The sequence below is a fragment of the Notamacropus eugenii genome, chromosome 2, assembly GCF_028372415.1.
Source record: "Notamacropus eugenii isolate mMacEug1 chromosome 2, mMacEug1.pri_v2, whole genome shotgun sequence".
NCBI classification, from domain to species: domain Eukaryota; kingdom Metazoa; phylum Chordata; class Mammalia; order Diprotodontia; family Macropodidae; genus Notamacropus; species Notamacropus eugenii.
Window position 1 is genome coordinate 209,243,674 of NC_092873.1, and position 245,857 is coordinate 209,489,530.

The window sequence follows — 245,857 nt, forward strand, 5'->3', positions numbered from 1 at the left end:
TTTGCATCTAGAGCTTTAATATCCCCTCTGTCATGAGCTTGATAAAATATTTGGGTCATACCACTCTTTCCATAGAGGGATTTCAATGCCTTCTTTTTCAATGCCCCATTTAAAATTTAGAACTGATTTAACCCACTGAAACAACTAAATGATTTGTCCCTAAGGTATTAATTACATTGTATTTTAAAGAAGCAGGGATGACAGGGGAGGCAATGAAGATAAACTTCAAACAATATTGGCATCTTTCTGTGAGATCTTGGTGCTCTCAGAAGGTGAAGTCATCTCGGGACAGGGTGATAATCAGACTATTTTGATTAAGTGTTCATGAGATGAGAACAGAAAATCAGCCTGCGCTACAGCAATTATCTACAAAGAGTTGCAGTTTGTGCTGGGCATGACCTCAGGCCTGAGGAATTTTGGGCCTCTGATTGCTTGTATGAATACAGCAAGAAAAAGCCTTTTGAAAAAGCATGTGTACCTAGTGCTCTGGAACAGATATATAGCCTGTCTGAGGATGCTAAAGTACTACATAGAATTAGTATTGGCAGCTAGGTGTCACAGTGGATAGAGCACTGGGTCTAGAGTCAGGAAGACCTGAGTTCAACTGTGGCCTCAGAGACTTACTAGCTATGTGATCCTGGGCAAATCACTCAACCCTGTTTACTTCAGTTTCCTCATTTGTAAAATTAGTTGGAAAAGAAAATGGCAAACCACTCCAGTATCTTTTGCCAAAAATACCCTCAAATGGTATCATGAAGAGTCAGACACAACTGATGGTACTTAACAACCAAGATTCAGCAGTGCCCAAAGTGCCAGTCAATCTGGTCAATTCTATTATGGAGAACTTTTTATTGATAGAAGATAAAGGTCTCCTCCTAGCAATAGGACCCATATTAGATGCATTCCCCTCATCTACTTTAGCACCAAGTATATAGTTCCAGGAAGTGTCAGACCCTCTCACACAAAGATTTGCAATCCTTCAAACTGTATTTTGGACTCGTTTTAGAAGACAAACTTAGCTGTCCACATGGGTACATTAGGAATCAGAGGCCTATCATTAAAAGAATAAGACCAAGAACCATACCAGGTCTACATATCAATTCAGATGACCTGGATAATCATGTACAAATTCAAACTGGATACGTGAAGAGTGAGCATCACAATACTCTTTAGAGCAGAACAATTCTTTGTACACATAAGCTAGGTTTATACTCATGCTATACCAACTTGGTTTCATTTTGTTCTGTTGAATCTCTAATGTATTGAAGGTTATCCTCAAAAAGGCCATGTCTGTTGCATCTAGGATATCACATAATCATAATCATAATGGTAATAAAAAGCTGGCATTTATAGGGTGTTTTAAGGTTTATAAAGCCTTTTATATATCTTAACTCTAGGTTCTATTATTCCCATTTTACAGATGAGGAAATTGAGACAGGCAAAGATTTATGTGGGAAGGGAGGGACTAAAACATGTATTTATTAAGCAGCTACTGTATGTCAGGCACTATAACAAATGCTATACAAATATCTAATTTGATCCTCACAACAATCCTGGAAGGTAGGTGCTATTATTATCCCCATTTTATAGATAAGCAAACTGAGGCACATGAAAGTTAAGTGATTTGCCCAGGGTCACATAGCTAGCAAGTGTCTGAGTCCTGATTTGAACTCCAGTCTTTCTGATTCTGGGGCCACCATTCTATCCACTGTGCCACCTAGCTTCCTCTATCATCAAAAGCAATAGTCATGACATGCAACATTGATTGTGTGGGAGTGGTATCATCTAAGTAAGAGGTTCTTAACCTGGTGTCCATGAACTTGTTTTTTTCTGATTATTTTGATAAATATATTCAAATATAATTGATTTACTTTTTAATCTTTTGCATTTTATTTTATGCATTTATAAATATTATTCTGAGAAGGATTCATAGGCTTCACCAGACTGCCAAAGGGGTGCAGGATACAAAAAAAAGTTAAGAACCTCTCCCATACAGGTTTAGTGGATATGAAATTCAATAACCCTTTTCAGTGAAGGTGATTTGAGAAAGGGACAGTTGGGCATACCAGGTCTAGTAAATAAGGAGGGACCCTGATAATTGCCTGTTATCCAGGGGCATCTCAAGAAATGCACTACCTGGTTTCTTCTAAATGATTGGCACATGAATTAACTTTATAACAGACTATATATAAACCTACTCAGGATCATCAGATGATTACTCTGTTTCCTATGTACTTTCATTTCTTATGGGTGCCTACTTGTACTATCTTTAACACTAAACTAGAGTGGATCTCCCTGGTAGTCTGGGGAAGCCTATAGACCCTTCTCAGAGTAGTATTTTAAATGCATAAAATAAAGTACATAGGATTGCAAAGGAAACCAATTATATTGGATTACACTTATCAAAATGTTTTTTTAAAAAAATGAATAGGCTGTCCTCCCCCAAATCAATCCACAGAGTCCTTGGTGGATCCTTTGTTTCAAAAGCACCATTTACATCATGAGGTGATATCCTGACTTATACATGAATTGGATATCTACACTAGTCTGAGAGTCAGTGCTGGATGATTTTCCTTTTTTTTGCTTTGTTCAAAGAATGTTTCCAACTAATAACATTTAAAGGCTGGTTTGTTTTGGGGTTTTTTTCCCCACACAAAGTCCTGCATATCCTGGAGTACTATGGCTCTTAAAAAACTAACCAATTGGCAAGTCAGAAGGTTAAACTCAGCCGGTATGGGACCCATTTATCAAAGCTGCCTTGGCATTTGACTATGTAGTCTCTTAATCACTTCTGATTAAGTCTCGTGTTTTCTACAGCATTGACTGAGAACCTCATGCCATCCTGGAGAGACATTCTGTATTCCACTTATCCCTACTTATTTGGGAAATAGAGACTGAAAGCACCTGGTAAACACAATTGTTCATGCCTCTTATTTGCCATAAATCTCAGTACTTATGCAACACTTATCTAGTCATTAGACAATCAGACATTCCGAGTTATTTTGAGACTACTTATAAAATCCCTTGATTTGATAAGTACTTACCTCCTTATTGAACACCCTACATATTTCACATAACCCATGTGGAAACAAAGCAAGTTCTTTTGTCAGGACTTACTTTATCTAATTACCAATCTATAGGATCCAAAGTCTTACTTTCATATCTCCTTTGATATGTCTGAATTAGATCTCAGATATACTGTTGACCTCCACCCATGGCATGGTAGCTCAACCACAAGTTGTATTAAATGGACACAAATGATTTCATGAAGTATGGGGGACCTCAGCCTGGAAATGCCTTTGCTGTCCTTGTAGTTACATCATACTACCCCAGATCATTCTTAGCTATTTGAAGCAGCAGTTAGAAGTTTGGACATATAAACTATTTATATTGCTCTTAATAATGAAACAATGATTGTGCTGAATACTGTTCACATGCCAAATATTACTGTTAAATATGGATTACCTAGTGACACAGCCTCGTATGACCAAAGCTTAGATCTGGATCACTGCTCAGCTGCCAATATCAGGATTGTTCTCCCGGTAACACTGATAGTAAACCAACTCAAAGTTGTTAACTAGTTCATTTGTAAAGACATTGGTATCAAAATACCCATTAAAGTAAATCTACTAGCAGATTATTATGGTAATTTATGCAAATTTATCACCTTTTTATTGTTGTTGTTGATGGAAGGGAATTAGATGACCCTTTCTTAATCGTATCCATTAGACTATAGAAGTCCTGAAGCCTTCCTTGGTGGGCACCCTTATGGCTTTTTACGATTCAACTTGTTTCAAAGTCAATAGGAGAATTGTCCACTAAGGTTATGTTTTCACTTGGCCATGAGTTTTATCAAAGTAATAATACTTTGGATATATCATTAGTGGCTCTGGAGTCATAAGCAGGAGAAAGATGAGGAAAGCAATTTCTAAACAAAGTATTATCAACATCCCAATACAACTTGTGTTCTTGGAATTATATGGGGTTGTCTTCTCTACCTATCCTACAAGTATGGGTGTAGCCTTTATTTTATTGAAGAAAATAAAGGGAAAATAATCTATTAATAATAAAGCTACTCAAAGGAAAAAGATCAAGATGCATATTTCTGATGCATATTTCAATCAGCACTCATGGAATTTCTTTCACCTTTTAAGAATAGATTGAAATATATGACATATGCATATAATAAGAGCTAGCATTTAAACAGTACTTTTAGGTTTTATAAAGTGCTTTATTTATGTTGTCTCATTTGATCCTCAAAACAACTCTGGTGGATAGGGACTATTATCCCCATTTAGTAGATGAGGAAATCGAAGCAAACTGAGGTTAAGTGACTTGTTCAGGATTCAAACTCAAGTTCTCCTAACTCCAAATCCAGCACTCTATGCATTGTGCCCCAGCTGTCTGCATATATGAAATAAATCTAGACAGATATTTATATATATTTAAATATATACATACATTTAACTCCCTTGGTGTTAAGTTCACTTGTATGTCTCAATAGGTTGCAGAACCTTAATTTCTATAGCTTTTTGGACTCTGAATATATAAGATCTATAAACTTGTTCTTACGGAATATAATTGTTCTTCTATAATCCCATGCTAACATAAATTGTGAAAGTGGTTCCTAAAATTTGAAAGTTTGGACCTAGGTGCTTAATGAATGGGAAACGTCAGAAAAATGGACTCCATAACAGATATAAAGCTGCCTGCTTCCCATTTCCAATGAATAAAAATAATAACCAAAAAAAGCTAGCATTTACACAGTACTTTAAGGTTTGTGAAGCACTTTACATATATTATCTCATTTGACCCTCACAACAGCTCTGGGAAGTAGTTGTTATTATTGTCCCCATTTTACAGTTGAGGAAGCAGGGTCACAGTGAGATTAAGTGACTTTGTGACCTCAGGGTCACAAAGCTGTGTAGGTGTTTGAGGCAGAATTCAAACCCAGGTCTTTCTGATTCCACATTCTTCATTTTATCTATGGTGCCACCTAGCAGGAATATATTAGTGAGGGCCCAGAGAAATAAATAAAATAAAGAGTTCTCCCGGCTGCTAGTAGTATCTTTCTAACAGTCCTCCTAACTTCTACTTAAATGTATCTAGTAGGAATGAGAGTAGAACGGAAGACCGGCCCTTCTCGTGGTGCAACTTCCTTTGGTTGACTCAATGAGCTAGAAAAACCAGAAACATAATAGTATAAAAGAGCCTATTGATATTGCATTCCTAAATTTTGACGTCCATTCAAAATGACCCCATGTTATCCTGAGATGTGAAAGCAAGACACCTGGGTTGCATTTTCAGTTCAATTAAACAAACATTTATTTATCAAACACTTGCTACATACAAAGTTATTTGCTGTTTGTCTTTTATTCTCAAAGAGGACCGTGACATCAGGAAGGTGATGCCGTGGCATGCAAGTGAATTAGATTTAAGTGAGGCAGAGCTGTGCGAAGTCACCAGCCTCACTTTCTCCTCCAGAGCCACCTGGGTCCAGTGGCAAGATATAGATTAGGACAACTGAAGATGACTCAGGACAGAATTGGGGGACCTTGGTCTTTTCAAGCTAAAGTCTATACAAGGTAATAGGAATTTGGGAGAAAAAGGTATAGAGGGGTACAGGACAATGATTTCATATAAGACTGTATGAGAATTCCTTACCCCAATATAAATTTATGCTTGACACTGAAAGTAAAGGCAACAAGTATCTAAGTGCCTACTGTGTGCTAGGTTAAATGACCTACCCATGGTCACACTACTAGTCTGTGTCAGAGACAGGACTTGAACCCAGGTCACCCTCCCTCAAACACTGGTCCTCTACATACACTCTCAAAGGTCCCTGGACCTCAAGGAGCTTACATTCTTATTGAGTTTACACATTCTCTTGATTTTAAAAATCCATAAAGGTCTCAGACAAGTAAAAAGTTTGAAAAGGAATAATTATACTTCTATAATATGACATTAAATACTATCTCATCTTTATAATGTCTTCCAAGTTTATAAAATATTTAAAATTATATGACTCCTTTGATTCTCACAACAGTCCTTTGAGGTGGGGGGGGGAAGATATTATATGTATAAATGTCTATACTATATGTTCATTCCTACCACCATTCATAATTTAAATATATGCACACATATTATATATCCATACATATGCATACACACATGCAGCTTGTTATTTTTATTCAAATACAACCTGATATGTATACTTAATAAATTGCCAGGGATTGATCAACTATTGTTTACAAACATCCATTGACAAGAAAGGGGCCTTTACATGCCATTCACTTTCATTCAAAACCAGGTAATCTCAAAAAAAAGGTTTCTTTCTACTGATCAGTTTCTCCTGATTCATTAAGCAGTGTTAAGGCAGTTTGTGCTTTACCAGACTAATGAGGATTGTAACAATCAGCTCTTCCTACCTACTAATATCATGGGAACTGGCCTCAGTCATAAATCCATAAATTATCTGGCTCACATTGACCAGTTCTCGTACAAGAGCAGCTCCTTTCATTTGACCAGCAAAACTCCAAGGATGTCCAAAGCAGTAGCCCCAGACAGAACAACAGAAGAGCAATAATTCAAGAAAAATACGTTTTTCCTGCTTCTCCACACACTTTGATTTAGCATTCTGATTGCTGGCCCTGTGTACCAGCCGCTCCAGACAAAAGGAGAAAAAAAGTTCACACTCATTGCTTATTTCAGGGTACAACCCTGTGAGAAAATTTTACAAATTGTTTCCTCTGTTCTTTTTTCTTCATAAATACACCTGATTTTCTGAAATTCTTACTTTTTTGGTAGGCTTCAGATTCCTTGCTGTCTATTTCTGTATATATATGAGTTATTTATATTCACTGTGAAAGGTATTAGTAGACTAAGTGTTGGGCTTTACTTCCATCCCCAAAGCTAATGAATAACTCAATAGCTAAACTAAATAATCAAGCTCTTTTGGGGGTTTTTTTTGTTTCTACCTTTGGCTAATTTATTCTTTCTACATATAGGACATTTGGGAACAATTTTGAAATGCATATTTAATAATTAAATTCCAGAAAATTAGATTTCAAATTACCAAGACATGTAAAACAAACTTCCATTATTCAACATTGTTTTCCTTAGACTTTACTCTGATCCCTTGAGTAACTTTCACATTCCACCTCCACTCACCCCTTCAATCCAAGTGAACATTATGACAGTTATTGATCAAGCCCTTGTTGTGTGTAAAACATTGGGCTGGACACTTGGAACAAGACATGCCCTTTGCCATCAAGTTGCTTATCGTCTGATAGAGAAGCTAAGGCACAATGTCACCTAAGTACCTATAATACAAGACAGAAGTACAGTTATAGGGGCATAGTCAAAGGAAAAATCAGTTCTGGCTAGAGACTGGAGAGCAGAAAAGGAAGGATTCCCAGAGGATGTGACATATGAACCAAGCCTTGGTGATTGGGTAATATTTTGATAGGCAAAGATGGAGGAAGATGGAGGTTCAAGAAGAACCTAAATAAATACATGATGACGGAAAAGTACAGGTTGCATTTGGGAAGCTTCAGGTAGCCTAATTTGAGCTTAGCATGCATGAAGAAAAGTCATGGTCAATGAATCTGGAAAAAATAGATTGGGTCCAGATAATGGAGGGCTTTGGATGTCACACTTAAGTTTCTAGACTTTATTCTGTAAGGCATTTAAAAGTTTTTGAGTAAGAGACTGACATGGGATCATAGAGCTAGAGTTGACAGGGACCTCAGAAGTCATCTAATCCAACCTCTTCATTTTGCAATGAGGAAACTGAGGCCCTCAGAGTTTTTGACTTGTCCAGAAGTGGGATTTGAACCTCTGGATCCAGAGCTGTGATTTAGAATGATTAATCTACAAGTAGTAAATAGAACGAATTCCAAGGGGTAAAGACTCAAGGTATGGAAACTCATTAAAAATCTATTGCAAGAGTCCAACTGAGAGTAATGAGGGCCTGAATAATGGTAATGGTAAGGGTGGTAATGGTGATGGATAGGATGGAAGAGATGCTAAAGACATTGTCGTGCAATTAATTGTACTTAAGTATTGATTCCAACCATCACTGATCTGATTGCATACATCCCATTCTTTTTTTCAGCTCAGTAGTATGCAAAGCTTGCTTTTCATAAATATGTTAATCATGAAGTCATTTCTCATATTTCTTTTACCATCTTAGATGGCAGAGATTGCTATGGCACCATGAGTAAGCTAGGTAGGTCCACAGATTTCTTCCAACTCAGGAAAGTTCAAGAACTAGTTTGAGTCTAGTTTGGTGCCAATAAACTGAGAGGAATTCCAAAATGAATGCGTGGAATTTTGCTGTCTTAGTTTTGAAAATACAAATTTTTAAATTCATTCAACAGAAATTAGATTGGCATATGATGATTTCCCAGTGTTACTTCTAATTTTCAAAAAGCAGACCAAGCATGTTTGGCTATAATTTTCACATCACCTAGTGATTGGAACATGCTATCTTTTCACAATGACTGGAAGCCAGGAGATGCTTAATAAATTATTTCTTTAGAAGAGTAAAGCCTTAACATTGCAGATTTAGAATATTAGACTTGGAGTCTAGAAGATCTGAGTTCAAATCATGCCTCAGACACTTCTTAGTTGTGTGACCCGAGGCAAAACATTTAACCTCTCTAAGTCTCAGTTTCCTCATCTATAAAATGAATTTTAATAATCTAGCACCAATCTTACAGTGTTGTTGAGGATCAAATTAAATAAGTAAAGCACTTTGCAAACCTTAAAGTACTATACAAATGTTAGCTATTCATACTATTATATGAGAATAAAACACTGGTGTAATGTTAATTTTAATTGTTTTCCAAGCCATATTAATGGATTTCCTGAGATAATAAATTTATTTAATTGTATTGAGAATTGGGTCTTGTACATAAACTAGTAATCATTGAATAAATACATGAATCAATCAACTGAATTCTTGCTTTATAATATATCTATAATTTCAATAAGTAGAGTGCAGGAAACTACAAAGAATCTCTGTTATTCCCTATGGATGCATCAAACCTCAGACATTATCCTTAGAAGCTTTTTCATTAGAATTGCAATTAGCATTTTGTCCTGTAGGAAAGAACAAAAGTTAAGCACATGAAACTGGGATGCCACCTTGTGGTACACTTTAACTTTTTCAACCAGATTTCTTCAGCTTTCTTGCACCAGTGCCCCTATTATTATAGTATAACTATTCTTTTCCAGGTACAGAGCAGGGAAGAGATAACTGAAATGTTACTGGGAACATAAAGAACATCGATGTTTATTTTATACAAGACCTTGTTTTAAGATCTCATTAATTATCAAGATCGGTTATAGTATTGAAAGTCACTATGTATTCAGCTCCCATGCCAGGTATAAGATAGAGTGCCCATTTTAGTGTCAGTGTTAGTGACACTGACAACCTAACTAGGGGAGGAAGGCAAGGGAAAAGAGGAGGATAAAGTGATACAAAGTAACAGAATATAATTAAATGCTAGATTGTATAGTTCTATAGTCAATAAGCATTGTACAGAGGAGACAGATAACAAAAGTGAAGGCTGGTCATGGAAAACAGTTTCACAGATTTTATATGTCAGAAAGAATTTTAGATTCAATTCAGTATTTAAGTGCCTACTGCATGCTAGATGCTTTGCTAGACACAAAAAGATGAAGCAGTCTTTGACTTCAGAGAACCTATAATCTACTGAGAGGACACAACATATGCACAGATGACAAAATACAAAGACATCTGAAAATAGAAAGAACCCTAGCACTGGGGATGTCAGAAAAGGCTTCAATTAGAAAGCAGCACATGAGCTAAAACCTAAGGAAGTTTGGAATGCTTAGAGGCAGATAGAAAGAGGGGCAAAGGCATAAAGACAAGAGATGGAATTTTGAGTTCCTGAAAATGACTAATAGGCAAGTCTGATTAGAATGCAGGGTGTGTTCAGTGGCCATAACATGAAATAAGTCTAGAAAGGTAGATGGGAATAATATTGGAGAGGGACATTAATGCAGGACTGAGGAATTTATATTTTTTTCTAGAGGTAAAAAGAGAGTCACTAAAGACTTTTCAGTAGGAGACTGGCACGTAGGACCTAGGTCTTAAGCATATTAATTTGGCAGCAGTATGTAGGATAAAAGGATAAAAAGGAAAGGCTCAAAGTTGTAAGATCTGCCAACACTTTCCCTTTCTACCATCATTCTCCCTTTTGTGAATTATTTGACTTCTAAGATGGGTTGGATGGGTGATAGGAGTCAGTCAGCAGCTGTATTTCTTCCGATGAGATAGGCCTTACTATCTGCCCTACCTTATAGTTCCCCAGCACAATCATTTAGCCTAATTATGTAATCTAATGACCCCTGGGCCTTGCCATTTCCCTTATAGCCAAGTCCTTATTATTTCCAGGTCTTTCCACTACCTTTGCAATTGAATTTTCTTATGTGCATTATCTCTCCCAATATGACTATAAACTCTTTGAAAGAGTATTTTTTTTTCATAGTATTCTTTTTTTTCTATTTTTACCTTAAATGTGTAGTATAGTGCTTGGCTCATAGTAAACACTTAAATGTTTCTTCCTGTCATTCATTTCTCTTGTACTCTCAATTCCATGTCTTTGCCTAAGCTATTTCCTATTCCACCCATCTTCAACTACTGAGATCTTACACATATACAGAACATTAAAGATGAAAGACATTTTAGAGACTCCTTGAGACAGTGGAGGAAGGGAAAGGTAAGGCCCTGGTTTGAGGGAAATAAGATGCCTTGGCCAGGTTACTGTTGAAGATAAGACTAGATTTTACAGTGCGTCTTAAACCAGAGTTGCAACCCTACATGGGGTCATGACCTACAGTTTAAGAAACGCTGAAGGGGTCGCAAGTGGAAAAAATTTAAGAAGCCCTAGAACTCAGGTCTTTAGAAGTGGTGGAAGTGGATCAAGAATCTGATATCATTTTGTACAAACCCTCATTTAAATCAATAAATAAATGAATGAGGACAAAAAAGCAGTTTCCTCTGAGGAGAGTGGTAGTTTGTGACTCTCAGCTCAGTAAGCTCTCATTCCCATTCTCAGTCACCGAGGAAGTTTGAGCAGTCATGTCACCCTTCTCTCTGGGCCATTTATCCTCCATGGAGTTTGGAGCCAAGGGAATGGAGGAAAGGAAAGAAAGGCAAGAAGAACAACCCTTCTTTCTATTCTTGTCAACGAGTCACCTCAGATGGAGTCTGCTCTAACATGGAACCCTCCTAATATGCATTGTCTTTTCCTGTTAAAATATGAGTTCCATGGAAGAAGGAATTGGCTGAGTATTCTAATTAATATCCCCAGGGCTTAGCACAGTCCTTGGCATATAGTAACCGTTTAATACTTTGTCATTCTTTTCTTTACTCATTCATCTCCTCTTCATCTTCCACTGTGGTTTCATCCCCTTGAGAAGGGCACATCCCAAGTCTTTTAAGATAACAGCTAGATGTATTAGGACTGGGGTAAGAATGAGAAAGCATGGGAATTGCCTCTAAGCAGCAGACTCTAGAAAGGAATCTGCTGTCTGTCATATAGCTTCACTTGTATAATGCTAATGAGACTAAAGATCTTCCCCATCCATTAATGGGCCTACCCATTAAGGGGAGTTTGATTAGGGGAGATTTATAGGAAGGCTCATACCTTTTGTTAAGGAGGCACTGCCCCTTTGGCTCTGAAAAGTATATATATTCTCTGAGGTGAGGTTTTGTTTTGGGGCTTACTCACTGTAAATGTTTGTTTGGCCAGATGAGACTCTGGGAAATTGCTAAGGAGCTCCAGGGCTTTGAAAACTCCAATGTTGATGCTTCTCTCTCTGGGTAACTATGTACTTATGGTCAGACAATTGGATCTGTCTGTTGATCTGTGATGTATGTATTGCTTACATACCAATAGTAGGAAACTCTATCTGTTGATTATTATTTCTTTATATTTTCTCTGAAGTTCAGGGTGCTGACTTTTTCCCCTGAACTAAGTGAAGGACATATATACTTGATTAAAGTGATTGTTGACCTCTCAAAAGTTATCTTTCCTTTTAGAAAAGCAGATCTAAGGACCTGTAGGGCAGGTCATCCTGAATATGCCAGGTTGCTTGCTTTTACAACTTGACACCTTGGTATGGGTAAAGGAGAGGTCTGTATTATAGAGGTTGTGGGGAGGACCCAAGGACCCCTGGAACAACTGCACTTCTTCCACAGTGATGGGGCATGAGGGAACATCCTATTGGCCTTGAGAGAAACAGCTATTGGCTCTCCCTTTGGCTGCCATAAACCTCCTGCTTCTCCATAGTCCTAACCCTCTTTCTCTGCACTCTGTGCACAAGAAGTAAAAACTGGTATCCTGGCTGACCTGCAGAGAAGAGGTGAGAGCCGTATGTGTCTTAACTACCATGTAGTCACTTCTGCTACCTCACAGCACACAGGGAGAGTGGGATTAGTCTGGTATGAATCTGCTCAGTGAGTAACTTCCTATTCCCTCTGTCTTCACAAGTCTGAAATAAAAATATAAACTCCTCTCTTTGGTACTTAAGGCTCTTCACAATCTGACTCCAGCCTACCTTTCTGAGCGTATAGAGATTGCACATTGGAAAGTATACTGGATTTGGAGATAAAGGATACGATTTTGAAAGTGGCTCTGCCCTCTACCACTTAAATGACTTTAGACCAGGGGTGGGGAACCTGCAACCTCAAGGCCACATGTAGTCCTCTAGGTCCTCAAGTGCAGCCCTTTGACTAAATCCAAACTTCACAGAACAAATCCTTTTTTCTAAGTTTCCTCATTTGTAAAATAAGTAAGTTAGACTATCTGGTCTCTAGGGTCCCTTTTAGTTCAAAATTTATGATCCTATGTGCATATATATTTCTCCCCCAATAAGTTCTATGAGGCCAAGGGTTATATTGTTTTCTGTGCTTGGGACATAAAATATTAATAAAACAATAGATAATCCTTGTGGAATGGATGTGGAATGAATAAATGACTAGAGATTTCCTGCTTTTTGTCAGTCACTTCATGGATCCAGGCCTCATTCAACATCAGCACAAGCCCAGAGCTGCCAGCTTCCATGCAAGGTAGGGAGAGAGGAGGCCTGGACCAGTCATGTTTAATTTGGCTTGTTAATTTTTTAAAAAGTGTGTGTGTATTTATATATGTATATGTTATATGTGCACATATAAGTATATATGTATAAATATGTACATGTATAAAATATGTATATATGTTTATAAATATATGTGTAGATACACATACATTATATATACACCTATGCACATGCACCCCTGTGTATATATACATATGCATATTTAGGCTTGATATATTTATTCATATATACACATATATTTACATACATATCTATATATGTATAGATATTTATCTATCTATAATATCTTCCCTTTCACTGTCTCCTAAAGAAAGCCTTTCTATTTTTTTTAACTCCACATTTTCTGCTTCCACTGACTCCTCAAGCTATTTGACTTGTGACCTCATCACTGTATCAATAATTCTCTCCCCAAGGTCACCAATGATCACTTTCTTCACGGTGGACTCCAAGGCCTCGTCTCATTGCTCATTTTTTTCTGAGCACTGCAGTTTTTAACCTCTTTGACTATGTTCTCCTCCTGGATATTCTCCCCTCATTTTTTCATGAGAATGCTTTCTCTTGGTGAGATCTCCCCCTATCTGGCTAGTCACTCTTTCTCAGTATTGTTTCCAAGATAATTATCCATAACCCATCCCTAGATATTAGTGTATCCTAATTAGCGATGTGGAAGTAAATATTTAACAACCAATGGGGGGGCAGGGTTGGAGAATGGGTACACCATTATTATTAGCATTATCTCAATCACTTAAGTCTATCCAATCAACAAAACAAAACATTTGTCAATTTCCAAGGTGTAAATGCTTACACTGAAACTTTAACAATCACAAGTTTGAGTTGACTCCAGCAAACTCAATTCTAATACTCTGTTCTGGGCTCTCTTCTCTCTCTACACCCTCTCTCTTGGTAATCTTATCTTCCCCATGCATTATTAACATCTCTTTGCAGATGACTCACAGTTCTATACATAGTCCTCCTATATCTCCTGAGTTCAAGAGGCACATTACCTACTTACCTGTTGGGTGTTCTTGCTTGAGTGAACTATAGGAACTTCAAACTCAACATGTACAAAACAAAGCTCATTATCTTTCCTCCTAAATCAGGGATTTTTTAACCTTTTTTGTGTCATGGACCCATTTGCAAATCTGGTGAAAGCTATGACTGTGGAAGCATTTCTAGGATTCCTGAAGTACCCTGACCCTCTCCTCACAGGGAAACCATTCCCTACCTCCACAGTTACCATTTAATTATGGCCAAACTCCTTTGGAAAGGTTAGTTATAAACTGATATATCTAAAATCTTAAGGAGATTTTCCCCTGTGAAGTTTGTGGGCATTTATCTTGATTTGACTGTCCTTTATTGTGGAGTGTCTATTTTGATTTTTTTTTTTAGTTGATTCTCCAGCTAACCTCTCACCCACATCTTTTAGAAAATTGAGGGACCAAAACTTCAAAGGAAAGGGAAAGTTAGGAAGTCAGAAATGTCAACACAGTAAGGTCTATATTCAGTGCTATCTCAGTTCTCCCACCTCTACCTGAAGGGAACCCCTCTCTACAGTAAATTTCATGTTCCTTTCAAGTAATGGTTCCCTAATTATGACTCAGCTTTTTGGTTTGAATTGGAAACTACCAGATGATTCATAGGGTGAGCTCCTCTTATTCCCACTAAAACCTCTTTCCATAATTTCTCTTATTCCCCTTTCCATGCCCCAAGGTTGAGAGTACCTTTATTTTCTCGTCCCAGATATAAAAATTTCTAGACATAGCTCTGTGTCTAGTCAGGTTTACATACAAAAAGACAGCTTCAAGATCTTCTTTAAGTAGTCTATGGTCCTGTATTTTCCCAGATTGTTCTACCTACCATATCTAGAAAAATACTAACTTTCATTTCTATTTATGCTTTAAGTATGGTAAAGTGTTTTACACACTCTTTCATGTCATCCTGATAGCAGTTCTATGAGGTAGACACTATAGGTATTATTACCATTTAATAAGATTAAGGCTGATTTAATGACATGATAAATTCACACATCTAGGAATTATTGGGATTCAAACCCACATTTTTTGTGTCTCCAAGTTTAGGACACTGTCCATGAGATCACACTTCTCAAAGATCTAGTTTTGAAGTAGTTTGAATCTAGTGTTGAACATTCTGGTTTTCATTTGTACCCTTGTCTCCATCCCTTCCCATATTCTGTGAACATAATCTACTGATCATTTCCCAATCTCACATGTAATCACTTTCTCAGTATAGTTTCTTTTCCCTTTGCCTACAAACAGCTCAAATCTCCCCCATCTTAAAAACAAAACAATAAACAAATACACGGATCATTGAATGAACGAGTGATTCAAAACAACCCTTTCCATTACCTTTGCTCTGTTCTTGAGTATATTGACTTACATCTCCCTCCCCAATTCACTAAACATCTAAGAATGTTGTCTCTGCTTCTCCCTATTCCTCAATTTGGCTTCCATCCCCCACCACTCTACTAACATTGTTCCCATTAAAATCATCAGTGGCCCCTTAATTGCCAAATGTGATGGATTTTTATTCAACCCTCATCTTTTTTACCTTTGGCAACCTTTTGGCACATGGCAGTCCCTAGGGTCAATATACTGCTAGGTCAGGTGCAACAGCTCGATCTGATTCAGAACTGGCTTCTCACTGGGCTTAGCTGCTGCCAAGAATGTTATTACAGTAGTTCAGTGAGAGGTGATGAGGACCTGCTCAGTGGTCTGAGTCAAGAAGGTCCCTCTGCTTCTGGGAGGCAACTACTTCCAGATTGGGCTAAGCAGGTTGCTCCGCTTCCTAACCACTGGGCACTTTACAGGGTATGGTGTCTCTACTCCATGGGATAGTCTATGATCCAGTTTTGGTTTCACTGAAGTGAAACCAAAGTGTTCTTTTGAAGAACAATGATCCTTAGACCGTTATTAATAAAAACTCTTTCCCTTTAAATAGCCCCACCCACCCACCTATAAGCTTGAGTTTTGTTACTTCTATACAGGAGATAGGAAAGGTCTAGCTTCTCTTATCCTGATTCAGGGGTGCCTTCCCTTAATGAGGTACAGTGTCTTAATATATCTAATATGTACACAGTTGTTTGCATGTAGTCTCCCCCTTTAGAATGTGAGCTCCTTGAAGGTAGGAACTATTTTTGCCTTTCATTTTATCTCCAGGACTCAGCACAATCCCTGACATATATTGTTCTTATAGTCTTCCTGGAATATGTTGTTATTTAGTAGATTCTGACTTTTCATGACCCTCTAGGACATACTGGCCATGTGGTTTTCTTGGCAAAGATGTTGGAATGTTTGCCATTTCCTTCTCCCATAAAATAAACAGAAGTTAAATGATTTATCCAGGGTCACACAGTAAGTGTCTAAGGCCAAATTTGAACTCAGATCTTCTTAACTCTAGGCCCAGCACTCTATACACTACCAAAGCTACCAAAGTTCTGAGTATATAGCAAGTATTTAATAAATGCCTGTCATTGTTGTCTTCCTGATCAGCCAAGTTACATTTTCCAGACTCTTGTTAGGTCTAATGTAGATAACTAGCTGAGGAGGAAGACACAGAAGAGGTCTGTGTGCTCTGGGTTAAGTTTATTATTTTTGTTGGCCTTTTCACATGTAATTGAGCTGCTATTCAAGCCTCAGATACTTTCTTAGGTATTGTAATGGTAATCAAAATGGGAAAATCTTTTCCATTCATTAATACTCCCATTAAGTCACATGGAGCCTGTGGTGGGAGGACTTTGCTGAATGGGTGGAACAGAAAGAGGCAGAGCTGAGAGGAAGTTAGTCTTGAGAGCAGTCAGAGCTAGGAAGGATGCAGGCTTCTGGCTAGTGTGAGTGAAAGAGCTTGTTTGTGATTTGTTTAATGGAGCTGTTTTGTGGGAAACCTAAGGAGAAGGCTTGGGGATGGTGTTGTCCTCTGCATTGTTATTGTGTATCAATTTTTGTTACTATGATGGATTTGGCTTTCTGGTGTCTGAATAAATGTTTTGGTTCTACCTTCCATGTGGAGAGTCTATGGTATTTCCTGATTCAGAATCGCACAGAGATATTCATGGCCACCATAGGCACTGTGAATATTGCATTGGTGCTACAGGTATGGAATTTTTCCTTTGCATCTAAAAAACCTTTCCTTTTTCATTTCAATGTCTAGATAGATAGATGGATAGATAGATGGATGGATGGACGGACAGATGGACAGACAGATAAATATAGTTGGTATGGTAGCTGTCCATTTTTGAAGAGGACCAAAATGACGTCACCATAATAAAGTTCAATTTCAGTATGTCTGACTGTGGTTTATCAGACCAATATGAGCTCGGAATGCTCTTCCACAGGTTGGTCACAGATAGCCATGTGAATACACACACACACACACACACACACACACACTTATACGTATATATACACACACGTATATGTATATACCAATGCTATATACATATACATATATGTATGTGTGTATATGTATATATAACCACGTGTTCATATACATGTATATGTATACATATACACATATATAGACATATATATAAACCTTCCCCAAATATAAAGAGAGCACAGTCTTATACTTTTTTATTATTATTATGACCTCAATGATCAACCTTGTGTAAATAACCCCCAGATTTGCATGCTTAGCTCCTATTTTGAGATGGCATGGCAGAATAGAGAGAGTATGGAACAAGAAAGAACAAGGTTCAACTCCTACCCCAGACACTTTAGCAGTGTGACCCCAGCCTCAACCTCTTTGTGGTGCTAATAATAGTACCTATATCATGGGAGTGTTAAGAGGTTCCAATTAGATAACATCTGTAAAGTGTTTTACAAATCTTAAAGCATTATAATTATGTCAACTGTTAACTATTACTTCAGCTGAACTCTAGCCCTGTATTCCAACTGCTGGTTAAATATCTGTACTTACACATCCTGCACATACTTAAAAGTGAACATGGCCCAAACTGAACTCATTGTCTTTCCACCCAAAACATCTCCCACCTCCCAATTTCCCTATTTCTCTGTCATCAAGAGCTAAAACCTTGAAGTCATTTTTGACTCTCCCTCCTTCTCATCTCTCTCCGTCAAACTACAGAAAATCTCTCCCTGATACTTCCTTTCTTGAAAATCTCCCCTAATTCAGGTCTCTACCATCTCTCATCTGGACCACTGCAATAATCTCCTACCTGGTCTTCCTGATTTGTCTCTATCCTCAAAAAAATCTTTTAGATAGCTGCCAAAGGAATAATCAGTTGATTGTTTTGTGAAGTAACCTGTGAATTAACATATCCAGTTGCCTTTTCTCATTCTTTATCCTGCCTGATCATTTTTATTTAGCCTTTGATATTATTGCGCATGTCTTCTTGATATGCTCTGCTTGTCCAGCTTCCATGACACTGCTTTCTCCTGGTTCTCCTACCTATCTAAAAACTCCTACTTATTCTCCTTTACTAGTGGTTTATTTTTTTCCTTCTACTCCTTTTGTTCAGATGTTTCCTGAAAGTCTAATCTATCCAGAATAAAATTCAAACTCCTTAGACTTGAATGTAAAACCCTCAATAATATGGCTCCAACTTTGCTTTCCAGTTTCATTCTACATTATTCTCCCTCACAGAGTACTCTTTTTCCAGATGAAATGGCAATTAGCTATTCCCTCATTTCATCTCTGCTGTTTCTATATGTGTGTGAATGCACAAACTATCACCTGGAACAGATTTTCCTCCACATCTCTGCCAACTGAAAGACTTCTCTTCCTTTATCTCTCAGTTCAGGTGCCCACAAAGCTTTTCCTGATTCCCTAGAGCTGAAAAATGATCTCTCCTTCAAATTTCTTTTCGCACTTTTTCATGATCTCTCTTTCAAAGTAATTTAAAAGTTGTTTAGGGAAATATCAGATGATAAATAAGGCCTACTTTAAAAAAAAAAATGGAGTTGTAGACATTCATCCCAGAGAAGAGAAAGCTTAATGCTCAAGCAAATTTTTATATAGAATCATCAGATTCCTTTATTTTTAATAAAGAATTTGCAGACATAAAATGTTATATTAATATATTAAGAATTAGATCTGGTAAGGATGAGGGAGTCATGAAATTGTCAGTGAAAAGTCTAAGGGAATATCCACCAGTTGGGAGATTTGACAAAAATCAAAAGGTAGGAGTTGGAGCAAGTAGGCAGGACAGTGGATAGAGGGTCAAACCTTGACATCTGGAAGACTCATCTTCCTGAGTTCAAATCTGGTCTCAGGCACCTAACAGCTGTGTGATCGGGTGAAAATCACTTAACTCTATTTACTTCAGTTTCCTCATTTGTAAAATGACCTGGAGAAGGAAATGGCAAACCATTCTAGCATCTTTGCCAAGAAAACCCCAAACGGAGTCAAAATGACTGAACAACAATAATAGAAACTAGGAGTTAGGACTGCTCTGATTCCAATCCATCCTGTACACCACTTCCATTTCCTTACAACTTTCATCATTATTCTTCACACTCTTTAATCCTTTACCCTTCCCCCACTCTATTGAAGCGACATTTTCAAAGGTTACCAATGACCTTCTAAAATTCATTTCAACATTTATTATATGCTTACTATTTACCTACCATATACATTATTTGATATTATTGCTTGAGCCTTCCTTAAAACTTGCATCTCCCTAGGAATCCATGACACTGTATATTCCTGGTTTCCTCCTACTTGTTTGCCCCCTTTTTCTTGCCTTTACTTACTCTTCTTCTATTCCTTAAAGATGGGTGTCCCCCAAGACTATGGCTAAGTAAACCTCCTTTTGATATTTGTTAGCCCAGTCTGAATCAGCCCTGGGCTTATTATCCATCCTGTCCATATGTCTCATGTTTTCAATTATTACCTTAATGTCCTCAGATTTCTCCAGGAAGGCACCATTTACCATCTGAGCCATAGCTCCATATCTCTAGTAACCTATAGGATATCCTCTTGGATGTTCTGTATTTACTGAACTCAACCTCTCTAAAACTAAACCCATCATCTTCCCCTCCTTACTTCCCTATTTCTTTCAATCACAACATCATTTTTTTCTAGCTGATCAGAGTAGAAACTTTGGAGTCATCACTAACTCTTTCATCTTGTTCATTCTCTACATCCTTTTCCTCCCACAAAGTTCTGTCAACTCTTCCTTCAAAATATCTCTTGTGTTTATCATGTTCTTTCCATTTATATAATTCCCCCAATTCAGACAGACACCTTGTCTAGTCATACAACATCTTCCTTACTGTCATCTCTCTTTCCAGTTTCTTATCTTTTCCAACTCATCTTCAAAAATAACCCTTTTTCATCATGTCACATGTTCAAAAAACTCCAATGGATTCCAGTTGCTTCATATTATTTTCAATCGTTCCCATTGTTTCCCACATCAGTTAAAAGAACTGAGACTGCATTCAAGGTTACCTACAATTTGACTGCTAGAGGCATTAGGTGGATGGAGTGCTGGCCGTGAAGTCAGAAAAGCATAAGTTCAAATCTGACCTTAAACACTTACTAACTATGAGACCCTGGCAATTCACTTAACTTCATTTTGAAGATAACTCCCACAGTTATTATGAGGAAAAAATGGAATAGGATAGTATCTTAAGAAATATATGCTTGTTCTCCCTCCACCATTGAGCTTTATTTCCACATATCCCCTAAAATCTTGCTGTCCACCCCTAATCCATGTTATTATCCTCTGTAACTTATGTTGAAGATACTTCTGACAATGCTGCCTCTGGTTCTAAGCCTTAAATCCTATGACCTATCTCTTCTATGATCATAATCTCCTATTTTCTCTCTCTCTTATTGCCTCCTCCTCAAGCTATTCTCCATCTTCATCATGATCTTTGGTTCTTCAATCCCTCCCTGGGCTCTTCCCTGTTCTGTCTTCTCTCTCCTTCCTTCACCATCTTCCCTCTAGAGTCATCATTGTACATAAGACATGTTGTCTACTCTTGAATCTCTATTTTTTTTGAGGATACTTAGCACATTTTATTTACATTTTAAGATTAACTTTAATCTCAGAATCACATATCCATACACCTATTTCCATGGTTGTTTTGACTTAAAACTTAAATTCATGGTTTATCAGAACAGAGACTGTAAACAAGTATTTACCCTGTCTGTTACATGTAACATGCAGGAGCAACTTTAAACAGAAATCCTTCTCCCTCCCTCAATCCCTCCCCCCTTTTTATAAATACAGGTATCAAAACAATCCTGAACATACTCTTTGTTACTACTAGTAGTCGGTATCCACAGCTCTTCAAAAATTAAACAAAATTAGCAACAGTATTTATTGTACCTGCTACTTTAAACAATTTAAATTGCAGCTCTTTCACTAAGCAAGATGGATCAAGTATGCCATTTATAATTTTCATTCTCAAGAAATTAGATTTCTGAAACATACATTACTCCACAGCAATCTGACATTTCTTGTCATGCTTTCATCTTGTAAAACCTGAATTGCATCTGGAGTACTCCAGGTTTATGCTTAAATGAGAGTGCCTTGATAAGAGGGGGAAAGAAATTGTGCTGCATTTTTCTTCCCATTTTGCCTGAAAACATAATGGGTGTACATATATTAAATATATTCTTACAAATGTCCTGGTCATGCATACCAGCCAGAATTCTTTTAATGTGTGGGTTTTGCATTGTGAGATTTAATCAAGATATTAACATGAGTAGAAGGTTGTTGGTTTAGAGAAGTCTGAGATTTGTTCAAATTAATTGCTGTATGTTTGACCTTCTGGAGGTTGTGGAAGCTTCATGTTTTATTTGGACACATTAGACTCCTTAGCTCTTGAAGTACAACTTTAATGCTGTAACAATTTTGCCATTTTGCTAACACTGGTATGCACCATGCATCCACCATTCCATTGGAATTGTTAATCCCATTTATATTAATGTTTGTTACAAATCTAATTATTGGAGGTCCTTCTGGGTATTTAGATCCACACTCTACATTCAGACTGCATATTCTGTTTTCATAGTTTATCCTTGGTGGCCCAATAATCATGCCTGTCCACTTTGCAAGTGTCACATCTTCATCATCTTCAAGTCCCCAGCTAACTGTACCATCGCCTACTCTTTTTTGGCCTTCTTCAAGTTCTTCTAACAAGCAAAAATTATGTGGAACTTTAACTCCTGTGGAGACTGCCATCTTCTCCTGCAACCCAAGACTTCTCTATTCTTGAATCTCTTAACCCCTAGTCATTTCTTGGTTTATGCCCTATTCATCCTCAGCCTTAGATCATCCCTTCATTGTTATTACTGAGCTGCTGAGCACTGCTAGAAGAACTTAGGAAATCATGCTGAATGAATTCTCTACATATTTATACTACCTAATTATAACTGGGTTCTCACCACTGCATGGCTATGTTTTATTCATCCTTGATTGATTATCACATTTCCCATAGTGACTATCCTAATCCTTCTCTTCTCTCCTCAGGTACCCATCCAGGTGATGATCTACCCCTTAGTAGATGATGTCACCTCTTACTTTACTTTGAAAATTTATTCCATCCATCATGAGCTCCCTTAACTCCCCTTTTCCACACTTCAAAGTCTCTCTGTCTTAACTCACACTCTCCTTCTATGTAGTCTTTCTGGATGAGATAGCCTACTTCTTTGCCAAGGTTAATCGTTCTACTTGTACTTTGATCACATTCCTTCCCATCTCCTATGGGACCTTGTTCTAGTAATCATTCTTCTATCCCTTCCTCTCAATTTTAATTGCCCTCTGTCTACTGATTTCTTTTCCTCTTCATGTAAATATATTCTAGTGTCTCCCCGGGCCAAAAGAAAAAAGAAAATACTTAGATCTTGTCATCTCTTCCAGTGGTATCATATTTACTTTACTGCTTCAAAATTCTAGGAGTAGCCTAACCTGTCTGCTTCCATTAACTCAACACTTACTCACTCTACTACCTCCTTGCAACCTGATTTCTATCCCCACCACTCCAGTAAAATAATTATTTTCAAGGTTATTAGCAACCCGTGAATTAACACATCCAATTGCCTTTTCCCATTCCTCATTCTACTTGATCTTTTTTTAGTCTTTGATCTTGCTGGTCATCTCTTCCTTCATAATATATTCTTCTTCCCTAGCCTCCATGACACTGCTCTTTCCTGGGTCTCCTACCAGTCTAAAAGCTCCAGATTCTCCTTTACTAATGGTTCATCTTCCTCCGTCTGCTCCTTTTGTCTAGGTGTTCCCTAAAAGTCTGTCAAAGCCTCCTTTTTGCCCCTCTCCTTTGTTCCCTTGGCAATCTCCCCAAGTAGATTGTAAAGCTACTCTCATGGCTTTAATTACCATTATTATACCAATATCTTCCAAATCCATACTCTACTTTCTCTATGTAATTCTCTTCTCGATTTCTCTCCTTAGACCCAGTTCTTCATTTTTAACTGTTTGCTGGCAAATTGCACTTGGATATGCCATTGATATTTCAAAATCTACATGTCTAAAACTTAACTCATCATTCTGTCAGCCTAATCAAATGCAACTCATCTTTTGCAGCACATCTCTAGTATGCCTTTTATTCATCATCACAGACACTCCAAATTACCTCTAGGCTGAAGCTCTATATCATTTACAGTAGCATTCTGGTTGACTCCTAGTTATATTCCACATCATACAGTTCCTTGTTTCACATCTGGATCTCCTCTTCTCCATTAGTCAGCTCATTAAACTCAGAGGCAGACACCTCCACCCTGGCTTTTTTTTCTCTGGTAATTCCTTACACAGTGTTCCGCACATAGTAAATGTTCATTAAATACTTGTGGAATAAGTAGATAAATTAGTAGTTTCAATTCCCATCTCACCAAACTTTTTTAAAGTGCCATTACATTATGCATTAGTGACTAGTGTGCATCCTCTCATCTGTTCATCTCACTTCTCTAGTGGAAGTTCTAACTAAAAGTCCAGTGTCCAAGCATTGAGGATGTATGAGACAGTGTGTTAAGCACTTCAGATACAAATAAAACCAAAAAGAAGGAAGATTCCTGTCTTTCTCAAGGAGCTGACATTCTAATAGGGGAGGACTCAGATAAGAGCATGATGCTGAAGTCCAGAGAATAAAAGATGGAAGAACCGATCCCTTCCTCAGAATAAAGGCTCTGGGAAGAACTAGCCAATGAAAGAAGGGAGCTGCAGGGGCAGAAGGAGAAGGAAGTTTGGACATGATGACAAGTCAAAAGTATTGTTTTGTCTGGAAGTCACAGGTCAAGAAGTCCAACTTCCCATTCCCACTCTTTCCTAGTCCCTAAAGTCTCCATTTATGCTTGTGAAAATGCCCCTCTTACACACATCCTCTTTACTTCTCTCTTGAACTTAAGAACAGAGAGGTTGTTATTTTCAAGGACTAAAGTGAGAGGCAGGCCTAACCTGAATAACCAAAAATTCATTGCTCTATAGTGAACCTGGTAATATGGACAACTGCAAGTGGCAACAATAAAAGCAAAACACACACACACATCCAACAGATGTTGTGGAGGTACAACTGTACTTCAATTAAGTTTCTCTACCATTGGAGTAGTCTCTAACAGAGAAAAGTACAATACATAGACAATCTACAATGTAGATTCAATTTCTTTTGCTACTTGTATGAATTTGAGCAAGTCACTCCATCTGCTCTGGTTCTCAGTTTCCTCACTGGTAAAATGAAGGGTGGCAGGGTTAGGGTGCTAGATTGTCTTTAAGAGCACTTTCAGCTCTAATTCCTCAGCTCTGAATACAGATGCCAAGGAACCAAAGATTTTTTTTTACAGCTAAAATTTAAAAAAAAATTATTTTCTTTTTGAATTATTTAAACAGAGCTCAACTAACTGTGGTTGCACCCAAATATGTCATTCTCAGTTTATTGGGGTACTTCTAGCTCTCCCTCTTGTAACTCTGCTTTCCTTCAAGATTCTACTCGGATGCACCTCCTACAGGCACAGCCTTTTCTGAACCTCTTCCTCTCTCTCCCTCTTTCTCTTCTAGAATAATCAGATATATACTCACCAGCAGCAGAAAGTAAGCGTCTTGAGGAGGCGCTTTTCATTTATTCATTTTATCTCCCGTAGAGACTGGCGCAGTGCCAAGCACGGGGTGTTTACTGAACACTTAATGGATTGGATCATTTAGGAGCAGCGTGCTGAGGTCCATAAATTCAGATTTCGTTCTAAATACTATGATAATAGTATTTCAACATAATTGATTTCTTTTGTAATGCTATGTATTATAATTTATACATTTTAAAACACGTCGCTGAGAAGGGGTCCATAGACTTCACCAAATTATCAAAGGAGATCCAGGCACACCAAAAGAGGTTAAAAACTCCTGCACGTGAGTTTTACCACTAACCTACACAGGCAGAATGCAACGGCCTCGAGGGTAAGGTTTGCTTTGTTTTTGTTCTAGCGCCTAACAAAAGGGTTGGAATAGTACAGCTAAGAGTTTTGGCAAAGTAAAGACAGGTAGCTTCAAGAAGCAAAATTAACTTCCCTGACCGGGAATCGAACCCGGGCCGCGGCGGTGAGAGCGCCGAATCCTAACCACTAGACCACCAGGGAACTTGACTGGTGTTTTGCTGTAGATTCATTAGTCTCTTTAACCTTTTCACGTAATAAGTTTTGTCCAATCAACATCTGAATAAAGGTCCCACCCCTTCCTCTTTAGTTTCGGTTCCAAGGTCCAGACATTTCTCCTCTCTCCAGACTCTACGTTGTAGTTCCCGCTTCTCTTTGATTTTGATTTTGTTTTTGTTTTTTTCCCACTCTATGGAAAAGCTTGAAACAGGTTTTTAAAAAAAAGATCCGTCAATAAGAAAGTGACATCCTGCTTCCAGAGAAGAATTAAAATGAATAATACAAAAGACTAGGCAACTTTGGTCCCTCATTCCGCTCCTCCTCCCCCCGCCCCCATCTATTCTGTATAGTGTTTTTAATAATACGGAAGGACAACGTTTTGTAAAAAGTCTTACAAGGGAACGAGCTGGGGTTCAAAACTCACTTTTGCTGTTTATTATCAGCCAGACCTTGGAAAAACCTTTTTGGCCACGCCTGGTCTCAAGTTTATTGGGGCTGGGAGGGGGGAGGGGAGGTAAAGGACTCGATAGCCTCTGGATTCTCTTTCAGCTTTTCTAGGTCTTAGACGGTTTGCAATTAATATGAGTTTTTAAATGAACATTATTTTGGGATTCAAACTGGAAGAGATTTTTCTATAACATGTATACACACTTATGTATATATACATTTCTTTTATGAACATAGTAGTCTCTCACATTAGAAAATGGGCTCCTGGAGTCAGGGACTGTGTTTTTAATCTTTCTTTGTCTCTACCCCTTTCCCCCTTTGGAATGTAAAGTCCTTGAGGGCAGGGACTGCCTTTCTGTTTGCATTTGCATCACCAGTCCTTTGCACTGTGCCCCACAATAGAACACAGTGCTTGACACATAGTAAGCACTTAATAAATGTTTGTGGATGGACAGACTGATAAACTGACATCTCTGAGTTCTCTGCACAATTCAGTTCTATCCATAGTTTTCCGTATACTATACCAGATCCTTGGCTGAGAACCGCTTATGAATTTGATGAAAAAAAACTGGCCAAAGCATTAAAATATTTTGACCTGTGTCAATAGTCCTTATCCAAACAAAGCAACAGGAGGAATTTTCATGCCTTTATTTTTTAATGAATACCTATATGGCTAAATAAAAAATAAAGTTCCCATACAGAAATCAGCAGTCCCTTAGGGAGCAGTAGGCCCCTTGACTGTGAGAGAGGGAAACTGAGGGTGAATTTATCATGAGGATGTTGTTACAACGGCCTTTGGTGTTAAGATATTATCATTCAATATAATAATTAAGGTGGAGACTGGATTTGGAATATTGCTTGGAGAAACCTAAAATGATGAAAGAATCATTACATACTGGTACTAATTACGATTGATTTGAATCAAAGTGGTTGATTCAAAGAAGCAAAACAATTTGAGTGGAGATTTATATATACATATATGTATGTATATATAATTATATAAATAATAAAGACGTGAAGAACCACAGGAGAGGAAAGGGGAGAGGAAGGCAGAGAGAGAGAGAGAGAGAGAGAGAGAGAGAGAGAGAGAGAGAGAGAGAGAGAGAGAGAGAGAGAGAGAGAAGGTTAATTATTTATTTGGGTGGCAGAGCACATACCAGTCTTTTGCTAAAGAGCATTACAGTACTAGAAGAGACATTGTGGCAATTCAGTAGATGGAGCTCTTTCCTCTCATGTAACAGCATGTATACCCAAATTTCTTTTTATTTCCAAAGCCGGGAAAATATAAAGCAGATACTGTAGTTGTATTACATTGTCTGAATATCTTAATACCTAATACAGTTTTGTTTAGGAAAATATAAAGCAGATACTGCAGTTGTATTACATTGTCTGAATATCTTAATACCCAATACAGTTTTGTTTACAGGCACCTTAAAAACAAAATTTAAAAAAAAGAATAACTATTCACTTTTACTTACTTGAATCAATTTACTATTCTTTTACCCACTTTTTTCAACAAGAATGTAATAGTTCCTAAGATAATATTGTTGTATGTTGGAAGGATTTATCACCATTCCGTAATTCAAAATAAGACACATTTATAATTCCTAGCTAGTTTAAGTTCATTCTGCAAAATTCTCAATATCTAATAAGAAAGAAAAGTGAAGGGATAAGCAGAAAACTTTTTTAAAAATTAAAGCATGCACTTATTTAATGTATAATATAGATATGCCTTTCCCATTTAAATTTGAGTTTGAGAGGTTACTGAAGAAATGTAGAACTGTGATCTTAACACTGGTACTTGTCAAAATAATTTTCTTCTTCCATTATACTGTTCAGAAACACAGTTAAAAGCATACCCAAGAACTGTTAAAACTATGTATCAGACTGGCTGTGTGCAGATTTAAAAATACTAAAAAAAAAAAAAATACAACCAAAGGTCAAGGCCAGATTTTAATAATAATAGTGATAATAACATTAAGATGTGAATGGAAAAAAGTTATGGATTACGTGAATTGTGGAGATTGAACCACACTGCCTCTTTCTTGTGACTCAGTTTTGAATCTAACTCTTTCTATTCAGTTATGTCCAGTTTGGACTAGAATAGCACGTAAACTTCTTCAGGGAAAGGACTGTTTCATTTTTGCTTTTGTATCCCTAGTGTTTAACACAGTACCTACCTGACACCTAGTTGGCACTCAAGAAATGTTTCTTGAATTGAAGTTGCCATGTTCACCTCTTCATGAGACTGTCCATATTTCTTGTGAGAAAATTTTATTCAGTTATGGGAATTGTAAGAAAACTTTATTGCATTGTTTGAATGTACTTCATGCCTGAGAAGTTAGACCACCTCTACTTATTGCTTAGGGACCCCTCACTAAGGACCTGCCTTATTCCATCCAGGAACCCAGGATCCAAAGACTGATTCAAGGAGTTTTTCTTACAATTGTTCATCTTGAGCAACCCATATGTCTTATCTGAAAACTGGCCATGACTAGTCAATCAGTTAATGTTTCCTTGTTCCTTTGATTGAATACAGACACTTGGCAGGGAATGGGACATGTCTTTTTCTGATTTCAGGGATTTGTACCAGTTTGCTCTCCCCTTCCAACTCAGAAAGACCCTAACCTTTACTATAATTAGAAATCAGATTACCTAATCTTGTGTCCTAGTTTATATCCTGTTAATTATTTTCTCTTAATGCATAAAAATCTCTCTTCCCCTATATTTGGGGTCCAATGCCAAGCTGAGGACATCTGGTCCTGATTTGTTATGCAATTGGCATGCATTGCTTAATAAATCGATATACTTTGAAGCTCATGTGTTTGTTTCTTCAGTTGTTTCAGATTTCCTATACTGACTATACTGACTTTGGCTGTATATTTAACTACTTACCTGAGCCTCCACAGCAATAGACTTCTACAGATTGCAGTATTCTTTTATCAATACACCCTGAGATGCTCCTCCGATCATTCAATTAGAGGGTTGTTGTTTTTCCACATCCAATTCTGCTTCATTCTGCTAAGTTTAGGCCCATCTACTGATGCACTAGTGACATTTTTTGGAAGCTGAGATGGTAACTACAATATCTTAGATAAACAATAACCCTGACCTTCACATTCTCTTATAAAATGAATCATAGCTAAACATTATTAATGAGCATTTATATTGACTGCACAAGCCCATCCATGAATGTTAAGTAAATATGAGGGTTCCTGTGTCTGCCCATACTCCTTCAGTCCCAGGAAGAGATGAATGTGGCAATTTAAAAAACATTTTTTTAAGTGCTAACTAGTGTCAGGCAGGCACTGTGCTAAGGACTAGAGATACAGACAAAAATGAAACAATCCCTTCCCTGAAGAAGCTTACATTCTATTCTAATTACTTGTGGTTTTTTTGTACTATCCCTTGGGAAATTATTTTTCTTACAACTTATAGTTTGTAAATTCAGAGAAATGTTGGATTTATCCTCTTTGAGTTAAAATACATATTCTTATTTTAAAAGCTCTCTTCCTTTTATCTTATTTTAGGTCATTCATATCTGTCTGTATGTCAAGCTGCACAGTTCTTTCTGTGATTAACTTTTCCTGTGTTCTACCAGGTTACTATCAAAGAAGGTTTTTTTCATCAAGTTCTGAAGCTTGTCCTAATCTAAACTAGTGGAATATATATAACCTATATACTTAAGAAAACAGCTGGAAAGCTTAGGGTACTGTACCTCTGAAAATGGAAGTCTTATGAAAGTTCTTTTGCTGAGACAGTCATGTTCTGCAGGGAACTAGTAAAGACTTGGTCTACAGTGCTGGCACAAATAAGAATGACTTCCATGTGTTGTTCATCAGACCTGATGACAGATCTGGTAGTGATCACCACATGCAAGTCAAAGATGTTTTTGCTGCAAGATTCTGGCTAAATAGACTTGTGTGAAGAGAGAAAGTTTGTGCTGCAAAGAGGATGAATGTCCACTTGAACTAAAATTTCCCTGAAGAGCAGTTACAGAATTATAGAATTTTAGAGATGGCAGGGACTGTAGAGATGATCTAATCCAATCTCCCTGACCACAGGAGAACTGGTCCTAGTTCCAGTTCTGGAATAACATGTTTTGTGGTCTTGGGAAAGTTACAGTATTTCATTTCTCTGGGCCTCAGAAACATTCTTTGATTCACTAGAGAAATTTTCTTTAAGACATTCCTATTAAATGGTCAATCAGCCTGTGTTTGAATACTTCTAGTGTTTTCTAGTCAACTCATTCAACTGTTGGAGAACTCTAAAAGTCCTCCTTCAGAAAAAATTTTTTAAATGAGTTTCTGTAATTTCAACCATTGGTTCTAATTTTTTTCTTTGGAGCAACAAGGACTAAGTAAAGGAGGACACATAGTCAAGTGTTGGTTCTGGAATCAGAGCACTTACATGCAAATCCTGATTCTGATACTACAGTGTGTGACCCTAGGTAAATTATATACTTTCCTTGAGTCTCATTTTCCTCATCTGTAAAATGAGTGGGTTGGCCTAGATTGCTTCTGAGCTCTTGATTCTAAAATCAAATGGACCCTTTTCTTCAGTAAAATTCTGGGGTGTTTTCTTAGTTCACTCCTCCCTTGTTAAAGTATCTCCCAGCAATGTTCCTTTTACATGCAAAGGAAGATGAAAAACATTTCTCACCAGGGGTATCCTGGTCCTGTTTCCTTCAAAAATAGAGCAGATTCAGATATTTTTTAAAATTAATTTTATTTATTTTCAGTTTTGTACAGTCACTACCATATAACTTAGATTATTATTTTTCCCCTCTTTCTCTGAGACCGCATACAATTTTGTATAGGTTCTACACATACATTCCTATTAAATACATTTTCACTATAGGCATGCTGTGTAGAAGAATTAAAATGAATGGGAGAAATCATCTAACAAACCAAAATGCAATACACACGCACACAAAATGATCTGCTACATTCTGCGATTGAATTCCATAGTTCTTTCTCTGGATGTAGAAGGCATTTTGCCTTAGAAGGCCATTGGGAATTTTTTTTTAAGTCCTTGCATTGCTACGAAGTTCCAAATCTACCAGATAAAACTCTCACACACTGTGGTTGTTGCTGTGCACAAAGTTCTCCTGGTTCTGCTCCTTTCCCTCAGCATCAGATCATATAAGTCTTTCCAGGCCTCTCTGAAGTCTTCCTGTTCATCATTTCTTATAGCACAATGGTACTCCATTACATTCACATACCATAATTTATTCAGCCATTCCCCAATTGATGGGCATCCCCTTGATTTCCAGTTTTTGGCCACCACAAAGAATGCTGCTATAAATATTTTTGTACATGTGGGACCCTTTCCCATTTTTATGATCTCTTGGGAATACAGTCCTAGAAGTGCTATTGCTGGGTCAAAGGGTATTTTTGTAGCCCTTTGGGCATAGTTCCAAATTACTCTCCAGAATGGTTGGATCAGCTCACAGCTCCACCAACAATGTATTAATGTTCCATCTCTCCCACATCCTCTTCAACATTTATCATCTTCCTGTTCTGTCATATTTGCCAATCTGATAGGTGTGATGTGGTACCTCAGAATTGTTTTGATTTGCATCTGTCTAATCAAAAGTGATTTAGAGTATTTTTTCATATGACAATAGACATCTTTAATTTCTTCCTCTGAAAATTGCCTGTTCATATCCTTTGACCATTTATCATTTGGGGAGATTCAGATATTTTTAACATGTATCCTTATGCACATTAAACCTGCACTTAAATTTGGCACAATAGGCTAAGTTCTATTACTGGTGCCCAAATTGTTTTATGTACATATCATATCTTCCAAACTAAATCTTGAGTTCAGAGAGCAAGAATCACCAGGCTTTGCCACTTTTTAAAAATAGATAAATGAAGAAACTTCAAAGAAGTGCTTAAATTATTTTATTTTACTGGAATTTCCTTACATTGACTATTGCTCTAAATAAGTCACTAGCTAGATGTGGAACTCTTTGTTACACAGTTTTTTTGTTTGCTTTTACTGTAACACAATTTAATATACTTTAGCATAGGTGATACATTACATTGGAAAGATTAATGTATTTAGAATGGATCTAGTTTAAAATCCTAGATTAGATATGTGTGATTTGGGCAAGTCACTTACTTTCTCTGGGCCTCAGTTTCTTTCTCTATAAAATTAGGTGGTTGAACTAGGTTCTAAATCTAAGATCAGCTTAGCCTATAATTCCCTCTAGGAACTAGAATTCTATGGCCCATCCCTTGTAGATTTTGTGGACTAATAATCTTCCTCTATATTTTTCCTCTTGGAGGGCCTAGTCATTCAGAAAACAATGTTTATGTCTACATTTAGGAAACTATGAGCATTTTCCTAAAATATTATTTTTAAAATGTCTTTAATTTATAATTGCCTTTTTCAAAGCATATGTGCTCTATCCGTTCACAGAAATGATACCAGGATATGCCTTCTCATTATATAAGAAAACAATTTTCAAAAAGGTGGTACAAAGTCACCACTTATTAGAGTAGATTGGTATCCATCTACATGAAACAATTAGGGAACCCTTAATGGGATTAGACCTATGGTGCCAAAAACAGTTTTCATATACATTTGTTAAAAGTGTCTGAGTCTGTTTGTGAAAGAACATCATAAATCAGAAATATTTTTTTTTTAATTTCTCTCTACAAGAGAAAGTATCATTGTCTAGAGTTATTGTAGAGTTGAGAAGTAGTGAATAGGGCAACCACTAGAGACGGTTAGGGAACAATGAGAGAAAAGAACCATCTGACTTAGAATCATAGATATAGAGCTGGCAGAGGTTTTATTTTACTAATGAGGAAACTGAGGTACAGGGACAATAAATGATATGTACAAGGTCACATAGGTAGTAAGCATCAGAGGCAGGATTTGAACTTAAGTGCAGCTAGATTGTGGATAGAAGCCTGAGTCTGGAATCTTGAAGACCTGAGTTCAGATCTGACCTCACACATTTACTATGTGACCCTTGCAAGTCATTTAACCCTGTTTGCCTCAGTTCTTCATCTATAAAATGACATTGAGAAAGAAATGGCAAACCACTCCTGCATCTTTGCCAAGAAAAAACCCATGGACAGTATGGTCCATGTGATCATGAAGCATCAGACACAATTAAACAATAAAAGCTCTAATTCCAGAGCCACCCACTGTACTGCATGGCCTCCCTACACAGATGATGCAAGATTAAATACATGAGATAACTTTCATTTAGCCTTGCATCATTTCTTCAAAGTATAAAAAATAAATGAAATCTCAGGATCACACAAAAGTCAGCCTGGCAAAAATCAAGATAAAACTTCCAAACAAACTATTCTAGAGCTCTTAGGCTATTCTTTACCATTCCTAAATTTCCTTAAACTCAATTTTCCAAAGCTTTAGTTGATGATCTTACATTATCTTGATTACAACATAGACTATCATCTTTTCTTTGACCCAGTTTCAAAATCATAACATGTACATCTTATACTAACATGTAGCAACTCAGTTTCTTTCATCCTTCCCTTTGGTTCAGCTAAATTCAAAATGCTCACTTTAGTGATCTTACCCTTTGAAAAATATCTACAAATGTGAAATAATTAAAGGTATATGAAACCAAATGGAAGTTTTTTTAAAAAAAATCATTACAGCAAAGCTCATAACAAGGTAACAACATTTATTATGTTGTTTTCACAGATATTTTATTGTCTTGGGGCATATCTCATATTTAGAGGTGGGGGTAATGGGTGAATGCATCTAATACGTAACTTCTTAATTTAGTCATGTAGTTAGTTGGTAGTTGTTGGGACATATCTAATATCTAAAATATTATGAGAGAAGCATATTGGGAAACCGTGTAACATCAGAGGATAGAGAGCTGGGAGTAGCTGGGTTCAAGTTCAGCCTCTGATTCCTACTGGTTGTGTAATTACAGGCATAGCACTTAACCTCTCATCACCTCCATGAGACTATCTAAGACTCTAGGTTGTAGAACAATTGGTCAGTTGTATTGATAGATTAAGACTCAACACTGAGGAAATCACATCTCTGGATACTGTTTACAGATGACTGACTCAGATTATAAACAGTAGGAGATTGTCAACTGTATTTTTTTCTCTGGTTGAACTTTGGCATGGGATTAGCCTTTAAAGAGCAAAAGCCTGATATTTTCCTTAGGTAAGATCCAATGGTTACAATGGAAAGAATGGAGTTTGAGTCAGTTGTGTGGATATCAATTCCAGCTCTGTTACTTACTACCTGTGTGATCAGAGGCACGTCACATTAATCTGTCTGGGTCTAGAATTCCTCATTTATGAAATGAGTGGATGTTCAAGATAATTTCTGAGGCTGCATCAGTGAAAGTAACATTATCTAGACATTCTTCAGACAGGAAGGAGTAAACAGGGCAACAGTGAGTGTGGATCCATTTGAATAGGTATACAGCTAATAGGGGTGGGGATTCATGTTTACCCATGAGGAAACTGGGTCTAGGGAAGGTTAACAATTCCAGTCCTAAATTAACAGTATGCTTCGATGAACATTACTAGGCTTGCAAAAGAACAGGAAGGAAATGAGATGCTTGGTGTGGAAGCCTTATGCAAACCATCAAGGCATACATTCAATTTGTGCTGAAACACAAAACCTGTAACCAACATCCACTGTCTGAGTTTACTCAGTTCTAGGCTGCTGTAGACTGCGGAAAGAAGGCAACCATAAGGGATTCTGACGGGTGTGTGTGTGTGTGTGTGTGTGTGTGTGTGTGTGTGTGTGTGTGTGTGTGTGTGTGTGTGTGTGTGTGTGTGTCTGTGTGTGTGTGTGTGTGTCTGTGTGTGTGTGTCTGTGTGTGTGTGTGTGTCTGTGTGTGTGTCTGTGTCTGTGTGTCTGTGTGTGTGTGTGTGTGTGTCTGTGTGTGTGTCTGTGTGTGTGTGTGTCTGTCTCTCTGTCTGTCTGTCTGTGGTCTGTCCATCTAGGCTTTGGGTTGCGGGTACATTGTGACAACGTGACAAATTCCTTTCTAGATGCAACATTGTAAAGAGAATTGCAACTAAAATGAATTGTTTGCCTCCCGGTGGCGCTTGGATCTGACCTTGACTGGAGAGAACTGAGAAAGGCTGACTTTGAAATTTAGGGAGATTAAAACCCCTTCGCCCCACTCACTCAGAGCCGTGGAGACCTCGGAGTGCAACCCCCTACAGTCCCTAGCGCCCGCCGCCCCCAGGCCGCCCCGCCTCAGTGGGCCCAGCCCAGGCCAGGCCTGCGCTCTCTAGCAGAGCCCTCCGCGGGCTCGCGCGCCGCCGCCCGCCGCGTCACAATGGGGCCGGGGCCTGGGAAGGCAGCAGGCGCGCGCGGCTGATCGAGTGCGGGGTGGGGTTGCGGCTGTCTCCCGGGCCGAGGCCCTGGCGCTCCGTGCTCTCGAGCCGAGCCGTGGCCCCTCCAGTGCCGGCGGGGGTTGGGGACTCTGGTTGGGGGTGGCGGCGGTGGGGAGGGGACAGTGACTTGAACTCGCGGGGGCGGGGGCAGGGATGCCACCGCAGCTCCGGTCACCCTCATTGCTGACCCGACTCCACTGAGGGCCATCTGGGAAGCGGTGCGTAGCGTGCCCGGGGCGTCGCGGGCAGAGCGCCCAGGGCTGCGAGAGGGGCAGCTCTGGCCACAATGATTCTCCGGCAGGTGGCTGGGAGCCCGCCGCGGCGGTGCGGAGCCTAGGCGGGGCATGCAGCCGTAGCAGTCTGGCTCAGGGAGAGCCCTAGGTACCTCCCGGGCCGGCGGCTTGGTACGTGGGGGGCCCCGGGTGCGCGCGACTCAGCCAGCTCCTCTGCCTCCTCCCCCTTCGCTTCCTCGAAGCTCGTTCCTCCTCCCCGCCCTCCCTCACCCCGACCCCTCCTTCCCCAGGAGAGCGCGAGAGAGGATGGGCTCCCCCGCTCCGAGCGGCGGCGGCGGCGGCAGCAGCTACAGCGGCATCGGCAGCTCCTCTTCCAGCGGCCAAGGCCAGCAATGCGTCTTCCCGATCACCTCCTCCCGGGCCGTCGGGATAGGCTTCCCAGCCCTGTAGGTGAGTAAGGACCCCAGAGAGCCGTACTCGGAGCGGCTGCTGCGGTAGCAGATGCGCCCCGGCCGCTGCAGCTGATGCCGCGGATGCTGAGGCTGGAGAGGGATGGGGATGGGGGTGGGGGTGGGGTTCCGAGCCGAGAGGGGATACTCCCCAGCCGCCGGCTTTGCTCCAGAATGTGCCGGGAGAGTCCTAATGGCGGGATGCGAGCTCTGTCTCACTGTACAGCCGGCTCCAGGGCCATGTGAAGTTCAAGAATGTTTCCAAGAGAGGAGGGAGGGCATTGCTCTTCCACTCCCCGGGGGAAGAACTAGGCTAGGGGGCGGGAGCAAGACAGGTGGCTTAGCTGGTGGGCCGTGGGTGGACTGACAGGTGGGTTCTACGAGTTCCACGGATTTGTTCTGGAAATATTCCTGCCCTCCTTCTCCAGCCCCAGGCGGTCGGCAGAATGGAGGAGCTTATTTTAGGGATGCTCTGGAGGAGAGTGTGGGCGTTTATGCATTTCATGGCTTCAGGTCTTTCCTTTTTTCTTTATCTGACAGGTCGAACTCAGATTAGTGCCTTTTGCTTCTTTATAAGAACGTTTTAGGCCTAGTTAGAGAAGAGTCGGCTTGCGGTGGAATGTATTTCAAACTGTTAGTGGATAAAAGAGACTGGGATATTTCTATGGTCCCTATCCCAGGGCCTCTGTTTATTGAAAAAGACATATAAAGATTTTAAGATTTGTTCTAGGTACAGGATGTGGGGTGGGAATGTACTGCAGTGTTTCACTGAAGGGCCAGCAGTAGGCAATCATGTGTCCAGCTCAACTTCCAACCTGATCTTACTGCTTGTTAGAGAAATTGCATTGGTCTCTTTCAAGTTCAAAACGCAGAAGCTTTGACAAAACGATGTTTTCCTCTTACTCCTGTCTTTGATTTGAGGTTAATTTAGGTGATTTGGTTCTTTGGAAAATGGCAGATGTTTAAAGAAACAACAAAGAGTCCACAATTTGGAATGAAAATACAAATTGATCTCATTGTCAATACTTACTATCTCACTTAATTTTTCTCGTTTGTGGATGGCTCTCCAACTTGAATAATTTTCCAAAACTAGTTGTCATTTTCTGCCTTCTTGTTCCAGCCTATGGTGTATATATATTCGTAGTTTTTTATGTTAATTATAGTATAATCTTCCTCCAAATCCCTGAATCTAAACTAATCTTGTCTAAGCTTGCAATTTTTCCACTGTAGGTGGTTATAAAAAACCTATTTCAACTAGAAAATACTTAACCACTTAAAGGAATAAAATTTAAATTTTAAATTTAAAAATTCAAGTTTCCTCACAGAAGAAGAAACTTGGTTGAGTGCCAAGTTTACTCTGCTTTGTATTTGAGTTGCAAAATGATCTTTGGATATCTGTTATATTATAGGTGGGCAAAATAGAAACAAATTTGGGGAGTTCCAGTTCTCTTGGGAAATTCTAGTTGAATCTAAATTCAGACTGTAATACCAATCAGACTGTAATCTTATATTTGTATAGGTTTGCTCACTATATAGCAGGTGTTTCCAGGCTAAGCTAGCCATTTCACTTCTTTGAAATCTCAGTTCTCTCATGTGCAAATAAGAGGGTTGAACCAAGTGATCTCTAAAGTCCCTCCCAGATGAAATCACCTAGACAATCAATATAGCAATAGACATTGCCTGTTAGGATTTGTTTTCTACACTCCATAAAATCCCAGGATTGCTCTTTATCCCTTCCATCCAAGGTTGTGTATGACAGCTTCAGCTTCTTTCCAGCTTCCTTGCTTAATGATCAATGTCTCTTGAGACTGCTCAGTGGGGTGTTGTTGATTTCAGTTCCTCTCCACCATTATCATTATATAGCTTTCTTCCGTGTTTATATTACTGTTTGCATTTTTCCCCTTTTCAACTGATTGATTTCCACGCCTAGTTCTTATTTTATTTACCCTCTAACTGTTGGGGGTGGGGAGAGTTGATTTAGTGTTTTGCAAACTCATTATGTGTCAACAGTCTGTGCTATGGCAGTCTTAGACTACATTTCCAGAAGGTATAATATCTAGGATTAGTGTCCATATAGTTCCCAGTGTCCATATAGTTCTACTTTGGTCTGGTGACACGTAGAATTGTTATTAGTTCTGTGTGCTACATTTTACGAAGGACCGTTTCAGGTTAGAATTGGGTCCCAAAGAGGGCATCTTGAATGGTAAAAGGAACTGAAGTTAATATAAAGATCAATTGGGAAAAATGAGGAAATTGAATATAAAGATGACTTGGCAAGGACAGTAGATGAAGGGCTGTCATGTGACTTGGCCCCAGAGGGTAGAATTAGAAACAGTGGGTGGAAGTTGGGAAGAGGGAGATATAGGATTGATCCTAGGAGAAAACAAAAACAAAACTTTGAGCTATCCCAAAATGGAATGAACTGCTTCAGTTGGGCCATCTCCATTAAAGGCTTCAGGCAAAACCCAGATGACAGTTTGTGGGGAATCTTATAGAGGGAATTCTTGTGTGGATATGCGTTAAGTGAGATGGCCTCTGAGTTTGCTCCAAACTCTGAGATTCTATGATCTCCTAGATTCTAAAAATATATGGTAATACTGATTTTAATCCCTATTTTTCTAGGCACATAACAGATGCTAAATAAACACATATTGAACTGAATTAAATTGAGTAGATTATAAACATTCCTTCAGAATTTTCTGCCTTCTGGCAACACATTTTATTTCTTTCCATCATAGTTTTAAGACCTTTTTAGGCAAAGATACTTATATTAATATCCAATATACTCTTTTAAAAAAATAAGCCCTTTAGTCAACTGTCATAGATTTAGACTCTGAAGGAACCTTATAACTAACCCAACTTCCTCATTTATAGGTGAAAAAACTGTGACCCAGAGGGATAGCAGAGTCAGGAATTGAACCTCTGTTTCCAAATCTGGTACTCTTTTCACTGTACCATTCTGCATTATCCATTTGTTTGGAACCTTTCTACATAATTGTGAAAATATCTTAAAACAACATCAGTGTTCTTACTGAGACTTTCAAGTCAATCAAAATGTTAAAAAATATCATTTTAAAGTATTTGGTGGCACACTTAAATGTATATATATTCAGTCACATGAGCAACTAGAGGTTAACATTTTCTTAAGATTGCTAAACAGAATCTAAAGCTACCAGTTGTAGTGGTTTAGATAAGAAAGAGATGTATCACCAGAAAGGGAGGTCCTGGCATCTAAGTAGAGAAGTGGAGAGAGTGCTGGACCTGCAGTCAGACAGACATGAACTTAAATATAGACTCCCATGTTTTGAGGATCAAATGAGATAGTATTTGTAAAGCATAGCTGGAACATAGAAAACACTTATGGCATGTACCATTTATAGTCATGTAATAGCAAAAGATCTAGAGAAAGGCCCCAATATATTGGATGAACTCCACATAGAAAACTTACAAGAAGACATGAACAGGTATCATAGAGGATGATAAGGCATAACTGAATGGTGAGCTGCATGTTTGGAGGGAATATTCCGACCAGAGATATCAAAGATAGTCAAAGCATCTGAAGCAAAATGAAGCAGTATATTCTGGGTATTTTATAATTAGAGCAACTTTTCAATTCTGAAAATTAAATTTAAGTTTATTATTACATAATTATATTTGGTAAAGATAGCATATATCCCTCATTAATCTTTATGAATAGAGTTATAATTTTTTAATGGAGAAAAATAGTACCCATTACAGAATATCTTGCAAATAATATACTTTGACCTTCATGAGTTTTCTTTAAAATAATGAACGACTACAATTAGATTACGATAAATGCAGATTTCAGTTGGAAATGCAAATACTTCTCAATACAACTAATATAAAATTTTCTTTCTGTCCATCTACAAAGTAGAAAGAGTGCTGGACTTGGAGCCTGGATACTTGGGTTCAAGCCAAGCCTCAGCTATAAGCTGTTTGACTATACAAAGAAAGGCAAATTTAACTCTCAGATTCTCAGTTCCTACATCTTTAAAAAGAAGATGATAATATTTGTACTTCCTACCACAAAGGGTTATCATAAGGAAAAAGCACTATAGAAATGAGTTATTATTGTCATTCATTCCGGAGTCTACTTTGGACAGTCTCTATGCTGGTCAAAAGAGGTATGATGGTAAGCTACACTGTTGTACTACAATTCTACAAATAGATGCTTACATTTTTTTTTACCAAAGTTAGTATAAAGCATTTTTAAAACCGGACAACTTCAATGAAGTAAATTTTTTTTTGGCCAAGTATAAACTCAGTCTTTGTAAGCAGAGTCAAGCATACACACAAAAAAGATCTTTTTGGTTAATAGATGTCTGTTGTATGTATGGGTAGGTCACAATATTATAAATTTAGAGATGGAAAGGATCATCTTGTCCATTCTACAGTTGAGGAAATTGAGGCCTAGAGAGATCTTGCCCAAAGTCATTTAGGAATTAACTGGGAAGGCTAGGATTTAAACTCAAGCCTTCTGATTTTAAATCTCACATTCTTTCCTTAAGGTTAAAAGAAATGAAAGGAATAATAACGCTTCATGCTTAGTTAGCACTTAGTACTTGACTGCTTCTCTAACTGTGATCTGATTCATGTAGAATGATCCTCTAGACCTAATCCCCCCTAAATTTCAAACCTCTATCCCATCTCTGATCTCTACCCAAATCTCTCTATATATTCATTTCCTTCCTTCCTTCCTTCCTTCCTTCCTTCCTTCCTTCCTTCCTTCCTTCCTTCCTTCCTTCCTTCCTTCCTTCCTTCCTTCCTTATTTTTTTTTTTGTGCAGTCTGTCTGTCCCACCAGCCCTCTACTATTTTTTTTTTTCTGCTCTTAAAAATTATTGAGCTAGGGACTGGACCTGTGATTTTATTGGTGTAGGGATCTCCCAGGTTAGGATACTCCGCCCATGCTGGTGAGCACCTTTGAAACTTAAGGTCTTAGAGGTGGCTAAAGTGCTAAATTTAAGTGGTTTGCCCAGCGTCGCTAAGGAAGCAGTATCAGAGATCTTTCTAACTTCAAGGCAGACAGTTGAACCTCATATACCCTTATAAACTCTTTACATTTTCTCACAATCATAAATTATGCACCTCTTAAAGCTAATTATTACATCACTCCTTAAGGTTCATCAGGTATTTGTAGTACATTGGTATCTTGGCACAACTATATTATATTTAATGTTGTATTTCCTTTTTTATCCTAGGAACAGGGATGATCATCTTGATTGAGAAATTGTTATTTTTCAATGTATTATTTTGACCTCACAAGGGTAATGTGAGCACTACCGTCAAATAAGGCTTTGTAAAATGTCTCGGACACTTTACTAAGATGGAAGCAAATGAGCCAGTCAATGAACAAGCATTCATTAAGTACTCACTGTGTTACAGGCACTGCATTAAAACATTGAGGATATACTGTGGCACAAATGAAAGTCTCTGCCTTCAAGGAGCTTATAGCCTCTGGGGGAGATAAAATATAACCATACAAATCTCCTGCATGTACACAAGGTATATCCAAAATAGTTTGGGGAGGCAATGGGCTGGCAGTTGGGGTGGAGACTGGGAGATAGGTATGGGTGACCAGGTAGAGGTTCATAAAACAGGAGGCATTTGAACTGAGTCTTAAAGGAAACCAGAGTATCTAAGAGTATGAGTTGAGAAGGGAGTGAATTCCAATCATAGGGGATAGCCAATTAAAAGGCAAGAAGTATTTGCCAGTATTGTGGAAGGAACTGACTAATGTGTAAGAAGTTTAGATAGGAAGGGACCAAGTCATATCAAACAGGAGTTTCTGTTTAAACTTTGAGGGAGTCACTAGGGTTTTTGAGTAGGTTTGTGTGAAATGATTAGACCTGTTATCTTAGGAAAATCAATTAGCAGTTGAGTGGAGGATGAACTGGAGAGAGGAAAGGCTTGATGCAGGGACATCAAAAAGTAGGCTATTGAAGTAATCTAAGCTGGAGGTGATGAAGGCCTTAACTAGGGTGATACCTGTGTGATCGGAGAGAGGATGGAATGAATGTGAGAACTGTTCTGGAGCTAGAGAAGCTTTGATGAATAAAGAAAAGGAGCAGTATTAATCATTTAAAGTTGCAGTTTTTCAGTCAATATCACTACACTGATAGGACTCTTTTATTAGTATCCTGAGACATACATTTTCAGTCAGAGCCAACGGAAGAATTTGTTATGGCTGACTATGCATAGTTATTACAAAATTTTGTTTTACATTATTCATTTTTTTAGGGGGAGATGAAAGCAAGAGAAAATAAATACTTGTTAATTTTTTAAAAAAGTAAATAGGATTGAATGACATTTTAAAAATATTATAATAATTTTGACCGTCCTGATTTTGTTTCTCTAATTTAAGCATTTTATCCTCCTATTCTTTTTGAGGCTTAATATAATATTTTTCCTTAGCTTAAAGAATTTTTTTCTTTTTCCCTTGAGGGGGAGGGGAAGATTCTCTGTCTTACCTCAGAACTGGAAGCTTTTTTGTTATAATCAGCAATTATGTGATGATTCTGCAAAGTGATTACCTCCCTTTCTTAGTCATGCTATTCAGGGCTTTTACTTAGTCTGCCTTTTAGATCATAAACTTGAAAAGACCAGAGTGTGTTGTTCCTTAATTAGAATTTCATTTTATTGGTGTAAGTAGGTAGTTTTGGGTTTTCTATGACTGGCTCAAGGGAGGTTTCTGTTATATCCCATCCATGTGAACAAACAAATGTGACCAAACTCCATGAAGGAGGTTGGATTCAGTATGGTACAAAGTATGAGTCAGGAGCCCTGGGTCCTGATTCTTATTCTGCCACAAACTTACTGTATAACCTTGAATAAGTCACTTGACCTTTGGTGGATCTCATTCTTCTATACATTTTAGAAGAGTAGGTAGGTCAGATGCTAAAGTCTCTTACAACTCTACTTATGTGACCTCTTATTTAAGTCTGCATGACACCTGTAAAAATGTGAACTGTAGGAATGAATTTTTCACTTATTAGCAAGCTTTATCAGCTTTAGGTAGATACAACTTCAGAAGTGTCAGAATAAACACATTTTCCTTGATTAAAGACATTGAGAAGCCATTGGATATTAAGACAGCTTATCCTGATACAGATTCTATCCTTGAAGCAACCACATTATAATATCAAAATAATCAGAAATTAAATATTTGCTGCAAGTAATGAAAAAGGGGCATTGGAGAGAAACTTGGGTGATATGTCTCCTATACTGTTAGGGGTCAGGAACATTTGTCAGGCATGGGCAGGTTTAAACGCAGAGGTACTTTTCTTTTTCTCATTCTGTATTTTCACCAAGCAGACTTCTGATCTTAATTTGGTTTCCTAAGAATGCTTCCCTACCGGGAAGAGACATGTTTTATTGTAAATTATTAAATTGGCTTTCTGGTACAAATCAGTCTCCTGTGAGTTTGGATAGCATGAGCCAGTTTTTCCCAGAGTCTGATCACCCCTGGATAAGTGTACCATGAAAGTTCCAGATCAGCAGTGTTAATGAGACAGACCATCAAATATAGAGAGAAATCATGAGCACTTTTCTATCAGTCTGTCTTCTGCTACTATATGTACACATACTTCTGTCAATCTTGTTACATACTTTGATGGTTTCTTCTGTTTTAAATAGATTGTAAGAATATGATCTTTCATAGTCAAATTAGGAATGGCTTTTATTTTTGAGAATCAGCATCATGGGATAGAACCACTGGTATGGGAGTCAAGGATACCCTGGATTTAGTCCCAGAGTGATCTCTAAACTGTTGTGTGATCTTAGACAAGTCACTTAATCTCTCATGTTCTCATCATTAAAATCTTAGGACTGAACTATCTGACTTCAAAGTTGTAAACTTTCATATTTCTGTGGTTCTGGGAACTGCTTTAATTGTTTAAGTAACATTTGATTTTGCATAACATTCTTGCATTTCAGATCTGTTTTTCATCAGAGGTTTTTTTTTTTTTTAATTGTCTGAAGCAGCAACTCTTCCTTTTTTCCCACATGTACTGTCCTTTTTACTTCCTTCTCATCCTAGCCCACATCTCACTTCCTTCATATTTTGCTTGATTTTGGCTTCTTTGCTTACATTTTGTACTTTATTTTAGGATAAGATTAAATCTCAAGTATAAATTAAGAGAGAGGTAAAGACTGGATATGTGATTTCATGGGTATAGGCAGGTCCCATGTAAGGAAGCTCCTAGTACCGATCCAGATCAATACCTTCTCTGCAAATTCTAGTCTTGGAAAATTGCCTAAGAGTCAGTGACTTGCATGGGGTCACATAGCCCATGTGTGCTGTGTCTGAGGCAGGGCATGAATCTAGGTCTTCTTGACCTTGCAACCAGCATTTTATCAATTACATCATTCTGCCTTTCTTTCAGGTAAAATACCTTTACTAATATAAACATTGACATAGAAATCTTAAGTTAGTTTTCTTTAGAAAATGTGAACTAGGAAATGTATTAAAAGTGAATTGATAATAGAATTTTAGAATTGTAATAGACCACACAGATCATTTATTCCAAATCCCACCCCCATATTATGATGAGGAAACAGTCCTAAATGGATTGCTTGTCATCAGAGCTGGCATGTGAATCAAAACGTTTTGACTCGAAATTCAGGAGTCTTCTTGTTTTTTCAGTATTTTGATATATCTGCGATCTGATCAACATGGACACTCCTTCCAATAGTGTATATTGCAATTGATCCATACCTTCTCATCTTGTGCAACTCTTGTTCTTTTGAACAAGAAATCCTCCATAGAGAATCTATTTAACATTTTAGGGGTCTTCCTTTAGGCCTCTTGATATAACATGGGTACCAGTCTATTTCTTAATTCTGTCTCTGCTGGCCAACATCATTTTTTCATCATAAATATCTTTGATATCTTTTATGCCTTTCATGCAAAGCTCTTCATTGGTAATATCTTTCTATCTATTTACATTTGTTTCAAGAAGCTTGGAGTCACAAAAAGAACTGAACAATTTTTCAAATGAAATCTAGCTAATTCTCTTTTGCCTGTTCAGTTCTGAGCTCAGTCTACTGTCTATCTGAAATGTTTGTCCAAGACATAGAGAGAGTTATCCACTGATTGTTCAGTCAGTCATTCAGTTATGTCTGACTCTTCATGATCTCATGGACTACACCGTCCATGTGGTTTTCTTAGCAAAGATATTGGAGCAGTTTGCCATTTCCTTCTTTGGTGGATGGAGGTAAACAAAGATTAAGTTATTTGCCCAGGGTTACACAGTAAGTATCCAAGGCCAGATTTGAACTCAAGTGTTCCTGACTCCAGGTCCAGCATTTTATCCATTGAGCCATCTAACTGACTATTATCCACTGAGAGATGAATTCTAAAGTCTAGTTGTGTATCATGAGATCATTTAGTTACTTACTACATTTAGTTACTTACTACATTTAGTTACTTACTAGAATGGACCCGAGGCTATCAAATCCAAACCCCTTATTTTAAAGATAAAAAACTGAGGATCAAAAAGGCTAAGCAACATGTACAAGTTCACAGATAATAAGCATCAGAAGCAGGATCTGAACCCAGGGCCTCTGATTTCAGAGCCAGCGTTCTTTCCACCAGATCATGATAGCAAGCATTCATTATCCATTTGGCTTTTCCTGTGTGGATAGTTAGGTGTCTTGCCTCAAACACAGCACACATGAACAATATGACCCCATGTGAATCATTGAATTTTTCAGTGCCCTCTCGGGCAACTTTCTAAGATTAGAAATTGCAGAGAAGGTACTGACCTGCATTGGTGGAAGGAGTTTCCTTATCTAGGAGTTCTCTATACCCATGAAATCACACATCCAGTTCTATCTTTCTCCTAATGCTCTCCAGATGTTTTCTTAATGACTATAGATCTTATTTAGGAACTTCTACCCTGTGCCTTAATTTAATTAAATTTAAGTTCAACAATGATTTACTTAATATCCTCTATGTACAAGGCACTTCATTTCAAAGACAAAATGAAAAATAGTTCCTGTGCTCAAGGAGTTTACATTCTACTGGAGGATACCACATGTTAACAAATACTTAAATTTTTAAAAATTTGATAAGAGGATATTAGAGAAAAATTGGTTGAAACTAGATTAATACATTCAGTACATCAGTACAATGCAATCTGCAGACAAGAGCATTTGAAGAAGACCTCACTATCTCTAACGTCTCCCTTCAACTTATATTCTGCACTGGATATCTAAAAGACAGTGACATATGCATTTATAAAATATATATATATATATATATATATATATATATATATATATATATATATATATATATATATATATATATGCATGGCAAGCTTATGTTTCACCATAGGTTTTACTTGAGATTGATCAGTTAATCAGCAAGCATCTTTTAAGGTGTTTATTATGTTAGGTGCACAAAGGATGTCCTCAAGAAACTTGTATTTTATAAGGCAAGACAAAATGGCCATATATAAATACATATTAAGTATATACCTAATAAACTTGGTGGAGGGGAGCGCATTAATGGGAGATATCAGGAAAGGCATCATTGTGTTTGAGTTAACTTGGAAGGAAACTAGATGCAGAGAGTAAGTTTCCAATAAGAACAAAGTCATGAAAGTCATGTGAGGAGCAGAAGAAATCCAGTTTGGCTAGAAGGTAAACTGTGTGAAGGGAAGTAATGTGTAAAATCAGATTGGAAAAGTAAGTAGGGACCAGGTTATGATGGGCTTAAATGCCAAATGGAGAGTGAATATTTGATCCTAGTGATAATACAAAGGGGAATGGCATGGTATCAGACCAGTGCTTTATGAATATCACTTTAGCAGCTTTAAGAAGATTGGTGTCTAGAAGATATATACATAGATATATACACACATCCATATACTTACATTTATATACACACACATGTATATATATATATATATATATATATATATATATATCACATATGAGATATCTCACACAAATGTGTGTGTGTATTAAATTAGGAAGGCCAAATAGATACCTGCTGAAATAGTGCAAGTGAGAAGTTATAAGGACGTGTAAACTAGGATGATAATCTTGTGAGTTGGGAGAAGAAAACAAAGTAAGCGATAGTGTTGAGAGTAATTAGAAGGACACCAAATGTGGTTGGAGGAGAGGAGACATGGGTGCATCCAAGCCTACAGCCCATGAGAGAGATGCGTGAAAAATAATGAGTGCTGCTGGTCAGGATAGGGAACTCTCCCAGACTGGATGAGAACAGATCATGGTGGGGACAGCTGCTGTTTCTACTTCTGCTGCTGCTGATGGATGAACCCTGATTGCTGTGCACATGACCATGGTTCAGGGTCACCCCTGAGTGAATAGATATTCATGTGTTGGCTGTGGTGAATCACATGTAGATCATAGTACTATTCATTCTCAGGAAACAAAAATACTATCTCTCTGTGAATCTTATCATTCTTTGGGTTTGGTATTATTTTGGCCCTTAAAAAGTGTATCAAGGAAGGAAATTCAGAACTCCATCTTCATTACCCGATATAAGACAACTTTATCTACCCCAAGAAAACATCCAGGATTTTAAGGTGCCCCTTCCAACCCTCAAGATCTCATTGGCTGTTGTCTTTGGCTTATTGATCCAGGTAGAGAGGTAGAATAAGATAAGCGATAATGAAAGTGGCTGCCCAAATAAATTTATTTCAAGCAAAAACCTGAAATTCATACTAGATTAAGCAATTCAGTGAGAAACTTCAGTCAGTGATTTCTTATACCTCAGAATTGTTCAAAGAACCACTTAGAAGCCCAAAAGAAATATGAAAGGGTGCTGCTAGCAAAGCCAGCATAGACCCAAGCAACTAAGCCTGCAGCCTCCCAGCATGACCCAAGTGATCCAGAAGCATATGGAGCCTGCAGATCTCTGTGTCTGGAGGCAGTAAGAGCTGAAATTCCACCCCAGCCTGGGAAACTAGGAGAAAGTGCTGAGAAGCATCAGTGACTAGCATGGCTCAGAAGCTCTTAGAACTGGACATGTCAGGCCTAAGGGGTTAGAAGCCCCTACCTAACACTATCCAAAAACTCCAAAGAGGGCCCTGAATATTCTGAATCTCAGGTGTCTGCACAGGGTCTCCTACCTCAGATGACTTTGTCCTAGAAGGTAGAAGAAGTAAACCTATGAACCTAGGGTTAGCCAGGGTGAATCCACACAGGGCTGATTGTCTCATACAAATGGGAAACAAAAAGACAGAGCCTGACCTTGGCACAAAGCCACAATTCAGGAGCTAAAACTGAAGAAATGACTAACCAACTAAGACACTGAGCAGTACAAAAAAATTACTCTAGATCTTGAGAGGTTCAAAAATCCAGCTTAAAAACAGAAAGTAACTCCATAACAATTGCAAGCAGTAATTCAAAGGAAAAAAATGGATTCCCCGCATTCATTTAGTCCAAAGGACTGCATGAATATATAGAATAAATGAAGCAAGAGGTTAAAAACATTAAATAAAAACCACAGAGGAAAGGATCAGAGTGAGAATAAAGTAGTTTAGAAGAAAAAGTGGTAAATCTTACCCAAGTAACAGTATAATGATTAAATACAAGTCCAAACAGAAATCAATGAACCCATGAGACAGCAGAAAATCCTAGAAGAAAATCAAGAGATTGAAAAAAAGAAGAAAATGTAGGCTAGCTGATTAAAAAAAAAACCCAACAAAACCTGATCCATAAAATAGTCCCCAAAGAGATAATTTAAGAATCAGTGGACTCCCTGAAACCCATGATAAGAAAAAACCTTAATAAGAAAAAAAACATAATATTTCAGGCAATAAATAAAGGCTTCAGATCCATTAGAACCAGAGGGTAAGGTGAAGACAGAAAGAACCCACTGATCCACCTCCTAAAAGGAACTCCAAAAGTCAAAGTTCCAGGAATGACATAGCCAAAGTCCTGAATTCCCAAGTCAAAGAAAAAACACTGTAACTAGCATCCAGAAAAAAAAGTTTTAGTACAAAGTAGCTGTAGCCACAATCAGAATATTTGGCATCCTTTATTATAAAATGAGAGATCTTATAATACAGTATTCCAGAATGCCAAAAAGGATAGGATTACAATCAGGTACCAACTTCCCACTGCAAAGCTGGGTATCATCCAGTGGGGGTGGAGAATGGATCTTTAGTGGAATAAAGGGTTTTCAGATTTTCCAATGTAATGAGAATGAAGCTGAGTAGGGATTTTAAATGCAAAAGAGAGAAAAGAAGCCTAACTAGGTAAATTCATTTGAGCAGTTGGAAGGGGCTGTAGGATAATGTAATGCTAGCATTCTAATGGAGGAGAAGAAACAAATGTCCCTTGAAAATCTTAATGTTGTCAGAGAGTATTGAGGGAGCTTTATAAGAACAACAGAAAACCTGGAGCTAGCTTGATTTTGTTGTAAGCTTTTAAAGAGGGAGACCAAAAGGGAGGAATATGCTGTAGAAAGTGGGAAGAAGGAGTTGATGGAACTTGTTTTCTCTCCTATGTTGGGTGCATGAGAAGAAAACAAAACATGGAGGAGAAGTAATAGGATGAATTGACATCAAAGGAACATCACTCTTATCTGAAGTGGGCAAAGGAGGGTTAAATAGAGACAGATACATGAACAAACATGAATACATCAACTCAACAGGGTTAGTTGAGTGTGATAGAGAGAGTAGGACCTGAGAGAAGATAACATTGTACAGGAAAGAGTCATATACTAAATGGTCTTCCTGATGCTGATGGAGGAGATTAAAAGCAAAAGAAAGAACTGAGCTGGCATATAAAGGGTCAAATGGTTGAACCAATAGTAACCTATGAATGGAATGGAATATTATTGTGTCATAAGAAATTAAAAAGGTAATTTCAGAGAATCCTGGGTCATTTGAGCTGAGGTGAGCAGTGAAGCTGATTCTCTCTCTCTCTGTATACACACACACGTATATATACATATATACACATACATATACACATATGTGTATATATTCATATATACCCATATACATGTGTGTATGTATGTATACATACATACACACACACACCATAACAGCAACATTGTAAAGACAAATGACTGCCAAATATTTAAGTATCAATGAAATGACCAATTATTTCTACAGACAACCAATGAAAAAGAATATTATCCATCTCCTAACAAAGGACATGGATGCAAGGGACAGAAAGATGCATATGTTTTTGGATATGATCTCTTGGTGGGTTCATTTTTCTTGACCATGCTTATGTATTTAAGGTTTTTTTCCCCTCAGTTTGTAACTGAGGGTTGAGAGAAAGGGATGTCTAGTAAATGGGAAACCCCCCTAGAAAGAGAGGGCCATTGAAACTGTCAAAAATGTCCAGAAGAGAAGAAAAGGAAGTTCAGAAGGAAGCCCAGGCAAACAGGATATTTTTGACTGTTTTGTAGAATTTATTACATACTTTTTTTAAATGAGCAGTATGAAATGAAAATTTATGGTTTTCTATATATTTCTCTTTTTTGTGTGTTTTACTGTGTCTGTGGAAATGATGTTTTGAATTATGAATTAAAAAAAAGAAAAGCATTATACAAAATTATTTTTGTCATCTTTCAAGGAATCTTATATAATCTTAACATTTGCTTAAGAGACAATGTTGGGAAATATGCTATCTTGCTTTGCCATACCAAATGTTTTTAATAGTCAACAAATAAGCACAGGGGGATCTTATATTCTCAGAACCTTCCAACCAATTGTGTGACTTCAAAGGTATAGTCTGTTATAGAGTGTAATTTTTTTTAAATTAATTTTTATTTATTTTCAGTGTTATACAATCACTACCACATAACTTAGATTATTATTTTCCCCCTTCTTCCCCTTTACCTCCCCTCTCCCTCTCTGAGATGGCATACAATTTTGTATAGGTTCTACACATACATTCCTATTAAATACATTTTCACTATAGGCATGCTGTGTAGAAGAATTAAAATGAATGGGAGAAATCATCTGACAAACCAAAATGCAATACACACACACACAAAATGATCTGCTACATTCTGCGATTGAATTCCATAGTTCTTTCTCTGGATGTAGAAGGCATTTTGCCTTAGAAGACCATTGGGAATTTTTTTTAAGTCCTTGCATTGCTACAAGGTTCCAAGTCTACCATAAAAAACTCCCACACAGTGTGGCTGTTGCTATGCATAAAGTTCTCCTGGTTCTGCTCCTTTCCCTCAGCATCAGATCATATAAGTCTTTCCAGGTCTCTCTGAAGTCTTCCTGTTCATCATTTCTTATAGCACAGTAGTATTCCATTACATTCATATACCTCAATTTATTCAGCCATTCCCCAGTTGATGGGCATCCCCTTGATTTCCAGTTCTTGACCACCACAAAGAGAGCTACTATAAATATTTTTGTATATGTGGTTCCCTTTCCCATTTTTATGATCTCTTTGGGATACAGTCCTAGAAGTGCTATTGCTGGGTCAAAGGGTATGCCCATTTTTGTAACCCTTTGGGCATAGTTCCAAATTGCTCTCCAGAATGGTTGGATCAGCTCACAGCTCCAACAACAATGAATTAGTGTTCCAACTCTCCCACATCCTCTCCAGCATTTATCATCTTCCTGTTCTGTCATGTTAGCCGATCTGATAGGTGTGATGTGGTACCTCAGAGTTGTTTTGATTTGCATCTCTCTAATCAAAAGTGATTTAGAACATTTTTGCTTATGACTATAGATATCTTTAATTTCTTCCTCTGAAAATTGCCTGTTCATATCCTTTGACCATTTATCAATTGGGGAATGATTTGTATTGTTGTATATTTCACTCAGATCTCTATATATTCTAGAACTGAGGCCTTTATCACTGACATTAGCTGTAAAAATTCTTTCCCAGCTTCTCCAGTTTATTCATGGTATCAATCTTTATACCTAAATCATGTACCCATTTGGAGTTTATTCTTGTGTATGGTGTCAGGTATGGGTCTATGCCTAATTTCCGCCACACTTATAGAGTGTAATTTTTAAAAAGAAAAACTCTTCCTGTTCTCTTCTCATGCCTTCATCAATGATGTCCTTGATACATGTGTGAATTATCCTGAAGGTTTTGTAGAGCTTGGAGAGTAGGCATATGGGTTGGTAGTAACGTTTTTTAATTGCCCTTTTTGGTAATAATAATGTCCATTATTTTTTCCAAGAATCTGATATCTGAACATCAGATACCTTGAGAATAATTCCTTTAATTATGTCAACTCCAATACAAACTACTTTTGTGTATATTGGGTCAGTTCAAGCTGCTATTCTCATCTTTGTTTTCTGCATTGCCATTTCCACTTCCTTATGTAAAACATCAGAAACTGTGTTGTTGCAATGGCTCCACTGTCCTTAATGGAGAAAAAGTTGTTATAGAAATCTTTGATATATTTCCATTTTTTATCTATTTCATTCCTTCTACTTTCAGCCTTGAATGTTCTTGGGATGATTTGACATAATTGGTTGTTGTTGTTGTTTTTGCCAAGCTTTCTGTTAACTTGTTTTTCCTCTACCCCTTCTCACTGTTTTATGAGGCATAATACTCATATACTATCCTCTCAATAATATTTTACAAATTATTTTGTATCTATCTAGGCATGATGTTGTTTCTGCTATATGAGAGAGAGATACAAAGAGACAGAGAGATGGACAGAGAAAGAGAAATTGTTCTCACCTTCCTGTAGAATAAACCATATTCCCCATTCCTATCACTCTAAGTCTTCCATTATTTGTTTCTTTTTTTCCTATCGAATTTTAATTTTCATAGCTCCCTAAAATGAGCTATTTTCCAGTGAAGCTGGTCTCTTCGCACTTCTTTACACACCTTGTGCATTTGCCTTGTACTGTTATTTTTTTTTTCTGTATATGTCTCATCTCATCAAATGACTATAAGTTCTTTAAGGGCAGGAACTATGTCTTATGCTTTTCATTTTCTCTTAGTTTCTAGTACACCTCTCTTCAACATATACTAGGGATTCAGTAAATGCATGTTAAATATATTATAGATATAGAGCTAGGAGAAAAACTTACTGCCCGTCTAATCCAACCCCTTCAATTTACAAATAAGAAAATCAAAGTCTAGAAGGGCAAAAACAAATTACTGAAGGTCATCTTGGTAGAAAGTAGCTAAACTAGGCTTTGAATTAAGGTCCTTTGATGCTAAATCCATTTCTCTTTTCATGATACCATGTTTCCTTCATAATATATATCTATTTGAATAGGAGAGTGTCCAAATTATGTCATATGAGACAGTGAAAGGAACTCACAATTCTGGACCTGGAAAAGAAAAGACTATATTTGAAAGGTTATTATCTAGAATGGAGATTGTACTTAAACTGAAAGTGAAGCAGATTGGAGCTAAAAATACAAGAAAGTATTTCCGAAAATTTAGAACTCTTCAACAGTGGAATGGGCTGACTTGAGAGATAGTAAGTTCCTCTGTCACTGAACAAGTTCATGAAGAGACTGGACAATAATTTTTTAGGGATAGTGTAGAAAGGATTAAGTCACTAGAAGAGAGGGTTAGACTCTAGGTTCATAATTCTTTCCAACTCTAAAATTCTATGATCTATAAGTGTTTTAATATTTTGAACTGTTACATACTTGACCATTTTAAAGTCTTTTTACCACACCCTTCATTTCCTTCCCCCCATTTCCTCAACTCTATGATGTTTATATTCTCTAGATTTTACAAGAAAGAAAAAATAAAACTGCTTACTGTATACAAAGTATTGCTAAAGGCTGAAAAGTAAATGTCAATTAGCAAACTCATTTTAGTCCTGTTTGCATCTGTTATTTCTGATCACTCGTTTGCTTGCATTTATGTATATGTTTTCACTAAACTTCTTGAGGGAATGTGCATTCATTTGTTAAGTATATTCAAATTTCACAAGTCTGTTCTCTGGAGGAGAATCAAGTCTCAGTACTTTCACCTGTTGGTACTCTTGGTCTAAGGTTGTATAGTTTTACAAATTATTTTTATTTGCAGTAGAACCTGTAAAAAAATTTAATTGTCAATTTTTAATGGTTCTTCCCTGTTATTAGCTTCTCTTATGTCTTTAGCTATAGCCAATCAATAATGAAGGGCATGAATTGAAAAGAGCACTGACTCAGGACTTGAGGTCCAGGAAGACACATGAGGACATGAGTTCAAATCCTGATAATTACTACCAGTACAATTAGCATGTGACTTTATGACCCTCCACCTCAGCATCCTCATCTGTAAAATGAAGGGAAGGAGCTTGACTAGACGGTCACTCTTGTCCCTACCAACTATAGATCTGTGAGCAGAATTTTTAAACTTGCACTGTGTGCTCAGAGTATAAATGAAAATTTGGAACTTCCTCCTTGCCCTTGAGATGCTTATTTCCAGTCTAGTTGGAAAGATATGAAAAGCAAAAGAAACAATTAGAGAGTAATGGAAAGGGGTTATAGAGAATAGAAAATATGATCCAAGGAATATTAGTATGGTTTCATTATGTTAAGGTTATCCCTCAAAATAAGTATGATGTTTGTAAAGGATTAATGCATGGTTATGTTTAAACTTTGGAATATTTTCATACTTTAAATTTTTTTTTAGTGTCTTTGCTTAGATCTCCATTGAGATCTTAACCATTTGTCATCTTATTCAAACAAGATAGTACTTGGCTTATCTTGGGTATAACAACTGCACGTGTGAGATCCTTCGGTTTTAATTGGACAAAATAAGACTCTTGACCATTTTTTGACATTCTCTTGACAACATATACATGTTTTTATTTGAATTATATAGAATTTTGAATGCATATGTGCGTATACATGTGTATGTATTTCTAAGTACCAGACAAAAGAAGTAATAAGTGCTTAAAATATGATCAATATTTTTTGCACAATGATATTTGATAATATTCCTTTATGCTTAGATGTGTCTGAATCTCAAGAGTTAAATATGTCAAGAAAGATGCATAATCTGGTCTTTGGTGTTGGATGTTGGACTCTTCTTGGCTGAACATCCTTGACATTACAAACTGAATCCCTGAGCAAGTATAAGAAACATAAAAAAGGGAATATACTCTTTGTTATTATTTGTGCTAAATGGATACTGTTCTCTCATTCTTTTATTCTAGATGGCTTTGGCATAATTGTTTGAACAGGCATAGAAATTGAACCTGTGATTTTATTGGAATAGGAAACTTTCACTCAAGCAGTTGTTTCCTCTCTCAATGCAGATTGGCACCTGTTTGCAACTCAATCTATTATAGTTGCCTAGAATCCTGAAAAGTTAAGTGACTTGCTCAGACTCACATAGCCAATGTGTATTAGAAGTAAGATTTGAACTCCTGGCTTCCTGATTCCAAAGTCAGTTCTCTCTCTGTTGTTCCATATTGATTCTTCAATGGAATGGAAGAGTCCACTGTTCCATTTTAATGCAAAGTAATATTGAATGTGCAATTTTGACCTCCATTTCTAAAAATCCTTAAAGTAGTTTATGGATCAGGGTGTTTCTGTATTTTCCTAATAACTATGAGTGTTATGCATAATTTTTAGAGCTGATGTGGGTCATGTATGCTTTATACATAGATGGATAATAATTGTGTAGCTCTTTAAAGGATAAAGTACTTGAACTATGTGCATGCTGAATGAGTCAGTCCAGTATTTCTGAATGCTTTACTTGAAAGGCATACGATCAGCTCTTTCAACAATGCAGATTATTGGCTATTATATGCTAATCTGATTGCACAGGCAGATTTTCCTTGTTTCTAGTGATTTAGTGCTGCTTCAGTCTCTGTACTTGATCGCATTATTTTGAACGTGCAAATGATGAGAGGCTTTTAAAAGAAATTATGGCCATACCTGGGTTGTGTTATATCAAGTTTATGTAAAGTGTTACAGAATTGTAGTAACAGTATGTTTAGCTTACCACTGGAATCACTAATAGTATACCACTGCCAAAAACCTTAGTGTGTTTTCTTGGCATGAGTAAATCTTTTCTCTTTGGCAAGCCTTCCCTGACCATTTCATTCCCAGACCCCTTATTATATGTATGACCCATTTTGGCATTTGGTTATGTTCTAGTTTGCATTGCTTTTCTAATTGTGACATGAGTAGTCAGTCTTATCTCTCTAACTTTATGAAACCTGAAAACCTTAAAAGCAGGAATCCACTCAGCAATACCTTTTATATCTGTGGATTTTTCTGCATGTAGCCCAGGGCTGGGTGCACAATGTTCATAACAACCCAAGTTTAGGTAATGCTTTACAGTTCTAAAATTTTAAAGATGCTCCACTAAAATCCTAGTAGTGACTACCCCAGTCATGACTCTTGTGTCTTGATGGCAATATCCTGTGAAGTCAGTTATTCAATGAGTAAATATTTATTTAGTGCCTTCTGTGTGTCAGCACTGTGCTAAGCATTGATGATAGACAACACACAATAGGAATCTGAAATGGGGAGAAGAAGGGAGAAAGGAAGGGAAGAGTATTGTTTAGTGGCAGGGAGCATTATGGAGATATCCAAAGAAGTGCATCTGGATGGGAAATAAAAAGATGACTGACCAGGGCACCCTTCTTAACAAGTGGAGGTCCTAGGAGGAGCCCTCCAGCTCCATCCTCCAGAGGGGTCCAGGGGCAGAGGGTACTTGTTGAGTACCAGGGCTGCTGTGATCTTGCAAGATGATGAAGTTTCTGGGGATGTGTTGGAAAAACCAGAGCTGGATGGGAATTGAAGAGATGGCTGGCTTGGGCATCCTCCTTAAATGGAGGTTTTACTGGAAAAATCTGCAAGGATGGGCTTACTAATGGTTCACTAAGTTATACAAAAGCAAGTCTAAGTTCAGAGAAGCTCATTACCAAGTTGCTGCAGAGTGATGGAGATTTTTGTCCAGTGCAACTCTTGAAGACCAGCTACTAAGTTATTAGAGAGTTAGCGATCTGTACTGGTGAGGGTGTTTTATATACATATATGTGTACATACATATATACATACATATGTATGTGTACACACACATATACACATATACATACATGTATGCTTACACATAATGGATATAAATTATATATAATATGTATATTGATATGATAAATATATCATGTGTTTTATGTATTTAAAGATTTATACTTCCCCTTAAAGGTTTGTACTTTCCTTTACCACTACCCCCTCCAAATAACTTGTAAGGTAAGCAATGCAAGTGTTATTGTCCCCATCTTTCAAATGAGGAAACTGAGGCTCAGGGAGATGAAATGACTTGTCCAAGGCAGAAGTAGCAGAATAGGAACATGCATCACAATCTAGGTCCTCTAGCTTCAAATCTAGCATTTTTTCTTCTATACTGTGCTGAAACCAAAATTGTTATTAAAAGCTTATGAGTCAAGAGGACAATAACAAAGACAAGTTTTCTATTAATTATAGTCCTATTTATGCATAGGAGATATTCAGTAAGTCCATATTGAATGAAATAACGTTGATATGCATAGTATTTTTTTCATTACTCCTCCTACAGTGCCTTTTTCAGTCTGTATTATCAGTTTGAATACTGAGGCATGTTGATGAAATATTTTTCAGTGTGCATTTAAAAAATCATATTTATAAAATGGTATATTTTAAGTGTGCTTTCAATAGTGACCAGCAAAACACAAAATATTTGTCATCTTTTTGTTGGAAGAATGGAGAATTGCTTAGTAAATGTACTTTATTGCTTCTACTGTAGATAATAGACCTTGTATTTGTCCTTCATTCTCAAAGAGGACCATGACATCAAGATGATGACATGACTTGCAGTTGACTTTGAGTGAGGGAGGGCTGTGCAAGGTCACCAACCTCACTTTCTTCTCATGTGCTATATGAATCCAGAGGCCTGATATTCATCAGGATGACTGGAGATGGCCCAGGATGCAATGTGAGATCCTGACCCTTTCAGACTAAGGTCTCATAGCATTCTCACTTTGAGTGAGATACACCCATTCAATGAATAGGCTTCTTTAAGTAGCTGCTCAAGGGATGGCGTATTTAATTTAAAAAAAAAAAATCAAACTGAGAGGAGAAGAGACCCTCAGGGTTCCTGAGTAAAAGAGAAAAAATTACTATTAATTATTTAAATCCACTCAGTGCTGGGTGGGTAGGGCTTGTTGTCCAGTCTATGAGCTCCAGAGTGAATTGGCCAGGGTCTCACTTTGCATTTTGGGCCATCTGCAGCCATCCTGATGAATATCAGGCTGATCCAGATGGCTCAGGAGAAGACCTTGCACAGCCCTCACTCACTCAAATCAAAGTCAACTGCAAGTCATGTCATCATCTTGATGTCACAGTCCTCTTTGAGAACGGACAAACACAACCTATGAGTGCGTAGCAGTCCTCCTCCTCCTCCTCCTGTGTTCTACCCCCCCAAAGCTGCCTTTTTTCCTCTCGGTTTACTGGCTACATGTCTTGCTCAAAGATCAAGCCTCAAATTCAATTCACTCTGAAAGATAATAGACCTAAAATATAGTCAAATCCACTGTCTTAAAAAGGCATTGCATTTATTTTTTACCCCAAAACTTAATCTGAACCTTTGATTGTGTTAATCACCTCTGAATTTTATGGTCTTTACAAATCTATCAAACAGCAAAAAGAAGAAAACAAATCTCTGATTTATCCTGTTTATATCTTGTTATTTGTATATAGTTATTTGGAAGTTGTCTTTCTTTTAGATTGTAAGCTCTTTGAGGGCAAGAGATTGTTTTAGCCTTTCTTTGACTATGTGGGTGATTAGAAGAACAGCAGTACCCTCAACAAAAATAGGGAAGTTAGAATGAGGAAGAGGTTTATGGGAAAAGATAATGAATTCTCTTTTGGACTTGTTGAGTTTGAGATGCATATAGGACATCCACATGGAGATGTTCAATAGTCATTGTATATGTGGGACTGGAGCTCAGGAGAAAGATGAATACAGGAGGCATTGATTTGGGAATTATCTTCCTAGAAAGGATAGTTGAATCTATGGGAATTGATGAGATTGGGGGTACAATGGATAGAGTGCTAGGCATGGAGTCAGGAAGACTTAAGTTCAAATCTGACTCAGATACTTACTAAATGTGTATCCCCCTGGGCAAGTCCCTTAACCTCCATTTGCCTCAGTTTCCTCCCAGGACTGAATCTTGAGATCCATCCATACAAAGGAGACAGGACGTGGATGATGATTCTACAAGGGATTTTCAGGAGGATTTGTCAGATAGAAGTAGAACCCTGACAGACTAGTGTCAGGATACTGAGATAGAAGGGAATATTAAAAAAAAAAAGGGGGGTCATTGACAGTGTCAGACATAACAGAGAAGTCAAGAAGAATGAGGACTGAGAAAAGGCTATTGGATTTAATGATATATATGGTAATAATCATAGTTAACATTAATAGAGGGCTTTATGATTTGCAGCGCACTTTCTATATATTGTCTCATTTGATTCCCTCAAAAACCTTGTGAGTTAGGTTTGCAGGTAAGGAAACTAAGAGTGAGAGAACTTAACTGACTCACTAGATCCTAAATTTTAAAAAGGGGACAGAAGACTCTGTGCCGGGTAGTGAACTCCATGAGAAAGGAGGAAGAATGGCCTAAGGATTGATACTGTCAGACCCTGGTGGAGATATCCCAGAACCTAGAGACCAAGAGCCCCAGGAGTTGCAATCTTCCCTCCCCCCCCCGCAAATCTTACCTTAACCCTACTACAGAAAGGACCAATGATTGCCCAAAGCACCAACACCCAACCACCAAGCAACTGCAACCATTAGATAGGTAAGGCCAAGAGACACAGGAAAAAACAGCACCTCCAGATTATCAGCCCAGCATTTCTTAGACTGTGGTCTGGACACTGAAGCACTAACAAACAGAAAAAGTTTAAGAAGCCCTAGTTTAGGGGAGCATGCCTTGTGGAGATTTGACTCCTCAATAGGTTCTTCAGCCCTTGCTTCCATTATCAGTAAGCACCTCAACATACGCAGGAGGGCCTGCTATTACAGGTTCTTAGATCTGCTTTTCTAAAAGGAAAGGCAACTTTGGAAGGGTTAATAATCACTTTAATCAAACACATGTATCATTCATTTAGTTCAGGGGAAAAGTAAACACCTTGAACTTCAGAGAAAATATGGAGAAATCTAAATGAATGGGGCTTCCAAACTGTCTGACAGTAAGCAATACATACATCACAAATCAACAGACAAATGCAACTGCCTGACCATACATACATAGTTAACACTTCCCCAGCAGTCACAGCCATTCTTGACCTAAAAAAAAAAATTCTAGTCACCAAAATTCTAATATTTTCAGATTGTTCAGCATCAGAAATAGATATAGTTCTGTCAGAGGAATGACATCAAAGGAAATGTATTATCATCTGCTTTGCCACTTTACCCTAAGAATTACTGGATCTTTTCTTCTGACTTGTAGCTGAAACCAACTATGTGTATTCTCTCCCCAGAATTAGAATGTTACCTCCTTAAGGATGGCTGTTCTAGCCTTCCTGTTTATATCCCCAGCATTTATCACAGTGCTCAGCACATAGTAAGTGCTTAATAAATACTTTTTTTTTATTCGTGCAGGTAATTTGCACTTTTTATTATGCCTTGCACTAGATGCTCTATCTCTTGTCACAGCAATCTTTGCACTGGCTGTCCCCAGACCTGAAATGTACTTCTACCTCATTTTACCTCAAAAAATTCCTTGTTTCCTTTAAAACACTTCGTGTCACTTTCTCTTGGAAGCCTTTTCTGATCTCCCAGAGCTACTCTCTCCCATAATCTTGTAATTATTCTGAATGTACTTTCTTTGTGCGTATTTATATATTTGTCTCCCTTGATAGAATTTAAACTCTGAGGGCAAGGACTAAGTTTTATTTCTGTCATTGTATCCCCAGCACTTAGCAAGACTGATGCATAGTAGGTGCTTAATAAAGGTGGATTGCTTGAGTGCTCCATGAGTTGGTCCCTTGTTATGAAACTCTTCCCTTGCTGCTAATAACAACAGTATCTTTTGTGGCCACTGGGGAACTTTATTGCAAGCACTATGGGGCATGTTGTAACTGTCCCCAGCCCTTTCCCTGAATAGCTGTGGTACATGGTGGGTGTCCAATAAACACTGACAATAAGGATGTGTTCTTTTGTGGTCAGTGTGCTGAGATCCGGAGGTAAGCCTGTGTTCTGTTTTCACTGCCACTGATGACTTTCAGTATGATTTTCAGCAAATCATTTCTCCTCTTTCAGCTGCTCCTCTTCCTGTAGGTGGAAGAATGCGTAACATCTGATTTCTCACATGGGTGGTGAAGTGGTAATAAGAGAATGTCTGAACCATTCAGCATCCTGAAAAGGAAGGCATTTCATGAAATCATAGAAATTTGGAGCTTGAAGGGACTTAGAATCATATCACTTGAGTCCCTAGAAAGATGGCAAAGTGCCATTCTTTTATGTTACAATTCATAGATTTCTTTGTCTTTTCCTTCCTTCCTTCCTTCCTTCCTTCCTTCCTTCCTTCCTTCCTTCCTTCCTTCCTTCCTTCCTTCCTTCCTTCCTTCCTTCCTTCCTTCCTTCCTTCCTTCCTCTCCTTCTTTCCTTTTCCTTAAGGAGTACTTATATGACCTCTGTTTCATGGAGAAATAGATTATGTGACTTGCATAAAGTCACTCAGGTAGAAAATGTGAAGTCAGGATTCAAACCTAAGACTTACGACTCCAAATCCCTCACTCTTTTATTACATTGCACTGGTTATCTGTACTTTTGTAACATGTTATAGAGGACCTCACATGTAATCTCAATAGATAGATATAAATGATATAGAACGTAAGATAAGGAACACTTGGATCGTCCCTCCTTAAGTCCTCACCCACTTGTAAGTTGAAGGGAAATAGGTAGACCAGTGACAAACTAGTGTACACCAGTGAAGTGCCCCCTTTCCCAAGTTCTGGTTGGCTCCCTAAATTTATTCTACTTTGTCCAGGGATTTGATTTATTTTAGATTATTAGTTCTTCCTTCTCCACTTACTGCCAGATCTGATTATCACCTTGAACAGGCTAAGGAACATTATCACAGGGTCGTGCCAAAATGTTTTGAGTCCCAGGTGGGATCCCCTTTTTTTGGATTTGTCTCTTGCTTCCTACCAGATTCACTCATTCCCCCAAATCTCCATTGGCACTGCTAATATTAACTATGCACCAAAGTTTAGCAGCTCCTAGTTTTCTTTACATAAAAAGGGAGTGAATGGTAGCTATGAGAACAAAGACCAAAGGGGAGGATTATGAATTCATGGCAGTCAGTCAGTGCTAAGTACTTTCAGATCCAATGACTATTTTATTCTCTTTTGCCTGGAAAAGAAGGAGTAGATAGATGCAAATGCCTTGGGAGTGGGTGGGGACAGTTAATTGCATTTTGCTCCCATTCCCTGCCCTGGGACTCAGAGAGCTATCACTAATAATCACTCTCACTTCATAACAGTTTTCCCTTTTTGGGTCTTGCCTCAGTCTGATCAACATAGCAACTAGCTCTATCACTTTGCCTGCAGCAGCAGCAGCAGCAGCAACAGCAGCACATCATAGTCTCTCAGGAGAGGATAATTGGGGAGCAAAATACTGGGAGTAGATATTACTACATGATCCCAAGATGGGAGAGTGAATTCCATATTCTGCACTCCCAACTTGGCTTGTCTCCTTCCAGAATCTTTCTCCCAGAAATCTTTGTAATACTGTCCCAGATATTTGCACAAAGACCTTTCCAGAAATCCTAGTTCCAAAATATCAGTAGTTGATGAATTCTGGGGTTGTGTTTCCATAGCAACATAGGTCACATTCTTATTTACTAATTCAGTTTCTGTGGAGAATCAGATTGGCCAAAGATTATGCTTCAAATCAACAAATAGAGCAAGTACTTTGCCAATGCACCAAAGAAAAATATCCTGATATATCTTGCTTGTGTTTCAAAAACTTAAAACATAATTCATTTAATTAAATGATAAAGAAAAATGTTCACCAGTTGGATATTTGTTTTAATTTGATTTTTTACCGTGAACTTAAATCATCAATAGATACAAACATTTCAACATTATAAAGAACAGAAAAGTACTGTATTTACAACTGTGAACTTGTTACTTGCAGTTTGATTTTTAAAGTATATATCAAATTTTTCCTATTTATATCCCTTTCTCAACTTAGTTTTGCTTTTTTTATATGTTTTTTGAGTTTGGGTTTTTTTTTAATGTTTTATTGATGCACTTTTCTTTCTTTCCTTCCTTCTTTCCTTTTTTTCTCTCTCTCTTTTGGGCAACTCTATTTCTATTCACTAATTCCTCCATCCTTTATCCCAAATAGAAGGCCTCCCTTTGGGAACAAATCAGTACAGTCAAGCAAAACAAATCAACTTAATAAACCCTGTCTGAAAATGTATATTTAATTTTGTACCTCTAGTTGATTACCTTTCTGCCTAGAGGTGGAAAGCATGCTTCATCCTTAGTCTTCTGTAGTGATGATTGGCTAAGTGACTTGCTTAGGATCACAGAACCAGGATTTGTCAGAGGCAGGACTTATATCTGGCTAGGTCTTCCTGACTTTCTATACCACTATGCCACATTGCCTCTCAACTGATCCTCTTTTGGGATCCTCTCCAGTCCCCTTCTGGCTTTGAGTGTTGGTGAATGACTCTCATTTTTATATATTTGTATCAATTCTTTACATATCTTGGATATTATTGTTGTTTAGTCATTTTTCAGTCATGTCCAACTCTTTGTGACTCCAGTTAAGGTTTTTTTGGCAGAGATACTGGAGTGGTTTGCCATTTCCTTCTCCAGGTAATTTTACAGATGAAAAACTGAGGCACACAGTGTTTAGTGACTTGTTTTCTAGTGTCTATGGCTGGATTTGAATCCAGGAAGTCTTCCTGACTCCAGGGCTGGCATTCTATCCACTGTGCCACCCCAGGTGCTCAATCATGGATATTAGACTTTTATTTTAAAAATATGTTTCTCTTCTAAATCTAACTACATTGATTTGTTCTTTGCAAAAGTTTTATAGTTTTACATAATCAACACATTTTGCCTTTTGTGGTCACTGTTATCCTTTATTTAGTTAGAAATGCTCCCCTTAGCCATAGTTATAAAAAGTATCACGGTGCCTTTACTGCTTCAAAACTTTTTTGATCATTGACCCAATTAATGACAAAATTTTGAGCGTGTACCCCAACTGTATGTATTTATTTGTTCATAAAGTATGTCTTTTACTGAAGTCTTATGCTAATGTAATATGTAATTGAGATATAGAGATGAGCCTGGATTCCAAACAGCTAGGCTAGTAGAGCATAAGAAGGTCTCAGAATAAACTGTATATCATCTGTCTTCTAAGAACAAGCTTAATAAGTCAGAGAGACTCATTACCACAAGGCTAGGTACCAGGTCATGAATTTTGGGAATACCCCAGCTCTTAAGAAGGTATTATCTTCTTCAACGGAAAAAGTAGCCACATTGATGAAACCATACGTTTTTCAAAGTATTCAGCGTGTGTATGTGTGTGTGTGTGTGTGTGTTGTATGTTTATTTTCCTCTTTTTATTGAAGGAACCATTTAAATTTCTGCCCTTGAATGATGGTTAGAAATTTGAATAAACCACCCAAACATGGATGAAAATGAAACCTTGAGTGAGAATGAGAAATTGCCATATTGGGCCTTAAGTATCCTATGGAGGGGCAGAACCAAGATGGCAGAGTAGCCCATAAAATACCTGTAAAAATGATTCTAAATAAATTCTACAGCAGCAGAAACCACAAAACTACAGAGTGAAAGAGATTTCCAGCCCAAGACAGCTTGGAAGGCTGACAGGAAAGGTCTGTCGCACCAGGTGTGGAGTGGAGTGCAACCCATGGAGCACAGCCCAGCTTTGGCTGCATTGCACTAGAGGGAACAGGACTGAAGCAGGCCTCAGAGCATGGAATCCCCTTGCTCAAGCCACAAAAGCCAAAGATAGCTTCAGAGGTCAGTGAGAAAGCTTTTTCACCTGGGAGAGAAGGGAATGCAGTCTGGCCCTGCCAGCAGTAGCCACTGCAGTGGCAGCATCCATTTTTGGAGCCTTCTGCCTAAAGACCCTGAGGGAATTGAGCCACTGATCTGGGACTCATCCCTTAGTGGCTGCCCTGGGGTGAGGAGGAGCGTTGGCAGTGGAGCTGTTGGAGGCTCTAGAGAGGGAACCCTACTCGCAGACCTTGGGCAGAAAAGTTTTTGATTGCTTCCAGACCAGTGTGCAGGCCAGGAGAGGAGTAAACTCATTTCCCTTGACCGTGCCACCTTAGAGGAACTAAGAACTTACAGGTCCCTAGAGTATATCCTCCTCTTGACAAAGGACTCAAAAATCAAGTAACTGCCTGGGAAGCTGCCCAAAAAAGGGAAAAAAAAATAAGACTATAGAAAGTTGCTTTCTTGGTGAACAGGTATTTTCTTCCATCCTTTCAGGTGAGGAAGGACAATGCATACCATTAGAAGAAGATATAAAAGTCAAGGCTTCTGTAGGCAAAACCTCCAAAATAAATATACAATGGTCTCAGGCCATGGAAGAGCTCAAAAAGGATTTTGAAAATCAAGTAAGAGAGGTGGAGGAAAAATTGGGAAGAGAAATGAGAGCGATACAAGAAAATCATGAAAAGCGAGTAAACAGCTTGCTAAAGGAGACCCAAAAAAATGCTGAAGAAAATAACACCCTTAAAAATATTTGCCTAACTCAAATGGCAAAAGAAAGCCAAAAAGCCAATGAGGAGAAGAATGCTTTAAAAAGCAGAATTAGCCAAATTCAAAAGGAGGTTCACAAGCTCACTAAAGAAAATAGTTCTTTAAAAATTTGAATGCAGCAGATGGAAGGTAATGACTTTATGAGAAACCAAAAAATTACAAAACAAAACCGAAAGAATGAAACAATTGAAGACAATGTGAAATATCTCATTGGAAAAACAATTGACCTGGAAAATAGATCCAGGAGAGACAATTTAAAAATTGTGGGACTACCTGAAAGCCATGATCAAAGAAAGAGCCTCAATGTCATGTTTCGTGAAATTATCAAGGAAAACTGCCCTGATATTCTAGAACTAGAGGGTAAAATAAATATTGAAAATATCCAGGGGGGTGGAGCCAAGATGGTGGAGTAGAAAGACGCACATACACATAGCTCCGAACCCACAACCCACAGAACATCTGTAAAAAGGAACTTACAGCGAATTCTGGAGCAGTAGAGGCCACACAACAGTGGAGCGAAGGAGATTTCTGTTCCAGAGGGACCTGCAAACTTCTCGCAAAAGGTCCTTTGCGCCACGGACTGGGCGCCGGGACTGGGAGCTGAGTACAGCCCTGCTGCACCCCCGGGACCGAGAGAAGCAGATCCAAGCAGGCTTCAGGGACGGGATCTCCAGCGGCCACACAAGTCCCTCCACCCACAGGTGACGGGGGTCGGTGAGAGGGTCTCTTTGGCGGGTCAAGAAGGGAGTGGGGTGCCCCCATAACTCAGGCCCCCTCGGGAGGCAGCAGCTGAGGCAGTGGCAGACCAGTGCTCCCCAAGCAGGCAGGAGCCTGGATCCATTGTTGAAGGTCTCTGCATAAAGCCCCTGAGGGAACTGAGCCCCTGAGGCGGCCCTGCCCCCACCTGAGCACCTGAACTTAATCTCACACTGAATAGCAGCCCTGCCCCCGCCCAAAACCCTGAGGCTGAGAAGCAGCATTTGAATCTCAGACCCCAAGCGCTGGCTGGGAGGATCAGGAGGCGAGGTGGGTGTGAGGAGAATATTCAGAGGTCAAGTCATTGGCTGGGAAAATGCCCAGAAAAGGGAAAAGAAATAAGACTATAGAAGGTTACTTTCTTGGTGAATAGGCATTTCCTCCCTTCCTTTCTGATAAGGAAGAACAATGCTTACCATCAGGCAAAGACACAGAAATCAAGGCTTCTGTATCCCAGCCCACTCAATGGGCTCAGGCCATGGAAGAGCTTAAAAAGAATTTTGAAAATCAAGTTAGAGAGGTGGAGGAAAAACTGGGAAGAGCAATGAGAGACATGCAAGCAAAGCATGAAAAACAAGTAAACACCCTGCTAAAGGAGACCCAAAAAAATGCTGAAGAAAATAACACCTTCAAAAATAGGCTAACTCAATTGGCAAAAGAGGTTCAGAAAGCCAATGAGGAGAAGAATGCTTCAAAAGCAGAATTAGCCAAATGGAAAAGGAGATTCAAAAGCTCACTGAAGAAAATAGCTCTTTCAAAATTAGAATGGAATGGATGGAGGCTAATGACTTTATGAGAAACCAAGAAATCACAAAACAAAACCAAAAGAATGAAAAAATGGAAGATAATGTGAAATAAAAACTATGGGACTTCCTGAAAGCCATGATGAGAAAAAGAGCCTAGACATTGTCTTTCATGAAATTATCAAGGGAAACTGCCCTGAGATTCTAGAACCAGAGGGCAAAATAAATATTCAAGGAATCCACAGAACACCACCTGAAAGAGATCCAAAAAGAGAAACTCCTAGGAACATTGTGGCCAAATTCCAGAGTTCCCAGGTCAAGGAGAAAATATTGCAAGCAGCTAGAAAGAAACAATTCAAGTATTGTTGAAATACAATCAGGATAACACAAGATCTAGCAGCTTCTGCATTAAGGGATCGAAGGGCGTGGAATAGTATATTCCAGAAGTCAAAGGAACTAGGACTAAAACCAAGAATCACCTACCCAGCAAAACTGAGTATAATACTTCAGGGGAAAAATTGGTCTTTCAATGAAATAGAGGACTTTCAAGCATTCTTGATGAAAAGACCAGAACTGAAAAGAAAATTTGACTTTCAAACACAAGAATGAAGAGAAGCATGAAAAGGTGAACAGCAAAGAGAAGTCATAAGGGACTTACTAAAGTTGAACTGTTTACATTCCTACATGGAAAGACAATATTTGTAACTCTTGAAACTTTTCAGTATCTGGGTACTGGGTAGGATTACACACACACACATGCACACACGCACACACACATAGAGACAGAGTGCACAGAGTGAATTGAAGAGGTTGGGATCATATCTTAAAAAAATGAAATCAAGCAGTGAGAGAGAAATGTATTGGGAGGAGAAAGGGAGAAATGGAATGGAGCAAATTATCTCTCATAAAAGAGGCAAGCAAAAGACTTCTTAGTGGAGGGATAAAGAGGGGAGGTGAGAGAAAAACATGAAGTTTACTCTCATCACATTCCACTAAAGGAAGGAATAAAATGCACACTCATTTTGGTATGAAAACCTATCTTACAATACAGGAAAGTGGGGGATAAGGGGATAAGCAGGGTGGGGGGGGATGATGGAAGGGAGGGCACGGGGAGGAGGGAGCAATTTGAGGTCAACACTCATGGGGAGGGACAGGATCAAAAGAGAATAGAAGTAATGGGGGACAGGATAGGATGGAGGGAAATATAGTTAGTCTTATACAACACAGCTATTATGGAAATCATTTGCAAAACTGCACAGATTTGGCCTATATTGAATTGCTTGCCTTCCAAAGGGAAGGGGTGGGGAGGGAGGGAGGTAAAGAAGTTGGAACTCAAAGTGTTAGGAACAACTGTCGAGTAATGTTCTTGCCACTAGGAAATAAGAAATACAGGTAAAGGGGTATAGAAAGTTATCTGGCCCTACAGGACAAAAGAGAAGATGGAGACAAGAGCAGAGAGGGATGATAGAAGAGAGAGCAGATTGGTCATAGGGGCAATTAGAATGCTTGGTGTTTGAGGGGGGAGGGGATAAAAGGGGAGAAAATTTGGAACCCAAAATTTTGTTAAAATGAATGTTAAATAAATAAATTAATTAAAAAAATAAATAAATTAAAAATATTAGGATAAAAAAAAAAGAAAATATCCTATAGGAGAAGATGTTCTTACAGGCACATTTTGTTTTGTTTCTTAGCTGTCCAAGTTACAGTGTGATCAAGATCTAAACATGGCAGTTATATTTGTGTATTAAGAAACATATTATGGGGAAAACAAGTGAAGGACATCTTGGGTACATTTGGGTGTTTGTAGAGCTGACTGGTTGAGTGAGTGTAAAAATACCAGAAGAATAGGTGAAGTGTATGTGTTGGTTCAAATAGAGGCAGCCCCAGAGTTTAGTCTGTATATCTAAAACAATCTTCAAAAGGAAAGACAGCATAGTAGGCAGCGCATTAGATTTACCATCAGAGGACCTTGGCTTGAACCTAAGTTCTGACTTTTGGTAAATCACTCTCAAGGCCTCATTTTTCCTCATCTCTAAAATGAAGGGGGTTAGATTTGATCTTGAAGATTCCTTCAAAATTGATGACACTGTAAAAATATGTATGTGTATATGTTTATTTTATATTTCTTTTAAGTAATTTTTTTCTTTTTTCCTTTTTATCGTTATCATTCTTCATCTTGGTCACTTACATTATCATTAGGTTGTTTGGTACAGGATTATTCTTTACACTTTGTGTAAGCCATATATTTGGAGGCAGAAGAGGTTTGGCCACGATTTAGACTGGTAAGGCAGATGTTTAAATTTTAAAAAGCAACATATGTGTCACATATACCAGTACAGATTTGACACATCTGTGAGATGTGACTTTCCATCTAAATAGCTCTTTTCTAAAAGTATTCTCTGAACAGTGTCATGGATGAAGATAGTTAAGTCCCCTGGTGGCTTGGAAAATAATCTTCATTACAATACTTTTGAGATAAGGTCATTGTATGCACCATTATATACTTAAACTATGAGTTGAATTTAGAATTAATCAGCCAATAAGTATTAAGTAGCTACTATGTGCTAGGCACATTCTGCTAGTCTCTGAATGCACAAATAAAGTAAATGAAGCTCCCTTCTTGGCAAGAAGCTTATGTTCCAATGGGAGAGATAATAAGCACACATTAGAAACATACATAGAATAAATATAAAGAGAATATATGGAATTAAGTACAAAGTAGTAAACCACAAGATAACTTGGGAGAGAGGGGGCTAACTGTAGGGGAGCTCAAGGAAGGCTTTTGTGTAAAAGGGGGTGCTTGACCTACAACTTGAAGGAAGAAAGAGATTCTGAGGCAATAGTAATGAAAAATTCCTTACCAGGCATGGGAGGTGCCTATTGCAAAGACATAAAGATACAAGATGAGTGTTTATATGTGAGAAACAGAGAGGAAGCCAATTTGGCTATATCACAGCATATGAGAGAGGGAGTAATGTATAATGAGACTAGAAAGATAGGCTGGGGTAAGATTGTGAGGGTTTTTAAAAGTTAACCAAAGGAGCTAATATTTCATTCAAAAAGCAAAAGGGAATTACTGCGTTTTTCTGAGTAGGGGAGCGGTAGAGTCATATCTATGCATAAGGAAAATCACTTTGGCAGCAGTGTGGAAGATTTACTTCAATGGGGAGAGACTTAAGCAGGAATATCAATTAGGAAGTCATTGCAGTATTCTAGGTAAGAAGTGATGAGGGCCTGAACTAAGGTGATTGCTGAGTGAGTAAGATGACAACTATATGAGCAAGATTATAGAGGTAGAAATATCAAGATTTGGCTACTGATTGAATATGTAGTGTGAAGGAGAGGGAGAGTTGAGGATCCTCCCATAGGTATGAACCTGGGAGACTGGAAAAATGGTGCTGCTTTCACTGGGAATAGTGAAGTTTGAAAAAGGGGTGGGTTTTAGGGTAAAGATAATTATTTTCTCTTTTAGTCATGTTGAATTTGAGATATCTTTGGGACATATAGTTTCAAATGTCCAATAGACAGTTGGTAATGCAGAAGTAAACCTTAGGAGAAACTGGCATAGAGTACTGTCCTTTTCTATGGAGCAATTTGTTGTTGTGTTAAAGTTATCCTGGGGCATAGATCTGTTCAGAATTCTGAGAGAAACACTAAGAGTTCTGAGACATGATTACTTATTTTTTAGCACAATAAATCCTAGTATGCTAGGGTGATATGGACATCAGAAATCTTCCATGATTATGAGACAAATGTAATTTATCTCATTATAGTCAGAAAATGGGGATTCTGTTACTAACTATAAGGTAAGGTGATTTCATTCATAGAGAAGACTTAGGAGGCTAAACTTTAAAAGGTGAGAGAAAGGTGAAAAAACAGATTTCAGAATTGTATCAGTTAAGCTTAATGCTGGAAGTGATAGGTACTACAGTTGCTGTTGAATAGACATGCTATGCAGAGGAACTACTTGGAAGCAAAATCAGGGGAGTCATCCAATGAATTGAATATTTTGGCTGAGACATCATGCCTAAGTGAGGTGTTAGTCAAGTATACCGCAGTTCATCAGTGGAAGAATTTTTACAACTTATTGAACAATTGCTCTTACTTTTAAAAAAATTTCTCAAAAAAAGAACTTCTACAGACAGTTTTTGATATAGAAAGAGGACATTAAAGTTTACGGTTCCACATTTGTGAGTTACCCTATGACATTTCCTTATTCCTATTCTTTTTAGCAGATTTCTGTAAGAATATGCACATTCTCTCCTTAGACATGGAGTGCATTAATGGGATAATATGAGTAAGATTTACACATGTATTGTGAGGTTTTTATTATTTATGAATCCACCTTAATATGTGGGTACCTGTTATATTATTTCTTTTACCTTATTGTTAACTAAATTATTATGTTTAAGATCTAAAAGTGTTATGATTTATAAATAGGAATGCATTGGTAAGGGCTCAAGTACTAGATTAATTGAGTAGGAGTGTTTCCCTTCAGCCGGATAACCTCTAGGATCCTAGAGAATTAGGATCCAGACCTGCCAGTGGGAGGGCAGGTTAAAGTAAGCAAACCAGCCCATAAAAATGAGTCGGTGTCTACATGCCCCTGTGAAAGGTATGAGGCACTACACAATGAGTAGCCATTCCACACACCCTATTTACATTGAGACTGGCTGCATCTGTGAAGCACTGGCAGAGAGATTATAATTAAACCCATGAGAGTTGATGAGTTCACCAAAAGAGAGTGCAGAAAAAGGGAAGAATATGAAGACTTGGAACTTTGGAGGACAACCCCAGTTAGGAGTCACGATATTTGATGATGAACTAGCAAAACAAACTGAAAAGGAAAGATTTAGACAGATGAGAGGGGAAACTAGAAGAGAGAGTATTGTCCAGAAAGGAGAGAATATCTAAACAGAGTATTGTCACAAAAGCCCAGAAAGGAGAGAGTATCTAGGAGGAAAGGATGGTACAAAATTCATTTTATTATTTCTACCCAGTGCTCTTAGCTTTGTTCTCTGGGACCAAATACAAGTTTTATCCCTCTTAGACTTATTGTTGTTTTTAGTCATGTTCAACCCTATGTGACCTTTTGTGGTTTTCTTGGCAATGAGATTGGAGTAGTTTGCCATTTCTTTTTCCAGCTCATTTTACAGATGAGAAAACTGAGGCAAACCAGGTTAAGTGACTTGCCCAGGAACATACAGCTAGTGAGTGTCTGAGACTAATTTGGACTCAAGCCTTCCTGACTCCAGGCCTAGCACTCTATCTACTTCTTCATTTTACTGTTCTTTCAAAAAATTAAATACCACTATCATACCCTTCCCCTCCAAAACTGTCTGTTTTCCAGCTTAAATATCCCTAGATCTTTAAACTGATATAATATACATATGTATATATAACATACATACATATTGGTGTATATACATACATATGTATGTGTGCATACATATCAATTGAGCATATATCAGATTGCAAAAATATATGCATATATAAAATATTATATCAGTAGAGCATGATTTCCAGTCCTCTTAACATTCTTATCACAGTACCTGGCACATAATAGATACCTATTAATAAATGTTGATTGATTGATTCTGATCACTCTCCTTTAGATGAGTTTGGTTTATAGTATTTCTGGATTCTCTTCATCATCGACATTGCCAATACCTAAGTTCAAGCCCTTATCACATTTTGCTGAGACTGTTACAGTGGTCTACTTATTAATAGTATCTGTCTCCAGTCTTCCACCACTCAAAACACATACACACACACATTTGCGTATGTGTTGTGGCATCCTCTGTGACAGATTAATCTTAATCATAATACTCCCTTTCTTAAAAGCCTTCAGTATTTTTCTGTTGCTCACAATGTAAAGAGCAGGTTTCTTAGTTTGCTATTAGCAATCTAGACCCAATTTTTCTATATCTCCCACTGCTCATCTACATGAAATCTGTATCGAGTCTATCAAAACCTATCCTTCTTGTCATTCCCTAAACAAATCCTTCTACATCCTTATAATACAGACTCAAATGGCCCCTTGTTTTTTTCTAATTTTTTTTTAAATTTATTTTTAGTTTTGAACATTCACTTTTTCAAGATTTTGAGTTCCAAATCTCACTCCCACCCCCACCAAGACAGCATGCAATGTAATATAGGCTATACAGGTATAATCATATTAAACATATTTCCATATTGGTCATGTTGTGAAAGAAGAATCAGAAGAAAAAGAAAAAACCATAAGAAAGAAAAAAATAGTGAATGCTTCTATCTGCATTTAGACGCCATAGTTCTTTCTCTGGTTGTGGATAGCATTTTCTGTCATGAGTCTTTTGGAGTTGTCTTAGATCACTGTATTGCTGAGATGAGTTAAGTCTTTCAAACTTGATTGTCTCACAATGTTGCTGTTACTGTGTACAGTATTCTCCTCGTTCTGCTTCCTTCCCTCAGCATCAGTTCATGTAAGTTTTTCAGGTTTTTCTGAAGTACATCTGCTCATCATTTCTTATAGAACAATACTATTCCATTACATTCCTGTACCACAACTTGTTAAGTCATTCCTCAGCTGATGGGCATCCCCTCAATTTCCAATTCTTGGTCATCATAAAAAACTATAAATAGTTTGGTATATGTGGGTTCTTTCCCCTTTTTATGATCTCTTTGTTAGTGCTATTGCTAGATCAAAGGGTTTGCACAGTTTTGTAGCAAATGGCAACTTGTTAGTGAAGACTTTCTTAATCCCCACAACCAGATACAATCCTTCCCTCCTCTTGACTCCTACTTTATAAGGTCTAGTTGTGCTACTCATATGGCTACTTTGTTAGTAGCTATTTTGTGTAGAAGTTCACTTGATTACAAGTTCCTTCAAGTCAGGGACTGTCTTAAAAATCTTTGTTTCATGATGTGGGTGCCTAGCATCATGTCTTACACATCATAGGCCACTCAGTGATTACTTGTTGGATGAGTTAAGGAATGAATTTGTAGTATATTTGGGGCCAAATCATGCAGAACCTTACATGCTAGGCAGAAATGTTTAAATATGAGGCTTTAGATAGTAGGGGAGTCTCTGATGGTTTTAAGTCAGAGGGGTCACATGGTGAAAGCAGGAAGAGGAGTCTGGTGACAACTTTTCAAAATTCTTCTTTATGAGACATGCATTAGAATGAATTTTGGTTAGCAGAAACCAAAGGCCAGCCTTTTACAGAATGGATATATCAGGTTAACCTTTCTAAGTCCTACTTTTCATTTTAGGATCATAGCTACATAGCTGAAAGGGTAACCTTAAAAGTCATCTAGTATAACTCCCTCCTTTTACAGATAGAGAACCTAAGACATTAAATGACTTGCCAAAGGACCACAGCTAGGAAAAGGTGAGAAAGTCTGAAAGAGTCAGAATCTGAACCCACGTGCTCTGACTCCAAAGCTAATGCTTTCTCCATGACATCATGTTTTGAAAATTGATATTAGGTATTTGCATTTGTGGGTAGTGTAATGATCAAACATAATACTGATTTTATTTATTTGGTTCCTGGGGAAAGCATATCCCTGTCAGTCATTTTATGTACTTTTCTTTCTTTGTACTTATGAGATAATATGAGATAAAAATTCATTGTAGCACTAAATATTGTAGCAAAAGTAGGGTTTAAATTCTAAATTGAAAACAATCAATGCAAATTGATAGTAGTTATTGTGACTAAGTTTTGAAAGAATTCTTTTGCCATAAGAAAAATCCTTTCACTTACATTCATATAGACCACTTTACTTAATAGTTTAACTCCTCCTAACATAACTTGTGTTTTCGTGGAGTTAGTATTTTGTATCTGCACCACCCAACCTGTATTTCCTGGTTAAAGTTTATCTCTACTTGTCATGGGGCTTACAATGCTTTGTTCTTGATATCAGCAGTTATGAGCTCATTCATTGACTTCTCTGTTGTTGTGTTTTTTATTTCTCCAGGGATATGAAGCACTGATTATAAAAGACTTCCTCAAATACTCACTTTGCACTTTTGACGAGGTATCATGGACACCAAGGAAGAGAAGAAGGAACGGAGACAAGGCTATTTTGCTCGGTAAGCATGTGTTCTACACAATTATTTCATTGATTGGAAAAAAACTGGTTGAGTGTACTTTGTCTTCCACAATTACTGGGTCTATCATATTTCAAAACTGTAATAAGCACAGCAGGTAGCACACTAGTAGGAGTTAAATAAGTTTTCTTCAGCATTTTTCTCACTTGTATTTGATTTGTCTCCTAGTCTTTCTTGCCTTTGGCAGATTTTCCAGGCCCATTATCTTTGTTACTTAGAGAATGCAGCTGTCATTGTGAATTGAACTGCAAATTGCTTTTGAATTCCACAGTTAGCAACCTACCATGAATTTTAAGTTTTAAGTGCCTAGCTCCTGCTGCTCTGTAGTTTACTCAGTTTAAGCTGAAACTACAGTACTGAAAATGTGTGACCTACTGACTGCTGCTTGTCAGCTGCAAGGGGTCTGTTATGAACATTTTCATAGGTAGATAGAATGACAACTTCTAATCTACACTTGTTGGGTATATACAGTTCAACAAGCATTTACTAAGCACATTCTGCATGCAAGATGCTGTGTGCTAGGTGCTGTATGTACAAAATAGAATGGAACACAGTTGCTAATGTTACCTGCATTACTACCTTGAAATTATGATTTGTAGACTTAAAATGTATTTTGACAGTTCTTTTTTTATTGTATTATCATGTTATAGAAAACATCTGGGAATCACCTGATGAGGCTAAATGTTTTCAGAACATTGCCTGAGAACATAGAACACAAATGCATATTACTATATTTTCAGATGAAATTCGAGAGTAGGTTACATTTTAATGTTTTGAAAAAGTACCGCATATCCTCTATACCATGTGCTTTTTTCAGATCTAGACATAAGGATCTTGTCATATTCTGCCCAATTTAACCAGAATACAATTTTTTTGGAAAATAAAAATGAAAATAGAGATTCCTTTTTCAGTTTTTGTCAGAAATTGGTAAACAATAGTTTATAAAAATAGAAGGAAAAAATTTCAGTTGGGAATAATAAACCTTTAGTGTAGATTACAGAGAAATGAAGTTGAACTCTTAAAAAAGGGATTTTTCTCTTAAGATATGGTCAATACAATTATGATAGAAAGAAAAAAGATTTGTTGGAGGAAAATAGAAGTCAGGAATGGTACTTGGAACATGTCAGGCTTCAGAGATGAAAATAGAATTGGATAGAATAAATAAAATGGTCCATAACAATAGACGTATTGTACCAGAGGGTCATAATACCTTCTCATTCTGCAGGTAAAAGTAATGAAAGACAAAGTGAGACTGAGAGACATGAACCTTGTGCTCAAAGTTAAATTTATATGTAAATATATATTATATATATGTGTGTGTGTGTACATTTATGTACATATATATTATGAAATGCAGAGCACAGAGATTTTAAAAAACTGATTTAAGGGTATCCTCTTTATTTCATTTTTGACTTAACTATCCTTTAAATCAGAAGTGAAATAATGGATGATAATTAAATTTCTTAAGTTCTAGCAGTATGCATCTCTAAAACACTCAATTGAGCAAACTTCCTTACTAGGAGAGTATGCCAGTAGCTTTTATCCTGGCCTTTTTCTATTTCCTCTCTACCTGATTGCTAGGGTTCAAGTGTCTCTACAAAGACATTCCCAAATACAGATAGAGAGTTCTGTTCTCTCTTCTGAACCCCAAGCCCACATTACCAGTAACCTGAGGGAAATCTCCTCACTGTTAGACCTAACATGTCCAAAACAGAACTAATTTTCCCTAAGAACTTACCTACTTCTTTTTGTGAGTACTTTTATCGTCCTAGTCACCCAAGTTAGCAACCTAGAATAATTTTTGACTTTTCCCTTTCCCACAACCACCGTAATCAATCATTTGCCAAGTTATAGCAATTCTACCTTGATAGCATTTCTTGTATGCCTTTATATCTTTCTATGTACATAGCCACTATCCTACTTCAACCCTCATTACTTCTCACCTAGTTTGTTGTAATAGTTTTCCAAATGGTCTCCCTGTTTAATCTCTGCGCTCTTTGATTCATTCTCCATATAGCTGCCAAATTAATCTTCTTAAAGCACAGCCTTTACTGTCAATTCATCATTTACAAACCTTTAATAGTTTCCTGTTGCCTCAAGGAAAAAATACAAGTTCCTCAGACTGGGATTTAAGTCACTGTCTAACTCTAACCTAACTTTTCAGTCTAATATCATACTATTTCCACCCCAGCCAAACCAGACTAGCTATTCTCTAACAAGAAACTCAAACTAACCTGTTAGCTAATTTGCTTCTGTACATATCTGTAGGCCCATTCTGCAAGTCTGGCATATAATTCCTTACTCACCCCTCCCTCTCAAAATCATTGTCTGTTTTAAAGACTCAGCCCCGTAGCCACTTTCTCCATGAACTAATTTTTCCCCTTGTTAGTGTTTGATCATTATTCAAATTACCATGTATTATGTTTACACCCTGAATGCAATGATGACTCCTGTCAAGGAAGAAGCCAGACTCATACTTATCTGTGTTTTCCCAAGGCCTAGCATATACCTTGCCTTTGTCTGATAGTGAATAAATGCTTTTTGAATTGAATTGAATACCATTCCTATAAACTTGATCTGACTTCTGAACAACTCACAGTATACTAAGTATAGGAAGAAAATAGTAAAAAAAATAAAATGGGGAACAGAGTTGTCGAATTTTGCCAATCTGCCTTTCATTTAAAAAAAAAAACAATACAGATATCTCCCTACTGGTGCTCCTAGGACATGAGAATAACAATAAAAATATTCCTGATTAAGCTATGAAAACAGTAAGTCAAAGGTGTAAGTAATAAGATGATCTCAGAAAATGGAAAATTGATAACTTGACTACCATTGTGAAATAAATCAGAAATAAAAAAAAGGGGGGGGGGGAGTAAGAAGCATGAAGACCAGTTAAGAAGCCAGCTTCAAGGTTGAAATACTTTCTGATAAATAAACTGAAATGAGCTGAAAGGGTAACTGTCAGCACACAACCAGCCTGCTGGAAAGCTGCTCTCTGAAAGCAGAGACCAGAAAGCATTCTTTAGAATTGGCTGCCTGAGTGCTAGAATGCAAAATCAGGCCAAAGAGTAAGACCTACCTAGTTCAAGCAATCATAATTTTCCCGTAGAATTGTAAATTATAAACCTTTCTTCTTAAAACCAAGTTAGTATTAAAACCAAATCAACCTCTAAGATCTGGCCAGATGCACTGTCTATCCCCACAATCTTGATCTGAAACCACTGAAGGGATTTTTGTTTGCCTTTGTAATCTATAGACTTTTCCATTCTATGAAATGAAACCTTGAAAATTACTTTTGATACCTCTGTAACCTCTCTACTCACTTCCCCAAGTAACCACTGGTTTTTGTTGTTTTGCAAACTAGTGTGGCATGTAGTTTAGTCAACATTGTATGACTGTGTATGGTAAATACTTTGTCTTTTAGCTTCTCCTTTGCACTAACTTCACTATCTAAAATTAAGCCCCTAAAGAAGTTTATTAACAATATTTTATTTAAATTTACTAGTAGGAGCAGCCTTGTTCATTCTTCATGCTGGGTAATAGTTCTTAATGTAGCAGGGAGAAGATTGTCATGGATAATTTGCACCTGTCCCTTGTCCTGCTCTAATACCTTGTTACATGTAGTTTACCCAATTCATGTCACTTAATGTTCAACATCCTCAGGAAACTAGGTGGTGTAGTAGAGTACTGGGCCTGGAGTCCAAAAGACCTGAGTTCATGTCTTGCCTTGGACATTGTATGTGTGACCTTGGGCAAGTCTTTTTTTTTAGAACTTTTTTTTAATTTTATTTTTCATTTTTAATGCAGTTCATATTGCATAAAACAATTCCAAATTTTGGTCAGTTGATACTTTTTTTAAAGCATTTACAATATGGACCACAGAAAAATTTTCTTTTTTAGATATTAACCAACTGAGACACAAATAATATTTATGTATGCTAACTTCACAAGCCCTTGACCTAATTGTCTCCACAGTATTACTAAGAGTTAAAGGACCCTAACTTATTGTTATTGGTCTAAAGTCCTAAGCCTAATAGCTTAATTTTAGACTTAACCTCGGATATTCCCCTCCCAACAATCTATAATTTAATAGATCTGGTATTAAGCTTACAAACCTTTTGACCATAGGAAATTGCCACCAAGAGTAGGGACTTGGGCAAGTCTTTTATCCTTTCTTTGCCTCAATGTTCTCAACTGCAAAATGGGAGTAATAATGGACCCTAATTCTCAGGGTTGTTATGAGGAACAAGTAAGATATTTGTAAAGCACTTAGCACAGTGCGTGACCCATAACAGGTGCTACATAAATGCTAGCTGCTATCCTTTTTATTATTTTTCAGTGTACTTGTTTCTTATTACAAATTGAAGTCATTGGTTGAATTATTACAAAACTATGGTTCTATGCTCCTGATAGCCTCTGATTGTACTACAGGGATAGGACTAGGTCTCTGATTTCACTAGTATCGGGAAATCTCAGGTGAGAGAATTCCCCCTTTCCATGCAAGTCATCATCACCTCTGTGAATTAGAGTCTTAGAGAGTTGCCTAGAACTAGCCCCTAGAGAGATAAAAGAAAGATGAAAAGGTCCATTGTATACAAAAATATTTATAGCAGCTCTTTTTTTTTTTGCAAAAGACTGGAAACTAATGAGGTTTCCATCAGTTGGGGAGTGGCAAAACAAATCATATCAGATGAGTCCAGAGGAGTATTATTGAGCCATAAGAAATAACCAAAAGGACAATTTAAAGAAAGTATTGATCACTGAGAACTGAGCCAATTCGGATACAGAATGAAGTGGGCAGAACCAGGGGAACAACTTATACAACAACAACAACCTTATAAAGAAAAAGAACTTTGAAAGACAGAAAATTGATCAACACAATGAACAACCATGACTCCAGAGAATCAGGGAAAAAGTCCACCTCTTGACAGAGAAGTGCTAGACTCAAGATGTAGAATGAGACATATATTTTTGGACGTGGCTAGCGTGGGAATTTGTTTTGCTTTACTATGCATATTTGTTATGTATTTCAATTTTTTTTAAAGTTTGTATGAGAAATGGAAGGGAAAGGAAAGGTAGAGACAAGTAGCCCCCAAAAAAGCATGGAGAAGGAGAGAAAAAAAAGGTAGTGGAAATATTTTTGTAATGTACAGAAAAGAATAGGAGAAAGGCTAGAAAGAGTTCCAAATAACCAGAATTTTGAAAATTATGTGTTAAATGTATTACATATTTTAAAAGATGCAAGTTGCAAAGAGACTCAGACTTTCATTTCTTTTTATTACATATGTGCCTGGAAATGTTCCTTTTATTTGTTGTTTGTTTAATTTAGGAAAAAAATTAAGCGAAAGATGCTAGGGCATTAAGAGGTTAAGTGATTTACCCAAAGTTACACACCTGAATGTGTGAGAGACAGGACTTGAAAACAGGTCTCCCTAATTTTGAGGCCAATTCTCTATCCATTTTATCATGCCACTTCTCATGATCGTACTATACTTCATTCATATTTTTGGTTAAATGTTCATTTGTAGGCTAGTTTGGCAATGTAGCTACCATAGATAACGTTGTTTTTACTGGGAAATGCTTTCAGAATTTTGAACCGCTGACTTAACATAGGAACTTTTGGAACACAAACCATTTGTAATCCAGTAACTTCTTGTACTTTCATGATTACTGGCTCATTTAACTCAACAAACTTTCACCGGCTTCCATCAATGTTCAAACAAGGGCTACAGGGCATGGGTGGTCAGATTCTTTGTTTAATCTTAGTCTCCGCCCTCCGCTGTCCTCTACAAGAAAGTCTTTGTAGTAGAGCAGAAGACTTGTAGAAAATAACTTTGCGTTGCAAAGTATCAACTTGCTTTAAAAACTTGGAAAGACAATGACCAGTTTAGGCTCATAAATCTGGAAGTGAAAGGAACCTCAGAAATCATCTAGTCCAGTCTCTTAATTTTCACAGAAGAAGAAACTAAGACCCAAAGAATCAAAGTCCTTTTGACAATGTCACAGAGGTAACAAATATCCAGGGTGGGATTTGAATGAGGTTCCTCAGTGCTCCTTCCTTTGTACTATGCTGCCTCCTTCCTTACTGATTAGTGGTATTAGAAAAGAAGATACCAGTGGTTCTCATAGACATGTCTGTTTCTTGATCTGGGGAGATCTCTATGTAGAAGACAGAATTATTTTCTATAACTCTTTCCTCATCGTGCTTGTGCTCTGATAATGAATGTAAAAGACAGTGACTGGGATGATGTGGTATGAACATTTTATCTATCCATGTCCAAGAAGGGATAGAGAGGATCACAGAAGATAAAATGGACAATTTTATTACATAAAATTAAAGTTTTTTGCACAAACGAAACCAATGCAGTTAAAATAGAAAACAAATAGGGGGAAAATCTTCATAGCAAGTTTTGCTGATAAAGGCCTCCTATCCAAGTTATATAAGGAAGTCATTCAAATTTATTTGAACAAGATCCTTTACTTAATAAATAAATGGTCAGAGAAGATGAAGCTTCAAAGGAATAAATTCAAGCTATCAACAACCTTATGAAAAAATGCTTTAAAAACTAATAATTAGATAAATAAAAATTAAAGTTACTCTGAAAGTCTACCTCATACTCATCAGATTGGAAAGTATGACCAAAAATGGAAAAGGACAGTTGAAGAGGCTTTGGGAAATCATACAAATGAATGCTGTGTTTCAGCTGTGAATTGGTCCAGTCATTCTAGAAAGCAATTTTGAACTATGCCCCAAAAGTCACTAAACCATTCATGCCATTTGACCCAGGGATACCACCACTAGACATATACCCTAAAGATATCAGAAAAAAGGAAAAGGACCCATATGTTCAAAAATATTTATAGCAACTTTAAAAAATTATAGCAAAGAACCAGAAACTAAAAAGGTACCTCTCATTTGGGGAACAGCTAAACCAGTTAAGGTATATAAATGTTATGAAATATTATTGTCCAAAAGAAATGACAAAACAGATAGTTTCAAAGAAATCAGGGACAACTTACATGAATTGATGCAGAGTGAAGTAGACAGAACCATGGGAACAATTTATGCAAAAACAACAAATTATAAAGAAAAATAACTTTGAAACACTTCAGAACTCTAATCAATGCAATGACCAAGCTCTACAAACAGTCAAGGGGCCAGTTACCCACCTTCTTACAGAGAGATGTTGAACTCAGCATGCAGAACAAGACATGAACTTTTGGACATGACTAATGTGAAATAGTTTTGCTTAATCATGCATATTTTTATAAGGATTTTTTTCTTTTTTCTTTTCCTTTTTCGTTTGGAAGGAATACTGGAGAGAAGGAAGGTTGAGATAGGGTTTCCCTCCCCTCCAAAAGAGAAGAGAAGAGAAGGAAGACCCAAAGGAATCACCAGAAAGCAAATCAGCTTTGAAAGTTACATATAGCATTTATTATATACTTAAAAAGAAAAATAGACTACATTATGTGGCTTCAGTTTCATGTACAATCTTCTCTTATACAATGTATATGGAAATGTTCCTTTTGTTTGGTGTTTGTTAAGGACAAAAGTAAAATTAAAGATATATATATATGTTTATATGTATATATATATATTTGTCCTTCATATGGTTAAAAAATGGATCTTTTCCCAGCAGCTAATGCAAGACCTCAGAAGACTATTTAGTGGGCTGAGGTCTTACCTATTTAATTCTGTTGCCTCTAGTATGAAATATAAACTCCTCTGTTTTTAAAGCCCTTTATAACGTAGCCTGACGCTATCCTTCCAGTCTCATTTTGCACTTTGTGATCCAGACAGACTGGTTTTCCTCCCTGTTTCTCATACATGACACTCCATCTCCCATCTCTGTGCCTTTGCATTAACCATCTGAAATTCCTAGAATGTTCTCTTCCTTACCACTGCCTCAGAGTCCTATTTCTCCTGTATGATGAAACTTAAGCACTATCTTCTGCCTTAAGCTTTTCCTGACCCCTCCTTCTCCCAATGTTAGTGTCTCCTTCCCAAACTACTGTGTTTAACTGCTTTGTGTTTATTCACTCTATATTTATGTTGTATATTTACCCATGTGCTTATTAACTCTTCTGTTAGAATATAAGACCTTTTGTGATTAGGGATTGTTTCATTTTTTGTACTTGTATCCCTAGCTCCTAGGACAGACACCGACACAAGAGTGTTGCTTAATAAATGCTAGTTGATTTATTGATTACCTAATTTCACATCTATGTGATATGATTTTTAGGACTTATATCACCAAACCATAACCATTCCTTTGCAAACCTGATGAACTTTGCTTGAAATTTTTCCTAAATTGTTAAGACTTGTCAACCATTTTTCCATTAATCAGTTTGTCTAATCTATTTTAAAAATTGAAGAGAAGCAAAGTGGCACACTAATTTAACTCAGCGTCTATGTATGTAGTTTAGTAATCACTTAGTAGATAGAAAGTACATGCGAAGTATTGAGTGTCATGGTAGAACCAAATGCATGCTTTTCTGGTTAGTTCCTGATTCTAGTTCCTGAATCTTGTCATCATATTCCCATTCTGTGTCAGAAGCTACAGTAGGCGCTCTGGATATAAATACAAAGAATGAGACACTTCTTATTCTTAAAGAGCTTATTCCTGACCTTCCTCTTCTCTTTCCCCTTTGGCTAACTACTGACGACTGAGAACTGAGACAACTCAGATATTTTATCTAAATGGGTTTTGTTACCATAGTCCCCAGTGTTGCCATTGTGAGGGCTGGCTCTGGAGCCAAAGCTCTGTCTTACTTCAGCTGCTATACACGTAGGGCTCAATTGCCTCTGGAGCAGTCCTGATGCACACTCATCCTCAAGACTCCCTTCCCCTTCCCCTACACTTCTGCAAAGCGAGGTTCAGCATACAATTATCCTTGAGAGTAGGGGCTGGCTTTTGCCTTTTTTTGTATTACCAACACTTAGCACAGTACCTGACTCATAGTAGGAACTTGTTATTGTTGTTATCAATAATAAATGATAATTACATTTATTAAGTGCTTGATAATTTGCAGAACAGTTTACATATGTTATCTTGTTTGTGAGGTGGGTGTTATTATTTTCCCCATTTCACAAATGATGAAATTGAGTCTGAGATAAGTGAAGTGACTTGCCTAGGGTCACACAGCTTGTAAGTATCTAAGGCTAGATTTGAACTTAGGTCTTTCTGACTCCTAGTCTCACACTCTATAGGACCACCTACCACCTTTTGATTTGACTTGATTTGTGCTTCTGCTGTGCTGGGATGTGCATTGGCCATCACCTATTCACATATACCATAAATCTAATCATCTGGGATGCCGAAAAGGTGAATACATACTTAAATTTGGCAGCTCGTCTGTAATTAATCACATTCAATTAGAGTGGCCTGGCAACTTACAGTTTATACTAACTACCTCTTCAAAGATCATGCTAAAATAATACACAGTGCACGTGCTCCATATACTCATGCTAACTAAACTTTCAGCATTCTCACAGTGAGGACCAGTTTAATCACGTCCACTTCTAACCCTAACCCAATTCTCTTAGGTAAGGGATGAAAAGAGGAGAAGAAAGAATTGTTCATTCCTTGAAAAGCTGCCTGAGACCCCACTTTCTGTCAACCCATAGCTACTAAAGCTTCAGATCTATCATTAAGGGAGATATAAAGATGAAATGATACAGTTCCTGCACTCAAAGAATTTATTTAATAGAAATTTTCTTCTCTAATGATATCACAGATATGTGATTTCAAAAATGTGTTTCCTTCACCCATAGAGATTTTAACTTCTTCATGCCTTCTCATCCTTTGTAATCCTTATCTGTTTTTTTTTCAGTATATTGTCCACAAAAGATCTAACCCCTGGAATAAAAGCCATACTCAGCGTTTTCTTCTTCTTCTTTAATTATATCTGTGGTTCCAGGTCTGTCCATCAGTTTTTAGTCTTACTTCTCTATACATGATTAACCCCACCTCCTGTCAAATCATACATATCCTCTGTTTTCTTTTATACCACTTCTCATACACAGTGGTCATTTGTTAATATTCTCCAATATCCTCCCACCATAAGTCTCCCTTGATTACTTTTGTAATTTTTATTCTCCTTGGATCATGGTATCCTATAATTAAAATTTATATAGCACTAATGTGAAAATATCAGTGTTAAAAAGGTAGACTTTTACCACAACAAGCAGTTTGGGAAGCACTGATTATTTTCACAAAAGTAATCCAGTGTGAATTCATACTATTCAAGTATTGGCCCAACTCCCTGTCTGTCTATAGTACAGTATCCAGGATAGATAGATACCAAGGGTCCTAAAAGACTTAGTGTCATTTTAAGATATTAAAGCTTAAAGACTTTTGGGACACCCTGTATTTTGATGGACTAACCAAAGGGGTTGTTTTTCTCTCTGTATGCCATAGTTTAGGTAATAAACATTTTTCATCATCATACTTTCAGCGAAAATGTTTAGTCCATTTTTTTATATTATTGTAGATTTCACTCAGGAAACTTTATAATGTTCTAAGGCTCAATGAAGTTAATATAATGTCATCCATGAATAGGAGCACTTGGAGAAGCTGCTATCAATAGAGAATTGTTGTCTTGTTTGAACTCCACACTGGACATCATACATTACACTAAGGAACATTTTATACTTACCAAATGACAATATTGAGTGAAAAATTGAAAAATATATTTCCTTAGTCATTTATGCCAGAATTATATAATTTTAGCACATGTGAAAACACCTGTTCAAAAAGAACCTTCAAAGTTGCATTAGGTTTGAATAAATGAACAGCTGCAAAAGCATTTAAGTGCTTACAGTTTGTTAGGCACAGTACTATACAATGGGCACATTAATACAGGAGAGCAAGACATGTCTGCCTTCAAACTTGCACCCCAATGAGGGGAAACTACACGTAGATTTGGAAATAGGGTTGTCAGAAAGGAGGCAACAGGGTTTGGTGATGGTTGGGAAGTACGTGGTGGCCTGGGCCCCTGACAAGATAAGACAAAGGTTCTCCTTTTGGAACCCAGAGTCCCCAGGGTGGAGTCCAGCTTCTGGTAGAAGGAGGATGAAGAGGATGTCCAGAGGGTATAGGCAGCATAGTGTAGAAATGCTTTTTCTGAAATCAGTAAAATGGCAGAATCCTTTACTCCTCTCAAGCAGTTGATTTAGGAAATCATATGAGAAAGTATGCCTTTTCTGTTCTCATGCTTTCATTAAGGATACTCTTGATGAGTACGAAGACCATGCTCCAAAAGATTTTATACAGATAAGAAATCAAGCATTTGTATCATTAGTTTCTGTTATCTTTATTGTTTTGGAATCTTTCCCTCTCCAAAAGATCTTAAATATTGCTTTCTGAGTACTTTTAAATTTGTATTTTAGCCAGCATATTATTTCTTTTCATTTTAGCTATCATTTGTATTATTATATAGTTTTAACTAAAACTTTTGAGATACCCTATATAAAAGAAAATATAATCGGTGGAAAAGCTGTAAATATACAACACTCTCAATTTTGTGTCAAAAAGTAATATTAGTTCTCCTGACCATACAAAGCCTCATTGATACAGATATGATTCCTTGAAACAGCCTTTCATTTAGTGGGCTATTAATAAGTAGTTGTTAAATTGCATTGAGTATTATAAACACTTTTAATAATACTTTTGTTTTAAGTAAATTAAAATTAAAAATCAAGATTGAAGCAAAATCTCAGTATATAAAATGCTGGACTTGGAATCAGAAAGATCTGAATTTGAATTCTATCTCTGGCATTTAAAAAATGTGTGACAATGAGCAAGTCAGTTAAACTTTGTGAGTCCAAGGCAAGTAAGATTGAAAATTATAGAGAGAAAAAAAATATGGGAAGATCAAGATTTACAAAAGTAGAGATAACTCTTTACCAGAAATGTCCCCTTGAATGAAAGATCCTTGACATATTAAAATAAATGAGATTAATCAGTTGTCTAGCTTATATTGTTACCTTCACTGATTGAACAGAGTGACCTTAGGACATGATATTGAATATACCACCAGAATATGATAAAGTAGAAAAAAATTCTGTGAACATTTGATAGAAAAAAAGAATTTAACGAAAAATGATTTTTGACAATGAACCTTACCTCTGGTCTACCCAAAATATTATGAAATTCCGTTTTTGTTGGAAATGTTCCCATTCATCAGAACTGCCTGAAAATCCTTAAAATAGCATTTGTAAAATGGGAGTATAAACATTTTCTTTCAGTCTTAAATTTTCTCAGTACTAACTTTTGCAGTACTTAAACTGTGTGATTAGCAAACAAAAGTAAACTACCTCTCTTCGAAAGCTATTTCCCATGGAAAAACTGTTGGTATCTTTTAGAAAATTATTACTGATTGCCAGTTAAAATGATGAGACTCTTGCATGAACTCTTAATTTTGTTTACTGCTCATGTTTCCCATTGGGTTGATTGAATTAGAAGCAGGCAGTTCACAAGGAACTGTTTACACAGAGCGTGTAATTCATTGTCAGGCAGAATCTCCAAGGTCAAGTTTGGATACAGTCAATGTTTCCAGGAAATTGTTAACTTTTTCAGAAGACAAGGGGGGGGCGGGGAATGGGAGCATAAACATTTGACTGTTAACACTTTCATGTCTTGATATCTTGCTTTACTTGTTAAGAATGATTTTGTAAAAAATTTGACATAATGCTACTTTAGATGGAGGGTTAGATGGAGGTAAATAGTGCAAATTAGATTGTAAGGCTATTTCAGTTTGAAAATATTGCTCCTGAATTTGTTTTATTCAAAACACCTCAACCCATTTCTCTAAGAACAATTTTATAGATCCTATTATTGGAAGTATCAGATCCAAGGGTTCAGTGCTACTTATCACAGTGATTTTTAACCTGACTCCATGGACCCAACATGGGTCTTTGTATGGCTTTCAGGGGACCTGTGAACCTAGATAGAAAAAAAAATTACATCTTTATTTCAATATAATTGGTTTTCTTTATAATCCTATGTATTTTTATGCATATAAAAAGTATTCTGCTAGACTGCCAAAAGAGGTCATCATACATACATACGTACACACACACACACACACACACACACACACACACACACACACACACACACACACACTAAGAATCCCTGTACTAGTTGCTATAAAACCAACTTCCCAAAATAAATGATCAGTATATCTTTCTATGATCTGAAGATCTAAAGATTTACCTCTGTACTGGGCAGCATCTCGCTGAAAGACCCCACAAATTGTTGACAAAAGAACATGAACTAGCTAATACTCTTATCTTCTACCACCTGCAGGATACTACCCAGTACAATGCAATCCCATTCCCCACCTTGGCTTTTTCTCTCCCTTCCAATTTTATTAAAAGAGACTAAGTTCATGGAATTTTAGAGTTGTTGGGGACCACCTTTAAGAACAAATGCTCCTGAATTCTAGCATAGCTTTCCAAATAGTAATAAAATATTTCCTCCTAAAAGAAAAGCCTGCATAAAAGATAATTTAAAAAAAATTAAAGCCAGTATGCTCATCCCTTTTATTTAAAGTAGAGAACATATCAGCTGAATTGGTATGAATATTAACTCTATTACTTATTATGTAGGTGGTTTTAAATGAGTCATTTAACCTCTCTAAGCCCAAGTTCCTTCATCTATAAGTGAAAGAGTTTGAACTGGATCAAAAGTTCATATCATGGGCCATTTTGGCATTCTGATAAAGCCTAAACCTCTTTTCAGAATTCTATTTTTAAGTGGACAAAATAAAACTAGCAACTTCCCCACAGATGAAAGGTCCTACATAGCGTTACAGAGGAAATCAATCATATTGAAATATAGTTATCAAAATGTAAAAAAAAAAAAAAAAAAAAAAAAAAAAGCAAATTCACAAGACCCCAGGTTAAAAACCCCTGGACTAGATGATTTCTAAAGGCCTCTTCAGTTTTAAATTGTGTGATCCCATGACTCATTTCTTCCATACTTGGACCAAAGCCTTGAGATAATTTTTGTCAAGTGCATTTTTAAGCCTTTGCTAGTTATCCATGGTTCAAAATCTCCAATAACATGAGAAAAGTAAACTCTGGGCCAAGAAATGCTTTCATTTCACAATAACAAGAAACCCATTATTTGCTTCAGTTTAGATGACATTGATTTCATTGGGAAAAAATGTACCTCCTTTTCCCTCCAAACCCACCAGAAAAATAAAAGTGAAAATTCTGATAGAAAGAGTGGGCACTCTCCCCGTATCTAACATAGGCTTTCTCATGCCTTCTTCCTTTGGTTGCCTATCTAGTGCAGTTCCTGAGATAATTCAGTAAATATTTAGCCTGAGTCCCACCAACGCAGTATCATGACAGATTTGATAACAAATGAAGAATTACATGTTTGATTGGAAAGAGAAGGCACCAGCAGAGGTGGCTTTGACCTGGTGGGTCTACTTTTGCTGGAAAAAATGTCCTGTATTTTGAAGAACTTGCTACCCGTTTGATTTTCTTTGGTTTCAGCTAAAGATAGCTAAATAAAGCATTTTATTCTAAATTAAGATGTAAAACTATCTTTCTCCCTTGTGTTACTCTTTTTCCATTTAACTTTTGTTTTTTTCCCCTCTCTTCTATTACGTTGAGTCTTTCTTTTTGACTTTGTTCCTCATTTTTTTCTCAAGAAATATGATTCTTCAATCTGCATTGAGGGAAGGAAAAAATATTTCAGTGTTAGTCATCAAATGATAATGGCACTTTTTGCCATCATGAAAGAGACTTCCTGTTTTATTAATGGAGCCTGAGTATTGGGAGGAAGCTTTGTCAAAATGCACCATTAAAAATTTCTCTCTCTTGGGAAAAGTGGATATGAAATTATACCAAGCTTGATGTGTAGTTCCTCTTTCCATTTTTTTATTGTGTGATATGAAAGTGTCTCTGTATAGATTATTTGGCAGTAACCTCTATATCAAATGTGAAATATTAATGGTGAAAGAGGAAAAATATACTAAAGTGAAAGTGGTAAAAAAAAAAATAGGGTTTGGAATTTTGTAGTCAGTATAGAGGACACTTTATATACCAGCTTATTTTCTCCAAGGAGACTTTTTCGTAGTTAATTTTGTGTCTTCCTGGTTGAATGGATATGTAATCTTGTTATCATTAGGTAATTATTGAACATTTTTTGAGCTTGACTCTTTATGAAGAAATACAACTTAAAAGACACTCTCTCTGACTTTCTACAAGTTTACAGATTTAAAAAAAATACAAATGGGCATATGACTGAACTTACAGTAGTATAAGATGAAATGTTTTGAAAACCTTAACATGAAGAAATTTTTTTGTACACTTTCCACTATTGATGAAGTATTATGCTGTATTTACTAAGAAGACAGAATAGCACCTGTTCCTTACATCCATATAGTTAAAAATTACTTTTAAGATGTGGGTTGATTTGATTTAATTGATTCAGCTCAAATCTGAAGGGAAAATTGAGGATGTTTTATGGTGTTTAGTATATCCAGGAAAAACTGAACTTTACTTTGTATAAAACCCACAAGAATGGCATGGCTCCTATTACATAAGTAATTTGACTTCCAATCTTCTGATTCCTGGTTGACCATCTCATCTTTCTTTCTTTTTTGATGGATTCTTTTCATTCTCTGTACTAACTGTGCTTCTTCTCACCTTCTGTAATTTGAAGACCTACATGCCAAGATTATCAGACTGCTGATCTAAGACTTGAGAGGATTAACTGATTTATTATGCTGTTTGTTACAGCCTATCAGGATACAAAAGGATCTCAACAATTAGGAATGGTGGGTCAAATACATATATTTGAAGAGAGAAAATTTTTAAAATCTAATCACACAAATAAAGAAAGAATCCATGAAGTATGAGTAGTCAATGGTTCACATGATATAAACTCAGGGAATTTAGTGTACTTTTTATTCCTGTCAAAAATGCCCACTAGATTTTTCTCCTGATATGAAATTCTTTTTTTAAAAATGTTACTTATTTTATTTTTAATTTTTGAAATAAAGCAAACATTTGCATAACATCGTATAATAAAAAAAGATGATTGTATATGAAACTGCAAATCTCTTCTGTACAACTTGCTTTTCCTTTTAAATATATAATAAAGTTATCATGTAAATTTTTTCCCCTTTTCCCTCCCCACCAGAGATGGTTACCATTAGACACAAATATGTGTGTATGTGCGTGTAAACACAGATATGTATATATATATTTATATGTAAAATTATTCTATATATACTTCTTGTTATCACTTCTTTCTCTGGATGCAGATAACATCTTCTTTCATCTGTCCTTTGTAGTTAATTTGGGAATTTATAATAGTCAAAAACGACTTATTTGCTCAAAACAGTATTGCTGTTACTGTATACAGTGTTCTCTTGGTTCTGCTTCTTTCAGTCTTCATTATTTTGCACAAGTCTATCCTTGTTTTTCTAAGATCATTGAGCTCATCATTTCTTATAGCACAGTAGTTGATGGGTGTCCCTGAAATTTCCAGTTTTTTGATGCCAAAAAGAAAGTTACTATAAATATTTTAGAACATATAGGTTCTTTTCCTTTTTCCCTAATCATCTTTGGAAATATACCTAGTAGTGAAATTGCTGAGTCAAAGGGTACTGACAGTTTACCAACTCTTTGAGCATAATCTCAAATTGTCATATAAAATGGTTGGATCAGTTCACAATTCCACCAATAATGAATTAATGTCCCAGTTTTTCCACCTCTTCCTTACATGCCATTCTGTCTACCACATACATGCGTACGTATCCTCCCAACTCCAGAAATGTTCTCCTGCCTTATTTCTACCTAACAGAATCTCTAGTTTCCTCAGTGCTTTGGTACCTTAGGTGCCTTTCCTGATCTCCCCAGTTAATAAAAATTTTCCTTTCTAAATTGTAGTGTGTGTGTGTGTGTGTGTGTATTTGTGTGTGTTGTGTGTGTAGGAACTTGTTTTGTAGTTGTGGGTATCCCTAGCACCTAGCATAATGCTGTAAGCCTTAAAAATTAATATTTGTTGAATTGAAATTGCTTTGGCTTGTTTGATTAGTAGCACCTAGTGATTTAGTTTTATGATATCACCCCTCCATCATTTATGGGGTATTCATTTATCAACAAAGTAAATTTATATTAATTTTATTTTGGTAATTTTTGAAACATACTGGAAGCCACAAAGCTAGGGTTGGAATTCACTATTTAAATAATAATTTTTATATTTATATATTATTATATATTAATATGTATTATTTATAATGTTAAATTAAATAAATTTAAATGAAACATTTTGAGTTAGTTTACATATTAAAGAACTATTTTTTTAAAACACCTTTTCAGTAGTATAAAGATAGTCCAAATGAAGAGGGGTGTGAAGGTCTGGAATTTATGGTTTGTGGAAACATTTTCCTTTAGGACTTAGGAAAAAAGCAGGTAATCCTCACTGCTTGGAGATGATTTTGAAAGTCCTCAATGAAGAGGAATGTGAAGGTCTGGTATTTATGGTTTGTGGACATTTTTCTTTAGTACTTAGAAAAAAAAGCAGGGAATCCCCACTGATTCAAGATAACTTTGAAAGTCCTCAAATTTCCAGAGAATGGGAATTCCTTTTTTCCCCTCCGTGACAACTGGGTGTGGCAAGAATTCCCCACAGATTAAATTCTTTGTAGATTCTGGACAAGATGACTGTATGGGAGGAGCCCCTGAGACCCTCTGGGTGTCACCAAAGAGGCCAGGGCTAGCACTTGAGTCTTGGGGGCTTAAAGTTACCCACACCCAAGCCAGTTATGTTTTACATTTGCGTAAACTAACAAGATTTAAGTATTCTTTTTTTTCCTCCCTGAAAGAATCTGTGTTATGCAATTATGTAATGATTTTAAAAAATCATGCCCATTGTTTTGTTTTGTTTTTTGGCTTTTCTTTCTGTCCTGTATTATTAATGAAATAGTAGTGGAAAGAAGCCAGCAGAATATCTGAATTTCAGGTCTGAGTCTTCCACTAACTACCGCTGTGACTTTAGGCAAATGACTTAACTATATTCTAAGCCTTTTCTCTTCCCACAAATGAGAATGTTGGACTTCATATTTAGGATTACTTTCTAATCTAAAATTCCACAGTTATGTTAAATAATGTGAAGACCATTCTTTGTGAATTGCTGTGAAATGGAAAGGTGTTTAGTTAAATGAAAATGAGTATATTTGTGACTTTGTTGGGCTCTTGAGGGAAAAAGTAACCAATGAAAATAGAATTTTGTTAATTCAACACATTAATTAAGTATCCTCATAGGTTTTGTGTTCAGTACTGCCCAACTCTTAATGATTCATGGACCATCCTGTCCATGGGGTTTTCTTGGCAAAGGTACTGGAGTGTTTTGCCATTTCTTTCCCAAGTGTATTAAGACAACAGAGATTAAATGACTTGCTCAGGGTTGCACAGCTACTAAGTGTCTGAGGCTGAATTTGAACTTGGTTCTTCTGACTGCAAGTCCAGAGTTGTATGCACTAAGCTGCCTCCTGGTGCCTCCTTCATAAGTTGGGTAGATCTGCCTGTGAAAAACAGTAAGAAATGGACTGGTTGGGAAAGCATGGGCAGACTGGGGTCTGCTTTGTTGTTGACAGTACCCACATGGTAAGATCAATGATCTATCCAAATATGGAAGTAGATGCAGAGAACCATTGTACATATGTTGTTTGTACATGGTTGTTTTCACATGGTCTTCCCCTTTAGACTGTGAGCTTACACCAACACTTAACACAGTACTTGGCATATAGTAGGCACTTAATAAATTCGTGTTGATTTTTGCAGGGTACTATGCAAGATTCTGAGGAAAAACAGACCATTTTTTATCAATACAGCTATTTAAGGGTAGAGCCAGGACTTAAAAACCAAGATCTCATGACTCTCCACTTCCCTCTGCATCATACTGTAATAACCATGGTAATTAAACATTCATTAGACATTTGCAGCATTTTGGGTGCTGACAATAAAAGAAAGGAAAGAAAATTGGGGAAAATATTTTTTGAATTTGGTAATAGTTTAGAATTAGTTGTTTAAAAAATGAAAAATAAATAACTTGGATTGATATTTACTTAATCCATCTTTTCCAATTTTCATGATATAGTACATTTGTTTTTAAAGTATCAGATATTTATGTGACTTTTAAGGATTAGAATGTAAATTTCTAAAGGCCAGAAACAGAAGCCTGTGTGTACTATAGTCAGTAAATAAGGCTTAGGCTTTAGAATAAATGTTGAATATAATAATGTTAAGTACAGTAAATATTGAATGCAGCAATAGTAATAAGCAAAAGATTAATTCTTAAAAAACTCACAACACATTATATTGTCAAGAAACTTTGTTACCAGAGATAGAAATTCTCCTAAAGGCTTAGGGGATGTGTTCAAGATATCAAGAGAAGGAAATCATGCTATAAAGGTGTCGAATTCCAAAATAATGTCATGTGTTAAAAGTAGTCTTAGAGTGAGGGAAGGAAAGGGCGAGAGAGACTGAGGGTATTGTCCTTTTTGGTCTGCTTCTTTAGCTGCCCTAAAATGATTAAATCAGGTTTATGTTGGGCTGACAACTGTAAATTAGTGTTGTGTGATTACATGGAACCTCCTTTCTTCCCCAATAAAACATTGTGTTTCCCAAAAACATTGTTACCCCAGATAGAAATATAATCAGCCCAAGGTAATTATGATGGTATCTGAGCATGTGATGCTCTGTGAACTGAGGAAGACTTGCCCTTGCATGGGACAGAAATACTTCCAGCTATTTTTTTATTTGTCCTTTAAAAGATAAATATGAAGAACACAATCCGTGGTGAAATTAGAATTCCAAGTTAGAGTTTAGCATCTCTAGTGCCCCCTTTCAGCACTTTTCTCCCTTTCTCCCAACCCTAAATGTCTTCCATCTGCTCATCAAACACTAACATTCCTGTGAGAGAAGACTTTTCTTTTATAAGTAGATACTAGGTTTTAAACACAATTCAGTCAGTGAGTTTCAGTCAGTCCATCAAAAATATAAGTAACTGAACCTTTTCTGATTTGATATGAGAGATGGGGTTTGAGACGAAGGTACTCAGGCCTTAAGTTACTTTGTTTGTATATAATGATTTGCGTTTTGTCTCTGCTGTCCCACCCCTCATTAAATTATGAGCCCTTTGACGGCAGAGATTGTTTTTGCCTTTCTTTATTTCATCTTCTGCTAAGTTCTGGGGATACAAAGAAAGGCAAAACCATAGTTTTCACCCTCACGGAACTCACATTTTGATGGAGGACAACATTTGAATAACTTTCTACATAAGATATATAAAGAAATAGTAGATAAAAAGTAATCTTAGAGGGAAGGTGGAAGTGGGGAGGGTAATAGATATGGTGGATAGGTCTTCTAAAGAAGGTGAACCATTTGATCCAATCAAGTTACTGCCACTAAGGTCCAAACAAAATATTCTCCCTTGGTGGATCTATCTGTCTTCTCATATAGATTTTTCAAAAGAATATCATTGTAGGGGTTGTTGTTATTTGTACTTCATTCTCGAGCACTATGACATCAGGGGGGTGATACCATGACATGCAAGAGAATTGGATTTAAGTGAGGGAGGACTGTGCAAAATCACCAGTCTCACTTTCTTCTCTGGAGCCATTAGTTCCGTGGCAAGCCCTGGATGCAGTAGGAGACCTTGGCCTGTTATTCAGGAAATCTATAATTGAACAAGGATTAAGTATTTGCTAAGAGCAACAGATGGCTATGCCTTGAGCTGTATGGGTACTCTACCCCTCTAACTCCTTTACCTATACCCCTCCCCTCAAAAAAGAAATGTTAGGCCTCTAGCATGTTGATAGTTTGTGGAAGATCTATGGGAGAACATGAACAAGGATAACACAGAATGAGAAGGTATAAATGTATTATAATATGTAATAATGGAGAGAACTCTTACTTCAAGATCATAGAACTATTGAAATGTAAGAAGTATTGATGTGATAGTAATGATCCTAATTTCTTGTACGTTAATTTAGAGTCATACTATGTTAAAGTGTAACCCATGGCCCAGGGCTCCCCAAGACAGACCAGGTTCATTCCTGAGGACAACACTATTCCCACCATGACCCCCTGTGTCTCTCTCACCCCCTCCTCCCCCCAATTTTCATTTTCTCTCTTGGGCTCATTGCCTCCACCTATGGTTACTCCAGGAAAGTCTCCTAATGAACTCATAGTGTGGCTTCTGTCTAATGCCAGTGGATCTAGATATTGCTATCAAAAGTGAATTAATTATCGCTGTCCTCCTCCCTACTTGCTTTGTCTCTGGAGATTTAATGAGTCACAACCTATTAAAACTGCTCATTTTTTTAGTCTTTTATGTCAATGTGGTCCTCTTTCCTACAGCTTTATGGAACTTATATTAACTGAAAAATTAAGGATACAATTACAATCTCTAAGAGCCCCCAGTTAGAAAAATGCCAATAGGTTTGGCTCTCAGTTTTAATTTAGGTTTATGCTTATCTGTAATTAATACCCTCTTCTCTTTATAGTTGAGGCAAAATTTAGGTTATCAGAATATTTGGTTAAAAAGGCAAGTAGAGTACAGTGTCTCTTAATGGTTAGAGGAGGGTAGGGTAGAGAAGGACATACCATTCTTAGAATTTCCTTCGGTCCTTGAAGAGGTATAACTGTTGATATCAACCTGATTCTGCTGTTCCGAGATGTCCTCCTTGATCTCCATCTTCTCTGCTGCCTCTGAGTCCAGCTTTTTTTTTCTCCTTTTGCCTGTTGCTTTTAAGCTCATTACTCATTCCTCTCAGTGTGTGTCTCACATTCCAGCACTCTCACACTTATAATTCTTAACAACAACTTTAGAAGGTGGATGCTATTATTATCCCCATTTTACAGTTGAGGAAACTGAGGCAAACAGAAGTTAAATGGCCAGGGTCACACAACTAGTAATTGGCTAAGGCTACATTTGAACTCATTTATTCCTAACTCTAGGCCCAGAGCTTTACCATCTGCCTCTAAGAAAACTTTGACCAACAACTTTTAAGTATCATTTTATTTTGAAACAATTTAAACTCAAAAACAAAATTATGACTTGATTATTTTATTTAGCAAAGATAGTTGAAATGGGTTTCAATTAAGTTGTTTAGAGGTAAGTCAACAACTTGATCATAGATATGTAGTTAGAGGGATAAAATATATTTTCCAGAAAGAAGCTAAAAAAGAGAGTGTATTGGGCCCTTACCTTTTGACTTCATTCATTTTCTCCAACACCTTATCTCTTATGTGTGTTGTAACTGTGACCCCCTTTAATGGTAGCTCCAACCCTTTTTTGACCCAGTGCCTAGACCCTGGAGCTTTTAATTTATCGGTTTCACCTACATTTTTCAGTCCTCAATGTGTTCTGTGACTGAATTAGTTTAGGAAACATTAGTCTAAGTCAGTTTTCACCTTCCTTTTCCTGTTTATTCATTGACTTGAAAAGAATTGGACTGGCTTTTTCATTCCCAAAGCATTTCTCATTTAGAATAAAAATTTCCAAAGGAAGAAAGCTGTTCCCCTTGAATTATTATTTTCGGTATTCAGTATTAAGGCAGCTCACTGGCATTGCATTTTCTAAAACCTCATTAGCAATAATAGTTCATTCATTTTTCATTCTTTCAATAACCAATTAAGTGTCTACTGTGTGCAAAGTACATACTTGGTACTAGGAGACACTTAGTCCTTAATCATCTGTTTTTATCTGTATGAAGAGGGTGGGTGGAAATAATAATGACCATAAACCAGAAGAGAATAAGAATGCAAATTGTCATGTAGGGTCAGAGCAAGCAAATATCATTTCTGACTAGTGGCTTTAACTTGACTGTTTTCTACCCTGCTACAACCCTTTCTGACCATGGACACTGCCACCTTGCTAGTGTAGGACCTTCAAACCTCACACCTGAACCATTGCAAAAGCCCAGTGATTGGTCTCCCTGCCCCACATTTCTCCTCTCTCCAGCTGTCAAATTGACCTTCCAGAAATTAACTTTGACTATATCATCCACCCTGCTCCCATTCAGTAAATTCCAGTGGCTTCCTATTATTTCCAGGATCAAGTATAAAATTTCTGTTCGCTTTGAAAGCCCTTCATAATCTTGTATCTTTCTACTTTTCTGGTCTTATACATAGTCATCCACCTATGATACTGACCTTCTTGTGGTTTCTTACTCAGGACACTAAACCTCCTAACCTAGAGCATTTTCAATGCCCGCTACTCATGCCTGGAATTTCCCTGGCTTCCTTCAAGTCTCAGTTCTTTCTACCTCATGCAAAAACTCTTTTCTAGTCCTCCTCAGTCTTAGTGTCTTCCCTCTGAGACTACCCCCCACCCCCATCTTGTTTGTACATAGTTTGCATATTGTCTCCCCCATCAAATTGAGCTTCTTGGGAGCAGGGACTATTTTTTGGTTTTGTATCCTCAGTGTTTAGCACAGTGCCACATAACTGCTCATGGAGTATGGTAAGGCATACTAAGTACAAGTTGACTTGACTACTTCCCCATCCTTTAAACCAGACTCTGAAGACTATTCCTTGGGTAAATTAAGCTATCCAGCTCTGAACTCTCTTAGACCATGTTTCTTCACTGCCATTTTCCATCCTGTTGCCTCATGGGTATTTCCTTTCTCCACTTGCTGTGATTGGGTAGCTAGGTGGTACAGTGGTTACAGTGCTAGACCTGGAGTCAGGAAGACTTGTCTTCCTGAGTTCAAATCTGGCCTCAGAAATTTATTAGCTGTGTGACCCTGAGCAAGTCACTGAACCCTGTTTGCTCAGGTCTTTATCTGTAAAATGAGCTGGAGAAAGAAAGGGTCAACCACTATCATCTTTGCCAGTAAAACCCCAAATAGGGTCACACAGAATCAGACATGAATAAACAATAACAACTTGCTCTGATAACCATGATAAAATTAACAGATCCAGGTCTTCTTCAAGGGGCACGTCAGTGCGATGCCCTGTGGTCCCACTCCCTGTTCCTGTTCTAGATGCTACTCCCTGGTTTAAATGATCTGTCTCTGTTGGAGTGCAAGGAAGAGAAGCAGCTAGGTGGTGCAGTGAATGGAATGCTGCGCCTGGAGTCAGAAAGACCTGAATTTGAATTCAACCTCAGATAACTTATTAGATATGTGATCCTGGGAAGGTCACTGAACAGCTGTTTGCCCGAGTTTCCTCTGCAGTAAAATGACAATAATAATTACTCTACTTTCCAGAGCTGTGAGAAACAAATGAGATAATATTTGTAAAATTGATTAGCACAGTACCTGGCACATAGTAAGCACTTAGTGAATGCTTGTTCATCTAATCTGGGACTTAAAGAATGGAAAGTGTTTTAAAATTCTTGATTTGCAGGGGAAATCATTCTAGGTAAATTCGTCAGTCAAGAAGAACTTATGAAGCCATGTGCCAGATCTTGTGCTAGTTATTTGGGGATACAAAGACAAAAATGAAAGACCTTGCCTTCCAGGAGATTACATTCTATCAGAACAATATGAATAAAGGACTAAAAAAGGAAAGTGCCCTATTAGTAATTTAGTAAATTAGTAAATACTAATTTAAAATAATTTATTTTCAAATTCTGATTTAGAAAACATATATTAGTATTCTTTGTAAAGTCCCTGAGTTTTGAATACTTAAGCTTTACTAGCCAAGTGATAGGGATGTGATAGTAAACAGTTAAACTGTCAGTAAGCAAGCATTTATTAAACACCTTCTAAGTGCTAAGACTTATGCTAAAAACTGGTGATACAAAGAAAGGCAAATCCAGTCCCTGCCCTGAAGATGCTCACTGTAATGAAGGAGGCAAACAGCTATGTGCAAACAAGATAAATACAGGATAAATTGGGTGTGGTCTCCAAGAAATGACACTAAGTTTAAGGAGATCTGAGAAAAGCTTCTTTTTAGCCGACATTGGAAAGAAGCCAGGGAATCTAGGAGGTAGAGATGAGGAAGAAGAAAATTCTAGGCATGAAAGACAGCCAATGAAAATTCCTGGTGCGAGGAGATATGGAGTGTCAACTGTGAGGAAAAGCAAGAAGACTATTGTCACTGGATGAAAGAGTATATGGGGGATGGGTAAGAACTATCCTATAGGAAGACAGAAAACTAGGAAGGAATCAGTTACAAAGGGTTTTCAAAGCAAATAGAGAGTTGTCTATTTGATCCTGGAGGTAACAGGGAATCACTGGAGTGTTTTGAATATAGGGGAGTGCCATTGTCAGACCTTCATTTTAGAAATATCAGTTTGACAGCTGAGTGGGAAATGGACCAGGGCCAGATGATGCAGGAAGACCAACCAGCAGGCTATTGCACAGCACAGGAATTCTGGTGAAAATCTGTTTTTTAAAATGACTAACATAATTTTAGATAAAGTTTTTTAAAATGACTAACATAATTTTAGATAAAGTGAAAACAGCTAAATCTTTAAATTTTGAAACATAGTTTTTTCTATTGTCCTTTCATAAATAGGTCTGTACTAGCTCCCACATCTGTTTTGTATGAGAAAGATTAGTTTTGCAGCTTGCAGCCAGTGAATGACCTTTGTGTACTAATTCTGGGGAGAACAGACTTTTGCTCAAGGTATTATGAGTCTACAGAAGGAAAACAAGCAAAATTGCCCTGATATTTTCATGTAAACAAGCTCAGCCCAAGTCTGTATAGGGCTGATAACACTTCATAAATGTCCTCTCACTTCCTCCTCAACTAGCCATCCCCATTAGTGTTTGGATGACCTTTTACCTCAGTGCACTGGGAACTATTCTGGAAAGTACAGAAAGGTAGTAACCAGTACTAAGCTATATTTTCACTAAGAATTAAAAGATGTATCTAACAGGTAGGATCAGCTAGATGGTGCGATGGATAGAGCACTGGGCTTGGACTCAGAAAGACTTCTATTCCTGAATTCAAATCTGGTTTCATGCAGTTACTAGCTGTGACCGTGGGCAAGTCACTGAACCCTGTTTGCTTCAGTTTTCTGTCGTCTGTAAAATGAACTGGAGAAGGAAATGGCAAATCACTACAGTATCATCGAGAAAATCCCAAATGGGGTCACAAACAGTTAGTCATGACTGAAACAACTGAACAACAAACGCTTATACTGGGCTGATATCTTAAAATTGGAAGAAAGCTTGGGTAGTAAGGTGATACATCTAGTATATGCTCATACCAAGTTCAGGAATACTTTCTACAACCTTCCTGACAGGTATTATAAACCCACAAATTCACAAACCCTTTTTACATAACGTTTATTTTGTTTCTAAGCGGACTCCAGGTCTGTTGCTTTCTCTGTGAATACTCTGAGTAGAGACTGATAAGGTCCTGGAACACTTGCCATTAGATAATTACACTTGCTAAGACTTTCTTATCTCAGCTACTAAAATTCTGATGTAATTTCTTGAGGATTTGGAATGGCATCTGTAGCCTCCCAGACCAGCTTCACAGGCTGGCCAACACAGAAACATGTACAGAGATATTCACTCAGAGGGACAGGTAGGTGGCACAGTGAATAGAGGTGCTGTACCTGAAATCCAGAAGAGCTGAGTCCAAATATGACCTTAGACATTTACTAGCTCTATGACCCTAGGCAAATCCTGTTTGCCTCAGTCTCCTCATCTGTAAAATAAGCTGGAGAAGGAAATGGCAAATCACTCTAGTATCTACACCAAGAAAACCCCAAATGGGTTCACAAAGAATTCAGTAGGAATGAACACATTCACTCAGAAACCCTTTTTCCCCCTCACATTTACTCCCCTTCCTCTGTTCCCCACTCAGTCAATTTGATTACATGTCCATCCTCTCATTCCCTCTAATACATCTTATACTTCTCCAACATATAGGTCTGACCTTGCACCTTCCCTTCTCAAAAACTTTCACTGTTTACCTACTACCTTTAGGACAAAAGGATAAACTCTTTAGCTGGGCATCGAGTACCTCTCACAGTCAGGCTCCTTTCTACCTTGCCTGCTTTATATCTTAGTACTGTCCACTAGTCAAGATCAAGGGTTCTTAACTTCTTTTGTGTTATGAACTCCTTTGCAGTCTAGGAAAGCCTATGCACTCTCCTCAGAATCTTTTTAAATGCATAAGATAAAATACAGAGGTTTACAAAGGAAAACAATTATACTGAAATTCAGTTATCAAAATATTAACAAAAAACAAACAAACAAAAAAATTGAGCAGTAACCACTTAAGAATCCCTGGTCACCAAACAGAACTATATGGATTTTAGCTCAAAACAGGTCAATATTTCTATTTATATGCCCAACAAAATGTTGAATTCTCTATCTCCTGTCTCATTATATAATCTCAGGCTTGCCCCATGCCTGTAATGTTCTTCTCTGTCTCTTTCTGTCAGCAGCAAAATCTTTGTCGTATGTCAAAATTCAGCTCAGGCACGATCTCTTTTGTGAAGCCTTCCTGACTCTCTCTTTCTGTCTCTTTTCACTTTACCTTGTACTATATTTAGTTGTTTTCACATACATATTGTTTCTCCCTTCGGTAGAATATAAGTCCCTTGAGGACAGGGAGTGTTTTCTTTTTGCCGTTTTATCTGCCCTACTAATTTGGTATCTGTTCAGTCGGTTATGACCCTGCCATAGTCCCATCATCCAGGCCATATCTTTTTCTATCTTGTTCTCAAACCTATGATGAAAGACTTTTTCAAATGTCTTATTGCAGTGGAGGCATACTTTGACCTTGTCCCTGTCCAAAAAAGGGAAACGTGATTAGTTTTACATAACCAGCAGCGAACCTATGATGTCTCCTAGGGATGATAATTTCCTTTTATGTTACTGCAAGCGATTTGGTTGGTAATTTGTTCCAGAATTTTCTGGGGATTAATATTAGGTTCCTTGCTCAGTAGTTTGTGACAAATATCTTTTCCCTACCTTAAAAAAAAATCAGGTCAATTCTCTGCCTTCAAGGTTTTGTTACATGATTCTTCAAAATGATTAATGAGAGTGGATATATTATCATATCTATAAGTTTTTCAGTACCTTGAGATGTGATTCAGTTAATCAAAAAGCATTTATTAAGTGCTACCTGTGTGCCAGGAACTGTGCCAAGTCTTGAGGATCCTCTCCAGTCCTACATATCATGCTTCTCGCCTTTTTTGGCTGCCATTTCACTTTTGACTCACTTTGAGCTGATGATACACCACAGCCTTCAGATTATGTTCTACAAATTGCTGTCTAGCCAAGACTTCCCTGTTTTATGTTTCTAAAGTAATTTTTTTTTCAGCCCAAGTGTAGGCTTTATATTTGTTTCATTTAAATGTCATCTTCTTAGATTTTGTTCAATCTTCTTATGTGCAGAGATCCTTTTGGATCCTCATCCAGTTTGTTAGCTCCAGCTTCATTTCACTGGTAAATCTGATAAGCATCCCATCTTGCCTTTATTCAAATAAGTGACTTTTAAAAATCTTTAAATAACCATTACTCTAAGCGAAGCACAGATCCCTGAGGCACCCTACTGGAGACCTCCTTCCAAGTTGACATTGAATCGTTAAATGAACTATTAGCTTTTTGGGTACAGTGTTTCCATTAACTCTAGAGTCATATAATTTTACTTTTACTGATTCCAGGTCTCCATATTTTTCACAAGAATAGCATGAAAGGCATTAATCAAGATAAACTGTAAATATAGTATTCTTCCATCTAGTTCTCATTGAATCATTCTAACAAAAAAAAAGAAAATAAGTATAGTTTGATATGACCTGTAGGGCAGTTCTTGCCTGGACCACTATGAGTCTTCTGACTTCTCCCTACTTCTTCTCTCCATTTGAACCCATCTTCCATTCAGTGCCAAGGTGACATTTTTGAAGCATAAGTCTAAACATGTCACAATGTCTACTCAGTAAACTCCAGTGGCTCCCTGTTATCTCCAGGATCAAACATAAAGTTCTCTGTTTGGCTTTTAAAGCCATTCACAATCGGACCCTAACCCTAAATCCCTAAATTTTTATGCTTTATTCTGTTCCATGAACTTTATATTACACGTACACTGTCCTACTTGAGGATGGCTCTCCATCTCCTATCTGTGCCTTTGCAATGGCTAAATTCCCTGCCTGGAATCCTCTGCATCCTCATCTCCAACTCAGTTTCTCTGGGTTCCTTCAGGACCCGGTTCAAATCACACCTTCCATAGGAGACCTATTATGATCCACCTTCTCCTCAGTTTCTAAAGCCTCCCTTTTTCAAATTACTTTCAAATAACCTTTATATATCTTGTATATACTGAGACCTTTACATACTGTTTCCTCCTTTAGAATATACACTCCTTAGGGACTCTTTTCTTGTTTTTGTTATTACCTCTTATAGATTCCCAGTGGTTAGTACAATGCTTGGAAGATAGTAAATGCTTAATAAATGCTTAGTGCAGGGGTAGGGAACATGTGGCCCTCTAAGTCTTCAAGTGTGGCCCTTTGACTGAATCCAAACTTCACAGAACAAATCCCTTTAATAAAAGGCTTTTTTTCTGTAAAACTTGGACCCAGTCAAAAGTCCAGACCCAAGGACCTAGGTTCCCCACGCCCTGGCTTAGTAACTTATCAAAGAAAAGGCATACTGGCTCTTTGTGATTACTGCTTCATTTTCTATCTGTTCACACTGGCTGTCCCTTTAATAATAGACATTAGAGTATTGCCAGCTTTTGGAATTAAACTCACAGCCTACAGTTGATAGATTCCATTCTATTTCCTTTCTTTGAAAATTGAAATATTTGTACTTTTAAATTCCTGTGACACTCATGCCATTCATTCTCTACAGTCTTTCCAAAGTCCTAAAAGTGACTCACGAACACCATTCTTTCAGTACCTTGGGCTGCAATTGATCTGAACCTGGTGAACCCATCAAGGACAGCTAGGTCATCTTTTAAATATCTCCCTATTTATCTTTGGTTTCAATTCCCCATTAACTTTATTAATTTTGTCTTTTCCAGTCCAAAGAATACTCTCCTTGGCGGAGAGAACAAAAGCAAAAGAAGGGTCGAGCGGTTCTTTTGTCTCTTTGTCATCTTTTATAAATTCCTCCTCTCTCCTGAACAGTACCTTTATCTTATTTGTTTCCTCAGTATAGCTTTAACAGCTCTTTGTGTTCTGCTTAACTTATTGTATTTAATTAACCCATCTGCCCCAATTTCTTCATCTTTAAATGGGGACAATAGCAGCACGTACCTTTCAGGGTTGTTGTGAGGATGAGAAAATATTTATAAAGCCCTTTGGAAACTTTAAAAATGCTCATTATTGCTATTGTTAATTGTTTTTAGCATTCCTTGCTGTCCTCAGATTTTTCTGAGCTTTAAAAGCCCTGGCAGTGTTCTTATAGAATTTTAAAGTTTTCAGAGATCCTTACTTAACAACATTATGAAGTGTAGGTAGCTGCAAATATTATTATCCTTATTTAGCAGGTGAGGAAATTTAGAATCAGAGAAATTAAATGGGTTGGCCATCATCATTTCTGGTACATGAAGCAGGATTTGAACTCAGGTCTCCTGACTTCATGCCCAGCATTCTTTCAGCTATTTCTTGTTTGTTAGTCAGAATTAATTTAAGCTTTTATTTTTTTTTAATTATTTTGCCTTTCTAGGCCCAACTTGATTTTGGTAATTTTACCAACATTAGTAAGTACCTTCTGTGTGTTGGCTCGGTTCTACACCCTGAGGGTATGGAAAGAAAACTGACAGAAGTCCCAGCCTTGTAGGAACCTCATTCTACTGGGTCTTCAGGCACAATCATTTTGATGTAATTCTCCTTTCTAAATCCAAAGCAGAGACTGTGTGCTTTTTTTTCTTTTCTGTAGTGCTGTTTGGCAGTGTCACATACCTGTTATTTAATTGTGGAAAAAAACAATTCGACGAACTACAAGAAAACAGTAAAAAGAAAAATACTTTGAAACCCTGTGATTGGTTTTTTAGTACTTAAATAATTGTCCATTCTTCTATAATGCATTTTAAATGCATTCTTAATGCTGTGTTTTGAACATATAACATTCTTTTACAAATATGGTTTTTTTTTTTCCAATTCTCTGAATTCCCCAAGTAATATGTTCTTTGGTACTTTGAGTCTCTCTAGAGATTTAGTGATGTATTTTAAATGCAAACATAAGAATAAAGTCATTTAACCAAAATCCTTTGTATATTTAATAGTGTTATTACTGGTAGATGTTTCTACGTCAACAGGCCCTGAAGCTTAGTTTTCTTGCCTAATTGAGTGATTTTTAAAAATTTAATATATTTGCTTATATATATTCATTATGTATAATGAATATATTAAATTTTCTCACTAGTTATTAAGAGCTTATTTATTTTTCTCTATTTCTAAATATTGTTTTCATTCCATTTTTATTCTATTTAGAAATTTCCTATAAGTCTTATGCAAAATAAAGGTCAACTGAGGTTTTTCTTGTATAGCATAGCTTCATGTGGAAACATGTGAATCTTTGGGATTTTTGGATGAATATTTGATTTTATGAGCAGTCTTTTTAAAAGCAGTTTTATAATGTGTATTTAATTAGGCAGGAATTTGGGGTACTGATCAATTTAAGACAAAACAAACAGGTCTAAATCCCTAAACTATTATTTTGTTATCACATTTTTTTAAAAGAAGAAATTCTCAGGTGATATCAAAATGAAAGAGTCTTTTAAAAGCCAATGTTGGAGGATGAATTGATTGTTCAAATAATAGGATATAGTGAGTTTTCTGTCATTTGCTTGTTGGGATAGCAGGGAGTAGGTCTTAGAGAAAATTGGAGGGGAGATAGAGAGAGGAAGACAGGAGGCAACAAGTTTATAATCTCTAAAAAAGAGATCTTATAGTATAGCAGGTTAGCATCATTGCTGAAGAGACAGAACAACTTGTTAATATTTTAAATTTTAGACCATAGACAAAAGGGTTAAAATATAAGGTTTATTTTCTTACAACATAAACAAAAAGGAAATACTCTTAAAAAATGAATGTCTTTATTTTTTTAAAAGGACATTATCATCTACTTGTAAAATTTGATATGCCTAACTAGACTCATAATTAATACCTCTTATAAAATAGTATATTACCTAAGCTAAACTGTTTGCAAACCCAAGTTTTCAGCAGAAATGTTGATTTATTCCTAAATTCATTCTTAAATAGTGTATTCCTAAATAGTAATGCGATGTAGTAAAAGGTGGATAGTCAAGAGACCTGGTTTGTATGTAGGGTCCAGCACAGGGGACAAGTCACTTCATTTCCTTCAACATCAGTTTCCTTAACTATAAAACAGGAATCATAATACATGGACTCCCTGTTTTACAGGGTAGTTGTGAAAAATTTTTGTTTCAACCTTAAAAGGACATAGGTTATTATTTTCAGGTGAGCTTTTTTCCCCCTCTTTGATCATCTCTAAATAAATTTTGTATACATTTAAGAGATTTTACTTATTTGTTGAGTTATGTTTAAGACATAAAATAGTCCCAGTAACCAGTCTCTTTTCTGTTTTAAGTCTTCATGGCAGATCTGCTTTGTTTAGTACTTAGTTTACTGCTCTGTGAGATGGTTTCAGGAAACAAGAATTTTTCTGTTCCTCCACAGGATGTGTGTCTGTGCAGCATGTATTGTTATATCTGGATGCTATTTCTAGCAGATTTGGAGGATTTTTTTTTCTAAATTTTAAATGTTTTACTCAAAAATGAATTGTTTGCACTAACTGACAAGAGATTACAGATTGTTAGGCATTCTAAGGAAGTCAAGAGCACGGAAAAATATTTTGGCAAGTCTTCCAATTTCCTTTGGCTCTGCAAAGACTGTAATTTATTTAAACAATGAGTAAATCAGATTGTAATCACTAAAGATGGAAGAGAGCTTCCCCCTTTTCAGATCCATTTAAAAATCTATTTTTGAGTCATTGATGATAGTTCCCATTTACATAACATTTTAAGATTTACAAAGCTTTTTCCTCAAAATAATCCTAACCCCATGAAGTATATAGTTTAAATATCATACCCATTTTACAGGTAATGAAATCTTAGAGCCAATGTTTGCATGAGGGGTAGTATTGTAGGGTGGACAGAGCTAGCCTCAATCTAAGTCTCTAGTTGGATGGGACTTCAGAGGCCCCAACTCCAGGACTCCCACTCTCTGATTTTAAAGATAAGTAATACGGCTCAAAGAATTAAATGACTGATTCAAAGTCATATAGGTAGTATGTATCTGAGTCAGGTTCTAAACCCAGGTAGACCCAGTATACCTACCACCGTAATGCATCATGGCTTGTTTCTGACATCTGCTTGCTATGGGACCCTGGTCAAATTAATTAACCACTAATTACCCTCGTCTTTCTAAGACGGTAGATTGCATAACAGTTATCTGATCTGTCTTGTGTGAATCAGGAATCTAGGCCCATCAGATCCTATGCCTACTATTTTGTTGTGCTTCTAGAAGCATGACATTAGTGCGAAGAACTCTGGGTAGCTTAGGCACTGGATCCTTGGAGGACTCTGGGAAAGTTCTTGCCTTTAGGTGGGCAGGGACTTCAAAAGGTTTTTACTACTTGCTTGTGTAATTTTTGATAATCTATTTTACATTAATATTTTACCTTTCTCTGAGTGGTCTAGAGGTTCCCACAGAGTTTGCTATGCTTCAGTAATTCTTCTGAATATATACATTAATTTCATGAACAGTTCTCTTGATTTATTCTGTACTATGCCCTTCCTATATTGTGCTCCTACCATTGACTCTTTTTCTCCAAGATTATAAAAAGTTTCACATTGCTAAAACATTTGAGAGAATCCCACATTGAAAGAATCTCCTTTTGGAAATTCTGTGATGAGTCTCTCCCATATGACCATATTTGTTTATAAAAGAAACATGTCTTGGTCTCGTATTTAATTGAGTACTGGTATTCATTTCTTCCACAGTTGGTCAGGGGAATTCTTCACTGAATTCCTTATACCAATGATATCACAAATCCTGGTGGGAGAAAGTCAGTATATTTTCATCACAGTATTTCAGGGCATGCCCTATGAAATTTCTTTGATTCTTCCTCTAAAACTATGGCTTTACTTCTGGTTCCTTGCAACCAGTTATTTAGTGGTGCCTCTGTTTTTAGGTAGTTTAGAAGGCACAGCTGTTTAGGTATGGATAACTCTGAATAATACTTTGGAAATGCAAAACCATGAACCTTATGCTTTATTTCTCACTATGCTTTATTTCTGTTATGCACAAAAGTTATTTATTTGATATTCGTATCACTAGTATATACATAGATAGATGGGCAACTAGGTGGTGCAGTGAATAGAGCATTAGTGCAGGAGTCAGGAGGACCTGAGTTCAAATCTCATCTCAGACACTTGATACTCATTAGTGGTGTAACCTTGGGCAAGTCACTTTAACCCCAGTTGCCTCATCCTGGGTCATTTCCAGTCATCCTGATGAATATCTGATCACTGGATTCAGATGGCTCTGGAGGAGAAGTGAGGCTGGTGACCTGCACAGCCCTCCCTCACTCAAAACAAAGTCAAATGCAAGTCATGTCATCATTTCTCTGATGGCATGGTCTTCTTCGGCAACGAAGGACGAACACACACACAGATAGATAGATAGCATGTATATGTGTGTATTTGCTTATGTGTATGTGTATAATTATTAGGCAATTTAATTAGGCAAAAAATTAATCAAAGTTGTCTAATGGAAGAAGGACTGGATTTGGTGTCAGAAGATTTGAGTTCAAATATGAACTCTGCTACCAGGTGTTAACTTTTCTAGACCTCAGCTCTCTCAATTGTAAAATGCAGTACTTCATGGGATCATAGACCCATAGAGGGACCCCAGAGGTCATTTAGTCCAATCTCCTCATTTTATGATAGACTAGATAATCTCTAAGGTTCTTTCTAGCTCTCAATATTATGCCCTTATGAAAGTGAAAATAGTTAATTTACTTTTGACTGTAGATCAATCAAATAACAAATATGGCATGGAAAAAAAAAATGAAGTACAAAAGTGTACTGCTAGTTAGCTCAGTACATAGAGTGCCGGACCTGGAGTCAGGAAGACTCATCTTCCTGAGTTCAAATCTGATCTCAGACACTTGTTAACTATGCGACTCTGGACAAGTCACTTAGCCCTGTTTGCCTCAGTTTCCTCATTTGTAAAGTGATCTGGAAAAGGAAATGCAAACCATTCCAGTATCTTCCAAGAAATCCCTAAATGGAGTCATGGAGAATTGAATATGACTGAAAACAAAAACTACAAAAGATACAAAGTGTCTCTCAATGGTTCTTAATGAAAGCTTTCTTTCACTTTAGCTCTCTCTTAGAAACAGTAATGACTCCAGAGTGTGGACGCCACATTATCAGTACTTATTATGATCATTGCTGGTAGCAGCCATGCCTTTAGCCTCTCTGAGTCTCAGTTTCCTCATTTTACAAAAGGGGTCACATATTTACTCTAGTTACCTGAGGAGATTGTTGTCAGTGAAGTGCTTTGTAAACTCTAGAGTGGTTATGGGAACATAAATTGATAGCCTATACTTATTTTTTTACTTATTCAATAATAAGTGGTATTTTATTTATTTATAATAATAAATAAATAATAAAAAACTTACTTTGTTTTTGTCAGTACTTCAGGCACCTGAGAGATATTCCCTACCCTGCTTTCACAGAAATTATCACATTCACTCAAAGGAAAAAGAAACCTAACAGGTCTTCAAGTCACTCATTCTACAGATGAGAAAACTCTGGATTTGAGATAATGTGACTTGCCTTAGGTTACATGGAAAACTTGGAGTGAAAAGAATGACTGAGCTTGAACCCTCTTTTGGCTATTTCCTCCTCTTTTGACTTTAAGGGAGGCACTTTGCCTCTCTGGGCCGCTTGCCTTATGTTTAATGTGTATTCTTAACCTGGAGTCCATGACCTTAGTTCTTTTTTAACATGTACATTTTTGATAACTGTATTTTATTATAATTGACTCCCTTTGCAATCTTATTTAATTTTTTTATTTAAAAATATTCTGAGGAATCTGTAAGTAATTCCAGAGTGCTAAAAAAGGCCTCTGATACCAAAAAAATTTAGTATGGACTATATGATCTCTAAGTTACTTTCCAGCTTTCAGTTCTACTATGTTTCCTATAAGAGCTCAGAGTAATAGCTAATGCTATTAGATAGCACTTTAAGGCTTATGAAGTACTTTATAAATATTATCACATTTTATCCTTACAACAACAGTGGTAGCGCTATCATCATTCATTATCATCCTCTTTTTGTAGGTGAGGAAACTGAGGCAGGCAGAGGATAAATGACTTACCCAGGGTCATATAACTTAGTAAGTATCTGAGACCAGATCTAAATCAGTCTGTATTCACTGGGCCATGTAAGTGCTCACATTCATAGTAGAGATGGATTTGGAAGCCAGTGTTCCAACTGCAGATCCTGTGCTCTTTTCATTATTTCAAAGATGGTAGACACAAGGCAGAGTAGCTCTTGAACCCCTACAGTCTGGTTACTGAAAGCCTCTAGAAGTTACCAACACAGGTACTACTTCTTGATTTGCATAAGGAAAAATTGGAAAGCAAAGGTCATTGGAGAGCAAAATTAGGCCTTAATTACCTAACTTTGACCAGTAATCACTTCAGTAACCTACCAGAAGGAAGATTGCCTCCCTGAATTAACAGGGACAATTTTTTGTGTGCATCCTCTCCTGACTGAGGATCTATCTTTGGGTAGCTAGTTAGGCCAAAAGGAGAGCCTATGTTACCACCAACTCTGGATATTTATCACCTTGAGTGTAATTGCATCAAAAAACTTAAGCTTGAAGTTTTTCTTTTATAACTGAATATACTTATTTTCTATTCTATTCATTTTTTCTATTCTATTCTATTCCATAGTAGTCATTATTGTAATTTAGAGCAAAGTAAAAGAAAAAAAGTAAAAAAAAAAAAGATTTCACAATTCAAGGAGTCATCTTGGGACCAGGTACACATTTAGCAATCTGCCTCCTCTTTCAATGATTGACCCTTCTAAGTCCTTTGGTGCTTTGACCATTGTCCTAAGAAAAAAGATTTTCAGCACATGTTTCATGGTACTATTTTTTCCCCACTTCTGTAGGTTAATTTTACATGTGAATTTGATTTGATTTTATATTATTGCAGATTGGAATTTTCAGTAGAAGTTGATGAGTGGCCATTATTAGGCAAATCCCAAAACGAGGTAGACCGTGTAAGGAGCTTGGTGCTCCACTAAATATTTTAGGTTCATGTTCCCCTGGAGAATGGAATGATAAATTACTATGTGCGTGTGACTTAACTGTCGTCAGAGTTAGACAGAATCTTCCTTTGTGCCCAGTAAAAGATTGACTAGGATTATCCAATTCATTCTTATGTAACTGAAGAAGAGAAGAAAGGAGATGAAAATCTGACAGAATTACCTTAAAGTGAAAAGGATGTTGTCTAGAAAAAGAAAGCGAATTAAAATGTGTTAGTCTACAAGCATATATGTATACACCAAGGACATTTAGCGCCTACAACAGTTTCCATCTTTGCTTAAAGGGGCTCTTCATTAGCCATGAAAAGCTCTGTGCTGGGACTAGCTGCTAGATAGATTCAGCTTTAAGATAGTAAAACTAGTCATCAAATAAACCTTGAATAGGATCAGTCTTTAGAACATAGAAATTACAGCGGTGGCAACTAGCAATAGTGTTCTTTCAGCAGTACTCAGTGGTTCAGTACTCAACTGAATTGATTCATTGACATTTGAGAAAAAGAAAATAACTGACTTTTTGCTTTTTAGCAGCCTTCATAGATAAATTTAGCTAAAAGGGAACTAGATTGAAAGGGTAAGATTTTAGAAAGCCACAGAGATCTAAGGGAAGGAAAAAGGAAGGCAGTAAATATTTATCAAGTGCCTACTATGTGCCAGGTTCTGTGCTAATCCTTTTACCAATACCTCCTTTGATAAAGTGGCCCATTACATACAAAAACATATGTAAATATGTACATACAAATCTATTTCTTCCCATCCTTTTCTCCTAATCTCCTACTTGATTGAAACACTTTACATAGATACTATCCATTCAAAAGTTGGGATCTCTGCTCTAAAATGAAATGGAGAATTGAAAAGGAAAGTGTTTGGTGTTGGAGAACCTCCATGCATACCCAAATTCTATACTTACATGTGTAAACACAGCAAGAATGGTTAGTTTTAATTAGTGCTAGCTGATGCAGTTTCACATGTAAAATGTATCTGCAGCCATGATTTTTGATGGTCTGATTCCATATTCTTAGTTACATTACGTTTTTATTCCTTCATTTGTCACGTATTTTTGGATGTCTCCTTGTGCATAATGCTCTACTAGGCGCTGTGCAGGATTTAAAATAGAAAAAAAAGTTTGATTTCTTTGAATTCTAGAAATCTTTATTCAAACTCCCATCTACCCTGATGAGTCAGGTCCTTCAAACAAGGGTTATGACTACACATCCCACTCTGCGTTCTAAGGATTTTTCTGAGGACCAGTGAGAAGTTCTTTTGCTATTGACTTGAGGCTCCATTTTGAGCTGTATTCCTCAATATTAGCCATTACTTTTTGTTTGGTTGTTTGTCCTTCATTCTCAAAGAGGACCATGACATCATGGAGGTGATGCCATGACATGCAAGTGAAGTAGACTTAAGTGAGGGAGGGCTGAGCAGAGTCATCAGCTTCACTTTCTTCTCTGCAGCCATCTAGGTCCAGTGGCAAAATATTGATCAAGAATACTGAAAATGGCCCTAGGTACAGTGGGAGACCATGGCCTTTTTAAGATAAGGTCTTTAACAGATCTCAGTTTTATTGAGGCAACACCCATTTAGTGATAAAAGCAGGGTAAGAAATGTGACAGAGAATGGCCTCTATTACCTAGTTAAAAGGAAAAAAAAGACAATCTGAGAGTGGAAGGCATTCAGAATTGCTGGCCAAAACATAAATAATTGCTATTTACATTCGCTGGGGGAGTGAGGGTATGGGAGGGGTTAGGGCACAAATAATGACCAAGTCAGACTTGACCTGGGATCTATTGTTGGCCAATCAATGAGAGCTATAAAGATTTACAGGCTAGATTAACCAGTACTGCTAAGTACCCCCATACGATTTTAACAATTAAAAATCAATTAGGTTTTACAAAGGGATATTATTGAGAAAACATATCAAGAAAGAAATATAAACATTTCCATGTGACACCTGGGAGTACACATGGTATACCACTTTATTCCCTGGGGAAAGTAGGCTCAGCCTTAAAACAGTTGCTAAAAGCATTCTCCTCACCAAGTTCATTTTCAAATGTGGCATAGCCAGTGGATAAGTCACTGTGTCTCTCTTGGCTGACTTTACTGCTAAGCTGGATCAGATAGGACTTTTGTCCTTACTGGGCCTAGCTGTTGGAAGAATTTGCTATGGACTTCACCTCCTAAATTTCTGGTGGCTTGTTCTCCCAATATTTTGACGCTCACAAGGTTACCACATAGTCAGTACTCCTCTTCAGAATAGGAAAGACCCAATGCAGAGTGTCAAAGAACAGAGTCCTGTATTCATTCTTTGGAGCCTGAGGCCTCTCATTTCAGAGGCTCAGAGCTTGTCTCCTTCACTCACTGTAACCAGCCAGCAGGAAATAGAAGGAATTTTTCCTGGACCTTGTGATGCATGCCATCAGTACACCAAAAGTCCATTTCTTTGCCATGTGATTACATCAAAAGTCCATTTCTTTGCCATGTGATTACATCAAAAGTCCATTTCTTTGCCATGTGATTAACATACATAAAGTTAGCTGTAACTAAATAGTTGTCACCACACACATTCTCAAACACAGGCAGGAATTGAATCAGCCATGTACATTCATCAGAGCTTCCTTTGCCCATTTCCCCATTACAAAAGAAATGATACTTGAGGAACAACTTGATTATAAAATACTAGAGAATCTTGAAGCCTTTTTTCTTCTCCATACTTAAATACTTAAAAGCAAAATGACAGTACATATAAAGTAATGAAAGAGAATTAATTTTTTAAAATGTAGTGAAAACAAGTGCTACCCTTCACAGCGCTCAACTTCAGAGGTTATATGCAGCACAATAGCTGGCTAGTCTTGTGCTCAAAGAAATAAGACAAAATTTTGCCCCCCTCCTAATGGCTTGATAAGTGTGGGAATATAAATTCATATTGTACATATTTTTCTGTGCCCCTTTGTCCAGACAAAGCAATTTCCTCACTTGCCTTGTCCTTATTAACCACTCTTCAGAGATACTCCATTGCTTAATATAGTTTTGAAACACTTCTTTTAAAATTGCTTCCAGACCCAATTAATAAGCCACATGAGAAAAGCAAATTCTCATTTCTTTATAGTCACATGATTTTAATTTTTTCATTTTAGTAAAAAACCATGTTATCTAGTTTATTTCAATCTAATTTATTTACTATAGTGGACTGCAAATGCCTTTTGGTTGTTTCAAGAAATCATATTCACTTTCCCAGGTTAGAGATTATCACCTGTAAGGATGTTCAGAAGACTGTGGTACAGTCATTGAAGGCACTTCTAAAAGAGGTCCAGAAATGTTCTGAGTAATGGCAAGATAATGGAACAAGTAAATTAATCTCAAGGTGACTACTTTGGATGAAACAACATTCATTTGGTTATATGTTATGTTATTAAATTAAATATCGTACGCATACACATCAGTCAACAAGGATTTATTAAGTACATTTTTTGTATGAGGAGCTTTATGCTAAGTCTTGCAGATATCTACAAAGAAAGGCTAAAAATAGTCTCTGGTCTTAAGGAGTTCATGGTATAATGGGGGAGAGAATATGTGCATACACAAAAAAAACCTATATGAAAACTATATATATATATATGGGATAAATTGTAGATAATCAACAAAAGGAAGACATTTAGCCCTGAAAGTGACTAGAAAAGTTTCCTTGTAGAAGGAAGGATTTTAGCTGGGATTTGAAGGAACCCAAGAAAACCATTTCCAGGGGAGAGAGAGAGATGAGGAGGGAGAAAATTCCAAGCCTGGGAGACAACCAGTGAATATTCCCAGAGTCAGGACATGGAGTGTCTTGTTGAAGAAACATCAAGGAGACCAATGCCATTGAATTGCAGAGGATATGGGTTGGAGTAAGGCATAAGAAGACTTGAAAGGTAGGATGGGTCTGGGTTATGGTTTTGAAAGTCAAACAAGATTTTACATTTGACCCTGGGGAGAATATGAAGCCATTGGAACTTACTGAATGTGGGGATTAGACCTGCACTTTAGGAAGATCAGTTTGACAGCTAAATTGACAATGTACTGAAAGGCTTAATCATTTTTTCTTAACATTCAGGGTGCCAGGGGAGCATACAAGCCGTCCATTGGTTATCCCTTGCTCTTGTCATGTGATCAGCCTATCTTTTTTTGTCAGATATTTCTTTGTTGTCATTCTTTATTCTGGTTCCGTTTCATAGTTTCTTGTTTGTAGTGTGTTGTTTTCTGATTACACGAATCATCCAACTCTCCATTGCCCAGCAAGGATACTGCAAACATGGATGCTACAACTAAAGCAGGGTGTTATGGTGATGCAGTAATTTATCTGCAAGTTACTTGCTGTTAGCTGGGAGTAGTTCATTGCTCCAAAGTAGCAGTTACATTTTGAGATTTCTAGAGAAAGTTTAAGTGACAGTTATCCTCTGTCAAGCACTCCCAAACCTCTGGACTCACATAAACTAGGTACAAATGTGGGGGCTGCTGAAGAAATCCACCTTCCCTATCTAGAAGGCCAGATTATTGGACTCCCAAACCTGGGCAACTAAAAAGCAGTCCTCAGAAGCTCCCTCATAAAGCCAGAGTTCAGGAATTTATGCTGTCTAGGTCACCAGGAAGAGGTACACGTCAGCCTCTGCCACAAAGCAGATATGCTTCTTTAGGACTTCATCTATTTCTCAGCTACTACTATCTCTTGAGCCAGGAAAGGCCATACTCAAGTCATCAGCCTCTGACTTTTGTTCAGTAAAGGAGGAGAGGGAAGGCAAAGGTGTCCAGGAACACCCTTCTTATACCCTGTGGGCAAACAAGTCACAGTTACCTCTGCCCCAAGTCAGCCATTGCAAGCTCAAGGTGGAAGCAAATTTCACCACCACTTGCTGCATGCATCCTTTGTGGAAGAAAGGAAAAGGTAAAAAGAAACCAATCTTCCCAACAGCTTGTGCCAATCAATTTGGATTCTAACTCCTTTTTCCTCATGGCACGTTGTCGCCCTGGTGCCCTCCTCCTATCCCCATTGGTGACAACCTCCCAAGAATTACTTCAACTCACTTTTACACCAGCTGCCTCTGGACTCCACTTTTTGCTCCTCAGTTCCACATTACCTCCAGATAGGCACCCTTCCTCCTCTTCCCCTTCTTTCTAGCACCCTTGTATATGTTGTCTTTCCCTATTAAAATGTAAGCTGCTTGGGGGTAAGAGCTTGTATTTGTATCCTTAGCACTTAAGACAGTGTCTGGCACATAGTGAGTAATAAATGTATATAATAGAATGTTACTGTGTCATAAGAAACAATGTATATGATGAATACAGAAAAGCTTGGAAAGATCTGCATACATTGATGTAGAGTGAATTAAGCAGAGCAGAAACCCCCCCCCCCACACACACAACACATATAGTAGCTACAACAGTGTAAATGGAAAAGAACAGACACACAGCAGAAAAAACAAAAGTGAATATAATAAATTATAAAGATCAAGCATGTCCAGAGGTGTTGCATATCTCACACATTTTTAATCAGTAATTCTGATTTTTTTCTCTTTATTAATCTATTTGTTATTTGGGATGCCTTGAGGAGTAGAAGGGGAAAGGATGCTGTAGATAACAATGATACAAGAAACAGAAAATATCCATGTGAACATTGTAAAAAATACTGTTAAAATGGCTAGTGGACTATTTTGGGAAAAGTTGATACCACACACAACCCCCTGCCTGTTCTGTTTCTTAGACTATTGGCAGTTTTTACTTTTAGCAAGAGCATAAAGCCAGATTTCTTCCACTTAAGGCCTAATCAATCAGTCAGTCAATAAAGTATTTATTAAGCACCTACTGTGTGCCAGACATTGTGCTAAGTGCTAGACACACCAAAAGAGGCAGCTTATGGGTTTGTTACTGTGAATTACTACTCTTTGGTGTAAAGAGCATTCAGTCTCAAACTACCAACCTCTCCCATCTTCAGTGCTATTCACAGCAGCAGCAGCGATTGTGCTCTTGGCACCAGTTGTTGTTATTGTTGTGTCTTTCCTTGTAGAAAAGGACCCTAACATCAGGGAATGATGATGACTTGCACTTGACTTTAATTTCAGTGAGGGAGAGCTATGCAAGGTCACCAGCCTCACTTCTCCTCTAGAGCCATCTGGATTCAGTGACCCGATAGTCATCAGGAGGAGTGGAGGTGGGCCAGGATGCAATGGGGGACCCTGGCCCTTTTAGGCTAAGGTCTTTTCAGGTACTCACTTAGAGTGAGGTAATGGACCTTCAGTGAATAGGCCTTTTTAAGAAGTAGTCAAGGGATGGCCCCTTTAATTAGAAAAACAAAAAAATAGCCATTCAGTAGAGCTTGGGCAGAGATCTATTGTAGTCTAATATATGGGTTTCACAGTGAACTGGGTTTAAGGTTTTAGGAAAGAAAGAAAGAGAGAGAGAGAGAGAGAGAGACAGAGAGAGAGAGAGAGAGAGAGAGACACACGGACGGACGGACAGACAGACGGACAGACAGACAGAGACACAGAAATAGAGACAGAAGGAAATAAAGAAGGAAAGAAAGAAAAAGAAAGGTTCACTACAAGGCAGTGGAAGGGTGGGTTTTATTTAGAAAATAAAGGTTCAGTGCAAAAGAATTACTTTTGCTTTTTTTCTCCTAAACTTATCAGATAGTTTTTTATCTGGAAGACAATTTAGATATGATCATCTAGTCCAACCTCCTTCATTTTATAGATCAATAAAATGAGGCCCAAGGAGATCAAGGGACTTGCTCAAGATTGCTCAGATTATTTAGTAATGAAATAATATTTTTCAAACACTTAGCATAATGCCTGGCACATAGTGGATACTAACCTTCCCCTACCCCCCCTCCTGGGCTGGGCTTGATCATGAGTCTTTTAGCTTCCTGTCCATTGCATGCTTTTCCACTCTGACCTTGAAGTGATTCTTATCTTGGTTTTACCACATTCCCACTGAAGTATTTCAAGAGGTATTATAAAAATCTCAAAAACAAATTAATTTGAATTACCTTTAACTTTTTTCTAAAAAAAAAAAAAAAAGAACATATGCTATATAGAACATTTTAGAGGAGTATGGAAATGTACTAATGTCAAAGAAAATGTGACAGGCTCACACAGCTGTCAAAGTATCTGAGTTCATATTTGAACTCAGGTCCTCCTGACCCCAGGGCTGGTGCTCTAACTATACCACCTAGATGCCCCCCCTTTTATTTTTTATTTGTTTTTATTAACTTTGTCCCCCCAATATAATAATCACTTATTTTCTTTTCATGTAAAGGACAAATTTTTTCACTGTACTACTGTTTTACCTTAGCATCTAGTTCATTTATTCTGACTATAACTTGACAAAGTACAAAAATATAACCCAGCCTCTTAAAAGCCAGGTAATTTAAGTTTACATTGTAATTCCAACTTTTATTTTTTAAAAGTTTTTTACACATTTGGCTGATTGACTTCTTTAAGGTAATTTTTCACACTGAAGAAAAACATTCTTTAGCAATCACATTGATCTTTTCTTACATTTGCCAGAACTTTTGTTCCTTTTGCTAGTTATACCAGTATGATTTCTTCTGTTTCCCTATTTCCTTAATGCTTTAATAATTTCTTAATCATACTGTACTTAGGATAACTCACTCCTTTTCAAAGCTAGATTTTATTTTCCTTACAAAGGGTAACTTCAGAAAAAGCTTTAAAAGCAGGAAAAATTGGACTCAGAACAAAGTACATTTTAAACTTTTCCAATTGGTTTAAAAAGGAATCTTGAAAATGAGTAAATTTGCTTATCAATTTTTTTTTTACTTCTTTTTTACTTAAAGGCTTTGTTTATAAAATTAGATTGTAGGTGAATGGCATTTAGGAAACTTTTTTTCTTGGTAAAGTATATTTAAAAGGGCTTCTTAAAAAATAGTAAAAAATTAAGCTTTCACATTCCCAGGTTTCTAAATCAAAAGTACAATTTATCAAATAGGAATAGTCCTGAAAGTGGAAAGCTAATTTACCTTCTCATGCAATAGACAACTCGTTGGTCACAGAGAACAACAAATCATTTGCTTAAAAGTAGAAGCCAGGAGCTCAATGATCTTTGTTCAGTGAGCTTAGATGTAAAGGAAGCAGATCCAGTAGTATCAGACCTTAAACCATGTTATGAGGTGAGAGCATTGTTGAAGTGTAAGATGGATAATTTTGATTATTTTAAATTAAAATTTTCTTATATAAATAAAATCTATGCAACCAACAGAAGGAATGCAGAAAATTGGAGGGGAAAACATTTGTAGACAATTTTTCAGATAGAATGGGATTGGGTTAGAATTCCTACTATGGTGTAGGAAATGATGAGGTAGTTAGTTTAGAAAAACATGGAAAGACTTGAATTTATGAAAGAAGATGCTATCCATTTTCAGAGAAACATGAGTAGAAATAAGCATAGTACGGTTTTATATATATGTGTATAAGTGTATGCTTATAGATATGTATGTATAATATATATGACTATCTCTGCCTATGTTTCATATATATGTATACACACACATACACATATACATATATCCCCATTTAACTGTAGCTTTCTTTGGGCAGGAGAGTAAAATAAAAATTATACAACAGAGAACAAAAGAAAACCTACAAGGAAGCAAAGAACAGCTGGACAACTTTGAAAACAATGCATCTTATTTATTATATAGGTTTTATTGAAAGGAAATTTAATGCTTTATGTTGAATCCTCTCTTATGTTCTACTGTGTATATGACAACTTTTTTTTGTTTTCTTATTTTGTACTTAAGTTCTAAATAAATTTTAAAACTTTAAAAAGAAAAGAAATACACACAAGAATATATGCTATGCAGAACTTTTCAGAGGAATATAAGAGACATACTAACATGAAAAAAAAGTTTAATAGGGTTTCATTTCCAAAAGGCATCTTCCAAATCTGCAGTGCTTCTAATTGCCAGCTTTATGTTCTTATCAGCAGATAATGTGTCAAATAATTAAATGACATAGGAATATCCATTGTACTATGCATTGCATATTTTAGCATCATCTAATTCTCCTCAGTAGATCCAAGTATAGATATAATTGGGTTTAGCAGTGGTCAACTGTGTTCAACAATCTTCTATTAATAATAAGGAAGATATAAAACAAGGAAATATATACTTGCCAGAGGTGTTCACCTTTGTCATGAAGAATGCCATGGACACATTCCAATACATAAGATTTCCAATGTATTCTGAGGTTTTCTTGTGATTCCTCTTTGTAGATAATATTGTGTAGATTACACAAGCTCCAGAATACTAGAGGACCTCTTCCATGAGAACATGACCCCTCTGATTAACTTAGCAGTTCACAAAGGGCAAATCAAACAGGTTCAGAATGCTTACTGTTCAGACTCTTGACATATAGGATTCTAGGATTGAAGATGAAGAGTGGAATAGGCCAGATTTTATTTGGGAAACTGCACAGGGGTTCAAGAATCCCAAGCTGCCCTCTGCCAAGGACACCCATTTGAAAAAAATCTTATCCTGGAGATTCTGTATGATTTCAAATCGTATGATATCACAGTCTCTAAAGAATCAAAATTGCAAGTGATCCAGAAAGCTTTGGACGGACAGATGTTGGGCATAAGTACATGCTATCAGTGATGACTGGTATGCAAGATGGAAAATAGTTATTAACTTTTAAATATTAAGTGAGTATTCATACATATTCATAATAGTAGGACCAATTTGCTGATTGGGTCAATTGTGATAAACATTTTATCACCAGAACACATTTAAAAACAGTGTGTGGCCCTGAATATCTTGGATTCCTAATTACCAAATTAAAAGAGAGAGATTCATAAGAAATCAAATAGCTTTAATTAAGGTAGTTTTGAAAATTAATGTTGTTTTGGTCATATATAGCTAATGGATATTTTTAGTTGATGAAAGCATCTAAATAAGGAGATAAGAGTTTATTTTTAAGACTGTGATGGTAATTAGAGATAACTGTTAAAAGAACATTTGTGTGAATACAAGCAGGCACTTAACACAGATAGAACAGCAAACAAATCAGAACTTGGAATGAGATTTAGAGCTCAGTCTTTATTGTGTACATTTTTAGCTCTTCCTTTTATTTCCTTTTCTTTCTTTTCCTTTTTCCTTCCTTTTCCCACTTTATAGACATTAATCCCTGTCAGCAAAGATTTTTTTCTTTCTAATTCGTTGTGTTGTATTAAGTTTTTAAAAGTACAATAGAATTAGTTCAGTTTTAACTACTACTTATTGCCCTGATTTCTTTCTTTTTTTTTTTCTTTATTTGTTTCTTTGGTAACAAGGAAAAAAGCTTTGAAGATTAATGTAATTTTTATCTAGTCACTATATTATCTAGTTGAACCACTTCTACTCTTTGTCCCTCTCATGCAATTTTAGAGAGGAGCTCCAATAGGACATTGGTAAAAATGGAGAAAGATGGGAAGAGAAAGGTCCCACTAAGTGTACAATGGGTTTTTTAACTCTAAGCCACACCTGTGGAGTAAGTCATTCCCACTATTTCAGATATAATGAATCAAAGCTTTAAGACATTGCTGTGTTCTTTCTTTAGAGGGCCATCTTTTGTAAAGATACTGGAATCTCAAAGTATAGCTGAAATTTTTCTAATTAGCCTCTCTTTCCTAAAATCCTTCACTCCATAAGGGAAAAAAATAGAAAAAAAAACTCTTCCTTAATTACTAACAAAAGTGTTAGCAATTTGTCACAGATTCGCTGATTCCTCTGTCCTTGTCTCCAGCTCATTTTTTATTAATCCCACATAGATCCCAGTGAAACAAATCTTGTAGTAATGTTCTTTGGGTAGGGTCTTCTACTGCAATAAAATAGGGAAGTAAAACTCCAAATGAATAAATTCTTTTCCAGTAAGAATCATCTCAGAATCCGTGTTTGCAGAGAAGCAGGAAGCTTTATCCAACATGTACCACATACATGTGGTTTGGGGAAAGCATTTGACTTTTACTGCTTTTGGAACTATGTTCCTTAACAATATGTCTCCCAAATTCTCGACTAAACAAGATATGTAGAGGATCACAAGAGATAAAATGGATTAAATAAAATTGATTACAACAAAATCTTCTGTACAAACAAAATCATTGTGGGTAAAACTAAAAGGGAAATAGTTGACTGGGAAAGAAATCTTTGAAGCTCGTTTCTCTGACAAATGTCTGAAATCTAAGATACGTAGGGAACTGATTGAAATATATAACAAGAAGCTACTCTCCAATACATTAATGGTCAAAACACATGAGCAAGCAGTCTTGCTGGGAAAAAATGCAACCTATAATAATAGCTACATGAAAAACTTTCCAAAATTAATCATAAGGGGAATGAAGATTAAACAATTTTGAGATTCTTCCTTAAACCCATCACTAACTACTGTGCGACAAGAAGGTTTCTCCAGTATTTTAAATAATATTTGATGAATCAATATGGGGGCTCTGAGCTTATTTGATTGAGAGATATGGATTACCCTGGGGCTCGAGATAATAAGGTTAATTATAAGAACAAGTCAAGTAATAGGCTGGGGAGTGACCAGCAAATAAGATTGTTAGCTTCTTTAATTCTATTAAAATCTGAGGAGTCATCCTACTAATTCTGTTACACTTAGTTAGGCATCACTTAGTTATTAGAATGCCCCTTGAGGACAAGGACTGTTACATTTTTGCCTTAATTTCACCAGCATCTAGCATTTTGACTGGCACATGGTAGAGGTTTAATCTGTATTTACTGATTATGTATGCCCTGATGCAAAAACTGTCCCTTCATTCCCCAGTCATACCAGAACTTCTACCAAAAAGCTATAGTGATCTTAAGAAAAGAGTTAATCTTCTTACTGAGTCCCTTCAATGCTAATTATCCTTAATTCAACCATGACAGGACTTCCTTTTAAAAATTAGTCTAGACACAAAAGATTTGACTACCAAATGTCAAAATTCAAAAATGTTAGAAATGGGGGAAATGAACAGGAAATGTGTTATATCAGCCAAACTAGTAAAATCTTCCCCTTAAAGAAAAAAGTAGTTTAAAGGCTCTTAAAAGTATTTCCCCTCCTGGGAGGAAGGTTTTTGCAGTTATGCTCATTGTTTTGTCACAGTTTCAAACTAGTTATATTCCTAATACTGCTGATAATCTGGAGGTGGGGGAAGTTGAGGGTGTTATGTCAGATTTACTTTTAAAATGAGAGAGGTGACCAATTGTGAAAATGTTCAAATATAACTTTAGAACTTCTCCTAAACAAATAACTTGGTATCCATGCTATTTTGCAGTTCTTCCTGAAATTATGACAATTTGAGGTTTGCTGATTTATGACTAAAGTTTTCTGTGGAGGGAAGGGGAGCAAAAGAAGTGAAGGAATTTGCCACATCTTATTCACTGTGTTTTAGAGTGGGGGATGGGCTTTAGTGAGATTCATTAAAAACATATGCTCTAGAGACAAATTTAATTATCTTGAATATAAAGGAAGAGAAGGGAGGGTATTTATATGTGACTTTCAGTTTAAAGTAAAAAAAATTTGTTAGCATTGTTAAGTAATTAAAAGTTTCAAACTGAATTTAAATAGTCCTTACTGCCTCCTTTTTCCCCTCCTGTAATAGTTATTTTTTGAAGGGTAACTCAAGTTCAATTGATGTATGCTTTTATTGGCCTTTAAGGGTAGCATAAGTCCATAGCAAAACTAGTAGTCGAAATATTTGATATGAGGTTGTCTCTTTTTGTAGACAGACCTTCTCAAGCAATCTTTACTGATTGGTTTGCTTGTCTCCATGGTATCAGGGATACTGAGTTCTAATTTCAGTTCTTTTATAATAATCCAGATTTGGGGAAAAGTTATTTTATGTAGAGATTTTATATAACTCATTTTGTAAAAAAAAGAACCACCTCCTCTTTTACCAGAGCAACATTTCAAAGTTTGATTTATGACAGAAAAGAGAAAAGTTATTTATTCACTATTTTCTGAATATGATCCTTTTGCAAGACTCCTGTTGTCTATTCTGGTAATTTTTTTAAACAGCCAAAAAAATGATCTGCACTGATGGGAAAAGTGTTGGTGTATTGCATGCTATGCCTTCCAGGTAGCTTGCTCATTTATTAGCCAGTGGAAAACTGAGATATTGATGACTAAGTAAAGAATAAGAGAAACATAACATTGTTGGAATCTAATGCTTTTACCTAAGGAGTCAAAATATTTTACAAATATCATAAAACTTAATTTATCGTCATGCCATCATTATGAATTGTGAGGAGACAGACTTTATCACTTCAACTTTATACATAAAAAGATTTGAACAGATTGTTATAGTAATTTACCCCTCGTTTCCAAACAAGCTATGGCAAATCTGAACCTAAAATTCATTGCTTATCAACTGATGCCATTGACTTGTTCTTTCTGCTTGCCACATTTTTCTTTCCTTTAGCACATTCAAAATGTACACGTGCTCAGAAGGGTAAAGGAAATCTAGAAGGGGAACTGAAATGCTGACTATGCCTTAACTGAAGAAAAAACAAATCTGTCTTAATTTTTACTCATTTAGGATAAGTAGCCAAAGGATATGAACAAACATTTCTCAAAAGAATTGCAAACAATTAGTAGTATCATAGGAAAGATTTTTCAAAATAGTTAATAAGTAAAATGCAAATCAAAACAGCTCTGAGGTTTTATCACATATCCAGCAAATAGTCAAAGGTGGCAAAAGATGAGAATAGTTAATCCTGGAAAAGCTAAGGGTGCATGTCATTACACTGTAGGTGGAGCTATGAATTGGACCAGCCGTTCTAGAAAGCAATTTTCAGTCCTGTCTTTGTGACCCCATTTGGGATTTTCTTGGCAAAGATACTGGAATGTTTAGCCATTTCCTTCTCCAACTCATTTGACAGATGGGGAAACCAAGGCAAACAAGGTTAAGTGACTTGCTCAGGGTCCCACAGCTAGTTAGTGTCTGAGACCAAATTTGAACTCAGGTCTTTCTGACTCCAGACCTGGAGTTCTTTCCAGTGAACCATCTAGCTGCCCCTGGAAAGTAATAATCAATTATGTTAAGAAAAAAAGTGACTGAAATGTCCATGACCTTTGACCCATAAATACCACTTCTAGAAGGATGTATTACCTAGACCAAAAGGTCAAAAACAAAAGAGAAAAAGTCTCATTTACACCAACGTGTTCATAGAAGCACTTTTTGTGGAAACTAGAATCAGACTAAACATCAATGAGGGAATGGCTAAACAGATTATGTTAGATGAATGTAAAAGAATAGTGTTGCACCATAAGAAGTGAAGAATATGAAGAATTCAAACTTATATGAAATAATATAGTTAAGAAGAACCCAAAAAATACAAAGATGAAATACGTAATGACTACAACGGTGGAAATGGAAAGAACAAAAAAAATCATGAAACTGAATACTATATAATAATTATAATAACCAAACTTAGCCCTGTGCAAGTGATAACAAAATGCCTCCCTCCCTCTCTTATTTGCAGAAATGTGATCCTATGTGTATGGAACATTGTATATACTGTCAGATTTGGTTGAGGTGTTGATTTTTCTGAACTGTCTTTTTTTTTCTCTTTTAGTCTTTCTTATAAGGAATAACTTATGCCCAGGAGAGGATATGCTTAGAAGAATATATTAAGAAACAAAGATGATAGAAAAATAAAAATATCAATAAATTTTAAAATTTAATTCAAAGTATTATATTCAAGCAGTTTGATATTTTTAAAAGAAATAGACATAATTTATATTCTGAAGTTCTAGTCTTATTGGTGAAACTATTGACTAGTAAAGAGTATTTTTTAAAAAATAACACAAGTGCAAAATGTGGATAGACATACTGTATATTAAAATAAAACAAAACTTTATTTACATTTTTGTGGTTTAGGAATGGTTGAAAGTACTCATTGGGAGAAGTGAGTTAAGTTGTATAGTTCTTCCTATAACAATATCAGTAATAGCAAACTTTTCCCATCCTAGGCAATTAATAGCAGTAGATTTAAAAGTATATTCATGTAAAGGAATCATTAGTGGCCAGGTTCTTACAAATCTTAGCTTGAACATCAGTTTAGGAAACTTTTTTAAAAATATAATCATGTGCTTATACTTTGTATGAGAAACCCATACTGTGAGATTGCAAAAGAGGATTTATATATCTCTAAGGAAAAATTGTATCTTCTAGAAAAATCTTTGCCTTTCTTCAGGTCTCAATAATGTACCTTTTTACAGAATTTCTTAGAAATAAAACGGAAGGAGCTCAGCATTTTAGCATCACAAGAATTTAATAGTTGCAAAGGAGAAAGGGAAATGTAATTAGCAGGAATATATAAGTGGAAACAGTATATGAAAGGACTTCAGTATATTAATGAATCAATTTCTAGAAGCCCATGAAGAAAAAAAATAAAGTTGCCAAAGTTGTTACTTTCTAATGATCTTTTCCATCCCCTTCTAGATTGAAAAAGAAAAAGCAAGCTAAACAAAATGCTGAGGCAGCATCAACCAATTCTCGCAGTACCACAACTACTAAGACTCAGTCTGGGAAAGAAGATGCTAAAGCAGTTATTTCAGAACAAGATAATTGCAGCATTCCTGTGGAAGAAGCAGAATATTTTACTGATGAAGAGAAAAAAAAGAGAAAAAATAATCAGCTAAAGGAGATCAGACGTACAGAACTAAAGAGATATTATAACATAGGTAAGTTACAATATTGCCTTCATTTTTAAAACAAGCTTTTGAAAATATATTCATTTATATGTTTCTTAAAAGTTTACAATCTTGCTGTGAAGGTCAAATTAATTGCTTGTGTTTCTCCTGTGAGATATATGTTTATCCTAATGTAATCAAAAAGTGACCACTTTTGGTAAGGTTAACTATATAGGTAATGTAGTCCCTCCCTTTGGGATTTGGGATTTTGGTGACTTCTCCCAAACTACACTTTCCTGCTTCAATTAGGTGGTCCATAGATGAATTATTTTCCTTTGTTCAATTTCCGTTCTACTCTGGAAGCTAGAAAATTCACTATAAAGGAAGTCTATCCCAGCTATGTCTTGCTCACTCATAACTGTAGCTTAGGGGTAAATAGTCCTAAGTCCCATGGCTTGTCTGACTCAGCTATTTGGGAGCTTATAAGAATTATTAATAAAAAGATTAAAACTATAAGAACCTCATGATTACAGGCAAAAACCTACAGAGATAGAATGAGATCTTAACTATTTCGATGGAGGTTCAAGTGTCTTTATCTTCCAGCTCCTCACTGGCTTTCTCCATTGTAGTCCCTCTATACACAGTTAACAAATAGGCATCCATCATAGAGGATTTCTGACCATTCCTAGTTTTATCTGAGACAAAGTCAGGAATTAGAAATAGCTGAAAGAAATAGAGGAATAGTACAGGAAATGCTATACTTTATAAGAATTTTCATTTTATTATCCTCGGATTACTTGTTTCTAGTTTGTAACTCAGGAAATATACCCATTTGAGAAAGGAGAAAACTGAAGCAGAGATGTTAAAGCACTTTATAGAATAAAAAAAAAATCATGTTAATTTTAGAAAATTAAATGTAATTGAGTTGAATTATTTAGTAACTGAGTTGAATAGATCTTTGAGAGCATATCTAAGATGATCATGCCTGGCTTCGAGACAAACTATGTCTAAACCAGAGGTATTTAATCTTTTTTAATGTGTCATGGACCCCTTTGGCAGGTTTTTGTTGAAATCTATAGACCCCTTCTCAGAATTCTCAGAATAATATTTTTAAATCCATAAAAATAAAATACACAAGATTATAAACGAACAGATTATACTGAAATACAGTTATCAAAATAGTTATTTAAAAAAAACAAATTCATGAACCTGAGAATCCCTGGTCTAATCCATCCTGGAAAGATAATCTTCTATTTGACTTTCAAGTCTCTAATAGAAAAAGATTTTAAAGCTTCCCTTAATAACATGTCCTGGCATTGTATTACTTCTATAAATATAACTGAATCCATTCATCCATCCAACTAACATTTATTAAGTTTTTTATAAAGCATAGTATTAGATATCAAGGGATGCAGAAAGAAATTAAAACTTTTCCATTGCTCCTTCAAGAAGCTTAAAATGTTGTATGAAAGATAACATATATACACAATGGAATGTAAGTATGCTGTGAGCTCCTTGAGAGCAGAGACTGTTTTTCCCTTTCCATGTTTCCCTAGTGCTTACTTAGCATAATACCATGTAGACTGTAGGTTTTTAATATGTAGTTGTTGATTCGGAGGAGGAAAGACAGTTGGTATTTTTAATAAATGTTATTAAATTGGATTGAGCTGAAATACAATTTGTGCCTTGAAGGGATTAGGGAAGAATTTGTGGAGGAGGTATACCAGGAAGCTAACACTGGCCCTAACATTAATAGTGTTAAATACAGATGGCTGTTTAATTGAACTGAATTAACCTGCATCTTGAATCATGAGTAAGAATACAACAAGAGAAGACAGAAGAGGCAGAAGGCAAAGGTAGGTGTTCCTGGTATGAGGAAGATAGCTAACTATACAGTTAAGTAGAGAAAAGTAAAACTAGAAGAGAGGTGATGCTCTGGGGGAGCAAGGAGATACTGAGATTGTGGTTGATGGGGAGAAGGATGGGAAAATGAGCTTAGAAAAAATAAGGCTGGGGAAGAGGTGAAGGAAAGGAATTTGTGAAACAAAAACTTGGAAGCATGGGAGTAGAGCACTACCTCATGAGGTTATTATCAGGAAGGCACTTTGTACATTTTAAAGTGGTGTGTAAATAAGAACCATTATGGAAATGAAGGACGTACATATACCGGGCCAAGGAGGATGGTCATAATGCTCCTTGCTACAAACAGCCACTTTCACACTATTACTTGGCCACAATTGCTCAGCCTCAAAGAGATTCCCTTAAAGTTCTCATCCGCCAATTTTATCATCTTTCTAAATCCTTGTTGTTGTTATCTATCTACCTGCTGATTTCCTTCCCTCTACCTTCACTGACCTTAGTGTAAGACTCTAGATACCCTGGAATTCTTGCCTTTCAGTTCATCAAGCTCCTCAGCTTCCACAGGTCTCCATTTTATCTTTGACACCAAAAAAGGTGGTCACAGTATTGACCTAATCTAACCAACCCCCTTAAACTCCTCTTTGTCCAAAAGCTCAAACTCTGAAATCACCCTTTGATCACAATTTCCTTTGCTTCAACCATCCCACAGCCCCACTCCTAAATCCATTGTTTTAAAATCATAATGACTTCAGGTCATAAAATCATACAGAATTTGAGAGTTAGAAGAAACCTCAGCAGCCATCTAGTCCAACCCATAGAGGAAAAGAATCCCTACGATAGCATATCCTACAAGTAGCCATCTAGACTATGCCTGAAGACCTTCAAGATGGAGGAACCATTACCAGGGTGGCCTATTTCATTTTTTAGTTGCTAGGAAGTTGTTCCTGACAGCAGATCTAAATTTTTCTCCCTGCTACTTCCAGCCATTGTTCCTGGTTCTGCCCTCTGGGACCAAGCAGAGCAAATCTAATCCCTTTTCCTATTACAACCTTTCAAATGTTTGAAGATAGCTATCAGATTCATTTTGAATCTTCTTTTCACCAAACTAAACATTCCAGATTCCTTCAGTCTTTCTTTCCATGACGTGAACTCAAAGCGCTTCCTCATCCCCTGGACAATCCCCAATCCTTATACCGTGGCACTCTGAACTAAACACACTACTCCAGGTGTGCTCTGACCTCATCCAAGTCCAGAACAGCAATCCTGCAATATTCCAGGAAGTTTTGCCTTTTGATTGCAGCCTATTTGCTCTTTTGGCTAGCAGATCACACTGATGATTCACAGTGAACCTGGAGATCTTTCTCAGACAAACTGCTGTCTGACCACAACTTTCCCAGGAATTAAAATCAAGTGCACTGGCTTATACTTTACATGCTTTTTTTTTTTTAAATTAGGATAGTATTTGTACTTTTTCTACCTCACCTATATTCTCCATAATATTTCAGTTATGATAATTACTCAGCAACATCCACCAATTCTTTAAGTACCTCACTAAATATTTCATCTGTGAAAGGCACATTTGAATTCATCAAGGGCAAGTAGATGTTCTCTGTTATTACAGACTTTTTTAACAGGCAGCTTAAGTGGCACGGTTGTTAGAGCACTGAGCCTGAGTCAGGAAAATCTGAGTTCTAATGTGACCTCAGATATTTGCTAGCTGTATGACCTTGGGTATGTTTTTAAAGCCGTTTATACACTGACCCCTTTCTAGCTTTTCTGTCTTCCTTCATCTAACTCCCTTCCACATACTCTGATCCATTGATACTAGCCTCTTTGCAGTTTCTCATACACAAAATACTCTGGTCTCCCAACTCCATGAAATTTCACTGACTATTCCGCACACCCAGAATTCTCTTCCTGCCTTCCAGTTGCTCTAGTTTTCTTCAGGTCTCAGCTAAAATTCTACTTTTTGCAAGAAGCCTTTTTAGGTTCCCCTTAATACTAGTACTTTCCCTTTGAGACTACCTACAATTTGCCCTATATGTATCTTATTCATACATAGTTGTTTGCACACTTTCATCCCCATTAAAATTTTAGCTTCTTGAGAGCAACTTCTATTTTTCTTTCTGTAAATCCTTAATATTTATCACAATGCCTAGTACATAGTAAGTGCCTAATAAATGCATGTTGACTGATTGACTGACCAAAATGTCCGCCATTCTGCTAATTTGCTTTGATCCCCTTGATCTCTGACCAGAGATACCTATTTTCTTTTGCATTTGTCTCCCTAAATAGTCAGAGTAGGTTGGGATTCTTAAGGTTGGTGATAGTGATGGTTCACATTGCTGCAATTACTTTCCCTTGTAAATCTCTTACCAACATCTGCTGCCTCCACTTTCTTATTTCCCATTCACTTCTAAGCTCCTTGTGATCTGGCTTCCAGTCCCACCACTAAACTGAAAATGTTCTTTCCGTGGTTATCAGCTGTGTCTTCACTGCCTTTTCTGAATCTTCATCTTTCTTGATTTCTCTGCAGAATCTAACACTGTTCAATTTTCCCCCTCCCAAGAATCTCTCTTCCATGGGTTTTCTTAACATTGTGCTTTCCTGGTTCTCTTACTACCTGCCTGATCAGTCCTTCTCAGTCTTCTTTGCTGGAGCATTATCTGAGTCTCATTCCCCTCTTCTGGATTGTGTTCTAGGAGCTCCATCCTGGACCCTTTTCTTTCATCTCTTGGTGATCTCATTAGTTCCCATGGGTTGAGTTATCTTCTCTATGCATGTATCCTGCAAGAATACATATACCACTGTTATTTCCCTCTTGAGATCCAGACTGCAGACTTGCATGAAATCTCCACTTAGCAATAGACATCTTAACCTCAACATGATTAAAACACAGCTCATTATCTTCTCAAAAACCCCATCTTTTCTCTACCTAGTTCTGTTGAGGAAGGATTTCTCCTCCAATTGGAGGATAAGAGGACGGAGTACCAAACTCTTCCCAATATCTTCCTTTACAGAGAGCAGAAACTGGTCTCTACTCACTTGACTTTGCATCTGCTTCCCTGCCTAATTTCAACTCCATTGAGCAAGATGCCCACCCAGGATAAACTTATCACTTCTAAACTCACCACCATGTTGCTCATTCAAGCCTTGCTTCCCTCAGCTTCTTTGCCCCTATGATTGAAAGGAAGGAGGGTGAAATAGCAAACTCCTCCCAAACTTTTAGTTTGCAGAGGGTGGAAACTGGACTCAGCTTACTTCATTTTAAATCTGATACCCTGCCTGGTTTCAACTCCATGGAACAAAATGCCCCCATGCACTCCCCAGTGTCCTGTCGCCCTTCCCACCAATTTCCTGCCTTTTTTGTGGGTTATCTTCTCCTTTAGATTGTAAACTCCTTGAGAGCAGAGTGTCTTTTTATTGATTGTATCTTGGTACTTAGTACTTAGCCTGGCACATATACTAGATGCTTAATAAATGTTTATTGGATTGGATTACTATCTTTTTCACAACCTACCAGTCATCCTTAACACTTCACTCTCTTTAACCCCATTTAACCCCACAAATCACTTGTTTTTGAAATCCATGTTCCCAATATTTTTGTTTTGTGAGTTTTTCGAGCAGCTAGGTAGTGTAGTGGACAGAGTAGTATTGGATTTGGAGTAAGGAAGACCGAGACTCAAATCTTCCCTCAAATACTTACCCAACTGTGTGACTCTGGGAGTGTCACTTAGCCTTTCTCAGCCTTGGGTTCCTTACCTATAGAAACCCCACTTTGGGTTCCTGTAAATTGGGAATAATAGCTCCTACCTCATAGAGTTGTGAGGAAGAAAATTAAATGAGATAAAGGAAGGCAGAAAGGAAAAGAACAAGCAGCAATATATTGAGGCTAAATATGTTCTAAAGTAATTTGTTCCTCATAATTGTTCAACTTTAAAAGGGGGTAAAGAGTGGAGAGACAAATATTTATTAATCATTTACTATGTGTCAGGCACTATTCTAAGCACTTTACAACTGTTATCATTTGACCCTCACAACAACCCTGAGAAGTCGGTTCTGGTATTCTCCCCATTTTACAACTGAGGAAAATGAAGCAAATAGATGTTTAAATGTCTGAATCTGAATTTGAACTCAATTCTTCATGATTTCAGACTCAGAGTGCTATCCATTGTACCCACCTAGCTCCCTAATATATGTAAAGTGCTGTGAAAACTTTCAAGTGCTATATAAATGCTAGTTGTTTTATTATATTAAAATGTTATTGTTGTTATCATCTCAGACCCTCATCATCACCTACCTGAAATGATGCATTAGCCTCTTGAGTGAGCCCGTCTTCATTCTCTCCCCCATTCAATGCGTCCTCTACTCAAGTGAAAAGCTGTTATTACTATAACACAGGTCTAACCCAGCTCCAGTATCTTCATTGCTTCCTGTTTCCATTAGGATAAAATTCAAACTTTTTAACCTGGCATTTTAAGACTTCCATTATCTGTTTGCCACCCACCTTTACAGTCTTATTTCATTTTATTCTGCATATACTGGCCAGACAAACTGACCTGCTTACATATTGGCATTTCACCTCTACCTGACTTCAAAGCTTCACTCAGGAAAGATCTTTCCTGATCTTTCCATTAGTTAGTATGCTCCCCTCCCAGATCTATCCCTGCTGGAGTTATTTTGTATTTACTCTGTCTTTGTTTTGTAAATACCTCTCTGTATGTTGTTTTCCACCAAGTAGGGACTTTCATTTTTGTATTTATGTATCTAGGTCAAAATCAAGTGCCTAGCACCTAGTAGGTGCATATTAAATACTTAATGAGCTGAATACTGAGTTCAATTTATTTTGTTTTATTTTGTCAATGATTTACTATAGAATCCTTTCAAATAACAAGTTGTCCAAGAACTTTACCAAAAATTTATTTTCAGTTCCAAATTCTCTCCCTCCCCTCCCTATCCCCAGGGGTGGGGCACCTGAGGCCTTAAGGCCACATGAAGCCTCCTAGATCCTTGAGTGTGGCCTTTTGACTGAGTCCAAGTTTTACAGAACAAATCCTTTTGTTAAGGGAATTTGTTCTGTGAAGTTTGGATTCAGTCAAAGGGCTGCACTTGAGGTCCTAGAGGGCCACATTGTGGCCTTGAGGCCATAGGTTCCTAACTCCTTCCCTACTCCATCCATTGAGAAGGCAAGAAATATGATACCCATTGTACATATAAAGTCATGCCAAACATTTCCATATTAGCCTTGTGTTGAAAAAAAAGGCAAGAAAAGTAAAAAAAGAAGAATAAAAACATGCTTCAAATTTCACTCATAGTCCATCAGTTTTCTATCTGGAGCTGGATAACATTTTTTCATCATGAGTCCTTTAGAATTATTGGAGATCATTGCATTGTTCAGAGTAGCTAAATCTTTCAACTGATTATTGTTACAATGTTGCCAATACATTTACAATATTCTTTTACTTCTGCTCATTCCACTTTGCATAAGTTCATATAAATCTTCCCAGATTTTTCCAAAACCATTCTCGTCCTCATTTCTTACAGCGCGATAGTATTTCATCACAATTGTATACCATGACTCGTTCAACCATTCTTCCATTGATGATTAGTTGATTTCAAAATATGATTCAAATTTCATATAAACTTCTTAGAAACACCTTTATTACAGATACCAAAACTTGCCTGTATGTCTCACTTAGAAAACTCTAAATTAAATCTCGTTACTATAAGAGCATAAGCATACAGAACTGCTGCACCCAGCAAAAGTGAGGAACTGTCCCATACCTAAGAGTTTGCTGTGATGATATGTAATGTGGTAGCAGCTTATCTGCTTATCAAATGAACTTATCTAATGTACCATTGCGTCCTCTTAAAAAGATAAAAGTATTCATTTAAAATGTCACAGATAATAGAATATTTGAATAGAAATATATCCTCAAACTGTTTTATTAACAGATTATATTTTTCAGTTGAACTTTTTATGAGTCTACAAAAAAAATTGCTGATAACAAAAGCCTACTCTTTCTGTGCGTACTAGTTTGATTCGTAATGCATCATTTATTACTTGGCTTAATGGAGATTTTATCACAAGCCATTTTACAGTCTAGAAAAGTCAAAAACGTTTGCCTACCGGAACAGGCCTTTATGTTCTTAATAATCTTCCTTTTACATTCTACAAGATCATCAATTTTCTTTCATTGTTATCAGGAAGGTGAAGGGAAGTATGATTCAATTATGCTTTTTCACTTTAAACATTTTGAGGGGTTTGCATATTTGTGTTCCTTTTTCCCTGTTAACTTATTATTTCTTTTTTCAGCTCACCTCAAAAATGCTCTGTCACTTAAGAGGTTTACAAATGTGTAATAATTTCTGCCAGAGTAACATCTCCTGCTCTGTAAATTATCTCACAGCTTCTTAACGCAATGGAGACACTTTCCCTGTAGACAAGACAGTTTAGTTTGTCAGTATTACATTTCCTTTGCAGAAAGGAATTTAGTTAGTATACCTAATAGATTCCAAAGCGTATAATTTTCTGTTCTAGTATCCCTGCCAAAGCACGCAGGTACTTAGATGGTATGTACATTGCAGACAAATATAGAAATTCTAGATAAAGTGTTCATTTTTGGCAAGCCCCATTTTTGTCCATTGCAAAACAATAAATTAAAGTAGATTGTGGTCATTTGCCTGACTGGATTTGTGCTACTTTGAAAAATTCACATTAACATTGTCTTAAGCTAGTGATAGAGATTTGTTTGGACTAGAGGTGGAGAACCTGGGGCCTCAAGGCCACAGGTGGACTTCTAAGCCCTCAAGTGCAGCCCTTTACTGAATTTGGATTCAGGTCGCACTGAGGACCTAGAAGGCTACATGTAGCCTCAAAGCCTCAGGTTCCCCATACCATTTTGCTGTGACAAATAGTTGAAAACCATGTAAACTGCCTTGCTTTTGCAAAGCAAATCTGGTTTTAGCTAAACCTATATGTTATCATGGTTGCTTTCCTTTTATTTATGCAACTCAAGAAGTTTTTCTAAAACTTTACATTCTTAAAATGTGTAATTCTTAGAGATTCTTTTGTGCCTTCTAAAAACTGATTTGCTAAATTAAATGAGGCTAAAATGTTCTTTTATGTGTTGTTGAATTTGGCCAAATCTAGATACACAACTCTAGATCAGGGATTTTTAACCTGAGTTCCATGGAACTTTAATAGGAAAAAAAAATCATCTTTATTTTCACTAACCTTTAACTGGAATTTAGCATTTCCTGAGTTAAAAATATTGTTCTGAGAAAGGGTCCATAGGCTACATCAGACTGCCAAAGGGATCCATGACATTAAAAAAAAAAAAAGATTAAGAATTCCTGCTCTAAATGAACCTGTACATTTGATGCTGTTTAGAATGAATTTAGATTTTCTAGTCCCTCTGAAGTTCTAGTACTACCTTTGACCCATAGCACTATTCATGCTATATGATTACAAAGATTATCTTTTCTTTCTGCTGTATTCACCTGTTCCTAAGTATTACTGCTTGTAAATTATTCTTGTCTTGGAGGTAGGGTGAAGTCTTGTGCAAAGCAAGCCACCTAGTTTCTGATTGCTACACACTACATGAGCCTGTTCACCCACATTCCATACACGTGTCAAATTGTTTGAAATAAGTTTTATTGCATCATTTCTAGCATTTTTTCCTCATCTTTGTTGCTTTGTCCCCATTCCCACTCACTGTACAACAGTGGGAATTCTGTTCTCATGTGGTTAAATAAATTTAGATTTAAGTAAACTCGAACAAATATTTATTAAGAACTAATTGCAAAGAACACCATGATAAGCCTTGAGGATGCAAAGATTTATTTTAAAAAACTATAGTCCTTGATCCTGGGGTGCTTATATTATAGTAGATAGAATGAAATCCTTAATGTAAATAACCCTAATACAAGTTCAGTGATCAAGGGCAGAGGTAAGCTGAAACTAAGTGGCCTTTGCAATTGAAAGAGACAGGGATCACTTCTGGGTAAGTTGTTAGTGTGACAGTGTAGGTGGGGACATCATGGAAAGGACATCTAAGCTAGGCGTTGTCTAATGAAGTAGATAATAGCAGGCCCAAGGGATTGTGGGTACAAATGCACAGAGGCCCAAGAGAGCAGATTGAGATTTAAGAATGGTGAGTAAGCCAGTTTGACTGGAGCACAAAGTTTACAGATTGAATAGTGATATGAAGATGGAAAAGTAGGTTGATGTCAGATTGTGGAGGCCTTATATTGCTAAGTAAATGAGTTTGTATTTTATTCAGGGAGCAGTAGGAAGTTAATGAAGGCTTTTTAGCAGAGGAGAGACATGGTTTGACTTGTGCGCTATGAAGGTTACTTTGACAAGGGTGTGAAGGACAGATTGGAGAGAGAAGAGGCTGTGAACTAGGCTGGTGGTAGTATGAATAGTAGAGTGAAAACAGAGATACGAGCAATATTGCTGAGTTAGCATCTATAGAACTTGGAGACTGGATGTGAAAGAGGTAAATAGAAGACTGATTCCCAGGTTTCCAGCCTGGGGTACCAATTCCCTTTCTGACCCAACAATTGTTGTTTGTCCTTTGTCCTTGAGGAGAACCGTAACACCAGGAAGGTGATACCATGACTTGCAGGTGAATTGGATTGAAGCGAGGGAGGGCTAGGTGGAGTCACCAGCCTCATTTTCTTCTCCCGAGCCATTGGGGTCCAGTGACAAGATATAGATCAGAACCACTAGAGATGCCCCCCATCCAACAGTGATATGTTGCTGAAAGCCTTACTTCTGATAGATTATTTGTATTATAGGGCCTATTGAGGACCCTACCTTCTGACTGTGTTAAATATGGCTCCAGAAGCTTATTCTCACATAAATAGAGAATAAAAACTTCACGGTCTCCAAGAAGTTTGATAACAAGGAGTTTGTTTGGTCTGGAGCGTGATATTCCACACTAAGCCATCTGTCCTATACACTCACCAACAGATATCAGTAGTATTAATTGACATTTTTTATGTTTGTGTTGCTGATAAAAATCTTCGGTTGTGATGGGTTTCCTGGAGCAAGTTGGCCTAATCTCATCATCTTCTAAAAAAATTGTATTTACTTTTTTGTTACATTTTGAATTCTGATCTATTTCTCTCTATCCCAGCCTTTCACTTGGGAAGGCCCACATTTCACACACACACACACACACGTGTGTTTATATATACATGTATGTGTATGTATATATGCATACACATAAAACCATGCAATACATGCTTCCATATGTCAGTTCTTTCTCTGGAGGTGGATAACATCTTTCTTCATAGGTCATCATGCTCAGAATAGCTGAGTCACTTGCAGTTACTCTTCAAACAGTATTGCTATTACTGTATATAACATTTTCTTAGTTCTAAACATTTCAATCTGCATTATTTCATGCAAATCTTTCCATGTTTTTTTAAAATCATCCTGCTTATCATTTCTTACAACATAGTAGTATTCCATCACAATCGCATACTATGACTTATTCAGCCATTCTCGCAATTTCCGGTTCTTTGCCACTACAAAAAAAAAAAAAAAAAGAGAGAGAGCTGCTATAAATATTTTAGAACATATAGGTTCTTTTCCTTTTTCCCTGATCACCTTGGGAGATAGACCTAATAGTGGTATTGCTGGGTCAAAGGGTATACACAGTTTTGTAACTCTTTGGGCGTAATTCCAGATTGTTCTCCAAAATGGTTAGATCATTTCATAGTTCTTCTAACAGTGTATTAATGTCCCAATTTGTCAACATCCCCTTCAACTTTTGTCACTTTCACCTTCTATCAGTTTAGTCAGTCTGATAGGTATAAGATGCAGTCACAAAGTTCTTTCAATTTTCATTTCTCTGTTCAATAATGATTTAGAGCATTTTTTCATATAATTATGTATATATGTATATAGCTTTGATTTCTTCATCAGAAAACTGCCTATTCATATCCTTTGACCATTAATCAATTAGGAAATGACTTACATTCTTATAAATTTGACAGTTTTCTATATATTTGAGATATGAGACCTTTATCTGAGAAATTATAGTTTTTCCCCAAATTTTCTGCTTTCCTTTTAATCTTGGCATCATTGGTTTGATTTGTATAGAAACTTTTTAATTTAATGTAATTAAAAATATTCATTTTATTTCTCACAATGCTTAGTACCTCTTGTTTATTCATGAATTCTTCTCCTATCCATAAATCCAATAGGTATATGTTCCACATTCTTCTAATTTACTCATGATATCTCCCTTTATTTCTAGGTATGTATCCATTTAAACCTAATTTGGTAAATGGTGTAAGATATTGGTCTGTCTGTGCCTAGTTTCTGCCAGATCACGTCCAGTTTTCCCAACAATTTTTACCAAATAGTGAATTCTTTTCCCAAAAGCTTATAGCTTATATATATATATATATATATAATGTATATATATACACATATACATGCATCTATATACACACACATATATATTATATACACACACATATAAGGTTAGGTTACTACAATCATGTACAAGTGTTTAGTGTATATCTATTCTATTCCACTGATCCATCTTTCTGTTGATTAGCCAGTACCAGATAGTTTTGATAATTATTGCCTTATAATACAGCTTAAAATTGTTGTACTACTCGATCTCCTTCCTTTACAGTTTTCATTAATTCCTTTGATATTGCTGGCCTTTTGTTCTAAATGATTTTTACTATTATTTTTTCTAGCTCATTAAAATAACTGTATGGTCATTTGATTAGGATGGCACCGAATGAGTAGCATTGTCATTTTTATATTGTCACAGCCCACCTAAGAGCAATATTTCTCTAATTATTTAAATCTTACTTTATTTGCAAAAAGACCTCACTCAGGGCCAAAAGAGATTCATTACCTCTTCCTTATGTGTAGCTGGCACAAAAGCATTCCTGCCCAAAGAAGTGCTGTGCAGGAAATGAGATGATGACCCAAGTCACCAAAGCTTTGCCATATCTCCATCAATGTCACCACAACTCTTTGATTGGGATTTGGTAGTTACTTCATCTCTCTCTTCTGTTTAGGATCCAAGAGAAGGAGAAAACCAGTACTTAAGAATGTCCTTGGCAGGTATACCCCCAGGAATTTTATATTGTCTATAGTTATTTTAAATGAAATATCTCTTACCATCTCTTCTTGCAGGGCTCTGTTGGTGATATATAGAAATGATGATTTATAGGGGTTTGTTTTATATTCATCTCAGTCATGTTGAGGTATTGTTTCATTCACTATTCTACCTTGAAGAAGTGGGTTTTTTTGGGTAGAGTTTGCCTCGAACAGTGATACTCATACTACTATTTCAGGGATACTTTATGATGTTTATAGGCTCCTGAATGGTAAATGTTCAAAGGACCAGAAGTATATTCTAATATCAACTCCCAAATAATGATAATAACATTTATTTATCACTTTAACATTTGCTAAATTTGATCATTTAATCCTCACAGTAACCCTTTGAGGTAAATGCTACAAGAATCATTATTACCCCTTATTATACAGATGAATAATCTGAGTTTGAGAGAATTTAAAGACTTTGCTTAGAGTCATACAGCTATTAGGTTTCTGAGGTAGGATTTGAATTCAGGTCTTCCTTACTCTGGGTTCAACTTGTTTCATTTCTGATACAGCTGAACATGGGTTCTTGTCTACTTTTCTAGATCAACACTTTCTAAGAATGTGCTTTAGCGGAGCTCTCATTATGCAAACATGCTTCTATAACACTGATAAACATTTAGTCCCTACAATTCATTTTTTTTTAACAACCAGTATTAAGTGTTTTTCCTGTGAATAAAACTATGCTAGATGAGATTACACAAAGATAATTAAGACATGGTCCCTGCTATCAAAAATTTATAGTTTAGTGGGGGAAGGGGAAGGTGGCATATATACAAATATATAGTATGTTTACAAGAACTCTAATAACACTATACAGTAACTATAGTGCACAACAGAATAATAAAAGTGGGAGAGGTTAAAAAGGGGGAAGAGGGAAGAGTATACAAAGTGTGAGGAAGGATAAAACATTTTCAACTAAGGGGATCAATAAGAACTTCTTAGAAGAGGTAACATTTGACCTGAGAGATGGAGGGAGGGCTTCCTAGGCATAGGAGATGTTGTAAGCAAAGAGAAAGGCAGTGTATATGTAGGAGAGACAGCAAGAAGCCCCTTTGGCTGAACCATAGCACACATGGAGCACAGTTACTGAGGGGTGAGCCTGAAAACGTAAGTAAGCCTTCAATCCCATGCTTAGGGGGTTAGAGTCTTGCTAATATTTCTTGAATGTCTTATATATCTGCTGTGTAGTTGAGGCCATATCTACTGGAACAGATCATAGTGCAGAAATGCACTGAGATTCTGGTAGTTCACAGTTGACAGTCCTATAGTAAGTCACAGCCAGAATTATCCTAGCAGTGCCTTGGCAATAAGATAATAAAATAGTTGCCCCCAAATATTTTTCCACCTAATTTTCTGATTACAGTTATGACACGTTTAAAACTATGGAATATTTTCTTTGCACTTCTTACAGTAAGGGGAATAATTTATATAAACCTTTTCTGCTAGTTAATCTCACTGGGTATGCCATTAGAGTCTGGGCTTAACATTCCTTCACAACTGACTAAAGACAGACCAGACCTCAAAAGCTGACAAAAATTACATCTTGGTATATTTGCTATGGTACATAGAACCTCATATCCCATGTTCTTAACATTCTATTCCTTTTTTTTTGAAATGAGGTTAGAATCAGTCATCTTCAGTTTCTACAATAAAAAGGTAGGAAATGTCATTTTGGACCAGTAGGTGGTGCAATAAACATTATGTTTTCCATATTTGCTTTTCTGGGGCACTGGTTATATGTACTTTATTCTGCACCTAGTACTCATTAGAATATAGGACACCATTTGAAAGCGTGGCTAAATGTTGTTTTCAGGTAACTACATCCTGAAAACAAACCTACCATGAATATTTCTCTAGGCCCTCCTTATTGCAAATAATTTTTTAATATAATTTTAGTAATGTTTGGAAAAAGTTCATTGAAAATCATTTGATTTATTTGCTTAAACCACTTAAAACCCTGTTTTTTGTTTGATAATTAGAGTCAAACCATATGTGAAAATCATTCTCTACCATAGTATAATTATTCAGCTGCCTTAGCATCATTCCCAAGTTATCAAAGAAGATATATTTTTCATTTTTAGCAACTTAAAAAACATTTATGAACAGTTTCTATATTTAGACCACTGTGCTATGGAAATATAAAGGTTAAATAAGATAGTCCCTGTTGTTTGCTAGGGGATACAACATAGAGGTGACTTACTGGATAGACTATTGGAATTGGAATAAGGGAGGTCCAAGTTCAAATCCTGCTTTAGAAGCCTACTAACTATGTGATTCAGGCAAAGTACTTAATCTCTCTCACCCTCAGTTTCCTCATCTGCTAAATGGGGAGAATAATAGTACATATCTTACATGGTTGTTGTGAGAACCAAATGTGATCACATATATAAAATGCTTTGTAAACTTCAAAGTTCTATAAAAATGGTAGTTATTATTTTTATATCATTATCTTTAACATGAAATTCAGCTTTTCCTGCTTAATAATTTTCTATATTCTCTTGATGTCTGAAAGAGCACAGCAGTTAAGCTCCTACTACTCAGTATCATGAAAGGTCACTAGAGGTACATTAACACTAGAAATGGTCATGACCCTAAAGTACTTCATGGGAGAAGAGAAAAGGAAGAGGGGGACAAAAGAAATGGGGAAAAGAAAAGGAAATATACTATTTTATTGAGACAGAGAGAATCAGATCTAATTTCATCTAAAGTCCTTTTCAACTTTAAATCTATAATTCTGTTATTTGGAATGGCTTTTTCATACTTCATTTGTTCCAGATTTTCATTCTTGCTTTTTTATGTTCTTAATGTACATAAGATAGATATTAGAAAATAAAATGTTCACTACTTATATATTTTCACTATTGAATTGCATTTGAGTTTTATAAATATATGCAATTCTCCTATAACCTTTTCAATTTGCCTTCTATTAAGTACAATTAGTAAATATTTATTATGTACTAAAACATGTAAGGTATTGTGCTGGAGTTAAAAATGTTTAGAAATTCTCCCCTTGCAGAACTTAGATTCTAATGAAAAGGAGATAATATGTACACAGATAAGTATAATAAAAGATATGCAGAGCAAATCTAGAATCCACAGGATTTATTCTAGGAAAATTTGAAGAGGTAGCGATTTTCTGTATTTGGGATCAGGTAAGGCTTTATACAGGAGGTAGGACCTGAGTTCAGTTTTGAAAGAAGAGAATTCTTAATGACGGTAATGAAGACTGAGTGAATTCAAGGCGTGAGGGACTGTCCATGTGGAGGCAGGAAATGGCATGTTGAGTTCGGGGAAGTAGTGTAGTTTACCTTTGTGGTTTAGTAAATGAAAGGAAGTGATGTGAAATGAGGCAGGAAAAGTAGTTTGGAGCCAGATTGTGAGAGAATTTAAATACCAGACTAAGAAGATTTTGGTTGTTTTTTTTGTTTTGTTTTGGGTTGTTTTTTTTTTTTACCCTCGAGGGAATAGGGAGCCAGCCATCATAATTACATTATTTAATTTAATTAGTCAGAATGATATCATAAAAGCTATTTACTGGAAAGAATACATTCTATCTTAGTTATTACATTATTCATGTGTACTTCCTTTCCTAATAAGTTGGTATGGGAAGAATCATATACATATAAATAGAATTATAACAGAAAGGAGAGAGTTTTAGAATACCACTGGTTTGGAATGGTGCACACAGTTCCGACTGCTAGTCTTTCAGTACCACATTTCCCTTTGGTTCAGAAGATTTTGCTACTAAAAGATGTTGCTAAAGAGAGACTGGCTGACTACTCTGATAAAGTGACCTAAAGACCACATTCTAGACAGTTCTGGAGTTTGGGGGCTCAATTTAATTTGTCCAACCAGAGCTGATCAAGTTTTGGAAAGTTCAAGTCATTAGATCAGTAAATGGAACATCAGTTTTTTAATTTACGATGAGAAATGTTACTTCCAGTGTTACCAAATTATTATGTCAAGCATTTATTTATTCAAAAAACATTTATTAAATGCCTGTTATGTTCTAGGTGCTGAGGATATAAGGATAAGAACAAACATTTCTGGCTTCAAGTAGCTTATGTTTTATTGGAGAAATAACAGGTACATAGATAAAGAAATAAAGCAGATGTGTAACGTGGATACTCCAGCCCTCTCAAAACCAGGGAAGTTTCATCTGCCCGCTCAGGGTTCCGAAAAACCCTGAAAAGTTTGAAGCAATTTTTCTACCTCCAGAGACTGTTACCTACTCGCCTACCACCACCATTATTCGGTTCCTATGCCTACCCTTCAGTTCCATTTAACCACTTAATATCACGAGCTTTTACAAAGAGATTATTTACTTTTAAGATAGAGAAAGAACAAACATACATTTTTCCCAACATCTTGGAGCATACTTTTCCTTAACCCACCTAGTGTATGAGTGCGTTTAGCACTAAGGTCATTTCTCACATAAGGCTGGCCCCACCGAATTTATGTCCAGATGTACCCTCACTGCTAAGTGAGTCCAAGTTTTAGCTACCAGTTAGCTGAGGTTCCAAAGGTCACTCTTAAAGGTTTCTCCTTGCTTCTTGGGGTATTGATGTTTTGCAATACCTACCCTAGAATCTGATTCCCATATTCCTGAGACTTGCTCTCATAATCAAGTTAAGAGACTCAGTTTCCTGCACCTAGAACTTAAGGATCGTTTCTTAGGAGATCATATGGTCTAAGAGGGAAAGAAGGAATTCAAGGCATTTCCCTTTACACATGGTCTCTCACTGGATGTTGGGAGAGACAGAGTAACCTAACTCCTTCAAATGCAAATAGATCAAAGAAATAGCATCTAAAGCTAGAAGGCTTTTTTGAAGAGGCTGACAGTTTCATTATTTACACAGCCATATGATCGAGCTCCTCCTTGCCATATGATCAGTCAACCAGAACCAGTTAAAGAATGTCCACATAGGCTCCACAGTCTCTCCAAACCATTTCCTATACACATCATCACAATTTCTCTTGAAAGCAACTCCCTAGCTTTTCCTCATGGAGAGGTTGTTAGCGGGGTAAGCTGGTGGAGTCTGCACCTGGGCTAGACTGCAGTTAGAGATATGTGCAAAGGCAATACATGATAAATTTCTGGGAGAAAGAACACTAACAACTGGGATATCAAGTCAAGCCTTATTTAGGAGATAATACTTGAACTGAACCTTGTGAGAAGCTAGGGATTCTAAGAGGCAGAGATGAAAGAAGAATGAATTCCAACCTGTGCAAAGGCATAGAAATGGCAAATGGAATGTTTTTGTTTAATTTTTTTTATTGTGAATTTAATAATTACAGACAGTTCAAGAGACAAAGAAGAACAGGGAAGAAGGATATATAAGAAACCATGAACTTCGGCTAGAGATATTTATTTATTTATTTTTGTTTTTATGTTTTCTATTTATTTTATTTTATTTATAGAGAAACAACAAGGCAGCAGTAAACTGCTTGATTTGTACTTTCTTTTATACTCCCTCCCCTCCCTTTGTGTATGTTATGTGGTACTTTATATGCTACAGCAAGTAGCTTAGTTTGGCTGAAATATAGACACATTCTCTTCCCAATGAAAGTTTACTTGGAAAAAGCAAATTAATAAAAAGAATTCTTGAGTACAGATCCAGAATAAACAGTTAGATGTATCAAAGAGACACTTGACTCAAGCTATGATAGCTTGAGGTGATATTATAGGGACCTACCTGCTCAAGCAACTGAAATATTCATATTGTCCAGTTTGTCAGTAGTTCACCTGCAAATTCTATAAGTGCTACCACTTGCTGCCACATGTCTTCCAGGTGAGACTAGGCAAGCACTCACTTGGAAGCCAGTGATGAGCTAAGAATCACAGAATCTCTCAGAATTGGAAAAAGCCATAGAAATCATCTTCCCCAAACTGTGCCTGATCAGTCAATCAATCAGTCTGAGCAGGAATCAGCCTTAGAATATGTCTAACAGAGTTAAAGCATAATTCAATTCAGCTTTAGAAATATATACAAAGATAGTTTCTATAAAGGGCTTATACTTTATCATCATCTCCACCATGGCAAAAAAAAAAAGTTACATAGATAGATAATAGATAATAACCAGTAGCAAAATAAACCTTCTTCTTGCTCTCATATGCATAGTGTTCAGATCATTACACCAACTTCACAAACTGAACAATAATATCAGCTACCTTGCCTTTTCTCAGTTATCCCATTAAGAAAATATCTTCTTGTTTCTAAATATGCCCATAAAATTGTAGCCTGCTGTATTGGGCACGGTCTTTATAGCATAGCTATTCAGTCCTTCAACCCCGGCATACTCAGGATCTAACAGATGATCTGTTTCATAGTTTGGCTAGTAAAATTTTGCCTAAGTCAGATGTTCCTGACTTGTCTTTGATACCTGGACTATTGTGTCATTAGTATCCATATGATGTACTATAAAGGACTGTCCAAATTCCTTGGTTATTCATGAGTGACCCATTGATGGGCATGTGTCATCATTTGAGATATTTGCATGTTTTGTTATTGTCCTTGTGGTGGCATTAGTTTATCCACTAAAGACCTATACTCATGCCTCATTGTGGTGCAGAGATGACCCTGAATTATTTTATTTTTAATTAATTAATTTTTTTTTCAGTTTTCTACAAATCTTAGATTTCCTCCCCCTCTCTCTCCTCCCTCTCACTCCCTCCCCAAGATGGCGTGCAATCTTATATGGGTTCTACACATACATTCTTACTAAATACATTTTCACCTTAGTCATGTTGCTTGGAAGAATTAAAATGAATGGGAGAAACCATGAGAAAAACCAAAACAAAACAAAACACAAGAGAAAATAGTCTACTTCATTCTGTAATTCAATTCCATAATTCTTTCTCATGACCCTGAATTCTTAAGTTATGAGAATAGAAAGTAAGCTCAAGCAGGTCTTACCAAGTTCAAGTAGTGGGTCTGGAGAAGAACTAACTGCATGCCTGTGGTATGAGGACCAGCCTAAATAAGTCTGGGGAGACTCATAACCATGTCATAGATGGAAACACAAACTACATTAGCAGAGAGATTGCCTTTACTAATGAAGCAGCAAAATCTATTAGTTGGAATGAATCTCAGGCCATGTAATCCAATTCATACCTAAGCAACATACTGAGCAAGTAGCCTTCTAGTCTTTACTTGAAGAAGTCTGATGAAAGGGAACCCAATGTTTCCCTCATGGCCCATTCCACTTTCAGGGTAGCTCTAATTTTGGAGACATTCTTCCTTATATAAAACTTAAATTTACTTTTTTTGCAACTTCAACTTATTTCTCCTAATTTGACCCTCTAAGTTCAATCAGAACAAATTGGATCCTTCCTCCAAATTAAACATTTTCACATACTTGAAGACAACTAATAGGTGCCCTCCAAATCTTCAACTTACATTGGGAGTCATGGGAGTTATTCCATGATATTCAATTGCATAAAATCTTATGTGATAGTCAAATTCCTTAAAGATTATAAGTCATCCACATGATAGTTGCCTTTACAGAAATATCCAGCCACTTTCCCCCTCTTTTCATCTGTAGAAGTTTCTACCCATCCTTTAACATAACCCAAATGCCACCTCCTCCAGGAACTTTTTCCATTTCCTCCCTACTTGATAATAATCTTTCCTCTCAGATGTCAGAAAGCAATTTGTTTCATGACTCTCAGCTGGACTTATCATGTAATATTATTGTATCGTGGGTCTCCTATGATAGATATAATATCCCTACTTAGCCACAGCCATGTTTCATGGTAGTGTTTGGATCCATGTAAATTCACCATACCAAGACCCATCCAATGACTCTGGCTAGGTCAAACTAGATGATTCATGAAATTAGAGCAACAGAAATTTAATAAAATGGCATAGCAAAGTAAATAACAAGGAATCAACTCAGGTATTAAATCTCCTTAGCCCTCATTTCCCAATGGTTGCTACCTCCAGATGTTTACCAGGAGAGAGAGTTAATTGTTCATTTAATATCTCTATCTCCCCTAAGACAAAAGGAAAAGGACACATAGGGTCCAAACAGTTTCTCCTTAATCATCTCCCTTAACTTCTCAGCATAGGGACAGTCTTTAGAAGACTAACTTCTTAATATGGCACCCATTTGCATACTGCAACCCTAAGCCATGATTTACGCCACCATCAACAAGATCTGAATGATATTTTGGAGTTTGGGGGATAGGTGCCATTTTATGTCTGTTTCTTTGCCATCTTCCTTGGCTGTACCTGTGCCTCCAAGTCACTTGCCCCTGCAAGAGGCATTCATCTTCTTTTTAAATAAAGTTCAGCTTAAGTACAACTTCCCAATCAGAGACTATTCTGGGTGACTCTGCCATGCTATCAAGTATATTTGTACCTTTCTGGAAGAGGTAGTCCAGAATTTCCCCCAATTAATGAGGCTTTCTCTTACACCACAAGCATTGGAGAAACTCCATGTTGTCTGTCTATGGATACACAAGCCTACATCTGACATTATAGCTACTTCTGTGGTATCTTATCCATAATAATGTATGTATTCGTAATAATATATATTCAGAGATAATGTATATATGAAGTACTTTGTAAACCTTAAAGTGCTCTCTAAATCATAAATATTATTATCCTATTATCAGACTCTTTGGGGTAGGGGCTTTTTCTTATCTTAATTTTATATCTCTACCAAAGTCTAATATAGTGTTCTGCATGCAGCGGGTAATTATAAACAGTTTAAATTAGGCAATTTAACAGAACAGTGAAGGTAGTTACCTAATCATAAAAACAAAGAAGTTTCTTATATCCCTCTTTTCCTTTTGAGCAGTAGTAAACTTGTAATAAAGTCATGAAGTCTTGACCTAGGATCTTACTTGTCAACACCCTATCCAAAAATAGGGTCATATCTCAAATTTTGTGCTCAAAAATTCATAAATTGAAATCTCTCTCTTCAGTTTGTGAAGGTGAAAGAGAAGAATTTCAAATTACAATAAGGTATCTCTCAATTGTATTTGGAGAATAATGCAAAGCAAAAATGATGACTGTGGGATCAATTTTTTTAGTGCAAAGAATATCAATAATACAGGACAGTAAAACAGAATATTACTTGAAAGAACTACAGTATTAGTGATAATAAGAGATGTTCCTGGGGAGGTAAATCAAAGCTGTGTCTACAGGGAAACATCTTTTATGGTGCAGAATCTGGCATTTCAGTAGCCAGTTCTCCATCCTTAATTTCTTCGAAGACTTTGCTTTCAAATCAAATTATAGTACCCACTAATTAAGTTTTTTAAAAAAACTTAGTAGATAAAACATTAGTAAACAGAATTTTGTGTTTTTCCTTTTCTGGATTATCACTATTTACCATAACAGAAGAGTAACCGTTACTAACTGAGATATTCTTTGCTACCATGAACAACCCTACCTAGACTTTCTTCCCTACATGGACCTGTTTATCTTGGTGTTTCCAACCACAAGTATGAAAGCTGTGTTTCTGTCTTCATTTTCGTGGCAAGTACACAAGGCCAAAGTCACGGTACATTAGCCAGATTCATGGCCATACAAAAGCAGGCCAAACAGGAAGTACTGCTAATGACCTTCTCTTCAAAGTTAATCTAATTTAAAAAATGTTAGGCCTCACCAGACAATGAATACAGATGAATTTTTATCCAGACCTAGGTTGCCTGACTTTTACTTCATTTAATCTTGAATATCTTTAATCAAACATTCAATATGAAGAAAACTGGCAGCCTCTGTGGTGGTTAGTCAATTAAAGGGTATGATGAAGATTACCACTTGGAGTCTATTCATATCAAACACTTTAAAGAAAATGAAAAGATACCAAATAGTAAGATACCATATCAATATCAGATAGGATGAAAAGTAAGGCTTATGATTAATGGTATACTGAGCATTAAAACCAATGTGTCCTACATGTATATGCTTGATAAACATTTGAAGTGGATTGAAATAAAAGCACTCTTAAGTCAAACTTAGTTCTAAAATTCAGGATATCCTAAATTTTTAAGGTAGGAGGCTTGATGTGATTTGGTTTTTAAAAAAAAATTTTCCTGAAAACTTTCAAGTAACATCTGATTGTGTCATTTTTCCTTGAAAAATTAAATTGGATTAATCCAATATCTCATACATTTTTTTAAAAAAAATTACAATAAATAATTCCTTCTTGAAAGGTGACATAAAATACTGAATAGAGGGCTGACCTTGGAGTCAGGAAGACCTGGATTCAAGCTCTGCCTGTAGACCATTTAGTCATTTAACTTCTCAGTGCCTCCAGGCAACTCTCTAGGGACATAATTTAAAAATGAGTTACTAATCAGCATTATTTAAAGGAGTTTCCATGCTGGAAGTTCCCTATATCATGAAATCATTGGTGCTCTAGTTCCCTTTACCCCTCACCTCCTCCCTCCCCCAAAAAACCCTCTCCTTCCATATAATTTTGATCCAAATCACATAATTTCATAGTATTTTCATTAATCACATATAACCAAATCCTATAATAAAACCCTCCAGTCAAATCACAGACTTAGAGGTAGAAGGGACCTTAGAGTTTATCAAATATAGCCCCATCATTTTAGAAATGAGCAAACTGAGGCACAGAAAAGTTGTTACTTGTCCAGGGTTACATATCTAATAGATATTTAAGGGAGGATGAAAATCCAGGTCACACAGGATCATTGGACATAGACAGCTAGATAATAGGTTGGTAGCTGAATAACAGGTTCCTTGCATGTATAGGTAGTAAGGAAATTGGCCATATGCAGTGCTAGTTCTGTGAAAGGCAAATGGGTGGCACAATGGATTCAGTGCTAGTCATGGAGTCAGGAAGACTGGCTGTATAACCCTGGGAAAGTCACTAAATTTTTTGCCTTCCTCAGTTTTCTCAGTTGTAATGTGGGGATAACAAATAGTACCTACCTCACAGGGTTGTTGTGAGGATCAAATGAGATAATACTCGTAAAGTACTTAGAGTGCCTGGCACATAGTGGGCTTAATAAATGCTTATTTCCTTTCTTCTAGTACCCATACATAATTAAAGAGACTATATCATCTCTTACAGATGATTCAACAACACTGGTGCATTACTATATATTCATTGTAATACTTTCTCCCTTTTTTCCCTTTAATGGTAATGTTAGGAAAGCATTCTTATCCTATTCTATTCTACATATTTGTTATTTTCAAAGTACCAAGTTATGTACCCATCTGGCCCATACTTCGTTACAGCTTTAGAGCTTCTGAGAGAAATGAATATTTCTCTCTTGTATTTAATAACTAATTATTGAATTAGGACTAAGGTTTTTTCCCTTTTCTACTTCCTCATCTAGAAATCAAGCAGTGTGGGAAATCTTGTTCAAAGATTTACCCAGCCATGAACACTAAGATCTGATCAAAGACAGTAAAGGAATTCTAAGTTTAGAAGGATGGGTGGATTCCTGCTCCTTTTGTTTACTTAAATCAGAGAAAAATGTGGATTCTCCCTTTTGTCAGGCAAGTAACATGGAAATTGATAAATCTCTTTGACCAAGATTTGGGTGCTCAGTGTCACTTAGACCTTCTTTGTAATATATCCCACCTCTCGATAACCTTGGGGGGGGAGGGCGGAGCCAAGATGGTGGAGTAGAAAGACACACATACACTATCTCCGAACCCACAGCCCATAAAATATCTGTAAAAAAGAACTCCCAACAAATTCTGGAGCAGCAGAAGCCACACAACAATGGAGCAGACGAGATTTCTGTTCCAGAGAGCCTGAAAACCTCTAGCAAAAGGTCCTTTGCGCTGCGGACCCAACAGCCCTGCATTGGCCACGCGGCACCGAGAGGAGCGGATCCGAGTGGGCTTCAGGGACGGAATCTCCAGCAGCCGCATGGGTCCCTGCACCCACGGGTGACAAGGGTCGGTGAGAGAGTCTTTTTGGGTGGCCGAGAGGCGAGTGGGGTGCCCCCATAACTCAGGCCCCCTTGGGAGGCAGCAGCAGAGGCAGGAGTAGACCGAGGCTCCCCAAGCAGGCAGGAGCCTGGATCCATTGTTGAAGGTCTCTGCATAAACCCCCTGAGGGAACTGAGCCCCGTGAGGCGGCCCTGTCCCCACCTGAGCACCTGAACTTGATCTCACACTGAATAGCAGCCCCACCCCCACCCCAAGCCCTGAGTCTGTGAAGCAGCATTTGAATCTCAGACCCCAAGCACTGGCTGGGCGGATCTGGAGGCAAAGTGGGTGTGAAGAGAATATTCAGAAGTCACGTCACTGGCTGGGAAAATGCCGAGAAAAGGGAAAAAAAAATAAGACTATAGAAGGCTACTTTCTTGGTGAACAGAACTTTCTTCCTCCCTTCCTTTCTGATGAAGAAGAACAATGCTTACCATCAGGGAAAGACACAGAAGTCAAGGCTTCTGTATCCCAGCCCACCCAATGGGCTCAGGCCATGGAAAAGCTCAAAAAGGATTTTGAAAATCAAGTTAGAGAGGTGGAGGAAAAACTGGGAAGAGCAATGAGAGACATGCAAGCAAAGTATGAACAGCAGATCAGCACCCTGCTAAAGGAGACCCAGAAAAATGCTGAAGAAAATAACACCTTGAAAAATAGGCTAACTCAATTGGCAAAAGAGGTTCAAAAAGCCAATGAGGAGAAGAATGCTTTCAAAAGCAGAATTAGCCAGATGGAAAAGGAGATTCAAAAGCTCACTGAAGAAAATAGCTCTTTCAAAATTAGAATGGAACAGATGGAGGCTAATGACTTTATGAGAAACCAAGAAATCACAAAACAAAACCAAAAGAATGAAAAAATGGAAGATAATGTGAAATAATCTCATTGGAAAAACAACTGACCTGGAAAATAGATCCAGGAGAGACAATTTAAAAATTATGGGCTTACCTGGAAGCCATGATCAAAAAAAGAGCCTAGACATCATCTTTCATGAAATTATCAAGGAAAACTGCCCTGAGATTCTAGAACCAGAGGGCAAAATAAGTATTCAAGGAATCCACAGACTACCTCCTGAAAGAGATCCAAAAAGAGAAACTCCTAGGAACATTGTGGCCAAATTTCAGAGTTCCCAGGTCAAGGAGAAAATATTGCAAGCAGCTAGAAAGAAACAGTTCAAGTATTGTGGAAATACAATCAGGATAACACAAGATCTAGCAGCTTCTACATTAAGGGATTGAAGGGTGTGGAATAGGATATTCCAGAAGTCAAAGGAACTAGGACTAAAACCAAGAATCATCTACCCAGCAAAACTGAGTATAATACTTCAGGGGAAAAATTGGTCTTTCAATGAAATAGAGGACTTTCAAGCATTCTTGATGAAAAGACCAGAGCTAAAAAGAAAATTTGACTTTCAAACACAAGAATGAAGAGAAGCATGAAAAGGTAAATAGCAAAGAGAAGTCATAAGAGACTTACAAAAGTTGAACTGTTTACATTCCTACATGGAAAGACAATATTTGTAACTCTTGAAACTATTCAGTATCTGGGTGCTGGGTGGGATTACACACACACACATGCACACGCACAGGTGCATACACATAGAGACAGAGTGAATTGAAGAGGATGGGATCATATCTTAAAAAAATGAAATCAAGCAGTGAGAGAGAAATATATTGGGAGGAGAAAGGGAGAAATGGAATGGGGCAAATTATCTCTCATAAAAGAGGCAAGCAAAAGACTTATTAGTGGAGGGATAAAGAGGGGAGGTGAGAGACAAACATGAAGTTTACTCTCATCACATTCCACTAAAGGAAGGAATAAAATGCACACTCATTTTGGTATGAAAACCTATCTTACAATACAGGAAAGTGGGGGATAAGGGGATAAGCAGGGTGGGGGGGATGATGGAAGGGAGGGCATGGGGAGGAGGGAGCAATTTGAGGTCAACACTCCTGAGGAGGGACAGGATCAAAAGAAAGAATAGAAGTAATGGGGGACAGGATAGGATGGAGGGAAATATAGTTAGTTTTATACAACACAACTATTATAGAAGTCATTTGCAAAACTACACAGATTTGGCCTATATTGAATTGCTTGCCTTCCAAAGGGAAGAGGTGGGGAGGGAGGGAGGAAAAGAAGTTGGAACTCAAAGTTTTAGGAACAACTGTCGAGTACTGTTCTTGCCACTAGGAGATAAGAAATACAGGTAAAGGGGTATAGAAAGTTATCTGGCCCTACAGGACAAAAGAGAAGATGGAGACAAGGGCAGAGAAGGATGATAGAAGAGAGAGCAGATTGGTGATAGGGGCAATTAGAATCTTGGTGTTTGGGGGGGGGATAAAAGGGGAGAAAATGTGAAACCCAAAATTTTGTGAAAATGAATGTTAAAAGTTCAATCAATCAATCAATCAATTAATTAATTAATTTTAAAAAAGATTTATTAAAAATATATATATATATCCCACCTCTCACTGTAATATTCATTTTTCCTCATTACTTGTTAACCAATCAGAGTTGATTTCCACCCTCTGGTGCACCCCTTTTTGAAAGACTTCATAAATATTGAAGATTCAACAGGCTCAGTCTCTTTGTTACTGAGGGGACAATGGCCTTGTTGTGTTGACCGCTTTCTAGTTATAGTCAATAAAATTGATTTTAATTTCACCTACATCTTGCCATTGGACTCTGATGACTCTGGAGGAGAGAGTGAGGTTGATGACTGTACAGCACTGCCTCACTTCAATTCATGTGCAGTTCTAGGCATCACCCTGCTGATGTCATTGGTCCTTTTCAAGAATGAAGGCTGAATAACTATAACCTAGTAAAGAGGAAAAAGATGACATCAGAAGACTGCTTCCCCCCTCCCACCTCAAGTATAATCTGAAACATGTTGATGTTGGAAATTCTTGGCTGGTTGTTCTTGTTCTTCCTCCCTTCCAGAAAAGGACCAATGACATCACAAGGATGATGTCTTGATTTTCCTATAAGTTAGATTTAAGTGAGGCAGAACTTCACAAAGTCATCAGCCTCACACTCTCCTCCATTCATCTGTCCAGAGACAATTAATTGCCAGAGCTAATCATTGTTGAAAATAGACTCATAATACATATTGGTTTTAGGGTTGAAAATTAATACAGCAATTGGAATTAGGTTAAGACAAACAAAGTAATTTCCCTTATCTTTAAATTAGTGTCAAGGGGATGACAGTAACCAAAATGATCACAGTGATGGTCCTCTATCTGCCATGATAGGGGTCTTTTTGTACATGTCTCTTTGGTTAGAGAACAGTAGAGAACCCTCTGCAAAGAACAGGGAGATTTTCTGAATGCAAGGGGCTTATGGTATCACATCTTTTTCCTAAAAAACTCTTGTGTTTAGTATATCTTAATGGCTTCCAATAAAATTCCTGTCCCTTTCACAATAGATAGTAAGACTCTTTATTGAGTTCACCTGTACTATGTTGAACAGACTCACTTTGGCAAAGTTGTGAATGGACATGGAGAAGTTTTCAAGATGGAACAGGGATGGGTGGGTTCGGATTCACATTGTTGGAGAGAACATCCAAATAAATAAGATCACAGATCTTTCTAAGCACTAAGCTCATTGAGGTAGCATGGTGCAGCAAAATGTGTATTGGTTTTTGAGATGGAGGACTGGAATTTAAATCCTACCTCTTTCACCTGTGTAACACGTAATTTAATCTTTCTGGGTCTTAGTTCTCTCATCTATAAAAGGAGGGTATTGATTGAATGGCACTTAAGGCAGGGGTGTGCTGATGCCAGCTCTCATGGGCTCTCTGGTCCATTGTTACATTTTCACTATGAGTATTTGCACCTCAGAAACTGACAGACCAAATCAGGGGTTGGCTTATTGCTTGGTTCATTATCTAAATTTAAGATAGTATTGGAGAAAATGTTAATAATACAGATTAAACTTAAACATGTATCCTGCATACCTTTTTTTTTTCCTAGAGAGCCTGTTAAACCCAGCACACCTCCACTTCTAAGTTCCCTTATAGCCCTAAATCCTGTACAATCATCCTACAATCTTATAAAAACAGATATACAACAGCTTTGAGCCTGTGCCTCCAATAATAGCTGTAATCTTTGTATCAAATGGAGTAAACAACTTGAGAATTATATACTAGGATTTTTCTTCTAATTATTATTTTTTTAAATCTCAAAGCCCATATTACTGTAATCCTTTATTTTTAGAGTCCTTTATCTTTAATATTAGTACTTTCATGTTCCAGTTTATGGCAATAAATGGAGCAAACAGCCATAAAGATAACAGGCAAAGCTTCTCTAAACATTTCCCCAAATCATTAACAGAATGGATGTGAAAAGCAGCATAAAAATTATTTTATTGCACTTTATCTACCTTGTTGCAAAAGACAGGACTCTCTGGCCTCTACCGATGAGAGCCTAATTCAAGTTAATAAATGCTTATTGAACTGCTTATACAGGTGAACCATTTTGCTAGTGCAATACAGTTATCCCTCCCACATCCATGGGGATTAGGAGCATGGTACCCCCTTGATCTGAAAAATCCCTATAAAAATTTTTGACCCTCCCTTTATGCCAGAAAAGAAATCTGAATTATTATGGTATTAAAAGACAAGATATGTTGATATTATACAGTACTATACATATGTTTTATGCATTTCTGAGTTTCTAAACTTTTTCTGTGTTGTCTGCTGGTTTTCACATGTCTGTATCCATAAAACTCCCCCAAAATTCAGACTTAAGTAAAAGATGATTAGTCTCATAGGAGCTTATTGTCTCTATATAATCAGACCTTTCTACACAGATTTTGCTTTTAAAAAATTAACACAGATTCATGAGAGAGGTGTGATTTTTTTTTTTTTATGCTACATTTCTGGAGTGATTGCTGTTTTTAACATTACCAAGTAGAGGGACCTACTGGAAAGAAATGTGACTGCAGAGATAGGAAGACCTGATTTTAAGACCCATCTCTTACACATACTACTTTTGTGACTGTGCAAATCACCCTCTAAGTCTGTCATTTGCAGAGAAGGTACCAGCCTTTGTTGGTTTGAAGTTTCCTCATCCAAAACTATTTTTTTAAATTTTGTCTATATTTCTGAACTCTTTATGTTGTTTTCATTTGTTTCTTTCTCAGTATTTTACAAATCATTCCCTTCCACAAATTTAATCAGTGGTATATTTACATTACTAATTATATTAACTAAGGAACCCAGAAACCAATCAAATTAATGGTATAGTGTGTTTGTAGATACTTCTGATCTTTCCCCTTCACTTTGTTGTATGGCCATCAGAAGGGTAACCAGTGATAACCAGCAGTCATTCTTGTAGCTTGTATGTGCTTCCTTCTCTCCTGACACTGCCATCAGCCTCACCACTTCATGCCTTCACTATTACAATAGGCTGCTGATTGGTCTCCCTGCCAGAAGTCTCTCTCCCTTGCAATCCATCTCCGCTCAACTGTCAAACTAATCTTGTAAAGCACAATTCCAACTGTGTCAGCCCCCTATTCAATAAATTCCAGTGGTACCCTATCAACTTCAGGATCAAATATAAAATGTAGTATTTGATATTCAAAGCCCTTCACAACCTGGACCCCTCCTACCTTTCCAGTCTTTTTATACCTTATCTCTTCCAAGGAACTCTGCACCTCAGTAACACTGGCCTCCTTGCTGTTCCATATACAAGACATTCCATCTTCTGACCCATGCATTTTCACTAGCCTTCCCTCATCTCAGGAATTCTCTTCCTCCTTACCTCTACTTCCTGGCTTCCCTGACTTCCTTCATGTCTCAGATAAAATCTCACCTTCTATAAGAATCCTTTCCTAATCCTCCTTAATGCTAGTTCTTTATCTCTGCTGATTATTTCTAATTTGTGTAAATCTTGTTTCTACATAGTTGTTTGCCTGTTATCTCCCTCGTTAAACTGTGAGCTCCTACTTGACACATAGTTGTCAATAAATACCTACTGTATGCTAGGCACTGGTGATACAATGTTAAAAAAAAAAAAAAAAAAGAAGGAAAGAGTCCCTGCCCTCAAGAAGCCTAAAGTCTGGAGGGGAAAGATCATTTGACAGAGAGTTGGGAGGAAATACTTGATATGGGGACATGGTAGAAAAATCAGTCAGAGAAATCTCAAAGTGGTGAATCCAGGTAAGAAATAAGAAATGCTTATTGGCTGATTAACTAACAAATGCTCTTATTTTGTGCTGATAGTGTTTAATGGCATATATGAATTTAGTTCTGTGAACTCGCAGCCTGGCAGGCAGAAAAGTCAATAATAATCAATAAACATTTATTAAGCACCCACTATGTATCTGGTACTGTACCAAGTGCTAGGGATTTTTTAAAAAAGACAAAAACCAGTCACTTTTTTCAAGGAATTCACGATCTAATCAAAGGAGAGCATGTTAGCAATGAGCCACAAACAAGATATACAGGATAAATTGGTTATGGACAACAAAGGGAAAGGACTTGCATTAAGAAGAATCAAGAAAGGGTTCCTGCAGAAGATGTGATTTCAGCCAAGTCTTGAAGTAAACCAGAGAAGCCAGAAGAAAGAGGGGAGGAAAGAGAGAATTCTAGGCATGAGAAAAAGCCATTGAAAATGCATGGAGTTGGGAGATGGAGAGCCTTTGTGAGGAATAGCAAGGAGGCAAGTGTCATTGGATTGCAGAATTCCTTGAGAATTGGCAGAAGGAAAAGGAATAAAGTATGAGAAGACTGAAAAAGTGGATGGGGGAGGAGGGGGGTTTTTTTTTGAAGGGCTTTGAATGTCAGAGAATTTTATATTTTATCTCAAATGTACTAGGGAACCTCTGTAGAGGGTGACATGGTCCAACCCATTAAATTAATTTGATAGCTGAGTGGTGGATGAAGTGAAATGGGGAGAAAAATATGGCAGGAACTAACAAGCTCTTGCAATAGCCTAGGCATGTGTTGATGTGGGCCTGTACCTGACTGGTTGCAGTGTCAGAGGAGAAAAAGGGGCTTATGGGAGAGATGGTGTAATCAAATCATGCCCCTGACACTTACTAGTTAGTTAATCAATCATGGACAAGTCACAACTTCTCAGAGCTTCTGTTTCATTATCTATAAAATAGAAATAATTATATCCATAGTAATTTCCTCAGAAGAAAATAATGTATTTTTAAAGTTCTTTGCAAGCCTTAAAGATATATGTGTGTGTATGTATGTATGTATGTATGTGTGTGTATGTATATATATGTATATATACATACATATATACACATATATCAGCTATTCTTATTAGGCAAATTCAAATAGGTTGTAAAAACCTAGTTTCTTTGTTAATATTATTTTTCTCATGTTCTCTATAATTAATTATTAAAAATTGGTCTGTCTGATTCAGAGATTATGAATAGTTCTCACCTCTTCCTTCTACTGTAGTCAGCCCTTCAGAGAGAGGATCTGAAAGAGTAAAAGTGAGAAAGGGAGCAAAGTCATCGTCAGTGATTCCTGAATCACACGTGCTCAGCACACTGTGAAGTTATGTACTTGTCAAACCTTTCTTCTATCATGGTGGGGACAGAGTTTAGCTATATTCCTTCATTCATGAGCATATCAGTGCAAATTGGAATAACCAGAAGGCCAGTGTCAGTCCACTGAAGTAGAGTGTATTGACTATTCCCAACTCCCAATGTACATGTATTCCTCCCCAATTCTATCTCTTAGGTTCCTTGGTTCTCTTTAAAACTCAGCTCAGTCTTTTTAGTCAAGTGCTTGGCATTTCTTTGGAATGGGTCATATCTGGTGATTCTGTGAATTATTATAAGAAATCCTTGAAGACCAGATAGTGTCATCAAGAAGAGGTGAAATAAAATTGTGGCTAACTTTGATGATATGAAATTAAAGGAGTCTTTTCTCTGGGGTATCTATACTTATGAGACTTTTCCCCTATCCAGGAGAGGGTTATAATCCCCTCTCAAAAAGTAATTTTGATGCTTAGTGACTATATATGGCAGCTTTTTGTCTTGCTTGAAGTGGCAGCATTGATATTTGAAATAAAATGCAAAAACTTCAGGCTAAGAAATTTGGTTGTTGGAACTGCAGGACAAGTGTTTGGTGTGATAATACTCTCCAAATCCTTGATGAAGATTATTCTTCTCCAAAATAAATCAGGATATTTGTCTTAGATAAAACTTCAGGCTAAAAAGTTTGGTAGTTGGAACTATAGGACAAGTGTTTGGTGTGATAATACTCTCCAAATCCTTGATGAAGATTATTCTTCTCTAAAATAAATCAGAATATTTGTCTTAGATAAAGCAGATGAAATGTTGAGTCATAAATTTAAGTATCAAATCGATTCAGTTTTCCAGAAATTAAATACAAATATTCAAATTATATTGTTTTCTGCCACAATGCCAACTAATGTTGTGGGTAGTAATCAAAAAGTTCATAAAAGGCACTATTCACACCCTAGTGAATAAGGAAGAATTGATCTTTTAATGGGATTAACCAATTCTGTATCAATGCTGCAAGAGAGGAATGGCTGCTGTACTCTAAGGACCATGGGACCTTTCCCATCTTAGTTGCAGCTGAAACCTTCTATATTTATTATTTCCCATGTTAAAATGTGAGTTCCTTGAGAGCAGGTACTGCCTTCTTTTTCTATAATATATATTTCTAACACTTAATACAGTGCTTTGCACTTTGTAAGTGCTTAATAAATGCTTTTCTTTCTTTCATTCATGTTCTTTGTAACTCATACAAGACAGTGATCAATACACAGGTATTGTTTTTGGAATGCAAAGTGAAAGATCGGTCAGCTGATTTTTAAAAAATGCATGTCAGAGATTTCATAGTTTCTGCTCTACACGATTGCTGTAACCAGAAGGAAGATGTTATCCTGAAGTAATTCAGATCAGAGTCAAGCTGAATTCTGATCATTACTTACTTGTTAGCTCATGGAACTGATTGTGAACAATGTTTTTGATGTAAACTATGATTCATCTACCAATCACGAAAACTATGTTTACAGAATTGAAAGAGGTAGTCTTTGGAGAAAGAAGGTTGTAGCTATAAACTTTGATGCTAAAGAAGAGAAGAGGATTCTTTGTTACAATGAGACTTTCTACAGTACAGTAGTAGAGAAACTACCAATGAATGTGGTTAATTTTTTTAATTCCTGAGGTGAGATAATTTGGATTGCAATGTTCAGTGCTGTTGAATGGGCAATTCAAAATGCAAATCCTTTGCTTTCTTTGGGAATTTTTTCTTGTTTCACCATTCATGACAGATCAGAAATACAGATTTTTGTATAGGAAAGCAACTTTAGTCATGAACTATGGTGGGAAGAAAGCTTATTGGCTTTCTCCTTTAGAATTAGAGTGTTGGGATTTGGAATAAAGGATATGGGTTCTGTAAAATCTTTTCCTTGTTACATATTCATTTCCTAATTCTTTAGAGAGAATCTAAAAATATAATCTCTATCATATAATCATTATTTGTGGATTAAAGATAACAATTTATTTGTGAATGAAAAAACATGTGCTACATAAAATCAACCAAATAATTATATTAAATGGACATATCTGCCTTTATTATGTTAGTAGGGCAAATAGGAAAGGATTTTCAAATATACTAGTGGATTTTTTCTTTAGAAATTATTTAAATATATTTTGTTTGGCATTGTGTTTATTTTATGATTTAAAAAATTAATTTATGCAATCCATTTCTGCATGAGGCTTTTCCTAGTTCTTCTAGTTGCTCATGATTTTCTTCCCTTCCCTTCTCCAAGGTTATGTTTTGTATATACCTATATATGTACATATTGTATTCTCCATTGAATATAAGTTCCTTATACAGGTAAAGGGGTATAGAAAGTTATTTGGCCCAACAGGACAGAGGAGAGGATGGAGACAAGGGCAGAGAGGAATGATGAAGAAGAGAGCGGAGTGGAGATGGGGGCAATTAGAATGCTCAGTGTTTTGGGGTGGGGGGAGGGGGACAAGGGGGGAGAAAATTTGGAGCCCAAAAATTCTGTGAAAATGAATGTTAAAAGTGAAATTAAAAAAAAAAAAGAATATAAGTTCCTTGATGGAAGGGACTACATTATTTTTGTCTTTGTCCTCTACTGGGCCTGGAACATGAAACTATATGATAAGGTTAGGGCCTGGACCTGCAATTTCATTGGTGTTAAGGGAATTCCCAATGAGGAAAAGGCTTCTACCAGTGCAAGTCACTGAGAGGTTAGGTGATTTTACTTGGGTCATTTAGCCAATTAAACCAGACCTTCCTAGCAATTAAACCACATCTTCCTAGCACCAAGACCTGCTCTCTATCAACCATGCCCTGCCATATCTCCCACCCATGGGATGCTGATTGATTAATTGATCATAACTACCTTTTTACCAAATGCTGTCCCTCTCCTGGATTCTTGATAGCTCTCTCTCCTTAACTCTTCACTTTCTCTAATTATAGTTTCTGAAAGCAAATTCATCCTTGAGGGAGGAATTCCAAAACTGTCCTATGCTGGTGATAGGCTTTTTAAAAAAAAGCACAACAAGAAAACGAGTTACTTGGCACATTTCCTGTTAGAGTTTACATGGTATATGCTTGATTGCTATGCTTGATTCTGCATATGTGAAACACCTTATCCAAATTACTTAACAGCATCCTTACTTTCATGTGGTCCATGGTGAAGTATTTTTTTCTTTTCAAAAAAGAATATTATTTATCAGAAAAGAGTAGTGATCCACATGAGTTGAACTTGGTTTTTTTTTTTTTGGTTGGTTGGTTTTTTTGCTTTAGTAGCTTTATGTTGATTTGCTGATTCAAGCCAACAGACTACTTCTGCAAGGTGATTTTAGACCTTAAAAAAAATAGCAGAGAATCTAAGAGAGGCCAGTCAAGGAAAGATTGTGGAATCTGGAATAAGAGGATCTAGGTTTCATTTCTTGCCTCACTTACTGCTGGTATCAGTAAGTCACTTTACTTCCTTGGAACTCTTCTATAAAATGAGGCATCTGAACTAGAGGATATATAAGGTCCCTTTCTAGTCCTGAATCTGTTTATCTTATAACAGCTTTTCTGAAATGTTTCCTAGCCACTTGTACTGTACTGTCAGTATAAGCTATGTATTTCTGTCAGAGGCATTATTAAGTATATTTGATTTTATAACTAACATTTGCACATGACCAGGAAGCAGAGATGCCTCTTTGCTATTCCTATTGTTAAAGAAGAATTTAGAAATGCCTGAGATGCCTTGTTCTTTTTCCTCAGCAACCTGACTAATTCTGTTTTCCTAAATCTCTCTTAAAACTCACATTTTGTAAGAATTTTAAAAAAGAAACTTGACATTGCCTATTTGAAGCATATATTGTGATTGAGGGTTTTAGGGGCAACTCTTTAGATACCTCCCTTCTTAGTGGTGTCAGCAACAATTCTCCATTTTCCTTCCTTCCCCTCCTCTCATCCCTATCCCAGGTCTGATCCTCCTTCCTCAGGTATTGTGTTTAGTGAAAATACTGCCCTGGGTGAATTTGTTTGGCATCCTTTACGTGACTGTAGAAAGTGAAAACTCTGTCTGTCAGGCAAACATTTAGAAAGATAGGAAAGTATCTTTGTGTGTGCAGAAATGCACAGATCCTATATATTTTTAAATGGTGAAGTTGCTTTAGGGATCTCCTCAGATAAGGACTGCTAGCAAATGCTCATGTTACCCTTAGGCTGCTGGGGCAGGATCTGGGATGGGGAGGTGTGGAGTTTTTGGTGTAGCCTGTCTGTGGTGTTCTATTTAACCCCACACTTTCCTAACATTGTGCTTGGGAAAACTAGCTGCGCTAGTTGGAAGATTGGAGCTTGTGTCAGGTTGGTTACTTCCTTTGCAGCTAGACTATTTTGGCGTAAAACTTGAATCCAGGAGTCGTATCTCCTGGGGATGGTCTCAGCCTTTTTGAAGACTCCTGACTACACTTTGGGCTGCTGACTGGCAGATGTTTGCATTGGAGTGCTGCTATGATTTGGACCAGAGAGGCAGAGTCAGGCAAGTTCTGGCTGCGAATGAAACTCCACAAGCAGAAAATGGAGAAATCGGTGCCTCTGTCTTCTCAATACAGTTCTCACCATGGAGAAAGCTTCAAGTTATTACCTGCAGTTTTGGATTATGGGCCCCATGACAAGACCACTCCAAGAAACGTGAAACAGTTGCTGTCCAGCATCTTCCCAGGCTTGAAGGCTCATCCTATGTTTACAGACTGCACAAGGCGGTCTTCCTTTTGGTTAGGTATGGGAGCAAAATGTGGTGAAATTCCCAAGTGTAAAGTATACGTGTCATCAGTGTTGTTGTTTTAAAGCAATGTAGAGTGAAGGTATTGTAGGCTGACTTTAGGGGGGAAAATGTCAGGTCTCAGTTTCAAAATAGTCAATATTCATTCATCTTTGAAACTGTGACAGGATTATGTGACTTAACTGGCATACTATTCATCTATATTTTCCTAACTACATTTAACTTTTTTGACCCATTAAAATGACATTATTTTTAAATGATGCCAGCACTTGTAACATTACTATTATTTTTATTTCCACTTTTACTCTATTTTTAGCTTTTCACTATCAGTAATATAAAGCAGTTTTATGCCTGACACTCACTGAAATGTAGAGGATAAATTTTCCTTGAAAGGCATATCAGTAAATCAACCAGCCAGCCAATCAGTCAACATTTATTAAGTGCCTTCTATGTTGGAGGCACTGTGCTAAGAGAAATACAAGTGTGTTTCTTTTGAAGCCAATATTCTTTTGGGTGTAGGAAAACTTTAATGAGCTATTATCTTAGAATTTTTCTGATATGGTTTAGGGTAATCTTAGGACCACCTATCCCTCTCAAAAATGCTACAAATGGGAAGGAGTTAGTATCTGAGATACTGGAAATATAAGGCCGGTGGAAAGGGCATTATGAACATAAAAATCTTAGCTGATAGAACCTAAGGAAGTAGCAGAGAAGGACAATGGTAGAGAATGTCAAGGGGACTTAACTCATATCTATAGATGATTGTAAGATTTACAAAGTATTTCCCTCATACTGACACTGTGAGAAAGGTAATGAAAACGTCATTGAGTCATAAGACTTAGAGCTGGAAAGGAGAATAGAGCTATCTGTCTAGTCCAGTGGTTCTCAAACTTATTTATCTCAAGATCTCTTTACACTCTTAAAAATTACTGAGGACTTCCCCTCAGAAAGCTTTTATTTATGTGTTATAGATATTGATATTTACTATAATAGAAATTAAAACTATTATTATGAAAATAGTTTTGATTTCATGGAACCCCAGAAATGGTCCCCAGACTATGCTTTGAGAATCACTGATTTAGTGTAACGCTCTCATCCTACAAATTATGAAACTAATTAGTGAGGGTAATTGACTTGTCTGTGATCAAAGAGATGCAATTCAAGACTAGCTGTTCCAATCCATTGTCATTTCCTCTACTTTTGCTTAGCTGTGTGCTATAAAGGATGTTCAGCAGAAGTTTTGAGATATTTACCTTGAAGCAGCTTTCTTTCACATAAGCAAAATGTCTCCTTTTTTGTCAGACATGAGATACAATTTTCTGAGATTTGTAAAGTATTGTGACTGCTTGCTGAAAGAAACTATGGAATTTCCTTTTTGGAACTCCTCAAGCATGAGAGATCATCATCTTTCTGACATTACTTAGCCTGAAGGTAGAGAGGCTGATTTAAATGACTCAGCCAGCTCCCCTGTGATTCGGTAATCTAAACAGACCTGAATTTGTAAAAAGTTGAGACAGCCTCTTAATCAGGATGTTTAAATGTGTTCTTCCTTTAGATGACAACCAGAACAAAACCAATGAGAAGAAAGAGAAGAAGATGGTGGTTCAAAAGCCCCGGGGCACTATAGAATATACAGTAAGTATGAATGTCGTGATTCAGAATGTTCATTCAATTTAGAATAATACTGATAATTATAGTTTTGTCACAATGTCTCATCAATATTACTACTACTCCTACTACTAGTATTATTACCACCACCACCATCACCACCACCTAGCTAGCATTGTACAACATTTTAAGGTTGACAAAGCACTACAAATATCTCATTTATCTTCACAGCAACTTATTATTATTATATTCCCTTTTAACAAATGAGGAAACTGAGGTAGGCAGAAGTTAAGTAACTTTCCAAGGGTTACAAAGCTAGTAAGTGTCTTAGACTGGATTTCAATTCAGATCTTCCTGACACTTACGTCCAGTGCTTTATCGACTGAGCCATCTAGCTGCCTTATTACTAAGCATGTATTAGCTTTGGAGAAGACTTTCGAAATAGAAGAAAATACCCTAAACAGAGATTTTATCTTTCTGCAAGTCTTCTAGAGTGACTAGCCATAATGTCAGTCCAATAATTACAAAAGGAATAGATATCTATTTATATTTGAAAACACTGGTCTTAGGATCAGACTCTTTGGATATCCCTAAGCATCTCTTTACCATTGTCTCAGAATTTTTCATTATTGGTAGTAATATTAATACTTCTAAGGCTTTCAATATTTTTTTCAAATTGAAGAATTTTATTTTATTTTTTATTAAGTTTATTTATTTTTAGTTGTCAACATTTACTTCCATTAAATTTTTCTCCCTCCTTTCCCGCTTCCTCCCCAAGACAGTCTGTAATCTGATATAGGCTTTACATGTACATTCCTATGGAACATATTTTCACATTAGTCATGTTGTATAGAAGAATTGTAACAAATGGGAGAAACCAGGAGAAAGAAAAAACAAAGCAAAACAAACAAAAAAAAGAAAATAGTCTTCTTCGCTCTGCATTCAGACTCTATAGTTCTTTCTCTGGATGTAGATGGCATTTTCTATCATGACATCTTTGAAAGTGCTTTAGGTCTTTGCTGAGAAAGGCTAAGTCCATCAAAATCAGTCATCACAGACTTTGCTGTTACTGTGGGTTCCCTGGTTCTGCTCAATTCACTCAGCATCAGTTCATATAAATCTTTCCAGGTTTTTCTGAAGTCTGCTGTTCCTCATTCTTTATAGCATGTAGTATTCCATTACATATACCATAGCTTGTTCAACCATTCCCCATTTGCTAGGCATCCTCTCAGATTCTAGTTCTTGGCTACCATAAAGAAAGCTGTAAAACTTTCATTCTTAAAGCCAATTTCTGCCCAGTGGAATAGTGGACAGCAGGCCTAGATGAAATGTTTTAGACCTTTGAGAAGAGGCAGTTTATTTTTTTTCCTTTTTTTAAAAATTTATTTATTTATTTTTAGTTTCCACAAGATTTTAAGTTCCAAATTTTCTAAACCCCATCTCTCCCCTTCCCCTACACCAAGACCATGCATTCTGATTACCCCCATCCCTCAGTCTGCCCTCTCTTCTATGACACCTCTCTCTTCCTTTATTCCCATCTCCTCTATTTTCTTGTACGGCAAGATAGATTTCTGTACCCATTACCTGTATATCTTATTTCCCAGTTGCATATAAAACAGTTTTTAACATTCATTTTTAAAACTTTGAGTTCCAACTTCTCTCCCTTCCTCTCTTGCCCCTATTCCTACTGAGAAGGCAAGCAATTCAATATAGGTTATACATGTGTAGTTATGCAAAAGACTTCCATAAAAGTCATATTGTGTAGGACTAACTATATTTCCCTCCATCCTATCCTGTCCCCTATTTATTCTATTCTCTCTTTTGACCATGTCCCTACCCAAAAGTATTTACTTCTAATTGCCCCCTCCTCCCTTTTGCCCTCCCTTCTACCATCCTCCCACACCCCACTTATCCCCTTCTCCCCTACTTTCCTGTAGTGTAAGATAGATTTTCATACCAAATTAAGTGTGCATGTTATTCCCTCCTTAAGCCAAATGTGATGAGAGTAAGCTTCACTTTTTCTCTTTTACCTTCCCCCTTTCCCCCTCCATTGAAGAAGCTTTTTCTTGCCTCTTTTATGAGAGATAATTTGCCCCATTCCATTTCTCCCTTTCTCCTTCCAATATATTCCTCTCTTACCCCTTAATTTTATTTTTTTTAGATATCATCCCTTTCTATTCAACTCACCCTGTGCCCTCTCTCTCTCTATATATAATCCCTCCAACTACCCAAATACTGAGAAAAGTCTCAAGAGTTACAAATATTATCTTTCCATGTAGGAATGTAAACAGTTCAACTTTAGTAAATTCCTTATGATTTCTCTTTCCTGTTTATCTTTTCATGCTTCTCCTGATTCTTATGTTTGAAAGTCAGATTTTCTATTCAGCTCTGGTCTTTTCATCAGGAATGCTTGAAAGTCCTCTATTTCATTGAATTACCATTTTTTTCCCTGAAGTATTATACTCAGTTTTGCTTGGTAGGTGATTCTTGGTTTTAATCCTAGTTCCTTTGATTCTGGAATGTCATATTTCAAACCCCGCAATCTCTTTATGTAGAGCTGCTAGATCTTGTGTTATCCTGATTGTATTTCCACAGTACTTGAATTATTTCTTTCTGGAGACTTGCAATATTTTCTCCTTGACTTGGAAACTCTGGAATTTGGCTACAATATTCCTAGGAGTTTTTCTTTTCAGATCTCTTTCAGGAGGTGATCAGTGGATTCTTTCAATATTATTCTAGTTCTAGGGCAGTTTCCCATGATAATTTCATGAAAAGTGAGGTCTAGGCTCTTTTTTTGATCATGGCTTTCAGGTAGTCCCATAATTTTAAAATTGTTTCTTCTGGATCCATTTTCCAGGTCAGTTGTTTTTCTAATGAGATATTTCACATTGTCTGCTGTTTTTTCATTCCTTTGGTTTTGTTTTCAATTGCTTCATTTTTCATAAAGTCATTAGCTTCTATCTGCTCCCTTCTAATCTTTAAGGAATTATTTTTTTCAGTGAGCTTTTGGATCACCTTTTCCATCTGGCCAATTCTGCTTTTTAGGGCATTCTCTTCATTGGCTTTTTGGATCTCTTTTGCCATTTGAGTTAGTCAATTTTTTAAAGTGTCATTTTTTTCAGCATATTTTGAGTCTCCTTTAAGAAGCAGTTGACTCTTTTTTCATGATTTTCTTGCATCACTCTCATTTCTCTTCCTAATTTTTACTCCACTTCTCTTACTTGAGTTTCAAAATCCTTTTTGAACTCTTCCATGTTCTGAGACCAATTCATATTTTTCTTGGAGGCTTTTGATGGAGGTGCTTTGACTTTGTTTTCTTCTGTTTGCATGCTTTGGTCCTTCTTGTCACCAAAGTGAGATTCTATAGTCTGATTCTTTTTCTAGTTTTTGCTCACCTCCCTAGCCATTTACTTGACTTTTGAGCTCTTTGTCAAGGTAGTTCTCTGCTTCCAGTAGGGGTGGGGAGTGTACTGTCAGCCACTCAATACCCCCACAATCCGTAGGCCTAGCGCTCCAGAAACAGTCGCTGTCCCTGCCCCTGCTGCTGCTGTGGCTGCCTCAGGTTCCTTTGTCCCCTCCCCTCTCTGCTGCGCTGGGGCTGGGGCCAGACCACTCCACTCTCCTGCACTGGTCCCACAGGCTTTTTTCACCAACCTTTCAGTTTGTCCTCGACGTTTTGGGGTCTTGAAGACTGGAAACTGCCACAGGTGCGAGAGATTCAGTCTCCCCAAGGCCTGCTCAGGTCCTGTCTGTGCTGACGCAGCCCATGCTGGACTGCGCTCTGCTCCCAGCACAGCATGATAGATGCTTCCCAGTGACCTTCCAGGCTGTCTTGGGCTGGAGATTTGCTTCACTCCATGATTCTGTGGGTTCTGCAGCTCCAGAATCTGTTTAGATCCATTTTTTACAGGTATTTGGCTGGGCTGGGGGGCAGTGCTCTAGAAAGTACGTGTTGTTACTCTGCATCTTGTCTCCCAAGAGGTTAATTTAAAGGCAAGAACACTGGATCTGGAGTCAGAGCCTCAAGGCTCATAGTCTGCTTTTGCTGCTTGCTTATTACCAATGTGATTTTTGTTCAATATTCAGTCACTTTTCACTTCTTTGGCCCTCTTATCCTTCTTCCATTAAAGTTAAGGAGAAAGACTGATGATCTCCAAGTTCCATCCATGCAGATCTCTTAATTTCCTTTGATGCTATATTAAATTCTTAAATATAAATGAGTGGTCAAAAAATAAGAACACTGATGTTCATATCATACTTCAAGGCTTACAAAGCACTTTATATACGTCATTGTCATTTGGTCCCCATAACAGCCCTGAAAGGTGGGTAATTTAAATTTTACTGGCCTCATTTTTGCAGATAAGGACTTGAAGCTCAGAGAAAGGGAACAATTTTCCCAATAATGATAGAGCCACTAATCAAACCCAGGTTCTGTGACTCCACATCTGGTATTATTCCATTATGCTACATTGCCTCATACAAATTAACAGTACACACATTCACAACTATTTCATTAATGTATAAAATAAAGTTTGCCTCTTGCACTTGGCTTAAAGGTTAATTTCTTTTACATGTAAAACGTTAGAAATAACAGGTGACCTACTTAGTCAAGTTAACGTTTACCAAGTTATAGCTATCCTTACTAAATAAAAGGTTTAATAATACTAAGTTGCCTCCTTTCTGCCATCCTCATCCACAGAATATTTCATACCCTCTATCACCATGTAATTTTATCTGTATAAATGTGGAAAAATCTTCAGATGCTAAAGTGCCTCTGGGGTCTGAGTTTGATTGTACTTATTCATAAATTGCAATTGTTTTTAGTAAAAAAAAAAAGTTTGTAGTATCCATGTGTGTTATCCATAAGACTCAGATTGCTCTGTACCAGTTAGGCCGAGTTTGTTTGAGATCTGTTCCATAAGCCTGTTGTAAGTAGGAATCGTTTCCTTTATTGTACCTATTTCTCTGCTACCTGCTACATAGTAGGCACTAAATAAAACCTTTGTTTGATTGGTTGAATATTTAGCTTCCTAAAAATAAAATAAAAAATAAAAAATTCTACCTCTGTGCCAAGATTGTACCTCAAGCCATCTTATAAGTCTTTCTTGGTCACAAAGGGGAACTGGTATAATACTTCCAGATGAACAGAACAACTTACACCCATCAGTGGCAATGAGTCCAGGAGTCTCCTGTTGTCTTTTATTTTGAAAGACTTATAACAATTATAATCACTTAATAGGAAGCACCATATAAATTTAAATTTAAATTATGCACAGTGCTTCATATAGCAAGTATTCTCTGTATTCGTGCCTTGTTATTTACTATGAACTTAAAACACCAAAAAGAACATTTTAAGGATATCCTCCAACAATATCCTTAACAGTTTTATAAGAATTTATAAGAATTTCATGTCCTCACCTCAAGATATAGATTAGTTTGGTCCAGCACCACCCCAGCTTTAGAAGCCTATCCATTCTTTTAAAAAATTAGAATAAGCAGACCCTCTATTAATTATATATACAACAGTTTTTTTTAAAGGGGATAGATAGTTTTTCTCTTCTCTATCCCCTTCCCAGTTATTTAAGAAGTAACAAACAGTCAAATCTTTAGTTATAAGTGGTATATGCAGTGAATTTTTTTGTTTCTCTTTTTTTTAAACACAGGGACTTTTAATTTTTTTAGTTCCAAATTCTTTCCTTCTCTCATCCCCTCCCATGCCCAATGAAAAGGCAAGGCAAACAAAACTTATTACAAATATATGGAATCATGCAAAACAATTTTCCACATTAACTATATTCCAAGAAGAAAGGAAGGGAAGGAGGGAGAAAAAAGGAAAGAAAAATACGCATCAGTATTCACTCTGAATACATCCCTTCTCTCTCTGGAAGTGGACAGCATGTTTCATTGTGGGTCCTTTGTAATTCAAATTGATCAATACATTGTTCAGATTTACTTAAGTCTTTCAAAGTTGATTATTTTCATAATATTTTTATTGCTTTCTGGATTGCTTTCCTCCTGCTCACTTCATTTTGTATCAGTTCATATAAGTCTTCCCAGGTTTCTCTGAAATGAACCCCTTCATTATTTCTTACACAATAGTATTCTGTAACACTCATATACCACAACTTGTTCATTAATTCTCCAAATGATGGCCATCCCCCCAGTTTTCAGTTCTTTGCCACCACAAATAGAGCTACTACAAATAAGACCTTTTCCTTTTTCTTTGATATCATTGGGGTATAGCCCCTAGTTGGATCAAAGATTATGAACAGTTAAACAGCTTTTGCAGCATAGTTCCCAACTGCTTTCTAGAATGGTTGGATTTGTTCTCATGTGCTGTGAATTTTGTTGTTCCCTCCTTGAACCAAATTAGATGAGAGTAAATCTCAAACAATGCTCATCTCCCTCCCCTCTTTCCCTCTACTATAATGTTTTTGTGCCTCTTCTTGTGACGTAATTTACCTTTTTCTGCCTCCTCCTTTTCACATCTCCTGTTACAATCCCTTTGCACCATTAAATCACATTTTTATCATCACATCATTTTATACCCACTCCCTCTAACTATGTATATCCCTTTTATATATCATAATAAATATACAATGCTCAAGATTAACAAGTATCATCTTCTCTTATAGGGATGTAAACTGTTTGCCCATATTGAATAACAAATTTTTTTCCCTGTTTACCTTTTTATGCCTCTCTTGAGACTTGTGTTTGAAGATCGAATTTTCCATTGAGCTCTGACCTTTTCATCAGGAAGGTCTGGAAATCCCTTATTTCACTGAATATCCATCTCCTTGCCTGAAATATGCTCAATTTTGCTGAGTAATTGATCCTTGGTTGTAGTCCCAGCTCCTTTGCCTTACGGAATATCATATTCTAATCCCTCCGATCTTTCAACGTAGAAGCTACAAGGCCCTATGTGATCCTGACTGTAACTCCTCAATATTTGAATTGTTTCTTTCAGGCTGCCTACAGTATTGTCTCTTTCACTTGATAGTTCTGGAATTTGGCAATGATATTCCTTAGTGTTTTCAGTTTGAGATCCCTTTCAGGAGGTGAATGGTGAATCCTTTCTGAGACTGTTTTGCCCTTTGGGTCTAAGACTTTGGGCAGTTTTCCTTGATTTCTTGGAAGATACTGTCCAGGCTCTTTTTCCCATGACAGCATTCTGGTAGACCAATAATACTTAGATTTTCTTTCCTGGATCTATTTTCCAATTGCTTTTCCAATTAGATATTTTACATTTTCTTCTATTTTTTCATTCTTTAAATTCTCTTTGTCTAATTGTTGATGTCTCATAGAGTCATTAGCTTCTACTTGCCCAATTCTATTTTTTATCAAATTTTTTTCTTGAGTTAACTTTTGCATCTCCTTTTCCATCTGTCCAGTTGTTCCTTTTAAGGAGTTGTTTTCTCCAGTTAGTTTTTGTACTTCCCTTTCCATTTGTCCAGTTTTTCCAGTTAGGTTTTGTGCTTCCTTTTCCATTAGTCCAATTTTCCTTTTAAATTCTTCTGTGATTTCTTTTTTCATCTTTTTAAAATCATTGGCCAGTTTTTCTTCTACTTCCCTAATTTGACTTTTAAAATCCTTCTTGAGCTCTTCCACGAATGCTCTTTGGTCTTGAGACCAGTTCATATTCTCTTCTGCAATTTCAGATGGGAGTATAGTCTCAATGCTGACCTCTTTGGTATTTGTGTTTTGGTCCTTGTTCCCATAGAAAGATTCTAAAGTCTTATCTTTTCTGGTTTGTTCTTGCTCAGGATGATCACTCTTTTCCTGGCTTTTAAAGAGGATCTCCACTTCTGGGGCACAGGGGCCTCTGTCCCACCATTTTTGTGCTTAGAACTTGAGGCTTTGTGTATTGTGGCCTCTGGTTCTTTCAGCTAGAAGCTGGAATGCTGTAGCTTACCTGGTGCTGAGCTGGCTGATTGCCAAAGCAGAGGCCAGGTGAAGTCTTTCTGAGTTTCCCTGGAGTTACCCTGGAGCTAGCTACATTAAGTATTGGGGAGGGGTGGTCTGGCTACAGGCGGTCTCCTCTTCTGAGCACAGGCAGTTTTAGTGGTTGGTGAGCCCCATTTGTACTAGTGTCTTCCCTATTCCTCGGCTGTGCTAAGGCACACCTTTGGTTCTGGTGTTAACAATTGTGGGCTCCACCCCACTGGGTCTCAGGATATCCTTCTGGTTCGGTTTCCTGAAGTGGCACTGTCTCAGACAGCTCCATTTCTGCCTGGGACAGCTCTGGTTCTGCACTGGTCCCCTTCAGTCACAGCAAGAGGGACTCCCCTGCTCCCGCTTTGTGATTTTCCTAGCCTCACAGGCGAAGAGACTGTTTACCCCTTTGGCTGATCCCACTGTTCCAGAAATTTTCCTGGGGAAATATTCTCTGAGTTTTTCAAGGTCAACAAGGAGAGGGGTAGAGCATTTACAGATCACTCCACCATCTTGGCTTCTGGAAGTTCAAGTAGGTGACTTACAGACATTTAATCTGTGGGCTGATAGTTCCAGGAGCAGCTGCTGCAGTTACTGGGAGTTATATGGTTCTCTCTTGCTCAGTTCCACTAGACTCCCATCCTTGAGATTTTGCAGTGCTGCTGCTGCTTCAGAGCACCAGGGGCTTCCTGCTAAACTTTGCTGTGGCAGGGTCTGCACTGGTACAACCTGTGCATTGTGCGCTCCTCCAGCCCCAGATAACAGATGTTTCCTTTTGACCTTCCATTCTGCCCTGGGTTGGGAATCTGCCATACTCTGTCTCCTATTGGATTCTGCCACCCTAAAATTTGTTCAGATTCTCTTTTTAGAGGTATCTGAAGAAGTTTGTCTTAGAGATTAGGTGAGCAGTTGCTCTCACTCTGCCATTTTGACTCTACCCCATGCTGTGAATTCTGTAGCCCTAATGAAAAAAAGGTTCCAAGACAGATCTAAAGTAAATTATTACTTCAATGACAAAATCCCAATTTAAGTTACCATGGGACAGCCTAGGGAGGAAGTACATGCTGAGTATCACTTATTGTTTGGTCCTATGTGTGCTTCACCCTTTCCCTCCCCACCAAGGCATGTTACAGAAAATTCAGAAATGTAGAAATATTCCCCAGGATTTAAAAAGTCAAGAAGCACTGAATTTTGGATCATATTAAATCATTTGATTTGAAGTGATTTCTTTAGGAATTAAGAGGGAGAAGAATCTTTCATTCTCTCAAATATATTATTATGTAGGTATTGTGGCTTACATTGATACTTCATAAAGATAAATATTCTCTATCAAAAATGTTTTGACTTTTTGTATTGGATTTTTTTTTAGGCTGGAAGCCAAGATACACTTAATACGATAGCATTGAAATTTAACATCACTCCAAACAAACTTGTGGAACTGAATAAGCTTTTCACACACACTATCGTTCCAGGCCAGGTAATTATTTTAATATTATTATGATTTTATACATTTTGGATAGATCTGCTTCAGCTTAGAAATCTCACCTCTAAATGCTTTTTTGACTATAGAATTATTGTTCAGTTCAGTCTTTCCTTCCTCAAATACTGAGATCATAAGTGCTGAGCTCCCCAGAGATGAGTGCTATATAGATAATAAATCCTTAGAGGAAGCTTAACTAGTGCAGTTTCTTACACTTATCTTCTGATCAATTGTGTCAAGTTAGCGCTGAAATGTGAGAAAACTTAATATACTTTTTCTCAAGAGAAACGATCCATTCCTAGAAATTTCATAGAGCATTTAGTATTGAAGTATATGGTATATTTATCAGAGTTGTATTTTGAGTTCACAAAAATTGGCATCTTTTTTGTTTTATTACTTCAGTCAGAAGGCCAGGTATATAACTGATGTTCTTAACAATAGGCCATAGTCACCGTTCTTTTACCCCACAAAATTGATGTATAACTGTTAAAATATTCATTTGAACTGATAAATTACGGTTTTGTTTTATATTTTTAGGAGAGTTTATTTCAACTTGAGAACTTCCATTTACATGGCATTTGGATGATCCAGCTATTTGGAAAGACTATTAAGACTGTAGGGTTTAATTCTTTTTTTACATGATAGGGTTTCCCTTAATGTGGTGTCTTCACAAGTTTTTCTCAATTGGTGATTCAGTAGATCACCATCACTTGCCTATGTATGTTGTGTTAATATTTGAGTTCCTTCCAATAGCCTAATATCTCTCAATCATAGCATCAATAAAAATCATAATGGGAATTTTTGCCCATTCTTCTTTCAAAGTCTACATATGACCCTAGGGTCATAGATTGGCAGCCTCTACTCTCTTCTAACTTTACTATTTTCTATTTTTGACAAAAAATAGAAAATATCACACTGTTACGGTTCTGTAAATTTGACTAATAAAAATAAGTAGGCTTGTGAGCTTAAAGCTAGTAGAAAATAGGAACATATTAACTTAACCAAAAATTAATTCTTGCATTTGATAAAACATAGCACACAGATTTTTATATTCTGTTTTTGTCACTATCTTACAATTTCAATTTTTGGGAAGTGATGTATAATTTATTTCTATAATAATCCTAATACAGGAGTAGGAAACCTGTGGCCTTGAAGCCACATGTGGCCTTCTAGATGTTTAACTGCAGCCTTTTGACTGAAGAAAAATTTTACAGAATGAATCCTTTTAATAAAAGGACCTAGCCCCTCGATGAGGACTGCTCTGATTTAATCAGTTTACACTGATCTTCTTTGAACAAGCACTTAGTAGGTAGCCGCTTGACTTAACACTTAATTGCATATCTAACATATTTTTCATTCTTGTTCTCAGGTCCTTTTTGTGCCAGATACTGACTTTCCTTCCAGTACTTTAAGGTTAACTTCATCAAGTCCTGGTGCTACTATTTCTCCTTCATCGTCAGATGCAGAATATGATAAACTTCCTGTAGGTATATCTTGTAATCAAGAATTACAGGTTATATATATATTATTAGGAGCTGTTTTCTTATATGGTTTTATAACTTAATTTGCTAATTTTGACAAGACTACAGTCAACATTTCCCCAATGGAAAAGTTAAAATTGACTTAAGCAAGAGGTTATGACATTTTAGACAAAAGAATCATAGAAATCTGTCACAGTTAAACTTGAAAGGAAAAAAATGACTTACAGACAAGTAAGAAGTTAAAAAAAATCTCTACTAAATTAAAACCATGTGAGTTTGTTATGGAGTCTTTCACATTTATATAATTCTGAAAGCATTTAATTAGCCAATTCTTATAAGACAATAGTTGTACTTTTTATTTAAAAATAAATAAATAAATAAAAATTCCTTTTATTGGATTCTTTTCACTATCCATGTTTCATTTTGGAAAGATGCATTGCATTTGTCACTTTTCATTTTAGATTGAAATGAAACAGGCTACATGTTGGGGATAGAGTGGAATTTTATTTTATTAAACTTAGGGTTGTTTTGAATTTTCAGAATAAAATGTAAGGGAAGATTGTTTTTACTGTTTGTTTATAATGGAAATATTTGCTTTTTAAAGGATGCTGACTTAGCAAGAAAAGCCTTAAAACCAATTGAAAGAGTCCTGTCATCCACTTCTGAAGAAGATGAACCAGTAGTTGTAAAATTTTTAAAAATGAACTGTCGCTACTTCACAGATGGCAAGGTAGGTAGCAGTTGTGGTTGCTTAGGGGATCATGTATTAAAAATAAAAGGGGGTGGGAATGACTAGAGTTGAGGAATAATCCAAGCTCTGTCCAAAGGTTCCAGCTCACAACTTGACAAACATCCAGTAGTTAACCCTCTGCTGAATTTCTGGCATTTCTCTTCTTGAAGTGGCATAAGCTAGTTGGGAGAAGTGGCTTTCCACCACCTTGGGAATTCTTCTTTCATCTTCCTGTGTTTCTGTTGTCTTGCCTTTAAAATTCCTCTTTGAGAGAGAGAGAGACAGAGAGACAGAGAGAAAGAAAGAGAGAGAGAGAGAGAGGAGAGAGAGAGAGAAGAGAAAGAGAGGGAGGAGAGAGAGGAGAGAGAGGAGAGAGAGCCAGGCTTGTTGATATCCTTTAGTGTCCTTAAGGGACACTAAACTCTGCTGACAAAAGAACCAACCCATTTTCCCCAGCAGGTGACTTGTAGACCTCATTTAATCCAGCTTTTTAAATCTTCCTTTCCTTTTAACTTAAGTATGTTGTGGGAGGCAGAATTTTCTTACTTCAGAAAAGTCAGGGAAGGTTAAAGAAACAAATGTTATGCTTAGGTAGGTTTAATCTTTCGTACTTTTATTTTGCTTTGTTACCTTTCCCCTTACCTAGCAAAGGTTGGAGGGCTTTTCCCCCTTAAATTAGTGCTGAATTTGAAGTAAGGATCTGGGTTCATATCCCAGCTCTTTTACTTATTGCTTTTATAGCCTTGCACAAGTCACTTAACCTCTATAGGCCTAATTTTTCTCAGCTATAAAAGGAGAGAATTGGACTTGATGACATCTGAGGCCCCTTCTTATTCTAAATCTATAATGCTGAAATTTGAATACTACTGTCACTGCCACTAAGATCAAAGGTGGGCCTAGAGTACATTGAGCAGTGCCCCATTTAGAGGGACAAACGGTGATGAATGTTCACTTATAGACAAGTTATTACTTTGACTTTGAGGTCAGATGGCAAACATCTTTCTGAGTTAAAAAAAAACCAAACCTGTAACCTTTTATACAGTACCTTTCTTAGTAGCTGTGGTTTTGATACATTGTCTATCAAATAAACATTTATTAATCACTTCCTACGCACCAGACATTGTGCTAAGTGCTAAAGGTACAAAAAAAAAAAAAAAAAAAGACAATCCCTGCTCTCAAGAAGCTCACAGACTAATGAGGGAGAAAATATGCAAACCACTAAACATCCAAACAAGCTATATAAAGAGTAAATCGGAAATAATTTGCAGAAGAAAGGTACTAGAATGAAGAGGGATTGGAAAAGGTTTCCTCTAGAAGATGAGATTTTAGTTGGAACTTAAAGGAAACCAAGAAAAATATGGTCATTGTCATTTTTAGGCGTGATGCCTGAAATGAATGAATTGTGAATCATGGAATTTTAGAGCTAACATAGATCTTAAAGAACTTCCCTACTCTATTCCCCCTTAATTCAAAGATCAGGAAACTAAAACTCAGCAAAATGTTAAGTTTTGTTAACAAGTTAACAAAACTAAAGACGAAATTGGTAACAAAGATCTCCTCATTCTGAGTTCATTGTCCTGTTGTCCCACATCTAATATTGCATTCAGAAACCCTTATTACGTTTCTTGAAACACCTTAATAAAGGAACTGAAAAAATGGGGGTAGTACTATACTCAGAAAAACTGAAATACTAACGTATTTATAAAAAGTCTTGTCAAGGTAGTTAGAAATTTACTTGCCAATATACTTACATCTTTCTTTCTCTTCCCTTTTAAGGGTGTAGTTGGAGGTGTGATGATTGTCACACCTAACAACATAATGTTTGATCCTCACAAGTCTGATCCTCTGGTTATTGAGAATGGGTGTGAAGAATATGGACTCATCTGCCCCATGGAAGAAGTTGTTTCCATTGCACTCTACAATGACATATCCCACATGAAGATTAAAGATGCATTGCCATCGTAAGAGGAATTCTTTATTTTTATGAGAGTGGGGAGGATAAGAGACTTAGAGACGCAGAGGAGGAAAAACAGATTAGGGTATTGTGAAGAAGAAATATTGGGAGTGTTTGTATATGAATTTGTCAATGGCAGTTTTTATTGTTTTCAAAACAAGAATACAACTGAACCACTGGAAGAAAAAAGTAACAAAATTTAGTGAACCAGGAAGAAAATCAGCATGTTAGAAAGGAAGAAAAGACATCAATCAACAAACTTTTATTAAGTACTTACTATGTCCCAGGCAACTATGGTAAACACTAGGGATTAAAAAGAAAAGACAAAAATCGTCCTTGCCCTCAAAAGAGAAGCAGAAAGGAATATATACATTCATGATATTTCTTTCTTCTCTCAAACAACAGCCTATTTTATAAGCAAAATTGGGCTAAGGAAGGAGAAAAGGATTCTGCTGTAAGAACTTTAGTTTATTGAATGAATAATGGCTAAAAAGAACAGGAAAAGCAGTTCAGTTTTTAATATAAATCATTAAGATTTTCCTCCCAGAGTCAATAACTAGAAATACTCCCACCTTTGGTTTTGTCATTTCCAGTCATGCCTGACTCTTCATGACCCCATTTGGATTTCCTTGGCAAAGATACTGAAGTGGTTTACCATTTGCTTCTTCAGCTCATTTTTTAGATGAGGAAACTGGACAGATTAGGGTTAAGAGGTTTGCCTAGGGTCACACAACTAGTAAGTGTCTGAAGCCAGATTTGAGTTGAGGGAGAGGAATCTTCCTGACTCCAGGCCCAGCACTCTATTGACTGGGCCACCTGGTTGCCCTACTCAGAATTTTCCTTTATATATAAAGCCATTCTAGTCAGATAGCTTCCTCCTTCTCCACTGCTCATGATTTCCCTATTCTTTAGTACAATAGGTATTGGCTAAGAGTCTTACTTCCTTTCCTTTTATCTACAGAACCCTGGGCCTGCTTTCAGCCTTACTGTAGTTCTAGGCCTCTTGGGGTAACATGGATGGTCAGAAAGAAAAAGGAAATTTTCATCCTATTTTTCCCTGCTTAGTCTACTAATACCTATGCAGTACCTAGCTGTCCTCCTACCTCCTTGCCTCAAAACCCCAACCCACTTGCTGTAGAGAAATTCCTTTTTTGTGAAGGAGGTAGAAGACTGGAAACAGTCTAGGTTGTACCTTCTGTTCTTTGTATATCCAAACACCCACCATTATTCTATTTTTGTCTCCTTTTAGGTCTAAGTTGAGTGTAGGGGGAGGGACATAAGAAAATCTTCCTTAAGGGAAAGAGAGGAACAAAAGCCTCGGAAACAGGGACTCTCAAACATTAGATTGAAAATGTGGTTGTAAAACAAGGAAAAACTGAGGAAGATCAAGGTTTAGCCCTGTTTACATCGCAACAAATGCTAGGGATGACTTTTATCAGATTTCTGAGGCTTTTTAAAACTTTGGTTTTCTTCTAGTGTACATTTTTCAATTCAAAACTATTTATTTCCACAGATTTTTATCCACAGCTGAATATTATAGCAACTGTTATAAGCATTTTCTATAAACAAAGGTGTAGTTTACAGATTTGTTCAAAATGGAAAAATATTTTTTATTAGTACTGTTTCATCTATGATATCTTATTCCCCCCTTCCCCCTCCCCCTGAATATTATTGAAACTCCTTCAGAGAGAGGCTGTTCCTTCTAAACATCATTTGGACCCAAAAATGTTACCTCTAACTCTGGCCAGGTTTGACATGCACTTTAAGAAAATGTTTAATTTTCTTTCAAATTTATCCCATTTAAAAAGTATTAAAGTTCATATAATCTAGAGGAAAAGTTTTTCATTCAATGACTCTTAAACAAAAACAATATGATTTTATTATTCTTAGTACTGTAAAAAAAACCTGTAGTCTATTTCTTTCTCCTCCCACTACCCATCAAGTGGCAGAGAAGTGAACTATGAGTATTTGGTTTTATGTGCAACAACATCTGGCTTAGTTTGATAACACCTTACATGGAGAAAAGTGTCTACGAACCACAACTAGTGGATCCCACCCTGTGTTTAGTAGCTGTTTAGTGGTACAGGCATTATGGAGTCATTCAGTTGTGATACCCTTGTTGCAGTAGTATAAGGGAAATTAGGGAAAATTTGCTGTCATGTTTAATGTTAAGTGAAAAAATCAACTACAGATTCCCCTCCTCATCCTTTTTTTTTTCCCCACAAAAGGACAATTCAGACAATTCATATGTGCTGATTGACCTGGTTGTGGGAGTTGATTGTTTTTCCCTATTTTCCCAAACTTCTAAGTTAAATGCTTTAAATTCAGCATTAGAAACTCCAGAAGAGCCATTATTATTGACATGCCCCGAGGAAAGGAGAGGAGGGAAAATCCTCTGTATGTGTGTGTATTGCAACATTCTAGTTTGTTTCCAGTAACTGGTAGCCTAGGTAGAATGCATATGCCAGGAAAAAGATGTCTTAACAGTGTCAGTGAGGATTAGTTAAGGATGCACTATGTACACACAACTAATTGAATATAATAGGATATTTTCCATGTAATATTTAAACCACCCATCAACCTAAAAATGTCATCTGTAAATTTTTTTTTTGTCATCTTTTGGGGAAATTTTGCTTATAACATTGCTCTGTAACAAAACATGACTATATATTCTTGAAGGCAAGTATTGCTTTATTTTCATTTTTGTGCCCATAGAACCTGGTATCTAGTAGGTACTTAATAAATGCTATTGATTCATTGAAAGATTCTTGTATTAATTATATAGTAGTTGTTCAAGTAATGTTTCTAAGTAAATGAGGTGTAAAGAATTGATTCTAGTTAGTTTCTAGATTATTTACCAAGAAAAAGAGTTTACTGAGTTTTCCTTGGATATTTTCCCTCCCTGTCCTATCCTTTAGGAAAACTAGCAGTACAGTTCTTTTATCTTAAAAATCTTACGACACATTTCATGTTCCACATTTGTCAAACATGACTTCAAAAAACATCCACACCTTTCCACTAAGTTGCACAACACCATTTTTCTTTCTTGACATAATTGTTTCAGTTACCTTATGTTTAGTTTTGAAGATATTGTTTCTTGATTTAGATTCATCCTTCTAAAATCATTTTAACATATTTTAGTTATTCTTTTTTTGAGTTGAGTCTGTTTGCTGTTTTTGTTTTTTCCTTTCCTCCATTTTTGTTTTTGTTTTGTTTTTTAACATTACATGTGCATCCACCATTTCTTCCTGACAGTGACCTACCACAGGATCTTTGTCCTCTGTACAGGCCTGGAGAGTGGGAGGACTTGGCTTCTGAAAAGGATATAAATCCATTCAGTAAATTCAAATCTCTCAATAAAGAAAAAAGGCTGCAGAATGGAGAAACTACTACTCCCCTAATTTCCAAGTCAATAAAACCTTTGGAGAAGTCAACAGATTACAATCTTCTTAAGCCCTTTGACAGTTCTATTCTAAAGGAATCAGAGACCTTGGGATCTTCCATGGAGGAACCTAACAAACTGGGTACTATGACTGCTGACATTAAGGAATCCTCCAAGGAAAAAACTGCATTGGATTCTAGAACCAAAGAAAACTCCCTTTTAGGGGAAGATGATGACTTTGTTGACCTGGAAGAACTTTCTTCCCAAACTGAGGGTGAAGGTGATAAAAAGGAAATTCCAAAGGAATGCCTTTCTTTTGACTCAGAGGATTCCAGAAAGGCCAGATCACAAGGAACTAGTTCCACTTTAGAAATATTGAACCAGCCAGCGTTGGATCTTTCAAGAACAGAGTATGATACTGAGCTAAAAGGTGCTTTGGATTTAAAAACTTGTGAGAAACAAGATGTAGGACCCGAAGGGAACAAGCAAGCCATTTCTCCCCTAAATGAGATGGAATCAATGTTGAATATTCATGAAGATCTAGATAAAGTTAAACTTATTGAATTTTACCTTAATAAAAACAAGGAAGGATCACAGTTATTTGAAAACTTAGAAAAGGCAGAAATTAGTGATGGCAAAAGCAATCTTCCTTTAGGCATAGATATTACTCTTAGTAGCTCAGTTCCTCAGGCAAATGAACCACTTGTTGAAGTCAGCAAGAAGCCAGTTAAAGGCTATGAAAAAGAGCCATTTTCATCGAAATTAGGTCCACGTACGGAAGATAGGATAATTAAAGAGTCTCTGGATGCCTCATTGGAATCCTCTCTGGACAAGAGCTGCCAAGGTGCACAGGTGGATAGTAAATCAGAAATCAGATTGTGGCTGTTAAAGAGAATTCAGGTACCCATTGAAGGTAGGTTAGAGGGTGTGTCTGTGTATGTGTATGTGTCTGCTTTACTTTTCCAAATGCTACATACATGGCAACAGTAGCAATACTGCCAATATTGAAAGAGATTCTTATGTCTAATACAGCATCTTATCCCTTAGGGTTAAAAGATGAGTTTATATATTGGTGCTGGACATCCAATTCCTAGGATGGAAGGAAGTTGCTCATGGTAGATAGGAATGGGGGAGAGGCAGAGAAATGGGAAGGCAGTTTGTTTTTTTACCTTTCAAGGAACTTTAGCTGATTAGCTTAGATAATAAAAGTATGCAAAATAGTTTTCTGAAAACTTTTCAGTTCTGTAATGCAACATCCCATCTTGGACAGTTGCTACCTGTGTGTCTTTGGGATAGCCCCTTAGCCTCCCTGGACCTCAGTTTCTTCATCTGTAAAATAAAAAGGTTGTAGTAGCTCTATACTTATGATCCTATTATTTTCTGAGGTCATAATCTTATCATTATTTACACGCATAGAGTCATTTTATTCAGTAATCAACAAACATTTATTAGCACTGGAAATACAAATAGGAAAAAGAAAGACAATCCTAAACAATTAGAGTTTACTCTCTAATCCATTTAGATTTTATCCACTTAGCTTTAGATTAGTAATCTCAATTATAATCTAATCCAGGCAGTGCTTTTTTCTTTTTACGACAAAATTTAGGTTTTTAATCAATCCAAGTGAATTGCAACTCAGGGTACCACACAGCAAGTGATGGGCTACCCAAGGCAGTTCTTAACCTTTTATTTCTAATAAATAAGATAATGTTCATAAATACATATATGAATAAGTATAGCACAAATGTATTTTATTTCTTCATCTTTCCTCATCTTTTATGAATCTTTCAGGTGAATCTTTGGGAAAACAATATTAGGATAGTTTACACATTCACCAGAAGCATAGCTTTATTATATTGCTATTCCAGGAGCTTGTAGAGAGAAGCCAGTCCTGCTGTTAGAAAAAAAAAAAATTTCGTAAGGGAATTTGTATTTTAACGCTATCAGAATGTCCCTTCATGCTGATCTGGTATATGTAATTAAATTATTGAAAGAATTTTGTACAAGAAGAGTTTTTAAAATCACATTAAACAAACAGTATCTGTTGACTCCTTATTTAAAATATTTGTTATTTTACTCAGGCTACAAAACTGAATTGTTACTATGTATCATTAGAGTATTTGGATTTTTAAAAAATTGTTTAATATGGTTCAGATATGCTTCCATCAAAAGAGGAGAAGAGCAAGACACCACCAATGTTTCTGTGTATCAAAGTGGGAAAACCCATGCGAAAATCCTTTGCTACCCATAGCACGACTATGGTACAACAGTTTGGCAAGAGAAGAAAGCAACCAGAGTACTGGTTTGCAGTTCCTCGAGAAAGGTAAGTTGATAACAATACAAAATTGGAAATGTACCTTGGAGCCTTTTTTTTTTATTAGCCTGGTTCTTGAATAAGATTTGAAAAATTCTCTTTCCATTGAATTTTGTTTGAAAGGACATTCTCTTGAGACTGAGTTGATCTGTGTTGAAGTTTTTCTTTTCATTTCAACATATACACAGTTCCTATTAAACCTGCTAAACCTATTAAAACATACAGCAGAGAAACTTCAGATACAATGGAATGATGATGGCAGTATCTGCCAATAGTACAGATATATAAAAATTCTCTAAAAATACCATTTTTAAAAAACAAATGAAAAACTTTATTATGGGTATAACATTCCATATTTACCATTTCTAACTGTATTGCTCCCAGATTTAAATTTTTTGTTTAATTTCTGGAAAATGTAAAGGTTCCAAAATATTGGATTTAGAGTCAGAGAATCTGTCTAAATCATGGCCCTTCTGTTTGTTCCCTGCATAACTGTGGGCAAGTAAGTGTCTTAACAAGGGCCTCAGTTTCCTGGAGTTGGACCAGATAACTTCAGAGGTACCTTCCAGGTCTCCATCTATTATCCAAGCTATTTAGTACCTTTTATGATCTTGGAAAGATCTAGGTCCTGGACCTAGATCTGCCATACCTCTCTAGGTAGGACCTTAGGCAAGTCAATTCTTATCAGTTGGCTTCAGTTTTCCCTGTTGCTGTTGAAGCTAGATGGAAGTTCTTTCTAGAACTGAAATCATATGCTTTGGTAATTGAGAAGTAAGAAATATGTGTGATCTGGGTAAGAAATTATAGCCCTAAAAGGAATAATCTTGGGAAAATATTTAAGTAATAATCTGGCATTTCCTTCCTTCCTTCCTTATTTGCTCAGGGTCACACAACTAATAAATGTCTGAGGCCAGATTTGAACTCAGATCTTCCTAATTGCAGACATTCTTCTCCTCATTTGACTTTTTGGACCTCTTTTACTATTTGGCCTAGTCTGTTTTTTAGAATGTTAATTTCTTCAGTATTTTTTTCTGTCTGTACCAAGCTGTTGACTCATTTTTCATGGTTTTCTCGCATCACTCTTTTTTCTTCCCAGTTTTTCCTCTACCTCTCTTACTTGATTTTCAGAATCCTTTTTGAGCTCTTCCATGGCCTGAGACCAATTCATATTTTTCTTGGAGGTTTTGGATATCTTTGTCTCTGTTGTCTTCTTCTGAGTATATGTTTTGATCTTCCTTGTCACCATGGTAACTTTCTAAAGTCAGAGTTTTTCCCATTGTTTGTTCATTTTCCCAGCCTGTTTTTTTAATTTTTAGTACTTGTTAAAGTAGGGCTCTGCTTCCAGAGTGGAAGACCACCACCCCAAGCTTCAGGAGTTTTTTGCAGCTGTTTTTAAAGATACTGCTAGGGACCTATAAGTTTTCAGTTCTTCGAAGGTTGTATGATCTAATGAGAGGTGTTTATTCCTCTCCTGGCCTGTGTTCTGGCCTATTTGTGACCACTCTTTTCTGCTGTGAGGAGGGTCCGCCCTCCAGAGTGGTTGCAAGCTCTGCTATGCTACTAGTGCTCTTTCTCACTCTGGGACTACCACCCACAACTGGGATCCAAGTCCAAGTATGGGCAAAGCAGCAGAGTCTTGCCTCAGTGCTAGCAAAAAGACCCCTGTGATCTCCTTATGGCTCATTGTTTGACCCCTTCATCATCTGTGGGGTGAGAGCTCTGGAAGCAGCTGCTGACGAGGCTACTGTTGATTCGGTCACTGCCAAAGCCTGCTGCTGTTTTGCTGGGGCTGGGACTGGGGCTGTGCTGCCATGCCTGCACTGGTTTGCATTCCACTCTCTCCCTGGAGTGACAGACCTTTCCTGCTGAACTTCCAAGCTGTCTTTGTTGCCTGTGGGCTGAGAGGTCCGGAAACTGCCCCTGCTGCCAGTGATTGAGTGGCTCTGAGCCCTGCTCTGGGTGTGCTGGGGCTAGGTCTGCATTGGCATGGCCTGCACTGAACCACACTCCTCTCTCACCCTGGTGCAACAGACCTTTCCTGCCAACTTTCCAAGATGTCTTAGGCTAGAAATTTGTTTCACTCCATTTTTTTGTGGATTCTGCTGCTCTAGAATTTGTTTAGTCATTTTTTTTTTTTTGCAAAGCAATTGGGGTTAAGTGATTTCCCCAGGGTCACACAGCTAGTAAGTATCAAGTGCCCAAGGCTGGATTTGAACTTATGTCTTCCTGACTCCAGGGCTGGTACTCTATTCACGGTCCCACCTATCCACCATATTGACTTCACCTCCCCTGGAATATATTTCAATGAATGTTTCAACCATGGTTGCTTATCACAACCCATCCACTGGTTCTGTACAGTTATTGTCCATGTTCTACTATAAGACCCCTGTGGTTTGTTCCCTAGGTCTGCTTATCCTTTGTGGGTGTATGTTCATCTAGAGCGTCTCTTTCCCCAAGCTTTCTGCATAACTGGATCTCCTCCCATTTTAATTTTCCCTCATACCATCTTCAAAAACATCATTCCCATAAGGATTTTATAAAAATTAGAGAACAGGCTTATGGATTCATAGTTTTATACTAGCTTATATCTTGAGGTGTGGCAGAGAAGTAATCTGATTATTTTCCTCTACAGAGGATGCTAAGAATTTTGTATGATGAAATTAAAGGACAGAGTGTGTGAAAGTTGTATCCTGAACTTGTCTTCAAGAATGAAAGTTTTTTCTTTGGTTAATGTTTTTTGGAGGCAATCTGAGTTAATCCAGGGTCAAATAACTAGTAAGTGTCTAAAGCTGGATTTGAGCTCAGTGCCAGTGCTCTATCCACTGCGCTACCTAGATGCCCAAGAATGAAAGTTTTCTTAAAGTAGGTTATATAATTGAAGGTATTTTTCTGTCTTGCCTTTATCTGATAGAAAAAGTGATATATATGCAAGTACTTTTTCAAGTCATTAGCTCACAGATTCTCTCTCTCCCTTCTCTCCCCTCTCCCAATCTTAATTCACTAATAGAATCACAGACTTTGAAAGTCTTAAAGCACTTTAGGGACCATGTACCAACCCAAAGATAAAATAGAATACATCCGCCTAAAGCAAATTTATTCATACTTCAGCCTTAAACTTGCAATCACTTTGTATCAATTCATATAATATCTTGTCATTTTTTAGTAGGAACTATTTGAAAGAAATGGCCTTTCATATGATGTTTTTGAAAATTTAGGCCAGGCCAAAGGTCTAGTGTTAAGGAAGAATTCTCTACAGATTAAGATACATGATCAGATTCATTTCAGTAGTATCTGTCATCTTTAGTTTGTCCTGGAAAACTTCAAGGAAGGATTTATTTTTAATGTAGCACTGAAGTATATCAATGAGATAAGACTGGGTCTTGTTTTGCCCTAGTATGTTGTGAGCAGATCTACCTGTCATTTTTTTAAAAAGCATTTTAAGCTAAATAGAATGAGTCTGTTTAGTGTAGTTTTTTTTTTAATTTGTTGTTGTTGAATCATTTTCAGTCACAGCTGACTCTTTTTGACCCCATTTGGGGTTTCCTTGTTAAAGATACTGGAGTGGTTTCCTTCCCTAGTTCATTTTACAGAGGAGGAACTGAGGCAGATGGGGTTAAGTGACTTGCCAAGGGTCACACAGCTAGCTAGTAAGTGTCTGAAGACCAGACTTAGGAAGAGTAAATTATTTTAATATTCTTCACCCTGTAGTATATTTAAAGACCAACACAGCAGGCAAGACAAATGAATTAACATCCTGGCCAGATTCCTTGTTTGGACTAACAGAATTCTGTCTCCCCCATCTATACACCTCAAAAAAAAAACAACAAACAAACAAACCCAGCTGCCTGGAGTCCTGTCTGTGCTGCCATTTGATTGTCCATCACTTTGACTCAGCCACTATGACTGGATGGAAAAATGATGCAGAAAAAGGAGAGTTGTGAGTCCTTGTTTTCACATTCAAAGCTGGAGCTTGGAATGAGCTTCACATTGGAAATTCATTGTAAAAACTTCTAATTATTAGGTTTCTTTATTGTACTGCTAGGTTTTAATTCAGCTACTAGGGTTAAAATGGATTTATGCAGGTTATTCTGGGGTCCTTGCCATCATTGTGAACAAGGTTGCTTTTGAAGATGTGGGCAGGGTTTTTTAAACCATCAATTTTAATGTCTAAAGTAAAATCTTTTACATGCTAGGGCCTGCCTGCATGATGCAATGTTACTAAAGTCACTTATGGTAATAATTACAGAATAATTCCAGCAATATGGTGTGATCCGTGCCAGTAACCATTTCAGTTTCATTTGTTAACAAGAAATCTTTTATAGTGAACATCTTTTTTGGGGGGGGCGGGGAGTTGTGGTATGTAGAAAATGGGTCACTAAAGGAATTCCATTTTACTACATTTTATAGTTGCAGTAACTTACTGGTCTTTGTCTAGCAAACAACCACACAAATTTAGTTTTCTTTTTCAAACTAATTTTTAATTAACCAAAGACTGGCTTGGAATATTATGGGACTCTTGGAAATATTCTTTCACCTTCAGTTAGTGTGGGATAATGGAACGAGTGCTAAATTTGGAGTCAGGGGACTTGAGCTCAGATTCCACCTCTGACGTTTGCTACCTATATAACCTTGAGCAAGTCACCAAACCTATCTGGGCCTCAATTTCTTGATCTGTAAAATGAGAAGGGTCCCCTCCAAAATAGTTCCCCCAACAAAAATTTCAGAATCTCTCAAAGTTTTCTTCTTGGTGTTTTGGTCAGTAGAATATCAGATGACCTCTGAAGTCCCTTCTAGCTCCTACTCTACAATTTATGACAATATTGAAGGAATCTGTCATTTGTCAGGTACTTGGCAGGCACAGGGTACTCCCCCCTGGGAGGAGGGTATACAGCATAGTACCTCTGGGGAAAATGTTTAACTATGTGCTGGAAGGATCAGACAGTTCTGTGGCTTTGAAGTGTAAAACCAGAGAGAGGGAAAGAGGCATTCTAGTGTTAGCATCTAGTTTGGTATTCCTGATGCTTAGAACTATTTAATCGTAAGCTATTCAGAAATAATTTGTGGTGCACCTCACTATTAAAGCAAATTCTCCCATTCCCTTTTGACTCCCATTTGATATTCCCACAATGTTTGCTTGCTTTTCTATTCCAGATTTAATGTTGTCTAGAACCTTTGTGATCTTTATGACACATAGCCTTTGTGTTTGGCACTTACTAAGCTCTTAATAACTATTTGTTGCCTGCCTGCCTTTGTGACTGTAGCTGCATTCTGGGGGAATTAAACAAAAAGTAGTCACCCTGCTCACTAGATTCTCTTTGTACCTCTCCTCTGGGATATGCTGTCACCTTCTGATTTAACCACTATTTACTAAATGCTTACTATTGAGTCAGATCTAGTGCTATGCTTTGGAATTAGAAAGACCAAACAATCTCTGGTCCTCAAGGAGTTTATTTTTACCATCTTAAATATAATTCTGACACATAACTTAACCTTCTTTTGATTTAGGCTTCCTGAAAAGTATGTGAAATTTCATTCTTCTGTGATGCTCTTTTCAAAGTTTGTCCTTTCTTTTCTAATATCTTTGCCAAGGTATTACCCATGAAATGGATTGTTCCTACCTCAATTATATTGTGGTTTGGAGCTTCTTTCAGTCTTAGATGTTTCCTGTCACTATCATGAAGTAGGATAGTGAGAATGGAAATAGAGAGTGAGAAGAACCCCCCCTAACCCCCCCATCCCGCCCATCTGCTCCACCATATCACCTTTCACTAAACCTAGCTGCTAAGAGTTGGTATTTATGGTAATATACAAAATCTTCCAAGTGAATGGTCACTTTAAAAGCTAATCGAAAGCTTGGGAATAGGTTCAGGGCCATTCAGCTAGGTGGACATTTAAGCAGCCACTTTTGGCATTCCCAGATATCTATTATTGTGATTCTTATATCTCCTTCCAAGGGTTTAGTATTAAATGGAAGTCAGCTCTATTCCTCATAAGCATCAAAAACTTCACAGACCTTCAGAGGGCTACTGGAAGTTGTATAGTGCTTTAGAGTAAGACCATAGCAACACCTTGGAAATGGTGCGGGGTCTCTATCCCCAGACTTTTTCCTTAAGTATAGAGATAGGAATTGGACCTATAATTTCATTGGTATAGGGAACATTTGAGTGAGGAATCCCCCCTAGCAATGTAGGTGACCACTTTCTCTGAATTTAGAGACTTGCCTAGACCACTGAGATATTAAGTGACTTGCTAAGTTTTACCATAACCTATGTATGTCAAGTTAAACCTCAGTCTTCCTGCCTTCAAGGCTAGTTCTTTATTCATTCCACCACTCTGTGGCTAAATCAAACACCAAGACAAACTGATACATATTTAATCCTATCTCAGTAATTTTTTAATTTCATTTTTTCAATTAATGAAAATATATTTTCTCCTTGTCCCATCTCCCCTTCACAATTGTAAAAAAAAAAAAAAAAAGTAGGGGACAGAAGACAGAGAAGAAGAGACTCTTGTAAAAAATATACATAGTTAAGCAAAACAAACTCCTGCATTGGCCAGATCCAAAAAAATATATTTCATTTTGTACCCTGATTCTAACACATCTCTCTTAGGAAGGGGCGGGGGGGGGGGGGTATATGTTTCACCATTGTTCCTCTGAAATCATGGTTGATCAGAGTTCTTAAATCTTTTTTTAATAAAAATTTTTGTCAGTTAACAAGCATTTATTGTCTCTTCCTCTTGCCTTCCCTTTACCTCCAAAACAGAAAACCTAATTTTGCATCCAATTGCCAGATTGAGTTTGGTTTTTTATTTTTGCAAAAGATCTTATCCCCCAAAGTTACTGTTTCATACCCTTCAATGAGTTCGAAATACTTCATAAACTTTGGGAGAAACGTGGTAGAATATTATATTGTGTGTCTCTATGCTGTTTATGTGTGAGGTTTTTTTCATTCAAGAAGAATTTATTGTCTAGTATACAATATACAGTACTACACTATGAGGCATCTAGAATATGTATAATATATGCAAATAGCAAATGTTAATATATAAGGCACATATAATAAGAGAAGAATTCAGAATATTCCATTTGCTGCCTTGTTCTAAATGAGAGAACTTTTTAATTAAATTAAATGATCAGAATGTGAATAAACCCTGTATACCTCCTTGAATCAATCAATCAAAGCCATGGTGTGAGAGACTAGGCAGGACTGAGTTATGGCAAGAAAGAGAGATGGAAGGGATTAACTGACTCCACAGCACTTGGACAGGAGGGAAGGAGGCAATCAAGAGTTATCTCTCAGATGTCATTGGAGCCTCACAACAGCCCTGCACAGTAAGGGCTATTCCTTTACAGTTGAAGAAACTGAGGTTAGGTGAATTGTTGGAAGGCCACGTAGCTAGTAGTGTCCGAGGCTAGATTTTAACTCAGCACTTCCCTAACTCCAAGCCCAGTGCTATATCTGCTGCCCCACCAGCTGTCTCCTGGGAGAGCCAGGCTGTGGGAAGTCCCTTGAAAAGGTCAGCTCTTTCCCCAAATTCCCCTCTCAATTCCTGTCTGTCCACACACACTGCTGCTTCTTCATTATCCAGATGTTTCCAGTAAACTGAATTTTGCCTTCAATTGCAAAGGCACCAGGTTTTTAACTAAAGATATAAATGCAACTTTAGGCAGAGAGCTCAATCTCTGCTAGGCCTGAGAAACTGCCTTAGCGGGGCGGGGTGCTCAGACTAATTGTGACCAAACTCATAATTTTCATCAAAATAAAGTCCCCAAAGAGGAGGGAACCAAGTAGACCTTAGGAGCCATTATATTGTTTCATAGAATTAAAAACATGAGAATTATTTTAACACCATGTTAAATATTATATTAATGTTATAGCTTACATATATCATATTTTGATAATAATATTAGCTAGCATTTATATAGTGCTTATTACATGTCAGCACTGTGCTAAATATACTTTACAATTATTATTTCATTTGACCCTCACAACAACACTGGTAGATAGATACTGTTGTTATCCCCATTTTAGAGTTGAGAAAACTGAAGCAAACAGCTTTTAAGTGACTTGCCCTAGCCCACACAGCTAGTACTACCTGAGGTCTGATTTGAGCTCATGTCTTACTGACTTCAAGCCTGGCACTCTGTCCACTGCAGCACTTATATTGTGGATTTATTCCTGCCCAGGAAGATGGGAAGACTGCTAGTAACACTTGATTAGCACTAATCAAGAAGTCTGTGAGAATTGTCTGTTCCTGGTAATTCTTGGAGGCTTTCAAACCATCGATTCCAGCCTCAGACACTTACTAACTTTGACAAGTCACTTAACCCTGTTTACCTCAGTTTTCTCATCTTGTAAAGTGAGCTGGAGGAGGAAATGGCAAACCACTGCAGTATCTTTTCCAAGGAAACCTCAAATGGGGTCACAAAGAGTTGGACACAACCAAACAACAAAGTTATGATTCTGGATAGAAAAAGTATTCTAGATGACAATGTGAGTTTTCAAATCAAAAGTTCTCTTTGAGTAAATTATTGCCCCACTAGCAATCTGTCTTATGTATTATGCAAGTATTAAATTGACTTTTAAGTTTTTGCTTTACTTGATTTCTTTTCAAAATAGAAGACTCGCATGAATTTTTATGTAAATGTGTTCCATTATTTTAAACAGAAAACAGTATTTCTTCATTCTCTAAATTGGCTCTCTTAATCAGCATCATTTTGGTAGCCTTCTTTGGTAACTATAAACCTATATTTTGAATATACCTGCGGAAAATGAGAATGCAAAATTATGGTTAAATTGATTCCACTTTGAAAAGCATTATATTCCTTTGCATAATTATCATCTCAAACACATTATAACTTAATTTTTTTCATACAGGACAGGTATGTGGTCAGTCCTTTGACCTTCAAAGATATATGACCCAGTGAGATCACTTTTGGTATTGGTGGTATGGTTTTGCAGTCTAGAACCACTGATGTAGCATTACCATCCTGCTTTGGCGTTTGTAAGAAGCTTAAGAAGCTTTCAAAAGCAGCATCTCCTGGCTATATTTGGTTACAAATCCCAGAAACATAGGTGGAACATTACTTTTAAAATTCTGTAAATATCATACCACTATATGTTATGCATTGTACTGGATTCTAGGGATGCAAATGTGAAACATGATATCATCCTTGTCCTCAAGAAACTTATAACCTAATATTACACCAATAATCTATCCAAAGATTTATGCTGCCAAGATTCCTTACTTTGCCACAGATGCCACCTAGAAAGATTGTTTAGCCAGTTTTCTTCATTATATTAGCTTATGAGTTCAGTTTCTGCTTTAGACCATCTTTCATCACTAGTGTCATGGAAAGGGAGCAACATTTGGAGCCAAAGGAGAGTGGTTCAGATTCTAGCTCTGCTGCTTATTATTGCCTGTGACCTTATTACTTACCTGACTTCTCTGTGCCTTAATTTTCTCATCTGGAAAATTTCTCTGAAATCCCCTTTGGCTTTAAATTTGTTTTCCAGGAACTTAGCTGAGCATTCAAATTTATTTAGAGGCCACTTGAGTACAAGGTTCTTATTGATGATATCAGATTGAGTAAATAGTAGATAAAATCAGTAACTGTTGGGTAGAAACTGACTTTCCTATCCTGCGTCTAGTGACCACTGCAAAGATCATGATCTCACTATTGTAACCCACATAAAGATCATGTCCTCACTATTGTGACCTACCTTGTACTTCTTGGTATATATAACTGATCTTCCTCCTCCCCTTCAGTATTACTTAAATCTTTCAAAAAGTAAAAGTGACCACTCTAATTTAGAGATATTTAGAATAGGTGGTCAACTTGTTTGTGTTATAACAATGAATTGTTAAGTAGCACAGAAATCTGATGTAATTCTCGTGGCTAATAATAAGTCAGGTTTTTTTGGTACTTTGAAGAGCTTGCATCACTATAATGCTGTGGTAAAGGTCATATCCTGATATTTCATAGATGAAGAAATAGGCTCAAAAGGTTGAATGCCTTGCTCAAAGTCATAGCTAGCATGTGGGGATTTGAACACTCTTATGTAAAATTCTTTCCATTACAGAAGTTCAGCTACCAAGTTTAGAAATAAAATGCTTCTTTATACCCAAATCATCAATACCAGGACTTGACAATATCCAGGTCATTTCACTGTTGCTTAAAACTTTCCTAGTGACCCTAACCATGAAATACAAAGGACAAACTAATCATCAAATTCTCAATATCCAAAGAAGGGAATGCAACTTTTCTCCACAACTGGATGAAAAAGAAGCTTTGCATTAATTACAGTTCTCTTCTAAGGTTGAGGAAACATTAAAATAGGAACAGAGAGAGATGAGGAGGTAAGGAGTAGTCAGAAAGTCATCATTTGTCAGTACAGATGCAGAGGTTCCCATGATTGATTTGTCCTAGGATACTGCTCCTGTCTATCTGATCCGACCAGTCAAACCACTTTCATTATTATGGAATGGGAGTAGGACGCTAAGATGGAAACAACACCAGATAAGTATTCAGGATACCCATGTTCTAGTCCCAGCAACATAGAAACAACAGAGCTTAGCACTTAACAAAAATAATTAAAGGAGGAAGCTACAAGATAGTGTACTTCTTTCAGCAGTAGACTATATCCAAGTGTTCTGGAACCAACTTATACAGGCTCTGGAAAGCCAGTTGTTACATTTGCATTGAAAGCCATTTATACATTAGAAATATGCGAATGCTGCAAATCGGGGTTTAATTTATTGTGTTTGTTGATTATCTAGACCAGGGGTGGGGAACTTGCAGCCTTGGGGCCGCACGTAGCCCCTGCAGGTCCTTAACTATGACCCTTTGATTGAATCCAAACTTCACAGAACAAATCCTTTTATTAAAGGGATCCTTTTATTAACCTCAAGGCTGAAGGTTCCCCATCCTTGGCTCTAGACTGAAGAAACTGATAGAGAAAACGCTAGTCATGCAGATTAAACTGAATAATGTGTCATGCACACTTTTTTTTTCTTTTGAGAGCTGCTTGTTAAACATTGACCAGCACATCCCTGGCTATATCCCAAGTGAGTTGTTACCCCATGCTCTCACCCCTTGACCTCAGTGTCATGGAATTTCCACCTATTACTACTAGGGTTTTTCCCACACCCCCAACTGAATTTACCTTGAAAAGTTTATTTGAGATCATTTTGTATGCCCCTTTATGAGGCAGATTTTGTGCCACTTAACCTGGGTGAAAAAAATTGCTACTTCTGGCTCCAACTTCTTCCCTTCTTAACCACCAACATATATAGAGCCCCTGTACCTGGATGTTAGTGCCACTATGCTAGCCATTAGGATACAAAGACAAAAATAAGATGATTTCTGCCCTAAGGAGTTTGCATTCTACTGGGAAATAAATAATGCACATACTGCCTTCTTTCCAGAGTCTTTGTGGAAAAAGCAGTTTACAAACCTCAAAATATTATAAAAAATGTAAGTTATTTTCTCACTATAATTTTTTTCTCAAAGATGAGAAGCAGGCACTAAGACTGGAAATATGTGGTTTTAGGAACTCAACCATAGCATTCACAGATATTTCCTTTCTGGTTTTCCCCCTAAAATATAGGTCACTTAGGTATTTCTGCAAATTCCTAGAAATGTAGTGTGAAGTGGCAGAATATGAGACAACTGTATACACTCTCTTGCAGACAACATTTTAAAAGATTTTATTTCTTTTCCCTAAGACTAACAGCAAGAGGGGAGAAAGGATATGTGAGATATACAAATTTATTTACTTTAAGAAAGCAGATTACCTTGGATTTAGAGTCCAAAAGTGAACCTGGGTTCTGCCTCTTAGACTGATTAAAACCAGGACTCTGAGGCCATCTACAGACCAGAATGGGAAACAACATCTTTTAGATCATAGGACTAGGTAATGGACCATTAGGTAATGACCTTACCCATCTGCTAAGGAAACCCTTATGGTAAAAGAACATAAGTGCAAGAAATAAGCTTCTGAACTAAAATCAAAATGCTCCATCACCACCCCAGAATATTGGGAAGGAAAGGTGGGATAGGAGAGGAAACATGGTTTCTTCATCCTGTTCACCCAGAGGCCTTAGATTTAAAAGTTAGCAACCCTGCTATCAATTGAATTGTAATGCTTTTTTGGGGAGAAGAGAGCCAGGGTGCAAATAGCCCCTTTCCATTCTTTTCATTTTGAAGAGTAATCATGCCAAGACCATATGTTACACCATAACCCTGTGTTACTCAGGACAATCTGAGAGTTGGCTACATCTACCCTATAAATGCTCCCTTCTGGGTTGCCCACTTCACATTGTGCTTTTCTGATCTCTCCATCTCCCTTAATTCTCTTCCAAAATTAGTCATGTCCTACTCTACCCCTGAAGTCCCACTCCATTGCCATTAACTGGTCTTTAAAAAGGATTTGTGATATTCAATTGGATATTATATTCTTAAATCTATATTGATGTAACTACTTTTCACTCTCTCTCTCTAATTGAGTTTATTGGTCTAGGATAAGCTACCTATGACATTAGAGCTAGGGAGTGACACCTGAAGCCATTGTTAGTACCATGGTACCATTCCTGACCACATGTATCTTGTCATTTTAATCTCTTCCCTTTTCCTCATCTCTTTCCATCTTTCTTGCATTATTTTTTCCTGTCTTTGTTCTTTCTGCCATGGTTATACCTCAGCCTGCCAATGGTACCTATTGTTTCCCATTACTTTACTTTAGCCGCATTGGTGTGACTCGGACCTGTGTAACCTTGGGCAAAATACAGCCTTCCTGTGCTTCTGTTTCCTCATCTGTAAAATGAAGGGTTGCTTGGACATGAATTTGTGTCTTTGAACTTAGGAAAAGGTGATGCATACCAGGATAAAACTGATACTTCTGTACATCAAACATTTTTGAAAAAATAGCTAGGTGCTTCTGCCAAGGTAGGATATGTCCAGGGATGAGAGAACACAGTACTTGTATTATGTAGAATTAGAATAGGTGCTACCATGACAGTGCTACTACCAAAGATCTCTTTTTCTTCCTTCTGTCCTCTTTAACCTGTGGTTTTTGTCCGTCTGCCCCTAAGATAGCCCTGGTTAGAGACACCAGAAAAGGATAATGTAAAAGTCCTTAGTAGCGTCAACAATGGCCAAAGCAAAGACTAACTCTAGGTCAGTGAGGGACCTTGGTAGAGGAACCTAGAGTTATGTGGGGAAGAGGAAGCTGGCTTTCTTGGATTCTTCACTTGTAGGCTAAATATTTTTAGTTATGGTCACAGTCTATATTTTATTAGAAGTAGAACTTCCATTAATTTTAGGAGACATTAAATATGCATTAGGAGATAGTTTGAGTAATGTTGTGGTCAGGAGCTGGTGTTCTAATGTTGAAAATCCTCCCTATACTCTAAGGTTTTTAAAACCTATGACTATGAAGGAGATAGCACCAGCACCATTCTCCCCCCTTCTCCCCTCCAAGCTGCTAAATGTCTTTTATGCAAAAATATTACAATAAACTTAAAATGAATCAGTATGAACTGATTAAACCCTAATAGAATATTCCATAACCTTAATGTCCTCCATCATTTAAAAAGCGAGGGATAAAGAGAACAATTTCTACAATAACAGCAACATTATAAAGACAAATGCTTTAGAACCCTGATCAAATCAAGGACCAACCTTCATTCCAGAGGACCAAGGATGATGCATGCTACCCACCCCAAGGACAAAAGAGGTGATGAAATCATAGTACAGAATGAAAATATAACCAATGTGAGGATTTGTTTTGCTTTGCTTGACCCTGCATATTTGTTCCAGGGTATTTGTTTTTTCTTTCTTTTCGGTGGAAAGATGAGGAAAATGGAAAAGAGAAAAAAATCAATTTTTGTTTACAAAAAAAATTTAATTAAAAAAATTAGAAGCAAGGGAGGGATAAGAAATGAGTTAAATTTATTTCCCGGTGAAGTCAAAGTGCCTTTCTTATGGTTGTAATAAAGCCTCACCTAATATTATTCACTCTTATCTTTTCATCAAAAATGTTTTGTGAAAATGATTATATACTTGACCCACAGAAAGCCTTTCATCTGAACATGATCTCTTTGTTCCCTGGTCAGATCATACTTCTCACTTTCATGGAAAACAGTGCCACATTTGGTGTAAAGGGTTCATGGATTCCAACTTTTTATTACATGGCCCCTCAGTTTTTCCTTCTAGAGCTGATGAATGGTGCCACTCTCCTACAGCAGTGAATCGCTAGATATAACAATTTCAGGCAGGACATCTTCTCTGCTGATTTCTGTCATTGTGCCTTATTTTCAGAATTTGAAAAGCTTCAGGTGGTGATAACTTGCACAACTGATAGTTCATTCCTCATTTGGCAAAATGGATTTGCTCAGCAGAAGAATGACACAGTTCAGCACATCAAAATTTCTAGTTTTTTTTAAACTATCAGGTCTCTAATCTCTGTGCCTTTTCTCTGTGTTTTTCAGGGTAGATCATTTGTACACCTTCTTTGTTCAGTGCTCGCCAGAAGTTTATGGAAAAGATGCCAAAGAACAAGGGTTTGTTGTTGTTGAAAAGGAAGAGTTGAATATGGTCGATAACTTTTTCAGTGAGCCAACAGCTAAGAGCTGGGAGGTGAGTGTGCACCACAACTCTGACAGTTGTCATAGAAAACGTAGAAAACATTTCTGTAGCCAGCATCTTCCCAGGAGCAATACACAAATACATATTCATATATATGTATATGTATAAATATAAACATATACATATATACATTTATATATACACATATTTGCATTTATACATATATAGGCTTAGGTTTTGGTTGAGGAATAAAAGGAAGCTAAAGGAGTTTTTTCACTACTTTTTAGCCTAGAAAATATGAGAACCCATTCCCAATACTTTATTAATACTAGAGGTTGCTTTATAATTTAATTGATTATTTATTGAATTGAATTAACCTGAACTTTACAGCTTACTTCTTGTATTTTTATAAAACTTGTGTAGTTTTCCTTTGCATTTAATCCAATATAGTATCTAGAAATCAAGAAATATTTCCTGTTCCCTCATTTGTGATACATTGCTATCAATGACATCAGATGTGCAGGTTTCCTTTTTTTTCAGTTTTGTATATGATCCATATATCTATTAGATCTTCCCAAAGCAAATAAGGAATGTGTTCATCTCCTTTTAAGTAACTTAGTCATTTTTCAAGTTTCATTTATCTGGCAAGCAAAAAGGAAACCAAAGTGATCTGTCAATCTTGGGTCTGTTTCTACAGGCACGTATCTTTTGCCCCATACAGTCACTGGATCAGCCTTAGAGCTGGAAAGGGTCTGAGTGACCATTGAGTCCCACTCCTTCATTTAGTCAAAGAGGAAACTGAGTCCCAGAGAGGTTAAATGATCCTACTCCTAATATATGTCTCTGCAGAATTGCCTAATCACGTTGCTCATCCATATCCGTGGGAGGATTAGAACTGTGGTCTACTTAACTTCAAGCCTAGCACTGAACGCACTGTATTACCTATCACTTTCTTGCCAGTGGGTAGATAAGCTAAAGATGGTGCAAGAGCCCTACCATGACCTCAAGTACATAGCAAATATAGTTTTGCACTGCAAAATACCTTTATGTGTACAGAGCAAGGTCATTAGGATCCCCTGGTACTTACATACCCTGCCCTGCTCATAGGATTGCTGTGAGCAAAGTGCTTTGTAAACCTTAAAACACAGTAGAAACTCAGGCTTGGTGTTATTGTATGCTCTACTGGAAGATGATTAAAAGGCCCATATTCACCAAGAAGAACAACTAATTTACAATTTTGGGTTAATCTCCATTTACCAGGCTGCCTGCCAACGGAAAACCCTACTTGCATCATCTTCTCAGAAATCAAGTGCTTGTTCATTTTTCATTCAGTTGTAAATTCCTTACAAGATGAAGCATGTTATCCAATGCACATGCTGTTATTCTGCCTGTTATAAATTTAAAGCCATTTAAAGATTCCTATTCAGTGGAGCAGACCCATGCCATGGATTCTTCATCTTGCTGTCACTAAGTAGCCAAGCTAGTCTTTTGACTCCAAATGTAGTACATTTTTCTCAGTGTAGCAACTACCTCCATGGGAGGGGAGAAGGGGTGTAAGTATCCAAAATCTTGGATGATGCAATTCAGGTGAGCAACATCACCCAAAAGGGGAGGAGGTATGAGGTAGAGATGAAAACAATGAGGTTTTGTTAACCCCAATTAGGAAATTAAATTTGAAAGGTGAAAGCTCATTTTATAGCCTTGGGCCTATATCTAACAGGAAGTCTTTGTTTACTTTCAATCCTAATTTGGGTGTGTTCCTGTAGAGTGGTGAACCCTATCCTAAGGGAAATAGAAACTTACTCATGCAGGAAACTAGATATAGAGCAGAAGCTCTGGTAGCAGCAGCCACTCCGTGCTGCTAACTGCCTCGTGGAGGCAACGAAAGTCTTTGCCCTGCAGAGGGAGAGGTTGTCAGAGCCAGCAACCCTCACGACCTCACGATGAGGCTAAAGCAAATGGCTTTGGACATTCAGATCCTGTACTATGCCAGACCTGACCAGGAGCCTTTTGTGGAGGTAGGGCAGATTATACCCTTCATTGTTTCTGAATCTCCAAGGAGCTAACTGTGTGATGGAATACATCTGTTTCCAAGTCCATTTTCCTTAAAAGGGCTCGGTTTTTAGAATTTCATTGTGATGCAGTGTTTTATCTGCTTTGGCAATGTGTACTTTTTGCTTTTTCCCTTCTAGAATAAGGAAGGTGCTGAAACTTAAGTAGAGTGTGTTTAATATTTGATTCTGTGACCTGATCTAAATGTCTGCGGGGATTATAGTCCTCTCCCAGGACGTAGTACTTTATTTGCTGTATTTAAAATGCTTAACTTTTAAGGGTTTTATTTGTTTTTAAATTCTCTTTATTAGGAAATACAATTTAGGAGGAACTGGTCACTTCATCTAATATATTTAAAATGCTTAACTTTGTGAGTTTTGTTTGTTTTTAAGTTCTCTTTCTTAGGAAATGCAACTTAGAAGGAATTGGTCTCTTGATTTATGTTCTGGTGAGATACATACTTAAACCATTGAATATTACGGCTCTTTCTGTGCCTTTGAGTTTAATAGTACTTTTTACATCTTACCTTGGATGTTTTTTGGTTTTGGTTTTCCTGGAAATTTATATTATTAGGGTGTCTTTGTTTTCTAACAATATACCTATCAATTTTTAGGGAAAGAATTAAGGGTTTCCACTAAACTTTATGAGGAAAAAATGGATTTTGAGTTAAAATGATCACTTACCTCTGTGATATTGAGGTGATATTGAGGCACTTTACCTCTCTGAGTCTCAGTTTCCTCACCTGTAAACTAAGGGATTAGACTAAATAATCTTTGAAGTTCCTCCTATGATCCTGTAACTTAAGCCCAGATACAAAATAGGAGATGCCATTCATTTTAAAATTTCTCAATTTAGAAGAAAAGTAACTCTGGGCTCTTATTTTTGAACTATGCAGACTGAATTTTCAGCTGGTTGACATCTTAACTGAAATTTTTGTCCCTGTCTGCCCCTCATCACTTGCGTAATCAGTTTCCAGGACCAAAAACACCGGCAAACTCGGCTACTTTTGATTTGCTCAACTGAAACCATCAATAACCTTGAGTAGGAAGAGACAATAGAATCTTAATTTAGAACAGGAAGGGAGCTATTAAGGTCATCTACTCCAACCTCCTTATTTTACAGATAAGGAATCAATGGCCCAGAAAAGTTAAATGACTTCTTCACAATATTTTCAGTAGCTAATGGCTTGGCTCGATTTTGAAACCAAGCCCTCTGAATGTATTTTTCAACATCATCTTCACTGTGCTTTTGCTTGTTTTACACACAGCCTTCACCACATGGTCTGCTACTTTAATTTTCCACTAATTACTACCTTGAAATCCCTTGTCTTCTTGACCTACAAATTTTCACCTCTTGGTAATCTTCAATAATACACTATCTTTCTTCCTAGACCAGGATTTCTGAGTGTTTGCTGGTAAAACTTATGAAATAAAGTCAAGTTCATCACCAAATTTATGGTACGCAACCTCAGCTGGGCCCTCAAAAAGTTTTGCTCTATCCTTATCTACATCTACTTTTCTACTCCCTTCTTCATAACTGTATTCCTAGCTCCTCACACTTGGAGAAGATAACCTATCCCATTAATTCAATGAGAAGAGTAAAACTATCCAAATCCCTTCCTCAAAATTCTTCAATATTATCACTCAACTTTCTCCTTCCCTCCAGTTTCAGAAAAGGTATTACTCTTCAAGGGTTAATAAATCACTTAATAAAATGACCAAATCCAGTCATCTTTTTTAGTTTTCATTTTCCCTAACTTCTATGTAAGCAGTATCTGAATATGTTGACCATTTCATCATTTCAAATACTTTTTTATTTGCTTCAAAGATACAACTGTCCTGGGTCTCTTGTTGCCTTTCTAACTGCTTCTTATATGGCTCTTCGTCTTTTTCCCAGTCCCTTAATGCAAATGTTTCCCAAGGGTCTATCCTTGGACATTTGAGAAAGAAAGAGAAAGAGATGGGGGTTACCAGGATGTGGAGAATTTGAGGTCTCCCTCAACCACTCCATTAGGGCTTTTAGAGATGCACCAAATTCTTACGAGGTAGAAAGAATCTCCTTTAGACTCCCCCCAACTTAACATAGTAATCCTCAGAAGGACCCCTGCAATCGTGCGGAGATCCTTGGACAGACAAGTTCAGGAGTTCAAGTAAATCAAGGATATATTACAGAGGCCAGAGACTTTGGGTACATCCAGCATTCCCTGTCCAAACCCAGCCCAGCCTGAGTCTTTCCTAAAGCGATGGCTGTAGGAACCCAGTCAGAAAGATCAGCCTTGGAATATTTGGGAGGCTGATCCACTGAGATGCTAGACAGGGTTGGGTAACCTGCAGCCTCAAGGTCACAAATCTGTTTATTAAGGGGATTTGTTTTGTGAAGTTTGGATTCAATTAAAGGGCCACACTTGAGGACCTAGAGGGCCACATGTGACCTCGAGGCCACAGGTTCCCCATCCCTACAAGGCCCAAGCCCATACAGAAGAAAAGTCTAGGCAGAATCTAATTCCAGTAGTCCCTGAAATCTGTGGTGGAAACCAGACATTTAGCAGCCCCTATGCCCAATATCCAGAGGGGAGGACCTGGGGCAGAGCAGAAGGAGGTCTTAGAACCCTATGGAAAGAGGAAGCCCAATGTAGAAATATGTCTTGCATGACTTCACATGTACAATCTATATCAAATTTGCTTGCTTTCTCAAGGAAGGAGAAGGAACAGAAGGGAGGGAAAGAATTTGGAACTCAGAATTTTTTTAAAAAGGAATGTTTAAAAAGACTTACTGAGGTAGATGAGATGAGCAAGCCAAGGAAAGCTAAATACCATGAAGAAATAAATACCTTGGTTTGAGTGACAGCCAGAAGAATAACCCAAAAGAGAATAGTGACCTTCCAACAAGTCTAGCTAAAGTTTTGTTGGAAAAAAAAAAAGTCCTGGTTTTTCTAAATAAGACTAGGAGAAAAGCAAGGAAGCCTATTATCACCACTGATATTTAAATTATTGATAGAAATAAAACAAGAAAAGAAATTGAGGGAATAAACATAGCAGAGGAAATAAAATTATTGCTTTTTGCACATAATGTGATAGTGTCCTTAATAGCTAAAAATTAAGTGAAATAATAATTTCAGTAGAGTTGCAGAATACCAAATAAATAAATCCACATAAATCATCAGCATTTCTATATATTACTAGCAACACTCAGAAGGGAGAACTGAAAAGAGAAATGATGCAATAAAATATTTAGGAGAGTATGTACCAAGATGCTCCCAGGAACTGTATGAATCTACCTATAAAGTACTTTGCAGAAGTAAAGACAGACATAAATAAGTGGAGAAACATTAATTGCTCACAGGTAGGTAGACTCAATATAATAATGACAACATTAAATTAATTTATTTAATATAACAATCAAATTTCCAAAAGTACACTTTATAAATGTAGAGTGGGAAGGAGCCTATCAATAACAAATCTCTAACTGTATTACAAAGCAGTAATCATTAAAAACAATCTGCTACTGGTTTGGGTGTTTGTTTTTTTTAATTAAAGAAGAATAGGGTTAATCACTGGTATAGATTTAGGTACCCATAAGGAAGTAAACAAACACAGCAGCAGAGAGTCTGAGAGCCCTGATCCCAGTCACTAGGGAAAGCACTCAATATCTGACCAAATTCACAGGAAAAACTATCACTTGTTTAGTCTTGAACTCTTCCCCTAGTCGTAGTACACAGAAAAGTAATTTTTTCTTTACTCATAATATTTGATGATCATGGAAGGAGTTATCTTTCAAAATTATGAATAAGGGAAGAGTTCATGATTAAACAACTGATAGAGAGGCTCACACAAGATAAAATGAAATATTTTGATGACATTAAATTTTAAAGTTTTTGCACAAACAAATTTAATGTAGCAAAACCTCTTAGGAAAACTGGTAAGTAGAGGCGGAGAATCTTTACAGCAAGTTATTTTTTTTTAATAAAAGTCTCACATCCAAGATATATAAAAAACTGATTATTTAACCATTCCCCAGTCAATGAATGGTTAAAGACTATAAATATGTAGTTTTCATAGGAAAAAATTTAAGCTATCAGTAGTCATGGGGAAAATATGTTCCAAATCACTAATAATCAGATTCACATTATGGCAATAGATTGGCAAAGATAACAAAAGAGGAAAATTACAAATGTTGTAAAAAATTGTGGGGGAATAGGTACACTAATATAGCTCTTGGTAGAGCTATTTCCAAAAACAATTTGGAACTCTACCCCAAAAGATAAAAAATGGGTTATATTTTAACCTCTACCTCTACTAGGCCTATGTCCCAAAGAAAAAAGATCTCTACGTACAAGAATATTTATAGCAGCTCTTTTCATGTTAGACAAAAATTAGCAACTAATGAGATATCTTTCTGTTGGGGAATGGCTAAACAAATTGTTATTGTCTATGAATGTAAATAGAATATTAGTGTGCTATGGGAAATAATGAAACTTGACATGATATGCAATGAAATTCTGAAAAAGGAAGACTTCTGTGAACCAGTAGAGAGTGAACAGGAGTAGAACAGTTTTTACAATGATAACATTATAAGGAAAAGCAATTTTAGAACTCTGATGGGCAACTTAAAATCTAAAAAGAAAGCTATATTTTTGGATGTAACGAATTGAGGGATTTGTTTCTTTGAATTATGTATTGAAGGCTTTATCTCTGACTTTTTAAAAAATTTGTTCAATTGGGAGAGAAAGATTAGTGAGGACAAATTTTTTTTTTTAAAAATCAAAGCTAAGTTTTTGTATCTTTGATCCCTAAATCTCTCTCTCTCCTTGAGCCTTTACTATTTCTGGTAATGTTCACTGTTTCCAGATATTTCTGATTGGTAATAATTTTATTAACCCCGTCTACCATATTAAAAGTCTTAAGCTTATTCTTGATTCTTGTCTCTGACTCACCTTGTATCCACATAGCCCTGAAGCACTTATATCCTTTCTCCCAATTTCGATTACTCCTACCCTAGTACTAGCATTCTGTATCATTTACTGTTACTGTTGCAATAGCTTCTTAATAGTTCTTCCTGCCTCCAACTCCCCATCTCCTCCAATCCCTTCTTGATACTGCTGCCAAAATAATACTGCTGTTGCTTAGATCGGGGCACTCTTCTGTTCAAAATCTTCCATGACTCCCTGTTGGCTCTTGGAGAAAATTTCTCTTGGTAGCTGAGGCTCTGATTATTCTTTTGTTGTTAAGATCCACTGTCTAAAGAATGATTACTTGCCAGATAGATCTCATTCTGGGTTAAATCCCTCAACAATTCCGACCCAGAAACACCCTCTCTCCATCAGTTGTGAGACATACAGGGTCTGTGAGTTGGTTATAACACTGCATCTCATTCTATACCTAAAGTACCTTAGCAACCATCCATACTGTATGACTTTATCTAACCAAAGAAGGTGATATGTTCAAATAAATAAATTCCAGTATCCTAGTTTACAGAGACCATAGGATTAAAGGAGGGGAGGGAATATTGACAATTATCTAGTCTACCTCTCTCTTTTCTGAGTTGAGGAAATTGAAGCTTAGGTTGAGTGACTTGCCCATCATCAGACTCACTTGTGAGAGCTACATCCCTAGTAGACAGCAAACCTAGCAAGCAAACCGGAATGTTCAGATGCTAATCCAATACTTTCAGTAGCCGAAAAAGGAAGTCTGCCTATACTTGTCATTTATTTGTAAGAGATTGACTGTTGTTGCCTTTTTTCATGAATTAGACTTACATAGGTTCCCAAAGTGGTCACTATCTCCCCCTGGAGGGGTGCTGGAATGATCCAGCTGGGCAGTAGTAGATGCTAGGCTTCGGATAAAAATAAGGGTTAACCTAACCTAATCCAAGGGGGGCACTGAGTAATTTTTTTTTTTAAAAAGGGGTCTGTAGGCCAAATAAATTTGGGAACCTCTGGATTAGACTATGTCTTAAAATAGCAAGACATTATTCAGTTACCCTTAAGTTGTAAGGAAAAAAATGTCTTAAACTATGTGGGATTTTTTTTTATTTTAAATTAAAGAAAAAAAATTTTAAATCCCACACAGTTTAAATTAACATATGTTGTTTTTTCCTTAAGTACAAGTACTCTTGTCTTCACCTGCCAGTCAAAATAAGACCCTCTTTATCATGGACAAACAGCATGTCCTAGAGGCCACATGTTGTCCTCAGGTGTGGCCATTTGACTGAATCCAAACTTTACAGTTTCCCCTTTAAATTCCCCCTTAATAAAGGATTTGTTCTGTAAAACTTGGATTTAGTCAAAAAACCACACCCAAGGACCTAGAAGGCACATGTGGCCTCAAGGCCAGAGATTCAAGCTAATTTTGAAACCAGAAACACCTGGGTTTCATCTTTGACATAAATTGTGTGTCCCTGGGCATATTTCTTAAGGCAACTCTCTTGAAACATACGTTAGGAGGTAAGCTCCTTGAGGGCAAGGATTGTCTTTCTTTTAGCTAGTTATTTGTACCTTCCGTGTTTAGTACAGTGCCTGGCATATAGTAATTGCTTTAAAAATGCTTCCTAGGATTATAAGTTGCAGAGAAGGTGCTGACCTGCCTTGGGAGAGGCGGCCACTATCCTAGAGAGTCCAGAGCTCCCTTTAACCATCATAGATCCCTATTCCTAACTTTTCCTCATCCGTGCATTGTTAAAACTTGAATGATCTCTTGAACACTTTTTCTGGGATAAACATTTTGGTCATGCTTTTTTTTGTCTATATATAATTCCTTAACACTACAGCTTTTGTGAAGTCAAGGCATTCAAATCATAAAATGTGAAAGATCATTTACTAGTTCTTACTGTTTTATTGTGTAGATTTTTTTCCTCTCTAAATTTAAACAAAAAGTATTTAGTAAGCACCTACTCTGTGCCAGGCTGTGCTAAGGATACAAAAATTGAAAAGAACATATATATTTCCTACTCTCAAGGAGCACACATTTTACCAGGAGAGACAGCATGTATGTATATTAACATATCCAAATAAATTCAAGATAATTTGGCGTGAAGGAGGCCCTTGCAATGGAGGTTTACATTTTCTTGGTTTGTCTTACCACTCCAAGTTAAAAAAACCTCAAGGACATAAGGTAGTACTGATAAATTCAGCTTGCTTGCATTGAATAAAATTAACTATCTTTAGTTTTTGACATACACATTAATCTGGTCTTCTGACTATAAGTAAGGAAGAGATATTAGAAAAGATATTAATCAGGATCTTATTTAACTTGTTAACCTTTGTTCCTAGGTAAATTTGCTGCATATTTTTCTGCTTACATAGTTTGAATTGACTGGTTGAACTTCTACCCTCAAACATGGGAAACCCCGTGAAGGACAGCCTTCACTGATTTAAGTCTTACTATAAAATATTTGGTTCTGGGCACTACATTTTAGGAAGGCCTTTGATAAAATGGAGAATGTCCAGAAAAGGGCAGCCAGGATGGCAAAGGGCCATGAGTTCCTGCTGTGTGCCCATCAATTGAAGGAACTGGGGATGTTTAGCTTGGAAAAGAAAAGGGGTAGGAGAAGGAAAGAGTATCCATACTGTGGTATTTGAAACAGTAGAATTTTTTCTGATCTGCCCTCTTGGACAAAATGAGGAACAATGAGTCAGAGTTACAGAGCCAAATTTAGGTTCTAAGAAAAAAATATCCAAACAATTGAACTTCTCCACAGTAGACAGAACACTAGGCTTGGAGTCAGGAAGACATGGTTTCAAATCTGGTCTCAAACACTTACTAACTGTGTGACTCTTGGTAAGTCACTTAACCCTATGTGCCTCAGTTTCCTGATCTGTAGAATGGAGCAGGAAATAACAAACTACTCCAGTATCTTTGCCAAGTAAACCCCAAATGAGTCACGAAGAGTTGGACAGCACTGAAATAACTCAACAGTAACAACAAAGTTGAATAGGACTCTTGGGAAATGGAGACTGTCCTCTCACTGGAGATCTTAAAGCAAATGTGTATACATTGTAGAAGGGATTTTCTCTTGGGTGTTGATTGGACTAGATGGTCATTGAGGTCACTTCTAACTAAATTATACAATTCTGCAATTTCAGATAATCACAGTTGAAGAGGCCAAACGGAGAAAGAGTACTTGCAGTTATTATGAAGAGGATGATGATGAATCCCTCCCTGTCCTAAAGGATCATAGTGCTCTCCTAGAGAATATGCACATAGAACAGGTATGAATGGTTATCATTGGAGTAGTAAGAAATCGGTCTATAAGGATTTAAACAAAGCAGTTGCATAAATCCAGAACAGAAGTACTGTTGACATGGGCTAGATTAGACCACCTGTAGCACAGGGAAGCTGGTTTTTGAGTGACACACAGGCTGGCTTTTCTCCCCTTTCATTTTGAGCCTGTTGAAATCCTATCCCCCATCCTTCAAGGCCCAGTTCAATTGTCACGTCCTCCTTAGGGCTCCACCCACTTCCTTCCAGGTTAGAAGTGGTCTCCACTGCTTCTAAAAACATTTTAACACTTAATTTGCATCTCATATAGTTATGCTAGCCTGCTTTACATCAGTCTTATTTGTGTATGTGTGTAATATGCTATAGTTTGTATTCAACAAAGAGTAGAAATAGATTGCCCCTACAGGTAAAGAATTTACAAAGGTAACTGCTGTCAATAGTCCCAGAAACCCTCAGAGGAAAATGACCCTTTGGGCTGTGTCCTTGCCAGAATTCATTTACTATAATTCTTCCTTTTCCTTCTCATTTAACTTCTGTATCCCTTATAGGAGCGAACTCTTTGTCTTTCAAAAGAGAAAAATTATGCTGATGAGTATGGTTATGTGAATTTACTAAAATAACTTGCATTTTCATTCCTAATGAATGTGGAAATTGGAATAAACTAGAGTGTGTTGTCTAACTTGGGTTTTCAAAGTAATGTTTTGGAAATTTATTTCATTTCTTTCTTTTATTTCATCATCTTTCCACTTCAAGCTTGCTCGACGACTTCCAGCAAGGGTGCAGGGATATCCATGGAGGCTGGCATATAGTACTATAGAACATGGCACGAGTCTGAAAACTTTGTACCGGAATTCAGCATCTCTAGACAGCCCTGTCCTTCTGGTCATCAAAGATATGGATAATCAGGTTAGAACTACTTAACACCTAGTTTTTGCCTCTTAAAACCTTCCAAAGAGAAGTTTATCTACTTCATCTCTGATTTCCTGGGAGTGATATTCTAAGCCTTAAAATACTCTTTGGGGTTTTTAAGCAAGGATAAAATTGCAGTAAGAATTTTGGGGACACCTTCTAAAGATGAGTTGTTGTTATTATCCAAATATCCAATTTTGCAATTTCGTAACAAGAAGAAAGAAGAGGGGTTTAGTGATTGTTACTGTTTTTTGTTAACAACTCTAGTGCTGTTTGACAGTAAAAGTTACATAGTATATAGTGTGTATATGTACATGAATATATATATGTGTGTTATGGCAGGAAAATATATATATATTTACATATATATATACTCTTTTCTTTAAGTTTTAAAAAAGTTGTTTTTAACTCTTTTTAAAAAAAAATTTTTGAGTTCTAGATTCTCTTCTTGCCTCCTACTCCTTCCCCCAACCCATTGAGAAGGCAACCAACATTATATCAATAGAATATATTTTTGAATATATGATTACTATACACACCTCTTATTAAAATGAACTCTTAGGAATTATCTTTCCTTCTACCTTAGCCTCTAATATGTCCCAAAAGTGGAAGGGGGGTTATGGAGGTGTTGGGGAGGAAAGAGAGTTGGAAGTGGGGTGACTAGAGAAGGACAGAAGGAAGATTGGAGGTAAATTAGCATAGTGAATAGGAAGTCAGCTTAGAAATTAAGAAGATCGTTTCAAGTCTCACCTCTGATACATGCTGGTGGTATAACCCTAGACATATCACAAACTCTCTCATCAGTGCCCTAGGCAACTTTTCAAGAAGAGTACTTGCCAGTCTGCCTGTGTGATGGGAGGTCTGACCAAAATTTATATTATCATCTACATCTACACACTCAATACATGAGAGAGAGAGAGAGAGAGAGAGATCTTATAGGTATCTAAAAACATATCATATAGCTGTGTCAGATATATATGACATAGAATATCTATATGACCTCTATATAAAAATACTTACCATATATTGCATGTATGTATATATCATATATATGTGTATATATATATCTATATCTATCTATATATATATCTGTATTGTTGCTTGTCCATTCTTGAAGAGGACCAAGACATCAGGATCTCTCTATATAAATGCAGATATATGCATATCTAGATGTCTGTGTATTCTTCCCTACCCTCTAGTAGATTGTCAACTGAGCTGTAACTTATATTCTTGGAAAGCTTCCAAGGCACAGAGATTTTATGCCTGGTCCAGGGTCACGCAGTCAATATATGTCAGAAGTGAGACTTGAACCTGTGTTCTTAACTTCTAAGCTAGCTCTCTGTCCATTATGCCACACTGTCTCTCATCTTCCTCTCTTTTTGCGCCGCTCCCCAATCTCTCTTTATCGTCTCAGTTTCTCTTGTAAGTATACATGTATGTAGTTTTGTATGTATATGTGATATACACACATGTGTATCCACATATAAGGATAAACTCGCATAAACACACAGTATCTGCATTAGGGTAATAATGGGGATGGGCAGTCACAGTGACTAATAATGTGAAACTGGGGAAAACAGGTATTATAGGGATTTTGTAGAATAACCTCTATTTAAGATAACTGAAGTCATTCAAAAACTCATATTGTACACACATGTTAAAGAAATAGAAACTCAGAGGCATTTGTATACTCATACTAAACTCCTTTATTGGTAAATAAGGATAAAATGTATGTTGTGCCTGCTGAAAACGGCAAACCATTGAAGAGGGCATATTCAGATCGTGGCTGTGCCGTTTCCTAATGTCAGAACCCTTGTCCTCTCAAGCTTCTCTCTCTGAGCTTCAGATTTCTCCTATATAATGTAGGAACCATAGTAGTGATAACAAATATCTATATAGTGCTTTAAAATGTGTAAAGTACTTTATTTCATTTGAGCTTCCCAGCAACCTTGTGAGGGAAGCACTAAAGGCATTTTTACTATTTGCCAGTGTAGAAAGTGTTGCTCAGTAAATCATCTTTGGTCACAGAACTATTTGGTATAAGGCCTCCTCTTAGAAACACAGGTTCCTGACTCAAGATACACCGTTCTCTATGCTGTAATTTTTCTCATATCACAGGGTGGTCTTTTATGTCAAATGAGAATTTTAAATGACTGTGGGATGGGCCTACTTGTGTCCCTCCCCTGATCAAAAATCTTCCATGATTCCCTGTTGCCTCTAGGGAAATGACAAACTCCTCAGTTTGGCATTTAAAGTCTTCTGTAGTCTGGCTCCAGCCTACTTCTTCAGATTTATTTCACTTTATTTCCCTTCAGATACCACATGTATTCCAGCGACATGGGCCTACTTGTTGACCCTAGAACTTTATATTATGTATGTCTATGTCTAGATTGCCCCCCACCCCAATCTATAACTGAAATGTACACCACTCCTCCTCCACACCTAAGAAGACTTATCTTCCCTTAAGGTTCTACCCAAATACCACATTGAATGGGAAGCCTCTTCTTGTCTCCTACTAGTTTTTCGTATTTTTTCCCTCAGAATTTCTTGTATTTTAGTTATCTCTTTATGTGTGTACCCCACTGGCCAGTAGATTATAAGCTAATTGAAACCAACAATTTTGTGTATGTGTGTATGTCCCGGGACTCTGCGTGTAAAAATAAGTCACTAAATGCTTCTTGACTTAAATTGAATTAATTTGTGCAAAATGCTGTATAAATGTTTAGGTATTACTGTCCTCTGCAGGAAAATCCCTGCCAGTCTTACTTGTAAAATAAAGAAAAGAACTTTGTACTCTTAAATCTAATCAGAGAATAAAACTTGGGGCTCTTCTTTCCCAGCAATCTGATCTCTCATCTGAGTTTATATGATGTAATGGAACATGTTTAGAAGGGGGAAGAGAGAGAAGGCAAGACAATTCAGTAGTTTTAAAAGTTGATTTTGAAAGTAATGCTTTGTATTTTGACAGATTTTTGGGGCATACGCGACTCATCCGTTCAAGTTCAGTGATCATTACTACGGCACAGGAGAAACTTTCCTCTACACCTTCAGCCCAAATTTCAAGGTGACTACTTTAGGTTATGTGAAGCCCCTGTCTTCCCTAGAGAACACTGAAACAGAAAGTGTGCTATAAACCGACCTGATGTAACCCTACTTCACAACAAGCCTAGTCAGTGTGGCATAACTAGCAGGCACGTGAGTTGTGGGCCCTGGCACAACAAAGCGTGTATTCCTGAATCTATAGGTGCCCATTAGTGGTCGAGGTTTGCTCAGAGGATCTTCTCCAAGCTTAGTCACTCTAGATTTGGTTCTAGCTGAAGAAGTCAAGAGCATTTTCAAGCAAATGGGTTTTTTTCAGTCTCCATCCTCATCCCCCAGATATAACATATTAAAGATAGTCATTTCTCAATAAATCCCTAAAATTAAAAATATCCCCTTTTTTGTGTTTATTCTGCACCTCCTAGGTATTCAAGTGGAGTGGAGAAAACTCTTATTTCATCAATGGAGATATAAGTTCTTTAGAACTTGGTGGTGGAGGGTAAGTTTTTAAATATTTTACTTGACATAAATAATCTTTATTTGACTCAAGTAACCAAAATGTGGGTGTCAAAAAAGTTTTAGTGATTGTGTCAGATTAACTGAAATTCTAACTTTGCACATAAGCAAGAATGAAAGCTAAAATTGCGTGTTACTACAAGACCTTGTTTTCATTGTACTCATAAATTAAGAACTGTGTAGACTCTATCACTTAAGATCAATGAAAGGAAAAATTCTTTATCCATTTATTTTCGAACTTGATTGTTGATTGTCAATCAACAAGCACTTATTAAATGCCTACTGTGTGCCAGGCACTATGCTACAGAGGGAAAAGTGAAATAGTCCCTACCCTCAAGGAGCTTACATTCCATTAGGTAAAACAATTAGTATACATATAAGTAAATGCAAAATATATACAAAGAGTTTACTGGAACTGGGTGGAAGATGTTCCCTTAAGGTGACCTTTGAAGAAGCTAGGGAGTCTAAGAAACCAAGATGAAGAAAAAGTACATTCTAGGGATGGGAGAGAGCCTATGCAAAGAGATGGATTTTTTTTTCAGCTTGTGTTTTTCAATCTGTTTAAAATTTTTCTTCTAGTGGACGATTTGGTCTGTGGTTAGATGCTGACTTATACCATGGTCGAAGCAACTCCTGCAGCACTTTCAATAATGATATCCTTTCGAAGAAGGAAGACTTCATAGTTCAAGACATAGAAGTATGGACATTTGAATGAAATTCAGACTGCCTTAAAAATAAAAATAAAAAGACTGAATTCAATCAGCCCTCCTCCAACTGGCTGGAAGATGAAATTCCAGCACAGGCTGCCTAGTAACATCCCATAATGCTTTCTTTTGGAAACCATTCCAGAGCATGCCTCCATATTGGGACGATTCTAAAAGCCACCTGGAAGAGGCAGAAAGTGAAGCTTGAGAGTGGAAGACTAGATTATTACTAGACTTTTTATTCCCACCTCCCTCAAACTCCTACAGTAAAGAATCAAGAGTGTTTATAGATGTATGGGTTGAAGGCAGTTTTTATTTTTGGTAACTGTGAACAAAGATACTGTGGAATTATGTGTATAGTATATGCCTTGTGTATTTATATCAATTTACATTATCCAAACCTCTATAGCATCATATTGTTTGCCATGAAAAAGTTTAACTTGTTTGGAAGAAATTCAAAATTTGCAGCACTTAAAGGGAATGTGGGATTTTTTTAAAGAGCAATTTTATTTATTGTTTTTAGTACATTGTCTGAAATTTGTTAGCAGGTTTTTTTCTTTTAATGTTTTAAATCTTGGATTTAAAAGAATGCCTAGATTTGTGTGCTTTTTGGCAACAAATTCATTTGTTTATATAGTTTTATATTGATATTTTTCATTTTGCAGAGAAAATATTTGTTTTTAATTTTGCCCTAATTATTCTAGGGTTATTTTTTTTTCAGCAGCATCTGACATAATGTATACATTCCTATTAGAGACATTGACTGCCTAATTTTGAATTCTTTTTTAATTTCACTATTGCCAACTTAACTATCTTAGGCCAACTTGTCACGTCAGCAGTAGAAGCAATAAATGCCTTCTAGCAAGGGACCAAGGCATGTGCTCCCTCATTTGGGGATGATAAGAGAAACTGACTTCTTTGTGAAATGAAGCCAGCTTTAGAAATTACTAGATAAAATACATATTGTTGGCAGAGAAAAATACCTTTTGAGTAGAAGACAATTCTATAACTCTTAAGAACTCTTAAGAACCACATGTTTTCGTAGTCTAATCTACTCTCTGTCACCACCCCCAGCTTTTTCATTAGGGGACAGACTTGGTACTCTTAAAAGAGAGAGTTGGCTGACTTATGGTTTCCTCTATTTTTTTCCTCTTTACATGAAAAGTTTAAAATTAGTCCAACGATCTTTGTTGTGAGCCTTCTTTCAGTTGCCAGAGGCAGTGCCAGAAGAAACCTCAGTGATTACACAAGAAACCAGAATTAATTTTTTTTTCCTAAATGAAGAGTACTCTCTTTGGCACTGGCCCCTTTTCACATCATGAAAATGCTTTATTCGTTTTGCCAAGATAATAAAAAGCAAAGGTTGTATTGTTGATCGATAAATTCTGATAAGTACTGAGTGTTGTATTGGTAAAAAATAATTTCAAAATAACTCAAAATTAGATTGGTTGGCCATAAATTAAATCTACTTTTTTAAGTTTATAATTAAAAAGTTTTGTACATATCTCTATGATATAAAAAATATGATTTGGAACATTTGTCTTAAGCTGGCAGCAAGTCTCCTTTAGATGTCCTCTCATTTATAGACACTTGAAAGGGAACAAACCAAAATGCCAAGTAGCCTCCTGGCAGATCAGCAAATCATTTGCTCCACACACATTCCATGCAATTTAAAGCAGCTGCTATAAAATATTAAATCTGTAACCTGCGTGTGCTTTTTTTTTTTTAATAAGCGCAGATCCTATCCCTTCCACTTGAAATACCAGTAAACACCAAATTCTGGCATATCTACTATAAACTTAGCTCAGTAGCATCATGTATGTTGGTGAGAAATATGAGGAATGCCTCATGATAATCACATGTGGCATTTTTATCATTTGTAAATCACCCACTGGTAGGCAAAACATTAACATTTTGCACATGTTTCACTCTTGTTATCTACAGTTTATCCCATGATACTGTATTTGCCAGTGCATAATCAAACACTGTGTTCTCTATTTAAAACAGTATTGTTCAATCAAAACTTTGTGACCCTTCATCTATGAATATTGAATATATGTAATGCAGTGCTATCCCAATATTTTCAATAAAGGAATTTATGCATTCAGTATGGCATTCATGCTTGAAAATTTTTCCAACATCTTTTTTCTTGGGAATTAGTTAACCATTGATTCAGCATGACATAAATCCCAGCCTAAGCAAGAAGCAATGTAGACATTTAACACCTAAGTTTGTGTTTTTATTCTGGAATCCCCCTGTTGCCTTTGTTCTCCTTGCTCACTACCCCCATTCTAATTGATATTTTCTCATTTTTATTTAGAGACATGACATTCTCATAATTTTTTTTCCGTTTTGTTGTTCCTTCTCTGCCCCCTTCATAAGCTTCCTACATCATATCCCTATGTATTGATGGTGAATGGACCCTCGTATTCTATTTCTTTTTCCCCTTTCTCTGAATTCAGTCAACCTAAATATACTATGTGCTAGGCACTGTGCTAAGTGCCAATGATACAAAAAGAGGCAAAAATTAGTCCCTGCCCTCAAAGAGCTCACACTCTAGTGAGGGAGATCAGTAAACAAATATGTACAAACTCCATACAGAAAAAAATACAAAATAAAAAGAAAGAAGGCACTTGAATTGAGTGGAGAAAGCCTTCCTATACAAGACAGGATTTTAGTTGGGATTTAAAACCAGGGAAGCTATTAGGTGAAAATGAAGAAGAGAATTCCGGACATGGGGGACAGGCAGAAAAAAAAATGCCCAGAGTCAAGAGACGGAGCATCTTGTTTGAGGAACAACCAAATCATTGTCCCTGGATTCACATATACACGGTAGAGAGTGAAGTACATAAAGACTGAAAAGGTTGGAGGCGGCTAGGTTATGAAGAGTTTTGAAACCTGAACAGATTTGTTTCTGATCCTGGAGACAATAGGGAGCCATTAGAACTTACTGAGTAAAGAGTTGACATAGTTGGACCTGTACTTTGGGAAAATCACTTTGGTGATTGAATGGAGGATGAATTGGAGTGGGGAGAACTTGAGGCAAGGAGACACGTCAAAAGGTTATTACAGTAATGTAGGCATGAGATGATAAAATCCTGCACCAGTGAGGTAGCAATGTGAGAGGGAGAAAAGGAGGTATATTCAAGAGATGTTGCAAAGGTGAAATTGACAGACATTGGCAACAGATTGGGTATGACAGGTAGAGATAGTGAGTTTAAGATGACACCTCACTTGTAATCCTGAGGAACTGGGAGGATGGTATTGTCTTCCACAGTAATAGGGAAGTTAAAAGGTGGTGGGGGTGAGGGTGGAGTCAGGGAAGGTTAAGGGGGAAAGATAATGAGCTCAGTTTTGGACTATGTTGAGTTTAAGATGTTTTCTGCACATCTAGTTCCAGACTTCTGAAAAGCATCTGGAAATTCAAGATTGAAGGTCACCAGAGAAATTAGGGCCAGAGAGGTTAATTTGAGAATCATCAGCACAGAGATGTTAATTAAATCCATGGGAGCTGATGAGATCGCCAAGTAAAGTAGTCTAGAAGAAGAGAAGAAGGCCCAGGACAGAACCCTGAGAGACATCTACAATTAGAGGGTGTAATCTGGAAGAGGATATATCCAAGGAGAGAGAAAGAACATTCAGATTGGTAGGAAGAAATTCAGAAGAGAGGATATTGAGGAGGGAATGATCAATAAAGACTTCAGAGAGCTTGAAAAAGATGAGGATTGAGAAAAGGCCATTGGGGTTGGCAATTAAAAGATCATTAATAACTTTGGAGAGAGTAGTTTCAGTGGAATTAGCAGGTCGGAAGCTAAATTGTAAGGAGTTACAGAGAGAGTGAGAGGAGGTAAAAAGTAGTAAAGAGATCTATCGTAGACAGCCTTTTTCAAGAACTTCAGCCACAAAAGCAAAAATGATAAAGGACAATAGTAGCAGGAACAGAAAGATAAAGTGAGGGGTTTTTCAGGATGGGAGAAACATGGGCATGTTTGTAGGTAGCAGGGAATGAGCCAGTAGAGAGGAAGAAATTGAAGATAGTGACAGAGTGATGATGGTAGAGGGGGCAGTCTGTTGAAGGAAACAGGATGGAGTGGGATCACTTGCACACACAGAGGTGTTAGTCTTGATAAGAAGTATGACTACCCCCTCGTGAGAGACAGGGGAGCAGGAAGAGACAGTGACAGAAGGCATATGAGTGATATGAAATGAGGAGGAGAGAAGGGCATTCGCAGTGAATGGCCTCAATTTTTCTATAAAATATGAGACAAGCTTCTCAGGTGAAAAAGTAGGGGGAGAGGGAACCATGGAAGATTTGAGAAGGATGGAAAAGTTTGCAAGAGTCGTTGTGGAGAGTTGCATGGTGAATTGACAAAGGAAGTATAAAATCACTGCCTAGCAGCAGTGAGGTCCCATTCAAGGTTGTATGTATAACATAAATTTGTAGTGGACCCAGTCAGAATGGTTATATGATTTTCTTCACCTTCATTCAATAACACACATTCAGGAGCAAAGTCAAAGGATGATGGGAGTCATCCAGGGCTAAGGTTTGACAGGACATAGTTGATAATATGATGGGGGAAAAAGGAGGGGGAATGGGCGTGATGGTAGGGAGATGTTTCTTGTTCTACTGATATGCTGGTAGCTGTTATCCTAGTCCCTGGAGCAGTGTCTCATCTTATCATTTTCTGAGATAGCAGCGATTTGGGATCAAGACCTTATTTTTCTATGTGTTCCTGTGGACAGATGTAGGAAAATACAAATTGGAACTTAGCTGGACTGTTTAGCAGGGGAAGGCCCCAGACCAGGGTTGTTTCTATACAATTTCTAGTTTATGGGATATTCAACCATGTGACTTGGTCTTCTACAGGATTGATACAGCACTCCTTAGCTTGCTTGAGAGTAGCCTGTAAATTTGCCTGGCACTAATTGAAGCTTGCTCAGTAGTCACTGATTTAAATGACTGAGTAGAGTAGAGTTCAGGCTGGGGAAAGGGTCTTACTACAACTCCAGATGTGCAGATAAGGTAGAGATAGGGGGCACCTCATTACTTTCAGTCTACCTAACCATATGAAAACTTGGAAAGCTGTTTCTTGCACTGTTTCCCTGTCATCAAAGTCATTGATCTGATGCCATGCCAGCTACAGTTCCCCAGCACCCTCAAAATTCTGCTCATGGCTTATTGTTCCTTCTGTTGTCAATCCCCATAACCCGCAACTATACCCAATTTCATCATGCAAATGCAGTCATCCTGTCTTACTGAAGCAAAAGACAGGAGAGTTAAGAAGACTCAAGAAGCCATAAACTATCTGAAGTAACAAACTGATTGCAGTGGTTAAGGAGAGAGTCTACCTTTCAGTGTCAGTATTCTATTAAGCCCGAGCTATAGCCTATCCAAGGGAGAGTATGTGGTGGGAGGAGGGAGGGGGGAGAGAAGGAGCATAGAAAGGAGAAGGTGAAGTTAGGGCTTCTTAACATGGAATCTGTTCAAATTATTTTTTTAAATTTTTGATAACTACATTTCAACAACCTGATTTTCTTTGTAAACATATGTATCTTTTTGCATTTAAAAGTATTATTTTGAAAAAAGATCAGTGGCATCACTAGGCTTCATCAGGGATCCATGATACAGAGTTTAAGAACCCCTGCTTTTCAGTCTACCTACTACCCTTTGTCTACCCTCAGCAGGTCTCCCCACTGCCAGACTCAGTGGTTGAAGACACCTCTCCCTTACAGAGACCTTTCCTTTGCCATTTGAGTGGGGGCCATTTAAGTCTGGGTCAGCTCATGCATGTCAGAGGTGTATTTGTAAGCAAGTACCCCACATCCTGTTAAATAGACTCTTCCTTATCAAGGCGGAACAGTTCAATCACTATGCCACACGAAGGGAAGAAAAATGTTTGGAGGGCCAATTCCTTTCCTGTGACTTCTGTCACATGCCCTCATTAACTTCTTTCTGGCCTGACAGTTTGTAGCTTCCTTCTTCCAAGGACTCTGCAGTTTTAATTGCTTTTATATGCTATCTTTTCAAAGGTGGGTAGATGATATCCTTCCCCCAATGCACATATCATTTTGGGGAGAGAAGCTGTAGAGGGAGGAAAGGTCTTTTCTTCTAAGGAATCTTTTCAACATTGAGAAACTGCCCAAGCTGACTAATTCTGCTTTGTTCTGTCCTCTAGAGTAGTGCTCTACAAACTTTTTGATGGCACAACCATGTAAGTAATAAAATTTGGAGCACAGCATCCTATTTTATGTATATATGTGTGTGTGCATATATACACACAGACACATGCACATGTATTATGGAAATGTATATATTTATACATTTATATATATAAATATATTGCTTTGTATTTATTATTATACACATCTTATATTTCTGGATACTCATTTCTAAGATCAAGAAAAAACAAATACAAAAGAGGCATATCCAAACTGAAGTTTGACTAGAAAGGACACGTACTTTAGATGCCATGTACTCACAGTCACATAGAAGCCAAGATGAGGTACTACACAGATAACACAGTCTGATTAGGGTGTAGGGATGACTGGTTCATTTTGCACATCCTACTGAATCATCAGCTTCTTCAGCTTCACAATCTCTGCAAAGTCACAATGGCCAAAAACAGTACCTTCTCCTCTCCCACCCCCCCAAAAAAGCTTCCACAAAGTCACCTAGAACCAGAAATGATGGTTCTGAACTTGCTTCATGGAGCAGTTAACCAGTGCTGTAGAATGTAAGCTACCTGAGGGCAGGCACTATTTTGATTTTTGTCTTTGAATTACAACATTCAGTTCATAGTCAGTTATTTTTCAGTTGTTTCTGACTCTTTGTGACCCCATTTTGGGGGGATTTTTTGGCAAAGATACTGGAGTAGTTTGTCATTTCCTTTTCATATGAGGAACCTGAGGCAAGCAGGGTTAAGTGACTTGCCCAAGGTCATATAGCTAGAAAGTATCTGAGGCCAGATATGAACTCAGGAAGATGAGTCTGCCTGACTCCAGGCCCACCACTCTATCCACTGGGCCACCTAGCTAGGGTAATGAATGCTTGTTAAATTGAATATATGCGTGTGTGTATACATATATACACACATGGAAAATGTACCTGTATATTTGTCCATTCCTCTCTCTATTTTACCTGTGTTCATGTATTTGGAAATGAGTGACTATGAACACCAAAAAATAATGAGTTGACACCCTGTTCATAAAGGATAGTCTTATGAGAAATCAAATCAGCAAGTTCAAGTAAAAACACACCTCAACAGGGCTCTAATTTTTTAAATTTTATTCCTTTCAGCCATCAGTATTGGTGCCTACTCTACTACTATTCCTTACCCCCTAATCACACCCTTTCAATTCCCACCAGGAATTATTATTTTGAAGCCATTGGGATTCCTGTCTTGTCATAAAAACTACTGAGTCCAACTTTATAAGAAGGAAATGTTCTACTGGGAGGAGTGGCAGAAGGAAAAGGGAGGGAGAGGAGCCTCTGGTGGCTAAGGGGAGGGCAGGGCCAGGAAAAAACTGGGCCATTACCCTACCTCATATCTGTACCTTTCACAAATATCCTTCCTCCTTTTCACAGGTAAGACAGCTCCTTAGCTCTCTGCTGCTGCTGCAAATCGAGCTATGTTTTCATTTCCTGGCCAAAGGATTTGGTGCACAGATCCAATCTTCTAGGGCCATCCCACCCCTATCCCCTGCCAGTGAGCCCCTACATATTCAGGGACTCTGCTGAGAAGGTGAAGGTGGAAATGAGAGTTCTGTAAAAATTCTTGACATTTATCAGAAGGAGCTGAGCTATACATCTGCCTCCTGCCCCTAAACCTTCTCTTACTTTTAAAAAGAAATGGGAGTATCCCCTTTATTCTCACTTCTGACACTTGAAATTTTCATAAGAAAATAAAATGGTTCAGCCAGACTTTCTTAGTTCTTCATCACTAACCCCATGACAATAGCTCTCACAACTGATAAAAAACCCACAGGCTTTCAGGTCCCAAGGTCAGTGGCCTCTTATTCAGCCCACGTCCCACACCTCCACACAGTAGCTCCCAGGAAAATAAGATGCTGAAGAACTTGGGACTTGTGCCAGACCATATCCATCCTGGTCCCAGCTTATCCTCCTACTGTTCTTTTCTCCCTAAAGATGAAGCAATGTTTTTGGCATTCACTTCAGAGAATTTTTAGCTTGAGGAAGGTGAAGATGCTGGCCTATCAAAACCTTTTTTGTTTTTTTTTTGCCTTTTGGGGGACATTGGGTCTTATTGAAATGGGCACAGAAATGTGCCACAGCCTCAAAGTCCGCTATAATACATCATGAATTCACTTAGGATTTTTCCCCCTTCCACCAGGGTGTCTTGAAGATGACTTGCTGTTGGCTTCTACTTGCTCCAGTTTCTTACGTTGGAACTAGGGAACAGTACCACCAGATAGACCACCAGCAAGAAAGAATGCAGGTTCCTCTCTTTTTTTTTTTTTGTCCCCCAGCTCCTTGGAGACAAGAACACATAGCACTCTTCTAGGTATTCCAAAAACTGGTGGCTATAACACACTACAGGGAAAAAAAGGGAAATAACATCTTAGGTCTTTGTATTTAGTACCTCAATCTTCTGTTTATACGTACCAAGAACTATATTTAACTTTCTCTTGGCTCCCTCCTTGGATGTCTGACTCAGTCACTTCTTCCTGTCCACTCTCCAGGGTTAGATACCCCATTGTCTGAGCTATGTATTATTTCAGTTATTGGTGTTTAGCCAACAGTTTTGGCAAAGCTCTAGATATTTCAGTCCTTCCAGAATTTATTTCCCCAACTCTTAACTCTGGATCCATAAGCTTACAGATTCAATAGAAATACCAAATTTTATGATCCTGTGACAGTGCAGATCCCAAGGAATTCCTTGGAGTATCACATTTTTTCTCCCCTTAATAGCTACCATGTATGTCCCATGTAATTCCTGTTCCTTCTCTCTTCAGTTTTTCTGGTATATCTTGCTTGGGCATCGTTGCTTACCTGTTGCTTCCCCCATTAAAATGGAAGGTCCTTGATAGCAGGGACTGTTTTTTGCTTTTCTTTGTGTCCTCCACACTTAATACAGTGTCTGGCAAAGTAGTAGGTGATTGTTGACTTGACTTGACTTAATGCTTTATGCTTTAGCACTTTGAGGTTTGCAAAGTGCCTTACAAATTTTCTCTCATTTGCTGGCTCTAACTGCCACCATCTCACTACTGTTATCTGCATTGCCATATATAGGCTGTGTAACAGAACATAACATTTTTTCTCTTCTCTCTTGAATGGTTCTCTGAAAATAACATCTAACTTTCAAGCATATTTTTTTTTAACAGATTTATTCCTATCCATTACAGGGAATTATATGTGAGGCTCATTGAATGGTTGGGCGAATACTATTAAAAAAGAAGAGGGATATTTGCAATTCTACAATAGTCTTGTGTAATACCTGATTTGTGTCATAGCTTCCCAGAGTAAGGAAATGATAATCCCGATGTACTTTCCCCTGGTCAGACTGCAGTGTGGAGGAACGTGCTCAATTCTGGGAGCCACATTTTAGGAAGGACTCTGATGAGCTAGAGATTTTTGATAAAAGGACAACTAAGGTGATGAAAGACCTTGAATTAGTTATATAAGGATTGACTGAAGGAAATGGGCATGATTAACTTGGAGAAGAGAAAACTCAGGGGGAAAATGATAGTTAGCTGGCTTTGAGTATTTGAAAAGCTGTCACATGAAACAGGTTTGCCTTCATCTGCTAAGCCCAAAAGGGTAGAATTTAGAGCAATGGGTGGAATTTGTAAAGAGGTTAATTTAGGCTTAATATCAGGAAATACTTCCCAATGATGATTTAGGTGGCATCTACATTCATTCAGTTATAACTTTAATTTAAAGTTAAAAGCCTTTAAAGTTTAAAACTTTAAAGATTGCAAAGCATTTCTATATATTATCTCCTTTGAGTTGACAACAACCTTGTGAGGAAGGAATACCAAGTGTTAGTAGCTCCATTTTATAGATAGATAAATAGAGGCTCCGTGAGATTAAGTGAATTGTCTGTTGTCATATAACTATTTGATATGAGAGAGAAAGAGACAGGATATGAAGCCAATTTTCCCAGATTCCAAGTCCAACTTTCATCTGCTATATCATACTGGCTTTGTAGGAGGTTCTATGAGAAATTTTGGTTAAGAAAGTGTCACTGTCTTCATGGAGTTTCTACTTTAGAAGGTTCTCTATATGAGAAGTAATAGAATTAAGTTCTTCCCTTTACCTAGTATCCCTGGAGAGACACTCCCTATGAACAAAAGTGGCTTTATCCTATCACACAGTCAGCTAGCATCTTACTACATCAACTTTAACTCCAAGTCAATGTCAAATTCCTCCATCAACCAAGGTACCCTTGGTGGAGAATTCCCCTCAGATACTAAATATGAGAGAGATTTTTAAGTTTTATTTAGAAAAAATGAAAGATAGCCAGCATCAGTAGGATTTAGACTAATGGTTAAGAAGAGTTCTGAGCCAACTTATTTCTGATAACCCTTTATCTGTCTGACAGGTATATAACCTGTCTCCTCCTATCATGAGGAAGCTCAGGATTTTTCTATTCCTGTTCTTTAGTCATTTTTTAGTCGTCTCCAACTCTGTGATTCCTTTTGGGGTTTTCTTGGCAAAAATACTGGAGTGTTTTGAAATTACCTTTTCCAGCTCATTTTCTTGATGAGGAAACTAAGGCAAACAGGGTGACATGACTTACCCAGGGTCACACTCAGTAAGTATCTGAGGCCAGATTTGATTTCAGGCCCAGCACTCTACTTGATCCTCTATTTAAAACTAAGATGTCTGCTGCTTATAGCTATAACACCTAGGCAGCCTTCCTTGAGAGGATTGCGCTATAGCCACTTAATCTTCTTCTACACATTTTCATAAAGCACAGCCTTCTACCCAAAATTCAATTTGTTCTTGCAAGTCTTTGCTGATCCAGCTAAATAGTTACCTAGTGTAACTTGCTTCCATCTTTGGAGTAACTTTACAATTAACACGATTTCTCCTATGAAATGACATTCTAGGCCCTTGTTCCGAATCCCTTCCCTTCACCCTATTGTTCCTCTTCTGAGCTGTAGTTGACTGAAGTTCTTCCTAAAAAAAAAAAAAAAATCATCATTCTCCCTACCTCAGTTGCTAAATTCTCACTTCCTAGTCTGTTTCCTAAAGAGGATTAGACAAGACAAAAAAGCCTTCTTAAGACATTAAAGACAGATCATCTAATAAGTAATATAAAATAAAATAATAATGTAATATAATAGTATTTAAAATAGATTGTATATATATAAACTATTATATAATAAAAATAGTTTAAAATTGCTTATTAGAACTATTGATAGAAGAAAAATTCATGACCAAACAAGTGATAGAGAGGGTTACAGAAAATAAAAGAGATACTGCTGATTGAATGAAATTGTAAAGCTTTTTACAGAAATAAACCCAATAAAGCTAAGATTAAAAGAGAAACAATTAAGTGAGAAAACATTGTGTACCAAATTTCGCTCATAAAGACTTCATTTCCACACTATATAAGGAACTTATTTAAATGTATGAGAATAACAGTCATTCCCCATTTGATGAATGGTCTAACGACATGAATAGGCATTTCTCAAAGGCAGAAAAACAAGTTATCTATAACCATATGGAAAAAAATGTCCCAAATGACTACTACTTAGAGAAATGCAAATTAAAGCAATTCTGAGATTTTACTTCACACCAATCAGATGGGCAAGGATGATAAAAAAAAAAGGAAAACAAAAAATGCTGAAGATACTATGGGAAAACAGGCACATTGACAAATTGTGTTGGATATATGAATGGGTACAACTCTTCTGGAAACCATTTTGTAATTATTAACAATTGTAATAATTGTAATTATTAACAAAAAGTTGCTAAACAGCTCATGCCCTTTGAGTATATGACTCCTAGGTCTAATCTCCCCACCCCCAAAAAAGACCAAAGAAATAGGAAAAAAATGCAAAAATATTTATACATGTTCTTTTTTTGTGGTGGCAAAAAAAAAACCAAGCAACTGGAAACCAAAGGGATGCTCATCAATTGAAGAATACCTGAATAAGTTGAGGTATATGAATGTGATGGAATACTATTGTGCTCTAAGAAATGAGGAAATGGATGATTTCCAAAAGACATGGAAATATTTATATGAACTGATATTATAGCACCAATTTTACAAAATCAAACAATTTTGGAGACTTTTATGAGTTGATGAAAAATTAAATGAATAGAACCAGCAGAAGGAAATAAAGGAAGGTGGTGGAAGGGAGTAAACATTTATATAGTGCCTATGATGTGACAAGAACTTTATAATTATTACCTTCGATATTGATATTATATTTTATCCTCACAAAAAACTTGTGAGGTAGGTGCAGTTATTATCACAATTTTACAGATGAAGAAACTGAGACAACCAGAGGTTAAATAACTTTCCCAGAGTCACACAGTTATTAAGTATCGGAGATCAGATTTGGACTCAGGCCTTCCTGGCTCCAAGGTCTAACACTTAATGCATCATACTATCTAGCCACCTTGAGAAATTATTTATACACTAACAATATTGAAAAGGCAAACAACTTTGTAACTGTGAAAATTGTGATCAAAGCAATGACCATCCATGATTCCAAAGGACCATGATGTAACTGCTGTTTACCTCCTGACAGAGAGGTGATAGATTTAGGTACAGAATGAAACATATTTTTGTACACAACCAAAGACAGAATTTATTTGCTTCACTGTATATATTTGCTACAAGAAATTCAGGAGGGATCATGGCAGGGAGAGAAAATGAATTTCTTTCAATTAAAAAAAATAACTTAAAATGGAGGTGTGGAGGAGGGCATCAGATGTTGAATGCTGTCTGCACTTTCAGATGAGGTTGCTGTATTATTGGTTTTGCTTGAGTGCTTATTTTGTTACAAAAGACAAAGAGTGGGCATAATCTGTGAATGTTTATAAAACATATGAACAAAATTGTTAATAGCTAATATAGAGCCACCAAGGCTCTTTAATGTCCAAAATGTGCCATCAAGGCATTGCTATTGACAAATACGCATAATCAAGACAGGAATTAGACTTAATTATTTGAGAGCTGAGACTAGTTTTTTCCATTCTTTGTATCTCCAGTACTTTAACCCAGGGCCTATCATGTAGTAGGTACTTAATAAATACTTTCAATTTGACTTGAATGTAGTCTTGGTAGGTGGAAAACTCAGACCTAGCCTCCCTGGATAACCTTTTCTATATCTCAGATTCATTTGCAGTTAAACCAGAGAGGCTGATGAATCTCTGAAGAAGGCAGTAAACTTAAATAATGAAGCTATTAGTAAGAGAAGGCTTTGATCTCCAGACAAGGCATAGAGATCAAAACTGGAGTTTCTCAGAACACTGTAATGGTTTTCAATTGCTTCTCAAATAAAATGAAAGCTCTTAAGCTAATTTTCAAGACCTAGCATTTAGCCTACTCTCACCTACCTCCTGATTTCCTCTTACATGAAACTAACAGCCTCACCCTGTTTTCCATGTTCCTGTGTATGACACACCCTCCTTCTTGGCATATCAAGTTTCCTCTCATTTTAACAAAGATAGATTGCATCCCTGGCCAGTCTTCAACATAGCGCCAGATACTCATCACCTCTTGGAAGCATTTCCAGAGTAACCCAGAGAGGAGGAAATTAACTAAGGTCGCTTCCAGGATTGGGCCATCAGAGTTTTCTCCCTTGTATAAGGCATTATGCTTCCCCTAAGGCCCAACAGAATCAAGTTCCCATGATCACTGGGTTCAGAGGCTTAAGAGAACTTAGAAATTGATCATCTAGTCCAATCCTCTCCTTTCAGGGATAAGACAAGTAAGATTCAGAGATAGTGTGATGTGTCCATGTTTACAAAAAGATTTGAAACCTGGGGCTCTTTCCATTACGTTGCTCAGTCCAGCTGTTTCTTTCCTCCCATTTCAGGAACCACAGGAGCTCAAATCAACTGTTTAACTGGGATAGGATCAAGGAACTTCTCCAAAGACTCTCAAGTCTACTCATCCAGCTCTAAGCTCTCTGCTGACTTCCAGTCCTGTATTTTAGTGATCTTAAACTCAACATATGCAAAACTGAACTCATTTGCTCCTTTGCTCTTTCGTCTTAACTTTCCCCCTTTCCTAACTTCTCAATTACTGTTGAGGATACCACCATTCTTCCAGTGTAACACGGGTGCCATCCTTGACACCACATTCTCTTCTCCCTCTCTCCCCATTACCAATCCGTTGCCAGGACCTATCAATTTTGCCTTCTTCCATATGCCTTCCTTCTCTTCTCTGACACTGCTACCACTATGGCGTAGGCCCTTATCACCTCACCTTCTTGTCTAGACTATTACTATAGCCTGCTAGTTAGTCCACTACTATGAGTCTCTGACCTTTCCAGTTTGTCCTCCACACAACTGTCAAAGAGATTTTCCTAAAGAGCACATCTGGCCATATTACCCCCAGCTCAGTAAACTCCAGTGGTTCCCCATTACCATCAGGATCAAATATAAAATCATCTCTTTGGCATTAAAAGTACTTCAGAATCTGCACCGCCTCCACCTTTCTAGTGTTCTTATCCCTTAAAACCTCCCACCCCTACCTACTCTAAAATCCAGTGACACTGAAGTCCATGCCATTCCTCAAAGGAAACATTCTGTCTCCTGACTCCAGGCATTACCATACAGAATAGAGAAAGGGAATTCAAAATTTGAAGCCTCTGCTCATATGTAGGATATTGTGAGCCCACAGTCAAGAGACTTGGAGTCTACTCTCAGTCTTCTACTAATAATTACAAATTGGCATTGATTTAATACTCTAAAGTTTGCAAAGTGCTTTAACTATATCACCTTATTTGAGACACAACAAACCTGTCATGCAGTTGCTATGGGTATCATTATTCCCATTTTATGGGCAAAGAAACTGGGGCTCAGAAAAGTCAAGTCATTTGCTTAGGATTATACAGAGCTGGTGTTAGAGGAAACCAGGGTTTAAACCCAAGTCTTCTTGACTCCAAGTTCAGCACATCATCTTCTCTGTCATATTTGTTTAAGTATGCTGCAAATTACACAACAGAAAAACAGATGTCCTTAAAAAAAATCTATGTTTGCTAGGATCTTGGAAAATGTCTCATAAAACATCTAAGTGAAAGGACATAGCTAGAATCTTCACATGTTCCTTTTATGTGGGTAACATACTGAGTGCATTAAACCATAGAACATTTCTGCATCTCCTGAAATCTACTCGACAATCCAAATGGATGAAGAATCCATATCATCCAGATGTATATCATGTAGTTAAATTAGTCCATGAGTATGTATTTCTTGGATGGGCATTGCAAATCAAAAATGAGCTTGGCCCAGAATTGAATAGGATGAATACAGAGGGAGGATTGTATTTGGTAAGCTGAATGGAATTTAAAACCATCTTACTGATGAATGTAGCACCAGCTCTGGAGTCAGGAGGACCTGAGTTCAAATTTGATCTCAGACACTTGACACTAGCTCTGTGACCTTGGATAAGTCACTTAACCCAATTGCCTTGCCTTCTCTCCTCCTCCTCCTCCTCCTCAAAAACCCAAACATCTTACCCTGCTCCTACTGCAAAATGTCATCTTTTTAACACCAAGATGCTACATGGTCATAAAACTATTGAACAAAAACTTTATGAGATTCAATGACTTCAATTACTTAAAGGAAAACAACATGGAAAAAACACCAAAATTTTAATCAATGAAGTCACCAATCTTGACATTCCTTTTGTAGAATCAAATACAAAGGACTAATAATGTAAAATGCTCTAAGAATAGAATGAGACAGACGTTGTTAGATGTGGTCAGTGTGTTGTTCTATTTTACTTATCTTTACTTATCTTTGTTTATTACTCTGAACGTAAGAAATAAAACAAACATTTCCATAATATAGCAGAATAGAGAAAAAAAGATGATTGCACATGAAATTGCAAATCTATTATGGACAACTTTCTATTTCTTTTAAATAGATATTAAAATTATCATTTAACTTTTTTCACTTTTTTTCTTCCCTCCCTCCCCCCTGCACTGGAGATGACTACCATTAAACACAAGTGTGTGTGTGTGTGTGTTGTGTGTGTGTGTAAAATCTTTCCATACATACCTCTATTTATCATTCTTTCTCTGGATGCAGATAGCACCTGCCTTCATAGGTCTTTTACAGTTGTTAATTTGGGTATTTATAACAATCACAATCACTTAGTCACTCAAAGTTGTTCTTAAAATAATAATGCTATCATTGTATACAGCATTCTCTTGATTCTTCTCATTTTGCTCTTTACTATTTCATGCAAGTCTATCCATGTTTTTCTAAGATCATTGAGCTCATCATTTCTTATAGTAATATTTCATCATAATCATATTCCACAACTTATCCAGTCATTCCTCAGTTGACAGGCATCCCCACAGTTTCTAGTTCTTTGACACCATAATGACAGCTGAAATAAATATTTTAGAACATATAGATTTCCCCCCTTTTCCCCTTAATTGTCTTTGGAAATAGACCAAGTAGTGATATTGTTGGGTCAAATGGTATAGACAGTTTAGTAACTCTGGGCATAATTCCATATTGTCCTCCTAAATGGTTGGATCAGGTCACATTTGCACCAACAATGAATAACTAATTTAAAAAAGGTGTCTATCAGCATGATAGTAGGGCTTATTGGGTAGTGACAGTAATGTCAAGTAAAATATCGATACAATGTGTGTGTGTGTGTGTGTGTGTGTGTGTGTGTGTGTGTGTGTGTGTGTGTGTGTAAAGTTTCACTTGACTGAAAGATCGATGGAATATTCATGGTGAGCATAAGCAGGTTGTAGCATATTCCCAACAATGACTTGCATGAGAAAAATGGTGGGAATGAAAGACAAAATGATGACTAGGCCCACGGTAGCAGTATGGGGTCAAGAAATGTATAAATATACCTTTATTATTTTGTTGTTGTTCAATCATTTCCAACTCTTCATGACCCCATTTGCGCTTTTCTTGGCAGATATACTGAAGTGGCTCATCATTTCCTTCTTCAGCTCATTTTACAGATGAGGAAACTCAGACAAATAGGGATAAGTGACTTTTCCAGGGTTACACAACTAATAAGTGTCTGAGGCTGAATTTGAACTGAGAAAGATGAGTCTTCCTGACTCCAGGTTCAGCACTCTATCCACTGTGCCACCTATCTACCCATGTCTTTATTATACTGGGTTTTAATTCAAATATAGGAAGCCAAAGACCTAAAATGAAATCCCTAGGGTCAGGGCAGAACGGTCTGTAAAAAAAAAAAAAAAAATTAAGGGTACCACCTGGTCTTAATCACAGGAAGAGATAGCTATAACCAGAGAGAACAACCAGTCCCAGTTACCAAAGGAAGCTGTTACAATAAGGTCTCAGTCATTGGAGAGAACAATTCTTGGAACCTGGAACATGCTAGTCTCCTGGTCACAGTAAGAAGAAAAAAGAGGGATAAATCACAGTCCTTTCCAAAGGCCACTCTAGAATTTAATTCAACTATTTTCTGAAACTCCCCACTGCTCCTCCTAGTCCATATGTATGTTCTCTGAATTCTTGTCATTAATCAAATGCCCCCCTCTACATCCTGAGCCACCTCCAGTTGTCCTGTTCTACATCTGGTCCCTGGACCCAGATGGTGCCAGAGTAGAAAGCAAGGTTAGTGACCTTGCACAGCTCTCCCTCACTTAAATCCAATTCATTTGTATGTCATGGCATCACCTCTTCAGTGTCATGGTCCTCTTCAAGGACAAAGGGCAAGTGACAACAACTTACCAAAAAGCCCAAATGTTATGTAGATCTATAACATTTGGGCTATTTGGTAGGTACTTGTACTTGATTCTATTCTCTCTACGGAGAGAAAAACGGGTTCTTCCTCAGGTCAATTCTATGTTTTCTATGTCTAATGTCATATATAGGTATCCCCCAAGAAGTGATCTGGGAGTCCAATGGGGAAAGCAAGTGTGAGTTGTGGAAGTTTCCAGAAAAGTCAATAAGAGGGAATATATTCAGAGTGAAGTTCTTAACTATTTGTGGCAATATAAAGATCCAAGACAATCCCAAAAGACTCATGATGAAAAATGCTATCTACCTCCAGAAAAAGAACTGCTATTTTCTGAATACAGACTGGTTTACTATTTTTCTCTTCCTTCTTTCCTTCCTTCCTTCCTTTCTTTTGTAATCTTCTTGTACAAAATGACTAATATGAAAATATTTTACATGATTGCACATGTATAATCTGTAACAGATTGCTTACTATCTCAAGAAGGGGTATAGAAGGGAGGAGTGGAGGGATAGAATTTGGAACTCAAAATTTAAAAAAAAACAAATGTCAGAAATTATGTTAACAGGTAAGGGAGGGGGTAACATTTTTTAAAAAGAGAACTCCCCCAAACAAGAGAAAAATTTTGGACTATCACATTCCTTTCCTTAGCCATTAGGTTATGCTTCAAGATATCTAGCTGCAAATGGAAAATAAGCTCTTAGTATGGATCCTAGGTGGAAAGTTGGTGATGGAGGGAAGTCAACTTGATAACAAATGCTGCACTAATGACCAGAAAACACTATAGAAAACATATCTTATGACAAGCAATAATTTTGATATGGTTTCATTTTATGGCTACAGCAGTCATGCAAACTGAGTCACTCATGACTCAGAACATCTGAACTTGATCATATGAATTATTACTTTTCCCCAAAAATCCTTCTGCTAATTTCCTTATTACAATGAAGGGCTACCATTACTCTTCCAGGAATGCAGACTGCAAACAACCTAGGAGTCTCCCTCACCTCCTCACTCTCTCTTTTTCTTACTTTCCCTTATCTAGTCAGTTACCTAGTCTTTTCATTTCTACTTTCATATCATTTTTCATATATTGTACTCCTTTCTCTCTTCTGATGCTTCCATAACCTTGATGCAAGCCTTCATGACCACGTCTAGACAATTTCAATGCCTAATCTCCCCGCCACAATTCTCTCCTCACTCCAGTTCATTTTCCATTTGGCTATTAAAGTAACCTTCCTAAAGAAAAGCTCTGACAATGGCAAACCCTTGGGTCCCTCCCCCCAACCCTCAACATACTATGAGTCCCTACAGCTTCCAGAATCAAATACAAAATTCTCTGTTTGACTTTTAAAGACTTCTATAACCTTTCTCCTTCCTACTTTTCTAGTCTTTATACTCCTTTCACCACTCTCCCCTACCATGTACTCCTATATCTAGTGACACCGACCTCATTGTTAATCCAACTAGATACTCCATCTGCAGAATCAAGGCATTTTCACTTACTATCCCTAATGTTTGAACTATCCTCATGTTTTGTCCCTTCTCATCTCCACATCCTAGCTTCTATGACTTTGTTCATCTCATTCTACTTTCTGCCTCTTGCAGAAGCCTTTCCTGTTCTTCATTAATGCTAGTGCCTTCCCTCTGTTGATTATCTCCAATTTACCTTATTTCTATCATGTTTGTATATAGTTGTTTGCATTTTGCCTCCCTTCTCATACTGTGGGCTCCTTGAGAGCCTGGGGTATCTTTTGCATTCTTTATATGCCTAGTATGTAGCACAATATCTGGCCTATAGATGTTTGTTGACTGAAATATGAAACACAAATGAACTAAATTCCCCAACTTAAGTTCTCCATCAGTTGAGAACTGGATTTCATGGGGTGTATATGTGTGTGTGTGTGTGTGCACGCGTGCGTGTATGAAGAGAAAGATTTCATTGGTCTCATTTATTGTTGTGATAAGGCTAATATCTACTAGTGCTTCTTTACAACATGAGTTAGTTATATACCTACTCCTTTCCTTCAATAAGAGTTAGTTTTCCTTGTACCCAATTTGCCCCTGTTTCCCTGATTTAGCTTTCTGGTCACTTAAGGACATAAAAAGTCTCACTTATGCAATAGGGGATAGTCTTCTGACTTTGTTAATTTCTGATGAGTATGTAGGTCACTGACCTTCCCCAGTACCTTGTCCTGCTGACCAGATTCATTCTCATGTAGAAACAAGGGGTGTGCCATATTCAAAGAGGTGAAATGACCTTTCTGGATTAGGAGAAAATAGACCTCCTTTTGTTAATAAGACTTTCCAGTGCCTCATTTTGTCCCAATGTTGAACCTGAACTAAGAGAGTACAGATATTAGGGCTGCCTCTTGACAGTTACATTTTTAAGTCTGTTGTTTGTAAGAATGGATATTACTCCATGAAAATGTGGGAAAGTTGTAGCTCTTGAAGAGCACACTTCCATGACTGTTGGAGATATTGTACTGGCTGTTAATTTAAGAAAGTTTAGCCTGTGCATTTCAGGAATCATTCAAGCCTACAATGAAAAGGAACTGTCACCCTGGAATATCCCTCTGTTCTAAATAGAATCCTTCTATTTGCAAACTCTTCTTGGAACCTCCATTTTAAAGCAGTATCCAGTTTTGTTCCTAATTCTCTAGACATCTTTTCCCACCCTCTTCCTCTTTTCAGCTTTTTTTCATGAGTTGTCTTCCTTCATTAGAATATAATCTCCTTGAGAGAAGGCATGATCTTTCTTTTTATTTGTATTCCTAGCACCTTAGCATGTAGGAGATAGTAAGCACTTAATAAATGTTTAATGACTTGATATCAAAGCACAACAAAAAGCATGGTTAAAAACTGCCCCAAGAACTGACAAACTGTTGCTGTAAAACAGCCTAGTTAATCATCAGAAAACAAGCAAAAAGCTTCAGGGGCCCCTGAAAGCTGGAAGAGTTGGTACTGATTCCTCTACAATGAAGAAGTGAGTTTCTTGAAGTTGGAAGAACAGCAAAAAGAAATATAACAAAATATTAAATTGAAGAAAAGATGTTTACCTTAGGCATGAAAATCCAAAGACTGGAATACTTAAGATTAGAGAAAGGTAAATTTTTATTGAAAAAATTCACTATTTCATTCAAAGATATAGCAAAACCATTATCAGAAGTCCAGATGAGACTGCAAGATCTAGACATCTTCATCAGATTATAACACATATACCACAGACACGTACACACACATACACACACACACACACACACACACACACACCAATTTATGGAGGATTTTTTACAGTAGGCCTTTGTTCCCAGTAAGAGAATAATGAACTGATAAATACATTGATATACTGAAAAGAAAAATTGTTCTGGAATTACAGAAATTGTCAAAGAGAGATGGAACACTGCAATACAACTTTGTAACATGGTGCATATCACCAGAAGTTAAAAAATGTATCCAACAGATGGAGATAAACATGCTTCAGCAGCCTTGGAACTTGTGTGATATAAAATCTCATTGAAAACATATGAAAACATAATCAAGGCAAGACTTGGGAAAATTGTACAATTCCTCAAAAGTATACTTACTATCTTAATGTGATGTGTTTTCATTATGAAGAATTAAAGAAAATGTGTTAAAGTCTTGGGAACTTGATACTAAATTGTTTAAAATAAGTGATTGTATCAGAGGAACATATTGCACATTAAATTTTTTTAAGTGTAAAAATTGTAAGGTTTATTGTGTAAGTCAATAAATATAATTGTTTTACTTTGTTCCAAGTAATTCACATACCATAAGTTCAATCAAGTCAACATGCATTTAATAAGCATCAGCTAGGTGGGGCAGTAGAAACTCATCTTCCTATGTTCAAATCCAGCCTCAGGCACTCTGTGTAACTCTGGGCAAGTCACCTCATGCTGTTTGCCTCCATTTCCTCATCTGTAAAATGAGCTGGAGAAGGAAATGGCAAATCACTCCAGTATCTTTGCCCCACCCCCAATAAAACAAAAGGGGGTTACAAAAAGTTGGACATGACTGAAAAATGACGAAATTATAAAAATACAGGAGGCTCTGTGCTATGAACTGGGGATACAAAGACAGGCAAAAAATAATCATTGCCCTCAAGGAACTCATGTTCTAGTGGGGGAGGCAATACCCAAACAACTAAGTTCATATAAGATACAAGATATTGGGAAGCATTCTCCAAGGGAAGAAGCAAAGGAAAGAAGCCCCTAAATATCTATAGAACAGAGAGAGGTGAGAATAAAAGCCAGATTACAAGGAAGTAAATAGGAAATGAGAAAGTAAGGGAAGCGGGTATAAACTATTTTTTCAAGCAATTTCCTAAAGATATAAGATGATAGCTTGAGAGGATGGCAGGGTTCAGGTAAAGTTTTTAAGTATAGTCTTGGTAAGGAGAGTCATCCAGAATGAGGGCAGCTAGGCAGTACAGTGGATAGAGCAGGAGTCAGAAGGATCTGAGTTCAAATCTCACCTCAGACACTTGATACTCACTAACTGTGTGACCTTGGGCAAGTCACTTAACCCCAGTTGCCTCATCCTGGGTCATCTCCAGTCATCCTGATGAATATCTGGTTACTGGATTCAGATGGCTCTGGAGAAGTGAGGCTGGTGACCTGCACAGCCCTCCCTCCCTCAAAACAAAGTCAAGTGCAAGTCATGTCATTATTTTTCTGATGACATGGTCTTCTTTGGCAACAAAGGATGAACACACACACACACACTCCAGAGTGAATTTTATTGATTCTTGAATGTTGATGCTCCATATGCAATACTTTTGGAGACTTTCTGTTAGCCAGAAATCTATAATAATCCCTTACTATGCTTTTACTATGCTTGATAAATAGTTGGGGAAAAAGAGAGAGAGAGAGAGAGCACAATGAAAATGGCAAGAATCCTGAATTTACCTCTTTTTAATCCTTGGCTCTTATCTTTTCTTTTCTCATATTTCATAGGCAACATGCCCCTTCCCACACTTCCTAGAGATTCTAAGAAGAGAAGGTGAAAAGAATCGGAGTGACTTTAGTCTCCTGTAAATAGGTGACAAAATAAAAGAAAACAACTTAAGAATGTGGCCCCATGCTTTAGACAAAGGCTGTTTATTCAATCACAATCTTTTTTTGTATGTTCCTTCTCTAAGAGGAAAAAAAAACCTGCTTAGGAAATGAATTCTGCTGTTTTCTGAGCCCACTACACCTTCCATTTGATTTCCTGGAGTTTTGACACTAACAAAGGAAGGCACTGAGCTAGTTTGAGAAGAGGTGGTATTTGGTTTCTTTTCCCACAGATGGAGTTTCTGTTCAGGAGCATGACAAGTTTCACTTTCATTTGGCTTTGTTGTAAGCTCTGCTCCTGAGGGTTCTGAACTATGCTTGCAAAAACAGGGTCCCTGACAGTTTAAGGCTTTGCCTCTAGGTCATTCAGAATCATTGAATGTTATAGCCAGTCTCTTCTAGACCCTAGGGATCACTTGTCCAATCCCCTCTTTTTATGCATGAGAGAACTATATCTCCAATGGAGAATTTATAAAATTGTCTAAGGTCTCATTAAGAGGAAAACAAATGTCAGAAACGGCAGAGATCAAAATTAATTTAAGTCTGATCACAACTGATGATAACAAAGAAAAGGATGAATCATCGGTTGGACTGATCTTTGGGGCTTGTTCTCCCACACGGTGAAGCAGAGGAGGGAGTACAGAGGAAAGTACTAAATACAAACAGACAGACCAGCTCTGGATTTTCATGTCCCATGTTGTAGTTACTTGTTTCATTATGTAGTCCTAGGAAAAGGGCTTGTTATGAAGAAGTATCAATGATAACATTTTAGGAACAGGATTCCTGTAAGATGAGTAAAATGTAACATTGTTCTCCCCTGCTTTTTCTCTCTTATAAAATATTGTGCCATTTTTTTCAATCAAGCTCAGTGGAAAGAGTACTGAATCTGAAGATAAAAGGACTTGAGTTCAGATTTCAACTGTCTTTACGCCTCCAGCAAGTCACTTAACTTTTCTGAGTCTTAGCTTTTAATCTGTAAAATAAGAGAGATACTCTGAATGGCCTCTTAGGTCCCTTCTGCCTCTAAGTACATAATATTATGATCAATAAATGTTTTATTGAATGTTAGTTGCATGTTCAGCACTGTGTTAGATGCTCTGATGAATACAACCTGCTGTCAAGTATCCATCAACATTACTACTAAGTGGTTTTCTTTGGGAAACCCAGAAATGGTACATTGGAGAGAACAAATATCTAGGTTAAAGGATTATCCCAGACACTCATTTAACCCCTCTCAATCTTCTGTTTTATAGTTTCTTCAACTATAAGTACCTGTGGTACTTACTAATTGAACGAAATTTCCTCTAGCCCTGAGACTTATATTTTTCTTTGTATCCCCAGCTAAGCACAATGTCTAACACCAAACAGAATTTTAATAAATGCATATTATTCCCAATGTTATGAAGCTCTGAGTGGTAATGTACATAAAACACCTAGTGAATGTTCCTGACTATGCAATTGTTAATTATTTTGTTATTTAATGTAAATGCCACAGCTAACCATAAGTAAGAAGTTGACCTGGATTTACCTCTTTATATCAGAAATTTTTCATATCAGAAATTCTGTCATTACGTAGAGTTAGACTAAAATTTGCTTCTAACCTTTAGATATTTTGAAAGACTCCCCTGAAAACTCTACAACTATAGAATGCTTTCTGGTGGTGTTTTGATACTTCTTTGCACTTGTGAGAATTAAATATTTTTCTCTCTTTTATTTAATAACTAATTACTGTATTAGGACCAAGGTTTTTCATCTTTTCTACTTCCTCCTCCAGAAACCAACCAATGTGGAAAATCACTCTTAAAGATTTACTCAAGCCAAGATCTAATCAAACAGTAAAAGAAATTCTAAATATGGGCCAAAGAGTACACTCCTGCTCATCATGCTTGTTCAAACAGGTCTGGGAATTATTGATTCTCCCTTTTGTCAGACAGGTGTTATGGAAATTGTTATATATTTGACCAAGATTTGGGTGATCCAAGTCACAGACCCCAAGACCCTCATTGTAATATGCCCAGACTTTCATTTTAATATCTATTTTCCCACTATTTGTTAACCAGAGTTGATTGCCACCCCCCCAGGAACACCTACTCTTCTAAGGGCATATAAACTGTGAGCCCACTACCATTAGGGGTCTTTGGTCTAAGAGAGATGGCTGAATGACAATTCTTTTATTAAAAAATGTGCTGGCCTTATTAATAAAATAATTAAATTACCCAGAAACTATGTCTCTCAGGATTTTTTAACCATCATTCACTGAAGTAACTTGAATCTATTTAATTATCACACCTCCCTCATCCCCAAATAAATCTTTAACCCAGTTGTTGTTTACTTTTTATGACCTCATTTGGGGTTTTCTTGATAAAGATACTGGAGTGATTTACAATTCCCTTCTCTAGCTCATTTTATAGGTGAGGAAACTGAAACAAACAGAGTTAAAAGACTTGCTCAGAGTCACCCAGCTAATAAGTGTGTGAAGTCAAATTTGAACTCAGGTCCTCCTGACTCCAGGGCCCACATTGTATCCACTGAACCCCCTACTTGCCCCAACCAGGAGCAAAGCAAAACTCTCTGTCACTAAATAATCTTGTAGTAGAGGAGAAAGTATGTTGAATTTGGAGTCTGAAGAGGAGGATTCATAGTCTACTTTTGACTCTTATTATCTGTGTGACCTTAGTTAAATCACTTAAATTCTGAAGGCCTCAGTTTCCTTATCTGTAAAATGAGGGAATTGGATTAGGTGGACTCTGAAGTCCTTCCCAGCTCTAAAGCTATGATCTTATAAATGTTATTAGGAAGGACATCTTTGTTTCTTTGTTGTTTCAAAATAAAGAAATCACAGTTCCCTACTAAACAATGACTATCAGGACTGTTGATTTGCAAAAAAAGAAAAGGGATGATGAAGCCTCCTGGGAAATTTTGTTGCATTTTTTGACTGGGATCAAGCCAAGTAGTTCAATAAAGTGGGATGTTATCAAGTACTTCTAAATTAGCACATCAGTAGAGAAAGTTATTAGAGAATTTGAAGACTTCAATCATTCAATCTACAATACCCACTTCTGTCAATATGTGCCTCAGTTGCCTCCATATCACAAAGGGGACAAAAGCTGTTTCTTTTCCAATTAATAAAAGGAAGAAAATAAGGGTTTATTAAGCATTGGCAATATGGCAGAACTTTGTACATATTATCTCATTCAGTCTTTACAAATCCAGGGAAGTAGTTGCTATTTTATTCTGATTTTACAGATGAAGAAACTGAGGAAGACAGTAGTTAAGTGAATCACAAAGTGAACAAGTCACTTAATCCTTTTTGCCTCAGTTTCTTTAGCTATAGAATGAACTGGAGAAGGAAATGGCAAACCATTCTGATATCTTTGCAAAGAAAACCCCAAATGAGGTCAAGAATCAGATAACAAGACTGAAAAGCAACTGAACAACAATGATAAATGTTTAGTGACTAACCAGTTCCCAAAGGGTCACAAAGTCAGTAATTCTCTGAGGCAGAACTTGAACCCCAATCTTCCTGATTCCAGGCCTAGCCTTGTATCTAAGATAACATGTAGCTGCCTCAGAGAAAGGTGTTGCCTAATCTTTAGGGAGCTGAACTCTATGTCTTGAAGACCTATGTTCAATTCCCCTCTCCTCTACTATATGACCCTGAGCAAGTCATTTAACTTATCTCTGTCCCAGACAACTCTTAGAAACTATAAATTGCTGATCTACATTAGTAAAGGGAATTTCCTATATGAATAAAATCATAGGCTTGATAATAAAGGAGGAGGAGTACCTTTGTAAAATTCTTATTAGAGAATTCTAAATCTTATTCAAGATTTAGTTTGATCTTTGCCTCGTTGCATTTGAGTAAGGTTTGGAATCCCAAAGTTCAGGACAAGGAAACATGGAGGATACAAAATGGCAGTCACTAAAACAAGCTAGTTCTACTGACGGAAATATTCTTCATAAGAAAGGACAATCAGGGATGCCTACGACTGGTTCACTGCTGCTGGAATTGGGCTCTGCAAAACCAAAAAATCCCATGGACTTTTATCTGGGTCAAGCAGGATCAGGCATTTAAGAGAAGGAGTGTGGATCCTTGGCCTCAGGACTACTGTTGATTCATGTTGGGAACTGGTTAGTCAATAAACTGTTATTGTTTTCATTCAGTTGTTTTTCGGTCTTGTTATCTGATTCTTGACCTCATTTGGGGTTTTCTTTGCAAAGATATTGGAGTGGTTTGTCATTTCCTTCTCCAGCTCATTCTATTGTTGAAGAAACTGAGGCAAAAAGGGCTAAGTGACTTGTCCAGTAAGTGTCTGAGGCTGAATTTGAACTGAGGAAGAGGACTCTCTCTGACTAGCATTTTATCCACTGTACCACCTGGCTGCCCAAACACCTACTATGTGTCAGGGGCTGTACTAAGGCCCTGGGGACAGTCCCTGAACTGGGAAAAGACAACACACAAAAGAATACTTTTATAAAATGCCAGGGGTGGGAATGCCTAGAGAACTGGTGGCTAGTTGATATTCAATTAGAAAAGAGGATTCCAGGTGTTCCTTTTTTTTGCTACCACAACTGAGACTCAGGAGACTTTAACCTCTCAGGGGTTTCTAATGAGTTGTGTGGGGAGGCTCCTGAGGTCTTTACAATACCCACAATCTAAGGTTTTTATTTAGGGGTGACTTTAACTTAGTGTAGCCAGTTCCGGTCTCAGAGAAAGGAGGAATTTCTGGTTTTCGGGTAAACTGTAGAGGATTGGGATAGGGAGAACAGTGTTTAGTGGCCTCGGATGAGTGGTAGGGGGAAAAAGGCAAAGGTCACAGACTTTTCCTGCTTCACCCAAACCCTTTCAGTCTTGCTCTAAAGTTATTTGCATGGAATTAGGTTAGTGACTAGGAATACAATGGTGATTGAAAGAAATCTCACCACAGTCCTAGTCAGACACTCACATTCTTGCTTCCATGATGACTGTAGAGACCCGGGTTAAGGATGAAGAATAAAGATTAAGAGTTTAAGTGAATTTTCTGACTTGTAGGAAAAAATACTGGCTCTAAAGTCAGAGGCTATGGGTTCAAATTCCACTACCTGAGTGATCTGAGAATGGTTAATTAGCTTCCCTGAGACTCAATTTCATCCTCTGTAATAGGAGAGGGTTGGACTAGATGACCTATGAGGTCCTCATGATCCAAAGATTAAAAATCCAGCAGATTTAACCTAACCCTGATGACTCCTACATTCTGACTGGTTAGCTATTGCTTGTGACTGGCTGTAATCACAGAAGGGCTAAGATACTATGCGAAAAGAGTTAAAAATACCTCCCTTGTGAAAAATTTAAAGGTCATATAGAAATGGCTCAATTTAGCAGAAACACCAGCAGAGAGCAGTTCATTGGAGATACTGAATAAAAATGCCAGCAGAAAATAGTGTCATAGAAGGGTAGCTCAACAGAGATAACATAGCTCAGCAGACAGAAGCTCAAAGCACCAGAGGACACTAACACCTATATGGAAAAGAAATAGGTAAGAAGACTTAAAGATAGAGGCTTTCTTTTTTTTTTCTTGAAACATTTAAATTTAGTATTTATTTAAAACATTCTTTTCTTTTTAAATCTTGAGTTCCAAATTTTCTCCCTCTCTCCCATTTCCTCCCATACCCATTGAGAAGACAAGCGATATATCAAATTATACATCTGAAATCATGTAAAACATTTCTGTATTATCCATATTTCCAAAAAAGAAAGAAAAAGAAAAAGAAAATTATACTTCAGTTTTCAATCAGTCCATCAGTTCTCTCTCTGGAAGTAGGCAGCATTTTTTATCATGAGTCCTTTCTAATTGCCTTGGATCATTCCACTGATTAGGGTAGCCAAGTGTTTCACAGTTGATCATCATTACAACATTATTGCTGCGGTGCACAATGATCTCCCAGTTCTCACTGCATCAGTTTATATATTTATTTCCATGTTTTTCTGAAACTACCCTGCTCATCATTTCTTATAGCACAATTTATCACAATCATATACCACAACTTTGTTCAGCCATTCCTCAATTAATGGTCATCCCCTTGTTTTCTAATTCTTTGCCATCACAAAAAGAGCTACTACAAATATTTTATGCATATGGGTGCTTTTCCTTTTATTTTGATGTCTTTGGGATACAGACTATCAAGATATTAGGAGACACCCTGTTTTTCTAGAGCTAAAGCTCAGCAAGCAGGCTGTTCTCAGCTTGGCATAACAACAATTCTTTGCATTCACCCTCTGTATGATCTCACTCTCTGGCAAAATGTATTGCTTTGACCAGAACCAGGGGATCCCTGAGGGATTTATGATTTTCATATTAATCAATAACTGTTTAGATTTGCTGGAGCTCCCTTATTTCC

The 245,857-nt window shown here is 37.1% G+C and overlaps 1 protein-coding gene, 1 non-coding gene and 1 pseudogene across 7 annotated transcripts; 1 reads left to right on the top strand and 2 right to left on the bottom strand.

Moving 5' to 3' along the window:
* Positions 1–21,872: 21,872 nt before the first annotated feature.
* Positions 21,873–22,315, bottom strand: LOC140523800 (ubiquitin-conjugating enzyme E2 variant 2 pseudogene; annotated as a pseudogene).
* A 3,314-nt stretch (positions 22,316–25,629) lies between these two features.
* Positions 25,630–25,701, bottom strand: TRNAE-CUC (transfer RNA glutamic acid (anticodon CUC)). The gene has a single exon. It is a non-coding gene; the product is annotated as a tRNA-Glu (tRNA).
* Positions 25,702–35,804: 10,103 nt separating this feature from the next.
* NCOA7 (nuclear receptor coactivator 7) lies at positions 35,805–218,621 on the top strand. 6 transcript variants are annotated; one of them, XM_072643226.1, is made up of 18 exons: positions 36,607–36,723; positions 41,616–41,735; positions 74,728–74,780; positions 75,367–75,481; positions 128,226–128,467; positions 167,162–167,241; positions 176,516–176,623; positions 177,996–178,109; positions 178,712–178,837; positions 180,614–180,798; positions 184,047–185,086; positions 186,328–186,496; positions 200,981–201,128; positions 211,210–211,335; positions 212,099–212,251; positions 215,223–215,318; positions 215,719–215,792; positions 216,389–218,233. In XM_072643226.1, the coding sequence occupies exons 4-18, from the start codon at positions 75,432–75,434 to the stop codon at positions 216,522–216,524; spliced, it is 2,847 nt and encodes a 948-aa protein (XP_072499327.1). In that variant the 5' UTR covers positions 36,607–36,723; positions 41,616–41,735; positions 74,728–74,780; positions 75,367–75,431; the 3' UTR covers positions 216,525–218,233. The 6 variants fall into 6 exon arrangements, with proteins under 6 accessions (XP_072499326.1, XP_072499325.1, XP_072499329.1 ...); XM_072643225.1 differs by lacking the exons at positions 36,607–36,723; positions 41,616–41,735; positions 74,728–74,780 and adding exons at positions 35,805–35,909; positions 36,052–36,211; XM_072643224.1 differs by lacking the exons at positions 36,607–36,723; positions 41,616–41,735; positions 74,728–74,780 and adding exons at positions 35,841–35,932; positions 36,052–36,211.
* Positions 218,622–245,857: the final 27,236 nt, after the last annotated feature.

What these genes read in the sequence shown, in the direction of transcription:
- NCOA7 (XM_072643225.1), top strand. Translation starts at nt 75,432, where the DNA reads ATGGACACCAAGGAAGAGAAGAAGGAACGGAGACAAGGCTATTTTGCT. An exon ending in AGAATATGCACATAGAACAG is followed by an intron (nt 211,336 to 212,098) that starts GTATGAATGGTT and finishes TTCCACTTCAAG; the next exon opens with CTTGCTCGACGACTTCCAGC. An exon ending in CCTTCAGCCCAAATTTCAAG is followed by an intron (nt 215,319 to 215,718) that starts GTGACTACTTTA and finishes TGCACCTCCTAG; the next exon opens with GTATTCAAGTGGAGTGGAGA.